The 275,529-nt window shown below is 42.0% G+C and overlaps 8 protein-coding genes, 3 long non-coding RNA genes and 4 pseudogenes across 17 annotated transcripts in view; 7 read left to right on the top strand and 8 right to left on the bottom strand.

The window, feature by feature from the left end:
• Positions 1-22,437, top strand: part of WTIP (WT1 interacting protein) — a 22,949-nt gene extending 512 nt beyond the window's left edge. Inside the window, exons 1-8 of the mRNA XM_072967244.1 lie at positions 1-431; positions 6,186-6,287; positions 16,240-16,307; positions 16,469-16,531; positions 16,698-16,828; positions 17,583-17,634; positions 18,311-18,379; positions 21,304-22,437. The exon at positions 1-431 is cut by the window's left edge and continues 512 nt beyond it. Coding sequence (XP_072823345.1) covers positions 1-431; positions 6,186-6,287; positions 16,240-16,307; positions 16,469-16,531; positions 16,698-16,828; positions 17,583-17,634; positions 18,311-18,379; positions 21,304-21,444 — 1,057 coding nt within the window. The 3' untranslated portion in view covers positions 21,445-22,437. The remainder of the gene's footprint in view (positions 432-6,185; positions 6,288-16,239; positions 16,308-16,468; positions 16,532-16,697; positions 16,829-17,582; positions 17,635-18,310; positions 18,380-21,303) is intronic.
• Positions 22,438-27,356: 4,919 nt separating this feature from the next.
• LOC116277576 (beclin-1 pseudogene) lies at positions 27,357-29,094 on the top strand (annotated as a pseudogene).
• A 9,047-nt stretch (positions 29,095-38,141) lies between these two features.
• LOC140698102 (glutathione peroxidase 1 pseudogene) lies at positions 38,142-63,981 on the bottom strand (annotated as a pseudogene).
• Positions 63,982-64,175: 194 nt separating this feature from the next.
• Positions 64,176-65,678, bottom strand: LOC116277574 (major allergen I polypeptide chain 1-like). Its single transcript, XM_031672054.2, has 3 exons — positions 65,603-65,678; positions 65,284-65,471; positions 64,176-64,339 (listed from the first exon to the last, which is right to left on the bottom strand). The coding sequence occupies exons 1-3, from the start codon at positions 65,661-65,663 to the stop codon at positions 64,310-64,312; spliced, it is 279 nt and encodes a 92-aa protein (XP_031527914.2). The 5' UTR covers positions 65,664-65,678; the 3' UTR covers positions 64,176-64,309.
• On the top strand, positions 65,468-71,641 carry LOC107034820 (major allergen I polypeptide chain 2-like). 3 transcript variants are annotated; one of them, XM_072967242.1, is made up of 4 exons: positions 65,468-65,670; positions 65,793-65,934; positions 70,022-70,203; positions 71,398-71,641. In XM_072967242.1, exons 1-4 carry the CDS (start codon positions 65,662-65,664, stop codon positions 71,497-71,499), a joined length of 435 nt encoding a protein of 144 aa, XP_072823343.1. In that variant the 5' UTR covers positions 65,468-65,661; the 3' UTR covers positions 71,500-71,641. The 3 variants fall into 3 exon arrangements, with proteins under 3 accessions (XP_072823343.1, XP_072823344.1, XP_015105668.1); XM_072967243.1 differs by having other exon boundaries at positions 65,783-65,934; XM_015250182.3 differs by lacking the exons at positions 65,468-65,670; positions 65,793-65,934 and adding an exon at positions 69,467-69,561.
• Positions 71,642-74,800: 3,159 nt separating this feature from the next.
• LOC140698103 (uncharacterized) lies at positions 74,801-102,125 on the top strand. The gene is made up of 2 exons (XR_012075554.1): positions 74,801-74,898; positions 95,916-102,125. It is a non-coding gene; the product is annotated as an uncharacterized lncRNA (long non-coding RNA).
• Positions 102,126-106,104: 3,979 nt separating this feature from the next.
• On the bottom strand, positions 106,105-127,412 carry LOC140685436 (uncharacterized). Its single transcript, XM_072967241.1, has 3 exons — positions 127,397-127,412; positions 124,886-125,104; positions 106,105-107,859 (listed from the first exon to the last, which is right to left on the bottom strand). The coding sequence occupies exons 1-3, from the start codon at positions 127,397-127,399 to the stop codon at positions 106,948-106,950; spliced, it is 1,134 nt and encodes a 377-aa protein (XP_072823342.1). The 5' UTR covers positions 127,400-127,412; the 3' UTR covers positions 106,105-106,947.
• Positions 117,973-121,195, bottom strand: LOC140698101 (tetratricopeptide repeat protein 1 pseudogene; annotated as a pseudogene).
• A 17,235-nt stretch (positions 127,413-144,647) lies between the features above and the next one.
• Positions 144,648-155,888, top strand: ZNF181 (zinc finger protein 181). Of its 5 annotated transcripts, none has more exons than XM_072967240.1 (5): positions 144,648-145,075; positions 145,793-145,845; positions 149,863-149,983; positions 150,246-150,344; positions 151,337-155,888. In XM_072967240.1, the coding sequence occupies exons 1-5, from the start codon at positions 144,754-144,756 to the stop codon at positions 152,821-152,823; spliced, it is 2,082 nt and encodes a 693-aa protein (XP_072823341.1). In that variant the 5' UTR covers positions 144,648-144,753; the 3' UTR covers positions 152,824-155,888. The 5 variants fall into 5 exon arrangements, with proteins under 5 accessions (XP_072823341.1, XP_031527908.1, XP_031527907.1 ...); XM_031672048.2 differs by lacking the exon at positions 144,648-145,075 and having other exon boundaries at positions 145,710-145,845; positions 151,337-151,410; positions 151,630-155,888; XM_031672047.2 differs by lacking the exon at positions 144,648-145,075 and having other exon boundaries at positions 145,710-145,845; positions 150,249-150,332.
• A 6,884-nt stretch (positions 155,889-162,772) lies between these two features.
• On the bottom strand, positions 162,773-175,015 carry ZNF599 (zinc finger protein 599). Its single transcript, XM_006217101.4, has 4 exons — positions 174,599-175,015; positions 172,260-172,386; positions 170,832-170,927; positions 162,773-164,692 (listed from the first exon to the last, which is right to left on the bottom strand). The coding sequence occupies exons 1-4, from the start codon at positions 174,614-174,616 to the stop codon at positions 163,167-163,169; spliced, it is 1,767 nt and encodes a 588-aa protein (XP_006217163.1). The 5' UTR covers positions 174,617-175,015; the 3' UTR covers positions 162,773-163,166.
• Positions 175,016-184,954: 9,939 nt separating this feature from the next.
• On the bottom strand, positions 184,955-206,796 carry LOC116277575 (zinc finger protein 549-like). Its single transcript, XM_031672055.2, has 6 exons — positions 206,684-206,796; positions 205,868-205,905; positions 203,106-203,232; positions 201,556-201,626; positions 188,732-188,858; positions 184,955-185,105 (listed from the first exon to the last, which is right to left on the bottom strand). Exons 1-6 carry the CDS (start codon positions 206,703-206,705, stop codon positions 185,029-185,031), a joined length of 462 nt encoding a protein of 153 aa, XP_031527915.1. The 5' UTR covers positions 206,706-206,796; the 3' UTR covers positions 184,955-185,028.
• Positions 206,797-228,420: 21,624 nt separating this feature from the next.
• On the bottom strand, positions 228,421-229,386 carry LOC102535623 (mitochondrial import receptor subunit TOM22 homolog). The gene has a single exon (XM_015250258.2). The coding sequence runs from the start codon at positions 229,351-229,353 to the stop codon at positions 228,925-228,927; it is 429 nt and encodes a 142-aa protein (XP_015105744.1). The 5' UTR covers positions 229,354-229,386; the 3' UTR covers positions 228,421-228,924.
• Positions 229,387-238,259: 8,873 nt separating this feature from the next.
• LOC140698435 (uncharacterized) lies at positions 238,260-240,839 on the top strand. The gene is made up of 3 exons (XR_012076222.1): positions 238,260-238,395; positions 239,408-239,570; positions 240,614-240,839. It is a non-coding gene; the product is annotated as an uncharacterized lncRNA (long non-coding RNA).
• A 566-nt stretch (positions 240,840-241,405) lies between these two features.
• On the top strand, positions 241,406-248,893 carry LOC102543534 (uncharacterized). The gene is made up of 3 exons (XR_012075553.1): positions 241,406-241,565; positions 244,387-244,425; positions 248,477-248,893. It is a non-coding gene; the product is annotated as an uncharacterized lncRNA (long non-coding RNA).
• An 11,869-nt stretch (positions 248,894-260,762) lies between these two features.
• On the bottom strand, positions 260,763-262,259 carry LOC102543281 (histo-blood group ABO system transferase pseudogene; annotated as a pseudogene).
• Positions 262,260-275,529: the final 13,270 nt, after the last annotated feature.

Here is a 275,529-nt window from a genome sequence, read left to right as displayed (position 1 = left end):
CAGCGCGCAGCCCGCGGGCAGCCCGCGGGCCAGCCTGGCGGGCTCCGACGGCGGCGGCGGCGGCGGCAGCGGCAGCGCCCGCTCCAGCGGCATCAGCCTGGGCTACGACCAGCGCCACGGCAGCCCGCGCTCCGGCCGCTCGGATCCGCGCCCTGGCCCCGGGCCGCCGTCGGTGGGCAGCGCCCGCTCCAGCGTGTCCAGCCTGGGTTCCCGCGGCTCGGCCGGCGCCTATCCCGACCTGCTTCTGCCCGGCGCCTGCTCCGCGCCGGCCCGCTCCCCGGAGCCTGCCGGGCCGGCCCCCTTCGCTCTGCCTTCATTCCAGCTTCCTTCGGGCCGGGAGGGCGGCCCGAGCCCGGCGGAGCGGCGGCTGGAGGCGCTGACCCGGGAGCTGGAGCGGGCGCTGGAGGCGCGCACGGCGCGGGACTACTTCGGTGAGCGAGCTCGGCCGCGCCGCCTGCGCACCGGGGTCCCGGGCCTCTGCCGTCCTCGTCGGGGGTCGGGGACATCCTCCGGATAGGCGGCCGGTTCAGCCCAGGAGAGCGCGAGGTGGGCCAGAGGCTGGGCATTGGACGAAGGGCCAGGACAGAAAAAAACTTGTCTGCCTCCCGTGGGGCTGGAGAGCCGGCGACGTTTGTTCCGCAGACGGTGTGTGACTGTGCACCACCGGGTCTGGGGTCTGTTTGGGACAGCAGCTTCGCCTGGGCTCCAGGCCGGGAGTTCTGGCTAAGTCAGTGGATGCACGGCTCCTAACTGAGAGAAGTCACGGTAGTAGGCAGAATAAGTTTTTTTCCAATAATTTCTTCTTAATCCTTGGCACTTGCCTCAGCTCACTGTACTCCATGCTGTGTGGTCCACCGAAGTGGTGTAGGCCCCCGCCTTCCCGGTGTTTCCCTTTCCCCAGCAGTACAGGGTATGGACAGGGGCAGGGAGGTGGTGTGGCCCAGATGCCACCCGACCCCTGTGACTTGAGGCTTTGATAGTGGTAGTGGCTGGAGGCAGAGTGCGCCACGGAGGGGGAGCCCACCCTGAGGGGGAGGGAACTGATCTGGTCACACTGGGCTGTCCTCGGTCTGGGTTATGATGTGTATATGGGATGTTTCCAAAGGGAATCCTGCTTCACATCATTTGCAAAGACCTTTTGTCTCCGACAGCCTCCCTTTCCTATTCTGACCGTGGCCCTTTGATCCCTAGTCCTTTGGACATCTCAGGATTCTTAGGCTTGAGGTTCTGAGAGGAGGCCTGGGAGGGGCTTCCCTACCTCCCTTGATGATAAGCAGGCACCTGGCTTTGGAGGAGGTGGTGGTTATCATGTCCTGGACAGATGCCGTCCTGGGGTTTGTGCCTTTCATGCATTCATTCCAGCTAACAGCTCAGGACTGCCCCGAACTGGATCTTGAGCGAGAAGGAGGCGGTATGAGAGACCAGTGGGGGCATTCCAGGCAGAGGAAAGAATGTGGACAAAAGGAGGCGAGTAAGGATGTGGACTGTTCCACTCTGATCCTAGGGGCTGCAGACCAGGAGGGGTCAGGTGGTCGAGGGAGCATGTAGACCAAAGGGTCAGCCTGCCTTTGGGAGGGGAGCTGCTGAAGGGTTTCTGGTAGGTCCTGTGGCTGCTCTTAGATGTCCTGGGGCAGGAAGATGAGTTAGGAAGTTGTTGCCCCTCATGCCAGATGGGTGCGAGGAGCAGAAGCTGGGGCTACCTTCTGAAGAGAATAACTTCCCAGCACGCTCTCCCAGGGAGACTCCCCATTTTCCTGTCCCAGCTTATTGTAGCGCCCGGGCTGGGGTGTGTTCTCTGGGCCTCTGTAGCTCCTTGTGAATCTTTGTGTGAAGCTGAGGTGGCCAGACGCAGGCACAGTGGGAGAAGTGAAGGGGCTGATGGTATAAGACTGTACAGGCTGGTGGGTCATCCTTTCTAAGAGGAGCTGCTGCCCCCATTGAAGCCACGTGGGAGTGGGAGGTGAGTAATGATAGATCTTTGGTTTTTATAAAGAGGAGCCGGATCAAGGTAGCATTTTCCTGTTTTTTAAAGGAAGGCTGCAGGTAGCATGAACTTAGGTGATCCATGATAAATCTCATCCTGAGTGTGTTTCTTCTTCTCTGTGCCATCCCTGCTCCTTGGCCGTGGCACCAGCTCACCTCCTTGTCCCTCTCGGTCTTTCACTGATGTCTGTGGAACTCACGCGTCCCTCCTCACCAAGTTCCACTGCTGTTAGCCAGCCGGCAGCCTCAGGCCTCTGGAACCTCATGAACTTTGGTGACCTGTCTGCTGTCCAAGGCCACACCCTGGATTTGCCTAACTTGGGCAGTCTTCTGTTCTGCAGCCTGTGTCTCACCAGGGCCTCTGATTCCTCTCATCACCATCTGCCCTGCAGAGCCCCGCCGACTTCCCTTTTCTACTGCTATACTAGGCGGCAGACTGATGGTCTCCTGGGCACCACCTGTCACCCTAAGCCCTGATCAGTTCCGTCTTTTATTCCCTCAGCAGCCTGCCTCTCTCCTCAGCCCCTGCCCTTGCATTCTACTTTGCAGAGAGCATTGGGGTCAGCCATTGCAGTCTGTCACCTTGGCTTCACGTCCCTTCCTCACAGGCTCTCAAGCCCACGTCCAGATCTGAGGATGAGAGTCCTCCCATCTCCAGCTTTTATCTCCTCCATCCTCAGCTTTCCTCTTTCCACTGGCCTTTTCTTTTGGTTATTAATATGTACAAAGGTCTTTCATTAAACAGCAACAAGGAAAACAGGAAAAAACAGCAAACCCAAACCTACATTTCTGTCAGCCCATCTTCCCATTCCCGTGTCTGGTTGGCATTGTCTTGGCTTATCCGCCTCCCAGCTCCCTAAGCCGTTTGCTGTCTCCTCCCACCGGACTGGCCCAGCTCTTGCTCAGGACCCTGGTGACTCCCCAGCTCCAGCCCCAGCCCCAGAGGGTGTTTGCTGGGCCTTGTTGGTCTGGATCTCACTGCTACAATCTACAGGTGGAGTCAACTCTCCTCCGAAACATTCCACTCCCTGAATTTTGGAGGTACCTCATGCTCCTTGTTGTCCATCTTCAATGTATTTTTGTGATGCAAGCACATATTTAGAAAAAAAATCAAATAGAACCAAAAAATGAATAATAAAAGGTTGTAACTTCCTCTCTTGTCTATCCTTCTGTCCTGCTTCCCATAGGCAGCTGACTTCTGTTCTTTTCACCGTGTTTTCTGGTAACTTAGGGAAGTGACAAAGTCAGGTTTCAGAATTGATGGACAAGAATGAAATTGTGAGGGTGGGTCATTTTCACTTTAGAAAGATAAGTCTGGAGGGGAGGGTATAGCTCAGTGGTAGAGTGCATGCTTAGCATGCACGAGGTCCTGGGTTCAATCCCAGTACCTCCTCTAAAAATAAAATAAATACAACAATAAATTAAAAAAAAAAAGTCTGGCTGCAATTTTGTGGATGGATCATTGGGGTTGGCAATGGATGCCGTGAGGAGGCCGTTGAAACAGCCTTTGGGATGAGAATTGATGACACTGAATCAGGCCAGTGGAAGTGAGGGGAGAGATTAGGGAACATAGTAACTGGGATTCCGAGTTGGAGGTGAGAGAGACAGGATAGACCTGGATGCTTCCTGAAACTGGCTACACAAAAATGCCGTTTCCTGAGCAGGAACCCAGAGCTCTGTTCTGGACCTGTGGTGGTCTGGGGCCACCCGGGAAGGGGATCAGTGGCTCAGGAGAGGAGTCCGGAGTGGGCAGAGTTCTGGGAGCCCTCGGCAGGGATGAGCAGCTGGGAGTAGGTGGAACTGCCTGGGGAGACGGGGTAAAGCCACATGTGGAGGCCTACAGACACAGTGTGTTTGGCTTCTGAAAGACATTTGAGTTAGTGGTTAATTTCAGTACGGGAAGATTTCTAGCTTTTCTTGAAAAATCGGAGTCTTTAGCAGTGTTGGCCCTGCATTCCCACTGGGTAGCTGTCAGCAGAGTTGAGGGGTGGCTGCGACCTCCAGCAGGCATGGCTCTCTTCTTTGTTCACCTGGGTCCCCACCTGCCTGACTTGAGGGCATCTGCTCTGGCTCTCCCTGCCCTGGGGAGACTGAGGCCCAGGACAGAGGAGGGAAGTATGCAGTAGAGCTGGAAAGAAAGAAAAACCAGAAAGCCAAGTGCGGGTCATATACTGGAAGCCCAAGAGGAGGCAAGGTCTCTCTCCAGCAAGATCAGAACGGAAAGTCCGTAGATCTGCACAGTTAGGAGATGACTGGCTGTGGACTAAGCTTGCTTTCTTGACTGAGGGGAAGGGGAAATAGGGTGGCTGGTGGGGGAGGGAGGTTTTTTTTTTTTTTAAGATGAGAGAGGTTCAACCTTGGTAAATGTTAAGGAGAGAGATCTGGTGGAATGCAGGAGGGAGAGGGTGAGGGCATCATGTCCTGGAGCAGCCAGAAGACAGGGTCCGGGGGGCAGGTGGGGCCCTTTGTGGTGTGGGAGACCTTGGGTGAATCTGTGAAAGGACTTCTGACATCTGGGCTGGCGGCCTGCAGTCTGGGTCTCTAGAAGTTCTGGCCAGAGTCCCCTATGGCTAGTGCTGGCCTTCACCCTGGCATTGCTGGTCACCCGGCTCCCCTCCCTGCTGAGCAGCCCACCCTGTGCTGCCGGGGGTGGTCCCCATGTCCATCCAGTTATTCCTGCAGAGCGTCTTCCCTCCCTTATTTCCCTAGACCTTTGCTCAGATATCACCTTGTCACCAGGGCCTTCTCTGACCCCACTCTATTTAAAATTACACACCTAGATGTATTCTTTTTTCTTTTTTTTTATTACAGTATAGTTGATTTACAAAGTTTCAGGTGTATAGCAAAGTGATTCAGCTTTAAATATGTGTGTGTGTGTGTGTGTGTGTGTGTGTGTGTGTATGTATGTGTATTCTTTTTCAGATTCTTTTCCATTATAGGTAATTACAAGATACTGAATGTAGTTCCCTGTGCTGTATAGTAGTAGGTCCTTGTTGTTTATCTATTTTATACATTGTGGTGTGTATCTGTTAATCCCAAGCTCCTTATTTATCCCTCCCACCCCCTTTCCACTTTGGTAACCGTAAGTTTGTTTTCTATGTCAGTGAGTCTATTTCTGGCTTGTAATAAGTTCATTTGTATCATTTTTTTAGATTCCACATATAAGTGATATCATATAATATTTATCTTTCTCTGACTTATTTCACTTAGTATGATTATCTCTAAGTCCAGCCATGTTGCTGGAAATGGAATTAGTTCATTCCTTTTTTATGGCTGAGTAATAATCCATTGTATACATATACACTACATCTTTATCCAGTCATCTGTTGTTGGACACTTGGGTTGCTTTTAAGTCTTGGCTATTGTAAATAGTGCTGCTATGAATGTTGGGGTGCATTTGTCTTTTCAAATTAGAGTTTTCTCCAGATATGTGCCCAGGAGTGGGACTGTTGGATCATATGGTAACTCTATTTTTAGTTTCTTAAAGAATCTCCAGTGTTTTCCATGGTGTCTGTACCTATTTACATTCCTACCAACAGTGTAGGAGGGTTCCCTCTTCTCCACACTCAGACGTATTCTTAATCAGCCTTCTTGTTTCACCTGAGATGTGGTTTACCTCTTGTTGTCCATTTCCCTACACTGGAATACAGGCTTTTTGAGGCGGGGGATTTGTACGGTGTGTTACAGCATCTCTGGTACATGAACTGTGCAAAGGCATCAGTGTCATTGTGCTGACCGAACAAGAGAATAAATTGACCTATGGTACAGATGAGGGAAGTGTGGCTGGAGGGTCAGTGGCTCTGCCCTGGATGTACCTGTGTGGTCTTCATTCCTTTTGATTCACAGACAGCAGAAAGGACTTTACCTCAGTCAGAGCAGGTTACAGGTGAAGGGGCTTAGAACAACTTTCTAGGTATAAGTGTGTCATCATAATTTTGATGGTGAGGACGGTGTCAGTTAGCTCTGTCTTTGCCAGGTGCTCTGCTAAACTGTCTGAATCCTCAAACAACAGCAGCAAACCCTAAGTAGTGGTACCCGTATTACCCCTGTGTTAGCCATTAGTAACAGAGCAGTGGAGGCTTCTGCAAGTTCCCTTGCCCAAGGGTGGGTGCGCAGCACTAGGATGGGGAGTCAGATGCATGTCCTTTTAACTGCACAGTCCTGGTGCTAACCGCTGCTCTCTCCTGCCTCTCCTTCTGTAGGCATTTGCATCAAGTGTGGCCTTGGCATCTACGGAGCAAGGCAGGCGTGCCAGGCAATGGGGAGCCTGTATCACACCGATTGCTTCACCTGCGACTCCTGTGGTAGGTACCCTCTCCCCCATCCCTCTTGCACCTAAGTCCCAGGCAGTTGGACCACCTGGCTCCGGCCCCAGCTGGAGTGTAGAGGAGGCTGAGCTGTGGCCCCTTTCCTTCTGGCCTGGACAGTTTGAGAGGCCCAGGCCCCTGGGCAGATCTGTGGGGCCCTGGGAGGAGGTGTGGGGCCAAGGAGGAGCCTTTTGCTGCTCCTCTAGCCCTTGACTTTGGACCCACTGTCCTGGGCAGTGTACCGATGTCTTCTGGCTGCCCGGGTGGGGCTTGTGGAGCCAAGTGATGTGCCTTCTGCCTGCCTAGATATGGGGCTGATATTTTTTTCTCTGCAATTTATTTTTTGTCCTGATTTTCCACACAGTATACACTGTAAATGTTATGATTTAACCTAGACAAAGTTGTAAAAAGAAAAAGTAACTGTAATCCAACCAACCTAGTAAGTCTGCACTCTTGATTTTCCTGCTGTTCTTTCAGGCTTTGCCCCTGAGCTGACATCTTTTATTTATTCACACTAAACATTTTAATGTTTTATTTTATAAAAATTTAATATGTAAACAGTGTTAAGTCAAATAGTCCTGAGATGCCACTTTTGCAATAGCCAAAAACCACTTCTCTGTCCACCCCTGGTCCCGTTCCCCGGAGGCAGCCTCTGAGTATTTTTTAGCAACTTCTTCTAGTAGACACCTGCATATTCTAACAGCATACACTGCTGTTTCCTGATGTATCAGTTTTAGAAGTGATTTACTTACCTTTGCTGTGGTAGATGAGGAATAGGCCCTTGTACTGGTCCTCCTCCCTCTCCTCCTTCCATCTTCTCACTGTGGTCACATCCTAAGCTGTGGTGAAGTCAGTAACCCAGGTCTGTATTACTATATAAATGTCATTCACTGCAGGGCCAGGAATTATACTGGGATTATGTCCCTTTTTTTCTGTAGTCTTTACTTTTCCTGGTGTTTTTTCTTTTTTAACCTTTCTTCCCCTTGTGTTGTCTTGACTTATCATATCTTCAGTGTTTTTCCCCTAGATGCTCCATTATAGCAAGCATTCTCTTGAGTTCCCCCGGGAGCTCCTGGCCTCTTGTCAGTCTGAGCCAGTTGCCCTCTGGACCCCTGTGGAGTACTCATTCTGTGCACTCATTCCTGGATTGAGTCTACTGTATCCTGGAATCTTGCAGCTGTAGATAACAGAAAAGCTGCTGAGGAGGTGCAAACTCTTAGTGAACTGGGATCTCAGAGATGGGGCTGGCTTCAGGCTGGGATTGATCTAGTGGCTCAGGCTCTATGAGTATCTTGGCTGGGTTTCCCTTGGGTTTGGCTTTATTCTTACAGTGGTGAAATGTGTGAGGCAGCTTCCATTAGCATACCACTGGTCTGGAGGAAGAGGGGGCATCTCTTCTGGTCGTGCGTTTGGGGCAGGAAACTTCTTTTCCACCTAGCAAAGATATCCTTGTATGTCATTGGCCAGGTCATCTCACACATCCATTCCTGAACCCATCCCCATGTCGAGGGGTGGGGTGGGGTGCTGTGATTTGATTGACTAAATTGCCTGAGTCTCTGAGCCAGTATTGTAGTAAGGGAAGAAGAATTATCTTTATACTAATCAAGCCCACCTGAATAGATTCAGATTTCCTTGAAAATGCACCAGGCTGTCTGTTAAAAGGTTGGATACTGGACACAACTTGGAAAGTAGAGAGGAATCAAAGCTGTGAGGCAGCCAGAAGTGTCTCCGGCGTTTTGCTGTAGCTATCATAGAAAGGACACATGGGAGGCAAATTTTCTGAATTCCAGGATGACTAAAATGCCTTTATTCAACTCTCACAATTTATAATTTGACTGGGAAGAGATTTCCAAATTGGAGGTAATTTTCAGTAAGCATTTTGAAGTCATAGTTTTATCTTCCAGAAGCCATTGCTGCTGCTAAATTCTGATGCCATTCTGATTCTCATTTTTCCTTTTGGAAGCTCTCAAGAAGAGGGCTGTTATATTGCACAAATCCTGGCTATAAATGGCCTCTGGAAGTGGCTGTGAGCTGCCCAGTTCCAGGGGGTGCCATTTACGTAGATGCAGCAGGAATGGTGCTCCTGAAGTTGTGCAATGCAGCAGCCTGGCTTAGGATGCTTTATTTATCTTTGGTGTAGGTTTTGTGACATTGGTTGTGCTGGCACACACAGAGCTCTGTGAGACTGGAGACTTGCCCTTCAGTTCTGGGAATTTTTCTTCTACTATTTATTTATTCCCTTCTTTTTTCCACTGGAACTGAATTCAGCACTGTATAATCAAGATCATATTTTATGATCAAGCTTATGATTGAGCTTATCTGAAGAATACTAGTGGATTTACAGTATTAATGTTATCATTAATGTAATTCACCTCATTAACAGATTAAAGAAGAAAACTGTACAGTCATCTCAATACGGGTAGAAAAAGCAGTCAGTAAAATCTGACATTCATTCATGATGAACATGTTTAGCAAACTAGAAATAAAAGGGAACTTTCTCAACCTGATAGGAGTTGGTTACTAAAAATCTATGCAAACATCATAATACTCAATGGTGAAATATGAGAAAAATGTACCTTTAAAAGAGGAAAGAAGAATGATGCCTGCAGTCTTCTATTCAATACTGTACAGAGGCCCTAGTCACTGCAGTAAGAGAAGAAAAATAAATATGCCATATTCATGGATATATTCATGAGTATATCTGTATTCATATATTATTGCTTATGGGTATATTCAGTAGTGTAGAGATGTCAGTTTTTTTCCAAATTGATCTATAATGCCTTGTAATTCCAATTAAGCAAGTTTTCATGAATTTGACAAGCTCATTCTAAAATTTCAATGGAAGAGCAAAAGGCTAAGAATAATTGAGATGATCTTGAAGAAGAGTAAGTTGGGGAAACTTCTACTACTGGGTGTCTATATAATGTATTATATAGTTACATTAATAAATTTCATGTGGTGTGAAGATAGACAGATAGACAGATGGAACAGAATGGAGAGTCCAGAAACAGACCCACTCTATGCAAAACTTAATAAAAGATAGAGCAGGCATCACAGATGGTTCTGAGAAAAAGTGGTTATCCATATTTAAAAACTGAAGTCAAATCCAGATGGATCAAAGACCTAAATGTGTAAAGAAAAACTTGACAGTTTTAGAAAAACCAATCTTCTGGTTAAGAAAGTTTTTTTTCCACATAAAAAGTACCAAATTTAAAAGAAGGGGTTGATAAATTTGGCTGGATTGGAATTAAAAAAAAAAACTATTTACTAGAAGACACCATGAGACACGTGGGAAAACAAACAGTATTCTGCCACAAATATAACTTCCAAGGAGTATTTTCTAGAATATTTAAAATGCTTTCACATACTAATTAGAAAAAAGTAGAGATAATTTAAAGTGTTCTTTTATAGTGTGATATGTAGGTGTGGGTTTCCTCTTATTTGTCTTGCTTGGGATTCATTGTTGACTCCTGAATCTGAAAATTCAGGTTTTTTATTAATGTGGGAAAAATCTTAGCTATTATTTTTCAAAAATTTGCTTCTCTTTCATTCTTTCTATTATTTACTTCTAAAATTCAGGTTAGAAATATTAGGCTTTTTCATTCTATTCTATTTGTCTCTCAGCCTCTTCTCCATATTACCCATTTCTCTTGTCTCGCTTTGCTGCATTTTGTTTAACAGATCTGTCTTCAGATCTATCTTCCAGAAGCTGGAATCCAGTCACTGAATTTTCTCATCAGCTGTGTTTAATTGAACGCTTTCATTAAGTTTTTCATTTCAGTAACCAGATTAAAAAAAATTTTTTTTACAAGTTCTCTTTTTGTTTTCCAAATCTGCCTCAATATTTTTGGTAGTCCTTTGCTTTTTATCAAGATTTCATATATATAAAGGGTGCAAACCCCACTAATTTTATGTGTATTACAGCTTGATCCATTTTTACGTATCCACTGCCCATGTAATCACCATCTGGATCAAGATGTAGAACATTTCCATCACCCCAGGGGATTCCCTTGTGCCCCTTCCCAGTCATCTCTACATGGATTTTTGAGCTGTTTCCATAAGTTGGTGATTATAAATAAAACTTGTTAGGAGCATTCTGGTACATCTGTTGATGGACACTTACACTTATTTCTCTAGCACTGGAGTTGCTGGTCATGGAATAGTATTTGTGTAGCTTTTGTGTATTTAGTATATAGCTAAACAGGTTACCAGAGTAGACAAACTGATTTGTAATCCCATTGGCGATGTATGAGAATTCCAGTTTTCCCTGGAAAGTGCCGCCACCACTTAGCCTTGTCAGTCTTTTAGCCGTTTTGATAGAGGTGGAGTGGTATCTTAATGTGATTGTAATTTCCCTGATACGTATTCATGACTTGTACACACGTTCACTGGCCATTTGAATGCCTTCGTAAAGTGCTTGTTGACATCTTTTGCCCATTTTTAAATTGGGTTGTTTGACTTTTTCTTATTGATTTCTTGGATTTCTTGATGCATCTTGGGTAAAAGGGTGTTTATTTTGTTGGATATGTGTGTTATAAATTCTTTCCCTAACCTATTCTTGCTTCATTACTTTCTTAATGATGTCTTCTGCTGAAAAGAAATTCTTAATGAAGTCCAATTTATCTTTTTTTGTTTGTTTACAGTCATCGCTTTTAGTGTCTTGCCCAAGAAATCTTTGTAGTTTCATGTTTTGGACATTTGTTTTTATTTTTAAAGCATATTAAACATACCTATTTTGTATTCTGTATCTAATAATCCCAGTATCTGATGACTTTTGAAGTCCTACTTCTGTTTATTATTTCTCCTCACTCTTGGTGATGAATACATTGTTTCCTCATGTATTTTGTAATTTTTGATTGTGGAAGTCAAATTCCAGAATCAAAAATTGTGAATTCATTGAGGTGTACATTGAAGGTGCATTTCTCTAGGGAATGTTTGAAAGCTTTTTATTAAGGAAAGTTTTATACTTAAATGGAGGCAAATATATTTTTTATTTTTTGTGTATTCTTATTACTCATGGACTTGTATTCATGTAATAATATATTGCAACACCATCATTATTCTTTTTAATGCACGAATTGTCTCAAATTTGACCAGAGGAAGTCCCTCCCTGTTGGTTCTTGTGCCCTCTTGATTTGTCTCCATCATTCTCTGAGCACTTCTTTACTGTGGCACGATATGTACTCGGTGTATCTTTTTTTTTGTTTTTAATTGAGTACAATTTACATTCAGTACAGCAAACAGATCTTAAGTACATAGTTAGAAGATTTTGGATAAATTTATATAACTCACATCCCTAACAAGGATGTAGACAATTTTGAACACCTGAGAAACTTCTGCCTTCCCTTTTTTTCAGTTGATACCCATGTGTTCCCCCATCACATCCACCCAGCCAGTGTTCTGATTTCTACCACCATAGATTAGTTTTGTCTGTCTAGAATTTCATATAAATGCAGTCATTTTGTACGTACTATTATGTGGCTTTCTTTCTTTCTTTCTTTTGCTAAGCATGTCTTTTTTTTTAATCCATGTTGTTGCTTGTATCAGTGGCTCACTCCTTTTTATTGCTGAGTGGATTCTATTGTATGAATATACCACAATTTGTCCATTTAACTGTTGATAGATACTAGGTTGTGTTATGAACATTCTTGTACAGGTCATTTGTGGACCAATGTTTTCATTTCTCTTGGTTAAATTCTAAGGAATGGAATTTCTGGGTCATAGGCTAAGTGTATGTTTAACTTCTTAAGAGACTGCCAAATTGTTTTCCAAAGGGCATGTATCGTTTTATACTCCCACCAGAAATATAAAAAAGTTGGGTTATTCTACATATTTGCCAACAATTGATATTTTAGTCTTTTTAATTTTTAGCCATCCTATTGGGTGTGAAGTGGTATCTCACTGTGGTTTTAATTTGCATTTCCCTGGTGACCAGTGAGGTGGAGCTTCTTTTTTTCTGTTTCTTGGCCATTTATATCTTCTTTTGTGAAGTCTGTTCAAGTCAGTTTTTAAATTGGGAGTTTTTTTTTTATTATTTAGTTGAATATATATATATATATATATGTATAATGCAAGTTCTCAGATGTTTTGTGAATATTTTCTTCAGTTTTTTTAATGGCTATTTTTGTGATTTAAAATTTTTTTGTACCCCTTTAAGTCATGAAGCTAGTCTCTTTTGTTTTTTCTTAGAAGTTTTAGGTTTCTCATTTTGATGTTTCAGTTGATAACCCATTTCACATTAATTTTTGTGCACAGTGCTAGGTAAGGAATTGAGCCTTATTTTCTTTTCCATATAAATATCCAGCTGTTCCGGCACCATGTGCTTTCTCACTTGTATGTTTGTTGACATATTTATGGATCTATTTTTGGACTCTATTCTGTTTCACTGATGTTTTTGTCTCTCCTTACCGCAATACTACACTGTCTTGATTACTGTAAGTCTTAAAATAGGTAGTGTACGTCTTCTAGTTTTGCTGTTTTTTTTTCAAGATTATTTTGGCTATTCTAGGTTCTTTGTATAGCCAGTGTTTCATGCATGCTGACTGAAGACGTGACCCTCCTGGGGCAGATCCTCGCAGCCCCGCAAGCGGCGTGAGCGTCACGTTCATGTCTGTTCTCTGTGACCTCCCCGTTCCCAAAGGAGTGATGTGGAGGGCACAGGTGCATGCTGCACACGCAGTGGGTCTGTATGTCAGGGCTGAGGAACACTGAGCTTAGGGAATCCCAGGCTTTTATAATGGGCTGCCAGCAAGGCTGTCTGACCCTTGTCCCAGAGAAGCACTTTATCTTTATTATACTGGACACCAAACAAACCTGCCCTTTGCTTCAGAAGGAGATGCAATCTCTGTCTTCTAAGCAGTTTGCTCCACAAAACGTCCTTGGCAAGAAAATCCAGAATGGAAGCTGCTGGCCCTCTGTTTGAAAGATGTGCAGAAATGGAAGAGATCCAATGGAGAACTGTCTTCCAGCAATGGTGTATCTTTCTATTTATGCAGCTCTTTTAAACTTGCTCTCAGCAAAGTTTGGTTTTGCAGAGTAAGGTCAAACACATCATCTTCATAAAATGTATCCCTTAGTATTTTATGGGGTGTGGGGGATGCTACTATAAGTTCATTTTCCAGTCATTTGTTGCTAGAATATAAAAATATTTTTGATTTTCATATGCTGACCATCTATACTTTGCTAAGCTCACTAGTTCCAGTAGTTTCTTGGTAGACTCCTTATGATTTTCTGTACAACACAACCATGTCGTCTGTGTTTAAAGACAGTTTTACTTCTTCCTTTCCGATTTTTAAATTTTTTTCACTTGTCTTATTGCACTGCCCAGCACTTCTAGTACAATGTTGAATCCTGAGGGGAAAAGCATTTACTATTTCACTATCATGTCTGATGTTAGCTGTGGGTTTTTATAGATGCCCTTCATTAGGTGGAAGAGTTTCCTTCTATTTTTTCTTTTGTTTTATGAGGGGGAGGTAATTGGGTTTATTTACTTATTTATATTTGGAGGAGGTACCGGGGATTGAACCCAGGACCTTGCACATGCTAAGCATGTGCTTTACCACCTGAGCTGTACCCTCTCCCTGAGTTTCCTTCTTGTTCCTAGTTAAGCGTTGTCATCTTTCTCTTGACTCAACGGGAATGCCTCACATAGCTCCTGGCAGGTCTCCTGGGGCTATGGTTTTGACAAGGATGCCTTTTTCTTTGTAAGTTTTTATTCAATTTATTTAAACTGAAAAAAACCCCACATCACCCATTTTTCCCACCCCCCACCCCCTGTGTCTTGCAACCACAAAACTGTTCCCTGTACCTATGAGCTTGTTTGTTTGTTTTTCTAAAGATTCCACATATAAGAGAGATCATATGGTATTTGTGTTTCTTTGTGTGGCTTATTTCACTTAGCGTAATGCCTTCGAGGTCCATCCATGTTGTCGCAAATGGCAAGATTGAATTTTCATTCTTTTTTAGGGGGGAGGAGATAATCAGGTTTATTTATTTATTTGTTAATGGAGGTACTGGGGATTGAACTCAGAACCTCATGCATACTAAGCACGTGCTGCACCACTGAGCTGTAGCCTCCCCCCTCATTTTCATTCTTGTTTTGTGGCTGAATAATATTCTGTTGCATCTGTATAGAATATATATATATACACACATGCATATATATATATTCTACAATTTCTTTATCCATCCTTCAGTGGACACTTAGGTTGTTTTCATATCTTGGTTATTACAAATAATACTGCAGTAAACAAAGAGGTGCAGATATCTTTTTGAATTAATTAGAATGTTTTTGTTTTCTTTAGATAAATGGCCAGAAGTGGAATTGCTGGATCATGTACTAGTTCTATTTTTGATTTTTTGAGGACTCTCCATACTGTTTTCCACAGTGGTTGTACCAGTTTCATTCTCACCAGCACTGCACAAGGGTTCCCTTTTCTCCACACCTCATCAATAGTTGCTACTTCTTGTCTCATTGACAGTAGCTATTCTAACAGGTGTGAGGTCCTTTGTGGTAATTAATTAACCATTTATGTGTGGGTTTATTTCTGGGCTTGCTGTTCTGATCCATTGATCAGTGTGTCTATTTTTATGCTGACAGCATACGTTTTAATTACTGTAGCTTTGTAATACAGTTTGAAATCAGGGAGCATGTTGCTCCCAACTCTGTTCTTCTTTCTGAAGATTGCTTTGGCTATTTGGGGTCTTTTGTGGTTCCATACACATTTTAGGATTGTTTATTCTATTTCTGAGAAAAATACCATTGGAATTTTGATAGGGATTGCATTCATTGAATGTATAGATTGCTGTGGGTAGTATGGACATTTTAACAATACTGATTCTTCCAGTCCATGAGCATGGAATATCTTTCCATTTATTTGTATCTTCTTCAGTTTCTTTCATTAATGTATTGTAGTGTTCAATATATAGGTCTTTCCCCACCTTGGTTAAATGTTTTCCTAGATACTTATTCCTTTTGATGCAATTGTAAATGGACTGTTTTCTTAATTTCTTTCTAATAGTTCATTATTAGTTAAAGAAGCACAACAGATTTTTTTGTACTGATTTTGTGTTCTGAAAATTTACTGAATTCAGTTATTAGTTCTAACAGTTTTTAATGGCATCTTTTGGGTTTTCTATATACAGTATCATGTCACCTGCAGACAGGGACAGTTTTACCTCTCCCTTTCCAATTTGGATGCCTTTTATTTCTTTTTCTTGTCTAATGGCTCTGGCTAGGACTTCCAATACTATGTTGCATGAAAGTGATGAGATTTTGGCCATCCTTGTCTTGTCCATGATCCGAGAGGAAAAGCTTTCAGCTTTTCACGGTTGTGTATGGTACTGGCTGTTAGCTTCTTTTTATTACGCTGAGCTTTGTTCCCTCTGTACCCACTTCATGAGAAGATGCTGAATTTCATCAAATGACTTTTCTGTATCTATTGAGATGATCATAGGATTTTTATCCTTCATTCTGTTGATGTGATGTATCACGTTGACTGATTTGCGGATGTTGAACTTTACCTGCATATTTGGAATAGAGGAGACCTCTTTTATATTGGGTTCCTTCACCTAGTGAGAATTATACTTCTGATGTTTCTGGATTAAGAAATTCATTCTGAAAAGCCTGCTCCGAGCTCAACTGAACTTAGAGCAAATACATATATTTGTAAATTATCACAACTTCAATTTACATTTGAGAAACAAATCTTTATATATTTGCTCTGACAACCTGGTACAACAGTTTTGTCAACAACACATTATGTTTCATTTTTTAAAAATAACTGATTAGCATAATGATAATAACATTAGAGGGAAATTAAAAAAATTCATCTGTAATCCATTTCTCGTTTGTTGGAGGAGGGAGAGAAGTGCTGAGAAATGGCAGCAGGGGCATCACCCCTGGTTTCCAGCGACCCAGGGACCCCCTTCTTGACCCTCATCCTTGCAGGGAGACGACTTCGCGGGAAGGCATTCTACAATGTGGGTGAGAAAGTGTACTGCCAGGAGGACTTCCTGGTGAGTCAAAGCTGTGCCCTGGCTGGTGCCATGGATGGGAGCAGGGGCGGGGACCTCTCCTTCTGATTCACGTGGAGACCTAAGGCCAAGGAGGCAGGTGCTGGCTGGGCAGTGACTGCCCCTTTGTCACGTAACAACCTGGATCTTGTGTCTCCTCCCAGTACTCCGGGTTCCAGCAAACGGCTGACAAGTGTAGCGTGTGTGGACACCTCATCATGGAGATGGTGAGAACCTCCCCTAGGCTCCTGGAGCCCTCTGACATGGGTGGAGTCTGAGGACCCCACCCTTTCACCTGTCGTAGACCTGCCAGGGGCTCAGAGCCAGAGTGACTTCCGGGGGCTGTGCTGAGCCTTCCACCTGCACTGACCCTTCAGTGCCTCCCACCCCCAGATCCTGCAGGCCCTTGGCAAGTCCTACCACCCGGGCTGTTTCCGGTGCTCCGTGTGCAATGAGTGCCTGGATGGGGTGCCCTTCACTGTGGACGTGGAGAACAACATCTACTGTGTCAGAGATTATCACACGTGAGTAGCTGTCGTGGTGGAGCAATGTGACTCCCACGGTTCCTCGCCTCCCCTAGGAGCATTTTTCTTGCTTGCTTGTCTGTGTTTTCCATCCTTGGCCTGTTCACTTCCGGCCTCTGTGTGTGCTCAGTGGTTGGGGCGAGGCACAGATCTCTGCCTGGAGTCCTCTGTCTCCGTCCCCCCACCCCCAGTGCTGCCACACCCAGCATCTGTCCCCCTGCTCTAATGGCCAGGTCAGGACTCTTCTGCCTAGTATGGGAGCATGGGGTCTTTGCAGAGTCTTTTGCTGCCTGTTTGATATCCATGTGGCCAGGCAGTCCGCTCTCCCTTGCTGTGGCTCCAGGCTCAGCCCTCGGAGCTCTGGTCTCGTGCTGCTGCCTTGCATGGGGTTGGTGCCGGGCATAGGCTCCTGGTACTCAGTGTAGAGCCTGAGGCTTTGCAGGGGTCTCTGCTGGGGGAGGCCCAAGCCTATATATCTGGGGGCAAGGACTCACAGGAAGCATGAGAGAGAGGCCTGGGCAGAACCTGAAGCCATTCTGGAGGAGGTGATGGGGTACAGGTGAGTTGGGGAGACACACAAAAGGCCAGTGCCAAGAAGGTGTGGCAGAGGCCACTCCTACCCCATCGTGTTCACAAAAGGAAAGGGGCCCTGATGCTCGGACCATGTTATGGGGCTACTGTGGGTGGACCTGTCTGCATGCTCTTGGCCTCTGGTCACTCAGTTGGTCACTTCTGGTTTCCTTTATTCTTCCAGGGTTTTTGCACCAAAATGTGCCTCCTGTGCCCGTCCTATCCTCCCTGCACAGGTAGGAACCACTCACCCGGAGATGATCAGGTGCCTGGTCCTGTCCAGCCCTGCCAGTCCTGCTCAGGTTGGCGAGGGTCTCGGGCCCCAGTGAGAGAGATGAGCAGGTGCCCCTGCCCCATGTCCCTTGGGCTGCGGGATGTGTGTGGTGCCCAGTGCACACAGGGTGTAGCCGTCCCTGCATGAGCTAGCAGGAAATGGTGGCCCTCGCTCCTTAGCTGCCCCACTGCCACTCTCAGCACCATTGCCCATCGACGTGAGGACTGTCCCCTGGATCTGTAAGCTCTGCAGGCTGAAGTGGTGCGGGGAGCAGATGAGGGGGGGATGCGGTCTCCGCAGGAGGCATCCGTAGGTAGGGCAGCTCTCTCAGGTGCTGGGCCTTCCACACATGCTGTGTCTGGGGAAGCAGGGCTGGCAGTGGTCTTTCCTGACCCCAAAGAACTGAAAAGAACGTGAACACACACACCGACACCCTCACGATGGCCCTCATCATGGGAGGATGCTTACGGCACATGCACATCCACTCACGTGCACCTACCAATGCCTGTTCCGGCCCCGCAGAGGCACCCGTCTCAGTGCTCACTCTGGTGTGAGTGCACCTCCCCCACTACAGGAGCACGCTGGGCAGGTGTGTGCTGCCATACACGGTTCGCCTCACACCCTGTCTCTTCCTCCAGGGCTGCGAGACAACCATCCGTGTGGTGTCCATGGACAGAGACTACCACGTGGAATGCTATCACTGTGAGGTGAGCCTGGGCCCTCCGGGAAGGCTGGTGGCCATGGCGGTCCCCCTCCCACACCGGTCTCCTTCTCCCCTAGTGTCCTGTGGGCCCACCTCCTCTCTCATGGTTCTGCCCCATTCTGCCTGTCCTTCTCCACTGAGCTCTCTCCCTTCCCCACAAGATATATTCTCTCTCAGCCTCTGTTTCTCATTCAATCAAATATTTACTGAGGATTTACAGGGTTGGGGGTGCTGTGGTGTACAGAGAATAAAGACAGTCCCTACTCTCGTAAGAGACGAGTACTCAGGCAGTATTTATACAGGGTCATCATTGCTATCAACGGGAGTTTTCAGAGCACATAGGAAGCCTAGGAAAATCAGGGAGGACTTTCTAGAGGAGGTGACACCATAACTAAGACTTGAAAGATGAGTAAGAGTTAGCCAAGGAGGCAGTGAAAAGGGCATTTCCAGGCAATGGAAACAGAAGGTGCTAAAGTTTGAAGGTGAGTGTATTTGTCTTGTGTCACTGGAAAAGTTGGCAGGAGCTGGGAATGAAAGGCCACAGGAGCTGAGGAGTGTGGACTTACCCTGAGGGCAATGGAGAAGGACTGCAAAGGGATGACACGGTGGCATAGGGATTTTAGGAAGGGCACTCACTGCCATGCAGAGAATGGATAGGGGAAGAGGGAGTGGGGGTGGGGGTTCCCTGAGGAGGCTGGGGAGTCAGGGTTGTGGTCCAGGGTTCCGAAACGTAGATGGAGTTGAGTGTTGGTTAGACAGTACAAGGGACTTGATTTGGTCAGTGACTGGACATGGAGTTTGGGGGTTTGGAGGTGTCCATTAGGATCGCAGGAGAGAGTGAGGGCGAGAGGAGGAAGGCATAAGATGTTCTCACTTTTGGTAGCTGGAGACACCCGAGCGGAGATGTCCAGGCAGCAGCTAGATGTGCTGGTATAAAGGTTCTGGCTTCGGGAGTCACTGGCATGTTAGCTCTTTCCTCTCTGATACTCTGCCCCTGTGGTTTCTAGTTGCCTTTGCCTCCCCAAATTCTCAATTCAAGGAGACCAATGGGCTCTCTTTGGGCCACCTGTAAAATCTCTCCAGGTAGTAACTTGGGGCTCACCTCACTAATTTCCCTTCTCTTGGAGATCACTGGCCTGTCTTGCCTGTTGCTCAGAGTCTGAGAATCATTGTTTCATATATTTTGCAGTTTTTCATCGTTAAAGGTAAGACGGGACATTCCAGTTAGTGTCATGGCTGTAAGCAAGAGTTCCTTCATGGGCATGTAGATGGCCACTGAAGCCAGGCGAGTAAGTGAGGTCTTCCAGGGAGAGCTGCAGAGTAAGGGGCAGGGGCTCTGGATAGCCCAAGGAACACCAGCATGCAGGGGCTGCCCGGAGGGAGAGCTGCCTAAATGAGTGACTGGAGAGGTAGGAGGAAAACCAAGAAAAATGTGTTGGGTTCCAGAGCCCCAGTGAAGAGCCGGTGTGTCAGCGAGAAATCTCAAATAGGAATCAAGGGTCAGTTTGGAACCAGGTTGCTTTGGTGATGGCAAGTGGCCCTATGGGAACGGGAATCCTGCTGGAGGACCAGGGAGGGAGGATGGAGAGCCGACGTGGCCTACAGAGGGGCCACAGTTCCTCCAGCAACAGCAGTAGGGCATCCTGCTCTGCTGTCCTGGGACCGCTGTGTCCCTTTGGGATCGCTAAGCACAGTCCTTAGGGAAAGGCTGATCCTGAGAATGAAGGAGCAAGTCAAGCTGTGGGCAGAGCACACCCAGCACCTCAGAGCTGTAAGGCATGTTGCTTTCCCAGGGGAGACCCTTGGATGTTTGAAACTGGGGTCTCCAGGCCCCCCTCTCCTCCCTTCTCTGGTGTCTGGTGGTTACTAGGAGGCCCAGTCAGGGGGCTGTGGCCAGACAGGACATGGAGGACACCTGGGACCTGAGTTGCGTGGGACACGAGACTCCATGGCAGCAGCCCATCTTCATCACCTGTGTGGGGCAGGGCAGGTGTTGGTCTCAGGGCCTTTGGGTAACAAGTGTCAAAGCTTCGAGGCCAGCGGAGTTCGGCCCTGGATGTAGTAAAAGTGTCACCAAAGGGGCCTCCTTGGGGTGGGGGGCAAAATGAAGGAAAAGTTGTCCAGTGGGCTCACCTGGTGCCCCACTGTCTCTGCCAGCACACCCTCTGTGGCTTCACACTTCCTGCCCATCATTTACAGAGGTCAAATATGAATCACATAACTTGTTAAAGAGAGAAAATTAGCCTATCAAATATCACACAGTGATAAAATGGTAAGATAGGGGACATAAAGCCAAATTCCTTGTTTACTTGATGTCTCCAGTTCTTCTGTTCCATTACCTCTTAAGGCCACTGGGGTCAGGCATTTGACCCTCCCCCCTTCCTGAGGTCACCAGTGACCCCCAGGTGGCGGATCTGGGAGATGTTTCTCAGGTGTCACTGACTTAACCTCCCAGCAACTTCTGGCATGCTGACCACTCCCTCCTAGAGTCTCTGCTCTTAAGGCCAGCTGTTTTTGATTTTCCTCACTTTTATTTTCCCCAGAAGTCTTGGCTCAGATCCTCTTCTTGTTAAAGTTGGAGCTTCCACAGCTCAGCTGATTTTGCTCTCCTGTCTTCTAGTTATCTGCAATCCCGGAGAGATGTAATCTGTTGTTTTGTTAAAAACCATCACATTTTTATGCTGATGCCCCATTTACTGCCCAGTCGTCTCTCTCAGACCCCAGGCGCTTGTCCAACGACGTCCCCCCTCGCTGTCTCCTTTGGATGTGTAAGACGCATCTCCAGTTCAGGGGGTCCAACACTGTCCTGCTGATTCCTCCTCCCCCAAAGAGTACAGGCCAAAGTCCTGCGGAAGGTGTGCAGAGCCCTTCAGGTCTCTGACGTGCCCCCCTTGCTTACTCCGGCGCCGGGGCTGTGTTCTCCCCTAGGACTGCGGGCTGCAGCTGAGCGGGGAGGACGGACGCCGCTGCTACCCCCTGGAGGGCCACCTGCTGTGCCGCCGCTGCCACCTGCGGCGCCTCCGGCCCGGCCCGCTTCCCTCACCTGCTGTGCACGTCACAGAGCTCTGAGCGGGGCTGGGAGCCCGCCCTGGCGCTGTGTGTGTGCGCATGTGTGTCCGTGTGCGTGTGTGTGCGCACGCGCGCGTGTCTCTCGACGCGCGCGCGGGCGACGGGTGACCCAGGTCAGTGCCCGAGTTTTGTGTCAGGGGGCGCGGCCGCCGACTCCCACCCCCACCCCTACCCCCACTTGCCACCGAGCTGCTGTCCGAGGGGCCGGCCCCGCGGCGAAGCTACTTATATTTATTCACCGTCTGTGCCTCCTCAAGCCGCTTCCTTCCGGGTTCCGCCTGCCTCCCGCCCCCGGCCCGTCCCCGGCCTTCTGTTTCGGGACCCCCTGCGCCCCGGGGCCTCGGGGGCGGGCTCCCAGACCGGCTGTGGGTCACGGGGCTGCAGATGGCCATCACCACGTGCAGGGGCGGGGTGCACCGCCCCCTTCCTCGACTGGCCTCGTGGCGGGAGCCCTGTATGGAAAGGGCCTGGGACCCCCACTTCAAGAGAGCTCCCAGGGCGGGGTGTGGTCTGGCAGGCGGGGGGTGGCCGAGGGCACGCGTGTTTGTCTCATAAGCGCCTTGCCCGTTGGTGGGTGGGAAGGATGCCTTGTTTGGGTGGGGACACTGGAGGGGGTGAGGAATGACACCCTCGGGAAGTCGGGCCTGCAAAGGAGTCCTGCTTTTGGCCATTGTGGTCACTGCTTATGTCGGCCACCGGCATTCTGATGGGTGTTTTCAGCCATAATCCCGCCCTGTCTCCCCATCCTTGGCCCCTGGCTTGGAGACTGTCCCTCTCAAACCCTCCCCATTCTCAGAAGGAAAAAGAACACCTTCCCATGCAGAATTCCAGCCACAGGTGTCACCGCGAGGGGGCACACTGCCCACCTGTTGCAGGAAAGCAGTGTGTATCAGGCTCCACGACAAAAGCAAATGATTTGACTTAAATTAAGTTTTTTCTTTGAGAATATTTTCATTTTCTTTAAAAAGAATATAGTTTTCTTCTAAAAACTTGGCCCACGGTTGTTATTTCTTAGGAAAATTACAAGAAACTCACAAATGTCCAATTTGTATATCATATAGCCAGTGTTCAAGCGGTAAAACATTGTCGTTTTAACTATTTTTGTATAAATTCCTCTAAAATCTCAAAATAATGTGTTTGCTTTTCAGACTTTAGAATAGTGTGGGGTTTTCTTTGTGTCTGTGTCTTAAACCTAATGAAACGTGGTTTGTGGAAATAGATTTTTTTTCCCCCTGAAAGACACAAGAGCGTTGGGAAGCTTAGATTCTCATGGATGCCTTATGTTCGATGTGCACTTGTGGGTGGTCTCCCCATCCACGATAAACCATCACAGGGGTTTTCATGGAATATTTTAAGTCTGCTTGTTCCTGTGAAAACCTGAACCATCTCTTCTTGGCCACTGCCTCTGCCCTCCGTTCCCCCCACTGTTAGATGTAAGGGTCTCTTTGCTTGTAGGATCGTTCCTACCCGGGAACCAGAATGTTGCTGGGAATGCTCATTGGGGTGCATAGGAGGGGAATTGGAAGCCATTGGGGTCCAACTGGCTGAGGCCTGGAGCAACTGCATAGTGAGTTTGGGGATTATTAACCAAATATTTTAAGGAAGAGGTCCTGAGACAGGAGGCGTGTGTCCCCAGAGAAAGGGACTTCAACAGGATCAAGGTGGGTTCTTGGAGGAGGTGATCCCAGTGGGGCAGGAGAGTAAATTCCAGGAAGAAGAGGCTCTTGCTGGCTTTCTCTTCTTGAGCTGGGCTGCTTTGCTTTCTAGCCAGTTATTGCAAAGCTTTCTTCTGATTGCCCTCTTTTTTGCTTCCAGTGTCAAAGCCGCTTTGCCCTTGATTTCCCCTCGTTGCAGATTCAGCTCTTCTCTTTTCTCTTCCTTTGTGTCTGCTGTGGAGGTGGCCCCTGGTCTTCTGGCCGTGGGGGCCACCATCTTCTCCACATCTGCTCTGTCCTGGTTACCACGCTCCCCTACCCAGTTCGTCACCTGAGTTCATGTGCCAGACTTTACCAAAAGTCCCAGCCAAGGGAATGCATGACCCTGGGGGCAGTGGCCTCGTCTCTGGCCACACTTTGCCCTTTCTCTTTGGGCTCCATGGCCCTGTAGTGCCCTCTCCCAGGGCTGGTGACCCTCACTGTCCCTCTTACCACAGAGCCTTTTCACATGCAGTGCCCTCTGCCTGGATCCACCCCTGCCCCATGCTTTAATTCCTGATCAGATCCTTCTGATCTCAGCGTCATGAATAAGCTAGGCTCCCAACACCCAGAATTTGGGGTCCCTGCTCTCTAAGCTCTTTCCCAAAAGGAGCATCTTCCAGTTCATTGTCAGGAGTCATGCTGACCTGATGCTGAGGAAGCAGTGTAAGAGCCAGACTCCAAGCTGGATAAATTACCCATGACCCACCTGCCCCTAGGATGTCTCCTCTGCTGTCGACACCTGGTGACTCCTCTAACTGTGCCTTTGTTCACTGCTCTGCTCTCACGTGTGAAGAGAATAGGTGCTTATTCTTTTGATGCCCATCTCTCCTCCAGAGGGTGAGCTCTCCAGGCCAGGGTCTGTCTACGTTGTCCGCTCGTCTCCACAGTGCCTGGTGTGTGGTTGGTACTATAGCCTGAGCCAGGCCCTGCGCTGGCCTTGAGAATCTCGGTTTAGGACCCTCCCTTCCCCATTGGTTTGCAAGTCCAAGTACAGCCTGAGTTGTTCAGTGAAGGAGCACAGGTGGGATAAAGGCCCAAGAACAGAGTTACACAAATGCTATACACATTGCACGTCATGTGTGTGCCCCAGGCAGTATGCACACAGGTGTGCCTTTGTGGAAACCCTTGAGTGTTGGGTCCGTTACCGTGTGTGTGCACGCGCGCGCGCATGTGCATGTGTGAGAGAAAGGGAGGGAGGGAGGAATAGAGGGTGAGAGGGAGGGATAGAGAGGAAGAGATGGGGATTAGGAGGGAGATGAGGGGCATGAGACAGGACATTGAGAGAGCGAGATAGGGTGAGAGAGACAGACTTGAGAAAGGTGTGTGAGAGAATGAACGTTGGACAGAAAGAGATGGTGAGGAATTGCCCAGGAGAGACAGGAAGAGGGAGAGATTACATAGAGATTGAGAGGGAGACTGAGTGAGAGAATGGTGGGGAGAAAGACAGAAAGATACTGAGACCCGGAAAGAGCAGGAGGAAGAGAGGGAAAGGTGGAATTAACAAATAACTGAGCATGGCCAACAGAACCTAGGCTCCTTTTCGCACAAGGCAGGGGCCCCCAGGGGTAATTTGGAAATACTTGGACGGCCTGGCCCACTAACAGAAGAGGTTTGCCTCCTGTAAGTGACAAAGGCTGTGATGTGTGCGCTTATGTGTGATGTTCGGCTGGGGAGGCGGGCTCTTGGAGGTGGGTCTTGGACAGCGGGTGCCTGCATGGCTCTAGGATTGGAGGGGTTGGTGCTGACCCTTGTTGGCCAGGAGACACAGATGACAGCTTGCTGAACTGCAGATGAACTTGAGAGCCTTGCTCGGTAGGGGAGCTGGAAGGGGAGGGGCAGTTGGGGCAATGATTTATGGGACCTGGGAGGGGCTGGGCATAGGAATCCACAGCAGCAGGGGTCTGGAGAGCAAGGAGGGCCAAGGAATGACTTGGGGTCAGTGGGCCAACCCCGGGGGCAGTCAGGGTTGAGTGCGGTGATGGGTGGGTCTGGGCTGACCACCATCTCCCACCTCAACTCCCATCCCTGAGGCTAATCTTCTAGGTAGCGGATGCTGCTGGGAGGGAGACGACGAGGTAGGAGTAGGCGCCGCCTGTGGGGGCCCCAGGAGGGCCTCGGGTTGGGATCTGAGGACAGGTCCGGGAGTAGGGGAAGTGCCCAGGTTGCTGGTGACCTTCCATGTGGGCATGTGGGCATCTGATCTGCATGAGCCCTGAGTGGGTGTGGTGGGTACCTGGCCGGGAGAGGGGTGTGTGTGTGTGTGCACATGCTCTGGGGACTTGGTGACTGCTGGGAGCAGGCCTGGGTTGGGGAGGTCTGAGCTGGGAGGGGCCATATGCCCTGGAGTGGAGGTGGGGAGGCTCTTCCTCAGCCACCCTGGGAGGAATTCTGTGTGGCACTGTCTCCCGGGGGAGCAGAGCAGTCTGAGGCTACAAGTACTCATCAGGTCCCTGGTTACTGGAGACAGCGCAGGAAGCGTCCGGGAACCCGGAGGGCCCTAGGGGAACACAGCTGGGGTTAGAGGTATCTCCCCATCCCCCTTTCCTTCCTTGGCCCCGAGGATGCTGCTGGGTTGCCCTCCCTAAGCCCAGGGGTGTGTGTCATAGGTGGACCCTTTCTTGTCCTGCGAGGAGGGCAGAGGGCCTGGGGAGCCTCCCCATCAGGCTCCTTGGGGCTTCCCTGGGCTGGGGGTACTGTGGCCCTGAAACATCTGGCATTTTGGGTGAGAAGTGCTCAGCAGTGGTGTTGGTGTGACTGTCACCTGCTCACCTGTCTGTCCCCAGCTGCTCACCTGTCACTCCCATCATCCCACACCAGTGCAGACTCTCCTCCACCTGTGCCGTGCAGGGGTACCTGCCTGAGTCACACACACCTGCACTGCTCCCTGGTTACTGGACTGTCTCAAACTCTACCTTACCTGCCTGAAGTTACCTGCCACACACCTGTCACGGGCACCTGTGCGACGCAGCTGGCTTCTCACTTCTGTGCGACAGCATCTGGGCTGTCAGTGCTCGGTCCACCGTCAGCCTTGCAGACGCCGAGAGTGGGGCTCGAGCCCAGGGAGAGGCGTTTCTCCAGCCAGACGTTTACTCACCCTCCGTCAATCCCAAATTGCTTTGGAAACTCCCTCTTCCACCTGAGCCAGCAGTGCTAGTGAGGATTCCCAGGCCTCTGCATCTGGGCCCGCTGCCTGGCCCACGGCTGGTGCGGCCACATTCCTGAGCTGTGTGGATCTCAGCCAGGATCTGCTGTCTCTGCAGCCAGATGGGGACTCTGAGTCTCAGCCTGTCCCCAGACCAGCTCTTCCATTGTCCTGCCCAGCCTGGCTCAGGTCTCTCCTTTCACTGCCACCGCCTTGGGTTCCCCGCAACACCTGGGGCAACTCTGACCCTAGAGACAAGGGAATCAAGACCCTGGGGAGAGGGACCCCCTCCAGTGGGGGAAACAGCTCTTCTGGGGGTGGAGAGAGTCCCACTGGTGGAGAGGTGCTTCTTTAGAGAGGCAGAGGGCTGTGTCCGCAATGGAGATTGAACTGACCAAGCCTGTACCACGCAGACTGGGAGGCAGAGAGAGGCTGCTGGCCCTGGGTTGTGTCGGGCCAGGAGCCGCTCAAGAGGGTGAAGGGCCACAGGGTCCTAAGGGAAGGTCCCAGGAGCCCTGGGAGGAGGAGGGGTCTCATGGCAAGGGGTCAGTGGGGAAGGATGGCGTTTAGCTTTGATGTGGACCAGCCTCCCTTCCTTCCTTTCCCCCTTCCTTCTTTTGTTCTTTAAAAGAAAATGTATTTAAAGACTTTATTATATGTGGTCTGATTGGAAAGAAAGAATACCTCACTGGCTTTTGGACTGAGCATCTGGATAGATGTTTTGCTATTTCCTTGGAGGAGAAAGACGTAGTAGATTGGGTTCATGTGGAAGCATCAATAGAAAACTGTTTTGCCCTATGGAGATGTCTGCTGTGCGGAGCAGGCATTGGACATACGAGTTTGGAGCTCAGGGAAAAAGTCAGGGCTGGAGATACACACCCCGAAGCCTTGCATTTATAGACATATTTGAAGTCATGGATGAGATCACGTGGAAGGAGGGTGAGACAGGAAAGGGAAGACGCCCAGGCCTGAACCCTGAGGCGTTCCCACATTTATGCCCCACAGAGGATGGAGCAGGGGCACCAGTGAGGTGGGCGGGCAGGGGAGGGAGTGGGTTAAGGTGGCATCAGAGAAGCTGTGATGAAAAACGGCCGAGAGAGGAGGACGGGGTGCACCAGGGGTTTCAGACTTGGACTAGAGCTGTTTCAGAGCAGCAGTGGGGGAAAACGGATCCACACTCACTGAGAATAGGGAAGGGAAGGGAGAGGAGGCATTTCGGGCAGGCGTGCTGAAGGTGCTTGGGTCAGGGCGAGGTCATTTTGCACACGGAGGCCTGTCTCAGGCTCCCCGCCCATGTCTCTGTAAGAGCAGGCACACCCCACACGGGCATTCCCGGGGTTGTCTTCCCCGCAGGACTCCAGCCTGTGTGGGGTCGGGGTCTGTGACTGCACTGGTCCTGGCTGTGTCCAGCCTCTTGCCCAGCACCCGGCTCCTAAGTGCTGGTGAACGTGGGTTAAGTGGTTACGTGAAGGGTGTCAGTACATGCAAAGCACTTAGAACACAGACAGGTGCACAGACAATGCTCAGTGAATGTGAGTTACTGTTGGCTGCAGACCAGGAAGGAACTAAAGACCTGGTGAGAGCAGTTTGAGAAGCCTTGCTCAGGGCTGACCCAAGGCCACAGTGCCCCTGCAGGAGACTAGACCAGGAAGGCGACTCCAGGTCCCGAGGGATGGAGGTGGGGTCGAAGGTGCCCGGCAGCACCGCATAGGCCAGCTTCGTGTGCCAGCGCTGCAGCCAGCCCCCGAAAGTAGACTGTGTCACCACCCAGGAGCCCACAGCTCCATTACTTGCCCCAGCCCAGGTGAAACCAGGAGAGACCCAGAGGGAGGAGGCTAGCTCAGGAAAGGACCCATTTGTTGAATCCCGCCAGGACAATGTCTCTCAGGGATTCATCCCCCTGGCCAGGGGGGATGCCCCACCATGGAGAACGATAGCTGAAGACAGAAGGTCACCAGACTTCTTGACATCCTGTGGGGCCAGAAGGATGTGGATCGCCGCTCTGTGCAGAAGGCACAGATTCTCTTTCAGGCCAGCTGATACTCCGCCTAGCATCACTGAAAACGAGTGTCGGAGCTGCAGATGCTTCTTGGAGATCTTAGAGCAAATGAATGAGGATGACAGTGACCAGCTCCAGATGGAGCTACAGGAGCCGGCCTGGGAGGAGGAGAGGCTGATTCAGGAGCTGGAAGAAAAGAACCTCGAGGCAGTGGCAGAAAGTCGTGAGGATGTCGAGGCCAAGGCTGAGAGACTGGATGCAGAGGAAACTTGGTGTTGGGGAATACAGTGAACGGACGATGAGCTGGAGTGTAGAAAACCAGGTGCGTTAAGTTCCTGGAGAAATGGAACGAGATGAGTGCTCCTCGGGGCCGGTGGGCATTGCTGCTCCGTGCCCTGGTGGGTAAGGTGGTCTGAAGTTTCAGAGGTTTCTGCTTGTTCCCAGTAGAAACCATTTGCGTCTGGCATCTCTGACAGACAGATCTGAGGACCTGCGTTTGTACTGGTCTGGGGGCTGCAATTTTTCTGGGACAGCAAGTTTGACTACACAGTGGTCCTTTCCTGGGCTGTGAGCAACAATTCAAAGAAGAGGCTGAGAAAGGCGAGGCATCCATTTATGTCTTCCTTGCAGGGTAGATGTGGAGAAAGGGAAGGTGGGAGACACGAGGCAGCGGCAGCTCCTAAACACCTAGCTTGGCTCCGAGGAACAGTGGATAAAAGCTCTCAAGTTCAGGCTGGTGAATCTTCAGTGGGGTCTTGCTCGGGTGTCCTCATAGTTTTCTAATAAATGAACTCCTGTTTTCCTTAGTGAGATACTTGCCTTAAAGACTTACAATTTTGGTTTGTTTGCAAAAAAAAAAAGTTTTAAATTAAATTCCGGTGATAGCAAACAGCACATGTTTACAATACCAAAAAAGAAAAAATACACAGAGGCCACTTTATTATCTCCTGTGATAGTTTCCTGAGCTACCACGGGCCTTGTATAGGGACCAGTATTTGTCATAGTTTTGACTGTTAACCCCATGTCTGCCTTGCCCTCTTTCCCTTCAGAAAAAAGAATTTAAGTTTGCTTTAAAAAAAAATTCAGTTGAATTGAGATCAGTGTTTTCACTGGATTTCCTCTCTCTCAACTTCCTGCACTCAAAATACGAAATAGAAATTTTTGTCTTCACTGAGATGGTGAGATGTGTGAGCCACACGATTGGAAAACATGAGAAAATGGCATATAAGTTTTGCCTAGGCACCATAGGATGTGGTCGGAAGCTTAAAATTCAACACATCTCACTGGGTTCCAATACTGAATGCCCACTCTGCTGTGTGTTAGAGATATGGAATGGTGTTGTTATGGAGATAGTTAATTATGTGTAATAAAAGGCTTGCTGCAGTCTGACAGACAAAAGTGTCACTGTTGTCACTTAGGTGAATGCAGAGTAAGACTTTCCTACAGTTTGACTGTACATGGGTCCCCATGTGGGACAGTGCTGGTGTCACTTCAGCGGTGGCGTGTGTGACTCTGCATGCACACCCTGTGTCTGAGAAACCTGCCACTGGGGGGGACACATGACTCAGAGATGGGCATGGTGTGTGAGGACCACCAGGCTCCTCTCATGGTCCCAAACAGACATTAGTCTGGCTTTGAGGTTATAGTAATGTCCTTGACTCAGGTCACCCCCTGCCCCTGCCCCAAGAAGGGGCCACTGAACTGAATGCAGACCCTCTGCACCTTGACCCCAGGGCCATGTCTACATTGGAGGTGGACAATCAGGGTCAGAGCCCTCTGCCCAGCCCTCTCTGCAAGTCCCACCTGGGTCACATGGCCGTTCTGCACCTCTTCCCCCACTCTGTCTGCTGCAGGGGCCTCATCTCGCCCCTTGTGCTGCTCTGAACCTCCTTTGCCTGGTCCTGGTGGTCTCCCACTCTGCTCAGGGCTGGGGCATGTCCCTTCCTCCCCCACCTTCATCAAAAGGAAGTGTGAGCTGTGCTCCCTTTTCTCCTGCCTCAACATAAACTTGTTGGCCTGCAGCAGCCCTGGCCTCCTCCTTGCCACGGTCCCAGGGAGAGGGGCTCGTAAGCATGTCCAAGCTGTCCCCACCCTAAAGATGCTCCCTAGACCCAGAGCCCTTTCCTCTTCCTCTCTTGTCCTCAGGGTTCAACTTGGAGTCACGGTTTTCCTTTTTTAAACTTTACGTTGAGAAATACATGACATATGCTGAGGCTAGAAAACGTATCTGTTTGATTTGAAGAAAAGAAGAAATGTCTAATGGATCTACTTCCTGGCTGGAGAAATAGAACATAACCAGTTCCCCACATGTGCCCTGCTCCGAACACACCCCCCAAGTTACCCTCCCAGTGGGGCTTTCATGTTGAATCCTGTGTTGATCACTCCTTCACTTCTCTATATAGTTTTACTACCTGTATATGTATCCTTAAACAATTCATTGTTTGGTATTGAATATTTTGGTATTTTACATTAGTTGAATCATCCTGAATGTTTTATTCTGTGTTTACTTCCTCTGCCCAGGCTTACACTTTAGAGAGCCACCCATGTTGATGTGTCGGTGTAGGCATTCATTTTGATTGATGATGACAGCGCAGGTGGTTAGACCATCATACTGTTTGTTGATGGTTTTTTTGGTTGTTTCTATTTTATAGCTTTTATAGAGAGCATATCTATGCATGTTCTTATACATTCTTATCTTGGTTCATATACCCAAGAGTTTCTCTAGGATGTATACCAGTGAGTCATAGGGTATGTGTAATATTTCACTTTTCTAGATATTGTGAAATTGTTTTTCAGAGTGATTGTTGTAATAATTTACATCCAATTCAAACTGAAGATTGCAGCATTTTTACTTAACTTCTTGTATTTTACCTCTAGTATATCTAATCTATATTATATATGTATTCACATATATTACATATTTTTAAGTATAAATACAGCATGAATTTATACTGATACCTCCAATTCCAGTTCAGAACTGTAGCGTTTTTACTTAACCTCTTTCTCTCTTCTGTGTTACCCATCAAGTATTCTGTAATATCTATGTTTTCTTCTAGTAGTTTTACAGTTTCAGGTCTTACATTTAAGTCTTTAAGCGATTTAGAGTTAATTTTTGTGAGTGGTGTCCAATTTTATTCTTTTGCATGTGAAAATCCAGTTTTCCCAAGACCATCTAGAGAAGTAACTATCCTTCCCCAATTGAGTTTTCTTGGCTTCTTTGCCAAACATTAGTTGACCTTATAGGCATTAATTTATTTCTGGGCTTTTAATTCTGTTCCATTGGTCTGTGTGTCTGTTTCTATGCCAGTGCCATACTGTTTTAATGGCTATCACTTTGTAGTATCGTTTGAAATCAGGAAATGTGATGTCTCCAACTTTGTTCTTTCTCAAGATTGCTTTGGCTCTTCAGGGTCTTTTGTGCTCCATAAAACTTTTAGGATTGCCTTTTCTATTTCTGTGAAAAATGCCATTGGAATTTTGATAGAAATTGGGTTTGAATTTATAGATAGCTTTGGTTATTATGGACGTTTTAATAATATTAATCCTTTGATCCATGAACATAGACTATCTTTCCATCTATTTGTGTCTTCTTCAATTTATTTCATCAGTGTCTTATACTTTTCAGTGTATAGGTATTTCATCCCTTGGTTAGATTTTATTCCTGTTTATTTTGGTTTTTATGCTATTGTAAATGAGATTGTATGCTTTCCTTTTCAGGTAGCTCATTGTCAGAATATAGAAATACAACTGAGTTTTGCATGTTGATTTTGCATCCTACAACTTTACTGAACTGATTAATCCTAACAGTTTTTTGGTGGAATCTTTAGGACTTTCTATATATAAGATCATATCTGCACCGAGAACAACAACAACAACAAAAGATCATATCTGCAAACAGAGACAATTTTACTTCTTTACTAATTCGAATGTCTTCTATTTCTTTTTCTGGCCCCACTGCTCTGGCTAGGACTTCCAATACTATGTTGAATAGGAGTGACAAGAGTGAGCACTTTATCTTGTTCTTGATCTGAGTGGAAATGCTTTGACTTTTTTACCGTTGAATTGATGTTAGCTGTGGGCTTGTCTCACGTGATCTTTATTATGGTGAGGTACTTTTTCCGTATACTTAATTTGTTGAGAGTTTTTATCATGAAAGGATGTTGAATTTCATCAGATGCTTTTTCTGCATCTATTAAGATGATTTTTACCTTCCATTTTATTAATATGGGGAATCACATTTATTTATTTGCATATATTAAACCATCTTTGCATCCCAGGGATCAATCCCACTAGATCATGGTGTGTGATTCACTTAATGTACTGTTGAACTTGGTTTGTTAATATTTTATTGAGAATTTTACATCTATACAGGGATATTGGCCTGTGGTTTTCTTCTGTTGTAGTGTCCTTATCTGGCTTAGATATCAGAGTAATGCTGGCCTTGTGAAATGATTTTGGAAGAGTTCCCTCCTCTTCAATTTTTGGAAAGGATTTGAGAAAGATTAATGTTAATTCTTTAAATGTTTGGTAGAATTCACCAGTGAAGCCATCTGGTCCTTGGCTTTTCTGTGTGGAAAGTTTTTGATTATTTATTCAATCTCCTTAGTGGTTATTAGTCTGTTCATAGTTTCTCTTTCTTCATGATTCAGTCTTGGTAGGTTGTATGTTACTAGGAATTTGTCCATTTCTTCTAGGTTATCCAATTTGTTGGCAATTTTTTCTTCCACCAGTTTAAATGCATTATTCCACTCTCTCCTGACCTGTGATGTGTCTGCTGATTAATCTGCGGATAGCCTTATGGGAGTTCCCTTGAATGTGAGGATTCTAAATTCTCATCATATGCTTAATGGACTCTTCCTAGTTGCCACCTTAACAAAGTCCGCCTTTGGAGGTTAAGTCAAGCCGCCCCACTCACCTTTAACATCTCCACAACCCAGGTGATAGCTTTTGTTCATACAGTTAGTATGGTTAATGCTGAGGCAAAGCAGGGTTTATTGTGTTACAACATTTGAAGACTATATTTTCCTGATGCCTCAACATCCTGACCAACAGGCTACAGCGTAACAAGGCTGGTCCCTTCCACAAGTGCCCCTTCTTGCCCTTCCATGACTGTAACCTATAGTGACATTCAAACGCACCAGTGAAATCTGCTCAGGCCTTCTGCTTGTGCATTCTGCTCTAACCCCCAGTAAAGGCACTTGCCCAGGGTCCTCAGGCCTGCCCGGTGGAGCCTGTTCCCTTGGTGACCCTCTTACATGGCCCCCTGTGAGGTGTGCCGTGCCTCTCTAAGACCTATGAGTATAATAAACCCTTCAATTTCACACGGCTCTTTGAGTATAATTTTCACAGACATGTTGAAGGGATTCTTAAGGACCCCACAAGGGGGACTTTCTCCCCCACTTACAACACACCAAGCCCCTGTGGTGGTCCTTACCCCTCCTTGGAACACTTTATCTTTGAGTCCTGCTAAGGTCCCCCTTCAATCTCCTCCTCCCACTATTCTCCTTCACCATTTTGTTGAAATCTCAAATTCTGTAATGAATGCCTTCTTGTTGCCTTCAGTACTGTGAGGTGATCTTTTTTTTTAATACCTTTTTTTTTTAATGTGGTACAGTCAGTTTACAATATTGTGTCAATTTCTGCTGTACAGCACAATTCTTCGGTCATACATGAATATGCATATATTCATTTTCTTATTCTTTTTAACCATGAGCTACCACAAGGTATTGAATACATTTCCCTGTGCTATACAGTCTAAACTTGTTTATTTATTTTACACATACCAGTCAGTATGTGCAAATCTCAAACTCCCAGTTTATCCCTTCCCACCCCCCTCCCCCCGGCAACCACAAGTCTGTATTCTGTGTCTGTGAGTCATTTTCTATTTTGTATATAAGTTCATTTGTCTTTTTTTTTTTTTTAGATTCCACATATGAGTGATGTCATATGGCATTTTTCTTTCTCTTTCTGGCATACTTCACTTAGAATGACATTCTCCAGGGCCATCTATGTTGCTGCAAATGGCATTATTTTATCTTTTTTGTGGCTGAGTAGTATTCCATTGTATAAATATACCACAACTTCTTTATCCAGTCATCTGTCAATGGACATTTAGGTTGTTTCCATGTCTTGGCTATTGTAAATAATGCTGCTATGAACATTGGGGTGCGGGTGTCTTTTTGAATTAGGGTTGAAGTGATCAGCTTTAATGTTTCTTTTTTGTTGTTGTTTTTTTGTGGGGGTAGGTAATTAGGTTTATTTATTTACTTATTTTTAGAGGAGGTCCTGGGGAATTGAACCTAGGACTTTGTGCATACTAAGCATGCATTCTACTGCTTGAGCTATACCCTCCCCCCAATTTAAATGTTTCTTTATTCTCCAGTTTCATCCCTAGTGGGAGAAACATGAGTGAAGGTGTTCAGCTCACCATCTGTAACTGGAAGTCTGTATGGTTTTACTTTTAGCAAAGTATTGACATGCTGCCATGTATTCCCTTGCATGGACATGGTTTCATTTGGGGCTGCTTTCCTGTTGGCTTGGTGTGGCCAGGACCCTGGAGATGAATCCGGGATGGCTGATTCTAAGGAGTTGTTGCCTGGCATGGAGACAAGACGCTCAACCTGGGAAGCAGTAAGTGATACCTGCCTCCCCTGCCCACCCGGCCCGCCTTCCACCACGCCTTCCAGGACTTGCAGTTCCCGGGGGTCCTGAAGGTCTGAACTAGATAGGGGGTATTTACTGCCCCAGGACATACCCCAGCACCCCCAGTCTGTAGTGGGGTATCACCTAGAGAGATGCGTCTACAAAATCAACACTCTGGCAGTGGTTCCCAGATGTTTTCCATGTAAGAACATTGGCATTCTTTTTTAAAACAATTAAATAGGATTCTTACTTTAAAATTGTCTTTCTGCAAAGCAACAGATATTTATGTAGCTCATTAGGAAACTTTAAATAATTTACTTCTTGTAAAACACTGTCTGCTTTCCTACTGGACATTTAAGACATTGTTTTGTTAATCAGTAGTGATAGATAATATGGTAGCTAAGTTTTGTGTCTGTTCTTAATTATTTACCCAGGATAAAATCCTAACAGTGGAAATGGTAGTCTGAAGAGTTTTCAGATTTATGATGTGCCTTACCCAGCAGATCATTTGTGTTTACTATCATTTTTGTCAACAATATGAAAATACCTTTTTTCTGACACCTTCACTATCCCTGAGTATTGCTAGTCAAAAAAAAAAGTCTGCTCTATTTTGGTGAAAATGTTTTATTGTGCAGTTTTTTGATTATTTGTGACAGTGAACATCTTTTCTATGTGATGGTCTTATGCCTTTTCGTGTGTGTGATTTTCCTATTGGTGCCCCTTTTTCTAGTTCTCTAGTTTGGGGTTTGAGTGTTCTTAAACATTTATTCTTGAAGAACTTTCAGAATCAGTTCATCACATTACAAGAGAGGACACATGTATGGTAGAATTTTGATTTGAATTGCTTGCCGGTTTTAGATTACTTTGGGTATAATTGATACCCTTTTAATACTGAGTAATACTTTCTAGAATGTGATATATGTTTTCCACTTATGAATGCTATTTTATATCAGTAAGGCTTGTATAGATTAGGATCTCACTGTGCCTCACGTCTTTTTCTGGGCCTGTTCCATGGGTCAGAACTCCCGGACGATGGTATACAGCAGTGGCGGTGGGGCGGCATGTTTGCTTTAACGGGAAGGCCAGGGAGGCAGGTCAAGTCCAGTCTTCACTATCAGTCTGGTTTTGGCTGTGGATTTCATGACGAAACTAGGAGTTGCATTTTGATAAAGTAAATAAGATAAGGAGAGATCTCCTCCAAATTCAAGAATGTTTTATGCATTGAGGTCAGCATCTACCTATGTTTGAAAACAACTTCATAAATAAATGTGTGAGAGGTAGAGTCTTGGTATGCATATGATTTCAGGACAATTTATAAAAACTATGAGAAAATATTGCATTTGATTTAAATATGTTTTTTTCTGAAATGTTAGTTATTACAAAAATAGTGTAGCAACTTTAAAGATGGGCAGGGGCATCCTTGGTCTTGGGTGACCCAGGGGCCTGGGTCACGACCTTTGCTCTTAGGGACAGGACTCAGGGGATAGTGCCTCGCTGGTTCTCTCGGACTTCCTGTAGTCACACCACTGTGACCTTCTATCCGTTCCAGTTGTCAGGGGCAATGCTGACGTTGGGGAGCGAAGGTCGAGGTGGGGAAGGGGGGCAGCCGGTCTTCCTGACATGACACGATCTGGGTGACTCTCCAGGGGGGAAATGACCGCAAACAGACTGCTGGGCTAACAGACCAGGGTGCAAGGGCAGAGCACTCACTTAGAGGGTTTCATCCTACAGACAGAGACACAGGGATAATGGCCGCTGACAGATGTGGGACCAGGGAGCACTGATGGGGGCACCAGCCAGTGAGCACTGGTCCAGGGAGCTGTGCTTCCCCTCTGTCTTCCTTCCTTGTCTGCCCTGAGAGCCCTGCTGGGCTGCCCTCCCTAAGCTGACGGCTGGAGGGTCCTCTAGAGGTAGGAGGGTCACACCAGGCAGGGCAGAGGGGCCCAGGCGGCTCCCTGAGGACATGAGGCCCCTTGTGGCCTCCCAGGGCTGGGGGACTGTGGCTCTGACATAGTTTGGCACCTCGGAGGGAAGAGCTCAGTTACCTGTCACACACTCACCTGTCTGTCCAGCCCCTCACCTGCCACTCCATCAGCCCACGCCCAAGACACGTGCTTGTCCACAGCTGCCATGCAGGTGCTGTACCCCCCGGGTCACACACATCTGTCATACACCTGCCACATGACTGGCTACGTGACTCCCTCCCGAACCCCGCCATACTCACCTGAAGTTAGCTGCCACACAGGTAACCTCGCTTGTGTGATGCGGCCAGATGAAGCACTTTTCTGACAGTGCCTGGGACAGAGGAAGGCTTGTACCTTCAGCCCCGAGGACACGGTAGGGGTGGTGGTGGCTGGAGGCCAGGGAAGTTCTCCTGCTTGAGACATTTCCTGTACCCGACATTTTTTCCATGGAATTTGGGGTCCTCTGAGTGGAGCCAAGAGAGTGGATAAGGCTTTCCACACTCTCAGCCAGGCTTCCCACCTCACTTGACCTGGTCCCAGTCTCAGTCTGAGCCTGGATGTGGGGCCTGAGTGTTGGCCTTATTCCTGAGCTCTGTGGGCCTCAGCCGGGCACCATTATCCCTGAGGCCAGACCAGGGTGTGAAAATTGCCAGCTGAGAAACAGGACCCTCAACCCTCTGCTCACGGCTTCCTTTCTGTGCCCCTGCTCTGTTCAGCTTCCCCCTCACACTATCCACTTCTTTGCCTGGTGGAGCAAGGGTGGAGGAGTCATACTGACCCTGGGGAGAAGGGCTGCCTCAACTGCGGGGATGGGATGATTGAGGGTGCTGGGGCCTTTTACTTGGGGACCATGAGGCCAAGGGCTAACTCCAGCTGGGAACAATCTCAGTGACCCCGGGAGCAGAGGGCGACCCTGATTCCCCACCGCACCCCATGGGATGGGAGTTACATGGCTGTGGTGCCCTTCACAGCAAAACTCCCTGTGACACTTGGCTATTCTCACTGTCTCCACTTCTACATCTCCCACTCGGTCCTCAGGCTTCACCATGTGGCTTTCATTCCCACGTGTGGCCTGGAGTGGTTCTTGGGGAGTGGTTCTGGTTACCAGATGGGCACTGCCTTGTCATCCTCCGGGGACATCCTTGGGGAATTTTCCACCAAGGTCATGGTGCAGTACGCTGAGAGAAGACAATAGAGACAAAATACATTTTAGAAATAGATTTTACAGGGAATCTGGTGGATTGGACATGAGTGCTGAGGGAAAGGGGAAATCTAGGTTCTGGGGTACCACTTATTGAGATGGAGAAGGCTTCCTCATGGTTAGGAGGATACAGGTTATTTTGCGGGAAATTGGGAATTACATTTTGGACTTTGGACAAACTAGATCAGAAATACCGAGAGCGTCCAGTAGGAGAGATCAAGTAGGCGATTAGCTATGAGTCTGGAACTCAGAGATATGGACTGAAGTTACAAACTTGAGAGTTCATACCATAAAGATGGTGTTTCAATCTAAGAACATCCATGAGATGATGTGGGGAGAGAGTAAGAGGAAAGAGGAAAGGGTGGGTACCAAACATCTGTGCACTACTTCGAATCATGTCAGCCTCACCTCTTACTCTGGCCACTACTGAGACCATCAGTTCCCATGAATGTCTAGACCATCTCTAGACTTAGGAGATGCTTTGGAATTCCAGCCAGGGGCTGGAGTCCAGACTGAGGCCTGGCACTGACTTCCCTGTCTCTAAGCCCAAGTCATTTTGGGAACTTGATGGTCTTCCAGCTGAGCTAACAGTGCTGATGGGTATTTCTGGGCACCCGCAGCCAGCCTTCTTGCCTGCCTGGCCAGACTGGCTCCCTCGTGAATCTGGTTGTGGAAACTGAGTGCCCTCCATTTACGGAGCTGTGTGGTTTTCAGCCAGGGGCTGTTGGCCCGATGGCCAGACTGGGGTTTGGAAAATAGCCCTGTCCCCAAACAACACAGTCTTCATACAGCTCACTTCCTTTGCCTTTCTGTGACCTGGCGGGGTGTGGAGTCCCATGGACTTTGAGGGGCTGACCTAAGGATTCTGGGGCAGGAGTCGGAAAGGGACCATGGAAGAGGAGAGTACCCCCAGAAGGGCCCATGAGGCAGAGACCTCAATCTGAGACTGGAGCGAGAGAGTCTGCTGACCAGGAAGTTTCACAGTAGCACAGGGACCCCCCTGAAGGGGGACAGCTGGGAGGAGACCCTGGTGAAACCCAGAGGAGGCTGCCACTGTGAAGCAGGTCGTTTTGAAGTCTGGGCCTCGGCAGACTTGCATGTCTTTGCAACTGCAGCAGTTGCTAGAGGAAGCAGAACAGGCACTTCCTGCTCCAGCTTCTTGGCTCAAGCTCCCAAAGGGAGCCGAGAGCGTCATCACAAATGTGTACAACAGACACAAAGCCCGCCCCAGCTTTCTGTGAGAGACGTGGTGTCCAGAGCTCTCACACGCCCCGCTCAAACTCTGAAGGCTTTGGGATCGCCCCGCGCTGCCTGGATGAGGGCACCAGGTCACGTGTGGTCACTGAGACGTTCAATGGCAGTGATTGAGAACAGGCCATGAAGGAGCACAAGACCGCCAGGTCTGAAGAGGGAGCTTCTGCTTCTCCCCTCCTGAAAAGGAGCAATGACTGGGGCCAGCACCATGTGGTCCCTGCTGCACCTGGCTGGTGCTCATAAAGGTGGCTGGCCCGGGCTGCTGGCCCGTGGGCCCAGTGCGTTTTGATTTCTGCAGTTTGCTCCAGCTACTCATTTCTTTAAGTAGCTCTTTGTCTTTCCTCAGCCCAGGTTTTTGTTTGTTTGCTTTTTGTTTTTTTCCTGCTGACAACCAGCACTTTATTAGTGAGATGCTGTGGTCTGGGAAAACAAAAGCCGAGATGGACAGGGCAGCGCCCATCTCAGGATTTTTCTGGACAACAGGCGTTCCCTCCATGTAGGTTTGTAAACACGTTCACGGGTAAAATCCCCAGAGGGCAGCGCCGTGACTGCCAAGCAGCAGGGATGGGAGGGGAACCTTAGGCACAGCTGGGCCCCTGGGACAGCAGGGCTTCGATGTCAGGCTCGACGTCAATGGTCAGAAAGCGGCGGCTGTGCCTGCGCACAGGCACACCATCCGGGCCCACCAGGAACGTCACGTCGTTGTGGCACACTGGAGACCAGGTGATGAACTTGGGGTCGGTCATGAAGGCAATGGCGTCGTCACTGGGCATGAAGAGCCTCGCGAAGAAAGGCGAAGAGCAGGTGCGCCTCGTGCTGTTCACATCGTATGTCTCAAAGAGCATGAAACTGGGCTCGAACCCGTTGCCTGGTCGGATGAACTTGAGGCAGTTTAGGACCTCCTCGTTCTTGGCGTTCTCCCGCTGCCCAAACTGGCTGCACCGGAAGCCGAGTCAGCCAGGCACCAGGCCGGAGGCGCTGCTGCAGCTCATTCATCTGCGTGCAGCCCCGGACCGCTGTGCCCCAGAGCGACGCCACATTCTCAGTGAGCAGCACCTGCCCCGCAGGGAGCCCAGGCTCACGGCTCCCCGCCGGCCAGCGGGCGCGCCGAGAAAGCGGACACCCAGCGCGGGGCCGCCTTCGCCAGGGCGGCCGCCGGGCGCCGAGCTGCGCACATGGCGTGGGCGCTGCGGAAGCTCAGATTATGATGTAGGCTCCTGGACACCCTTCCTTCCCTTCCCAACTTTTGTGTGGTAGGAAGGAAGGAAGGAAGGAAGGAAGGAAGGAAGGAAGAGAAAGAAAGAGAGAAAAGGAAGGAAGGGAGAGGGAAAGAAAGAAAGAAAGAGAAAGAAAGAAAGAGGAAGGGAGGGAGGGAGGGAGAAAGGAATAAAGAAGGAAGGAAGAAAGAAAGAAAAGGAAAGAAAGGAAGAAAGGAAAGGAAGAAAGGAAGGAAGAAGGGAAGGAAGGAAGGAAGAGAAAGAAAGAGAGAAAAGGAAGGAAGGGAGAGGGAAAGAAAGAAAGAAAGAGAAAGAAAGGGAAGGAAAGAAAGAAAGAAAGAAGGAAAGAAAAAGAGAAAGAAAGAGAAAGAAAGGAAGGAAGGAAGGAAGGAAGAAAGAGAGAGAAAGGGAGGGAGGGAGGAAGGAAGGAAGGAAGAAGGAAGAAAGAAAGAAAGAAAGAAAGAAAGAAAGAAAGAAAGAAAAAGAAAAGGAAAGAAAGAAAGAAAAAGAAAGGAAGAAAGGAAAGGAAAAAAGGAAGGAAGGAAGGATGGAAGGAAGGAAGGAAGGAAGGAAGGAAGGAAGAAGGGAAGGAAGGAAGGAAGAGAAAGAAAGAGAGAAAGAGAGAAAGGAAGGAAGGAAGGAAGAGAGAGGGAAAGAAAGAAGGAAAGAGAAAGAAAGAAAAGGAAGGAAGGAAGGAAGGAAAGAAAGAAAGAAAGAAAGAAGGAAGGAAAGAAAGAAAGAGAAAGAAAGGAAGGAAGGAAGAAAGAAAAAAATTAACATTAAAACAGAAAAGTGGTTGCATTGATGTGCGTTCCCAGCCCCAGCAGCGGTGTATGAATTCCTGCTGCTCTACAGCAACAGTAGCTGGTATTAGAGGACATTCTAACATTAACCACCGGTAGGTAGGTGTGCAGTGCTACCTCATCGTGGTTTCAGTTTGCTTTTACTGGTATGATGAGGTTGAGCACTTCCTCGTACACTTATTGATAATTTTGTGAGATGCCAACGGAAGTATTTTTCCCATTTATGTTTTGCATTTTCTTTTCTTAGTTTGCCCCCTCTAATTGATTTGTAGTTCTTTCTATATTCTGGATAAGAGGCCTTGGTTGCTTATTTGTTGAAAATATCTTCCCAACACAGTGGATTACCTTTTCACTCTCTTAATGGTATTTTAGTAAATAGAAGTTTAGAATTTAATATAATTGAATTTATGATTGCTACCCTTTAAAGTCAAGGGTGTGTGTGTGTGTGTGTGTCTATGTGTATGTCTCCTTTCTTTAAAGGATCTTGCTATTCCCAAGGTTGTAAAGATACTCTCTTATATCCTTTCTAAAGGCTTTAATTGTTTTGCCTTTCCCAATGAAGTCTGTAATCCATATAGTATTAAATTTTGTGTGTGACTGTGAGGTAGGAGTCTAATGGCTTTTCCATATAGAAGACCCTTTATTGTCCTGGTACCAATAGGAAAAGTTCATCCTTTCCCCACTGCTTTTCAGTGCCACCTTTGTCAAACAGTCAAGTGTTTCATGTAGGAATATTGGTTTACTTCTGTGATTTTTGTTTTCTTCCACTGGTCTGTCGGTCTCAATGCCAATACCAATGTGTTAAGTACTAAAGCTTTAGTTCTTGACTCTGGTAAAGAAAGTCCTTCCACTTTGGCCTTGTTTGAGAATGTCTTTGCTGTCTTGGTCCCTTTGCATTTTCGTGTCAATTGAGAGCCAGCTTGTTGAGTTAGACCTAACCACACATTAAATCTGCTGATCAATTTGGAGATAATTAAAAATTTTAAGATATTTAGTATTTCTCTCCATGAAGATGGTACATGTCTCCATTTATTTGTCTTCCTTATTTTATTTCCTCTCAATAGTTTTATATCTCTCTATCTATCCTTCTATCTTATTTATTAATTCATTTGTTGTAGGCATGTTATTTTTAATGCTGTTGTGAATGTTATCTCCTGTTACAATGTAATTTTCTAAATGTTTGTGCTGCTGTATAGAACTTTTAATTATTCTATGTTGACTTGCATGCAGCATTTAAAAAACTAATATTTTATCTGTAGATTTCTTTTAGACTTAGATAAATATATCAGATACTTGTTTGTTTCTTTCTTTCCAATCTACATATATTGCTTCTTCTCTTCCTCTATGGCATTTGTAGGATCTCTACTACAATGTTGAATAGCAATCCTCTTCTGAAAGTAGGCATCCTTGTCTTCTATCTAAACCCAAGGGGAAGAATGCTGTGTTGAATAAAAGTGTCAAGAATGGCAATTGTCTTGTTTCTAGTCTTAAAGAAAAAACTTTCAATTTTTTACCATTAAGTATGATAAAGTACAAAAGTACCATTTGTCATATATGGCTTTTATTATGTTGAGTTACATTCCTATATCTGCTTTGTTGAGAGCTTTTGTCATAAATGGATGTTGAATTCTGTCAAATGCCTTTTTGCATGTGTTGAGATATTCATATGATTTTTATCCTTTGTTTTGTTAATGTGGTGTACCACTTTGATTGATTTGCAGATATAGAACCATTCTTGTATCCCTGGAATAAATCCCATTTGATCATGGGGAAAAAAAAAGGAAACATAAGAATAAACTACTTTATAAGTCACACACACACACACACAAACCCAAAGGAAAGGCTTTTTGTTTTGTTTTGCTTTTGACAACTTTTTATCTTATATTATTATTGTTTGATATGGCATAATTTCAGGCTTACAAGAAAGTTGCAAAAATATAAAGTATTTCTGGCTACCCTTTACCCAGATTCAAAATGATAGCTTTTGATATTTCACCATTAAATAGGAAATTTACTGTGGGAATTTTTTTGGTAGACATATTATTAGATTAAAGATATATTCTTTTATTTTTACTTTCTAAGAGTTTTCTTAATTGAAGTATAGTCAGCTTACAACGTTGTGTCAATTTCTGGTGTAGACCATAATATTTCAGTCACTCATATATGTACGTATATTCCTTTCATATTCTTTTTCATTATAGGTTACTATAAGACATTGAATATAGTTCCCTATGCTATACAATGGAATCTTGCTGTTTATCTATTTTGTATGTAGTAGTTAGTATCTGCAAATCCCAAACTCTCAATTTGTCCCTTCCTACCCTCTTCCCCTCCAGTAACCCTAATTTTGTTTTCTATGTCTGTGTCTGTTTCTGTTTTATAAATAAGTTCATTTGTGTGTTTTTTTTTTTCAGATTCCAGGTGTAAGTGATATCATGTGGTATTTTTCTTTCTCTTTCTGGTTTACTTAACTTAGAATGACCATCTCTAATTCCATCCATGTTGCGGCAAATTGCATCATTTTATTATTTTTTATGACTGAGTAGTAATCCATTGCATATATATACCATATCTTTTTATCCAATCAAATATCATTGGACATTTAGGACATATCCTGGGGTCTCCTCCTCCTCCCAATGCTGGAATCCCGGGCTGGGGAGCCTGACATGGGTCCTAGAACTCTCACCTCTGTGGGCGGGCCTCTGCGACTCAACCATTCCTCAGCTTGTGGGTTGCCCACCCGGGGGGTATGGGGCTCAGTTACATTGTGAGCCCACTCCTCCTACCGTCCTGCTGTGGTTTCCTCTTTATGTTTCTAGTTGAAGATCTTTTTTGCTAGGTTCCAGTCTTTTTTTTTGATGGTTGTTGTTTAGCAGTCAGTTGTAGTTTCATTGTAGTCACAAGGAGAGGTGAGCTCATGGTCCTACCACTCCACCATCTATTTGTGCCTTTTTAATGTCCCTATCCCCAAACTTTTGTTAGTTTGTGGTAGATTAAATTATTGCTCAAAAACATTTACTTTGTCTCTGTAGCTACATTGCAGGAGTACACTTCCTCACTCCACTGATACTAAGCTTAGCTGCATTATGTGATTTGTGGGATGTGAGCAGACAATAGGCAATCAGTTGCTTCAGTTTGTATAGTTGGTCTTTCCTTCTCACATCTCTGTCATTACTACAAGACTATTTTCCCCTGGTATGTGCTGGTTCTTTAGCTTGAGCCCTGGAATGGAACAGATAAGGATCAGACTTGAGCCCAACCTGTGGGAGGAGCCAAGTCCTAGCAGACCCATACCTTGGATGGGCACCATCTAGCCAAGTCTAGCTTAGATCAGCTGGAATTCCAGCCAAATTGCAGCCCAGGAGCGACTATAAGTGATTCTCATTTTAATCCATTGAACTTTGGGGTTATTTGTTACACAGTAAGAGCAATCCACCCTAAACATTAATTTCCATAGATATGAGGATTTCCTTATCATTTTTTGGGCTATTGATTTCTATCATAATCACATTGAGGTCAAATTATATGCTCTGGATGATATAAAAATCCTTTGAAATTAGAGTCTTACTTTATATCCTTAATACGTGCTCAGTTTTTATAATATTCTACATATGATTGAAAACAATGCATATTTCTTAACTTTTAAATGCCACATTCTATGTGTCTACTAAGTTGTTTCTAATTGTATTTTTAAATCTTGTTATATTAAAACTTTGTTTTTTGCTTAAATAGCTTTACTGAAGTATAATTGACATACAATAAGTTTATATATTTAAAGAGTACAATTTGTAAATTTTGACAGTTGTGGAAACTGGAAAAACCACTATAATCAAGATCTATTACTTCTAAAAGTTTCCTTGTGCCTCTTTGAAATACCTCTTTCCTGCTTCTTCTTGTCCACTTTCTCATCTCAAGGCAACCACTGATCTGCTTTCCATTGGTGTAGATGTTTGCATTATCTGAAACTTTATTGACATAGAAGCATGCAGCCTGCAGAGTTTTTGGTCTGATTTCCTTCACTCAGCAGAGTTTCTCTTATTCAACTGAGTTATGTATATTAAATGTTTTATGCCTTGTTTGGGCTTTAATTATTAAAAAAAATTACATAAAGGAAAAACCACTCTTTTTTGATATACCTTTCTATGATTTTCCCCTAGCTTTACTGAGATATGATTGACATATAACAATGTGTAAATCTGAAGTGTAAAATGTGTTCCCCTTTAAAATAGCACCCAAAATAATAAAATACCTAGGAGTGAATCTAACCAAGGAGGTGAAAGACTTATACATGGAAAACTATAAAATACTGATTAAGGAAATTAAAGAAGGCTTAAAAAAAAATGGAAAGATATCCCATGCTCCTGGATTGGAAGAATCAATGTTGTTAAAATGGTCATACTGCCCAAGGCAATCTACAGATTTAATTCAATCCCTATCAAATTACCCAGGACATATTTCACAGAACTAGAACAAATCATAATAAAATTTATATGGAACCACAAAAGACCTAGAATTGCTAAACCATTACTGAAGAAAAAGTAAGAGGCTGGAGGAATAACTCTCCCAGACTTCAGACAATACTATAGAGCTACAGTCATCAAGACAGCATGGTATTGGCACAGAAACAGACATACGGACCAATGGAACAGAATAGAGGGCCCAGAAATGAACCCACAAACTTTTGGTCAACTAATCTTTGACAAAGGAGGCAAGAATATACAATGGAATAAAGACAGTCTCTTCAGCAAATGGTGTTGGGAAAACTGGACAGCAGCATGTAAAGCAATGAAGCTAGAACACTCCCTTACACCATGCACAAACATGAACTCAAAATGGATCAAAGACTTAAACATAAGACAAGATACAATAAACCTCCTAGAAGAAAACATAGGCAAAACATTATCTGACATATATCTCAAAAATGTTCTCCTAGGGCAGTCTACCCAAGCAATAGAAATAAAAGCAAGAATAAACAAACGGGACCTAATTAAACTTACAAGCTTCTGCACAGCAAAGGAAACCGTAAGTAAAACAAAACGACAACCTATATGGAATGGGAGAAAATTTTTGCAAATGAAACCAACAAAGGCTTGATCTCCAGAATATATAAGCACCTCATACGACTTAATAAGAAAAAAACAAACAACCCAATCCAAAAATGGGCAGAAGACCTAAACAAGCAAGTCCCCAAGGAAGAAATACAAATGATCAATAGGCACATGAAAAAAATGCTCAATATCACTAATTATCAGAGAAATGCTAATCAAACCTACAATGAAGTATCACCTCACACCAGCCAGAATGGCCATCATTCAAAAGTCCACAAATGACAAATGCTGGAGAGGCTGTGGAGAAAAGGGCCCCTCCTACACTGCTGGTGGGAATGCAGTTTGGTGCAGCCATTGTGGGAAATAGCATGGAGATTCCTCAAAAGACTAGGAATAGACTTACCGTATGACCCAGGAATCCTGCTCCTGGGCATATATCTAGAAGGAACTCTACTTCAAAAAGACACCTGCACCCCAATGTTCATAGCAGCATTATTTACAATAACAAGACATGGAAACAGCCTAAATGTCCATCAACAGATGACTGGATAAAGAAGATGTGATATATTTATACAATGGAATACTATTCAGCTATAAAAAGTGACAACATAACGCCATTTGCAGCAACATGGATGTCCCTGGAGAATGTCATTCTAAGTGAAGTAAGCCAGACAGAGAAAGAAAAATACCATATGAGATCGCTCATATGCGGAATCTAAAAAAACCCCACATAAATACAAAACAGAAACAGACTCATAGACATAGAATACAAACTTGTGGTTGCCAAGGGGGCAGGGGGTGGGAAGGGACAGACTGGGATTTCAAAATGTAGAATAGGTAAACAAGATTATACTGTATAGCACAGGGAAATATATATAAGATCTTATGGTAGCTCACAGTGAAAAAAAATGTGGCAATGAATATATGTATGTTCATATATAACTGAAAAATTGTGCTCTACACTGGAATTTCACACAACATTGTAAGATGACTATAACTCCATAAAAAATGTTAAAAAAACAAACAAACAAAAAAATAAAGTGAAAAATGTGTTGATCTATCTGATGCATTTATGTATTACAAAATGATTACCATCATGGCATTAGCTAACACCTTCATCACATCACATTATCACTGCTTAGTTTTTGTGGTGAGAACATTTAAGATTTACTCTCTTAACACCTATTAAGTACATAATACAGTATTTTTAACTATAATCACATTGCCATGCATGAGATCCCCAGAACTTACCCATCTTGTAACTGGAAGTTTGTACCCTTTGACCAACATTTCCCCATTTCACTCCCCCCCATCCCTGGTAACCACCATTCTACTCTCTGTTTCTGTAAGTTCAGCTTTTTCAGATTCCACATATAAGTGAGATTATACTGTATTTATCTTTTTCTGTCTGACTTATTTCAAGCAGTATAATGACCTCAAGGTCCATCCATGTTGTTGCAAATGGTAGGACTTCCTTCTTTCTCATGGCTGAATAATATCCCATTTATATCTATATACATATACACACACACACATTCCCCCCACAGCTTCTTTATCCACCTTCTATTCATGGACATCTAAGTTGTTTCCATGTCTTAGCTATTGTGAGTAATGCTGCAGTGAACTTAAGGATGCAGAGTCTCTTTGAGATGGTGATTTCATTTCCTCTAGATACTTACCCAGAAGTGGAATTGCTGGATCATATGGTAGTTCTACTTTTAATTTTTTGAGGAACTTTCACACTATTTTCCATAGTAGCTGTACCAATTTCCCACCGACAGTGCACAGGTGCACCTTTTCTCCACACCTTTGCCAACACTTGTTATCTCTTGTCTTTTACAAAATTGAGATATAAATGGAATATAAAAGTATAATGGTTTCAGATATACAGCATAACAATTTGACATTTGTTCATATGGCAAAATGATCAGCACAATAATTCTAGTTAACTTGCATCACCATACATAGTTACACATTTTTTTCTTGTGATGAGAATTTTAAGATCACTCCTTTAGCAACATTCAAATATGCAACACAGTATTATTAAAAATAGTCACCATATTGTACATTACATCCCCATAACATATTTATCTTATAACCAGAATTTTGTACTTTTTGATGTCTCTTCACCCATTTTGCCCACCCCCGGCTCCCTGCCTAGGGCCACCACCAATTCAATTCTATTCTCTGCTTCTGTGAGTTTGACTATTTTAGACTCCACATATGAGTGAGATCATGCAGTATTGTCTTTTTGTGTCTGTCTTATTTCACTTAGCATAATGAGCTCTAGGTTCATCTGTGTTTTCACAAATGGCAGGATTTACTTCTTTTCTAAGGCTGAGTGATATTCCATTATCTCTATCCATCTCTCTCTTTATTTATCCATCTGAGAGATATATAAATATAGGTATAGTCTTTTCTCTATATACAATTCCATTATGTATTTATTATATATAATGTGTATATAATATATGTTAATATAGCTATATAATTTAATATAGTTTATAAAATTCTATTGTGAATAATGCTGCAATGAGTATGGGAGTGCAGACATCTTTTAAAGATACTGATTTCCTCTCCTTTGGATACATACCTAAAAGTGGAATTGCTAGATCATGTGGGAGTTCTATTTTAAAAAATTTAAGGAAACTGCGTACTGTTTTCCTTAATGGCTGTGCAAATTTACATTCCACCAAGAGTGCACAAGGGTTCCCTTTATTCCACGTCCTCAACAACACGTATTATCTTTTGTCTTTTTGATAACAGCCATTCTAACAAGTGTGGAGTGGTATCTCATTGTGGTTTTGATTTGCATTTCCCTGATTATTAGTGATTTTTACCAACTTTTCATGTACCTATTGGCCATTTGTATGTGTTCTTTGAAAAAACTGGCGTGTCTGTTGCCAGTTTAAATTGGGCTGTTTTTTGTTTTCTCTCTTTTTTTGCTGTTAAGTTTTTTAAATTCCTCATATATTTTGGATATTAACCCCTTATCAGATATATGGGTTGCAAACATTTTCTCTCATTTCATAGATTATCTTCTCACTCTTGACTGTTTCTTTTGCTCCCCAGTAGCTTTTGAGTTTGATGTGGTTCCACTTTTCAATTTTTGCTTTTGTTGTATATGCTTTTGGTGTCATGACCAAAAAATTGTTTCCAAGACAGTGTCAAGAAGCATTTTTTTCTATGTTTTCTTTTAGGGATTTTTACAGTTTTAGGTCTTACATTTAAGCCTTTATTCTGAGCTGATGCTTGTATATGGTGTGAGATAAGAATACAACTTCCTTCTTCTGTATGTGGATATCCAGTTTCCCAGCACCATTTTGAAGGGAACATCCTTTCAACTATTGTGTATCCTGACACCCTTGTTGAAGTTCAGCTGACTGTGTATGCAAGGAGTATATTCTGTGCTCTCTACTCTGTTCCCCTGGCGTATGTGTCAATTTTTATGCCAGTATCATTATTTTGAATACTACAACTTTATAATATATTTTGAAATCAGAGTGTGATACTTCCAGCTTTGTTCCTTTTACTCAAGATTGTTTTGGCTATCTGGGTTTTTTTTGGTGGATTTGGGGCTTTTTTAGGATTATGTTTTCCGTTTCTGTAAACAATGCCATTGGTATATTGATAGGGATTGCATTGAATATGTAGATCACTTTGTGGAGTATGAATGTTTTAACATTCATTCTTCCAATCCATGAACACAGAATGTCTTTCCATTTGTATGTGTCTTCTTAATTTCCTTCACCAATTTTTTTAACATTTTTTATTGATTTATAATCATTTTACAATGTTGTGTCAAATTCCAGTGTTTAGCACAATTTTTCAGTCATTCATGGACATATACACACTCATTGTCACATTTTTTTCTCTGTGAGTTATCATAACATTTTGTGTATATTTCCGTGTGCTATACAGTGTAATCTTGTTTATCTATTCTACAATTTTAAAATCCCAGTCTATCCCTTCCCACCCTCCACCCCCCTGGTAACAACAAGTCTGTATTCTCTGTCTGTGAGTCTATTTCTGTCCTGTATTTATGCTTTGTTTTTGTTTGCTTGTTTGTTTTTGTTTTTGTTTTTTAGATTCCGCATATGAGCGATCTCATATGGTATATTTCTTTCTCTTTCTGGCTTACTTCACTTAGAATGACATTCTCCAGGAGCATCCATGTTGCTGCAAATGGCATTATGTTGTCGGTTTTTATGGCTGAGTAGTATTCCATCGTATAAATATACCACATCTTCTTTATCCAGTCACCTGTTGATGGGCATTTAGGCTGTTTCCATGTTTTGGCTATTGTAAATAGTGCTGCTATGAACATTGGGGTGCAGGTGTCATCCTGAAGTAGATTTCCTTCTGGATACAATCCCAGGAGCGGCATTCCTGGGTCATACGGTAAGTCTATTCCTAGTCTTTTGAGGAATCTCCACACTGTTTTCCATAGTGGCTGCACCAAACTGCATTCCCACCAGCAGTGTAGGAGGGTTCCCCTTTCTCCACAGCCTCTCCAGCATTTGTCATTTGTGGATTTTTGAATGACGGCCATTCTGACTGGTGTGAGGTGATACCTCATTGTAGTTTTGATTTGCATTTCTCTGATAATTAGTGATATTGAACATTTTTTCATGTGCTTTTTGATCATTTGTATGTCTTCCTTGGAGACTTGCTTGTTTAGGTCTTCTGCCCATTTTTGGATTGGGTTGTTTATTTTATTCTTATTGAGTTGTATGAGCTGCTTATATGTTCTGGAGATCAAGCCTTTGTCGGTTTCACTTGCAAAAATTTTCTCCCATTCCGTAGGTTTTCTTCTTGCTTTACTTCTGGTTTCCTTTGCTGTGCAGAAGCTTGTAAGTTTAATTAGGTCCCATTTGTTTATTCTTGCTTTTATTTCTTCTAGGAGAAAATTTTTGAAATGTATGTCAGATAATGTTTTGCCTATGTTTTCTTCTAGGAGGTTTATTGTATCTTGTCTTATGTTTAAGTCTTTAATCCATTTTGAGTTGATTTTTGTATATGGTGTAAGGGAGTGTTCTAGCTTCATTGTTTTACATGCTGCTGTCCAGTTTTCCCAACACCATTTGCTGAAGAGACTGTCTTTATTCCATTGTATACTCTTGCCTCCTTTGTCGAAGATTAGTTGACCAAAAGTTTGTGGGTTCATTTCTGGGCCCTCTATTCTGTTCCATTGGTCTATATGTCTGTTTTGGTACCAATACCATGCTGTCTTGATGACTGTAGCTCTATAGTATTGTCTGAAGTCTGGGAGAGTTATTCCTCCAGCCTCTTTCTTTCTCTTCAGTAATGCTTTGGCAATTCTAGGTCTTTGATGGTTCCATATAAATTTTATTATGATTTGTTCTAGTTCTGTGAAATATGTCCTGGGTAATTGGATAGGGATTGCATTAAATCTGTAGGTTGCCTTGGGCAGTGTGACCATTTTAACAATATTGATTCTTCCAATCCAAGAGCATGGAATATCTTTCCATTTTTTAAAGTCTTCTTTAATTTCCTTCATCAATAGTTTATAGTTTTCTGTGTAAAATTCTTTCACCTCCTTGGTTAGATTTATTCCCAGATATTTTATTACTTTGGGTGCTATTTTAAAGGGGATTGCTTCTTTCCTTTCTTTTTCTGTTGATTTATCGTTAGTGTAAAGAAGTGCAACTGATTTTTGAACGTTGATTTTGTAACCTGCTACCTTGCTGAATTCTTCAATCAGCTCCAGTAGCTTTTGTGTGGGTTTTAGGGTTTTCTAAATATAGTAACATGTCGTCAGCATGTAATGACACTTTTACCTCTTCTTTTCCAATTTGGATCCCTTTTATTTCTTTCTCTTGCCTGACTGCTGTGGCTAGGACTTCCAGGACTATATTGAATAGGAGTGGTGATAGTGGGCATCCTTGTCCCAGATTTTAGTGGGAAGCTTTTGAGTTTTTCACTGTTGAGTACTATGCTGGCTGTAGGTTTGTCATATATAGCTTTTATTATGTTGAGATATGTTCCCTCTATACCCACTTTGGCAAGAGTTTTTATCATAAATGGATGTTGAATTTTATCAAATGCTTTTTCTGCATCGATTGAGATGATCATGTGGTTTTAGTCCTTTCTCTCGTTGATGTGATGTATTACATTGATTGATTTGTGTATGTTGAACCAGCCTTGTGTCCCTGGGATGAACCCCACTTGGTCATGATGTATAATCTTTTTTATGTGTTGTTGGATTCTATTTGCTAAAATTTTGGTGAGGATTTTGGCGTCTATGTTCATCAGTGATATTGGCCTATAATTCTCTGTTTTTCTGGTGTCTTTGCCTGGTTTTGGTATCAGGGTGATGGTGGCTTCATAGAATGAGTTTGGGAGTATTCCCTCCTTTTCAATCATCTGGAAGAGTTTGAGAAGGACTGGTATGAGTTCTTTTTTGTATGTTTGGTAGAATTCCCCAGTGAAGCCATCCGGTCCTGGACTTTTATTTGTAGGGAGGTTTTTAATTGCTATTTCTATTTCCTTTCTAGTGATCGGATTGTTCAAGTGTTCAGTTTCTTCTTGATTCAGTTTTGGTGGACAGTATGTTTCCAGAAACTTGTCCATCTCCTCTAGGTTATGCAGTTTGGTTCCATATAGTTTTTCATAATATTCTCGTATGATATTCTGTATTTCTATTTTGTTTGTTGTAATTTCTCCATTTTCCTTTCTTATTTTGCTAATTTGTGCTCTCTCTTTTTTCTTCTTTGTGAGTTTGGCCAGAGGTTTGTCGATTTTATTTACTTTTTCAAAAAACCAGCTTTTGGTTTGGTTGATTTTTTCTATGGTCTTTTTAATCTCTATTGTATTTAATTCCTCTCTGATCTTTATTATTTCTTTCCTTCTGCTGCTTTTTGGGGCTTTTTGTTCTTCTTTTTCTAATTGATTCAGGTGGTGGGTTAACTTGTTTATTTGAGATTGTTCTTCTTTTTTGAGGAAGGCCTGTATCGCTATAAACTTCCCTCTTAGCACTGCCTTTGCTGTGTCCCATAGGTTTTGAGTGGTTGTGCTTTCATTATCATTTGTCTCAAGGTATTTTTTAATTTCAGCTTTGATTTCCTCATTAATCCATTGTTTTTTCAATAACATATTGTTTAATCTCCATGCTTTCCTTTTTTTCTCCTTTGTTTCACTGTTGTTGATTTCCAGTTTCATGGCATTGTGGTCAGTAAAGATGCTTGAGATAATTTCTATCTTCTTAAAATTGTTGAGGTTTCTTTTGTGCCCAAATACATGATCGATCCTGGAAAATGTTCCATGTGCACTTGAAAAGAATGTATATCCTATTTTTGGGGGGTGTAATGCTCTGAAAATATCCACCAAATCTAGTTTTTCTATTGTAGTATTTAATTTCTCTGTTGCCTTGTTTATTTTCTGTCTGGAAGATCTGTCTAGTGATGTTAATGCAGTGTTAAAATCTCCCACTATGATTGTATTCCCATCAATATCCCCCTTTATCTCTGTTAGTAATTCTTGTATGTACTTAGGTGCGCCTATATTGGGTGCATATATATTAACGAATAGATTTACAAAAAAGGGTAACCGCAAGTCAAAAATTTACAAGGGAGTCACAAAAATTAAATAAAATCCATGATAATACAAAGGAAAATTACCAAACCACAAAAGGAAGAAGAAAGGAACAAAGAGGATATACCAATTCAACTGCAAAGATATGTTCAAAATGGCAATAAACACACATCTATCATTAATTACTGTAAATGTTAATGGACTAAATGCTCCAGTCAAAAGACATAGAGTGGCAGACTGGATAATAAAACAAGAACCTTCAATATGCTGCCTACAAGAGACCCACTTTAGGGAGAAGGACACATATAGATTGAGAGTGAAAGGATGGAAAAGGATATTCCATGCAAATGGAAAAGCCAAAAAAGCAGGTGTTGCAGTACTGATTTCAGACAAAATAGACTTTAAAACAAAGGCCATAAAGAAAGATAAAGAAGGACATTTTATAATGATTAAAGGAGTGATACAAGATGAAGATATTACACTTCACCAATTTTTTTTCCATTTTGACCCAACGTTTATTGTTGTTTGACAACGTACTTCGTCAATGTTTTATGATTTTCAGTGTACAAGTCTTTCAACCCTTTGCTGTTGTTGTTGTTAATGGAGGTACTGGGGACTGAACCTAGGACCTCATGCTTGCTAAGCACGCGCTCTGTCACTGAGCTATACACCCCCCAACCCCCTCAACTTTTTAAACCTTATTCTTTTTTTAAACCTTTTTTATTGAGGCATAGTTGATGTACAATATTATATAAATTTCATGTGAACAACACAGTGATTCACAATTTTTAAAAGTTATACTCTATTTATAGTTATTATTCCCTGTGTTGTACAATATATTCTTGTAGCTTATTTATTTTATACATAGTAGTTTTTACCTCTGAATCCCCTAGCCCTATCTTGCCCCTGCCCTTTCCCTCTCCTTGCCAGTAACCACTAGTTTGTTCTCTATATCTGTGAGTCTGTTTCTGTTTTTGTTATATTCATTCATTTTATTTTTTTGATTCCACATAAAAGTGATATCATACAGTATTTGTCTTTCTCTGTCTGACTTATTTCACTTAGCATAATACCCTCCAAGTCCATCCCTGTTGTTGCAAGTGGCAAAACTTCATTCTTTTTTATGGTTGAATAGTATTCCACACCTTTTTATCCATTCATCTGTTGGACACTTGGTTTGCTTCCATTATTTGGCAATTGTAAATAATGCTGTTATGAACATTGGGGTGCATGTGTCTTTTTTGAATTAGTGTTTGGTTTTTTTGGATATATACCCAGGAGTGGAATTTCTGGGTTATATGGTAGTTCTATTTTTAATTTTATGGGAAACTCCTCCACACTGTTTCCCACAGTGTCTGCACCAATGTACATTTTCACATCCTTGCCAACATTTGTTATTTGTGTTCTTATTGATGATAGCCATTCTAATAGGTGAGAGGTAATACCTTATTGTGATTTTAATTTGCATTTCTCTAATAATTAGCGATGTTAAGTATCTTTTCATGTGCCTGTTGGCCATCTGCATTTCCTCTTTGGAAAAATGTCTATTCAGTTCTCCGGCTTATTTTTAAATTGAGGTTTGTTTTTTTTTTTTTGATGTTGAGTTGTATGAGCTATTTATATATTTTGGATATTGACCTTTTCTTGGCCATGTAATTTGCAAATATTTTCTCCCATTCAGTAGGTTGTCGTTTCCTTTTGTTGATGGTTTTCTTTGCTGTGCAAAAGCTTTTAAGTTTAATTAGGTCCCTTTCCTTTGCTTTAGGAGAGCAGATCCAAAAAAATGTTGCTATGATTTGTGTCAAAGAGTATTCTGCCTATGATTTCTTCCAGGAGTTTTATGGTTTCCAGTCTTACATTTAGGTCTTTACTCCATTTTGAATTTGCTTTTCTGTATGGTGTTAGAGAGTGTTCTAACATTATTCTTTTACACGTAGCTGTCCAGTTTTTCCACCACTTACTGAAGAGACTGTCTCTTCTCCATTGTATATTTTTGCCTCCTTTGTCATAGACCAATTGACCATAAGTGTATGGGATTTATTTCTGAGCTCTCTATGCTGATCCATTAATCTGTGTGTCTATTTTTGTTTTACTGTAGCTTTGTAGTATAGTCTGAAGTCAGGGAGCACAATACTTCTAGCTTTGTTCTTCTATCTCAAGATTGTTTTGGCTATTTGTGGTCTTTTGTGTTTCCATCCAAATTTTAAAATAATTTGTTCTATGAAAAGAAATATATGAAAAATGCCACTGGTTCTGTGAAAAAAACACCACTGGTATTTTGATAGGAATTGCATTGATTCTGTAAATTGCCTTGGGTAGTATGCTCATTTTAACAATATCAATTTTTCCAACCCATGAACATGGTATATCTTTCAATCTGTGTCCTCTTCAGTGTCTTTCATCATTGTCTTAGTTTTCTGGGTACAGTTCTTTTACCTCCTTAGATAGATTTATTCCTAGATATTTTATTCTTTTTGATGCAACTAGCTTTTGTCAGGATATCTTTCCATTTCTTTGAATCATCTTTAATTTCCTTTATCAGTGTTTTAGTTTTCATAGTACAGGTCTTTCACGTCCTTGGTGAAGTTTATTTCTAGGTCACAATTTTAAAGAAGATTATTTTTATACTTTCTCTTTCTGATATTTCATTATTAGTGTAAAGAAATGGAACAGGTTTATGTATATTGATCTTCTATCCTGCTACCTTGCTGAATTCATTTATTGGTTCTAATGGTTTTTGTGTGAAGACTTTAGAGTTCTCCATGTAGAGTATCATGTCATCTGCAAATAGTGACAGTTTTGCCTCTTCCCTTCTAATTTGGATCCCTTTTATTTCTTGTTTTTGTCTGATTGCTATGGCTAAGACTTCCAATACAAAATCTATGGGATACAGCAAAAGCCATTCTGAGAGGGAAGTTCATAGCAATACGAGCCTTCCTCAAGAAGTAAGAAAAATCTCAAGTAAACCACCTAGCCAACCACCTAAAAGAATTAGAAAAAGAACAAACAAAACCCAAAGTCAACAGAAGAAAGGAAATAATAAAGACAAGAGAGGAAATAAATAAACTAGAGATCATAAAAACAATAGAAAAGATCAATGAAACCAAGAACTGTTTTTTTGAAAAGATGAGCAAAATCAACAAACCTCTAGCCAGGCTCACCAAGAAAAAAGACAGAGAGGACCCAAATAAACAAAACAAACAAAATTAAAAAATGAAAGAAGAATACACCTGATACCACAAAAATAACCAATCTGCCACCCAGTGTCTTTTGATTGGAGCATTTAATCCACTGCCATTTACAGTAATTATTGATAGGTATATACTGATTATCATTTTAATGATTGTTTTTCAGTTTTTTAAAAGTAGTTCTTCTTTGTCTCTTTCTTCTTTTTGTTTTTCCATTTGTGATTTGATGATTTTTTTCTAGTAAGCCTGAGTTCCTTCCTTTTCGATTTTTATGACTCTGTGGGATGTTTTTAATTTTTAGTTACCATGAAGTTCAAGTATATTGACCCATATTGTACCTACTTGCTTTAAACTGATAGTAATAGAAGTTCAAATACACTTTAAAAGATTTACATTTTTATACTCCCATCTTCCACATTTTTATTTTGGTGTTCTAAATTTCATCTTCATGCTTAACCTTTTACTGTAAATTGTAGTTATAATTGCTTTTACAAAATATTTTTGATTGCTTTTCATCTATATACTGGCTTATTTAAATGATATTCAGCCCTTTTATGTATTTGCCTTTCCAATTGGAATTTTCCCTTTCCCATATATTTTAGCTTCTTTTCTATTTAGAGATGACCCTTAGTTATTTCTTCTAGCATAAGTTAAGTATTGCTGAGTTCTCTAGTTTTTGCTTCTCTGAGAAATTCTTTCTCCTTTTATTCTAAATGATAATCTGCTGGATAGAGTAGCCTAGGTTGCATGTTTTTCCCTTTCAGGGCTTTGAATATATCATGCCACTCCCTTCTGGCCTGCAGTGTTTTGCAGAGAAATCAGCTGATAGCCTTACGGAGGTTCCTTTGTAACTGACTCTTTGTTTTTCTCTTGCTGCCTTTAGGATCTTCTCTTTATCTTTCACTTTCACCATTTTGATTATTATATATCTTGGTGTGGGTCTGTCTGGGTTCATCTTGTTTGAAACCCTCTGTGCTTCCTATGACTGCATATCTATTTCCTTCTTTAGGTTTTGGGAAGTTTTCAGCCATAATTTCTTCAAATACATTTCAATCCCCTTTTTTCTTTCTTCTGCTTCTGGAACCCTTATTATTAAAAATTTTTTTTTCTTTCTTTCTTTTTGGGTTGGGGGAGGTAATTAGGTTTATTTATTTGTTTTTTTAGTGGAGGTACTGGGGATTGAACCTAGGACCTCATGGATGCCAAGCATGAACTCTACCCCTGAGCTATCCTTTCCCCCCTGGAACCCCTCTTATGCATAAGTTAACACACTTCCTATTATGCCATAGATCCTGTATTTTACTTTCATTTTTTAAATCTTCTGGCTGCTGTTTTGATTGGGTGATTTCCATTATTTTATCTTCCAGATCACTTACTTGTTCTTCTGTGTCATTTACTCTGCTAGTCATTGCTTCTTGATTATCTCAGCAGGTAAGTTGTTTATTTTTGATGGATTCATCTTTATAGTTTCAATTTCTTGTTACAGTCATCTGCATTTCTATCTATAATCTTTCTTAATTCAGTTAGCATTTTTATTACCTCATTTTTGAACTTGGGGTGTAGTAGATTGGAGAGATCTATTTCATTCATTATTCTCTCAGGGGCTTTCTCTTGTTCTTTTAATTGGGAATATTTCCTCTGCCTTTTCATTTTGCTTACCTTTCTCTGTCTCTCTGAATTTAGGAGAAACATTTATCTACTGTGGTCTTGAAGGGATGTTTTTATGCGGGAGCATCCCCGTGTAGACTCTGTAAGTCCAATGTGTTTGGTGCGAGGGCTGGTTTTGGTATGGATGCCGGTCATGTCAGTCGTTGCGTTCTCTACCACTAGGCTGTGGAGTGGAGTAGCCTGGGGCTGGGGGCTGGGGCGATGTAATTGCAGGAATTGAGGTGGCTGTGCTGCCTCCTGGGACCTGGGCTGCCTCTGTGGCAGACCTGTCCAGGGACCTATTTGCCCCAATCCAGCTCCAAGCTCAGTATGGAGTGGGTGGAGCCAGAGTGCTCCCACTGGGAAATGAAATGCTGAGTAGTATTGCCCAGAGCCTGTCCATCTGAGACTCAGCACCCAGCCAATGTGTGTTTCTGTGTCCTCCTTCCCACCCTCCCCCCCGTCCCCTGCCATAAAGTGTGCTGATAAAGTCTGCCATAGCTGGCTGGCCCCGCCATGAGGGTGCTGATAATGGTCTCTGTTGTTCTCTGGGATCACACCTCTGGGCTGATAGTCTTAATTGTTTATCCCTTTTCTACTTCCTTGATGTCATACTTTCTTTTACTCAATTGGTTCGTAGTATACTATTAAGTAGAAGCAATGATATAAGCATCATTACCTTGTTTCTTATTTTAAATAGACTGCTTGTAATCTTTTACTATCAAATATGATGTTCATTGTGGTTTTTTATAAATGCACTTTGTCATACTTATGAAGATCTCTTTTATTCCCATTTTGTTAAGTTTTTTTAAAAATCATAAATAACTAGTTAGTATTATGAAATCTGTTTTTCTGCATCAATTGAGATGATCACATGATTTTTCTCCTTTAGTCTGTTTATGCAGTAAATTATACATTTTTGTAATGCTAAACTATGTTTGCACTCTTAGAATAAAATAAACTTTTAAAAACAAAATATATATTTTTATACATTGTTAGATTAGACTTGCTCATACTTTGTTATTATCTGCATTTTACTAAATTATCTCCAGACCCTTTCAGGGGAAATCAAAACTCTTCTTCATATGATTGAATGTAAAACATAAAGCAATCTATTGATCTACCTTTTCTCTTCCTAGAGAGTTATCTCCTGGAGTCTCCCATCCTGCTGGACTCCAATCCGAACTGATGGCTTTCCATTCCTGATGCAGTGTTTGTTCTTGGATTTCCCTTCAGCAGAATCTTGGCAATTCTGAAGTCTTCTCATTTCTTGGTCTCTTCTATTATTTTGGTGAAGTACATCCTCTTGTAGATTCCTGAGAAATGATGCAAGGAAAGTGAATTTTATGGATTTGAATGGATAGTTTGTTAGAGATGGAATTCTAAGTTGGAAATAATTTTCCTTAACAATTTGAAGACACTCCTTTGTTACTTTATAACTTACAGTGCTACCATTCAAATGACTGGTTTTGAGTGCAAACAATTTTGGACCCATAAAGTATGACTCCAGGGTCCCTGATCTTGGGAGATTAAAGATTTCAGTGGTTCCACACGGAAATTTCACATCACTTGCCTCTTTTCAGTTCTGCAGCTTTATTATTCTTACCCACTGCATTGCCTAGTGCCTATGAAATCCAAATCTCTCTGGAATAATATAGGAAAAATTGGCTCTGTCTTATTTATTAGATGTGGCTTTCGCTGCCTACAGTCACCACATCTTTTTCTGCTTTCGGTCTTCTAAAGTGTTACATTCAGTCATCTGGTGATAACCCCCTGTATGGTTCTCTTTGTCCTTGTGGACTTGTATTTTTAAATTCCTTTACTCTAATTTTCATGGCATTTGAGAAGGGAAGGAGAACCAGAAATTTATTTTTCACTATTTTCCCCCCTACTTTAAAGTATTTACTCAGTTTGAGGTAGGACGTTTTGTAAGCCTGTGCTTATGCAGTGAGGACACTGTGCACCACACGGCGGTGCGCCACACTGCGCCACTGTGCAGAGTTGCCATGGACTTTCATGATCAGCCTGGAGCCTGCCGTGCCTGATTCCTCCTGGCCTCTTCGTAAGGTCACTCTTAGATTGAGGCTTCCCCAGTCATCTTGGGCCTTGCTCTAATTTTTTTCACTCAGACAGCTAGACCTAAATGATTTCGATATCTCTCTGATTTATTATCATTCCTTCTGTGTTTCTCCTGAAAGCATGTAGGATGGGCCTACCCCTCATGGACTGAGCGTGTAAGGTTCTCCTGAGTCGGTGCCCATCCTGTGTGTCTGGTCAAAGCTGGCTTTGTTATGGAAAGAGTGGTGATGTGAGTCTGCGTTTGCCCTGCTATGGTGAGCAGGGCTTCTTCATCTGACGATGCTGTGTTGGCCCAGGCCAGTGTCTGTGCCCCTGCTGCCCAGGCAGGGGGCTGTGTGCATCTCTGTAGGCTTCAAAAGTGGGGTCTGTTTGTCTAGCCAGGAGGTGAGTTTGCAATTACGTGAATAATCCAAGAACGGTGATGATGAATCTGCATGCATGTTTAATGCTGTCTCATCAGGGCATGTGTTTCTGTCTCATTCAACTATTTCCTCTGCTGAGCACCTCTCAGGATCTGCTAAATACTGTGTGTCCTGGGGAAGACCCTCTTGGAGCACATAAAAGAACACTGCCTCTTACAAGTGGACCCCTTCCGTTCTGGGTGTGAAGCCCTGGCTAGTTTTCCTGAGTCCTGAGCTCATCAGCACAGCTAGCCTAAGGATGAGTATAGATATGTCATAGTTGTGAAACAGTAGTCAATTCTATGTAATAATTATAAAAAAAGGAATTAAAGGGTAACTTGCAGCTAAGATTGAAGTGCAATGCATTTATCAATGCAGCTCTTCACTGCAGTCATGGGGGCTAGCCCTGTCCACTGCTGTGTGCTAAAATGTAGGGCTTTTCTCTGCTGGGGCTTGTCTTGGTCCTGCTGCCTCTGTCCTGGCACCAGAGTTTGCTCCCATCTCTCTTTCTCTTTCTGGCTCCCAGGTCTCGATCAGTGGAGCAATGTGTACTTCTGCCTGGAATCCCTCAGTGGATTCCCGTGGGCTGGAATTGAGGGTGCGCCCCAAAACATCCTTGTCAGGTCGGTGTGGGAATTGCACAGTGCGAAGTCCCTGGAGAAATACATGGCAAGAGGGCACCTTCCTTTCCTGCCAGGGTTCCTTGTTGTCTGCGTAGAGTGGGTGCTGCCTCTGAAGGATCAGCTGGGGTATCGCACTCCCTTCCTCCTGCTTCCTTCACTGGGCCTCCTCTGCATGAATCCCTGTCCTTCCTGATCAGGCAGATGGACATGGGTCGCTATGATAGTTTGTGTTCCCACCAAAGGAGACCCAGACACAGGGACTTGGGGGCAGGCAGTTTATTTGGGAGGTGATCTCAGGTGCTCAAGTAAGGAACTAAGGAAAGTGAAACAGGCAAGTGGGAAAAGCTGGGTAGGTGGGCAGCCGGGGCTCAAGGCCACTGGGCACGTTTCAGAGATTGGGTAGAACCTCACCTCAAAATAGACCGGCCAGGAGTCAAGGAGGCTGTAGTGTTTGAGGGTTTCCCCCACACTTCTGGAGTGAGCCTGACAACGGTTCAGCGGGCTCCCTGGTGCTGGAGAAAGCCACCACACAGGGAACAGATGCAAGTGTGTGAGGAGCGGAGACGTCTGCTGGTGGGGGATCATCCACACAGTTGTGGGTGAATTCAGGTCAAGGTAGGCGGAAACAAGGTGGGGCTTCTATGATCTCAGAGGCAAATGTGTGTAAGAGTCAGAGATCAAAAGCCACAGGTTTTTGACATTTAGCTTCTGAACTATTTGAGGTTTGAATGTTAGACGGAAAAAGATTTGGGAGAACACCTGATTCTGACTTTTCCCTGAACCCCAGATTAGATAACGATTCTGTAGGTTGGAGGAGGGCAGTGAGACGGGAGGGAGCATGGGGACAATATTGAGGGGTCTCCCCAGCAGCCCCTACAGAGTTCTGTGGGAGCTGAGCAACAGCCCAGATATAGATTGTGTCCCGGTGAGGACAGAGTGCCCTGCATTTGTCCCCACCTTATCTTTGGATGGATCACTGTCACACCTGTACACTCACTGCAGAGCAGGGTGAGTCTTTACCCAAGACAGGATAAGACCCACCCAACTCCTCTGGAGTGGCAACTCTGCTTTCAGGAGCCCTGGGGCGTTTACATTTGTAGGACGTGGGAGTGATGGAATACAAATCCCCTGCCCCACGCCCTGCTTGTACCCCCTAAACTCCACTTAGTGCCCTCAGAGGCAGCGCTCCATTTCAGAAGAGCCCTCAGCCAGACCCTGAGGAAGGCGGAGTTGGGGGGCATAGACCTAGAGCCAGGTCTCACTCTGGGCAAGGTGGCCATCCCCTGCCACCCCCAGAGAGAAACAGCGGCCCTGGCTCACCTCTGGGGACCTTTCCTAACCTCCTCACTGTGAAGATTGTAGAGATGGCCGCCCCCCTCCGCCGTGCAGAGCCCTGTGGTGTGCGCCAGCAGACTTCTCGGGGGGAGCTCCAGTTGTGATGAAGCTATGAGAGAGGTGGTGGGGGTCAGGCCAAGAGGAATCAGACAGGGCGACAGAGGGGCCTGAGAAGGTCCAGAATCACGGTCATGGAGCAGAGCTGCAGGTGGCCTTGGAAGCTCTCAGCCCTTGGACGTCCCCTCTGAGCATTAGACCCAACTTACAGTGTATTTACATGGATGCAGCTGAATCCACAACTGGGTGGTTGGCGTTAGGATAAAGTGAGGCACCAGAAGTGACCAGATTCAGCATTGGTACCTTGACCCTTTGTTCCTTCTCTCCTGTCAGGCCCTTAGGACAGGGGCCCCTTCTCACCCATGATTTCACTTTGGCCTCACCACAGCCTTGGAGATTGGAAGTATTTCCATTTTGTAAGTGGGAAGCAGAGGCCCAAAGAAGGCCTCTGAGATGTGTGGGGTCCTCCGGTGTGTTGGCCGAACTTGTCTCCCCAGCTGTGGACGGGGCGGGGCTGGGGGGGCAGAGATTCTGATACCCGGGAGCTGTGTCATCTTTGCTAGAACTTAACCTCTCTGAGCCTTAGTTTCTTCATTTGTAAGACTGGAATGGTTACCTTTGGCTCTCAAGGTTGCCGGGAGGCTAAAATTTAGTCGCTCATGCACATGGCCTGTGGGTCCTGGTCACAGAAGTGACCAAGCACTCTGATTGTTCTCATTGTCCCCACCCACCCCCACCTGTGGAATCTGTGGGGTCATAACAGCTGACAGCATTCAAATCCAGCTGCAGTTGGAAGGCACACTGCTGGTCTCCAGTGTAGGCATATCCCTCCTCCCCTGCCACCCCGAAGCCCAGTGGCCAGTGAGTAAGCACTCTCCTGTGAGCTGCAAGGCTTTTATTGCTGGAATCCTATAATCAGACACCTGGACATGGACACCTGGACGTGGCAGGTTGTGAGACTACTTAGTGATCAGGCCAGTGGCTTCCTTGGGGTCCCTGGCAAGGCTGGCTCCATTAACACAAAGGATCTGTGTATATTTTATCCTGTAAACAGAAGGTCAGGAAACATGGTGAGGCCTCAGGGGTACAAGAGACATCGAGCTGCTCTGAATGCTCACCAGGCACTCCCTGCAGAGGGGCCCGCAGGCTTATTTGGAGGGTGGCCTCTGGATCTGAGCAAGTCAAGGTGGATTCCTCCCAGTGAAGCTTCCACCCATGGAACAGAGAGAAGAGGGGTATCCCTGGTGGGGTTTGGGCAGCCTAGGACAGAACAGGGAGAGGCTGCTGAAGTTGACCTGGCAGGGCTCCGGAGTGGGCACCTGGGAGCTGACCCTAGTCTGTCTCCTCCATCTGCCCCTTGGACACTTGGCCCTGAAAGAGCAGCTAGTTCCCACCACCTGCTGGGGCAGCAGAGAGCGGATTCACTCTGATCCTCCACTCTGGGCATCCCAGGCCTGGGGAGAGCAGGAGAGCACTTGTGGAAGACACAGAATGGCCCTTTGAGGTCCAGGGAATAAGGACAAATGTGGTTTTTAGATGGAATGGAGTAAGGGACATGTGGCTTTAAGGTAAAGGAACTGATGTTTGAAGAAGGAAAGTACCCAGTACCAGAGGTTTACAGAAGATCCAGGTTCATGTGCTGGAGAGGCTGGAGTCAGGGAGGCCAGAACTATGGGCCTAACACCGAGGCCAGGTGGTGCCACAGAGACAGGAGGGCCTGGAGTGTCCCAGGCCTGTGGCCCAGCAGAGCTGAGCAGTCAGGGCCAGCTCAGGAGCTCACGGACTAGACTGAATTATCCCGATTTTTTCCTGCATTGTGGGTGTCTGCCCCACCCTCTCTACCCCCTCATTCATGAGGTTCTTTCTCCTTCCAGATGCCCAGGGAAGGGCCACGGTGGAGAGGGAAATGAGTTCCCGCACCTCCCACTGCCCTGAGCAGACCCGCCCAGACAGGCGCCAGAGGCACAGACACACACAGCCGGACCCACCAGAGCGTTGAGAGCATTCTGCTTATCCTCCTCTGTCAGCTTCCCGTCAACGCAGCTCTTCAGCTTCCTAGCATTGGCCTCTATCAAGCTGTCTGAGTTGTACTGTCTCACTGTTGCAATATATTCTTCAGGGGTTCCAACCAGGAACCTGTTGACATCGTCCTTCACGGCTGGGCATATGTCACAATCTGAAACACAAAGATAAGGTGACACTTCATTGAAAGAAACAACGCATTCTTCCCTTTTGCTCTCCCAACATGCTCGTGCTGCCCTGGGAAGGCGCCAGAACCCTTGGGGAACCCATGTCCCCGCCGCCCACTTCCGCCTAAGATCAGGAGCAAGGCAGCCCCGAGCAGCAGGAGAGCTCCAGCCGGCTTCATGGTGCAGGTACCAGGTGTTCCCTCCCCACCTGGGGCCCTTTTATAACTGCCTTTGGTTCCACAGTGGGGGCCGGGGGGGCGGGGTGGGGGGCTGTGTCTGATGCTTCCTTTTCCTGGAGGTACTGCCAGGCATCGCCCAGGCCAGAGCTTGCAGTTGCCTGGGGCCGTGCAGGGAGGAGCTGTCTGTGTTGGCGAGATGCTAAGTCCTTGAGCCAACAAGGGCACCGGCTCAGCCTCCCTTCCCATCCTGAGGGCTCCATGCGAGGGTCAGGTGAGGCTCAGCAACGGAAATTTCCCAGGTTGACTGAAACAAGGGACAAAAGACTCCCAAAAGAGGCCTCCTGAGTGATGGCCGGTGCCAGCCTGTCACAATTGGCTGCGACCTTGAAAACAATCTGGTCTTGACTTCATGGAGTTTTCAGGAAAGTCAGTGCTTAGCCAATGGTCTCACAGCTAGTAAGTGCCGAGGGAAAGGCAGCGCTCAAGCCCTGAAACCCTGGTCAGACTCTCCTGTGGCTCCCGCCCTGCCCCGCTTTCATCACTTTGTCCTTGATCTGCTCAGCGGCCTCCCTTGAGCCACCCCCTAAATCTGTTTCTGGAGCCCTGAATCCCCCTACCTGCTGGCCCAGAAGTTCTAGTTGTCTGTTGTCCAAGTCCTGACACCTGGTTACTTTGACAGCACACACAATATTTTCCCCAGCCTGCTTCTTCTTTTGAGTGTCTCTGGCCTGTTCGCACCATCCCCCGTGCAGAGCTCCAGCCTAAGGAAAAGCCAAGCCCCTTCTAATCCCAGAACTTCTGGTAGATTTGCACAACCAGCCCCCCACCCCTGCTGCTTCTCTGAATTTATCCCTGCGTTCTCTCCTCCCTCACTGGCCTCCTTTCTGCCTCTTGACCAGGCCAAGTATGCGCCTGCAGCAGGGCCTTTGCATGTGCCGCCCTCCCTGCCTGCAGTGCGCTTCCTCCAAGTGGCTGCGTGATTCCTCGCCTAATTCCTCAAGTCTCTTCACATATCACCTGTCAGAGAGATCTCCCCCTACTCTTGACCCCTTATGTCAAAGAGCGCTGCCTCCCTCCTTCCCCCCACGGCCCTCTCTTCTCCAGCTTCACCTTCCTCCACAGCACTTCTTGTTGTGGGCGGATTGCCTTTCACTCCCTCTTAGACGTGTAATGAGCTCCACATGAGCAAGAACGTTGCTGTGTGTGCTGCCGCCTCCTCAGGGCTAGGGACAGGGGCCAACACACAGTAGGCGCTCCACCAGCGTTTGTTAGATGAATGGAAGGAATATCCCATTTTTCTGAAGTTGATCAACAAGACCATCTGTACTTCTGCTTGCTATACATATGCTTATGAATATTGCCTGGGATTAAACAAACAAGGTAAAGTTTAAAAATATTTAGATAAGTCAGAATGAAGTAGCTTTTGCTGGAGACACCTGACTGACCTTTTCTCTGAGCCATCTGTGGGAGAAGGTTGGCTGCAGCCCCGAGCTGAAGTTGGGACACAGGTTTGTGATGACAATCAGAAGCGTATGCCAAATAGGATTCACATCCGGTAACTGCTATTGGCAAAGTGGCCCCAGGTACTGAGCTCCAGCTGTCAGCTGGCCTCTGCGGAGCCTCTCCTTGCCATGGCTACTGATGCCTGCGGGCTGTACCTCTGAAGGTCACCGCATGAGGGGTCCAGGTGACTGCAGGTGTGCCTCAGAGGTTCCTGGGCAGGAAAGTGAACGCCATATGCCCCAGGAGGGACATGCTTGCTCTTTGTCTACCTGGGACAGAATTTCAATGTGGTGGGTCCCCTGGGCATAGGTCACATGCCTGCTGTTCTTCACAAGACACCCCCCACCCCCCCCAAGTTCTGTGAGATGACAAAGCCAGGGCTTGGAGCGCTGAGATAACACAGGTCGCTGATATCCAGCCCAGTGCCCTGCCGAGGGTGCCACAAGACCATCTGAGACATCCCCATGGGGTGGGCACACGTGGTTAGGTTGGGGGGAGGTGCTGGATGAGGTCACTCAGCAGCTGCAGTGGAATCAGTCCTTTCCTAAGGGAAGTTCTTTTCTTTAAATCAAATTTTATTTGGGGAGAATTTTAGATTTACAGAAACGTTGCAAAGATTTGCCAAAACCAAGAAACTGGCATTAGTACCTTCCTATTAACCGTATGCCAGACTTGGTTTGGATTTCACCAGTTTGTCGATTGACGTTCCCTTTGTGTTCCGGGATCCAGCCCGCAGCCTAGACACACTGCAGTCATTGCCATGTCTCCCCGGTCTCCTTCGGTCTGTGACAGTGGTTCATGTTTTCTTTGTCTTGAGGACTGGCCAGGTGTTACAGAAAGTCCCCAAGCTGAGTTTGCTGTTGTTCTCATCAATTAGACCAGGACTCAGACTGTGGGTTGAGGGGGACACGCCAGAGGTGGAGAGTCACCTCCCAGGAGGGTATACATGACAACGGTATGTCTTACCACTGATTCTGTTAACCTCGATTAATTGATTCGTGTGTCTACCAAGTTTCTGCACTGTTTTCCCCTCTCCCTACTCTCTTCTTTGGACATGAGTAACTTAGCCTAGCCCATTCTCAAGGAGGGCAGGGCAGTAAGGTCCGCCTCCTGGAGGTGGTGTATCTACATATATTATTTGGGGTGTTTCTGTGAGGAATATTTGTCTTTCTCCCCCATTAGTTAATTCATCTATTAAATCATTTATTTATGTCAGTATGGACTCACGCATATTATTTTATACCTTGTGTTATCACCTCATAGTATGTCATTCATTTTGTTGATCAAACTGTTTCTGATTTTGCCATTGGGAGCTTTCCTGGGCTTCCTTCTGCTCAAGTTTCATGGACTATCTCATCTTCTTTGTGCCAACAGGCTGCTTTGCTGGAGGAAACGTTGAGCTTGACTCTTGAGAGAGTCTTAAGCAGGTGGGGTGCCACCTCTGGCTGACCCAGCCCTCTGGTCTGTAGAACCCCAGTCCACAGTAGCCTGCAGGGCTGTGGACCTCAGTGTCCCTGACTCAGGAGACAGACCACACAAGCTACAACTGCTCACTGATGTTTTTGATGCAGTCCAAGCATCTCTTGGGGCCAGGTTCACTGAAGCAGGAGGGTGAGACATCCAGGAGAAGGGCCAAGGTGGGGCCGCTGCGAGTCAAGAAGGTGGCCAGGAATTGGCTCCCTTAGAGTGAGAGGGAAGCTGGTGCTAAGATCCCAAATTGCAGAATCACTAGCCCCTGAGAAAAGCCCATGGATACAAGCCCTGCGACTTCCCTGGCAGGGAATCATTCAGAGCCCAAGGCGGGCGTCCACGTGTCCTGGGGGCCCAGTCCAGACACTGCAGCAGTTGAGATGTTCAGGGACTTCCGCCAGGCCCTGCTCCCCATTCTTATCTCCAGGACCTAAACTTGGGCAGAAGTAAGGTTTCTGGATGATCTTCTGTCTACCTGTAGTAGTGACGCCCTGTCCTTGACCCGTCCTGTGATTTCATCTCCATATTTGGGAAAGTATTGCCCTTGGAGCCAGGATGAGTTGGGGGAAGGAAGACAAGGAAATACAGGTGATGGCTGAGGCTGGGACAACAGAGCATTTGGCTCAGAAAGGAGTCACTGAGAAATGTCAGCTCCAGTTGGCAAGGATGCTACCACATCTCCAGGAGCTCTGCTGGGCTTCTTACACTGCACACCTCAAGTGCTGGGGGGGGGCCACTCGTGCCAGGTCCCTCCCCACAGGCCTTTAGAGCTCCCGGGAGGGGTGAGGGCTGGGCTCAGGGAGCTAGTAGTTTATAAAGCAGCAGAAACCCTTCCCTGAGGAGAGCATTCCAGCAGCTGCCATGATGAAGGGACCACTGTTTGTGCTGGCCTTGCTGGTGACCAGAGAGCTGGCCTTCGAGATGGGTGAGAGTAGGAAGGAGGGAGCAGGTGGCCTTCCTGGTCTGTGCCCCCCATCTCACTCCATCCTTCTGTAGCCATCTCCAAGCAGCTTCGATGGACAGAAGTAGGGGGTGGCAGGCAGATTAGTGTCCAGGAGCCCTGCAGAAACTCCCCGAGCCCTCAGTCTTTGAGTGGAGGGAAAGGTTCGGAGCTGGAAGGGTCATTAGTTGTGCACACATTAGTTGAAAGGAAGAAGCAGGCGGGCTGGTACACCTGGGTCCTCACACTGCTCCCTCCTGCTGGGAGTGCCTCATAGAGAATGTTTTCTGTCTGGTTTGTAAGCAGTCCTGGGAGAGGGAGGGTCTCTGTGGAAGGTGAGTCTGGAGGCACTGGATATATGTAAGTTACTATCAAGTGATGGGTAAACAGGGACGTTCTACTCTGCTGATTCCTTTAATGAGATGTTCTTTGTCTTTTTCTTCAGTGGAAGCTTGCCCTATTTTTTATGAAATCTTTGGCACAGTGGCCCTTGGAAGAAGGACACTGTTGGACAAGTCCCTCGATCAGGTCAATGCTACTGAACCGGAAAAAGCAGCCTTTGGGAAAATCCAGGATTGCTACAATGAGGCGGGACTTACCTCCAAGTTCTTGGATCTGCTCCTCATGGTAATTTACTGTCCCCCAACCCCTACCCTAATGACATACATGCCGCATACTGCAATATGTCACACAGTAATTGACCACGGAGTCATGGGATTCATGACAGACAAGAGCTACAAAGGATGAAGCCCATAAACCTTTGCTCCATTACAGCACATATAATATTGCAACCACATTCCACCTGCACATCTAGCCTCTGCTGCTACAGAATATGTACCTGTCTTGCCAATGAGCTCACACACAATTGGAAAATAGGGGACTAATATCAATGCAACGTGGAAAGTGTGTTGAATAACTCATGTGATTTTTTCCCCTAGGTTAGAGGAGCTAGCGCTGCGGTAGAATTTTAATCTTTGGCAGGAAAGAAAGAATTCAGCTCCTGCATGTATAAGAATCCTGTCCATTCTGTTTTAGGAATATTGAAAATGAGCCCCTGCCTTTAGACTCTCTTCCCAGGAAGGGACACCCTGGCTTTGTAAGGTTCTGGCTCATGGCCAGCTTCAGTTCCTCCTGTGCCCACTTTGATGGCTGGTCCCCTGGCTCAGAGCCCCATTTCACCTACACTGTCTCAGTGCCTACAAGCCAGAACTTCCACTCTGTTGTTTTAGTGCCTGAGGACCCTGGGCAGTCTCTAGCTGCAAGCATCTGCTCACCAGGACTAGCCAATGTATCTCCTGATGAACTATCTTTTTAAAAATTGTTCTTGTCACACAGTATTTTATATTTTGCATAGTCTGTTTCTTACCTTATTTTCCCCAAAGTGCTGATTCTGCAAAATGAGAGGTTTTCCAAGAAGCAGAATTTCTTGCAGTAATATGAGCACACAGGGCACACAAGACTGTTTATAACAATGCATGTGCATTCCGTACACCCAATACACCTGTCAGAAGGGGCTCAGGGACAGGAGAAACCCAGACTCTGCCCTTCACCATGCCCTCCAGAACCTTCCATCTCCTCCCCTCCCTGGCACGGCTGGTTATTTAGCTCTCTCCTGACAACTGAGCACAGACGATTAGGGAGCCGTGCTCCTTCCAGCCGGCCTGATGGCAGCCCCCTGTCCAGGGGTGGGCCTGTGGGCCGGAGGGTCTTGCTGGGGATGGAGCTGAATCACTGAGGATGAGCAGTGAGGTGATCCTGGGGAGACAGGAGAGCCGTGCTGTGGGCTCAGGTCCTGTCCCTCCTCATCCTGCTCCCTCCCAGGGTTCCATCACCTTCAGCAGTGACTGCACCACCTATGCAGGGGAAGACTTGAAGGAGGTTTTTCAAGGAAACATTTCCCAAGTGATCCCTTTCGGGAGATAATCTTTGCCAGTGAGGCCTGGTCTGCACTCAATTTTCCCGTCCTTTTCTCCTTCTCAACTGAAGCTGGAATCCAGACACCTGTCCACACCTGATGTGGTCTCTATCAGGCTGACTCTAATAAAATACCTGCAGCTTTGCCCAATGTGCCTCGTGTCTGTGTGCTGTGCGGGGAGCATGTGAGGCTGCAGGAGGCCTTGGGAGATGGTGAGGAGATGTGACACGTATGGTCATTGAGAGCATGTGGACCGGAGTCAACGGAACAAAGGTAAATCTAGGCCCTGTCCCTGACAAGTTGCAAGACCACTGGCAAGTCTTTTATCGTTCTCAGCCTGTTCTCTCATCAGTAAAACCGGGACTGTGTGTGAGGATTAAGTTAAGTAACAAAAATTTAACCCCTGACTTCACCAGCCTGGAAGGCTCGAAGTGTTGTCCCAGCCACAGTAGCATATGTCTGACTCTGGCTTTAACCAGAGCCTCTGGTCCTTTACATGTCACTCTCGTAATTGAAAGGTGACTCAGGAGATGACAAGTGGGCTTATCACACGTCCTTTCTTTTTCCCAGTGGCATTCGCCATGTTCTTCTTCTTAGACGGATGCCTTCTGAGGAGGCCGACCTTTCTTCAGGGACACTGAGTACCTCTGCTGTCTTTAGGTTCTACCACTGGAACCAGGACCCCCACACCATGTTGGCCCAGGAGGAAAGGAGAAAGGGAGCGGATGGAAGAAGCTAACCCAGAGGGAATGTATTGCCATGGAAAGAGCTCAGGCTCTAAAGTCTTACTTGCAGGATGTACCACACAGGATAAGTGTCGCAAACACTCTGAGCCCTCTTCCAAAAGCGTCACACGGGTAATTGCATTGCTAGTAGGAGTCTTGTGAAGCTACCGGGTGGGGGACTAGGTTTTACATCTGTTTTCTAGAGAGTAGAGCAGTGTCAGGTTACTGTGAGTATGACCCACAGAAATTGTGGCATAACTGGTATAACCTCTTTACCTTTTGGGCCAGGCAGGCATAATAAGGTCACATACAGGGAGGTGAACTTGGGACTTGGGGCTAAGTGGCCGGCCCTGAGTCCCTGCTCTTCTTTGACCTGCCAGCTGAACTTAAGCTCTTTAATTCACCTGTTTGCTCATTCTACGCTTGATTTTACATCTACCAAGTGCTGGACACTCTGCTAGACTTAGTATTAAGTGTTCAGGTCATACTAAAAAGTTCTGAAATTTTATTGAAAGGTACAAAATAAAATTTGAACTGATAAAGAGCTAAATCATTTCTTGTATGAACTGACCTTGTAGAAACATCAGCTATTCCCAAATCCATTGAAATTAACCTTTGTCCTAATGAAGACTGACTCAAAGTCTTTCCGCCCCAAATAAATGCCTGAAATCAACCAAGAAAGTTTAGAAACACAGGAACTATGAGGCGGCTCTTTCTCACCAGGTATTGCAACAAAGGTGTAGGTCTACAGCTAATAAACAGTATCGTTTTAGTGGAAGAACAGAGAGACCGTCATTGTCACAGAAAAGAAAACACATAGGTTTTGGAAGATATTTAAGATATAATAATCACAGCTCACTGAATCATGAGGAAAGAATGGATTATCTTTTGAAATGGCACTGAGAAAAACAGCCAAAAGTTAAAAAAAAAATCAGGATGGACCTGCCAAGCCTTTTCCAATGGAATAGTGTAGATTAATGAGTTAATTGCCATAGTTTCAATGAATTTAAATAAATGAAAAGACCATGAAAGGGAATTTTCACCAGAACAAAAATGTCATTTCCCCCTAAAAATAGAAGTCAGTTTAATGTAATCTTAATTTAAATAACAGGAGTTTTTTGAAGAAAAAATGTACTTTATTCTTATAAAACTGATCTTTTCTTATCATATGACCAGAAGTCCTTCTCCTAGGTTTACACTCAAAAGAAACGACAATTTATCCTCACATAAAAACCTGCCTGCCAGTGTTTATAGCAGCTTTATTCAGATTTGTTTATTAAAACTGGTAAAAACCTAAGAGTCCTTCAACTAGTGAATAGATCAACCAGACATGTCACATTCCTACAACTGAAAGCTACTCAGCAATAAAAAGGAACAAACTATTGGCACATGCAACAACATGAAAGAATCTGAAAAATATTATGAGTAAAGAAGCTGGACTCAAAAGATTACAGTTATATGGTTTATTTGTATGCCATTTGTGTTGTATTTGGAAAATAAGCAAGAATAGCTGTGAAAGAAATTTATACCCTAAACCAGCTACATAGCATAGTCACTGAACTCCCAGTTCTCTGATAGATACTGATGAAGGTCTGACACACATTCCTAAGTTGTTTTTATAGAAGGCAAATCCCCACCAGATGAAAACTGCTGACTATAAGCAGGCAGACCCCCAGACCAGTTGAAACCAGAAGATGGGTGATGCTCAAAACTTCACCTTGATGCTAACCATTCTGAGAATTGTGCAGGTGCTGTTCACCACCCTGCAGTCCCCTCCCTCACACTGCCTTTAAAAATTTTGTCCCCTAACTGCACCTTGGGGATGGTCGTAGGACATTAGTCCATCATTTTCCCAGGTTGCTGGCCTCCTGGATAAAGCTGCTTTTCCCTTTTCACCAACACTCGTTTCTCAGGTATTGGACTTTTCAGCAGCAAGTAGCCGAACTTGGGTTCATTACCGGCTTCCTCTGGTTACACTCATGGGGTGAGCACAATCACTGACTACAAAGACAGGCGTGCTTGCTGTGGGAATTGCAGGAGGGCTCCATACTCAGCTCACCCGACATCCCTCTCTCATCTTCCCCATTATGACCCCGTTTGGAGTTTTTTCTCTCTTGTCATTGCGTGAACATACTGTAGTCTACAAAATTGACTTCAGCCCACATGCATTTGAAGGGAATAAGATAATACTTACTAGCTTCCAGGTAACAGGTGGATACAGTGCGTATCGAACTAAAAATGTTTCACGTGTTTATAAATTTTGTAGCTGTGGGAAGCATCTGAATAAAATGTCTCTAAATATTTCTGTAATCCGTTGCAGGCTACACGCCACGGAAATCTTCGTGGGCCCCTTTAAAAGGAGCGAGACCCCATCTCTTCATGGGAACTTCTAGGCACTACTTCTGAGCCCCTCTCCTGGGGAACCTTGGCCCGTGCCCGGATTTCTCGAGAGGGCGCCCGTTGTCAAGGTACGTGGCCCGGCGGGAACTACATTACCCATGTGCCTCTGCGCTGCGCGTCTGCGGCGCTGGGCCAATAAAGGCCGAGGAGAAAGACGCCCTCGTACTTTGCGGAACCTGTCAAGGCGGGACTTCCGGCGTCCTCCTATCGGCGGTCATTTTGGTGATGGTTGAATCGGTTTGTTTGATCCTGTTCTGAACTGTTGGTCTGGCCCGAGGAAAGGTAGGCGGGAAGGGGCGCGAGGAGACGTTGTCCACAGCGCATAAAGGCGGGTCGGTGGCTCGGAGAGGGCGCTGCCCCGGGTGACTGCGCGAGGCGGGTAGGCCGAGGTAGGGGGTTTGTCTGAGCCCACGGCACCCGGCTTGGTCGCCAGCGTTTCTGGGCCTCGCTCCGCCACAGGTTCTCGGGCGGTCCTGCTGTGGGACCCAGAGCAGGTTGATGCTATATGTCTTAGCCCCTCACTTACCCAGACCCCCACCTCCGAATCCTGAAGCCTGTGTGTAGACTGGGAGGAGCTGTGAGTCACATTTAGGAGGGGGAGCCTTCAGGTCATGGTGACAGTGTTGTAAGGGGGCAAGGAAGGGGAGGGCCAGGTCGGAGGATTAGGCCTCTCTCTCCCTGTCTCTTTTTTTTCTTGGGAGCAAAGAAAAGAGCAGCTTTGCTTTGCCCGGCAAAGGGAGTCACAGCAGGCTAATGCCTTAAGGACTGTGAGCCCATCTTCGGGTTGGGGTCTTAAGGTTTTTTAGAAAAAGTGGATGCTGGACCTCTCTCTTGAGCACCTGACTGGGGTTAGTGAGCATCACACAGGCAGATGAGGGAAGGTAGTTGCTGGGGGGGGTGGGGTGGGTCTGGTAGGAGACTAAGTCTTCCAAGGGAGGGGTGCACATAAGATGGATGTGGAAGCAGAGCAGTAATGGAGGTGAGAGGCCAATGTTTAGGTTGGCAGAGAAGCTCAGAGCAAATGGGTCAGCTGGGAGAGTAGCTGGGCCCAGTGCTAGGTGTTGAATGAGTCCTGGGTGGAAAGAGGAAGGCCAAGACTGGTGATGGGACAGCATGGGCGTAACACAGCAGTAAAGTGGGCTTTAATATATGACACCTGCACATGATTCTGGTGGCTGAGGCTGAAGCAAGGAAGGAGCATGATGGAGAGGCCTTTGAAGCAAGAGTAGGGGCTTTCCCTGTCAGTGTGGGCCATCAGAGGTCCGGGCCAGGATGGAATCCTGACTGCATTTGCCAAGCACTCTCTGGGAAACATGTGCAGAGTGGCATGTGGAGGCCAGGGAGATGCCTTTGGTGTGGGCTGAGGTGGAGGAGGTAGCAGTGGCTGGGGTGGGAGCGTTCGGAGTCGTGGAGGAGGTGTGGCTATGGAGTGATGTGTGAACTGAAGGTCCCAGGGACCTGCTCCCAGCAGGAGAAAACTGAGCCCATGTTTGTGTCTGAGAGGCATGATCTGGGAACCCCTGGGGAACTCGCTGCAAGAGGAGGTGGAGCCTTTCATGCCACGCCCAGTGCGTGGATGGCATTTATTTGCCCAAATGCCTGTAGTTGATGTGGGGTGGCCCAGTGATCAATAGGAAAGAGGAGAGTGCTGGCACCAGTGGCTTCTGGGCCTCGTATATCCTATTCTGGAGCTGGAGAGGTGAGTGGGCAGGGAGTGGATGTTTGGGGGATGAACCTGAGGGTCCTGGTGAGAGAGGCTGCTGAGGGACACTGCCCTCCCCATCATGGTAGGGCGGTGTAACCTTTGAGCATGTGTCTGTGAACATGTCTCGGGAGGAGTGGGAAGTTCTTGATGGGTCTCAGAGACTCTTGTACTGTGATGTTGGAGAATTTTGCACTTGTGGCCTCACTGGGTATGTTCTCACACTCAGCTCAGCATCTTTTCTTCCCTAGGCTCTTTTCTTCCCTGTTTCTCTACGGGCTGCTCTTTCCTCCTCGCAGCCAGACTATAGACATTTGCTTACTTCCTAGGCTTTCTTGGCATAAGTGTCGTGGGTGCCAGGTTTGGTTGAGTGTACTTCCTTATCCTCTCCCAGGCAGCCCTTCGGCATCCCTTAAGTCTTATAGGGAAGGATATGGGGGTAAGAAGTCTTATGGTGAAACCAGTGGATCCCAAAGAAAGTCGCTTGGCAGGGCGACTCTCCAGATTCATTGCACCTTTCAGCCCCAGATTCTTGGCAGGGCGACTCTCCAGATTCATTGCACCTTTCAGCCCCAGATTCTGCCCTCTTTCCTCCAGCTGACATCTTCTCATGCCTGACTGCCAGGAATTGCAGACACCAGCATGGTCACCACTTGTGGGGCCACTGGGCTATTCCTATAAGACAGTCATCCAAGGCTCTTTTTTGTAATATTAGGTTTTTTTCCTATGGTCTGTCCTGGGGTGGGCTGCTTTGCACCAGTGCTGTCTCCTCATCTGCCTTGTCTTTCACTTAGGACTTGCACCTTCCAGGTTCCGTGTAGTTGCCCAGCTGGATTTGCGGGGAGAGATGTGGGTGCCTGACAGGGCAAGCGTCACTCCAGCCACAGCAAGAAGGCCCTGGAGGGGGATTAACCCTGGGACGTGGGATGTGGGGGATGACTCCATGTTAGGGCTGGGTTCAGATCATACCAGGAACCTCTCCAGTGCGCATCATTGTTTTCATACCAATGATGGGCCATATGACAAGGGCTGTAATGTCTATCTTTTAATCCCCATTCTTGTCATTTTGCCCCTTTATTGTTTCTACTCTGACTTCTGGTCAGGGCTAATCCACATCTGTCTGGCTTGCAGGTCTCCCTGTTCGTCTCTACTGCTCCCTTCGAAGTGCTTTCTGACACTGAGCTACGTATAATGTGTTGAGATGTAGACATACTCTGTGTAGTCCACGAACACCAGCTGCTTGGTTGCAGCTGATTTTCTCTTTTGTTTAGTGTTCATGTCACCAGCAGACAAGACCCTGCAGAAAGCCTTTTGCGGAGAAGTGAGTTGGAGACTTCCTGTGCTGTTTCCCATCACTGTGTCCTCGACCATAGTAGACCTCTCCATTGTGTGATCTTGCCAGGCTCAGCAGACCCTTTCTCACCCCCACTTCAGTCCCCTTGTCCTCCCAGTAGTCCTAAGTACTCATTCCTGGGTTTGTAAGAAACACATTTGTGATAGGGCTTCCCCCTACCATCAGGGTCTACATGTGCTTCCCCAGCATTTCTCTGCTTTTGGGTTGTTGGTTTCCAGTGGAGGATGAGCCACCTTCTCAAGGCATGTCCCAACTCACGACTCCCAGGGCAGGTCCAGCCACCCAGAATGCCTGTCCGTGGGGGATGTGTGGTCCAGTCTTGAAAGACATTCTGTATTTTGCTGAGCACCAAGGAATACACCCCAGGCAGAAACTGTGCATGCATGCAGCATGTGGGAGACAAGTCTGATTCAGTGTAAGCATTCACCAGCAACACAAGCAGCACAGAGAAGAGAAACACCTCAGAAGGGGTGAGGACTGGGGTTTGTTAAGAATTGCGGAGTCCACATGTCAGAGAATTCCTTTATGTGTGGGGACAGTGGGAAGGACCTCCTGCCTGGCCTGGGCCTTCTCTAACACCAGACCACTCACAGCAAGGAGACCTCACCTAGAAATACTGAGGGCAGGGAGGCTTTTCACATTGGAGAAGGGCATTATAGGTGTGGTGAACGTGGGAAAGCCTTTACCTGCAAAAATAGGCTTGTTGAGCACCAGAGAGTTCACACTGGAGAAAGACCTTGTCAGTGCATTGAATGTGGAAAATTCTCTAGTTATAACTGTAGTCTTACTGTACACCAGAGAGTTCACTTGGGCATAAGGCATTATGGGTGCAGTGAAGGTGGGAAAGCCTACAGCAAAAGCTCCCTCCTTGTTCAGCACAAGAAAGTTAACACTGGAGAAAGGCCTTGTAAGTGCAGGGAATGTGGGAAAACCGACAGCTAGAAACACAGACTTGTTCAACACCAGAGAATTCACACTGGAGAAAGACCTCATAAGTGTAGTGAACGTGGTGAAACCTTCAGCTAGAAAGAAAGACTTGTTCAGGACTGCCACAACAGTTAGCATCAAAATGGTGAAAGATTCAACCCCCAGTAGGCCTTGAGGCTCAGGATGATGAAAGATTTAACTTCTAGTAGATCTTGAGCTTCATTATATACCCATTGTAATATATTAACATGGTGACTAACACGCCCACAGGCACCATGGCAGTCCCAAGGCTAGCCACAAAAGGTCAAAGAGTGGGAAATGGCCAACTTCCTGGGAATCCCAGCCCCATCCCCTTAGACTGCTCCTTCCACTTATTAGCATATGAAGCCACCAAGCCCATAAAACCCAGCAACACGGGCCTCACGGCTGCCTCTCTCTCCCTCTTTGGAGATGGCCTGCATTCTGTCTATAGAATGTGTACCTACTTTTAATCTGAGCACCCAACCCCCACACCTTGTGGCCTTTCTCTTGCCTTTCAATGTATCTCTCTCAATAAATCTACCTTCACTCAAAAAAAAAAAAAAAAAAGACTTGTTCAGCACCAGGAAATCCACACTAGAGAAAGAACTTATGAATGCAGTGAATGTGGAAGATTCTTTAGCCACAAAAATCACACCTTTTGACACCAGAGAATTCATACCAGAGAAAGGCCTTGTAAGTGCACTGAATGTGGGAAATTCTTTAGCCAAAGCTCTGGCTGTATTGCACATCAGAGAGTTCACACTGGTGAAAAGCCTTATGAGTGTAGTGAATGTGGGAAAGCCTTCAGCCTTAAATCCACATTTTTTTTTTCGATGCCAGAGAGTACACATTAGAGAATGGCTTTATTAATGCTTTGAATGTGGGAAATTCTTTAGCCATAATTCTACCCTCATTAAACATCAGAGAACTCACATTGTAGAAAAGCCTTAGGCTAATGGCCTTTCCTTATATGTTACCAGAAAGTTCAAACTGAAGAATGGCCTTTACGGCGTAGGATGTGTGCTTTCTGCTTGGTCAACAAGAATGACACCAGGGGGAAGTTCTGAGAGTAGCCTTTATGAAGTAGCCATCAACCAAAAGTTGTATCTCCTACACCTGAATACCCATGAATGCTGGTTATGCGGGAAGCTTTCAGGACCTGAGCTGCAGTTTGGCCTGCCCAAGGCCCTTGCCTGAGTTAGATCACTGCCAGTGCCTGTGGCGGCAGCCATCTCACCTGTACTGGCTGGCCAGTGTGCATCAGGTTACCTGGTGTGCCCAGGGAAGGCAGCCCTCTGTGCCTCCCCCTTCCCTGGAGGAAATCATGAGTGGTCTAAGGTCATTGAGGAGTCACCATAGTTACATTCACACACTGGATGTGATTCATAAGAGTTGGGGGAAGCAAGCTGAAGAGGCTGTACACCATCTAAAGATGCTTCCAGAAATATTCTGGTCACTAAAGCTGTGAGGGATGAGCATGTGTGAATATTTGCAGGACTTCCAGATTTACATTTCCCCTATGGACAAGGTCACTGGCAGAGCACATCATCTTCAAGGTTTCTGGATTCTTGAGGCTCCTTGGGCTGTTTACCGCAAAGCCACCATTACACAGGCAAGTAAATGGAGACCAAGAGAAGAGAGAGAGTGTAGTCCAAGCGTGTGACTTCTGTGACTCACAATCTTTATTGCTTGCTGGTCTTCCCTTCCATTTAAGTAGGGGTGCCCCACCAGAGGGATGAGAATAGTTACGGTCAATATGTTTGTCAAATCTTCCAGTTTTTCAAGAGAAGCAGGAGATCCAGATCTTTATGTGAAGCCATTGTTTGGAAAGCTCTTTTGAGATGTAATTGGTGGGCAGTAAACTGTACATTTAAAGTGTAAAATGATGTTCTGTCATATGTATAGGCCCATGAAACCATCACCGTGATATTTAACATATTCATCACTCTCCATATTACTTCATCCTCCTTTATAATCCCTCCTTCCCCCCAGCCTGGCTCCCCATTCCCATGACCTTTGACTTACTGTCTTTCACTACAAACTTCCAATTCTGGATATGTAAATGGAATAACAAAAATAACAAAATGTTGATTCTTTTGTGCCCTTTTTTCCTCCACACATCATAAGTATTTTCAGATTCCTCCATGCTGCATGTATGGGTACGTCATTCTCTTTATTAGAGAGTAGCATTTACTTGTATGGGTATACCAGAGTTTGTTTTTCTTTTCATCTTGTAATGGATTTGGATTGATACTAGTTTGGAGCTCCTGCAAATAAAGCTGCTGTGGATGTTCATGTACTAGGCTTTCTCTTGGGTTTATGTACTAGGCTGTCTCTCTGCTTAAAGAAAAACACAACACAGGAGTCGTGAGTTGAAGTTTTATTGAGTCTTACTGAGAACTGTAGCTCAGGAGACAGCTCTGAGGAACTGCTCCAAAAATACAGGGGAGGAGCCAGTATATATATGATTTTTTTTTTTTTTGGCTAGGAAATACACGGAGTCAAGCATACATCTTGGTAAAAGATTACTGCTAATCACAAACAGATTTTTCAAGTCAGTGATTTTAGTGCTTATCTATGTATGGGAAGAAGCAGGAATCTGGGGTTACTGAAGTTCTTCCTGAGATATGCATCTAAGTATCTTGGGGTCTATCCAAAGCATAGAGTGCCTCATCCTGTTTTTTTTTCATCCTGCATTCTCAAGGTACACTGTTGGTGAGTGACTGAAGTGGATTGTGACTTAACCTTTGTGTAACTGGATGATAAATGGTACTCTTTGTTCTTTTTGTTGTTGTTCATGGTCCAATACTTAGGAGTAAAAGGCTTGACTGTCTCATTTGTCCCCAGAGCATTTTAATTTATGCAGTGACTGAGTGCCAACACAGAGGTTAATACCGTTGAAAGGCGATTTTATTACATTTCCCAGGGAAAAGGGCACATAGGGCCATGTGGAGAGCACCTGTGTTGGTCAGGAGGCAGAAGAGAGTGAGGGAAAGGCAGAGGCCACAGCCTTTATTGAGATTTCTTTTTTTTTTTTTAAATTGAAGTACCATCAGTTACAATGTGTCAATATCTGGTGTACAGCACAATGTCCCAGTCATGCATATACATACACATATTTGTTTTCATATTTTTTTCATTAGAAGTTACTACAAGATATTGAACATAGTTCCCTGTGCTATATAGCAGAAACCTAAAGAAAATCTATTTATATATATAGAGGCTAACATTTGTAAATCTTAAACTCCCAAATTTATCCCTTCCCACCCCCTTTCCCTGGTAACCATAAGATTGTTTACTATGTCTGTGAGTCTGTTTCCGTATTGTATGTAGATGAGTTCATAGTGTCCTTTTTTCTTCTAGATTCCACATATGAGTGATAGCATATGGTATTTTTCTTTCTCTTTCTGGCTTACTTCACTTAGAATGATGATCTCTAGGTCCATCCATGTTGCTGCAAATGGCATTATTTTATTCTTTTTATGGCTGAGTAGTATTCCATTGTATAAATATATCACAACTTCTTTGTCCAGTCACCTGTCAGTGAACATTTAGGTTGCTTCTACATCTTGGCTATTGTATATAGTGCTGCTATGAACATTGGGGTGCATGTATCTTTTTGAGTTAGAATTCCCTCTGGATATATACCCAGATGTGGGATTGCTGGATCATATGGTAAGCCTACTTTAGTTTTTTGAGGAATCTCCATACTGTATTCTATAATGGCTGCACAAAACTACATTCCCACCAGTAGTGTAGGAGGGGTCCCTTTTCTCCACATCCTCTCCAGCATCTACTGTTCATGGACTTTTGAATGATGGCCATTCTGACTGGTGTGAAGTGATACCTCATTATAGTTTTGATTTGCATTTCTCTGATAATTAGTGATACTGTACATTTTTTTCATGTGCCTATTGGCCATTTGTATATCTTCATTGGAGAACTGCTTGTTTAGATCTTCTGCCCATTTTTGGATGGGTTTTTTTTTTGTTATTAAGTTGTATGAGCTGTTTATATATTCTAGAAATTAAGCCTTTGTCAGTTGCATCATTTGTAAATATTTTCTCCCATTCCGTAGGTTGTCTTTTTGTTTTGCTTGTGGTTTCCTATTCTGTGCAAAAGCTTGTAAGTTTAGTTAGGTCCCATTTGTTTATTTTTGCTCTTGTTTCTATTCCCTGGGTAGACTGCCATAGGAGAACACTGCTAAGATTTATGTCAGAAAATGTTCTGCCTATGTTTTCTTCTAGGAGAGCTATCACATCTTGTCTTATATTTAAGTCTTTAAGCCATTCTGAGTTTGTTTTTGTGTATGTGAGGGAGTGTTCTAACTTCATTGATTTACATGCTGCTATCCAGTTTTAGTGGGGTTTCTATGGGAGAGGCAAGGCAGGGCTGAGTAAGCTGTTTAGGATTGGCTAGTCTGAATAATTACAGGAGGTTTTGGACTACAGAAGTAGTTTCAGACTGGTACCTGGCCTTGTGGTGAGTTAGGGCAGGGGAAGTACTGACTTGGTGTGTGAGTTAGTTAGTGGTTGGGGCTATAGATTTGGATTGGTTAGTTTGTATATTAAAGATAATTGTAGTGGATTTTAATATCCAACTTTTATAAATGGATAGAGTGTTAAAACAAAATCAAAAAGGAAACACGGGCCTTGAATGACAGTTTAGGCCAAATGGATTTTACAGACAAATACAGTACAAAAACAACAGAATACACATTCTTCTCAAGCACATGCGGAACATTCTCCAGGATATATCTCTGTGTTGCTGGCTTTATGTTTCCCAACATCCAGTATCTTTATGCTCATCAGTAGTGACATCTATGTTTTTCAGTTCTTCTTTGCCTTCTGGATCAGAAATAAAACAAAAAACAGAACAAAACAAAACCACTTTCCTAATCTAGTTTAAAGGCTGAAAGTCTGATTTCTGGGGCACCACCAATGACTAAATTATATATGTGTAACTTAAACTGACCAGCAGGTGCCAGGCTTTCAGGTGGGAATCTGTGATACGGTGGAGAACAAGAGCAAGTGTATCTCTGCCTTTGTAAACCTTACAGGTAACCAGACCTAATCTAATTATTCTGTGTTATTCAGTGGAAAAGCTTAGAAAAGTTTTGAAAAAGTGCAATGAAAAGAAACACCAAAACTGGGGATAGAGAGGTAGTGTTACTTTGTACTTGTTTTCTATTTGCATACTTAATCATTTTACGATTAAAAAATGTACTTTTTCCAGCAGTTTCAAGAAAAGTTAAAGTCACTTGGAAAGATTTGACAGAAAGTCATACACAGTCTTCAGTGATTTGAGAAACATCTACTGTGTTTGCGATGTAGAGAGTTAGGGAACATGTGGTGGGAAGTGAAGCAGTAACTGTGTGATGACGATCTGAGAAATAATGTAAGAACAGTCAATATTAACCTTAGTCCTAAGAACAGTAACAAGCTAATCAGAGCTCTAATCAGAAGTATGACATTAGTATCTCTGCTTATTATAATTTACTAAGTATTCCATTAAAATACCTTACGTATTTGGTAAAAGCTTATATTTTTACAGCTGTCAACGCTGAAGCCAAAACCATCTGGAACATACTTGTAGTTGAAAATGTGGATTTATGAAAACACACACTATGTAGGACCATGGGGCATGTGACTAAAGGGCATTGAAAGACCCTTAGTTTTGGGAAAGGTATAAAGAAGCAGGGGTATTTTATTTTTTTTTCCTGCTTTGTTGAGATACAATTGACATACAGCACTTTGTAAGTTTAATGTGTACAATGTGTTGATTTGATATACTTATATATTACAAAATGGTTGCTACCAGTGTTGGCTAAAACCTCCATCATGTCATATTTACCATTACTTTTTTGTGCTGAGAACATTTAAATCTATTCTCCTAACAACTTTTAAGTGTATGATACGTTATTGTTAACTATAACTACAGTGCTGTGCATTAGATCCATAACTTATTCATCTTCTAACTGGAAATTTGTACCCTTTGACCAACACTTTTCCCACCCCTAGCCTCAGATAGCCACCATTCTACTTTGTTTTTATGAGTTTGACCTTTTTAGATTCCACATATAAGTGATGGCATGTAGTATTTGTCTTTCTTTGTCTTATTTCACTTAGCATATTCATCTATATGGTCACAAATGGCAGGATTTTCTATTTTCTCATGGCTGAATAATAACTCATTGTATATATATATATACCACATCTTCTTTATATATTTATTCATTTACATTGTTTTCATCTTAGCTAGTGAATAATCCTGCAAAATGAAGGTATCTCTTCAAGACCCTGTTTTCATTTCCTTTGGATATATACTCAGAAGTGGGATTGATGGATCATATGCTAATTCTATTTTTAATTTTTTGAGAACCTCCCATACTGTTTCCCATAATGGTTGCACTGATGTACATTCATACCAGCAGTGTACATTGGTTCCCTTTTTTCCACATCCTCACCAGCACTTGTTATCTCTTGTCTTTTGATGATAGTCATTCTAACAGGTGTGAGGTAATATCTCATTGTGGATTTGATTTGCACTTATCTTATGTTTAGTGATGCTGAGCACATTTTCTTGTACCTGTTAGCCATTTGTGTATCTTCTCTTTTGTTTTTATTTTTGTTTTCTTTCTTTTTCCCAACCACTTATATATCTTCTTCCAAAAAAAATTATTTAGTTCCTCAGGTTGTTTTTTTTTCTATTGAGTTGTATGAGTTTTTTATATATTTTGGATATTAATCCCTTATCAGATACAGACATATGGTTTGCAAATATTTTCTTCCATTCTGTAGGTTGCCTTTTCATTTTGTTGATTTTTTTTCTGTGCAGATTTGTAATTTTTTAAAATTGAAGTATATAGTAAGTTTATAGTGTTGCATCAATTTCTGGTATACAGCATAATGTTTCATATATATACATAACATATTCCTTTTCATATTCTTTTTCATTAAAAGTTAGTACAAGATATTGAATATAGTTCCCTGTGCTACACAGTAGAAACTTGTTTATTTTATATATAGTAGTTAGTATCTGCAAATATCAAACTTCCAATTTATCCCTTCCCACCCCCTTTACCCCCTGGTAAGCATAAGTCTGTTTTCTATGTCTGAAAGTTTTGTTCCTGCTTTGTAAAATTAAGTTCATTTGTTGTCGTCGTCGTCTTCCTCCCCCTCCCCCTCCTTCTTCTTCTGATTCCACGTATGAGTGATATCATATGGTATTTTTCTTTCTCTTTCTGGCTTACTTCACTTAGAATGACAATCTCCAAGTCCATCTATGTTGCTGCAGTTGGCGTTTTATTCTTTTTTATGGCTGAGTAGTATTCCATTGCATAAATATACCACAGCTTCTTTATCCAGTCATCTATTGAAGGAAATGTAGGTTGTTTCCATGTCTTGGCTATTGTATATAGTGCTGCCACGAACACTGGATATATGTCCAGGAGTGGGATTGCTAGATCATATGGTAAGTCTGTTTTTGTTTTTTTAAAGTAATCTCCATACTGTTTTCCATAATGGCTGCACCAAACTACATTCTCACATCTTCACTGTAGTGAATACAACAGTGTAGGAGGGGTCCCTGTTCTCCACACCCTCTCTAGCATTTATCATTTGAGAACTTTTTAATGATGGCCATTCTGATTGGTGTGAGGTGATACTTCATTGTAGTTTTGATTTGCATTTCTCTGGTGAATATAAATGCAAAAATTCTCAACAAAATACTAGCCTCTGAGTTCAGCAGCACAGTAAAAAGATCATACACCATGATGAAGTGGGATTTATCCCTGGGATAAAAGGATGGTTTGACATATACAAATCAATAAATGTAATACACCACATTTGTCACATTCCTGTCTTTTAAAGTATTAACTTGGCATTTTTTAAATATAGCATTTTATCAGCTTTAAAAAATTTTAAGATACACTGCTTTTTAAAAATGAAGTGGTTCTCACAGGTGACTATGTTGCCCCGAGGGCACATTATCAATGTCTATTGAAATATTTATTATTTAAAATGTTAAACTGTATTGTGGTAAGATCATTTAACATGAGATATATCCTCTTAAATTTTTAAGTGTACAATACAGTATTGTTGGCATTACATACAATGATTACGATGATGTGTACAGTAGATCAAGAATTAATTCATCTTGATGAACTGAAACTTTATGCTCATTGATTAGTACCTCTTCATTTTCCCCTCCCTCCAGCCTCTGACAACTACCAGTACACTCTTTGATTGTATGAATTTGACTATTTTACTTTTAGATAGCTCATACATGCAATTATATAGTTTGTTTTTCTGTGATTGGTTTATTTCATTTAGCACAATGTCCTCAAGATTCAATCATTTTGTTGCGTATTGCAGAATTTCCTTATCGTCTGAGGCTGAATAATATTCTGTAATATACATATAATGTAATTTTATCCAGCTTAAAATATAGTATATTTAATAAATATTATATATTTAATGTTATTAAATTATATTACATATATGTCCATTTTCTTTATCCTTTCATCTGTCAATAGGCATTTAGGTTGTTTTCACATTTTGAAATACTGTGAATAGTGCTATAATGAACACAGAAGTGAAGATAACAATATCCTGATTTCAGTTCTTTGGGATAAATACCCAGAAGTGGGACTGCTGGATGATATAGTTGTTCCAATCATTTTTTGAGAAATCTCCACACTGTTTTCCATAGGTGTTCCACCATTTTGCATTCCCATCAACAGTGTACAAGGGTTCCAGTTTCTCCAATACTTGTGTTGTTTATTGGTTTTTTGATAATATTCATCCTGATATTTGTGAGATGATATTGTGGGTTTTATTTGCACTTTCCTGATGGTTAGTGATGTTGAATATCTCTTCATATACCTGTTGGCCATTTATTTGTCTTTGGAGAAATGTCTATTCAAGTCTTTAGTTCATTTTAAAAGCAAGTTACTCAATTTTTAAAACTGTTGAGTTGTAGGAGTTCCTTATATATTTTGGATATTAACCTCTTACCAAATACATGATTTGCAAATATTTTTTCCTGTTCTGCAGGTTGCCTCTTTTGATTGTTGCACTCTGCTGCCTGTTGCCTGTGCTTTTGGTGTCATATCCATGAAATCATTGTTGAGACTAGTTTAATGAATCTATTCCCTTTTTTCTTTAGGAGTTCTACAGTTTCAGGTCTTATGTTTAGGAATTTGTGTGTGTTTATTTTTGCAGTAGACCCCCAAAACTTTTTTATCTTGTATATCCGAACTTTGTACTGTTTGACTAACACTTCCCCATTTCCAAGCCTCTGGAAACCACCATTCTGTTCTCTGCAGTGGACTATTTCTTTTTTCCCAGGCCTATTGAGGTATAATTGATAAATATTTTATATGTTTGTATACAATGTGACATTTTGATATACGTGTACATGTGAAATATTTACAAAAATAAAGCTAATTAACATAGTCCTTACATCACAGTTATTTTTATTTATTTTTTACATAGTTATCATTTTTATGTGTATGGTGAGAACACTTAAGATTTACCCTTGTTGTTAGCAGCTTTCACATGTACAGTACAGTGTTATTAACTATAGTCACCATGTGTACCTTAGGTCTCCAGCGCTTACTCATACTGTACAACTGAATCTTTACCTTTGACCAATATCTACTCATTCCCCCCAAACTCTAGCAGCTGGCAACTACAGTTCTACTTTCTGCTTTTATGAATTTGACTTTTTTAGATGCAACATATAAGTAGTATCATACTACAGTATTTATCTTTCTCATTCTGGCTTATTTCACTTAGCAAAATGTCCTCCAGTTTCATCCGTGTTGTAGCAAATGGAAGGATTTCTTTATATATATATATATATATATATAAATGAAATATTAAGCCTTGAAATAAATTTTTTTTCCTGTATATTGTGTGAAAGGGTTCAGGTTCCTTGTTATGCATGTGGATACTCAGTTTTTCCAGCATCATTTATTGAAGAGGCTATCCTTTTGCCACTTTGTGTTCTTGGCACCGTGGTCAAAGATCAGTTCCCTGTAAATGCATAGATTTATTTCTAGGCTCTTTATTCTGTTCCAGTAAACTATATATCTATTTTAATCCCAGTGGTATACTGTTTTTATTACAGTAGCTTTGTAGTATACTTTGAAATCAAGAAGTATGATGCCAGGCAGCTTTGTTCTTGTACAAGATTGCTTTGGCTATTTGGGGTCTTTGTGGTTCCATATTAATTTTAAAATGATTTCTTTGAATAAATGTTACTGAAATTGATAGGGATTGCATTAAATCTGGACATTTTAATATTAATTCTTCCAATCCATGAGCATGGGATAACTTTCCATTTGTTTGTGTCTTCAGTTTTTCATTTAGCTTTTTCTTTCACTTTATGTAGTGCACAAATCTTTTACCTCCTTGGTTAAATTTATTCTTAATTATTTTATTGTTTTTGATACAGTTGTGAATGGGGTGGTTTTCTTTTTTAGAATGTCTGTTGATGTATAGAAATGGAACTAGTTTTGTATGTTAATTTTGTATCCTGAAACTACTGAATTTTTAGTTTTAACAATTTTTTTGGAGAGTCTTTAGGATTTCTATGTATCATATTATGTCATCTGCAGAGACCATTTAAGTTCTTTCTTTCCAATTTGAATACCTTTTATTTCTTTTTCTTCCCTGATTGTTAAGGACTGGCAAGGACTTCTACTACTATATTGACTAAGAGTGATAGTGGGCACCCTTGTCTTGTTCCTGACCTTAGAGGAAAAACTTTCAGCTTTTTACTGTTGAGTATGTTGTTAGCTGTGGACTTGTCATTTTAAGGGCCTTTACTATGTTGAAGTAAGTTCCTCCTATACCTAATTTGTTTGGAGTCTTTATCATGAAAAAATGTTCAATTTTGTCAACTGCTCTTTCTGCATCTATTCAGATGATCATACGGTTTTTCTCTTTCATTTTAATGTGGTATATCACACTTACTGATTTGCATATGAACATCAATGCATCCTAGGGATAAGTACCACTTGATCATGGTATAAAATCCTTTTAATGTGCTTTAAATACTACTTGTTAGTATTTTGTTGAAGATTTTTACATCTGTGTTCATCAGGGATTTTGGCCTGTAGTTTTCTTTTCTTGTCGTATACTTATCTGGCTTTGGTATCAGGTTAACACTGGCCTCACAAAATGCCTTTGAAAGTGTTTCTCCTCAATTTTTTGGAAGAGGTTGAGAAGGATTGGTACTAATTCTTCTTTAAATGTTAGGCAGAATTTATTAGCAAAGCCTTCTGGTCCTGGGGTTTTCTTTGCTGGGAAGATGATTACTGATTCAATCTCCTTTTTCATTATTGGTCTGTTCACATTTGTCTCCATGATATAGGCATCGTATGTTTCACAAAATTCATTTCACCCAGGTTATCCACATTGTAGTTGGCATACAGTTGTCCACAGCAGTCTCTTTTGAAACTCTGCATTTAGTTGTTAACTCTACCAGTTGTAATGTTTCCTCTTTCACTTATAATTTTCTTTAGTCTTCTCTCCTAAGTTAGTGGTTACTCTAGCTTAAGATTTGTCAATTTTGTCCTTTCAAAAAGCCAACTCTTTTTGCATGTATCTTTTCCCAGCCATTCGTTTTCAGCCTATGTCTGCTCTTCAAGCAAAAATGTATCTTTACAGACAGCATATAGTTAGATCCTTTATTCTTATTCATTTAGCTACTGTATTTTGATAGAGAAATATAATCCATTTACATTTAGAGTAATTACTGATAGGTAAGGAGTTACTATTGTGATTCTGATGTTTTCTGCCCGTTTTAAAAAGTCCTTTGCTACTTTCTTTCTCTCCCTGTGTTCCTTTGTGATTTTTTTTTTTCTGGTAGTGGTATGCTGTGATTCCTTTCTCTTTATATTCTGAATCTACTAGAGGTTTTTGTCTTTTTGGTTACCATGAGGCTTACATAAAACATAGATATAACATCTGTTTTTAGCTGATGATGATAACTTCAATTGCATAGAAGAAGTTCTAACCTTTTACTTCTCCTTCAGCCCATATTATGTTATTGATATCACAGTTTACATTTTAAATATTGTTTATGCATTGTGAAATTATAGTAATCATTTTAATAGTTTTGTCTTCTAACTTTTATATTAGATTTAAAAGTAATTTATGCATATCATTACTGTATTAGCACATTCTTTTTTTCTGGTTTTATTGATATAATTGACATACAGCACTGTATAAATCTAAGCATAAATACAGCATAATGACATGGCTGTCATATATTGTGACATGATTACCATGTACGTTTAGTTAATACACATCATATAATTATCTAGATACCCCCCCCAAATTTTTTTTCCCTTGTGATGAGGACTCTTAGGATTTACACTAACAGGTTTCAAATATACCATACATTAGCAGTAACTATAGTCATCATGTTGTACATTATATTCCCAGTACTTACTTGTCACTGGAAGTTTGTATTTTTTTGTATTAAAGTATTCTGAATTTGACTTCATCTTTGCCTTTACCAGTACGATTTATATTGTCACATGTTTTTAGGTTATGAAAGTCCTTTAATTTCAAATTGAAGAACTCCACTAGCACTTCCTGTAAAGTATTTCTAGAGGTGATGAACTACTCAGGCTTTTTTTTCCCCTAAAAGAATCTGATCTTTCTTCCTTCATTAAAAAGTTATTTTTGATGTATAATTGACAAACATAATATATTTAAAGTATACAAAGTGATTATTTGATATAAATACACACTGTGAAAAGATTATAAGTTAAAACATCTATCACTTTTTTCCCCTAAGAATGCTTAAAACATCCTCCCAGCAAATTTCACATATATCATACAATATTAACTGTAGTCACCATGTTGTACATTAGGTCCTTAGAACTTACTCATCTTATAATGGAAAGTCTGTACCCTTGACCAACATTTCTCCATTTCTCCCACCTTAGCACTTGCTAACCACTGTTCTACTGTCTTTCTACCAGATTGACCTTTTTTTAGATCCCACGTGTAAGTGATACCACACTGTATCTGTCTTTATCTGTCTGGCTTACTTTACTTAGCATAATGACCTCTAGATTTCCCTTCATTCTTTTTCTTTTTAATGGAAGTCCTGGGGATTAAACCTGGGACCTCGTGCATGCTAAGCATGCACTCTAACACTGAGCTATACCCAACCCCCTTCCTCACTTAAAAAAAAAAAGATTTAAAAATGGGCAAAGGACCTGAATAGATTTTTTTCCCCAGAGAAGACATACAAATGACCAACAGATATATGAAAAGACACTCAGTGTCACTAATGATCAGGGAAATGCAAATCAAAACCATAGTGAGATATCACCATACAACAGAATGAATATTATTAAAAAGTAAAAATATAACAAGTGTAGGCAAGTATGTAGAGAAAAGGGTATGCTTGTACACTGTTGGTATGAATGAAAAGTGGTGCAGCAGCTGTGGACAGCAATGTAGAGGTTCCTCAGAAAATTAAAAGTATAACATGATCCACCAATCCTACTTTTGTATATCCAAATGAATTAAAATCAGGATCTCAAGTAGTTATCTGTGAATTGTAGCATTATTAACACTAGTCATACAGATACAACCCATATCCAATGACAGAGGAGTGGATTAAAAAAGTGGTATATATGTACAATAGATTATTTAACCTCAAAAAAGAAGGAAATCATTCCATTTGCAACAACATAGATGGACCTGGAAGACATTATGCTAAATGAAATAAGCTAGTCACAGAAGGACAAGTACTGCATGATTCCACTAATACACTGTATCTTAAATAATGAAACTCATAGATGTAGAAAATACAGTAGTGGTTGCTAGGGTCTGGGTGTGAGGAAAACGGAGTCGTTCAATGGGTATAAAGTTTTGGTTATACTAGATGAATAATTTCTAGAGATCTGCTCTATGTCATAAAGTCTATAGTTTAAAAGACCCAGGGAAAGTCTGGGAGTTGTTGGATATAACTGTTACCTTGATTGTGGTGATGGTTTCATGGGTGTTTGTGTATTTCCAACTCATCACGTGGTACACGTTAAATATGTGCAGTTCTTTTAATATCAATTTTACCTCAATAATGCTGTTTTTAAAATTGTGTACTCTTCCAGACCTTGAAAAATAAATAGACCTTGATTCTACAGATCCAACAATCTTAATCTAGTTCAGTGGACTCATGTTACAGGTTAGAAAATGACAGCTTAGAGAAAGGAAGTGATTTACCTAAATCAATCACTCACTCAGTCTACTTAGTAGCAGAGCTAAAGCTGTAACTGTGATATTCAGCCTCTTACGCCTGTTCTTAGACTTGACGTTTTTTGCTCCATCGCAGATTAGGATGATTGTAACAGAGAGGGATCATGGAATTGCTTATGCATTTGTTCACTAGAACTATAAACTTGAATGTGTATTTCCTGCAATATTTAGTTATGTAATAGAAGGACATAATTATTTCCTGTCCTGTAAATCAGGAAAAAACACCTTCCATATCTTCCTTTATTAATGTTTTGGTATACTGTTACTTTTGGAGTACAAGAACATTTGATAGTATAATTGGACCTAAATTCTGCCTGTGTGTTTTTCCTTGTTAGTAGATGCTGACACAGGGCAATAATTGGTTACATTGCATTAGGAAAATAATTCATAAGAGTATCACTTGCCAATAAATTAATGCTGATGTTTTGTTTTGTTCTTGTCTATAGTGGAAAATTTTTTGGCTTTTGTGTCTATGCTGGTATCTTTTCTTGTTTTTGTTTTGTAGCTGGGTTTATTTTCATCAAGCCAATCAGGTGGTATGAGATTATTTAAGAATTACAGGAAACCAACATCTAGCAAATAAATTTGAAGACATGTTCACCCTGAAAAAAACCAAAAAGATTCAACACCCTTTCATAATAAAACACTCAACAAACTAGGAATACAGAAAACTACTTCAACATAATAAAGCCTATAAATGAAAAGAACACAGCTAATGTCATATTCAGTGGAGAAAGACTGAAAAATTAGGCCAACAATACAAGGATGGTTACTCTTGGCATTCATAATTAACATAGCATTGGAAGTCCTAGCCAGGGCAATTAGGCAAAAAAAGAAAAGATATCCAAGACTTTTTATGTATTAAACTCTATAACTGTTACACACACACAATAATTGTGAGAAGTAATGAATTCCACAAAATTGCAGAATACAAAATCAACACTCAAAGAATGAATTATCCAGAAAGGAACTTAAGAACAGAACTAGGACAAATAATCCTAAAACTTATATGGAATCACAAAAGACCCAGAATTGCCAAAGCAATACTGAGGAAAAAGAATGAAGCAGGAGGAATAACCCTCCCAGACTTCAGATAATACTACAGTAATAAAAACAGCATGGTATTGGTACAAAAACAGAATATGGACCAATGGAACAGAATAGAGAGCCCAGATATAAACCCACAAACTTTTGGTCAGTTAATCTTTGACAAAGGAGCCAAGAATGGAGTAAAGACAGTCTCTTCACCAAATGGTGTTGGGAAAGCTGGACAGCTGCATGTAAATCAATGAAGTTAGAATACTCCCTCACACCATACACAAAAATAAATTAAACTAGCTTGAAGACTTAAACGTAAGACAAGACACTGTAGGGAGGAGTATATAGCTCAGTGGTAGAATGTGTGCCTAGCATGCATGAGGTCCTGGGTTCGATCCCCAGTATGTCCATGAAAATATATACCATAAATAAACCTAATCACTTCCCCACTGAAAAAATAAAATACAAGACAAGACACTGTAAACCTCTTAGAAGAAAACAAAGGCAAAACATTCTCTGACGTAAATCTTAGAAATGTTCTCCTAGGGCAGTCTATCCAGGCAATAGAAATAAAAGCAAAAATAAGCAAATAGGGCCTAATTAAACTTAAAAGCTTTTGCACAGCAAAGGAAACCATAAGCAAAACAAAACAACAATCTACAGAATAGGAGAAAATATTTGCCAAAGATGAGATTGACAAGGGCTTAATTTCCAGAATATAAAAACAGCTCATACAACTTAATAATAAAAAAACAAACAACCCAATCCAAAGATGGGCAGAAGACCTAAACAAGCAATTCTCCAATGAAGACATACAAATGGCCAATAGGCACAAGAAAAAAATGCTCAGTATAGCTAATTATCAGAGAAATGCAAGTCAAAACTACAGTGAGGTATCACTTCACACCAGTCAGAATGGTCATCATTAAAAAGTCCTCAAACAATAAATGCTAAACAGGGTGTGGAGAACAGGGAACCCTCCTACACTGTTGGTAGGAATGTAGCTTGGTGCAGCTATTATGGGAAACAGTATGGAGAGTCCTCAAAAAGACTAAAAATAGACTTACCATATGATCCAGCAATCCCACTCCTGGGCATATATCCAGAGGGAACCTTAACTCAAAAAAGATACATGCACCCCATTGATCATAGCAGCACTATTTACAATAGTTAAGACATGGAAACAACCTAGATTTCCATCAACAAATGACTGAATAAAGATGGGATACTAATCAGCCATAAAACATAATAAAATGTCGTTTGCAACAACATGGATGGACCTGGAGATTGTCATTCTCAGTGAAGTAAGCCAGAAAGACAAAAATACCATATTATATCATATATATGTGGAATCTAAAAAAAAATACAAACTTATTTACAATAACGGAAACAGACTCACAGACATAGAAAACAAACATGGTTACTGGGGGTGGGTGGGAAGGGATAAATTGGGAGTTTCAGATTTACAGATAGTACTATATATAAAACAGATAAACAACAAGTTCATACTGTATAGCACAGGGAACAATATTCAATATCTTGTAGTAACCTATGGTGAAAAAGAATATGAAAGCAAATGTATGTATGTTCATGTATGACTGAAGCATTATGCTGTACACCAGAAATTGACACAACATTCTAAAGTGACTATACTTCAATAGAAATATATTGTATACAATAAAACCAAAAAGGAACTTAAGAAAATAATTCCATTTTCAGTAGCCTTGAACAGATTAAATACTTGGGAATCAATCTAACCAAGTAGGTGCAAGACTTGTATAATGAAAACTGCAAAACATTGTTGAAAGAAATTAATGAAGAAACTGATTTAATGAAGTGACAACCACTGTAATGGATCAGAGAACTTATTTTGTTACATGCCAATATTACCCAGAAAAGATTTGCAGATTGTGATTGCTATAAAATTCCCAATGATGTTTTCCTTTTCTCTTTTTTCCTCTCCTTTCAGAAACAGAATTACAGAATACCAAATGACCTCGAATAGGCAAAACAATCTTAGAGAAGAATAAAGTTGGAGGTGTCATACCTCCCATCTTCAAAACTTACTGCAAAGCTACAGTAATCAGTACAGTTTGGTACTGAAATAAAGAGAGACATATAGACCAATGGAACAGAATATAAAGAAAAGAAATAAACCTTCATATATATGGTCAAGTGACCTTCTATGAGAATGCCAGAACAGCTCAATGAGAAGAGTCTATTCAAAAAATGTTGCTGGGAAAATCAGATATCCACAAAGGAATGAAGGTTATCTTATACCATATATAAAAACCAACTCAAAAATGGCCTAAAGACCTAAATGTACAACCGTAAAATAGAAGAAAACATAGAAGAATATCTTTATGACAGTGGATTTTGTAATGATTTCTTGGATATTACCAAAACCTCAGGCAATTAAAGGAAAAACAGACAAGTGGTTGGCCTCAAGCTTAAAAATATTTGAGCATCAAAGGACAGTCAACACAGTGTAAAGGCAATCTACAGAATGGGAGAAAATATTTAAAAATCACATATCTGTTAATATCCCAAATGTATAAGTAACTTTTATAGCTCATTAAGAAAGTTCAAATAACCAAAGTTAAAAACGAACTAAGTACTTATTAGATCGATATTTCTCCATAAAAGACACAGAAGTGGCCAATAATCACATGAAAAGATGCTCAACATCAATGACCGTTAGAGAAATGCAAATCAAAACCAGAATTTAAAATTGGCTCACACCATAACTATTGTCAAAAATGTTTTTTTCCCCTCAGAAGTTTGGTAAAGATGTGGAGAAACTGAAACCCTTCTGCAGTGTTGGTATTGTAAAATGTTTCAACTGCTATGGAAAACAGCATGGAAGGGCTTCAAAAAAATAAAGATGCAACTACCAGAGGAGGTCAAAATGGCACAGAAGGACATAGAAATCATGTCCATGGAACTCCCACAAATACATGAAAAATACATCTGCATCTGGAACAGTTCTTACAGAATACCAACTGAAAGCTGGCAGAGGATCTCTTATTCTCTTATACAACCAAAGCTGCAAGAAAGATCCCCATATAACCAGGTAGGACAAAAGGTGGGCTGTGGGGGAGAAAGACTGGGATGGGACCTGTGCCCCTGGGAGGGAGCTGTGGAAGAAGAAATGTTCTCTCATCCTGGGAACCTCCTTTACCACCTGGGAGTTCTGCTGGCAAAGACAGGGAGTTGCAGTGGCCTGGACTTTGCCTCAGAGAAGTGTGCTAGGCAGGATAGAGGGGGACTGACACTGATGGTAGTCATATCCCAGCCTGACACACATGCCTGCTGGTGTGCACAGTGGCTGGGTATTTAAACTTGAGCTTCAGCAGACAGATACAGGGACAGGACTTGGTTTGGCTGGGGAGAGGGGCTGGAGTGTATTCTGGGCTTCAAATGGGAGAATGGAGCATGGGTCCACCATAAAAACCCCATTATCAGTGTGCGAAGTGTGGGGCATGGATCTGCCATAGCAGCCTCATTGTCAGCGTGCTCATGGCTAGGTGTGGCTCCAGCTGTGGCGGGTGTTAGGAGGCTGCATGCAATGGGCTGAGGTTCAGCCAATTATCTGGGTTTCTGCAGAGAAAGTTCAGGGTAAGGTGCCAGCAGCAGTGGAATTCATGGGGTACACACACGGAGGAGGGCTCACGCTTGAGCCGATTTTTGATGTTCCCACAGTGGGCATGGTTTGGTGGGCTTTGAGAGCTTGTGCTTTGGAAGCACGCTTGCACTAAACTGATGTCCATGCTGATTGCTGGCACTCCCACAGTGGAGATAGGTCCAGGGGTGGAGCCAGCAGCAGCAGTTTAAAAGCACATACACCTGGTGGTGGGTAGTGTTACAGAGTCACATATCCTGTGAACAGTTCCTGGGGAGGAAAACCCAGGTGCTTTTTTCCCCAGAGGGAGTGTTCCAGTCCTGCCTACCTCACAACACAGCTTGGAACTAGATCTGGGGGCCTTTACTCCAACAACTGGGAGTAGACCCTGCTCCCAACAGGACTATGACCATCACAGAGCAGAGAGGAAGCCCCAGCCAACAGTGCAGGCTCTGGTCACAACACCAAGCCTTCCTCCCTACCCCCAAGCAGTGGGACAACGGCCAGCACACTTTGAAGACAAATGTGACAGGTATCCATACCATTAACAGCCTTTGCACCAAAAATACTGGACTCATACAGGCTACACAAGGATGTTACCATATAAGAACAGCCTTTCAAGACCGCAGTAGATAATAGTTTCTCCTATAAAGTCAGAGAAATTAAGTAAAATGAAAACAGAGGAACTACTCTCAATTAAAAAAAGAAATCCCCTGAAAGAATAAACAATGAGACAGACCTCTTCATTCTACCAGACTCCAAGTTCAACAAGGAGGTAGTAAAATGCTAAAAAAAATTAAAGATTATTGATAGAAATGCAGATCACTGTAACAAGGAAGTAGAAACTATAAAGAGGAGTCAGTCAAAATTAGACAACTCAATTGCAAAGATACAAACTGAGCTAAAGGCAATGAATAGATTAAATAATACAGAAGAATGAATAAGTGATCTAGAAGATAGGATAATGCAAGCACAGCAGCAGCCAGGGTCACAAAGATTGTACAACACACAAAACAATCAGTGTATTCCACCGTATCAGCAAAAGGAAAGACAAAACCACATGATCATCTCAGATGCAGAAAAAGCATTTGATTAAAATGTAGCACCCATTTATGATAAAAACTTTCACCAAAGTGGGTATAGAGGGAACATATCTCAACATAATAAAAGCCATTTATGATACACCCACGGCCAGTATAATACCAACCAGTGAAAAGCTGAAAGCCTTTCCGCTGAATTCTGGAATAAGACAAAGATGCCAACTTTCACCACTTCCATTCAACGTAGTATTGGAAGTCCTAGCCACAGCAGTCAGACAAGAAAAGGGAATAAAAGGTATCCAAATTGGAGGGGAAGAGGTAAAACTGTCATCATATGTGTATTACATGATACTCTATAGAAAATCTCAAATACTCCATACAAAAACTATTAAAACTAATAAATGAATTCAGCAAGGTAGCAGGATACAAGATTACTATACAGATTTCTGTTGCGTTTATTTACATTTACAATGAAATATCAGAAAGAGAAGGTAAAAACACAATCTAGTTTAAAATTGTGTCAAAAAATACTTAGGAGTAAACCTAACCAAGAAGGTGAGAACCATAAAACACTGATAAAGGAGATCAAAAATGATCCAAAGGAAAAAAAAATGATCCAAAGAAATGGAAAGAATGCTCTTGGATTGGCAGAATTAACACAGTTAAAATAGCCATACTACCCAAAGCAATCTGATTTATTGCAACCCCTATCAAATTAACCACAATATTTTTCAGAGATCTAGAACAAATAATCCTAAAATTTATATTCCACAAAAGACCCCAAATTGCCATTGCAATCCTGAGGTAAAAGAACAAAGCTGGAAGTCTAACATTCCCAGACTTCAGACAATACTACAAAGCTACAGAAATCAAAACAGCATGGTAATGGCAAAAAGCAGACATATAGATTAATGAAACATAATAGCTCAGAAATAAACCCACACCCCTACAGTCAATCTTTGACAAAGGTGGCACAAATATACAATGGAAAAAAGACAGTCTCCTCAGCAAGTGTTGCTGGGAAAGCCGGACAGCCTCATGTAAATCAGTGTTAGAACACTCACTCATGCCATACATAAAAATAAACACAAAATTGCTTAAAGACTTAAGTATAAGACAGGACACGATAAAACTCCTGTAGGAGAACATAGGCAAAACATTCTCGGACATAAATCAAAGCAGTATTTTATTAGATCAGTCTCCCAAGGCAAAGGAAAAGCAAAAATAAACATGGGACCTGATCAATCTTACAAGCTTTTGCAACAAAGCAAACTATCAACAAAACAAAAAGATAACCTATAAACTGGGAGAAAACATTTGCAAATGATACGACTGACGAGGACTTAATTTCCAAAATATACAAACAGCTCATACAACTCAGTATCAAAAAACCCCAGCCCAATCAAAAAATGGATAGAAGACCTAAACAGACATCTCTCCAAAGAAAAGATGGCCAATGGGCATGAAAAGATGCTCAACATCGCTAGTATTAGAAAACTGCAAATCAAAACCACAATGAAGTATCACCTCACACTGGTCAGAATGGCCATTATCAAAAAATGTACACATAATAAGGCTGGAGAGAATGTAGAGAAAAGGGAACCCTTCTGCATTGTCAGTGGGAATGTAATTTGGTGAAGGCACTATGGAAAACAGTATATAAGTCTCTTAAAACATGAAAAATAGAGTTACCATATGATCCAGCAATCCCACTCCTGGGCATATATCCAGAAAAAGCAAAAACTAATTTGGAAAGATATATGCACCCCAGTGTTCACAGTAGCACCATTTACAGTAACAGACATAGAAACAACCCATCAACAGACAGCTGGCTTAACACACACACACACAATGGAATATTACTGAGCTATAAAAATGAAACATTGGCATTAGCAGCTACATGGATGGATGTAGAGATCATATTAAGTAAGTCAGACATAAAGACAAATACCATATGATATCACTTAAATGTGGAATTAAAAAATACAACAAACAAGTGAATTTAACAAAAAAGACTCACAGATATAGAGAACAAACTAGTGGTTATCAGTGGGGAGAGGAAGTGGGGGAGGGGCAAGATGAAGTAGGTGGTTACAAGGTACAAACTACCAGGTATAAAATAAGCTACAAGGATGTATTGTACAATTTAGGGAATATAGCCAAAATTTTACAATAAGTATAAATGGAGTATAGCCTTTAAAAATTGTGAATCACTATATGCTACACTTTCAATTTATATGATACAGCAACTATACTCCAATTAAAAAAAAAGACATGGGAACAACTCGTGCCTATCAACAGACAACTGGCTTAAGACGTGGTATATACACATACATATGTACATATATATATACATATATATATACATACATACAGTGGAATACTTCTTACTCATAAAAAGAATGAAATATTGTGGTACACACACACACACACACACACACACACACACACACAATGGAACACTACTCAGCCATAAAGAATGAAATACTGCCATTTGCAGCAACATGAATGGACCTCAAGGATATCATACTAAGTCAGACAAAGACAACTACTAATATGGTATCATTAATATGTGGAACAAAAAAATCATAAGTGAACTTATTTACAAAACACAGACTCACACGGTTCTCAAAGGGGAAAGGAGGGGATAAATTAGGAGTATGGGATTAACAGATAAACACAAATATATATATGAAATAGATAAATAAGGATTTACTATATAGCATAGGGAATTATAGTCAGTATCCTGTAATAACCTACAATGGAAAAGAATATATATATATACACACACACGCACGCATACTGAATCACTTTGCTGTATACCTGAGACTAAGAGAACATTGTAAATCAACTATACTTACTAAAAAAAAAAACTACCATATGATGAAATTCCATTTTAGAGTATAATCCAGAAGAACTGAAAGCAGTCTTGAACAGATACTTGTACACCCATGTGCATAGTAGCTTTATTCAAAATATCCAGTGAGAATCTTTTATTGACTAGTGTAGTATAGTCAGATTTTTAAGATAAAATTATAAAAAGAGATGAATGTCCCTAAAAGTGGATAAATACTTTGCAATTATTGATATAATGAAATATTTTGAGAAGAAAAAAATAAACAGGAACACTCACCAGAAGGTGACCTCACCAGAGGAGGATTTTAATAAACAAGTGGATATAGGTTGGCTCATTTTGTCGAATGGTTCATTTTGTGGATACCAGTCCAGTTTTCCATCATGCTTCCCTGAAGATTTCAGATTTACTAACCTCCAGAACCATGAGGCAATTCCTCAAAGTAAGTCTCCCTTTAATGTATTTACTTAGACACATTCTACTGGTTCTGTTTTCCTGGAGAACCCTGACAAAATTACTTCTTAAAAATGTAGGTAAATGAATTTGACATACTTAACATATTGCATGTCCTCATTTAAGAATTTGATGAATCTTTTTTTGTTTTTTATAAAACATTTTTATTTCCCTATCATGAAAATAAATGAAGGTATTTTTGGAACACAATTCCACTGTTTTTTATTCTCCTATTTCATCTTTGCTTTTGATCTTGCTTTCAGAAAATCAGGGTAGGTATGTATCTCTCGAAATGTTCTGTTGAAGGTTTGCCAAGTCTGAAGTGAGGAACAGAGAATCATTCTCCCTTTAAAGAGAACTGTGATCTCACCATGCTGCTTTCTCCAAATGAAATCACTTTACAAGACTCTCATATCTCCAGCTCTTAACTCTTTTTAGTTCCACATATAGGTTGAGAGGCTGAACAATTATGAAACTCATTATTGGGCATTTCCAATAAACATCTTCATTCTGTGTCTTACAACTCACTTTGGTATCTAGTGCCTATCACATCTTGGTGTTTCAGCTGATACTTCCACTGTCATATCCTGAGACATGCTACTACCTCCTCCTGTGATCAGGACAAGGTATAACTGTATGTATGGATAACTGTTATTTATGAAGACTCAAATAAAGCAACTGCTTCTCTGGGAAGTATTTTATATCCTCTGCCATCAAACTGAGCTAGTCATTTCCGTTTAGGATATACACTGCATTCCATATGAACTATTACATTTTTTTGCCACACTGAATTGCTCTGGTATCAGACCAAGGTTCAAACTTTTCCTTTCACTAACTATATGATCTTATAATGTTCTTCACCTTTTTTTTTCACAGCCACTAAAATGGCTTTATTAAAAAACACTTTTTTACATACAGAAAGTATATTCATGTATACAGCTTGATGAAATCAAAACCATGCAATCATTATAACATCGCTACAATCCATGGCACAAACTTACCAATCACCTTCAAAACATTCCCCCTACTCTTACTTTGGTAACATTCAACATAAAGATACACTGCTTAGCATACTTCCAAGTATAAAATAGTACTGTTAACCAAGCACTATGTTGTAGAGAGCTCTATAAATTATCTTGTGTAATAAAACCTTTGTACCCTTTGACTAATACCTGCATGTTTCCCCCTCTGCTCAGGCCTTGGGAACCTCCAATCCACTGTCTGTTTCTATGACTATTTTGACTCATATAAGTGCTATCACTAAATATGTGTTCTTTTGTATTTGGCTTATTGCACTAACCATAAGGTCCTCAGATTCATCCATGTTATTGCCAATGGCAGGATTTCCTTTAAAAGCTGCATAACATTCCATTGTACTTATGCCAAATTTTCTTTACCTTTATTGAGATGACCATGTCATTTTTAGCCTTCATTCTGTTAATATAGTGTATCACATTATTTTGCTGTGTTTGAACTATCCTTGCATCCCAGGGATACATCCTACTTGGTCACAGTGTATGGTCCTTTTCATGTACTGTTGAATTCAGTTTGCAAATATTTTATAGAATATTTTTCATCCATGCTCATCAAGGATTTTGGTCTGTAGTTTTCTTTTCTTTCAGTGTCTTTATCTGGCTTTGGTATCAGGGTGATGCTGGCCTCATAAAAATAGTTTCGAAGTGTTCCCTCTTCTTTTTGTTTTTGGAAGACCTTATGAAGGACTGGTAGTAATTTTTTTTCCATTAAAAAATACAAGGTATAACTGTATGTATAGGTGACTTAAGTAATTCTTTAAATGTTGAGTAGAATTCACCTGTGAAACCATCTGGTCCTAGGTATCTCTTTCTTGAAAGGTTTTTAAAATTTCTCTTTCAGCCTCATTATTTGTTATCTGTTTGTCTAGGCTTTGTTTATCTTGAGTCAGTCTTGGTAGACTGATGTTTCTAGGAATTTACCCAACTGTCCTAGCTTGTCCAGTTTGTTGGCATGTAATTGCTCGTAATAATCCTTTATAATTAAAAAAATTCTGTGGCATTACTTGTAATATTTCCTTTTCCTTTCTGATTTCGAGTCTTCCCTCCTTTGTTCTTAGTCAGCCTAGCTAAAGGTTTATTGATTTTGTTTCTCTTTTGAAAGAACCAGCTTTTTTCCCCCTATAGTTATTTCATTTATTTCTACTCTAATCTTTATTTCTATCTTCTGCTAACTTTGGGCTTAATTTGTTCCTTTTCTTATTCTTTGAGGTATATTACTAGGCTGTTTGAGATTGTTTAATGCAGGAAGTTATCACTATAAACCTCCCTCTTAGTACAGCCTTTACTACGTATCCCATTAGTTTTGGTGTGTTTTCCTTTTCAATTATCTGCAGATAGTTTTTATTTTCCCTTTTGCTTTCTTCTTGGAGACAATGGTTTTTCAAGAGCATGTTGTTCAATTTACATTTATTTGCAAATTTTTCCATTTTTCTTTTGTTACTGAATTTTGGTTCCACTCCATTCTGGCTGGAAAAGATACCTGGAATAATTTCACTCTTCTTAGATTTGTTAAGACTTGTTTTGTGATCCAGTAGACTTTCTTCACTCCTTTGTTTTCTCTGTATTTTCAAAAGAACTGATTTTGAACTCACTGATTATTCCTTCTGTCTGGTAAAGTTTGCTGTTAAAGCTCTATATTGAATTTTTTAGGTCACTGAGTTCTTTAGCACCAAAATTTGTTTGGTTCTTTTTAAAGATTTGTCACATTGTGAACATCTCATTTTGTTCATGTTTGTTATCCTGAATTTACTTGGTTAGATATCTGTGCTCGCTGATAGCTCACCCAGCTTCATTATGATGAGTATTTTGAATTCTTTTTCAGTCTATTTGTAGATCTCCACACCTTTAGGGTCAGTTACAGGTGCTTTATTTTACCCCTTTGGTGGCATTGTTTTCCTGATTATTTGTTATCTCTACAGTCTTCCACTGATGTCTGCACATTTAAGGAAGATATCTTTTTTGGTCATTATGAATAAGCTTCTACATGGAAAGCCCTTCACCAATCAGCCTGGGCACACGTTCTGGGAAAGGCAGCTGGCAAGTTCCTCAGGACGGCCTGATACCAGGGTCCATGGGTGGACAGACCTGTTGTCAGGGCCTACAGGAGCCAGCCTGACATCAGCCATGTAGCCCATCTACTGGGACAGGCCTGGAGCTTGGATTTATCGGGGCGATCCTGGGTTGCTGGGATAAGCCTGGAACCTGGCTGTACAGTGTCCAGCCTGTCACCAGGGACCAATGCAGACTTGGAGCCTGGCTCCACCGTGGAGGGCCTAGGACCTGAGTCATATGGCCCAGGCCTGGAGCATGGGCCCACAGAGGTGGGCCTGGAACCTGGAATTGACGGGGTGAACTGGCACTAGGGACTCCTGAGGTAGGCCTGAAGCTTGGGTCTGCAGGGGCTGGTCTGGAACCCACATCTGCAGTGATGGGCCTGGAGGCTGGGTCTACAGGGTCCAGCCTAGAACCCAGACAGGCCTAGAACCTGAATCTGAGGGGGGTGCCTTGGCTCCAGGGTCCACTAGAGAAGGTCAAAGCCTGTGTCTTTGGGTGATGGCTACCAGGATAGTGGGTCAGGACCCTGGACCTGTGACAAAGTAAAAAACTTACATCACTCTTCCCCACAAGAGAGCTCCTGAGTGGAGGGAACTTCTCTCAGCACTTATCTACATGGGTTTGAGGAAGAGGTGATGCATGTAACTGAAACTGTTAATCCTACATCCTTCAATGCACCTTTTCTCATTTATATGCTTCATCTGACTACTGTAATCTCTCACCTGGATACTAGAGCTTTCAAGAAGGTTATTTTTGTGCACAGATCACTGTCAAACTGGAGTATCTGTGAGAGCATCTCCTATTCCACTGTCTTGCTGGTGTCACTGTGTGTAAGTCTTAAACTGAGCAAAGTCTACATTTGAAGTAAAATAACATGAAATGATTCATGCAGTTCCTTGAAAGGCACCATTTTAAAGTGAAGATAAAGAATGTCAAGGAAACAGTCTGATTTGCTGAAATGGAAGGAAATGGTAAGGAGCTGATCCAAGTTGGGAATCTGTGTCTGGCCATCTCTGGTATCTATGCTGTTTAACCACAAAGCATCACAGAATTGCTCCAAAGTCTTAAATCCAGGCAGTGACATAGGTGATGGTGATAATAATGGTGGTAAATCAATTTCAAGTAGCAACAGCAGCAGGGATCTTAACTGCCAACCCACACACGCTTGGAGCAACGGATTCTGTTCTCAGTTTTGTCATACATTAAACCATTTACTCTCACAACAGCCCTGTGAAGTAAATACTTTATTTTTAAAGTACCTATTTTACCAATGAGGAAACTGAGGCAGAGAAAGATTTAGTAACTTGCACAGGTCAGTACAGCTTCTAGCCAGCAGAGTTGGGATCTGACACCAGGTGTTATGGCTCCAGAGACAGGGCTCAGAGCACTACACTGAGCAGGAAACACTCTGTCAGGAGCCAGCAGCTGTGGCAAGAGTAGGCCATGGAGGTGGGGGAGAGAGGTGAATGAGAAAATTTACCCATGGGGAACAGGAGAGCAAGGGAGGGCCATTTTGGTATTTCATGAAGTCGTATAAATAATAGTTTCCTACAGTAAGGATCCTATAGTGATGAATGAAAGATGAGTGTTAGGTAAAGGCCATTCCACATTTACTGGCTTATCTCATGGGAATCTGCTGGTGTTTTATGAGGTGTATGAAAGCTTTCTCACACTTGATGCACTCATAGAGCTTCTCTCCAGTGTGAATATTCATTTGTTAATTTAGATTAGAGTTGTAGCAAAAGGCTTTCCCACAGACTTTGCATTCAAGTGTTTTCTCTCTACTTTGGGTCATATTGATGAATATAAGGTGAGTGTTGGTCGAAGGCCTTTCCATATTTATTGCATTCACAGGGCTTGCCTCGAATGTGAATCCTCATGTGTTGACTCAAATTAAACTTGGAGCAAAAAGTTTTCCCACATTCTTTGCACTTAAAGAGTTTCTAGCCAGTGTGGATCCAACTATGTTGGACAAAACCTGGGTGGTAGGAGAAAGACCATCCACATTTACTGCATTCATAGGGCTTCCCTCCAGTGTGAATCCGCCGGTGCTCCGTGAGGTGTGACTTGCGAGAAAAAGCTTTCCCACATTCACTGCACTCATAGGGCTTCCCTCCAGTGTGAATCTTCACGTGTTGACTCAAATTAAACCTGTAGCAAAAGGCTTCCCCACAGTCTTTGCATACAAAGGGTTTTACTCCAGTGTGGGTCATACGATGCTTAATAAAAGTAGACTGTGGGATGAAGGCCTTTCCACATTTACTGCACTTATAGGGCCTCTCTGCAGTGTGAACCCACTGGTGCTTTGTATGTTTGAAGGCTTTTCCACATTCTTTGCACTCAAAAGGTTTTCCTCCAGTGTGAATCTGCTGGTGCTGCATGAGGTCTGAGGTACAGCCGAAGGCCTTCCTACACTGTATGCACTCGTAAGGCTTCACTTCAGCATGAACACAGTCATGCTGTGCAAGATCCTGACTCCTGGTATTCCTGCATTCACTATACCCATGATGGTTCTTCTGTGCATGATTCCTGGGGGCTTTAACTAGTCTGTGTGGGTCACTTTCATGGAGGACAGCTACAGGAGGGATTTGCTCCTGTAAGACTCCAGAGTGCAGACTGTCATCTGTTCCCAACTCATCACAATTAGGGCTCATCTTCCCAGGGCTAGTCTTGTGGGGATCTATCCCAGGCCTTAAGATTCCTTCCTGCATTTCTGATGGCCCTTGTTGAGTTTTGGTTTCTCCAATCCTGGAGTCCCTTGAAGCTCCCTGTCTCGGCCATACCTGAAGTGAGGGTCCCTCAGACAAGAGCAGGTGACAAGTGGCTGACTCTCTAGACTCATTTTTCTCTCGCTCCTGGAAAAGAATTCAATATATACCAATAACCTATTAATGATGCCAACAGAGAAGAAACAAAATCACCACTTTAGAAGGAAAATGAAGATGAAAATAATGCCTCTGAGCCTGTTATGTTTTGACAATCTGAAATCCAGGTTCTACAATTTCATTCTTTTCTGCTCCTTGGACTCTTGACATTTAAAAAGGGAAACTCAGGAGGGCTTGGTGAGGAAGAGTGAGGGTCCGGTGAAAGGGTCCTCCTTATAGTTGAGGAGGGTGGACAGAATAATGATGGCATTACCTGTAGCATGTTGGCCCCAAGAGAACATCTCATCACAATGCTAAGAGAGCACAGGTAAGGTGCACCAGTTCTGTCCAGATGAGAGAATGAAAGAGATCACAAGAGGTCTCCCAGGAGGTGTGCCACGAGTTGTTTCCTAACAGAGTTAGAAACTGCCTGACAGAGAAGTCAGAGGGATGCTGCAGGCAAAGGAGACAGAATGTACAAAATAAATTCTGAGTGAAACCTGGATGCCTAGAGAACTTCAGGGCATGAGAAGATGTTGGAGATATGGAGGCAGAGGGCAAGCAGATTCCCAGGGGTCTGAGTCAGATGTCAGTGAGAACAGTCACTGCCACCCACCAGACAAGGTTTACAAGGCAGAAGTGAGCACAGTCTGAGTGGATGTAGTGAGTCTGCTGTGCCAGGGAACAGCCAGGTAAAAAGACACAAAACAGGTACATGCAATCTGGATAATGAAAATTGTAAATATTTATAATAAATTATAAAGTTATGTATAAAATAAATACACACAGCATATGTATGTAAATGGAAAGATTAACAATATAAAGGAGTACATCCTTTGTCAATGGATCTATAAATTCAATAAGCTCTAAGATAAATTCACAACAGGGTTTTTCAGAGAATATAAATATGGGGCTAGACAATTAACCACTAAATCCTATGATACACCTAAGGATGAAATAATACCAAATACCAAATATCAATTTTGTACAGTTTCCTCTAGAAAACAGAAAAAGATGGAACACTGTCCATCTCATTTTATGAGGTCATCATTACCTTAATACTAACGACAAAAACATATTACAAAAACTACAGACTAGTATCTCTTAAGATTATAGACACAAATATACTGAACAATATATTTCTAACTGAATCCAACATAAGAAAGATAACATATCATAAAGAAGAGAGAGTCAATGCAGGAATGAAAGGCTGGTTCAACATTTAAAAATAAGTCAATGTAACTGACCCTATAAAATTCAGCCTCCATTCATGATTAAAAAAAAAAACAAAACTCAAAAATCTACAAAATTTGTTGGCAAGGATGTGGAGAAAAGGGAACCTTTGTACATCGTTGGTGGGAATGTAAACTGGTGCAGCCACGGTGGAAAATAGTGTGAAGGTTCCTCAAAAACTAAAAATAGAACCATATGGTCCAGCAATTCCACTCTTGGGTATATAGCCAAAGAAAATAAAAACACTAATCTGAAAAGATACATGCACCCAATGTTCACAGCAGCATTATTTATAATAGCCAAGAGTTGAATGGATAAAGGTGTGGAAAATATATATACAATGGAATACTACTCAACCATTTAAAAGAATGAAATTTTGCCACTTAAAACAACATAGATTGATTTGGAGGGTATTATGTTAAGTGAAATAAGTAAAAGAAAGACAATTACTGTATGATATCACTTACATGTGGAATCTTAAAAATAAAACAAACTATTGAATGTAACAAAAAAGAAAAGAGACTCACAGATATAGAGAACAAACTAGTGGCTACCAGTGGGGAGAGAGAAGTAGGGAAAGGCAAGGAGGGGATAAGGGGGTTAATAGGTACAAGTTATTATGTATAAAATACAAAGCTATAAAAATATATTGTACAGCACAGGAAATATGGTCAATATTTTATAAGAACTATAAGTGAAGTATAATCTTTAAAAATGGTGAATCACTATACTGTACACCTGAAACATATATAATATTGTACATCAACTATATAGCAACAAAAAAGGTAGAGTGGGAAAAAAACCCCCTACAGAATAGAATGAATATCCAATAATATGTGCAGAATCTGTATGCTGAGAATTATAAAACATTGATTAAAAAAATCAGAGCAGATTTAAATAAATGGAAAGGTATTTCATGATCATGGTTTGGAAGACTCAATACTGTTAAACTGTCAACTCTCTCTAATCTTTTGATTCTATACAATCTAATCAAAATTTCATCAAGTTTTTAAATCAAGTTCTTTTTAAATATATTCAAAAGGCAGTTACAAAATTTATATGAAAAGGCAAAAGGGAGTAGAATTGACAAAATAATTCAGAAAAAGAACAAAGAGAAAATACCTTACCCAATTTAAAACCTAATTATGCTAAGTGAAAGTCTAAGTTAGACAAGGACAAATACTGCACGTGATCACTTACGTGGAATCTAAAAAATAAAACAAACAAATATATATATAAAACAAAACAGAAACAGACTCATAGAGAACAAAACTAGTGGTTACCAGTGGAGAGGTGGAAAGGAGGAGGGGCAAGAGACCTAAACTGCTATGTATAAAACAGATCAGCAACAAGGATGGGACGTACAGCACAAGAGAACAGAGCCATTTTTTGGAATACAGTCTATAAAATACTGAATCACTATGTTGTACACATAAAACTAATATTGTAAATCAACTATGCTTTAATTAAAAAAGATAATAAAACATACTATGAAGTTAAAGTAGTCAAAACTGTGCTGATAAAAGTATAGAGACTCACAGAACAGTGGAGTAGAATAGAGAGCCCAGAAAGAGTTACAAATGCAGTAAACTCCTTTTTGAAAGATGCACAGTCAATCCAACAAATAGCTCTGGGTGGTCATAAGGGATCAAAAAAAGGCACACCTGGACACATACCTCACACTTCATAGGAAAAATAACTAAAACAAGTCATAGACCTAAATATAAAACATAAAAACGTAAAACTTCTAGAAAAACACATGAGAGAAAATCTGTGAGACCCAGTGTTCAGCAGTGAATATTTAGATAACAAAAGCACAACTGTTAAAAGACAAAAAATAACAAGAAATTGAACTTAATAAAAATTAAAAATATTTGCTCTATGAAAGACACTGTTAAGAGATGAAGAGACAAGCTACAGATGGAGGTAAAATATTCACAAATCACACGTAATAAAGGATTCTTATCTAGAATAAAGTACCCTTAAATACAAGAAAATAGTAACAAAATGAGCAAAAGATCTGAAAACATTCCACAAAAGAAGACATACAGATGGAAAATGAACATATGAAAAGATGCTCAACATCTCTTGTCACTGGAGGCACAAAAGTCAGAACTACAGTGAATTACTTCTACACATATTAGAAAAGACGAAAATTCAAAAGAAAAAAACCGACAGTACCAAAGCTGGTGAAGAACCAGAACCATGAGGAACTCTCACTCACTGCTCGTAGGAATGCAAAATGGTCCAGCCACCCTAGCATGCATTTGACAGCTCTCTAAAAAGTTAAAGAAATGTCATGTAGCTCATCAATCTCATTCCTAACTGTCTTCCCAAATGAACTGAAATCTCACGTTCACACAAAAACCTGTATGCGAACTGCTATGGCAGGTTTGTTCTTAATAGCCAAGCACCAGAAGCAGCCAAGACTGAATGGCTACACAACCTGGTGGATCCGTCCACTGTGGTAATACTCAGTAATGAAAAAGAATGAGCTGTAGATTCACCCAGTGACATGGATAAACATTAAATGCATTTTGCGAGTGAAAAAAGCCAGACTCAAAAGGTTATAGATTCCATTCATGCGACATCCTGGAAAGAGCAAAGCTATGGAGACAGAAGCAGATCAGGGGTTGTCAGTGAATGGGGAAGAGGAGAGTGGCTGACTATGAAGGGGACACAAAGGAGAACTGGTAATGGAACCGTTATACTGGGGTGGTGAGAACATGCCTCTATGCGTTTGTCAAAACTCATAGAACTGTACAAACAGTATGTGAGCATTTAAGTGTGCACATTAAAAATAAAAAAAACAAAACACCAAAACAGGATGTCAGGGGATCGATCTCAGGATGTAATGCAGACTGTGTCTAATGAACCTAAGTGAATTAAAAACACACAGCATAACCTAACTGAGTGGGGAGGGAACGCAAGCTGACCTCAGGAGTGCTGCAAATGGTGCTCTACCTGCACAATGCCAGGATAATGACAAAAAGTAACTATACATAAAATAAACGTACTCTACTTGGTAAATTTGTTTTCCTGGGAAACTACTTGTATAATTGAGTTGAAAAATAAGTCAATAAATGGTAGATAATGGAACCAGTTTTGTCATGGTCAGAGAAAGAACTTACAAATAAGCAAGGAGGGAAGGCTAGAGGGAACCATGCTGTACCAGCTTAAAGTTGAGAAGTAAGTTATACATACCTATATTTCTTAGCTCTGTTCTGAGAGGTTCTAGAAACAATGATGCAGCAACAAAACCACCCAGTGCCTAGACCTTGGTTTCCAAACACAGTCATCCTTCAGTATGTGCAGGGGGTTGGTTCCAGACCAAAATCTGCAGATGCTCTACCCTCTTATATAAACTGGCACAGTACCTGCATATAACCCATGCACATCCTTCTGTGTACTTTCAATCATCTCTAGATTACCTGTAATACCTAATACAATGTAAGTGCTGTGTAAACAGGTGCTGGCATGTTGCAAATCCAAGTTTTGCTTTTTGGAACTTTCTGGAATGTTTTTTCCTGAATATTTTCAATCCCTGGTTGGTTGAAATCCATGGATGGAGAACCCGTGGATACAATGGACTAACTGTACTATTATTTGATACTTATCAAGGGGAGCAGAGATCCTTGGAGAGAGAGCTCATTCTGTGGCAGGGACAGGGAAAAAGAGAAACCAGAAGCCTCTCACACTTCCAGAAAGTAAGAAAATCCTCAAAAACTAAAGAACAGGAATATGTCAAAGGGATACAGGAGCCAACCTGAAAGAACTCCCGATGTCCAAGCCTGAAGTAATTTACACAGCAAAAGACATAAGCATAACAGTGAATTATAACCCAAGTATAAAACAAATATACATGGGCCCACACTGATACATAATCAACTGGATAAATAAATGTGGGAGAAAGGACAATTCTTAATAGAGGATCCCAAATAATATAACACAGTTGCAGCTATACAGTAGATACAGTGTACATACTGCATGTAGTGGGCAGTACCTCCCCCCGCCGCCCATAGTATGGGCTGGACTTAGGCATTCACTTTCAAGAAAGAGTACAGAAAAGGAAAAATAATAACTTTACAGTGAAGAAACCTGGCAGGCACTACCTAAATCAAGTGATTAAGGTCACCACTGCCAGTGATGTCATGTGGATATTATGTATCCCTCACACGAGGTGATGAGGAGGCCACTTCACCTCTGTGGTAGTCTTCTCAAAACTCAGAACCCCAGTCTAAACACGCGTAAAGCCTCAGAGAAACTCATTGAATATAGCCTTCTACAAGATGCCTGACTAACAGTCTTCAGAATTGCCAATGTCATGAAAAATAAGGCGAGACTGAGAAACAGTCACAGGCCAAAAGAGACTAAGGGGACATAACAACCAAACACAATAAATCATCCCGGACTGGAGACAGATGGTGGAAGACTGGTGACATCCAAATAAAGTGTGTAATAAATGAAACTTGACATACGTAACATGACTATGTAAGATATTAACACAAGGAGCAACAGGTGAAGGGAGAGTATATGGAAACTGTAGCATTTATAGAGCTTTTCTGTAACCCTTGAATGATTCTAAAATAAAAAGTTCACTTAAAAATGAACTTTTGAAGGTTCGTTTGTAAGCTATACAGTAAGTTGTTACGTAGGGTATCACAATTACACATAAAAATATTCTAATAAAGAAAACAATTCTCTTACTGCCATTATAAAGGGAACTTGTGATTAGGGTAAAACTCTCTTTTATCAATCATGATTCCTCTCAAGCAATATAAACAGGAGGAAATATGATGCAAGCACTGTATTAGATGATGATAACACCAAATCTGAACAGCTGAATGAAATTACTGTGTAAATTGTCAAAAAGTATTCATGAGAAGTTCAATGAAAGACAGGTAAACAAAAGACAAAAGACACAGTAAAAACTAGAATACACTCGCAACATATATAGTTAACAGAACATTAACATAAGGAATGTAGAAAAAAATTCTTAAAAATCTAAAACACTTCCAGTGCAAAACCTTAATTGAAAAACAGGCAAAAGATCATAAGCTTTCACAGAAGATAACACACTGGCCAAAAAACATTTAATGAGGATTTCAACCTTGGTAGTAATGAGGTAAATGCAAACAAAGACCAGTTTGTACCCATTCAGCTGGCAAAAACAGAGCCCAACAGCGTCAGCTGTGGGACAGGATGTGGTCTGTGCAATCTTCCATTCATTGCTGGTGAACTTAACAAACTGATAAAGCCATGTTAGAAAACACTAGGCAACAAAGTTGTTTCCAATCATCCAGTCATTCCACTCATAAAAAGAATTACAACTAGTGGGGTAGGGAGTGTAGCTCAGTGGAAGAGCACATGCTTGGTGAACACAAGGTCCTGGGTTCAATCCCCAGTACCTCTGTTAAGGGAAGGGGAAGAAATTACAACTAAAACTCCTGCACGTGTGCACGATGACACATACATCAGAATCTTCACAGCACCATGGGGGGGACCACATAAAAAAAAAAAAGGGAAACAAAATGGATAAGTAGATTGTGATATACTGATGTAATGAATATTTTGAGAAGGAGAAAAACTACAGCTCACACATGGTAATTCTTAGTAATTTAACGCTGAATTTTTAAAAAGCACGTATCCAAAGACTACATTAACGTCTTGGTCCATCTGGGCTGCGGTAACAACATACCACAGCCTGGGGAGCTTACTAACAAAAGAAATTTGTTTCTCACAGTTCTGGGGGCTGGAATCAAGGTGCCAGCAGGGTCACACTCCATTGATGGCCTTCTTTTTGGCTCACAGCCAGTGCCTTCTTTGTGTCCGCACATGGTGGAAGGCATGAGGGAGCTCCCTGGACCCTATTTGATAAGATACTGATCCCATTCATGAGGGCTCCACCCTCATACTTTTGCACCGAGTAAAGGCCCCACCTTCTAATGCTACCATCTCTGGAGGTAAGGATTTCAACATACGACTTTTGAGGAACATGTTCAAACCATAGCAATCAACTGTGATACCGTCTATGGTAAGTTAGAAAACTGATGATAGTTAAAAACAGCAAACTACGCAATATACTGTTTAAGTATGCTTACAAACAGGTAATCATTAAACCAAGCCATGAATTGACAACTAGGTGAAAGACAACTAGGTGAAAGAATGCTTGAAAGACATTAAAAAAAATCCAACACAAGAAACAGAAAATCTGAAATGCACGACATCTACTAGAGAAATTCAATTTATAACACGAAACACTCCCACATATAAAGTAATGGAATTATGAAAGCAAGTTCAATAAGGTGACTATCTCTGTGGGGAAGGGAGAAGATGGGAAAAGGAAGAAATTTATGGACTGAGGTAGCATATTAGTTGGTAATTCTGTTCTTGCATTGGCTGATGGTGTTCACTATAGCACTTTTAAGAGGAAATAAATGACTGGAAAGAGTTCAAAAACAAATTAAACATGACAGTACATTGACAAATGATGAGAGTATGTCATAAACCAAGGTTTATGATTAGTATAAACCTACACACCTGCAGTCAATTATAAATGTTAGGAGCCAACAGAGTATAGTGTTTGATATCATGGTACCAGGGGAGAATCAGCCCAGGCTCAAATCCCAGCCACAGCACTTGCTAGTTTTATGCTCTTCAACAAGCCATTCAGTTTCCACAAGCTTCTGCTCCCTCACCTAAAAATCAGAGCACAAATAGATTCTCTCAAAGATCACTGTGAGGATGGCCTGAAGCAGTGCACACACAGTGCTTAATGTGGTGCTTGCAATGCAAAAACAACGAATACTTGTTAACAATCCTGTCTCCATTGTGGCTTGGATATGGGACACAACATGCAGGAGTTGCAGCTGCAGAACTAAGCAGAGGTGGATCATTCTGGGAGACTAACTACCCTAAAAACAAGAGAGGGCCGCGACATGCGGGAAAGCCAATAATGAGGGGGCGATCAGAGTAAGAGGCAGAGAACAATCCAGTCAGAAGTGGAAAAGGGGCCAATGGGACTAAATACCAAAGCTCAAGTGCAATAAAGTAGAACAGATTTTTGGTGCATCAGAAACCAGTATAGTGTGGGGGTGAAGACTGTCACTTTGGTTCAAATCCTGCCTCTACCAAGCAGTCATCTCGACAGTTATTCACTGCCTAAATCTCAATTTCCTGATCTGACACACTGGGAGACTCCCAGTTTCTAATTCACTGGCTGCCACGAGGGTTAACAAGACAATACCTGTAAAGTACTCAGCACAGTGCCTGGCACAGTGTGAATGGTCAGTAAATCCTGGGCCATCATCCATCATCGTTATTACTGTTGTCACATTCGGCAGTTAGGATAAGACCCGCAACCTCGTCAAGAAGGGTTTCAGTGCTGTGGTCCTGAGCCATCTCACTACTGGGCCTCAAAAAGGAAACAGGGAGACGCCAAGTGCTGATGAGAATGTGCAGCAACGGGCACCCTCACACATGGCTGGTGGGAGCGTGAATGGGTGCAGCCCTGCAATACCGTCTGGCAGTTTCTGTTCAAGCTAAACTATACCTACCCTAAGACCCAGTCATTCCACTCTAGTGCATATTCCCAACAGAAGTGAGTACTTACGTGCATATCCACAAGTAAGATGAACAAGAACATTCATGATATCAGATATAGGAAAAAAACTAAAAATGGCAGTCACGGGAGAATGAACATACTTAGAATGAGATACTGCCGAGTACTGACAAAGAACGGAGTTGAATTACATGCAACCACCAGGAGGACACTCTCGGGATAAAGATCAAAAGAAGACAGACAGGTACGCAAGAAACTGACACAACATTGTAAACTGACTATAACGCAATTAAAAAAAAAAGACACACATGACAATAAACTGTGGGGTTCCATTTATGTCAATTCAAGAACAGTCAAAGCTAATCTAAATACCCATTTCCTTTCTAGGAGGAAGCATGAGAAGCCTCTGAGATTGCAGGGGAAGGTGTGATTTAGTCTCTGGTGCAGGTAGTGGCCATGGCAGGGGGCAAGACCTCTTCATAAAGTTGGGAAGGGAAGCTACAGGTATGAGACAGGTAGAGATGGTCCGTAAGGTAGAGGAGCAAGAAAGGACAAGAGATAGGTTGTATGCTGAGATATCAGTGCCTCAGGGAGTGGTGAGTGTTTGGATCAATGGTTGTGTGGATCGGGGAGCTGGTACAGGAGACAGATCTCACCAGGAACACAGAGCAGATGTACACTGACCAGTTAGCAGTGTCCGGGCATCACACTGGCAAATGATGATGAGAGTTTAGACCAGGATGTTCATGGTGGAGCTCACGGAGGTGGTGGTGGTCATGGATTCACCAGATGTGAAAAACATAAAATAAGCCAGATGACGATGGGTGGATATTGGGTTAGATGGAGGCCAAGCACAATTTCCCACTTTCTCGAGTGTCTTGAGTAACAGGGCTATCCACTGAAACTGTGGATGGAGGAGTGGGCAAGATCATAATTTCCCCCTTAGGCATGAAGAACCTGACGGAACATGTGGAATGTCATGGAAAGGTAAATATTTGGAAGAGACTCCATTGGGCTGAGGAAGGGGCTAGAGATCCTTATTGGCTGACTGAGCAGCGCAGGAAAGCAGGAGAGGGGCAAGACTGTGATGCTGCAGTGGCACCAACAGCACACCTGGTGACTCCAACAGTTCTCAGTGGCCCAGACGTGGGCCAGACAGAGCCAAATGACGCCTTTGAGGTTTTACAGTAAAGGAGGGCCAGGAAAACTATGCAAGTAGGGACTGCTTTTGTCTGAGAAATGGGAGGATGGATGAAGGGATGGAAAAGGGTGAGATGCAAAGTATATACAGGCAAATGTAGTATCAGGAGTTCTTTTTTTCTTGAGTCCAGGAGGATGTGTGAGACTATGCATTGTGACTGACATTAGAAAGATCCTAATAGCTGACTTTATTTTTGAGCTCCTAACTATAACTCAGATGTGGTGCTAAGTACTTTCATGCATTTAATGATCACATCTTCAAACAGTTTAATGAGTTATAATTTATTATTACTTCCATTTTCAAGAGCAGGCTGAGTGGAGCAGACTGGGTTGATGTGGACGAAACCCATCTGCTCTTCTCCTTGGACATACAGCTAAACCTCAGTTCCCAGCTGGGTCAAAGAGGGACAGCCAACTGCTGAGTCCTTGTCAAAAGAATGTGAGGGGAAGTCTGTGTGCGCAATTGGGTGTGATTTCTCTCCTTCCTCTCCTGTTTCCCCTCTGCCAGTGGAATGATGCCAAGGTAACCAGAAAGCCAGACAGAAGACACCTGGGTCTCTGAAAACCTGTGTGATACGAACTCCCATGTGACCCACGTAGACTATGCCATGAGTGAGAAAAATACTTTCCATGTGCGATTTTGGAGATTATCTGTTAACGGCAGTGAATGTTAACAGCCTAACTTAGCTAAATGGGGCCCCCAAAAATGATGCACTTCCCTATTGTCACTGGGCAAAGTGAGGTTTTAATACCAAGCAGTTGGGTCCCAGAGCCTCACTCTTACATAATAAAACAGGTCCTTCCCCCAGTTGACAGTCAAGGAGGTACTGAGGTGGGAGGACGGAGGGACTTCAAGACAAAGAACTTTACACTGACCTAAGCACCCAACGAGGTGACAACAAGCAGCTTCCCATGGAATTCCAGGAGCCGTGGTCCTCTCACAGCTCAGGCGGCCATGAACCCCACTGCCTAGCACTTGGCCACCCACCTGGACAGACACTTTGGGAGAGGCTTCTCTTCACCACCCATAGCTCCTGCCTGTGCTTCAGTGGGTGGATCAGATCTGGTTTGTGGAGAAAGAAATAAGATGTGTGTGTTTTAGCAAAGACAAAAAGAAATGTCTCAATCCTAGATGAAGAGGAGACCTCAGGATGAGGCTGCTCTTGTCCAAACTGGTCTGTGACCTGGTAACCAAAGCCAGGAACGTCATCATTGGGCCCTAATGGCTGGCTGTCTAGGCTGATCCATCTCCCTTGACCTCAGTCCTAGAGGACCCCCAAACCTGTTCAGATGCAGTCACGGGACCCAGATGCACCAGGGCTCATGGAACATTAATTACAACCATCGGTAATAACTGCTTTTCTTTACACTGACCCACTTTTCATTTAACTTTAATATATGTCTTCAAAAAGGGAATCTTCTGTCAATTTGAGAAACTGAAAGGCCAGTTTCTCATTTGCCACAGATGCCAAGTTACAAGAAAACCAAAATAGTACTGTTAAGTCTCAGTGAATTCACGCTGCCTGCTCAGGGCTGTGAGTCTAAGGCTGTCCCCTCTGTTGAAGAGGGAACTTACCAATAATCAAAGGGGCATTAAAGACTCAGCACAAAACAGAGAATCTCTCCCGAAGCAAGCAGCAAGCAGGAAAGCAAAGACAAAAAGGAATGGCCTTCCCTGACTGTCCATCAGTGCCTCTTGTCAAGCTTGTGCACCCTCTAAAATCATCTCCTGTACCGAGAATCAGGGCCCACCTAAGAACACATGGGATGAGCATGTACGCATACGGGGCCAAAGAAGCCTTTTACATTTTCTTTTTTTGTTCCTGACCATCACAGAAAGTGTTTATTACCACAGAGGAAATCACGAGATGCTGGAGCCCACACCTGGGGGCCTGGGCGGCATGTGTGATCAGGGAGAGGTGGGAACCCCACCAGTTGTGGCTGGGCAGCCTCTGGCCAGCAGGTTTGCTTGGCTCGGGAGACTATGGCTGGGTTTGTTTTTGAGGAGCTTGGGGAGGTGAGCCTCAACAAGCAGGCTTTCTCCCGGACGAAATAAAGGACAGCCAGAACCAGGGCAACAGCTGCACAGACACTACCTTAAAATGGAGATCAAATTAGACTCATCACAACATGAAGTGCATTTAGCCCTGATCATAAAACAAGAGGCAGAAAGGAGCACAAAGACAGGATAGCCTGTCTTTGAGATGATGCTTTTAAAAGGTAAACATTGGCAGGGCCATTCCCCTCACTAACAGCAAGCAGCACACAATTTCCAAGCCAGCTTTAAAAGCTATTATCTTTTTTATCTGTTATTTGGATTTTGAACAAAATTGATGGAGTAGGAGCCAGTAGAGGAATCCTGTCTGATCTGGAAATTTTCTGTGGAGAGTCTGAAAGGCCAGAGAAGCAAGTTCCCAAGGTCTTTTGGTTTACCCAACATCTCTTCCTTTAGTCTTTCATTATGTTCTTCAGTTTGCTTAGGTAATCTCATGCAAGCTTCCCTTGCTTGATGTACTGATGGACCTTTTTTCTAATATGGATTTACAGTCTTCCAGGGCTTCATACAGCTTGTCGGTTTTCTCATACAACTCCGCTCTCCGCAGTACTGTCCTGATATAGCTGGGGCTTAAATGAATTGCTCTGCTGCAGTCACTGATGGCCATCTCTTTCTTGTCCCGTTTCATCCTTGAAGCAGCTCTGTTTGAAAACAAAATAGACCCGTCTTTCTGGAAGCAGGACAGACACATCTGAAGGGTTCGCCTGTAAGAACTTTCAGCTTCCACATAACCTCCTTTCTTAAACTGCTCATTTCCCTCCTCCTTTAGTCTAGTGCTCTCTTCTCTCCTTTTCTTTTTCTCTTCATCGGGCATGTTTCTTTCCAGTTCTATTGGATATTCTTCATCTAGTTCAAAGGAATTCCCATCATTTTCAGGTTTGTTTTCAACCTCATCCACTCTTGGTTTCTCCTTCTCAAATGAGGCACTGGGGTCATAAAAGCTCTCCTCTTTTACCTGGTCCTCCTGGGGATGGGTCTCAACAACCTGGAGCAGTTTGCTCTGGGAATGGTGATCTTTGGCATTAGAAACTGGCGGACTAGCACCCTCCGCTTCCTGGGGATCTGTAATTTTCAAACCATTAAACAGATCCTCTGGAACCCTACAGTTTTCTGACTTCTCCTCCATGCTCAATCAGTGACGGAGGCGAAGCTGAAAAGCTCCACAGCTCCTCTCATGGAGCTTCGTAACGGCTGAGACCCAAGGAAGCCTTTTAAATGAGATTCTGTTTTTCGATAGCCAGTAGGCCTCACAGAGATGTGAACTAGTGTCCTGTATGGTTCACTCACTTTCTGAACATCCCATTACCCACAGGTTTTGCTAACTAGGCTGCGAACCAAACAAACTTGGCCACTCAGCTTCAGTCATGTGGGAATCTGGAGAAGGGACAAACTAGGGCCAGCCTGTGCTGAGCACTGGGGTTAGAGGTAAAAAGAAGAGTGGGCTCCAGTGGCTGTTTCCTGCCACTAGGACACCCATGTGGAGACAGCCAGGTGAAGAGAAAGAGAGAGATATGAAAAAAAGTACAGAGATAAATAGAAAAAAGGAACTGAGGGGCTTCTAAAATCAAGGATGGTGTGGCCACTTCTGGCCATGAACTCCCTGTGGCAGAAAAAGCCGAGAATGGCACAGAGAGACCCAAGAAGAGACAGAAAGAACAGAAGACACCAAGGCCAGTATCTAATCAGGATTTCTTCCATTTCCTGACTTTAGTCTCTCATGGTGCCTGCCTGCACATCCTGCCCTCAAATATTAAAAGACACCTATATTTCCTCCAACAAATCTTAGTCCTTTGGCATCTGAGCTGTTTTGAGGGGCAATTGGTTTCCTGCCACAAATTCCTTGTGGCAGACACAGAAGACTAGGCAGCAGGAAGTGAAATGAACACTCATCAGGACTGCAAGGAAGAGGGAGAGTGTCCTTGGAAGCCTTTTGAACAAAGGCAAGGATGAAGGAGGCTGGAGGTCCCCACAGAAGGAGCAGTGAGGCCTTACCCAGAGAAGCCAGGAGCCCACAGGTCTCCAGCAACACCTCCCAGTACAGGGTCCTCTGGGCAGTGTCCAGCTGCCCCCACTCATCTTGGTTAAAGGTCACTGCCACATCCTTGAAGGTCATCGATGCCTGGAAAGTCAAATAGAGGTAGCTTTGTTGGCCCTGGGCCAGTGAGATGTGATTAGATACTGATGTTCAGTTGTTGGTAAAGGACCATGAAGCCCCAAGGCCAGTATCACTTCCTAGGAGCTTAGGCGCCAAGAGGAGACAGTGACTTTGGGCAAGAATATGACTGTATCAGAGCAGAAGGCCCTCTATGCTGAAATCATTCCGGAAAGACATAAGACAATTCCAAGGCCATGAGGCCTGAGAGGCAGGGACAGCAAGCACTCTGGGGTGAAGAGGAATAGGGAACAGATGACAGTGACCATAATACTACTCAGCAGCTGAGCCTTGCTGGTCCTCACCGACTGCCTGCACCATGCTAAGGGGTCACATGCGTATCCCAGCAACTACAATCCAGCCCCAGCTCTGGAGCTAGAATCTGACTTTGAATAAAGCCTACTGAAAACGACAGCTGCCTGCCTTACAACCTGGGGGAAGGCAGCTTACTTCTCCAACTTCTGATTTCCTCATCAATACAGTAACAGTTCCCATTGCACTAGGAGGTTGTGTGAACTAAAGAGAAAATGTTCATGAAGCAAACACTGGAATGCTTGGCGCATGTAAGCGCTTGGCCTGTTTCCCCTACTTTTATTAATTCTCCCTCAGCTATGATGTAAAGACCGTCATCATCTCTAGGGTGCAGTCAGTGACCTGAGGCTCAGGCAGTTCTGGCAAGTCACTTAGAGTCACGTGTCCCAGGAAGAGAGGCAGAACATGATCATCTGTACAAGACCACACCATCTTACCCTCTGGAGACTCATCTTGGAGGTTCTCCCGCCTGTGTACATACTCCAGGACATCTGCTATCGCCCCCTCGTTCCCAAGTCCATGTGCCAAAGGGACACTTGCCTGTCTTGCAATGTTCATATTACATGTCACCTCTAGGCCTCCTCAGTCCACTGTGGGTGGAAGGATGGCCGAGAATGCAGGCTCTGGTTGTCCGTGTACAGGGTGTTGACTTTTGGCTACTTAGGAGCTGTGTGACCTTCGGCAGGCCTCAAGTTCTTCTTCCTTAAGCCAGGGATAATAATAGAACCTAACTCTGAGGAGGTGGGGAAACACCTCGACACAGATCAAGTGCTACGTGAAGGCCAGCTGTCATAGTGGTTATTTTTCCTCTTTGCTCCCAGAAAACCCTGGGTGGGTGGGAATGAATCCCTCATCTCTGCCTCTGTAACTACTAGATTTTGTGCACAAAGATGTCAAAAGACAGGCAGGTGTGGATACTTTATCTAGCTACTAACAAGGGCAAGGAAAGACCCTTCTGCGAGGTGACACTGGTGCAGAGCCGGGAAGTGAAAAGGCAGCCCTGCAGAGATGTGGGGACAGTTTCCCAGGCTGAGGAAACTGCAAGGGCAAAGGCTGGGAAGTGGGAAAAAGCTTGGAATGTTCAAGACAGCTAAACTGGAGAGCAGTGAGCAAGGAGGAGCAAGAGAGAACAGAAAGGGAGGGACAGAGGTGGATCTAGCAGGGCCCTGCAGGCCTTGGTGGAAGGTATGGTTGTATTTAAGAGTGATGGGAATCCCTGGTGGGCAGAGTCATTCACTCATTAATGACTTAGGGAGCACCAGTTACAGGCCCTGTACTGTTCTAGGTCTGAGGATAAAGTGGAGAACAGGAGCCATGCTCTAAGGGGTTGGGGAAAGGTCCCCAAGAAGGAATGCAGAATTACTATCTTGAATGGCCGCTGAGGATTCTAGAGACAAGAAAACAGAGTGAGGGTGTCAGAGATGAGGATAACTTTACTTGGAGTGAGTGGGGAAGGCCTCTCCAAGGAGGGGACACAGGAGGAAGCCTGAAATGAAGTGAGAAAGGTAACCACGTGGAGGACAAATGAACAAATACAAGTCCGGACAATGATGAGGGCTATGACAAAAGTAAACACAGTGCCATGCTAGAGGCCTGTTGTGTGTTTATGTCAAAAGACAACACTCTTGCACACCAGCATTACTGAATATGTAACGGATTTGCTTTTCAGATATAAGTGTCTTAAGCAGAAAGACTGATTCACTACTGTCAGTGGTAAGTCAACTCCGCTTGCAAGCATCAGATGACAAGCGCGAAAGAGGAATTCAGAGGCCTCCTTGGCTTTTGGCCTGACGTGATCTTCTGTGCCCTAGCGGAGGAGCAGCAATTCCAAACACGCTATTCCCACCCACCTCTTCCCGCAGGTTTATCCCACTTCCCACTCTACGCATCAGCTGTGTAGAGGTTAGAGCTCAGAAAGGCCCAAGTGTCAGATTCTTCTTGGGGGTGAGCCCCTAAGATCACGGCCTAGAAACGCACCTCCCTAGCAACAAAACACAAAAATGCTGCTGCCTGGGCAGTGCTGGGGGACAGAAGCACATCACGCAAGTACCCTTCCCATTTACCTACACCAAGAGGGAACAATTGTAAACATTTCTATTTTACACCCAAGGAAATGGAGGCCAAGCTTAGCGATGGTACTCAGGCAAGGTCACAGCCCTGGGATGGGTGAAAGCTAGAATCCACACAGTTTCCACACTCGGCAGCCCACGTTCCGCTCAGCCGACTGCGGGAAGGTCCACGGATGGACCGTACTGGAGATTCTGAGAAGTTACATTTCCCCCTTTCATGCCGCAAACCGGTTACTGCCAGAAATGAGGCTCTCTCCATGTAAACCCCATCTTAGACTTCATGGGCCGTGAATGACCCCATGCCAAAGTCCCCAGACCCAACGGCAGCGAGGGCAAAATGAAGACTCCCCGGATACCACCGTCTCCTACATCGGGGACCCAGACAATGAAGGTAGTGGTCCGAGCGGGTAGGATCTGGGGCACCCTCCACTTACCAGCGTCGGTTCCATAAGGGCCAGGGCCGTGTTCTCGAATTCCCTGTGCGGAGCCGGGCCAAGAGAGGCGGCGACAGAGACGGTCCCGTGCGCTCCCGTGAACCTTCCCCGCCTCCCCAAGGTCCTGCAGGGCGCAGAGGTGGCTTCTGTCTCCTTACAGTGTTTCCCTGAAAAGTTTTGAAAGGTAGCTTGCTGGAAAGCTCCTGTGCACCAAACCACCTGTTTGAAAAGAACGAACCAGTTCGGGGCGCCCGAAGACCCAGCCAACCACGTAGGAAACGGCCCTTTATGGTCGCATTGGGCCAATTCTCACCGCTTCTCTCTCGGCACAGAATTCTGGGTAATGTAGTTTTTCTCCTGCAAGCGGCCAAGCCGGGCCAATCTCCTGAAAGAGGGACCCCCCCCCCGACCCCACGTGGGGCGCTGGGAAAAGGTGACCGGAAGTTCTTAGGAAGGGGGTGGGGACCCCTCATCTTAAAGGGGAAGCAGCTAGGTTTATCTGCCACCCATCCCGGATAACTTTAAAGAGGCAGGATTTCAGATGCGCCCAAAGGTTACAAACCTAATGCACACACCATACTGTACTATGTTTTAGACACAAAGGATGTCTTTGTACCTGAGAGGAAATATATGATATCTAGCTACTCCTCAAATACACAGAGATTGAAGCTTTGGAGTTCGTTTTGTCCACTGGGGCGGTGGGGGTGGGGGTGGTGCTGGCAGGGAAGCAAAACGTGAGAGTTGTGAGTTAAGTTTTACTTGGGACAACATGAGGGCTATGACATAGCCCAGAAGGCAGAGTCTCAGATAGCTCAGAGGAACTGGTCCAAAGAGGTGAGGTCGGGGCAGTGAGGTCAGGTCAGTATGTATGCGCTTGTGGTGAAGAGGAATACATACACTGAAGCACATTTTTGCAGAAGCTTGCTGCTCGTCACCTGGAGGTTGCTGCTAGTCATGAGGAACAGGTGTCTCTGTAAGTGATTATAGTGCTTTTCTAGATATGAGAAGATGCAAGAATGTGGGCTCATAAAGTCTTCTCCTAAATCTATCTATCTGAAGGCCTGTTCTGCCAGTTTTCCCCAGAGCACAGAGTGCCCCATTCCTGATCTCTCCCCTGAACTCCTTTCAGTGTGTGTTGAATGAATGCAGTGGCTGCAGCATGGCTGCAGTGGCTAGTGACTAATCGTTGCAGAGGCAGATGGCAAGTGACAATTTTTATTTGGCAGTTTTGTAAATTTCAGTATGTTTTATTAGAGATAAGAGAGAAAAGACTCCAGCAGGGATAGAAAGATGAAGGGGAGGGGAGTTTTTCAGTGGCCCTGAAGCCAGTGAACATGGATAGTGCTCTGCCTCTGGTTGCCTCAGAAAACGTCTGTCCTGTTGGTGTTACCAGTGATGTGTCCAACCTTGCCAGCAACATTATTTTACCCAGGTCCTCTTTCTTAATCCATATCCTAAAACGTATTCAATTTCTTTTAGGAATCTGGAAAATATCTTGAAAGGAAAGCTACTTACAAAATATCATTTCCTTCCAGGAAAGAAGCTGTCACAACCCTTGCAAGTGTACCAAAGGGGCCTCTGAAACCTGAAACAAGTATTTGTGACTTTAGGGTCTCAACGCCTTATTAGGAAGTGATTATCACTTCACCTGTATTTGCATAAACAGTAGTATGTGCATGGAGAGTGAGAATATTGCTGAAATACACTTGTAAATTAATTTCTGAAATTCATTAATAGTGACTAAGTATTTATTCAAAGATATTACTGAGCCAAACTTGGGTCTACTGGCCCTCGTGCAGTAAAGTCAATCTGCTAACACTGGGTTGTGGTGAAGAACAGTATAGCATTTATTGCAGGGTGTCAAGCAAGGAGAATGGGCAGCTCATGCTCAAAGACCTGCACTCCCCAGTGGCTTTCAGAGAGGGGTTTTTAAAGGCAGTGTGAGGGAGGTGGCTGCAGGGCACATGATCAGCTCTTGCACAATTCTTGGATTGCTTGGCATCAAGGTAGTTTCAAACATCACCGATTTTCTGGTTTCAACCAGTCTGGGATCTGCATGCTTGCAGTCAGTAGTTTTCATCTAGTGGGGTCTACTATCCTGTAAAAACAGCTTAGGAATATGTGTCAAATCTTTGTCTATATCTTTCAAGGAACTGGGTGTTTGGTGACTATGCTTTGTGGCTAGTTTATAGTCTAAATTGTTACCAGCTTCCCAGCCCTACAAGTATTCTTTGTTTCTACATCTTCACATTTCCAAATCATTAACTCTCGAGCCAGCCTTTTGAGACTCAGGGGAGGCCTGAGAGACTAAAGCAAAAGCCCTTTCCTTCAAAGGACAGAGACACAGGGGCTTGTATACAGTTTCAAAGATAGTGGTAGAAATACCCTTGGGAAAGCATACTGTGACAAGTGAAAAAAATTAACATTTTAAGGAACTTTGAGCAGAAGAAACTGAAGTCTAAGAAGTAAGAGTATGAGAAGTAATAGCATGCGCTCTGCTGGAAATTTTACCATATCTGAGGATTTCTCTTCAAAATGTATTTCTTATTTTAATTCTTGAAACATTGAGGCAAGATCCACTAGAAGAAAGTGGTAGAGAGGATATTTAGAAAGATTTCCCAGAATGGTGAAAATGAACAGGAAAGAGGGGTGGGTTGTCATGTTTATTCACTGCTCTGACAAATAATCAGTGAGCAAACAATGGATTTTGGGGGGGCACTTTCATCAGTGTATGGGAGACAAAAAAAGAGACACAAAGACACCTGCCTTCGTAGTACTTACATTCTATTTCAGAAAGATAGGCAAGAAAAATGAAAAAAAATTACTACATTAAGTAGTTTATAAAATATGGTAGACAAAATGGATATATAGTAGACATAAAGGAGAGAAGGTGAGGGTGCCAAGAAGGTAGTGGAACAAACATTGAGTGAAGGAGTAAAGGGGAATAATTTTTCAAATAGAAACTACGAATTAATGATGCTGCTATTAAGAATCGCCTATGTATAGGTACACAGAGTAGGAAGCACCAGGATTCTCTCTCACCACCTAAACAATAATTTCAGCAGACTCATGCTGATGTAACTATTTTGGAACTCTGTAGTCCACTGAAGGCTTGCAAATTCCATAGGAAGGCTTGGACAGTCAATTGTGATTAGTGTTAGTCAATCTCAGCCCTTTGCACAGTAGCAGGTACCAATCCTCCACCCTGTGACCGACAAGTGTACATGTGTTCTTGGAGCAGGCTATGCATAGCTTGTGGGAGCTAGGGCACAAACAACTCTGTCCTCAAACATCAGGGATCTGTTCTTTGATTTCTGTTCCTGATTAGAGACATGCGGTCATCTGAGGAGCATGGCTATTGTTGTTAAACCTCCCCTCCTTGTTGTGAGCCCCTCCCACTCTGATTTCCAGAATTACCAGATTATTAGATTTAAATGCCCACTGTTCAACAATAAAACAACAAAAAGTCAGCCAGAGGGAACTGTCAGATACCGTGAAGAAGACAGACTGTGGGAATCACAGAGGAGGAGAGAGAGAAAAGGTAGAGGGAATATTTGAAGAAAGAGTAAAATCTTCACAAATTTGATGAAAGACATGACTATCCCAGAAGCTCAATGAACTCCAAGTAAGATGACCTCAAAGAGACCCACTACACTACACATTATAATAAAAATTTTGAAAGACAAAGACAAAAGAGAGAATTTTGAAAGCAGCAAGAGAGTAGCAACTTATACAAGGGACCAACAGTAATATCATAAGCCTGTTTCTTACTAGAAACTTTGGAGGCCAGAAGGCAGTGAGCTGATACATTAAAGTGCTCAAAGGAAAACATCATTGACCAAGAATCTGCTAATGGCAAAACTTTCCTTCAAAAGTGAGGAAGAAATGAGAACATTTCTACACAAACAAAAACTATGGGAGTTTGTTACCACTAGACCTGCCCTGTGAGAAATGTCCAAAGGAGTCTTGCAGGGTGAAATGAAAGGACACTAGGCAGTAACCTGAAGCCATGTGAAGAAAAAGATCTCAATAAAGGTAAATACATGGGCAATTATAAAATCTAGTATTATTGTAACAACAGTTTGTAACTCTATTTTTTTGTTTCTACATTATTTTTTAAAATTATTAGTCTAAAACTAGTACTATTGTAACTTTGGTTTGTAACTGCATTTTGTATTCTACATATTTTAAGATACTAATGCATTTAACATAATTGTTAGCATGTATTTTTAGTCACATGGTATGTAAAGATGTAACAACCAAAAGGGGTGGGGATAGAGTTGTGTATAGGAGCAGAGTTTTTGTATGTTATTGGTTAAGCTGGAAAATTCAAATTAGAATGTAATAATTTTAGTATGTTAAGTGTAATCCCATGGGAATCACAAAGAAACAGCTATAAGATATATACAACAGAAAATGATAAAATAATTTAATGTTTTAATACAAAAAATCAACCAAACACAAAAGAATACAGAAATGCAGGAAATTAGGGATAAAATAGCTACATCTTTGTTTTAAGTTATATAGAAAACAAGCTGCAAAATGATAGAAGTAAGTCCCTTCATATCAGTAATTACTTTAAGTGCAAATGGATTAAACTCTCCAATCAAAAGACAGATTGGCAGAATAAATAAAAACACATGATCCAGAGGGCCTAGGACCTGGCCCCAACACCAGTGCACTGACACTAGTCCCAGAAACCCCAGGGCCTGGCAGCCAGTGACACTGAGACTCAGCTCAGCCCACCAGTGGACCAGCTTCACCCACCAGTGTTCGGGCACGAGCCCCAGGACCCCCTGGGCCCTGACCCCACCTACCCACAGGCCAAAACACCAACTAAAGACCCCAGGGCCCTGCAGCAAGAGCTCCCCCTCAGGACCTGGCTCTGCCCACCAGTGGGCTGGCATTAGCTCCAGGACCTAGCCTCACACACCACTGGGTAGGCACAAGCCTCAGGATCCCCTGGACCAATGCCCTGCCCAGCAATGGGCAGACACCAGCCCCAGGACCACTGAAGCCCCATAGCCTGACATGTCAGAATCCAACCCACCCATGAACAGGCTGGCATCAGCCCCATGACCCCCTGGACCCTGGCCCTGCCCACCAGAAGGCCAGTACTCACTCTGGGACACCTTGGTCCCCTCAGCCAACCACCCTTGGATCAAGCCCACCCAGCAGGGGGCAAATCCAGTTCCAGGCTCCCCCAGGGCCCTGTAACCAGAGGCCCAGGAATGTAGCTCTGCCCACAAGTGAGCTGACCCTAGCCCTGGGACCCTCTAGGCCCCAGCCCCACACACTACTAGGAGCTAATACCAGCTTCAAGACACCCTGGGCCCCTCAGGAAGCTGCCCTGAGGTCCAGCCCCATTCACCTGGGCCAAAACTAGCTTTGGGACACTTCAGACCCTAAAGCCAGCCATACAAGGAACTGCCCTGCCCACTATCAAGCAAACACTAGATCTGGGACCTCAAGCCCCACAACCACACACTACAGAACCTAGCTTTGCCAACCAGTGGGCCAACACTAGCCCCAGGACCCCCCAACCCAGGGCTGAGTGGCCAAAAGCCTCATGACCAGGCCCCTGGTATCAGTGGCTAGAAACCTACAAACAAGTTTCTAACCAGACCAGAAGCCATCCGTGCCCACCAGACTGCCCACAGTAGTCAGTGCAACAAAATAGAAGGACCCATGCAGCCCACATAAGGAGTTCCCATAGAGCATATAGCTTTGGTGATCAGAGGAGATTGCACTGCTGGGAAGCACAGGGCACCTCCTACAAAATGCTACTTATCCAAGGTTGGGAAATGTAACCAATCTACCACATAAATAGAAATAAAAATAGCAAATTAGGCAAAAATGAGGTGACAGAATATGTTCAAAACAAAGGAACAAAGTAAAACCCCAGAAGACTAAGTGAAATGAAGAACTAAGTGAAAGTGAACTGAACAGAGAGTTCAAGGTAATGATCATAAACATGTTTAAAGAACTTGGAGAAGATTGGATAAAGAGTGAGAAGTTTGGTTTTAAGAAAGAGTTAAAAAATATAAAGAAGAATCAAACAGAGATGAGGAATACAATAACTGTAACAAAAATACACTAGAAGGAATTAACAGTAGATTAAATAATACAGAGGAACAGATCAGTGAGATGGAAGACAGAGTAGTGGAAATCACTGAAGCTGAACAGAAAAAGAAAAGAATAAAAAGAAATGAGGATAGTTTAAAAGATCTCTGGAACAACATCAAGTGTACTAACATTTGCATTATAGAAGTTTCAGAGGAAAAGAGAAAGAAAAAGGGGCAGAGAATATATTTGAAGACATAATAGCTAAAAACTTCCCTAACCTAGGAAAGGAAACAGACATCCAGGCTTAGGAAACACAGAAAGTTCCAAATGGGATCAACCCAAAGAGGACCACACCAAGACACACTGTAATTAAATGGCAAAAATTAAAGATAAAGAGAAAATGTTAAAAGCGCCAAGGGAAAAGCAACAAATTACATACAAATAAACTCCCATAATGCTATCAACTGATTTTTCAGCAGAAATTCTGCAGGTCAGAAGGGAGTGGCACAATATGTTAAAGTGACAAAAGGGGAAACCTATTAACAAGAATACTGTACCCGGCAAGGCTTTCATTCAGATTTGATGGAGAGATAAACAGTTTTACAGAGAAGCAAAAGCTGAAAGAGTTCAGCACCACTAAACCAGCTTTACAAGAAAGATTAAAGGGACTTCTTTAAGTGATAAAGAAATGGTCACAACTAGAAACATGAAAATTACAAAAAGGAAAAATCTCATTGTAAAGGCAAATATATGGTAAAGATAATAAATCCACTATATATAAACCTAGTAGGAAGGTAAAAGACACAAATAGTAAAATAATCTATGTCCACAATAAGTAGTCAAGGGATATAAAACCCCAAAAGATGTAAAATATAATGTAAAAACATTAAAAGTTGGGGGGGCAGCAAAAATGCAGGGTTGTTAAAAATGCATTTGAATTTAAGAGAACAGCAACTTAAAATAATCATGGATCTAGCTCCAGATCTAGATCACTATATATAAACTTCACAGTAACCACAAACCAAAAATCTGTTAATAGACACACAGAAAAAAGAAAGTAATACAAACATAACACTAAAGGTAGTCATCAAAGCACAAGGGTATAGGACAAAAGAAGAAAGAAACAAAAAAGAACTACAAAAACAACCCCAAAACAACAAAATGGTAAAGAGTACATACCTATCAATAATTATTTTAAATGTAAATGGACTAAATTCTCCAATCAAAAGACACAACGTGGCTGCATGGATACAAAACCAATATCTATATATAAGCTGTCTACAAGAGCCTTGCTTTCAGATCTAAGGCACACACACATACTGAAAGTGAGGGGATAGAAAAAGGTATTCTATGCAAATGGAAATTAAAAGAAAGCCAAGGTAGCAATACTTATATCAGACAAAAAAGATTTTAAAATAAAGACTGTACAAAGACAAAAAGGACATTACATAGTGATCAAGGGAGCAATCCAGGAAGAAGATGTAACACTTGTAAATACATATGCACTGGACTTTGGAGAATCTAAGTACATAAAGAAAACATTAAGAGACATAAAGGGAGAAATCAACAGTAACATAATAAAAATAGGGGACTTTAACACTCCACTTGTGTCAATGGACAGGTCATCCAGACAGAAAAGTCAATAAAGAAACACTGGCCTTAAATGACATCTTAGATAAGATGAACTTAATAATGTATAGAGAACATTCTAAAAGCAGAAGAATACACATTTCTTTCAAATGCTCATGGAACCTTCTCCAGGGTAGATCACATGCTATGGCACAAAACAAGCCTCGATAAGTTTAAGAAACTTGAAATGATATCAAGTATCTTTTCCAACCATGATAGTATGGTACTAGAAATCAACTACAAGAAAAGAAAAGAAAACAAAACAAAACAAAAGCAAAAACATGTGGAGGTTTAAAAATATGCTAATAAGCACCCAATGGGTTACTGAAAAAATCAGAGGAAATTTAAAAATACCTGGAGACAAGAAAAATGAAGACATAAAATTCTAAAATCTATGGGACACAACAAAAGGAATTCTAAGAGGGAAATTCACTGTGATACAAACTTAGCTCAGGAAAGAAGAAAAATCTCAAATAGACAACCTAACCTTACCCTTAATGGAATTAGAAAAATAAGAACAGAGAAAACACAGTCAGTAGAAGGAAAGAAATCATAATGCTCAGAACAGAAATAAATAAAATAGATGGTCAAAAAATCCTCGATAGATTCAATAAACAAACAAATAAATAAATAAATAGAAACCTTGATAGAACAGATCATTGAAACTAACAGCTTATTCTTTGAAAAGATAACAAAATTGATAAACCTTTAGCCAGCCTCATCAAGAAAAAATGAAAGAGGGAACAAATAAACAAAATCAGAAGTGAAAAAGGAGAAGTTACAAATGACACCAAAGTAATCCAAGGGCTCACAAGAGATTACTACATTTTTACATTTAGATACTACAGTGATACGCCAATAAAATGTACAACCTAAAAGAAATGGACAAATTCCTAGAAATCTACAATCTCTGAAGACTGAATCAGGAAGAAATAGAAAATAAGAAAGAACCAACTACCAGTAATGAGATTGAATCAGTACTAAAACAAATCCCAAGAGACAAGTCCAGTTCCACATGGCTTCACAGGTGAATTCTACTAAACATTTAGAGAGCAGTTAACACCTATAATTCTCAAAATATTCCAAAGCATTGCAGAGAGAAGAACATTTCTGAACTCATTCTACAAGGCCAGGATCACTCTGATACCAAAACCAGACAAAAATATGACAAAAAAAGAGAAAATTACAGGCCAATATCACTGATGAACAGAGATATAAAAACCCTTAACAAAATATTAGCAAATCGAATCCAACAGTACATTAAAGGATCATTCACCATGATTAACTCAGATTTATCCCAGGGATGCAAGGATGGTTCAAAATCTACAAATCAATCAATATGGTACACCACATTAATAAATTGAATAAAACCATATGACAATTCCATTAGATGTAGGAAAAGCTATTATGATAAAACATCAATTTACGATAAAAAAAAAAGCTCCCAAAACTGGTATATAGGAAACATACCTTAAAATAATAAGGCCCATATATGACAAGCCCACAGTTAACACCATACTCAGTGGTGAAAAGCTGAAAACATTTCCTGTAAGAGCAGGACAAGACAAGAATGCCCACTCTGGTCACTTTTATTCATCATACAATGGGAAGTTCTAGCCATGGTAATCAGACAAGAAAAAGAAATAAAAGAAATTCAGACTGGAAAGGAAGAATAAAACAGTCACTGCTTGCAGATGACACAATCCTATACATAAAAAATCCTAAAGATGCCACCAAAAAACTACTAGAACTCCTCAATGAATTCAGTGAAGTTTCAGTATGCAAACTTAATATACAGAAAACAATTGCATTTCTATACACTAACAATGAACTATCAAAAGGAGAAATGAAGAAAACAATACCATTCACAATCGCATCAAAAAGAATAAAATAACTCATAATAAATCTAAGGAGGAAAAAGACCAGTACTCAGAAAACAATGAGACACTGACAAAAGAAATTTAAATTGCCAATGCATATATAAAGATATACCATGCTTATGGATTAGAAGAATTAATATTGCTTAAATGACCATACTATCAACATAATATACAGACAGAATGCAATCCCTTTCAAAATACCAATGGTATTTTCACAGAACTAGAACAAAATATTCTAAAATTGTATGGAAACACAAAAGACTTCAAATAGCCAAAACAATCTTAAGAAACAAGGACAAAGCTGGAGGTGTCAAGCTTCCTGATTTCAAACTACACTACGAAGCTACAGTAGTCTAAACAGTATGATACTGGCACAAAAACAGACACAGAGGGCAATGAAACAGAAAAGAGATCCCAGAAATAAACTTACACTTATATGGACAATTAATGAATGACAAAGGAGGCAAGAGTATACAATGGGAAAGAGACAGCCTCTTCAATAAGTGGTGTTAGGAAAACTAGACATATACATGCAAAAGAATCAAACTGGACTAATTTATTACACTATTTAAAAATAAATTTAAAATTGATTAAAGACTCGAATGTAAGATCTGAAACCATAAACTTTCACAAGAAAACACACGCAGTATGCTTTTTGATTTTAGTCTTAGTAAAAAAAATTTTTTGGATATGTTTCCTCAGGCAAGGGAAACAAAAGCAAAAATAAACAAATTGGACTATATAAAATTCAAAAGCTTTTGCACAGCAAAGGCAACCAGCAGTAAAACTAAAAGGCGATCTAGTGAATGGGAGAGGACATTTGCAAGTGATATTTCTGAAGAGAGGTTAATACCTAAAACATATAGGAATTCATATAACTCAAAAACAAACAAACAAACAAAACTCAGAAAACAGGCAGAGGAGCTAATCAGGCATTTTTCCAAAGAAGACATACAGATGGACAACAGGCACATTATGAAATGCTCAACATCACCAATCATCAGGGAAATGTAAATTAAAAGCACAATGAGATATCACCTCATACCTGTCAGAATGGCTATTATCAAAAAGACAAGAAATAACAAGTGTTGGCAAGGATGTGGAGAAAAGGGAATCTTCATGCACTGTTGCTAGGAATGTAAATTGGTGCAGTCAATATAGAAAACAGTATGGAGATTCACAAGAAATTAAAAGTAAAACTACCAAATGATCCAGGAATTCCACTTCTGGATATTTATCTGAAAAATGAAAACACAAATTGGAAAAGATATATGAATCCCTATATTCATTGCAGCCTTATTTACAAGAGCCAAGATACAGAAGCATCCCAAGTGCCCATCAATAGATAAATGGATGAAGGAGATGTAGTATATGCATATATACATATGTATATATACAATGGAATATTACTCATCCATAAAAATGAATTAAATCTTCTCACTTGTGACAACATGGATGGACCTAGAGTGTATTATGCTAAGTGACATAAGTCAAATAGAGAAAGACAGATAGTACATGATTTCAGCTATATGTAGAATCTTAAAAAACAAAACAAATGAACAAACATAATGAAATAGAGTCAGAGATACAGAAAAGAAACAGGTGGTTGCCAGTGTGGAGAAAGCTGGGGGGAACAGAGAAATAGATGAGTGAGATTAAAAGGAACTAATGTTCAGTTACAAAATTAGTGAGTCACAGGTATGAAATGTACAGTGTGGGGAATATAGTCAATAATTATGTAGTATCTTTGTATGGTGACAGATTACAACTAGCGTTATCATGGTGATAATTTTGAAATATATAGAAATATCAAATCACTATGCTGAATACCAGGAACTAACATAGTTTTACAGGTCAATTAAACTTCAAAAACAAACGCATAGAAAAAGAGATCATATTTGTGCCTACCAGAGGCTGGTGGAGGGGGCATTAGATGAAGATAGTAAAAAAGTACAAACTTCCAGTTATAAGATTAACAATTACTAAGGATGTAATATACAACATGATAAAGATAATTAACACTGCTGTACATTGTACCTGAAAGTTTAAGAGAATAAATCCTAAGAGTGCTCATCAAAGGAAAAAATATTTTATTTTCTATTTCTTTAATGAGATGATGCATGTTCACTAAACCTGTTAGGGTAATCATTTCATTATGTTTATAAGTCAAATCATTATGTTGTACACCTTAAACTTATAGAGTGTGGTATGTCAACTATATCTCGATAAAACTGGAAAAAATAAAATCTTCAAACCCTTTTGCCACTTAAAAAAACCCTTTTGCCACTTAAAAATAGACAGAACAGTGATAAATATATATACACCTAACACAGCAGCACAAAAATATATAAAACAATTATTAACAGAGCTAAAGAAACTGACAGCAACACAATAATAGTAGGGGACTTTAACTACCCCCTCAACATACATCAGTGGATACATCATCAGACAGAAAGTCAAGAGATCAGTAGTCTTAAATGTAACATTAGACCAGATGGATCTGATAGATTTTTACAGAACATTCCATCCAAATGCAGCAGAATACACATTCTTCTCAAGTGCAGATGAAACGTTCTCAAGAATAGACCAGTGTTGGGACACAAAAGCTGTCTCAATAAATTGAAGATTGAAATCATATCAAGTATCCTTTCCAATCACAATGTAAGGAAACTAGAAATCAATTACAGGAATAAAATTGAAAAAAAAATCAGAAGTCTGTGTAGAAGGCACAAGTAAATGGAAAGATAGTCTATGCTCATGGATTGGAAGAATTAACATTGTCAGAATGTCCTTATTACCTGAAGCAATCTACAGACTCAATGCAATTTCCATCAAAACCCCAAGGACTTTTTTACAGAAATATAACAAAAAAATTCTAAAATTTTTATGGACCCACAAACGGCCCCCAATAACCAAAGCAATACTGAGAAAAGAACAAAGCTCAAGGTATTACACACCTTGATTTCAAACTATATTACAAACCAATAGTAAAACAGCATGGTAGTGGCAGAAGAACAGAAACATAACATAGATCAATGGGACAGAACTGAGAGCCCAGAAATAAACCCACACATATATGGACAATTAATTTAAGACAAAGAGCAAAGAACACACAATGGAGAAAGGAAAAGTCTCTTTAGTAAGTGATATTGGGAAAAATGGACAGCCATATGCAAAAAAAATGGAACTAGACTACTGTCTCGCACCATACACAAAAGTTAACTCAAAATAGATTAAAGACTTGAATGTAAGACCTGAAACTATAAAACTCCTAGAAGAAAACACAGGCAGTACACTCTTTGACACTGATCTTAGCAATACTTTTCTAGATATGTCTCCTCAGGCAAGGGAAACAAAAGCAAAAATAAACAAGTGGGACTACATCAAACTAAAAAGCTTCTTCACAGCAAAAGAAACTACCAATAAAACTAAAAGACAACATACCAAATGGGAGAAGATATTTATGAATGATATATCAGTAAGAAGTTAATATAAAATATATAAGTAAATCATACAACTCAACAACAAAATAAACAACTCAATTAAAAAATGGGCAGAGAAGCTGATTAAACATTTTTCCAAACAAGATGTTCAGTTGACCAACAGGCACGTGAAAAGATGCTCAACACTGCTAATCACCAGGGAAATGCAAATCAAAATGACAATGAGATATCACCTTACACTTGTCCAAATGACTATTATCAAATAGGCAAGAAATATCACGTGTTGGTGAGGATAATGCAGAAAGGGGAGACGTCATGAACTGTTAGTGGGAATGTAAATTGGTGCAGACACTATAGAAGATAGTATGGAAATTCCTCAAAATATCGAGAAAAGAACTACCATATGATCCATTTATTTCACTAATGCAAAAAGACATTTGCATTCCTATGTTCATTGCAGCATTATTTACAATAGCCAAGACGTGGAAACAGTGTAAGTGCCCATCAAAGATGAATGGATAAAGAGGGTGTGACACACACATACACACACACACACACACACACACACACACACACACACAATGGAATACTACTCAGCCACAAAAAGATGGAATCTTGCCATTTGCAATATCATGGATGGACCTTACAGGTATTATGTTAAGTAAACAGAGATGGAGAAAGACAAATATGACTTCACTCTTGTGTCTCCAGAAGACCTTAAAAGATGTAGCAAAATGGAATTCTATTTATGCAGGTTAAAAACTATCTAATTTCTGTATAGAGAGTGGACTGGATGGATGCAAGTATGAAAGCATAGAAATGGGTTAAGCAGCCCCTGCAGATCTTCCGGTGAGAACTGGATGTGAATAAATGAAGGCTGATGACCCATCCTGTTGAGGTGGCATTGAAAACAACACTGTCTGCTGGAATGAATGCGTGGGGAGGGTAAGTGAGGACAAAAGAGGAATACGGGAAAATGTCTGGACGTTCAGCTTTATCTGATACGTAGATGGTGATTCCATTTCCTAATATGGGGCTTGAAAGAGGAGGAGATAAGGAGACAGTCAAGACTTGCCTATGTGGGCCCCATGAAGCATGTGGAGTGTGAATTGCCAATGAACAACCAAAATGACCTGGGAGCTAAAGGGCTGGACATAGGGACAGAGGGTTCCAGGGAGAGGCAAGGCTGGGCTATGGATAAAGACTTGGGAGTCTTTTTTAAAAGATGATTTATAAACACGTGGAAATTCAAAAGGGAAAACATGAAGGAGATGTGGAAAACTGAGGCCAACTGTGGTCGTGGGTCCCTTTAACATTTAGAGATCAAAGAAGAGATGGAGAACTAGCAAAGGAAACTGAGAAGCAGCAGCCATTGAAATAAACATTAAGAAAAATGTGACGTCATAGAACCAAGAGAAGAGACTGTCTGAATATGGAGGAGGTTGTCAATTGTGCCAAATGCTAAGAGGTCAAGAAACGCAGTAACCAAAGAGTGACTCTCAGATTTAGCAACATGCAGATCACTCTGACCTAGAGAAAAGCAGACCCCGGAAAACAACAGGAATGTTCTCTGATATGACATAGTTATGGAGAGACAGTGAAGTGAAAATTAAAGAAACATAATAGCGAAAACATTTCCAAGAAGCTATTCTACTGAGAATGGAACTAGAACATTTTCTGGAGGGAGTTTTGGGAAAAGAGAGGGTTTTTAAAAGGTGAACTATTCCAAATACTGAAGCATGTCTGAAGGATGATGGGAAAGATCTAGTAAAGACAGAAAAAAATGTTGACTCAAGAGAGAGGAGGGCTAACTGCAGGAAGTACATGTATTCCTAGGGATATTATTGTCTAGGGGTCAGTATAAAGCATTACTGTTAAGAAAGAATTTTATAATAGCGATGACTCAGAGCAGTAAAGCTCGAATTACCTGTAGAGCATGGTGCCAGTCCATAGGATAAGCTCAGTGAGATGGCAGGTGTATTTGTCAGGATTCTTCAGAGAAAACAGAACCAACGAGGGATGTGCCTGTTTGTGTATGTATGTGTGTACAGATTAGATAGATACATAGATAGATGTGTAGATAGTTAGAGATACTAATTTTAAAGGGTAGCCCCACACAGTTAGGGGCTGGCAAGTGTGAGTCTGAGTTCTTGCCAGCAGGCTGGAGACCCAGGGGAGAGCTGATGTTGCAGTCGGAAGGCAGAATTCCTTCTTCCTCGGAAGATTTCAGTCTTTTTCTCTTTAGATATTTGACTGGCTGGATGAGGCCCACTCACATTATGGAGGGTAATCTGCTTTACACAAAGCCTACTGATTTAATGTTAAATATTAAACTCATCTGAAAAATACCTTCCCTGCAACCATCTAGACTGATGTTTGAGCAAACATCTGGGCACTGTAGCCTAACCAACCTGACACATACCAACAGAGCAGGATACATAAAACATTTGTGGAGTACCAACTTTATGTCTGTCACAGAGGATGTAAGGCAGACAAAAGAAAGTTCCTGGGATTCCTCCTTCACACTCATGAAGGTGCTGTGACAGAGAGGGCTCTGGAAATTGGATTGAGTTTAAGCTGGCAGGAGAGTGGAACCAAACTGGGGTGCTCTAAATCCTGGACCAGGGCAGCTTCACAGGGGCACAGATTGGGAACATTATACTCAACTCTTCCTGACAATTTCTGGCTGTCCTTTTCCCTGCTTAGGGAATGTGTCGAACCAAAAGACACCTCGGTCTCCCCTAGCTGGCACAGACCACGACAGCCTCAAATGATGTACAGGGGAACCCTTCATGCATTTAGTTTTGCCTTCAGGAACATTTCTTCAATGGCAGGGACCCACTGGCAGCTCACAGCAAAGAGCCTTATTTGTCGTTGTGGCCCTCAGCCCCCACTCGGTACAGGTAGCCCAAGGCCCCACATGCTGTTTCCCTCCTACAGTTTGGGTGGAAGAGAATATACCGAAAAGGGGTCCCAGAAACAGGTAGACCCTTTCACCAGTTACCTGAATTCTTGGAACTAGATTCTAAAATACTCCAGACTTCCCCCTTAGGATGAAACATGGAAGAGAATAGCCTTTTTTGGGGCCCTCTGTTGGTGTGTATCAAAGAAGCCTAGAGATGGGCAAATTCTTCTTAATATAATTAATGTAATATAGAATCTAGGCATTTACCACTTAAAAAAACCAAATATGTATGCAACAATGTACGTACAAGGATATTCTTCACAAATTTAAGTAAAAATTTGAGCACAAAGCAAATGTTCATCAAGGGGAGGGTGCTTAAATCTGTTACTGTTACAATTCCTAATATGGAACATTGTGGACATTCTAATGATAATGTAGGCTGTATGTTGCTAATATTGCAAGACATTCACGATTGACTGAAAATGAATGAGAGTACACATAAATCTATATTTTTCAATAAATGATATATTTCTTTCAATAGATTAGCGTAAGCCACTTTCTATAGGTAAATGGAATGAGTTAATATTACTTTCTTTTTCTAAATTTTGCAATAGTGTTTACTGATGTTTTGTAAAAACACAGTGACACTTTCCCTCCATCCATTTATTTTCCCAGACTAACATATGTATTGGAGTTCACCTCCCCTAAGCCATTTTTAAGAGAAATCATGCAAAATCAACAAGTGGGAAAAACTTGATTTACTTAGTAAGCCCCCAAGGGTATTCTCAGGCTTAAAGTCTAAAAGAAGTCCCTTTTTATGGAGCTAAAGCAAGACTTATTCCAATTCCTCCATGATGCAAGAGGGAGGAAAAGAAGTGAGATGGGCACCCCCCTCCCCATCATGGCCACAGATGGGCTCCTTGACACCAGCCCTTAGCTCTCCTCAGGGAACCAAGCCAACCTATCAAGCAAAGGCTGTCCACTATTATTATTGAAACATATGCACACCTGACACTTCCTACTGAGTTCACCCTTCAGTCTGGTGTTACCTGATACTAGTCACGTAAGTAATCAGAGATGCGGGATGTCAGAGGTCCTCCAGGACGGAAGGAGAGAACATGATAAGGCCTTGTTGGAGGCTCTCCACAGGTTCTACACTGGGCATTCTGGGGTCAGGCTGGGGCCAGGTTGGGAATGGACAGGTCTTCAAATCAGTCACAGGAGAACTGAGGCTAGGCTCTTGCATTTAAAACGTTGATCTACAGTGGAATATGTAGGCTTATTACAAAGTGATAGATGGAGAATGAGCCAGGAACAAGGATAAAGACTTCTACAAGAGGTCTCTGTAGAAGTTTTTCACTATGGCAAATACATAGGCTGTTTTGATGTCTCCCAAAGCTTAGAGTCTCGAACTTCCTTATCACCCCGAGTCTTAGAGCAGTCTCAGCATTAACATGAACTGGCTTTTCCTCTCCCAAGTTCATATTCTAAAATGTGCCCTTGAACAGATTAAATTCCAATAGCAAAACCATTTATTGTAGATACTGCCTAATAGAAAAAGGAAAGAAGGTAGCTCAGGGCTAGTGGAAGGGAGTGGGTTCAGCAAGGCATGTAAAGTGTTTTCCTGTCTCCTTATTGATCTCTTTTGGACCTATATTCTTTCTCAAATGACTGGCGTATTTGTTTAAAACTGGCTTAATTATGCCTGTGCCTCTACCTTTTCTATTAAAAATGCAAATCATCGAGCACTCAGGTGTTAGGGCTTCAGCTTTGAAGTAATGTTCTTTAAGCGCTGGCCAGAAATAGCTATTGAGACAGAAGGACTGGCCCTCCATTTAAAGTTCTTCTCACCTCTGCCCCCGGTCACATCTAGTCGTTTAACGTTAATCCTCCTTCTCTACGAACTTAATTTATGTCCCAAACATCTGAGGACTCATAATGGGAAGGCTTCATCATTCTTCCAAGAAGCTCAGGAATAAAAGCAGCAACAATAAAGAATCCGTATGTAAGATTTTCTGGAAGGACTGAGCTGGGACTTTATGTCTCAAATTTAGTTTAAAGTGGTTCCAGAGTGGTAGTAATCCCAAATCTCGTCTGAAAATAAAATTATATAATCTCTGGAAAAGAATGGTACTTTCATTCAAGGATATTGGGAAGCCCTGTAAAACCCTTTTCAAGGACAGAGTAACACACAAAGCTAATCACCAAAAAAGGAAGCAAAGCAAATTGAGTATAAAGAATTTTAAAAATGTTTACAAAGATTCATAAAATCTTCAGTTATTGGTATTATCAGATGCATTTTAGGAATCAACTGTGCCTACCATATTACAAAAATCTTTGAAAAACTGAAAAAAAAAACCCACCTCTGTAAGGGAATCATGAATGCTAGATAAATCAGAATAAATTATCCAGAGTGCAATATAGAGACTGAAAGATGGAAATTACAGAGGAGGATAGAGTGGCAAGACCTACCTAACAACTAATTGGAGTTCACAAGAAGGAGAAAGAAATAATGGAGAAGACACAATATGTGGAGAAGACAAATTTGCTGAGCACAGGAAGATGCCACTTCACAGATTCAAATTGCTCAACAAATCCCAACCAGGAGAAAAAAAATTAAAGAATTTCACAACTAGAAACAGTATGCAAAAACTATAGAAAACATATTTGGTTTCTGAATTCAATTCAAAGCCCAGGATTCTGAGGGGGAAAATTCTAATATTCTAGTCTCTTTAATATCTTGCATTTGTCTATGTAACTTGTACTTCAATGTTCTAAAAGAACATTGCCCAAAAGATATGCAATATCAGAAAAGTAAATACTAAAGCCAAGAGACACATGAAAAGATTCCCAATCTTATTAACAACAAAAGAAATGCAAATTTAAGCCACAAGAAGTTATAATTTAGCACCTAGCACAGTTACAAAGTTTGAAAGTTTCACAAAAATCAAGTGCTGGCACTAACAGTTGCCAACCAAAGTAACTGCAAGCTATGGTAGGAGTGCAAATTGGTACAACTTTGAAAAAAAATTGCCATTGCTTAATAAAGATGTAAACGGGAAGATACTTTGCACTAGCAAATCCTTCCTTGTTACATATTCTAAGCCTTGAGAGGAATCCAGTTGATGCCACAATATTAAAAAAAAAAAACCCACTGCTGCTCTAGGGACGAAATACAGTCATGAGATATACCAAGGTGCAAGCATTATCTAATGATCTTATGCGTGTAAGTACTCGACATCTACACGAAAAGTCAGTCATACTACTTGTAATTTTTAAAAAATAAGTAAATTTTAGTTAAAAGAAAGTAAAGGAAACAACCCAAATTTACAATAGTAGAATGTTCTGACCTAGGCACGTCTTTGTCCAGTGACTGTTCAGGCGGGCTGGGCAAAGTCAGAGACTGAAGCGCTTCTGGGGGCCGAGGAGGGTCAGAGGAGTGATTCTTCCCAGGACTGAGGGTCTTTGTCCTCAAAGCCCTCACGGGAGTCCTATATTCCCGAGCCCCTCGAGGGTGTGCAATGCACATCGGAGCTGCAGCCAGTGCGCTAGCGATGACGTGACCGCACCAACTTCCGGGAAGTGCCGTGGGTCCGCGGACAGCTGCTGTTGTAACAGCCCGGACACAGGGCATTCTGGAAAATACAGTCCTAGGCAGGTCGGTGCCAATGCTCAAGGCCCATACGAGCTGGACAGCGTGGCAGCCGGGCTTTGGATGAGAGGAGACGTTCCGCTGGTAGAGGCCAGTTCTCACCCCGCACCCGCAAAGGCTGCCCTTGTCCCGGCAGGAGACCGTCTGCGCAAGCAGACGACGTTGCGCCGGCGCATGATTTTATGGAGAGTGTAGTTCTGGGCGCCACTGTCCTCCCAGTGCAAGCAGACGGTTGCCGTTAGCTCCGGAAGGCAGAGTCGTCAGAGACAACTACCGACCTCTCGGGACTTTGCATGTGTTGCTCTGCGCGCAGCTCCGAGCGAAGTAGTTTTTCACAAAGCCCAGGCCGAGTTCTCGCGGTGCGCCGCGCGGCCGCGGAGCCTTCTGGGAAGTGTGGTTTTCCCGGAGGCAACCGTGCGACGCACTGGCAACTTTTGTCCCTGACGCGGAGGCGGCTGAGAAGTGTAGCCCCGGTGTGGCTCATCCTTGGTCCGCCGCGCGGTCGTCTCCGGCCAGGCTCGGAGTTCTCGGTTCTGGAATCGGGGAGGACTGTGGACGGCGCGGTTCCCTCGAGCGGGGCGGCCATTGTCCGCTCGCCGCGACCGGGCGCGTCAGGTACGCGTAGGTGCAGGCTCTGGACGGCCCCGCCCGGCTCGGTGGCAGCGGGGTCGGCTGAGGAGTCAGGCGGGTGTGGGTCCTGGAGGGAGGGCGGCCGGCAGGCCTCGGGCTAACAAAACAGCCAGGCGCTGGGCACGGCTGCCGCAGCCTCCCTGGCCCGAGGGTCTGCCCCGTGGTGTGAGCCAGCCAGGCCTTTCGCTTCTCTGGGCCTCTAAGTGCTGCTTGGTGAAAAGGGGTAAAGATGCCGCTTACCTTATAGAGCTGTTAGGAAAAGGAAATGGGAGAGCGAGTGTGTGTAGTATGCACTGAAAGAAAATGCCATCTGCAGGTTTTTTTTTTCCTTAAAGTCCAGTGTGTAAACCTTGAACAGATTGCTTCAATATCGCCGAGTTTCAGTTTTCTCATTGTTTAAAAAAGAAATCTGTAATGTGAATGCCCACCATGCATAGTGGTGAAGATCGAACGAGCTCTTCTTTAATATTATTAGTATTGTTTTAAGAGTTTATCTCTTATGTATATAATAGTTGATTTACACGCAGATAGCACGTGGTTACTTCTTGCCAAGAAACACTGTTAATTCGAGGAATGATTGGAGCCCCCAAAAGTGATTCCCTATGTGATTTTCTATGCAGGTGTGTCCAGAGCTGCACGATAAGCCTGATTTTTCATGACTGCGTTTTCCAGTTCTTGATCTGCCTTCTCCTTTTATAAGAGAGCCTGGGAGAAGGACAGTGTTCACTTTTGGAAACTGCGAGGACATGTTTCAGGTAAGTTAGGAAGTCCCCAAATCTTCTCAAAACACCTGCTCATCAGGACTCGGGGGTTTTTGCTCTAACTCTCCTACCAGTTACTACCGCATAAAGTCCATTTAGGAGCTGGATCTATAATTCCTTTCATTATAGCAAAACGTGGAGCCCGCAGAACTACAAGGTACTGTCTTCTCTCAGTGCTCCTCTTTTCTACCAGTTTTCTGCTAGAAGCCTCCGTGGAGTCTTGAACAAACCTTTTTTAAAATTACAAGTCAAAATTCAGGTTTGGAATTTTAGGTTATTTGCTTTGTGGTTGTCAAAGCTGTATCATGTGGTCTCAATTAATGGTATATATCAGTTCTTTTCAGTTGTTCAAGTCAAGAGATGTTTGGAGTCATCCTTGATACCTCCCTTTCTCTTATAACTCAGATTCAGACACTCTAGTTGGATCTGAAATATACAGAGGATATCTACACGATTGGTTGCCCTAAGGCTACGACCACTGCCACCCTGGTCCAAGCCACCTAGATTATTGCAGTAGTTGCCTTACTATATTCCCTGCTTCTGCCCTTGACCCTCTTCGGTCTCTTCTCAATACAGCTGTCATAGTGAATTTCTTGTTATATAAAATCCTCAGTGTAAAACTCTTCAGTGGCCCTAATTCAGAATAGAAGTCAGATTTGTGTAATGACTAAAAAGCTTTGTACAATTAGTCTGTCTTATTACCTCTCTGATCTCATCTTCCTTCTCTGTCTCCAGCCACACTGGCCACTGCCTCCAGGACTTGGAAGTTGCTATACCATCTGCTTGGAATATTCTTTCCCTAGATATACACACTCTTGCATTCTTACCTCCTTTGTATCTTTGCTCAGTGGTTACTTTCTTGGTAAAGCTTCCCTGAACACCTTTAAAATTTAAAATTGCAGTCACCTCGTGACTATCGCTTTAACTCCTCCATCACTGTGTTGTTATTTTTCAAAGCACTTATCACTCACTAACTGATACACTATATGTGTAGTATATGCATATGCTCATTGTTTGTCTCCTCTTGCTGGAAGAGGTGTATTTTCTTTTTTGTTGACTGTTTTATCTTCATTATCTGGAGTGGTATCTGTCATAAAACAGATGCTTAGTAAATAATTGTTGAGTGAATGAGTGATGAAAAAATGGCAGGGCAGAATCATGGGGTAGGAGTGAAGCCTGCACAGGAGAATGTATGAGTGGCGATGTGCATGTTGGGCAGAGTCTGTTTCTTAGGAATATTAGATAATAGAATTGGACAAACTTCACTTCTCTAAAAAAAGCTAAAGTGTGAACTGCCAAAATGGTTCATTGATTCATTTTCTAAACACTTAATGAAGAACCTGTTAGGAAGACTCTTACATAGGTTTGGGTATACACTGACATACAGGATTTTGTTACCTAGTGCAATACTGAGAGACCTTTCTACAGTGGTGGAAGTGTTCTCTTTGTGTGCTGTCCAGTATGGTAGCCCCCAGCCCCATATGACTGTTGAGTACTTGAACTATAACTAGAGTGACTGAGGAACTGAATTTTTAATTTTACTTAACTTTTAAGTTTAGTTAATTTCAATTTCTGTAGCCAAATACAGTGGCTACTGTATTGAGCAGTACAGGACTTGTACAGGACTGGTAGAAAAGCAAGAAACTGTAAGAAATTAAGATATTTATGTAATATCCTAAGTTCTGGGGACAATGATGAATGAACACCCTAGGCTGCCCAGGCAGCTGAAGGGGAAGAAAGAGTTGAAGCATCCCTGGGGAAGCAAGGCTGGAGTTGTTTGGGTGGCACACAGTACCAGGGAGGCAGAGGCGGAAGTGAAGTTTTACTAAACTGAGAGAACACCTTGAGTGTGGGTAGGTAGAGAGGCCTACGAGAGTCGTTTAAGGAAGTACAAAACTTTTGTACAGCAGTGGTTCTCAAACAGGGGTGATTTTGTCTCCCTTAGTCCCACCCAGGGGGGACATTTGACAATGTCTGGAGACATTTTTGGTGGTTGTAATCCGGGGGGGGAAGGGGAGTTGCTCCTAACATCTAAAGGGTAGAGGCTAAGGATGCTGCTAAACATCCTAAAATACAAAGGACAGGTCCTTGCAGTAAAGAATTATTCAGCCTAAAATGTCAATAATGCTAAAGTTGAGAAACCCTGATTTAAATAAAGAGCAAAGAGTATCTATTAGTGAGATTATGTGGTGTTCTTCTTTAGACTGTTAATACAGTGATACTCATTAGTATCAAACATACAATGCAAAATATTTTTGCATGAGTGGAATAAAACAGTGCTTTATGCATTTAATATAGTGTTGATTTTTAAATTTGGTTTATCAGGTGGGATTTGTAAAAGCTAATCATTTACAGACTACTGTGGAAAATAGGAAAAGATGGAATTTTTTTCAGTGCGTAGGATAAGGCTAGCATAATCCTAATACCTGGGTAAGAGTAAACACAAATGGAAAAAAAAATTTCCCTGGTGCCAAAAGGGAGATCTCCCTCTCTTAGAATGTTTCCTTGAGAAAAACCTGTAATTGTATGTCCTCTCCCTGTCCCTTTGAGATGCTTGTAAATCTTTTTCAAAGCTAAATAAGCCTCTGCCAATTTCACAAAGTAGTAAGTCTTTCTTATGGGCCTCAGACCCATCTCTTTGAATTGAAAACATGAAGGAAGATGCGCCTCTTATCTCCCTACCTGTGTGGGAGTTTAGCGTAGGCTTCTGGCTCCAAGTTCTAACTACCTGCTTATCATAAAGATACGAGTTTTATTTTTCTTTGGGATAAAGGCAGTTAATATAGATGGCTACTCCAATTACCAGGTGAATTTAGGATGAACTCTGTGTAGCAAATAATGCTGTCAAGTCCTCTTACTTAAGGACAAGTTATTAATTTTGAAAACATGTATAATGGATTGTATCTGCCTGACTTTATAAAAGGGTGAAAATTCTTTCTGTCCTTGCAGTCTTATTAGTGATTGCCTGTGAAGTGCATTACTGTCTGGTTTCATGCTTATTCAGTAATTAAACTTTTCTCTTTTTAGACCGTGGAGAGGATTTTGTGCTTGGTAGATTTGATTTTTAATTATTTCCCCAATACCTGACAAAGGTAAATTCCCTCTTTAAACCAAAGACCAGTGTCACTGGTGAACACACATGTAAAATATCCAAATGAAGTAATAGAATATTGAATTTACACTTGGAGTGAAAACTTTACAATAGCCAAACAATGTTTATTTCACTAATGAAAGGCAGTAATAGTGCCATTTTAAATACATACTTTCTTTGCGCGTATTTTAATTTGACTAACCAGTAAATTATTATTGAACATTTAAGCTTTTTTCTAAAATTTTGCTATTTTAAATAATACCATGAATGAGTACTGTTGGGAAGAAATCTATTTCCTTAGAATATTTTCCTTGCAATGTGTCTTTTTTTTTCTTTGCCCTTACTTTAAGGTTGTATTCAAGGACTACCTGTGTCATAAAACCATCCTTCAGTCTTCTTGCCCAGGGGTCTCAAATTATTTTAATTATAGATTATGAACATGAGGTTTAATTATGTGCATAAATGTTTTTGCTTTTTGTTTATAAATTGGTTATGTATGTGTCTATCTTTAATATAAAGATGTCTTTTTTCTGAACCTATTGTATTCTTTTTTTTTTTTGAACTTTAGTGGGTTATCATGTTTTATTACCTGGCATGTAAGTTATAAAAAACACAATAAGCACTTGACTATATGCTGTCAAGTATTGAATGTTGATTTTTAAAAATTTTATAATTCTATTCCCTTTTACAAAATTAACTCTCCTGAAGGAGAGCTTTTATATTTGTCTCTTATCTGTATTGGACACCACCACCAAGAACATAATTATCCAGTTATTACTTAACTTAGATCAGATTCCTGATCATTGTCACAACTATTGAATCTTGTTCCCTTTCTTCCACACTAGCATAGTTTTACCCCTTGACCAGTGACAGAAGCGGCCTAGGCTATTGGTTGAGCCTAAATATGTGTGCTATTTCAGGTGACATTTAGTGATGTGGCTATAGACTTCTCTCATGAAGAGTGGGGATGGCTGGATTCTGCTCAGAGGGATTTATACAAGGATGTGATGGTCCAGAATTATGAGAACCTGGTATCTCTAGGTAAGCATATCTCCCCCTCGACTGCAATGAGGGAGATCTTTCTTCTGCCACTCTGAATTGCTAGAGATCTTCCTTAGTAAATAGCTGAATTTTTGTTTCACGTTCCCAAGGAAATACATAGCTCTGTTTTGTCCTGCCTGAAGCTTATCTTCCCATTTTAGTGAACATCCTTCAGACTTACTTTGGTCTCTATTTTGATGTTGATCTCTCCTCCATGAAGACCACAGCTTGAACAATTTTTGTTCTGTATTTTTCCTGTAAGCAGGTCTTTCCATACCTAAGCCAAATGTGATTGCTTTATTGGAGGAAGGCAAAGATCCTTGGATGGTGGAGAGAAAACTGTCAACAGGTATGTTTCCAGGTAAGTCATGGTGAATCAGGCAAAAGAGGTCTTTGTTAAGATGCTTGTAGAAAGTGTGGAGGCATTTTAGGATATTTAAGACATAATGTCTTCAGAGATCCAAAATGTAACAAAACTGAGGGATCCTTAGCTTAGATTTCAGAATGACCAGTCCTCTATCCCAAATCATTACCTTTCTGTATTATGTCATCTAGTTAACAGTGGAGGTTTTTTGCGTTCATAATAATTCAAATTGTTGTTTATTTGAAATGAAATAAGGCAAATTATTCTTTGTAAGTCCATGTAAGTCTAAAAATGCTGTCAATTAGATGGAAAATCAGTTTCCCCTAAGGCAGAACTTCAAAGATCAAATATGAACATAAGTGCTAGAGGAAGTAAGGGATGTATAGGAAGGTTTCTAAGAATGATATTTTCTAATGTCAGTAAATACTATGATTTCACACAGATCCTACGTAAACTCACTAAGCCTAAATCTTTCTGAACCACAGAGTATTTAGATTATTTTGTCATTGTAGCTGTTTAATGCAGTGCTATAAATTCTGCATTTTAAGCATATTAATCTGACTGCAAATTGAGATTAATCAATTTAATTAAATTTAATTGAGAAGTTGCAGAACCAAAGCTGTGTGAGATAAGATGTGGTCTTTCACATAAGTTTAAAAGGCACAAAGTATTGGCTTGGGATCCAGAAAGAAATGCCTTCTGCATTTTCTTTCTGATAGATTCAGTTTTTTCCCACATACTGATTGCCTATATTTAACCATTTCCCGTAATACACTCTGCCCCTGAGCTGTCTGTATTCTCTGTGCTCCATTTGAACTTTGTTCAGAAATCATTGAATATATGAGTTTTATTAGAGCATGTGTTTTCTTGTGAGGGTACAGGGGGATGACTTAATTTTTATCCAGTTCTCTTATTTCTACCATAGAAGTTTCTTTTCAAGAAGTTAAAAAAAAAAAAAAGCAGTGTTTTGCTGTCTTGATATATTACAGATTGGGACTCAAGATGGGAAAACAAAGAATTATCAATGAAGGAGGATATTTGTGATGAAGATTCACCCCAAACGGTAATAACGGAAAAAATTATAAAACAAAGTCATGAATTTTCAAATTTTAACAAGGACTTGGATTATATAGAGAAGTTGGAGGGGAAGTGTGAAAACCAGATAGAACATTTCAGACCAGTGACCCTCACCTTTAGAGAAAGTCCCACTGGGGAAAATGTTTACAAATGCAATACACTTAGAAGCATCTTCCATTTAAAGTCTGTTCTTTCTGAACCACAGAGAATTTCTGCTGAAGGAAAGTCACATAAACATGATGTATTTCAGAAGAACATACCAACAAATTCAGTTATAAACAACGAGAATGTCAATGGTGGAAAGAAACTTTTGAATTCTAATGAAAGTATGGCAGCCTTCAGCCAAAGCAAATCTCTTGCCCTTCACCAGACTTATAACAGAGAGAAAATCTATACATGCAGTGAATGTGGGAAATCCTTTGGTAAACAATCAATCCTTAATCGCCACTGGAGAATTCATACAGGAGAAAAACCGTACGAATGTCATGAATGTGGGAAGACTTTTAGCCATGGCTCATCCCTTACTCGACATCAAATAAGCCACAGTGGAGAGAAACCTTACAAGTGTATTGAATGTGGGAAGGCCTTTAGTCATGTTTCATCACTTACTAATCATCAAAGCACTCACACTGGAGAGAAACCATATGAATGTATGAACTGTGGAAAGGCTTTTAGTCGTGTTTCACATCTTATTGAACATCTGAGAATTCATACTCAAGAAAAACTCTATGAATGTCGAATATGTGGGAAGGCCTTCATTCACAGGTCATCTCTCATTCACCATCAGAAAATTCATACTGGAGAGAAACCTTATGAATGTAGTGAATGTGGAAAAGCCTTTTGCTGTAGCTCACACCTTACTCGACATCAAAGAATTCATGCTATAGAGAAACAATTTGAATGCAACAAATGTCTGAAAGTCTTTAGCAGCCTCTCATTTCTTATTCAGCATCAGAGTATTCATTCTGAAGAAAAACCCTTTGAATGTCAAAAATGCAGGAAATCCTTCAACCAGCCTGAATCACTGAATATGCATCTAAGAAATCACACTAGATTGAAACCTTATGAATGCAGTATATGTGGGAAAGCCTTCAGTCATAGGTCATCCCTGCTTCAACATCACAGAATTCATACTGGAGAGAAACCTTACGAATGTATTAAATGTGGGAAGACATTCAGCTGTAGTTCAAACCTTACTGTGCATCAGAGAATTCATACTGGAGAAAAGCCATATAAATGTAATGAATGTGGGAAAGCTTTTAGCAAAGGCTCAAATCTTACTGCCCATCAGAGAGTACATAACGGAGAGAAACCCAGTAGTACAGTAAGTGTGGAAAACCCTTTAAGCCACATGAATCACTATTCATGTGAAAGATCGTATAAGAGAGAAACTGTATAAGTAAGGTATTCGTCATAATATGCTACTCATAGATCCTCCCTGATTCAACATCAGAAAATTTTTACTGGAGAAAGTTCTTATGAATGTACTGAATATGGGGAAATCTTTAGCAGTGATACAAGCCTTATTGTCTGTTACATTTCACACTATAGCGAGACTATAATATGAAGGCAATATATGTGGGGAAGCCTTAGCCAGCATTAATCTCTTGATTGACATAAGTAAATCCACACTGGAGAAAAACCCTTTACATGTAATAAGTATGGGAAAGACATTAAGCAATATGATTCTCTTAAAAAGCATTAAATACATACAGGATAGATGCAACATGAATATAAAAATTGTGGGAAATCCCTCAGTTAAAACGCATCTCTCATTCTACATCAGAGAACTCACACTGGAGAGAAAAATGTAAGAAATGTAGCCAAGTGTTCACTAAGTGTTCTTAGCTTGCTAGACATCAGAAGATTAATGCTAGAATCACCTGAAAGATGTAGGAATTACATGTAAGTGTTCCTTTGCAATGATGCGAATTTGTAAACAATTCTACAGGAAAACCAATAAGCATATTATAAGTGAATATGCATACCTTATAGTAGCAGCATGCATTTTACTCGAGTCCTACATAGAAATTATCTTTAGCTAATGGGCATGTGAAGATACTTGTCACCCAGTGAATCCAGCAAATGTTATAATGTTGAAAATTAAAGTTGCAATAGAAGTTAAAAGTGGCGTGCATAAAATTTTTGGTCTTTAATAAAATCATTCTGTATATATTGAACGCTTTGACTGACACACTGATATTTCTTACAAAATTTTCCACTACTTTCCTCTTGAGGAATTATGATCAGCATTACTGTATAATCTTTGTGGGAGACTAGCATACCTAGGAAAAACGTCCTGATCTCTGTGCTAAGAATGTCGCCATTTTGGTGAGGATGATCCACAGTCCATTTCCAGTTGGCTTAATTCACACATTTTAATTTTTACAAGTACCATGAGAACATAACCCAAGAAACTACGTACTATGAGAGGTCAGAGCAGAGTGGACGTGTTTTTTAATCTGAATCCTAAGGGATGAGTGCTAATTACAGTAACCCTCCATAACTGCAGATTCTACATATGCAGATTCAACCGCTCGCAACTGGAAAAAAAAAGTTTTTATCAAGAGAGTTCTGAAAAGGCAAAACTTGAATTTGCTGGCAGCAATTATTTACACAGCATTTACATTGTTTTTTACAGCTATTTACATGATATTTACATTGTATTAGGTATTATAAGTAATCTAGGGATGATTTATAGTATGAAGGAGGCTGTGCATAGGTTATAACGAATACTGTGCCATTTCATGTAAGGGACTTGGAGCACCTGCAGATTTTGGTATCCATGGAGGGTAAGGGAGTATGTTGGTCTGGAACGAGTTCCCTGCGAATACTGAGGACAACTGTAGGCAACTGTGCAAGAACATGCGCTCTTGGGGATCATTTTAGGCAAAGCAGACAAGCAAGTTGTATCAGGTTTGCTGCATCTGGAATCCGTTATCAGCGTTAAGTTTCAAGTTTTGTGGCTTTGAGGTGTTTCTGCTGGCAGCATCACTAGTAACAGCAGTAATTTCCTCATCCCTTGATCAGTTATGGGGGGTTGGAATTTAATAGTCCAGAGCTGTGCCCATTACTCCAGCCTGCTCACCAATTTTGACAACATTAATTTCCTATATGTCTTCTTGAAATATTTAAGACAGTTTTTGCTTTCTACACTGAACCTTGACAGATAGTTATGATCTGTAAGGGGGTTGGCTTCAGATATTCTAAGCTTCAGATAAGAAATGAATAGCCTTTATTGCCCCTATGGTTTCCCATTTCTTGCTACTGGAAAGGTGATACAGGTCAATGATTAGGATTGTATGGATGCAGTTGCAAGTAAAGCGCAGTTATATAGTTTATATTTCAGATTATGTTCTCTATGGCATTTGATAGTTGTAAGGAAAATTATTTTAAGAAGGAATATCATTGATACAATTCTGGTGTGGAATGAGTGATAGGGTTTCCAACTTTAGACAAAATACTCTACTTTGGTACATGTGCTACCTTAACTGAAAGCCAAGAGGTGAAGGCACATTCCCTAGCAATTCACACTAGAGACAGTGGGTTTGGAATTGGAGGGTAAGTTTTTAATATTAAGAGATTTCTCTTTCCTTTTAATAGTCATGAGGTTTACTTTGATACTCTATGGAATGTTGAAGGATCTTTCAGAGACTTATAATTAAGGGAGCATGGCATGGTATCAAACAAGGATTAAAGATAGTTGTAATTATGGATAGACTGGCCCCTATGTGTACATTTAGTTGTGGAGTAATGGCAGTAGCTTTAGGTTTCTCCCATTGTGTCCTTCTCTGCTCTCCCAAGCACTGGTACTACAAAGATGAAGTAGTCCTTTAGTCCCCCAGGCTTTATTTGCTTTCACTACACAGTTTTATGCCATTGTGTTATGAGAGGATTCATCCAAATGCCCATACTTTGTCATTTAAAAAGCATGAGCATACACATGATAATGGTTTATAATTCTTGATTTAAAGTAACTTCACAATGATACTGAACTAGGAAAAGAAAGCCAGAGATTTAAATAAAGGTAGAGGTTTTTAAAGAAAGCAGTAAGAGGATATGGCCGTACCTTGTCATCGTAAAAGACTGAGCTGAGATCATAATGCTGTTATAATGTCACTGATGGAGAATCATGCTCGGTTATGACTTAACCATTTCTTGAGCATTTACTGTGGGCCCCATAAATAAGACACACTCCATATCCTCCAAGAGCTTAAAGGTGTGTGTATGTGAAGAGCACGGGCTCTGGGCCACGCTGTCTGGGTATGATCTAAGTTGCACATGTCCTGGCTCTGTATGACCTTGGACAACTTAACACGCTGTGCCGTGCCTCAGTTTCTCCATCTATAAAATGATCATAGCATCTAAGGATTACTTTGAAGACTAAATGTGTTAATTGGTGTAAAATGCTTACAATGCCTGGTGCCTCAAAAGCATTCAAATAAACATTAGCTATTAATTTCATTGTCATTGTCTTCACGTGGCTGCTTCATCATTCTGGTCTCCAGTGTCACATCTAGTGGGTCTTCCTAATCACCTATCACTCACCTACTTACTGTTCACCTTTTGGGGGTTTCTTACAAGACATTTCCATTTCCTTCCAACAAATCCCCCTTTGGCATTTGAGCCATCTTTGCGAGGAATATATTTATTATTCAAAATACTCTGAGGAGACACAAAGGACACCAGATAGGAGAAAATGAGACAAGAACACAGCAGGACCGCAGGAAGTCAGGAGGGGTCCCTAACATGTGTTTTGGAGAAAGAGCATAATGAATAAGGCTTCAGGTCCCTGTATGGAGGAGAGGTGAGGCTTTACCCAGTGAGACCAGAAGCCTCAAGTACTTCAGCATCACCTCTTGTTACAGGGTTCTCTGGGCTTAGTGCAGCTGCCCTTAGTGTTCCTGAATAGAGGTTACAGGCATTTTACTGAAGGTCACCGATGACTAGAAATTCAGAGTAGTTTCAATAGCCTTGGGCTAGTCAGTTGTTACTATAGGCAGTTGTGCAGTTATTGGTAAAGATCCTGAAAGAACCAAGGCACATATCACTGAGAATTTCTTGGGAGACTAGCTCTGTACAGGGCATCAAAGGGGAATCAGACACTGCATTTTAAACAGGATGCAATTGTGTTACAGAAAAAAAAAATGCCTATGATTTTGTTCACAAAAGACGATGACAGGCTGTGTGGCTTGAGAGGCACAGAAAGTAAGCTCTGGCATTAAAGATGAATAGGGAAAAAATTATAGTGGTAACAGTATTGCTAGCAGCTGAGCCTCATGGCTGTGTACAGTGTACTGCATACCTGCACTGTATGCTGAGGGCTGAGGTTGCAGCATTTAAGAATTAAATGTTCCCAGCTCTGGACCCAAATTCCTGGGTTTGAATCAGCCTATTGATACTGACACTTGTCTTCCATTAACCTTAAGAAAATTACTTCATTTCTCAAGCTTTGATTTCTGCATCAAAAACAATTCCCACTTTACTAGGTGGTTGTGAGAATTGAAGAGAAAATACTCATAAAGCAAACAATGGAGTGCCTGGCACATGAAAGTTGCTCAGTGTGGTTTTTCTTAGTTTTCTTAATTCCCCCACAGAATATTAAGTAAATGCCATTTTCATCTCTAAGGCACAGTCAGTGACTTGAGCCTCAGGCAGCACCAGCAAATCTCCCAGTCACGCATCTCAGGAACACAGGCTGAATCTGAACATCCAGTAGGAGATATAAACTACAGTTGCCCACCTGGCAATACTGTATCTCAGAAGATCAAGGTTTCTCTTAGCAGTCACACTGGTCCTCCCATGCCTCCTTGAGTAAGAAATACTCCCTTTAGCCGTGCCATTCTTTCAGTCTAAAATGTCCCCAATAACCCCCAAGTTCACCTGCCAGAAGGACTACTGCCTACCCTACAAAGTTCACTTTAGGTATCATCCCAGGCTTCCTCAGGCATTAATGGGGGAAATGAGGGATGAAGAGCCCCTAATAATGAATAGATCAACCACACAGAAGATAACTAAAAAAATAGAGGACCTGTTAGTCAATAAACCAACTACACCTCATGAACTGGATTAGTGCTCTTATAAATGAGACCCCACAGAACTCTAGCCCCTTCTACCATGTTTGGACTCACTGAGAAGTCTGCAGCCAGAAAGAGTGACAATTCTGGCACCTTGATCTCAGACTTTGAGCCTTCAAGAACCGTGAAAAATAAATTTCTGTTGCTTATAAGCTACCCAATCTCTTGTATTTTGTATAGTAGCCTGTATGGACTAAGACAACAACCCATGGGCCAAAGAAGAATCCACAAATTAAATCAGAAAATACTTAAAAGACTTATGAAAATGATAATGAAAACACAACATACCAACATTTGTGGTATACACCAAAAACAGTGTTAGGAGAGACATTTACAGCAGTAATTGTCTACATTAGAAAAAAGGTTTAATAGAAGAAATTAAAAAAAATTTTTTAAAGAAACATGCTATGAGTGAAGTTATGGCTGAATCTTACTGACTATTGAAGACTGAAGAAAATATTTCTCCAAAATGTCTCCTTAGATCTACATTGTGCGATTATACTGAGAAGTGGTTACTGCCCCCAGACTTGAGTGATAGCATAAACAACCTGCATTTATGGCAGGCAGTGAGGGAGGTTCTCTCTCCATCTAGCCCTCACAAAGCCAGATGGAGAGAAAACAGTGTGGTAGAGAAGGAAGCAACAGCCTAGGAGGTGGGTCTGGGTTCCTGTCCTGGCTTAGCCACATACTAGCTCTGAGGCCTTGGCCAAATCACACCATCTCTGAATCTCAAAGCTCAGAAACTTCTAGCAAACATAATAATATCTATCCCACAGAGCTCCATGAGATCAAATACATAAAAATATGTAACACACCTAGCAGAGTGCTCAGCACACAGTAGCTTCTCCAACTAGGTTAGATCCCTTCCCTATGAGACACCTGGAACCAACAACTTTTCGTCTGAAGATATCACAGCCTGGTGTCCAACCTGAGAAGATCCTATGACTTCCAGAACTTCTATTCTGTTTCTTATATTCTATACTGAAAAAAAGAGAAGTGGGCCAAAATTGAGTTTTGTTAATAAATGTTACTGTCACTTGCAAAAAAAAATCTGAAATCAATAACCTAACTTCATACCTTCTGTAACTACAAAAAGACAAACTAAACCAAAATCTACTGAATGAAGGAAATAATTTTTAAAAACAGGATGGAGATAAGCCAAATAGAAAATAGAGAAATAACAGAGAAAATCAATAAAACCAAAAGTTGGCTCTTTGAAAAGATCTTCAAGTTTGATAAACTTTTATCTAGACTGACAAAGAGAAGACATAAATTACTAAAATCAGAAATGAAAACAGAGATATTACCACCAACCTTACAGAGGTAAAAAGGATTATAGGACAATATAGAGAACAACTGTACACCAAAGAGACAACCAAACAAAAATGGAAAAATTCCTTGAAACAGAAATTATCTAAACTGTCTCAAAAAGAAACAGAATATTTCAACAGATCTATAAGAAGTAAAGAGATTGAATCAGTAATCAAAATCCTCCAAACAAAGAAAAGTTCTGGACAGACTGCTGCACCAGTGATTTCTACCAAACATTCAATGAAGAATTAACACCAGTCCTTCTCAAATTTCCAAAAAATTAAAGAGGAGGAACCACTCCCTAGTTTATTATATGAGGCCAGCATTGTTCTGATACCAAAGCTAGATAAAAATTATCATAAGGAAAGAAAATTACAGATGAATATCCTTATGAATATAGATGCAAAAATCCTTAACAAAATATTAGCAAATTGAATCCAACAGCATATAAAAAGATTTATTCACCATGACCAAGTGGAATTTACCCCAGCAAAGTAAGGGTGGTTCAACATAAGAAAATCAATCAGTGTAATCCATCCCCATTAATAAAATGAATTAAAAAAAACCCTATATGATCATCTCAATTTATGCAGAAAAGGTATCTGACAAAATTCAATAAATTTTCATGATAAAAATCCTCAGAAAACTAGGAATAGAGGGAAAATTCCTCAACATGACAAAGTTATTTGTGAAAAACCCACAGCTAACATCATATTCAGTGGTGAAAGACTGCTTTCCCCCTGAGATCAGAAAAAGACAAGATTTCTATTAAGCACTGTACTTGAAGTTCTACCAGAGCTATAAGAAAAAAAAAAGGTAATCAAAATGGAAAGGAAGTTGTAAAATGATCTTTTTTGCAGATGTCATGATCCTTTATATAAAAAAATCCCAAAGAATAAAAAAAAAAATAATAAAGCTAATAAATGAATTCAGCAAAGTTGCAGGTAAAATCAGTACCTCAAAATCATTTGTGTATCTATACAGCAATGAACAACCCAAAAAGGAAATTAGGAAACTCTTTCCATTTACAACAGTACCTACAATAATAAAATATTTAGCAATAAATCTAACCAAGGAGGTGAAAGATTTGTATGCTGAAAACTCAAAAAACACTGCTGAATGAAATTAAAGACCTAAATAAATGGAAAGATGTCTCATGTTCAAATCAGGAAGACCTAACATTGTTAAGATATCAATATTACCCAAAAAGGTAAGAGTCAATGCAATTCTTATCAAAATTCCTAATCCAACTAAAAGGGATTAAAAACTATAAATTATGATATGAAATACACTGGATGGGACTATGGGAAGAGTGAGCATAGCAGAAGAAAAGATGAGGAAACTGGAAGATGTAGCAATAGAAACTATTCAAAATGAAACTGAGAGAAAAACACAAAAGTAACAAAACATCAGTGATCTTTAATAAGCAATCCTCATTATTTGCAAATTCACCTATTCACCAAACTTTATTTGTAACCCCCAAATCAATACTCGTAGTATTTTTGCGATTACTTGCAGACATGTGCAGAGTGGTTAAAAAAAAAAAATTGAGTCACCCAACATGCATGTTGCCAGCTGAGGTCAAACAAGCTGTCACTCTTTCTTCTGGTTTCAACTCTCATACTATAGTGTCCTATTTAGTACCACATTTTTGTATTTTTGTGCTTTTTGTTGGTTATTTTGCTGTTGAAAATGGCCCCCCAAGCACAATGCTGAAGTGTTGTCTAGTGTTCGTAAGTCCAAGATGGCTGTGATGTGCCTGAGAGAAAGAAGCTTCAACCAGTCATGAGTTATACTGCTGCTGGCTGTGAGTTCAATGTTAGTCAATCAACAATATGGCACCTCCAAAACTAGGAAGAGGAAATTCATCAGTCTGTACATGCAGCTATTCCAGAAAAGTATTAAAAGTAACATCTATACTGTGTGACGAAGCTATGAAAAAGATGGGAAAATGGCAAAATTTGTAGATTCATGAGATGAAGACCAATTAAAAAGAAAAAAAGCATAGGAGACAACTTTGTTGCAAGGCTGAAAGCCAAAATTTACAGTCATGTTACCCAGGTCAAGAAAATGTTAAACCCTGATCAGCTGGGTGCTAGCTGGCCTGCACATTTCAAAAGGCAATACAGCATGAAAAATGTTGAGGCGGATTCTGCAGATCAGGAGGCTTTGGAATAATTTTTAAGAATACCTAAGTGTTTTTACCTAAGGAAAAGTGTTACATGGAAGAGCAAGTTTCAAAGCTGATGAGACAGGCTTGTTTACAAGGCTGTTGCAAATGAACCTATATAATGCCTCCAAAGTCCAACTTTGAATTATTCAAATACCATGCAACCTTGCTATCGTGTTGCCAAGGGCAACTTTAAGTGTAAATCCCCAACGGTGTACAGAGCCCCAAATCCACAGAAACCGAAAAAGAAAAACCTGAACCATATGACAGTCCACTATAGGTGAAATAAAAACATTTGAATGATGTCAGAAATATACTGGGAATTTTTCCACAACTGCTCATTCAAGAAGTTGAACGCTATCTCCAGGCAAAAAAAAAAAAAAAAACTTGCCTCCAAGGGTTTATTAATTTTGGACAGTGCCCCAGTCCTTTGCCGTGAAGAACTTGAAAATGCCCACTCCAACTGAGATGTTCTAAATGCTACATCTGTTAATTCAACCTCTCAATCAGAGCCTAATAAAAGCACAACATGAGGGAGCTTTTTAGCAAAGCTCTCAAAACCAACAAGGAAACCGCCATGAAGGAGTACTGGATGTCGTCACTATATGCACTGTTGTGTTGGCACAGCCTGGGATAGTATCAAGGAGACTACTATCATTAACTGCGGGAAAAAAATGCTTGTCTGGACTGCCCCCCAAAATTTCAAAGGCTTTGAAGGTGTTACAGAAAATATAAAGGACAAAGTCAAACACAATGCCTTTCACATGACATATAAGTAAAATAGGCTTCAATGACGTGACAGAAGATGTGGAAGAAATTCTGGCAGAGAAGGCAGTAGAGCTCACCAACAAAGACCTGGAAGAGATGGCAAGACCAGGCAGCGACCTCTCCTATGGTTTTCCTGGGGCAAGCCGAGGCCAAGAACCTTATCCACACAGTGCACTGCCCCATCACACATCCTGCAGCTCTATCAAAATTAGAGTTTTAGCTAATGTTAATCTTTAATTAATTTTAAATTAAAATTTAATTGATCTTTAATTAAATTTAATTAATTTTAGCTAATTTTTAATTTTTCTAGGACCCTCTTTGCATGACTATACTGTACACCATAGTGTATGTGTTCTTTGCGTGACTGTACTGCACAGCACTGTGTGCTTATAGTGTTTATAAGTTTACTGTGTATGAGTACTGCATATGCATATTGTTTGTGTGACTGAATGATTTAAAGCAGTACAATAACAGTGGAATACTTTACACAAAATATGATTGAAGTACCTAATGAAATATTGCAAGTAACTTATAAGAAACATTTATTACATAAGGTGTCTTTAAATGGGGAAAAATTCCATAAAAGGTTATGTAATGATTGGCTGATGAAAGTGTTGTGAAGAGAGGCTCACAGGAACCTAAACCTGTACTGCTGTTAGGAGCAATGTTCCAGTGTTCACTAATTCAGTGTTTGTGATGAACTTACAGAACACAACTACCATGAGTAGCAAGAATTGACTGCAAGTGTGTGTATACATATGTCATGATTCAAGCCTTCATATTTCTCACAAAGACTTATGCTCAAAGGTAGACATGACAATGTTTTGTAATAGAGAACTTTTAATAAATGTTAGAGCTGCATCAATGGTCACACTCTCCCGACTATGGATATATATTTTAAAAAAAAGGGATGAGACCTTTTTCTCTCTCATTCCCTCTTCATCCCCCTGTCTACACACACACACACACACACACACGACAAATTGTCAGACGCTTGGTAGGGAACTCAGAAAGCCACACATGTATTTCTTTTTCCTTTACTACATCTCTTCATTCTTTTAAAATACTCTTGAGATGGCTTTGTAGTGTAAACATAGGCAGACCTGTTGCTGGCATTTCCCCCCAAATGCATGATAAACACGGAATCTCTCTTGTGGATGACTCTCAGGCGCAGTGCAGAACTGTAGGCTGGGTCAGTTCCTAGTATGACCCGTTAGATGACCTGCTACAAAAGGCTTTAACAGAGATGACAATTACGATGCTCCTCTTCCGTATGGGTTATCAGGTACTGAGTAAGATATTCCTCTGGCCAAAAGACTTCCCTGAATAGTTATATCCAAAAGGAAAGGTATTCACCAGCAGGAGTTCACAAACATTGATTGAAGTGAACACTTACAAAAGGCCTTCCTACATCATTTAAACTCTGGTGTGAATCTTTCGATGGTGAGTGAAGGATGAACTATGGCTGAAGGCCTTTCCGCATTCACTGCATTCAAAGGGTTTCTCTCCAGTGTGAGTTCTCATGTGTTGAGTTAAGGCAAAGTTGTCACAAAAGGCCTTCTCACATTCTTTGCACTCATAGGGTTTTTCTCCAGTGTGGATCCTATTATGCCGAACAAAATTTGCCGGCTGGGTAAAGGCCTTTCCACATTCTCGGCACACATAAGGCTTTTCTCCAGTGTGGATCCTCATGTGTCGAGTAAAGGAAGAGCTGTAGTAAAAGGCTTTTGCACATTCTTTACACTCCAAGGGTTTTTCTCCACTGTGGGTCCTATTATGTCGGATAAAAACAGAATGGTGTGTAAACGCCTTTCCACATTCACTGCACTCATAGGGCCTCTCACCAGTGTGGATCCTCATGTGTTGAATTAAGGAAGAACTGTCACAAAAGGCTTTCCCACATTCTTTGCACTCAAAGGGCTTCTCTCCAGTATGGGTCCTCTTATGCCGAACATAGGTGGAGCGGTGAGTAAAGGCCTTTCCACATTCACCGCACTCGTAGGGTTTCTCTCCAGTGTGAATCCTCATGTGTTGAGTGAAGGATGAGTTGAGGCAAAAAGCTTTTCCACATTCTTTGCACAAAAAGGGTTTTTCTCCCGTGTGGGTCATATTATGCTGGATAAAAGTGGAGCGGTGAGTAAAAGCCTTTCCACATTCACTGCACTCGTAGAGTTTCTTTCCAGTGTGAATCCTCATGTGTTGAGCGAAGGAAGAACTGTAGTAAAAAGTTTTCCCACATTCTTTGCACAAAAAGGGCTTTTCTCTAGTGTGAGTCATATTATGCTGGATAAAAGAGGAGCGGTGGGTGAAAGCTTTACCACATTCTTTGCACTCATAGGGCTTGTCTCCAGTGTGAATACGCTGGTGCTCTGTGAGGTGAGACCTGCGTTTGAAGGCCTTACCACACTCAGTGCACTTGTATGGTTTTTCCCCAGTATGAAGCCTCGTATGTCGAATGAAATCTGCCATGTAACGACAAGCTTTCCCACATTCACTGCATTCATAAGGCTTCACTCCGGCGTGAATCTGTTGATGCCTAACAAGGGCCCAATTCTTGCTAAAACCTTTTCCACATTCCTTGCATTTGTAGATGTTATTCCTTGCATCCATCACAGGGTCTTTTCCTGGTTCTTGGGAATCACGTTCATGTAGAGCATCTTGTGTAGTGACTTGCTCCTGTAAAACCCTTAAACACAGACTATCATCTGTCTCCAAATCACCATGTTTATGGCTCAGTTTCCTAGGGCATGTCTCCTTGTTGGGGTCTGCTCCTGGCCTCAAGTTCCCTTCCTGCATTTCCAACAGTCCTTCCTGATCCCTCACTTGCCCCAACCTGGAATGCCTTGAGGTGCCATGTGTCACTTGTTCCTCAAAAGGGGCTTCCTCAGTGAGGGCCAGCTGAGGAGCAGTAAGCTCTGTGGTCTTGGGTTTTGCTTTCTCACCTAAAGGAAATCCAATGTAAGAAAGATGTCTTTTAGTGATGTCAACACAGAACAAAATAAATTACCACTTTAGTGGAAGAATGAAGATGAAAATAAAGCCTTTCCTGCCTATGGCATTTTAAAACCCAGGTTTACAATTTTTTTCTTTACTAATCCTTAGATTCTTGACATCTTTAAAAGGTAACCCAGGAGGAAAAGCTGGGGCAGGGGACAGAGAATCTGGAGTGGAGACTCCTCCTCACCCCCCAGAACGGGCGAGGGGGGCAGGGTAATGATCACCCCGTGTGTAGTGACTGTGCTCCAACATCTCATGGTGCCATGACAGCACACGGAAAGTGCACCCAACCTGTCAAGATGGGAGACAGAAAGAGGTCAGTGGAGGCTACCTGGTGAAGGTGCTTGCTTCTAAAGGTGAGTAGGAATTCCCTGACAGAGGAATGAAGAGAGAGAGATTATAGCAGGTGACCAGAAGTACATAGGTTCAGGGCCTTGAAAGAATGCTGAATGCCAGGCATAGAGAAGAGGATGTCAGGATGGTGAAGAGGTAGGCAGAGACAGAGAAGAAACAAAATCTCAGAATTCTTGACTGTGCAAAAGTGGGGGAGGGTTAGAAGCAACTGGGTGGACATCCTGAGTCTACTATACCTGAGTAAAGACTAGGTGAATAGACCTAAATAGACAACATCTAGATCAAGTAAACTAAAAACGTACTGCATGAATGGAGATTTACATGAAAAAAGGGATTAATAATATAAAGTTGTCAATTCTTCTCAAATTCATCTATAAAATTTAATACAACTTCAGATAAATCTCAATAGGGTTTTTCATGGATATTGACAAGCTGATTGTGGAATTTATACAAAAGAACAGAGAGACCAGGATATCTCTGAAGAAGAATAAAGCAAGGAGACTCGCCTTTTGAGGAATAGGATTATGATGAAATTTTACGTATCAAGGCACTGTGATGTAGCACAGATGTAAGGTAAGCTGTGAAACTCTCAAAAGGGAAAAACAGAATTGGGAGCTTAAGTGTACACAGGGAACTTTGATATATGACAGAAGTAGCAGAGAGGCCAGTGGGAAAAGGAAGGACTACTCAATAAATGGATAAAGAAAAATCATTTGCCACACAAAAGAAAATGGAATTGTATTTTTACCTCACACAACACAAAAAAAATCAATTCTAGACTGATTAAGACTTAACTGCCAGTAGCTAAAGATTAGAAACTTAATAAATAGTGAAAATGACTATCTTTTAGAACTTGGGAAAAAGGAAGATTTCATAAACAGGATACAGAAAATTCACTAGAAAAGAAAAGACTAGTCAATCTGACTAAACTAAATACATTTTTTTAAAAGGCAAACAAACAAAGGTGGCTATATTAATATCAGATAACAGACTACAGAGCAAAGAAAATGAGACAAAGAGGGACATATAATGATAAAAAGATCAATCTACCAGGAAGACATAACAATCCTAATCTGTATGTACCAAATATCAGAGCCAGAAAACACACAAACCAAAAACTGAGTTGAAAGGAGAAATAGACAAAAAACCACAATTACAGCTGGGAACTTCAACATTCCACACCCAAAATGAAAACTGAGCATATTATGCACTAACATTTCCCAGAAGATATATATTGGCTAATCAACACACAAAGAGGTGCTCACACTTCTTAGATATGGGGGAAGGGCAAGACCATTTTATACTCACTTGATTGAAAAAATTTAAGAACCTGACAATAGCAGGTGTTGGAGAGGGGGTGAATCCATGGAATTGTTCATACAAGGCAGGTGAAGTATAAAAAGGTGTAAGTAACCACTTTAGAAAACAAGAGGGCATCATCCAGCGAAGTTCTCCTTTTGCTTACCTTATAATACAAAAATTCTAGTTCTAGGAATATTACTAAGAGAAATCCCTACATATGTGTGTGAGAACACATGTATGTGAATTTTCATGGCAGTACTGTCTGTGGGTACAAACAACTGGAAACAAGAAAATTCCCATGAAAATGGACGAATACATTGTGTTATACACATACAAATGACTACAGAAGGACAAAATGAGTGAACTATAGCTACATGCACCATGAACTGTCAAGTAAAAAGTGCAAATCCTGTAAGACAGCATAAACAGATACTTTTTATAATGTTCAAATAAAAAAGCAAAATACACACACATAAGTACAATGAAACAATTTTATTTTGGGGGGAATGTCTGTTTTTAATGACATAAAAATGGTATGTACAAATCTTAAATTTATTTTTTAGCATTTTTTCACTGTTGTAAAATATATGTAACATAAAATTTACCATTTTGAAATGAAACAATCTTAAAAAGCAATGAATAGACTTAAAAGACTCAAATTACCAAAACTGATACAAGAAAAAACAGGATATCTGAATAGCCTGGTATTTATTAAAAAAATTAATGTTTTGAACTGAATGTTTGTGTTCCCCACAAATTCATTATTGAAGCCCTAACATCCAACGAATATTTGGAGATAAGGCTTTATAGAAATAATTAAGGTTAAATGAGGTCATAAGGGTGGGGACTTGATCTGGGGGAATTAGTGTCCTTATAAGAAGAGACACCAGACGGCTCTCCCTCTCTCTCCCACCACCCCAGCACCACGTACTGCACTTAGAAAAGGCCATGGTCTCTCTGTCTACTTACAAGAACACTAATCCAATCATGGGGGCTCCACCCGCATGACCTCATCTAAACCCAATCACCTCCTAAAAGCCCCATATCCTAATATCATCACATTGGGGGTTAGGGAGCCAACATAGGAATTTTGGGAGGACACCAGACATTCAGTTTATAACAATGTTGTATGAGAAAAAGCATGTAAGTCAATCAGCACAGAGCATGGCAAATGTTTGGTAAATTGTAGACCATTATCTCTTCATTATTATAGTTGTTGCATTTGTCAATCAGAATGTCAACAGTGACCTGGGTGAGAACATTTTTAGTACTGCGGTTCTGAGAAGAACCATTACTGTGCCTCAAAGAGTAAAGGGGAAGATACAACCTGCTCACCAGTATGTGAAGCAATGAGGACTCCTACACATGGGAGTGGGAATGTGAAGTGGTACGAGTCACTTTGAAACTGATCAGTCATTTCTACTAAAGCCAGTCATATAACTACACCATTATCCAGCCAGCCTACTCACATGCATACTCCCAACAGAAGTCTGTGCTTACATTCAACAAAAAATATGATCAAGAATATTCATAGCAGCATTCTTCATAATATTCTGAAAATGGAGACCAAGCCAAATGTCCAACTTCAGGAAGACAGGTCTATGTAATCTATTAATTCATTGAGATACGTACAGTAAGAAGCCAACTCCAAATATATAGAACCACGTGAATGAATTCCAGGGTCGTAATGATTATCAAAAGAAGACAGACATGACAGTATGTGCTGTGGGGTTTCACTTATAAGCCTTCAAAACTAATCTATGGCGACAGAGTCTGAACACTGGTTACTTTGGTAGAAGAGGGTACTAACAAGGAAGGCGCACAAGAAGCCTGTGCGGGGCTGGAAATATACTTCTTGACCTGTGTGGTGGATATTCTGGTTTATATTTATGTAAAAATTTCATAATGATGAATCTTTAAAATTTGTACATTCATTATGTGTAAATTATACAAAACCTCAGTACAAAAATTAAAAAATAGGAAAGGGGAAGTCTAGGAGTCAGGTGTAGATATCTCTTCTGAGAAGGAGAAAACTCCCCCAAGAAGCGTGGTTGTTCAGGTGAAATAGAGTCAACAACGTTTAGATGTTGCTGGAGAGCAGAGTATTTTTTAATGTTTCCCCCAAGTGTCAGAAACTTACACTGTGATTTTTACGTTGAATAAAGAGAAGATGGAGACATAGAAGAGATAGGAAATAAATGAAGAACCATGTTCCCAGATATAGTGGAGAGACTCATGTATGCCTTCCCATAATCCCTGCCTCATCATGTTCAGTTTTATAATCACCTCTGCCTGAATCCTAGCAGGACCTTGATTTGCTTCTAAAGAATAGAACGTGGCGAAGGTGACAGAATAATGTAAGATGTAAGAGATAAAGTCCATGTGTAGCATCCCTCTTGTTGGAGTCTCTCCCACCATCACTTGATTTGAAGAAGTAAGCCGACATGCTGTAAGCACCAATGACTGCAGCTTTGCAGAGGACCCAGCTAACTTGTGTCTGGATTTCTGATCCACAGATGAGAGAGAATAAATGAGTGATATTTTAATATTGAATAATGAATGACTTTTAATGTTGCTATACAGCAATAGATAACTAATACAGCTGAGAAGGTAGGTGAAAGTGTGATCTAGGCTCTGCTGGGAATTAGCCATAGCTGGGGATGAGAACTCTTCCACAGAAGTGAGCATGAAGCTGCAGGGATAAGGCAGCTAAGGGTTAAAGAGCAAGAAATCAAGTGAATAGCCTTTATTTTCAAAATGAACTAGGTCATATGCTGAGATGTCAGTGGCTAGGGAAGTGGTGATATCTGGAACAAGATGTGAGTGGACAGGGAAGCAGATGTAAGACACAAATCTGGTCAGAGGCACAGAGCAGATACGGGGGGACCAGTTAGGAATTTGTTAGCATCATGCAGGCGAAAGATGAAGGGTGATAATGCCAAAACTGATGGAACTGGGAGAGGTGATGGATTCAGGAGATCTGTATGATGAAAAATGGTCAAGATTCAGCGATGGCTGGATATTGGGTGTGATGAAGATGAAGGCATTGAGGGGCCGTCCAAGTTTGTTTTTGGCTTTTTCAACTTATTGAATGGCATGGCTATTAACTAAAATGGGGAGATGAGAAGAGTGGGCAAGATCACAAGGTCCTTTTCAGGCACGATGGCTGTGAGGTGTCTTTGAAACATTCAAGTGAAGATGGAGAACTGTAGAAAGAGGTGAAGGTTTGAGACACACTCTGTGGGGCTGAGGAGGGGATGGCCAGAGATACTCCCTGGCTGGCTGAGCAGCCTGAAGGAACCCTAGAGGGGAGAGATCTTGAATTGCATTGGCGCTGTCCACAAACTGGATGAGGGGCTGACATGGGCAAATGTCCCCTTGAGGTTTTACACGACAGGAAGGCAAGAAGATGTTAAAGCTAGGGACTGCTTCTGAATATCTGATTTACACGTGGAAGGATGGATGCATGCAGGGATGTATAGTAAATAAATGACTGGATGGAGGTGGAAAAGGGTGAGATGCGAAGTATAGCTGGAGGTAATCTGCAGAAGAAGAAAGGACTGTCTTTCTTGAATCTGGGGGGATTCTGGAGATATCACTACTCACTATGCATTATGACTAATAACACTTGAATATTACCAGTAGGTAGCTTTTGTTAAGCCACTTACTTTGAGTCAGGTAGTGTGCTTATAAGCAGTTTCATGCTATCCAATTCATTCCCAAACAATCCAATGATGCAGGAACTATTATTATTATCTTTTTCTAATGTAGGCTAAGTTTAGCAGACTGAATATATGTTCATCATATCCCTGCCCTTTTCTCCTTGGACATAAAGCTAAACCACATTTCCCAATTTGATACAAAGTACAGCCTAATGCCCAGTTCTTGTCAATGGAACGTGAACGGAAGTGATTATGTGTGCAAGTGGACGTGACTACTCCCCTTCTCTCCTATTCCTCTTGGCCAGTTGGATGATGCCAGGGCAACCTTACAGCCACATACTGACAACAGAATGCACCTGGGTCCCTGAATGGATACGTGGTACAGAGCTCCTCTGCTGACCCACATTAAACCATGGCACAAATGAGGAGTAAACTCTAAATCTGTTGACGCACCAAGATTTTGGAGATTATCTCTTATAGCAGGAAGCATTAATTCAGCCTAACTTGTACGTCAAAGGTGCAGTGAGATCATGCAGCTTCTCCAGAGTTATGAGGCTGGTGAGAGGCCACACGTTTAGAGACTGTCTCTTACCCACATTTTAACCCCAGTAAAGGTAAAGAGTGTGATGGGAGTGGGAAGATAGGGAAACACAGTTCAAAGTGCTCCAGTGACCACTCAAGACCCCAGGAAGGCCACAAAAAGAAACTGCCCATGGAATGTCAGACACTGATTCCTTGGTAGTCTGCCAGCTACCATGCGACCCACCTGAATAGGTGCTTCTGGAGAGGCCTCTCTTCACTGTCCACAGTTCTTGCCCGTGCTCTGGCAGGTGAATCAGCTCTAGTTTGGGAACAGGATGGCCTGTGCATGGAGAAATAAATGAGGCAGGGGTATATAAAGAAAGAAGAATGGAACAGTGTCAAGTGTACAGCCGTGTACACCTCTAACACAATGCCATGAAACCCCAGAAAGGGGACCCCTCCTTCCAGAGGGTTTTCCCTGATTAAATCAGCAGGATTCAACCTTCCTCATGTTTCAGAACTACCAAGACATGTCTGGTTCGGACCACAACAAATTAAACCAAATCTCTGGGCATAAAGACTGAGCACTGGTTGTTTTGAAAGCTTCCCAGGTGATTCTGGTGCCCAAGGATGGCGAAACACACTGGACTAAATCAACTGATAGTCAGTGGCCTGAGGTAGGCCATGACCTAACACTGCTACACATTCTGAAGAAAAAGCCTTCAATCCAGACTGGGAAGACAGGGCTGATGTGGGGACCTGCTGCCCTAGTTGCTGCTGCATCATCCTGTGGCCATGTCAAGGACGCTGGCCTGATGACCTGGACCAAGGAGAGAAACAGCCACTTCAGGGCTTCTCATTAGGTGAAGTAATCAACTTTTCCCAGAGTGAAACCAGTATGAGGTGGTTTTTGCAACATGTAACCAAACACATCTTGCCAAATGTGAAGACTTACAGACAGGAGAACTCTGGAGACAAGTCAATAGTTTTGGCACCAGGACCCACAGAAATTTTGCCTAGAAAATCCTGTACTTCAAGCCAGATGCACCCAGTTGTCACTTAGCAAATGTTCACAGCGGTCTGCTACATGCCTGGCACCGAGCTCAGGGATGGGGTGGTGGAAAAGGTAAACCAGATCTTTCTTTGTCTCCATTAAGGACTTGAGCTCCTTGCCCCCTCAGGGACTTGGCTGGTGTTGGTGTCTCCACCTGGAATACCTGCTGTGCAGGTACCAGGGGTCAAAGAAATCTAGACTGTGTTGGTCAGAAAGATACCAGTAGCACTGATGACAAATAGCTTCCTGTCTGTCTAATTCAACCACTTCTTGGAGAACCTCCCATTAACACCAGGTCCTGTTAACTGGGCTGTGAGGACAGTGGACCCAACCAAGCTGAATTCCAGATTATGAGAATCTGGAATAAGGAAGGATGTCAGACTGAGGTCAGCTTGGGTTGGACACTTGGGTAAAAGTGTTGAGGAGAACTGTTTGTTATACAACAATCCGCGATGCAGACACAAGGAAACCAAGCAAGAGAAGGTTAGACTAGAACATGCTGGGGCTGTGGGGAGAAAGGAAGGCAGGTTCCTGGGGTCTTCTCAACCAGCCATGCTGAGAGAGAGGGAGGAATGAAAGAGGCTGAGGGTACTACTTGGAACAGAGATGAGGCCTTACCCAGTGAGACCAGGAGGCCACAAGTCTCCAGCATCACTTCCTGGTATAAGGTCCTCTGGGCTAGGTCCAGATGTCTCCATTCCTCCCCAGTGAATGTTATGGCCACATCTTCAAAAGATACCAGTGCCTGGAAAATCAAACAGAGGTAGTGGGGTAGCTGTATGACTATTAGATGAGATTAGAGCCTACTGCTTGGTTAATGGTAAAAATCCAGAGAGATCCAAGGTCTGAATCACTGGGTATCTCCTGAGGACCTAGCTCTGTGCTGGGCTCAGGAGGGAGGGAGATGGTGCCTCTGACAGAATACAAAGGTGTGTGAGAGAAAAGCTGCCTATATGGGAATCTGCTGGAGAGTGACACAAAACTATGATAATCCCATGTAGACTGTGAAGAATAGGGAAAAAAATAATTCAGGTAATGGTAACAGTAGCAGAAGCCGAGCCTCACTGGTTTGCACTGCTTGCCTGCACCTAAGGGCTTCAGACACTGTGTTAAAGCAACTAAAATTCTCTAGGTCTGGAGCCAGACTTTCCAGGGTTTAAATCCAGCCTTTTGAACCAACACATACTAATTTCTTTGAGCCTCAATTTCTACATGAATACAATAATAGTTCCAACTTCACCAAGTTGTTGTGGGAATTAAAGCAAAAATGTTCATTACTTATTATTTATGTCTTAGATGATTGATTTATTGAGTATGTGTTATTACATTTGACTGTCTTTTATGATTGGATTATGGCATTCTGTTGATTCTTATTTTGTGGTTGGCTTTATTCCTTTGATAACTATGTAATTTAAAAAAGCTAAAGCTCTAAACTGTTTTAGAAACAAAGAACAGTACATATATGTGAATTAAATACTGTATATAGAAATAAAATATTATGTTTACAAGAGAAAATAAAGCAAAAATGTTCATAAAGTAAATACCACAGTGCCCAGCAATGTCAGTGTTCAGTTGTGTTTGTGAATTTCATTAATTCTCCCACAACCAAGGAGGTAAACAACATCACCATCTTTATTTCACATCAGCAAACAGGGGCTCAAAGCCAAGCCGCACAGAGTCACATGTCTGATGAGAAGGGGCAAGATTTGAACATAGGTCCCTCTGGTCCAGCCATGGTGGGGGAGGACAGTTAGATTTAATCTAAGTATGGTGGGAGCCCCAGAGGGAGAATCTTTCATTCATTAACCACTTATTGAACACCTGGTACAGGCCCAGCAGCTTTAAGCCTGGGGAGAGAGCAGGAGCTCACACTCTGGGCTTAGGGAAAGATTCTCAACAAGAAACTAAGTAAACGAGCAAGATAAAGTCATATGACCCTAAGGCCTCTGAAAACAAACAAACAAAAGAGAGTAAGATGACTACAAAGATTAGGGGAGACTTTAGATGGGGCAACTGGGGAAGATCTCTTGAAGGGGACACTGGAACCAGGATGGAATGAAGTTAAGGAGAAAGCCAGCTGAGGAAAAATGGATAAATAAGAGAAGTCCTGAAGGTGATTAGAGCTATGATGAAAGGAAACAGGTTGGCATGCTGAAGAGTAATTTAGGGCCTGTTCTTTGGTTTACATCCCACAGACGTAACATTGCTATGCACTGTCATTAATGAATATTGCAATGGATTCACTTTTCAAATATATGTAAATGTATTAGGAAAACTGATTCACTGCGTAAGTGGCAAGCCAACTTCACTTGTAGTACTCAGATGGCATCTGCAGAGAGAAATCCAGTGACTATCCTATCTTCCGGCTTATCCAGGGAACTTTCACTTCTATTAGAAGAGCAGCAGTTCCAAAAACGCTGCTCCCACAAACTTCTGCTCTCAAGGCTCTCTCATCCCTTCTCCCCGCTTTCAGCTGGGTTGAGGCCTGAGGCAGGGAGGCATGAGGGTCACACTATGCCTGGGGTGAGTCTAAGATAATATAGTAGGACCAGGAGAGTCTCTCTGCGAAAACCACATCCAGAGTGATGCTTTCTGGGTCGTGCTAAGCACTGAAGGATACACGTCACACGCTTACCCTCTCCAGTTCCCTCAACTAAGAGAGAAAAATTGTTAATATTCCGATTTTAGACCCGAGGGAATGGAGGCCAAGAGCAGAGAATCGACAAGCTCAAGGAAAGAACCAGAAATGGGCGCCTCTCTTTATAATCCCTGGCCTGGAATGAGAACTCTGGGTTGGATGTGATTAGAACTGTTGCTCCCAAACCCCATTCTCACAGATCCTCCAGACTCAATAGTATTAAGAGGAGAAGAATCCTGAGATTCCCAGTAACACAGCGAATGGAACTGTGCGGACGGCGACCCCAGCGCATGTGAAGTTGCAGAAACCCTCCACTCACCAGCGCCCGCCCCGCCATGGGGCCCAGTGGGCAGTGCTAGACCGCGAGAGGTGGCGACAGAGGCCGGTCCAACGGGCTCAGCCGACCCCTCAGACCAGCCGTGGGCGGGGGCACCTGGGACCTGTCTCCTCGGTGTAGGAGGCGCACAAGGCCCAGGGCGCCGCCTCCGGGAGCTGCGGGGACAGAGGACTGGGGCCGAGGCTCGGAGAGCGAACCGCGGCAAACCCCGCAGCAGGCGGGGTCACGGCTCACACAAAAGCGTGGAAGTGGGCCCTATTCTCCTCACTGTCCTTTGCTCGGTCTCGAAGACCTTTTTCTGAGAAGCAGCCACCGCCCGGTGCCCCAGCCAGGAAGGCCGGTAATGACAGACCGGCCACTTCCAAACGACGCCCGATGACCGGACGCCACTAGTCTCGCCCAAGCTGCCGAAGGCAGCACACCCTCGCTGTCCGTCATTGGCTCAGCACCGCCGCCAACGTTCGAAGCACTGCCTTCTGGGTAGTGTAGTTTCTGGCTGCATCCTGGTGAACCGGCCGCACACTTCCAAAGACAGGGCAGGGCTTCGCTTCTTCTTAAAGGCACACGTACAAATTTCCGTGGCCCTTCAGGCAACACCCCGCCCTTATAGGTCTCTAACACTTGCCTCCGCCTTCTGCACTATATATTCCTGTCCCAGCATTTCACCAGTCTGAGTCAGGATTTACAATGAAAAATGAAGATTATTCTTTAGTAGTGCAGTTATTTGAAAAATTTCCCCCTAATCGATGGTTTCCAACCCACAAATCAGATCAGCATTACCTGGGAATTTGTTACAAGTCCTCAGGTCCCCCTAAAGAACTACTGAATCACATACTCTGGCGTGGGACCCAGTCTGCGCTTAAACAAGCCCTACAAGGAATTTTAATGCTCCAACACAGCTGAGAACCAGATTCTTTAAGTTCCGGAGAATAATTCAGACAAAACTACCTACTTCATAGGAGACAACTAAAAAGTGCACTAAGCCTGGAACATAATGATAAGTACTTAAGAGCTATTGCTGTCAATATTATTACTTTATATTAATATTATTGGCAGTGTCTTCACAAGGATCTGGCATACACTGCTGTGAGAGTAAATCCGATATACTTCTTTGCAGAGTCATTGGTGATATTTGTCAAAATATGAAATATATTGACTCTGACTCAACAAGAAGCCTCTTAAGTAGTGTTTAAGATTTTCACTTAATATAGCGTTGTATCATTAGGCTCATTTTTTTTTTTAACGGCACATGCTGTAGGGTTTCATAATCTATAGGTAGACCTATTGTGCCAAAGGGATACTTCCTTACAGGCTCCATGATTTGAAATTTGGCATCATTAGGACTGCCTACAGGCCTAAGTAGAGAGTAAACCTGACATGGTTTCTAGTTTGTTACTTAAGGTGATATGTTATTTTTCATCTTTAGTTCATAGGAACCAGTACTTTTCACCCCTCCAGTCCTCAGGGCAGCCAGGTACAAATGAATGATCATGAGACAGTTAAGTCTAACGTCCAGTGACTCAGAGTCACCTGGTTTTGTCCTCATCATGGCTGTCAACCCATCACCCAAACTTGCAGTCCACAAAAAGACAATAAATCCTGGGGGTTGTGAGAAATGAAAACTCTAGTTAAATCCAAAGAGGAATCTTCAGGATGGAGAAGAAATGAGAAAACATAATCACTTCTGCCCACAACTCATTCAAGTGATCCCCAAATAGACTGATGAAAACCCAGTCAGTTTCTAGCACAATCCTTTAATTCGGTCATCAGGTATCCTTTTCATTATTTATCGGTGTTACAGCTCAGTTGCGACAGGGACCTGAATTCTGGGGAGAGACCAAGCATCACTGGCAAAGTTGGAGAACTCAGGTTTATTACACAAGCAGGCCCACAGGAGTTAACACTTCAAGCTCTGGATCCCGTCTGTAGGTTTACACAGGCCTTTTATAGGCTGCCAGTTTTACACTTTGCAACATCATATGCAAATAAAGTACAACAGAAGTTGACCAACCAGGAACAAGCTTTGTAGAACTAGACCAATCAGGAGTGTGCTCCATGCAAATGAAGTACTGCAAATGGACCAATCAGAAGTGAGAGTAATAACCAATCAGGAGTGAGAGTAATAACCAATCAGAAGTGAGAGTAGTAACCAATAAGGAGTGAGAGAAATAACCAATCAGAAGTGAGCTCAGGGAACCAATAGAATTCTAGGTGTAAGTTAGCCGCTTTAGAGGCAAAAAGTGAGATAGAGCCTCTGGGCCAGGGAACCAGACGGTGCTTAAGAGGAGGCAGCGGCCGTGCCTAGGGGTCCTACCGTCTTTTTATGGGGCTTCCTGCCTCACTCTAAGATCAGGAAGATCAAGACAAAGCTAAAAATGGTCTCCACCCAGACCTGATGTATAATTCTAAGTCAGGGACATGATGGAAGGGCATAAACTGCTGGGGAAAAAACCCTGCTGAGATTTCTATGCACAGCAAAGTACCTTCCAAGAACAGTGTGCAATAAGACTATTTAAGGACAAAAATGTGAAAGTAATGGAAAAATAACCCACATAAAACGACAACCTAAAGATTGTGTTTAAAGTCAAAGTAAGGTAATTCCAGTTGAAAAGTCTGCAATGATAAAAGCAATAAGGATCCAAGAAAGGTGTGTTTGTGGACTTATACAAACACTTATTAGTCATATGAAATAATTGTATTTCCTTTTAGAGGTAGAAGGATGAAATTATCACACATATCCTCAATAACACATAAATTAATATAGGGAAATTGTTCTAAATCTACTCTATCATCCAAGTAAAGGTGAAGGAATTTATAAATCTATACTTTAATATGTTAAAGATCTAAATAGATGGAAAGATATTTTGTGTTAATGAATTGGAAGACTGACATAATAAAGATATCAAATCTCCCCAAACTGATATATAGTTTTAATACAATTCCTATCAAACTAACAGCAACATTTAAAAAGTAAATATAGACAAGATTATTTTATGAATTATATGTAAAGACAAAGGAACTAGAATAGCTAAAGCAGTTCTGAAAAATAAGAAGGAAGTGGGGGGAATCACTCTACCTGAAACTATAGTAATCAAACTTGTGAGGTACTAGTGAGGGATTGATACAATGATCAGTGGAACAGAATTTGGAACCCAGAAATACCCTCAAACAAGTACAGCCAACAATATACGGTGAAGGTGCTCAAAAACAATTCAGTGGAGAAATGACAGTCCCTTAAATAAATGATACTGGAGCAAATGAAATTCATAGCCTAAAAATATGCACTTCACATGCTATACAAAGTTTAACACAAAATAGATCACACTGAAATGCAACGTGAAAAACTATAGAATTTTAGGATGTAGGAAAAAAAAATCTTTGGGATCTAGGTTTGCTGAAGAGTTCATAGAGATGACACCAAATGCACACTATGTACAAGGAAAAAAATCAATAAATAGGACTTCATCAAAATTGTAAAATTTTGCTTTGAGAAAGACCCTTTTAAGATTTTTTAAAAAGCTAAGGCCGGGAGAAAATATTTTCAAACTACCCATCTGACAAAGACCTCATACTAAAATATATAAATATTGCGGAAAAGAATATAAAAATGAATATATGTGTCAACTGAAATAAATGCACAGCCTAAAAGTTGAGAGTTATGTTTTATTTGGCGGGAGGACTCGAGCCAGGATGACAGCCTCTCAGATGCTCTGGGGAACTGCTCCGAAGAGGTAGGGGAGGAGCTAGGATATATAGGAGCTTTACAACAAAGACCAGGTAGTTGGAACAATAAAAGACTAGTTGTCATCTAAGGAAAACCAGGCATCTCAAGTTAAAGAATTTAGTGCTTTTCTAGGTATGGGGGGAAGCAAACATTTGGGCTCATTGAATTCATTCCTTTGACAAGCATCTAGCTATCTAGGGCCGGTATCCTGTCCTTTCTTATTCTGAGTCCCCTCAGGGGGAACCATCGTGAGAGGCTGCAGAGGCTGGGCTGCAGGCCTGTCCTCACTGGGGGGTGGTGGCAGCTGCTGATGACTTGGTTTCAGCATTCTTTGTTTACTGATATGGTTGCAGTATTTTCGTTCACATATGTATGTTCATGTATGACTGAAGCATTATGCTGTACATCAGAAATTGACACAACATTGTAAACTGACTAGATTTCAATAAATATGTATATAAAATCTATAAATACCACATTAAAAAAGCACAATTAGAAAATAGCAAAAGGCAACAAGAGACACTTCATCAAAGATGATAGACAGACGGCAAGTAAGCACATGAAAAGTTCAACATCACTAGCCACTACCATTAGGTAAATGCAAATTAAGACCACAATGAAATATCCCTATGTATCTGTTAGAACAGCTTAAAAAAAGGAACCATACCAAATGCTGGTGAGATTGCAGAGAAACTGGTTTCTCATCCATTGTTGGTAGGAATATAAAAATTGTACAGCCACTCCTGAAATTAGTTAAGCAGTTTCTAACAAAAGAATAAAAAATGCACTTCCATGTAATGATTCAGGAATTGCAAGCCTGGGCATTTATCCCAGAAAAAAAAAAAACTTATGTTTGCATAGAAATTTGTACACAAATGTTCATAGCAGCTTTATTCATAACAGTCTTCGACAGGATGGAAGGGGGCAGGGCACAGCCATTCAAGGAATGCTACAACCATTAACATCAAAATGGTGAAAGATTCAACCCCTAGTAAGCCTTGAGGCTCAAGATGATGGGAGATTTAACTTCTAGTAGATCTTGAGCTTCATTATACACTCATTGTAATATATTAACATGGTGAATAACACGCCCACAGGCACCATGGCAGTCCCAAGGCTAGCCACAAAAGGTCAAAGAGTGGGAAATGGCCAACTTCCTGGGAATCCCAGCCCCTTCCCCTTAGACTGGTCCTTCCACTTATTAGCATATGAAGCCACCAAGCCCATAAAAACTGGCAACATGGTGCCTCGGCTGCCCTCTCTCTCCCTCTTCGGAGATGGCCCACATTCTGCCTACGGAATGTGTACCTACTTTTAATCTGAGCACCCAACCCCCACACCTCGTGGCCTTTCTCTTGCCTTTCAATGTATCTTTCTGAATAAATCTACCTTTACACAACTGTGGCTCGCTCTTGAATTCTTTCCTGCGTGAAGCCATGGACCCAACTTGGCAGGGCATGTCCCGGGGGCTCAACCGAAGCCTAGAACACAGCCCTTCTCACGCCCCACATCCGTTTTTCCTGCATCAGTCTCAAATTGGAAATGACCAAAATGTCTCTCACTAAGTGAACGGTTAAATAAACTGTGGTACATACACATCATTGAATCATCTCAACAAGAAAAAAGAAAAAATGATTAATACACATTACTTGGATGGATTTCAAAGGCATTATGGTGAGTGAAAAAAGCCAATCCCAAAAGGTTACATGTGTATGATTCCATTTACATATCATTCTCAAAATGACAAACTATAGAAATGAAGGAAATAGAATGGTTGCCAGGGGTGAGGGATGTTGGGTATGGGTGTGCATGTGTATGAATCATATTTTAATTTTCTGTATTATAATTTTTTGAAATCTTAAAAAAGTCTTTCTGGCTGAGGAGAAACCACCCCTCCCAGGGTTGGCTAATTCTTACGGATAGCAAAGCACTTGGCTCAGAACATGCAAACTACCCAATCCAGAGCCACACCTCCTCTATCTGCCTGTGTGCCCAGGAAGCAATATTCTTTTGCTTTAATTATTCCAGGACCAGGTGCCAGGCAACCAGGTCCCACCTCTATACCTTAGGGTCTGCTGAAATTATTCAAACTTAGCTGAATATAAATTGTTTACTCTGTCCTGTCTTGCCTTTCTCACAGAAACCCCAATAAAATCTGTGGCCTAAACCTATCTCTTGATTTTGCTTCTGTTTCCTGACCCAAATGGGGTGTTCCTCCTGTGGCCCTGCATGGCATGCCATTCGTCTCGTTTCCAGGCGAACTATGAGTAACACTGTACTTTTCTTTCAGTGGCATTGACCTTACTGTGTTGTCACTCAGCCACCTTTAAAAATTAAGACCTAGGCACAAAACAGTGTGTGCACAAGTAGGTGGAGGGGAGAGAGAGAGAGGCTACAAAGGGACAGCACACAAGGCCGACTTTTGTGATGACAGAACAGCTCTCCATCTCGATTGCAGTGGTGGTTACACAATTCTATGCACGTGATGCAGTGATGTACTATTACACACACACATAATGTATGAGGGTTAAATTCCTGGTTTTGATATTTTATAATTACCTCTACTCATATTTCAACTTTTCAGTATCAACTCTATGATGAGTAATGAGAGTGGAGAACTGTCTAAAGAATCCCCCACATTACCCCACTCATAATGCCTTTTTCCAGTATGATTCTTTGGTGCTGACCCAATGTGAAACTGTAGCAGGCTTTTCCAGATTCACTTCACTTGCATTGCCTTTGCACACTGGGAAAAGCCACTGCGCACTTGGTGCTCCTATGAGGCTCCTCCTCTGCCATCCCACAGGGCACTCCCCTGTGAGTGACCTGATGCTGGAGAAAGCCTGATGTGGCTGAGCAGCCCTTCCCAATCTCCCTGCATTTGGAAGTCTTCTCTGATGTGTTGTCTCTGCACCTCTTCACAAAGGAGGCCCTGCCCTCTTCCCTTCTGATGGACTCCTCAACATTCTGCTGCATCTGTTGCTGGCGAACGTTTACACTAAATCAGAACCGTCTCCACATACCACATAAGGGTGTGGTCTCTGCCCTGGGTGTGTGGCTTGGTATCCAGCCAGGTGCTAAATGTCTTTCAAGAGTAGACCATGTATGTCACAGGGGTAGGTCTTCTGAGTGGACAGACCTGCCTTGGGATTCCTAACATGCGACACTCCTACTAAACTCGGAAGGGGACCCTCCTCACCCTCCACTCCATGCCAAAACACTGAAAGCAAAGACATGCTGGAGGAATTCTTGTTAACTTTGGTGAGTGGAAACAGCCCTTCACAAATGTATGCTTGACCCAGGCATACAAATGTATGATGCATGGGAACTGTTGGGAAGATGAGGCTGCTGAGGTCAGGGTAAGGAAGGGATGCTGTGCACTAGTAAGCCTCTAAATGTCACAGAATCTAGGAGAGGCGTTAATAGTGCCATGTCCTTGCTAAAGCCAAGGATGCAAGGATGGAGCACAGAACTGGATGGAGAGGCAGGGTCTCCAACTTACTTCTCTGTAAACGCTTTTCAGCAGGGCCTTGGCTGCTGGTAACACACGAACCCTGTGTGGAACTATGTGTCCAGACCCAGGAAAATCTGATTACATTTTTAATCACAGTAACTGCAGGCCAACGTTGGAGAGCACTGCAGAGTGAGTAGTGGTGAGGGTGAGGCATGGAGACCACAGGGAGTGGGGCCCAACGTCAGAGTAGAAATAACAAGTGGTAAAGTTTTAAGAACGGGGAAGGAATGATATGGAGGAGGTATGGCCATTAGCTTTGGAACACAAACAATGGTGAACGGGGGACAGGTTGCTGGTGTGATCTGCACCGAGTCCTGACGTTACGCTGTCCCCCAGCTCCTCCTTAGCAAGGCCAGACCCCCTCTAACACCTCTTGCCACAGCTGCAGTAATGTCTGCTCTGCTCAGGCACACAGGACTCTCCTCTCATCTTCCGTTGGAGTTACCCAGGGGAACTACTCTACCACAGACGATAGGAAAGAAAACTTAAATGAAACAAAATAAAGCAAACAAACCCCTATGAGGAATGTCTTGCAGGAACAATCCAGTGGTCCCAGCCAAGTAGTGACCATGTCAGTGCCTGTAATTCCTGGCATAGCTAGAACCCAGGAAACGTCAGCTAAAAAGGGGAGCAGAACCCAAACCATCAAACTGTCCCAGGACAAGACTACCATCTGAGGAGGGAGTGGCCAAGCCAGATGGGAGCCACTGGGCTGATCTCAAGACTAATGACCCTCGGCCCCTTATCTGCAAGCTTCAGGGTGGCAGTGGTTGGGGCAGGCAGAGAAATGCTCTGCTTGGAGTCATGCAAAGAGCTGGGCCCTGGAACCCATGGCATATATGCCAGGAGAGTGGGGAAGGAAGAAGAGCCAGCTGTGGGAATGAGAACTACCCCTGGGGAGAAAGGGACAGGCAGAACAGCCCAGGCCTTACCCAGTGAAGCTAAAGGCGCATAGTTGTCCAGCACCACTCACAGTACAGGATCCTCTGAGCCTCATCAAGCGGTCATCCTTGCCTCCAGGGGAAATCAAACAGTGAAATCCTCAAAGGTCACACAGCCCTTTTTGTGGGGGCAGTTGACTCCATGATCAGCAGGGCCCCAGTCCATCCTCCCATACATCCATCCCATGCTCAACCTCTTCCCCAACTTCCCAATTCAGAGGAGATACCAGACACTGGTGCCACTGGTGCCCACTTTCAACTCATACCCCAATGATCACTGTGTTAACCCACAAAGACAACAGACAGGTAGGCAGATAGACACTAACTAAACTCTGGGCCTGGTATGCAGGGTATTTTAAGATGTACCTGGGATTTGTTTTATTCAGGTACGGTAAGATGACTGGCATGGAGAAAACTGTCTTCCAAAGAAGAGTTTATTACTTACAATTCCCAAGGGGAAGGAGCGTGGTAGGCCATGCAGGGTCACATGGAGAGGCACCAGGGCTGGTCAGGAGGCAGAAGGAATGAGGAGAAAGCCAGAGCCAGAGGCTACTGTGGTTTTTGCAGGGAGGAATGGGCAAAGCAGGGTAGGTAAGCTGAACAGGTTTTAGATTAAAGTTTGAATAATTTTGGTAGGTTCTGGGCTATGGCATGGTATCCAGTTGTCCTGGCTCTGGCTCTGGGATGATTTAGGGCAGAGGGACAGTGTCCCAGACTGCAGCAGCCTGTTAAAGGAGGTAGGTGGGAGTACGGACCTAGATTGTTAGTTTGCATATCAAAGACTTGCTCATAGGTAACTTGTTTAGCTTCTGGCGTTTGAGGCAATCCCTGGTGTTCCGTGGTTTATGGACACATCACTCCAGTCATGGATCCTTTTCTCATCTGTGCTGCACATTCTGTCCATTCATCACCAATGATCACCGGGACAAAAGCCTGGTATGTCCACAGAGTGGTGAATAAGCCCCAGCCCAGGCCTTATTGTAATTTTACTTCCATTCCTGCTAAACCTCAGAGTCCATCTCAGATCCATTCCTCCTTGGAATATCTGGCCACCTGCCAGACCCTGATCTCCCCCACATGCACCCCTTCTGGCCACTGTTTTCCCTCTCCTGTCCTTGTGATGACCACTCTCACCCATTTGCCCAAGCAAGATAATCAATCAGTCCTCGGGCCCCACTTTCTCCTTTCTTTCCCTGCTTTCATCGCCACCATGACCAGAAGATTCCTCCTCCTAAATCTAACCCACATTCGACACTCATCCACACACCAGATGCCCCATTTTGGATGCTTGTAACCTGAAAGCCTCCCCAGCCCAGCATAATTGTGTGTCTAGTCCTGCCTATTCTTAACCTCCACTCAGGGGTCTCTGGAACATCAGACTCAACATGGCCAAAACCTAATTTGTACCATTTGGCTCCTTTGAACATTTTTATTCTTAAAAATAGATCATGAAGAAGGGTTTCATAACTACCGGCAGGCCTATTGTCTAGGAGATGAATTCTTATAGACCATGTGATTCAACACTTGAGAACATCATGTCTCACTGCCCTCAGGCCAAAGTGGAAGTGGAATTGACATGATTTCAAGAATGTGACAGCAGTTGACAAGTCATTGTTCATCTCTAATTCTTAGGATCATTGCCTCCCTCCTCCCTCCCCTCTGGCCCTCAGGGCAGCCACACTGGGTGTAAATATCTGACTAGTGATAGCACAGTCTGATGAGCAGCGACTCAGGGTCACCAGGTATTGCCCTCATCAGGACTTATCAGCCCATCACCTGAACCTGCAATGGCAAGTGTCAATTAAGTATAAGGGCAGCTGGGTGTCCAGGAAGAGGAAAAGGGGTTGCCTAGCACCTAGCCAGTTTCCAGCACAACCTATCAATTTGGCCACCAGATGCCTGTTGTATTATTTCTCCTACATACGTAATATTCTTATCCTTTTTATGTGACAATCCCAAAGCTCATTCAATCACTGCCTCCATTTCAATGTTAGAATTTCTGTTCCTAACCTAACATCAGATGTGGAGGCTATGAACATGTAGCTGTGGTTCAGGGACACAGTGGAGGGACCTATTCACATTGCTGAAGCAATAACTGCTAACCCAACTTTCTAAACACGGCAACAGGGTTTCTGAAACAAGAGTATGAAACGAACTACTTCATGTCATAAATGAGAAATTTAATGTAAAATTAACTTGCATAAAATGAACTTCTTATTTGAGGATTTTCTGTTTAATTATGATGAAAGGTCATCCCAGGTGAAAGATCTGCGATGATAGAAGAAATGAGGATCCAAGAGAGAGGTGCATCTGTGGATTTAAAAAATGCTCATTATCAGCATAAAGCATGAATAATATTCCATTACGATGATAGAATCATCATGTACAGCTTCAATAACATATACGTATTGAGATGGGACAGCTTGATTAATGTTGTAAGTCTCCTAACATTGTGCAGGAAGAAGGTAAAGTATTTGAAACTCTTTGTTCCATTATGTTAAGTAAGTGTTTCTGACTTTCAGCTTAAGCAATACTACGAATTAGAGTATACACTGCCAAACTAGAAGAAAGAAAATTTGGACTGTTAATAAGCAATCAAAAGGAATTAAAAAGTTATCACCTAAAGAACAGTGAGGCAAAGGAACCTACAAAATAAAAGGATATACTTAAAGCCAAATACATCAACTATTACACATTAGATGAATATGAGAGAAATGTTCCAGTTAGCATGATCTTTATTGGCTCCAAATACCCTTCATGAGGGATATAATTTTCATAGTGAATTTGAAATTTCATTCAAAGCACAACTAATTCCATGGACAGACAAATGGATAAAGAAGATGGGACACAGAGTATAAAATGGAGATATTGATGGAGGCTCTTTCCACCTGAGCCCTGAAGAAAATGTATATTACTCTTACTCATTATGACGAATATTATTGCACACATAATTCCAATACAAATAGCTAAATTTTTTGAACCACTGACTATGTGTGAGGCACTATGCTATGCTGTTTACATATTTTCTAGTTACATCCTCAAACAAGCCAATGAAGTAAAATGAGCCAGTGTCATTTCTATCATTTCCTAAATGTAGGCTGAGTATAGCAGACCAAGTAGATGTTTACCAAACCCACCTGGTCTTCTCCTTGGGCACACAGCTTAACTATTTCCTGCCTCTGAGAATTCAGGTGTGGCCAAAGCCCTGGTTTTTGTCAGTGGAATGTCAATGTGGTGGAAATGGCAATGTTATGTGTACAAATAAGTATGACTTCTTTCATTCCTCTCTCATCTGTCCCCTCTGCTAGGCAGATAATGCCAGGAAAGCCTAAATTAAGCCACATATTGACAATAAAAGGTACCTGGTTCCTTGAATAATTGTGTGGTACAGAGCTTCTCACTGACCTACAGATCTTGGCATAAATGAGGGAAAGAAAAAAATAAAAACAAAACTCCCTGTGCTGAGTAGCTGAGATTAGGGTTTCTCTGTTACAGTAGTTAGCATTCTGAGCACTGAAGAGATCATTCAACAGCCCTGTGATCACAAAGCTAAAGAGGGACAAAGCTAGGTGTTACTCCCAAAGATATGGAGCCTGCACCCTGACATTTAGAAAATACAACCTACTTCTCCCCAAGTAATGGGGGAGAGTGTAACTAGGTGGGAGGGCAGGTCAGAGAGCTCCATGGCCACGCAGGCCCCTGGGAAGGTTACAACAAGAGGCTTCCCAGTGGTCCCACTGGTCCGCAGGATGCAGTGACCCTCCACCCCAACCTGCTGGCTATTGGTCACCCACTTGTACAGGAACTTTAGGAGAGGCCTCTCTTCCCCATGCATAGATCTTGCTTATTCTCCAGCAGGTGGATCAGTTCTGGTTTGGGAACAGGATACCCTGACCATAGAAACAAAGGACAGCAGTGTTTGGGAAAGACACCAATGAACCTCTCTATTCAGTGTGATATTCAAGGATGAGATCTTGGAACGAGGCTGCTCCCATGCCTGCAAAGAAAATGCTGACCTGTCACCTAGAAACCAAGAACACAAACACCATCCTGGGACCAAAGGTCTGTAGAGGGTAGTGATGGCTGTCTACCTAACACCCATTACCCTTGATTTCCACCCCACAGGATCCAATTCAGGGCCACTCTTCCCTTAACACACAACCCGGGGACTCCAGGAAGGTGACACCCTCACCCCAGAAGCTATTTTCTCATTAACCTAAGTCAGTGTCTCAACCTCCCTGGGCATCAGAACCACCTGGGGTTGCCTGGTTTTCACCATGAGCCAAATGGAACCAAATCTCTGCAGAAGAAGCCTGGACACAAATGCTTTAAAAGCTCTCCAAGTGATTCAGGTGCCCAGGGAAGACTGAAAAGCACTGGTCTAAATCAACTGATACTTGACTGACCTCTTTCTGTTTTATTTGGGAAATGCTGGGTGTTCTGCTATTCTGGAGCTATGATCTGTGATGGTGCAAAGTGAGGCAAAGGGAATCTGTATAAACCAGGGGCCATCTGCATCAACAGTCTCAGGACAGAAATTAATCCTTGTGCTATGAATCTCACAAACAGGATGTTGAGTGAAAGATCCTGGACACAAAGCAGTGCACACTGTGTGATTCCATTCATATAATGTTCAAGAACGAGCCAATCCAATATTTGGGGTTGGAGACCAGCAGTGGTGTCTTTAGGAGAAAACTGACTGGGAGACAGTGGGGAACACCTGCTCTGAAGGAGAGAATGCTCCAAAGCTTGATCCAGGTGGAAGTCACATGAGCGGGTACACCGTAAAATGCACACATTGAGCTGGACACTGAAGACTGTACATTTTACTGAATGTAAGTTATACCTCAAATAAACAAGCATATTCAAATAATAACTCATCCTAAAAATGATCATAGTTGTCTTTGGACAGAAGCTTCCTAGACGGGAGAGAGCTTGGTTCAGAGTGAGCAAAAGACATTGTGGGAATTAAATTACTGGAGCAGCAAGAGTCATTCTAGGATGAGGGCCTGACATGGGGAGTGAGTGCTCAGGGGACATTAGCTGTAAGCTGCTTTTTAAAAAAGTTGACCCACATTTTGTTTACTTAAATTGATTTCTTCAGAAAGGGAATCTTGTATCACTTATAAATGGTATAACTAGTTTCAGGTTTCACAAATAGGCTACCATCAAAATACAACAATGAAAACAAAACAGAATAATGCTCTAAGTCCCTGCAAGCTTATGTGTCCTGACCTGCACTGTGAGTCAGGGGCTGCTCCTTCTGTTGAAAAGGAAAATTAGCCAAAGTTAGAAGAGGCATCAAAGATTTCCCATTAAACTAAGACTCTCCTGACAACAATCAGAAGGCAGGAAAGAGAAGGGGAAAAGGAATGGCTTTCTCAGATATCCATCAATGCCGGCTGGTAAGTCTGCATACCCTCTAACATCATCTCCTGTATCAGCAGAAGATTCTGGCCCAGGCTTTCAGAAGCAAGGAATGACATGTAAGAATCAAGGGAAAAAGAAGCCTTTAAGCTGAGGCTGTGTAGTTTCAATGTTGCTGGGTGGCCTGCTTGACTTTTAGAGAATGGCCACTCATCTCCAGCCCCTGCTCCCTGGGTAATGGAGACACCTAACCTAACAAACCTTGACCATTTAGCTTTGCTCTGGTGAGACTCTGGAATCAGGGCCTCAGACCGAGGCTAGCCTGTGCTGGGTATCAGAGTGCATGGGCTTGGTTTAGTTCTTGATTTCAGTTCCTGTTTTTTGGCTCCTCATGGTGCCTGGATGAACACAGGGAGACCAGGAAAGAAGTGAGGCAGGAACACAGCAGGAGTTATGAGTGAAAGGGAGGGTGACTCCAGAGGCCTTGTCTACCAGTCAGGCCTGAAGTGAGAGGGTAAAATGAAGAAAGAGGGTGCAGGTTCGCCACATAGGAGGGAGGTGAGCCTTACCTAGTGAGACCAGGAGCCCACAGGTCTCCAGCATTACTTCCCGATATAGGGTCTTCTGAGCCATATCCAACTGCCCCCACTCCTCCCAAGTGAAGGTCATGGCCAAATACTTGAAGGTCATCGATACCTGGAAAGTCAAACGGAGACAGCCACATTGACCTTGGCACTGTTGGATGAGACCAGAGCCTATTGCCTGGTTACTGCTAAAGATGCAAAGAGAACCAAGACCTTAATCACCAAGCACACCTAGTGAACAAAAAAAGCTCTGTGCTGTGCTCGATGTGGAGGAAGATGCTGCCTTTGGACATAAGGCAGTTGCATCAGAGAGAGAGAAGCAGTCAATGTGGGAAACCATTGGAGGACACAAAGTCAGGACCAGTCCACAGGACTGTAAGGTGCAGACAGTAAGTGCTCTGGAGTGTCAAAGAATGGGAAAATGTGACAAAAATTTCAACAAAAATGGCAGCAGCAGCTGAGCCTCACTAGTTCTTACTATGTCAGCACCATGCTGAGGGCTTCATGTGCTGTGTTGAAGTGTCTAAACTTCCAGGTCTTCACTGAAGACTCCCAGCCTTTAGTCCAGTCTCTAGAAACAAAACCTTGCCAGGTGCATGACCTTGGGGAAAACACTTCATTTCTTTGAGCCTCAACTTCCCTATAGATATAGTAATAGTTCCCACTTCACCAGGTTGTTGTGAGAATTATAGAGAAAATGTTGCAAAAGCAAACACTGGAGTGAATGGCTTATGTAAGGACTCAGTGTGTTTGTGTGTGTGCGTGCATGCATGTGTATGTGTGCGTGTATGTGTGTGTGTTTAGAGTTTGGAAGTCTCTTTCTTTCTTTCTTTTGGTAATTAGTAGACTGTATTTTTCAGAACAGTATCAGATTTACAAAAAATGTCAGCAGAATATAAAAAAAAAAACAATCAAAACATGGGCAGAAAACCTAAATAGACATTTCTCCAAAGAAGACCAACAAGCATATGAAAACATGCTCAACATCACTAATTGTTAGAGAAACGCAGATCAAAACTACAATGAGATAATCATCTCACACTAGTCAGAATGGCCATGATTAAAAAGTCCACAAACGATAAATGCTGGAGAGTGTGGAGAAAAAGGAACCCTCCTAAACTGTCAGTGGGAATGTAAATTGGTGCAGCCACAGTGGAAGACAGTATGGAGATTCCTCAAAAAACTAAGAACAGACTTACTATATGATCCAGCAATCCCACTCCTGGGCATATATCCAGAGGAAAATATAATTTGAAAAGACACATGTACCTCAAAGTTCACGGCAGCACTATTTACAATAGCCAAGACATGGAAACAACCCAAATGTTCAGCAACAGATGACTGGATAAAGATGACGTGGTATATATACACAGTAGAATACTACTCAGCCATAAAAAAGAATAAAATAGTGCTATTTGCAGCAACATGGATGGTTCTAGAGATTGTCATTCTATGTGAAGCAGGTCAGAAAGAGACAGAAAAATACCATATATCACTTTTATGTGGAATCTAAAAAAAAGGACACAAATGAACTTATCTACAAAACAGAAACAGACTCACAGACATACAGAACAAACTTATGGTTACCACGGGGTAAAGGGGGTGGGAAGGGATAAACTGAGAATTTGAAATTCACACCTCTTGGGGAGTAATGGAAACGTTAGCTATCTTGGTTGTGGTGGTGGTTTCATGGGTATATACGTCTATCAAAGTTCATCAAATTGTACATCTGAAATATGTGTAGTTTACTGTACAGGAATCATACCATAATAAAAGTGTTTTAAAAGTCAGCAGATAATAGAGAGTTCCCATATTTACCACCTCCTTGCCCAGCTTCCCCTATTATTAACATCTTACATTAGTAAGGTGCATTTGTAACAATTAATGAACCAATATTGATATATTATTATTAACTAAAGCCCATAGCTAATTCTGATTACCTTAATACTTAACTAATGACATTTTTCTGTTCTAGAACCCCATCCAGGATACCACACTGCATTATTTATGCCTCCTTAGACTCCTCTTGCCTGTGACGATTTCTCAGACTGCTTGTTTTTGGTGAGCTTGACAGTTTGTTTTGAGGAGTATTGGTCAGGTATATTGTAGGATGCTCCTCTACTGGAACTTAACTGTTATTCTCATGATTATGGGTTTTCTTCTCATGGGGTTGTGGGTTTAGGGGAGGAAGATCACAGAAGTAGAATGCCATTTTTATCACATCATAAGAAGGGGACATACTATCTACGTGATTTATGACTGCCTGTTGATTCTGACTTTGATTACTTGGTTGAAGTAGTTTTTGTCAGGGTTCTCCACTGTGGTTACTCTTTTCCCCACTGTCTGTATTCTACTCTTTGAAAGTCACTACGCACAGCCCACTCTTAAGGAGTGGGGGGTTATGCTCCCTCTCCTTTAGGGTTGAGTATCTACTAATTTATTTGGAATTCTTCATCTCAGGAGATTTGCCTTTTATTTCCCATTCACTGACTTATTCAATAATCTATTTATATCAGTGGGTATTCATATACTTTTGTACTTTGTTATAATCATATATATAGTTACATATATATATAGTTACATATATATAGTTACATATATATACATATAGTTACATCTATCTATCTATCTATCTATCTATCTATCTATCTATCTATCTATCTATCTATCTTTCAGTTAGTTCCTGTGTCTCTTTGACATGCTCCCATTATTGTGTGGGGTTTTTTTTGGAGTCTTTCCCCACTTTCTGGCATTAAAGATGCTCCATGCGTATTGCCCCAGTCCTAGACTCAGCCATTTCTCCAAGGAGCTTGATTCATTTTATTAGAGAATTATATTAGAGTTAAGATCTGAGCACTAGGTGTGCTCACTGCTACAGTGGTGTCACTGCTTTTAAGCCCTCCTTGGCTAACAAAACAAAGAAATATATGTATATATACTAATCCATGTATATACCATCCATATCTATATTCAACATGAGTTCTTACTGATGTCTCCACTCTAATCCAATACAACATGGATCATTCTAGTCTCCTTCCTTTGCTTATCTGTAAATTCCTGCTCCAACAGTAAGACACTGGGGTTCTACCATCCACCATCCATTTACTTAGTGGTTCAATTCCAGTATACATGTAAAGCAGTATTAGAATTGTTAACCTGTACTCCCGTAGGAACAACTTTATTAACTAAAGTGCATATTTGCAGTTCATTTTGCCTTCAGTCTTACAGATCCCATTCATTTTCAAGTTTACTTAGGTCAGCACCTTTTCCCCATTCCCTCTGTAATGTTGTTTCATACATTCATGATACAGTTAGATTCTCTGGCTGCAGTATGCATTATTTTCTGGGATCCCTCTGTTTCCTAAATTGTTATTTTAATTTGCACACATTAAGGTTCACTCTTTGTGTTACACAGTTCCATAAGTCTTGACAAATATATAGCAGTATCATAGAGAATAGTTTCACAGCCATAAAAATCCCCTGAGCTTTACATATCCATCCCTCCGAGCTTCCCCCTCTCCCCCTGACAACCAAAGATTTTACAGCATCTATAGTTTTGCCTTTTACCAAATGTCACATAATTAGAATCATGCAATTGCCTTTTCATATTGCTTCTTTCACTTAGCAATCTTCATATAAGAATATACATAAAGAGAAGAATTTAATGAGTCCCCAGGTACATGTCACTCAGTTTTAACATTTATTCTAATTTTTGTCACTCTTGTTTCATCTGTCCCCTCCTATTTTCCCCTGGTTTGAGTAGTTTAAAGAAAATCCTATAATTACTTCAGTATGCATCTCCCACAGATAAGAACATTTAAAAAATATAACCACAATGCCATTATCATACCCAATTTTTTTTAAAAAAAGATTCCTTAAAATACTCAGTCCATACTTAAAATTTCCTGATTATACCAAAGCTGGCTTTTTTTTATTGTTGGTTTGTTCAGTTCATCATCCAAACAAATCCAAACATCACATTTAACTGTTATGCCTCTTAAATCCACCCCTTCTCTTTTAGAGAAAGGAGACAAATCTGTTGTCATCACAAATGAAATGTTGGGCAATGGAATAAACTCTTGCATCAAGCTCATTTTGGTGTTGGCTACAAATACAAACAGCAAAAGATTTTTTCAGAGAGCCCAAGAGAGAATAGATGTTGATTAGAATGAAACTGTAGCAAAGCAAGCAGAATTTTGTTTTGTTTTGTCCTCATGTTGCATTCGTATTTCATCATATCCACTTAGCACTACAACCTGTGCAGAAAATAATCTATGCAAATAGCTTGGTCTACAGAAGTCATGCTTGAATTGTGGTTCTGGGCCAAAAGCATCAGCACAACATAGGAACTTTTTAGAAATGCAACTTCTTGGGCTCAATGAATCAAAGACTCTGACAATGGGGCCCAGCAACCTCTATGTTAACAAGCCCTCCAGGTGATTCTTTTTTAAAAAATAAGTTTCAGGTGTACAACATTATAATCCAACATCTGTATACACTGCAAAGTGATCGCAACCACAAGCCTAGTTACCATCCGTCTCCATAGAGCTGATCACTTTCACTCATTTCGCCTGCTCCCATCCCCCTTTCCTTCTAGTAACCACTAATCTGATCTCCGCATCTATGAGTTTGTTTTTATTTGTTTTTTAGAGTCCATATATGAGTGAAATCAAACAGTATATCTGATAAGGGGTTAATATCCAAAATATGTAAAGAACTCATACAATTCAACAACAAACCCCCCCCCCAAACAATCCAATTTTAAAAATGGGCAGAGGATCTGAATATTCTTCCAAAAAAGACATACAGATGGCCAACAGGTACATGAAAAGATGTTCAATATCATTAATAATTAGGAAAATGCAAATCAAAACCACACTGAGATATAACCTCACACCTGTTAGAATGGCTATTATTGAAAAGACAAAAAACAAAAAACACCCAAAAAAACAAATGTTAGAGAAAAGGGAACGCTTGTACACTGTTGGTGGGACTGTAAATTTGTGCAGCCACCATGAAAACTGTATGCAGATTGCTCTTAAAAACAGAGCTATATGACCCAGCTATTTCACTTCTGGGTATTTATCTGAAAAACACAAAACACCAATTCAAAAAGATACATGCACCCCTATGTTTAATGCAGCATTACGTACAATAGCCAAGATATGGAAACCTAAATGTCCATGAATAGATGAATGGATAAAGAAGAGGTATATATACACAATGGAATACTACTCAGACATAAAAAGGAATGAAATCTTGCTATTTGTAACAACATGAACGGTATTATTACGCTAAGTGAAAAAGCAGATGGAGAAAGACAGATACCTCCATGTCTTTTGTGCCTTGATAACTCATTTTTTAGAAAAATTATTGAATTCCATTATATGTATGTACCACAGTTTTGTTTTATTTTCTTTTGTGTGTGTGTTTTTGTTGTTCTTTTAGTCTATTCATATATAGAATGACATCTTATTTGCTTTTGGTTTTGGGCAATTATGAATAAAGCTGCAAGAAACATTACTGTGCAAGTTTCTGTGTGGACATAAGTTTTCAACTCAATTGAGAAAATATACAGCAGCATGACTGCTGGATCATATGGCAAAACTATGTTTAACTTTTTAGGAAATTGCCAAATTGCCTTGCAAAGTGGCTGCATTAGTCTGCTTGGGCTACCCTAACAAAATATCACAGACTGGGTGGCTAACTAAAAAACATTTATCTTTTCATACTAGAGGCTAGAAATTCAAGATCAAGATTTGAAAAATATTCGGTTTCTGTAAGAACTCTGCTCCTGGCTTGCAAATGGCAGCCTTCTTGCTCTGTGCTCACATCGCCTTCCTCTATGTGCGCACAGGGAGAGGGAGAGAGAGAGAGATCTGGTATCTCTTCCTCTTCTAACATGGATACCAGTTCTATCAGATTAGCGCCCTACCCCTCTGTCTTCATTTAACTTTAATTAGCCCCTTAAAGACCCTATCTCCAAATATAGTCACACTGGGGGGTAAGGGCTTCAATATATGATTTTGGGGGGACCCATAACAGTGGTCATACCATTTTGCATTCCCTGTAGCAAAGAATGAGAGTTCCTATTGCTCTATGTATTTGCCAGAATTTGGTATTAATCAGGTTTTTAAAAATTTACTCAGTCTCATAGATGTGTGTGGGTATCTCATTATAGTCTTAATTTGCATTTCCCTAGTGACATATGATTTGCATCTTTTTTTTCTTCCCACTGATGCCACCGGGTGGTGGTGGTGGGGATGGATCAATGTGACAGTGCTGGATGCACAGGTGTCAAGACCCCTTTGTCCAGAGAGTGGAGAACGGAAAAAGGGCAAACTGTCTCAGAAAAAACTGTGTTTGTATCTTCATCTCTTCCTGTGGTGACTGAGAACAAAGAAGTCTTTTTAGTCTCTAACGGCTGGTGCTTCCCACAAACACTAAAACGATGTTCATTTACAGGTTAAGGGTAGGAATAAAGTTCCGAACGGTGAATTCTGGAAGCTTTACGCCAACAGAAATTCTTGCTCCTGTGTCGAGGAAAAAGTTTCACTGTGGTGCATCTCCCTAGCGCTTTAGCTTGTAACAAACTGCTTCTAAATCACAGCTCAACTCCCAGCATAAAGAAAGTTCACTGGCCACACACTAAGCACTTTGTCTACTTTTTGTAACAGCTTTATTCCGCCAGAGGGGTTCACCATTCCTGGAAGCACCACAGTTACATCTTTTTATACGCATGTTTTCCCTATGTATATCTTCTTTGGTAAGGTATTTGTTGAGATCTTTTGCCCTTTTTTCAACTGTTTTTTTTTTTTTTAATTGAGGTGGTTTGTTTTCTTACTGTTGGGTTTAAGTATGCTTTACATCAAACATTTTGAAGCTCTGTGGTTAGGAACATCCACATTAAGGATCCACATTATCTTCTTAGAGAATTGACTCCTTTATTATTATGTAATTTCCCCCTTTAAACTCGGGAAATTCCCGCCTCTGAAGTGATGCTAATATAGCTACTTCTGCATTCTTTTGATTAGTGATAGCGTGGTATTTCTTTCTCTATCCCTTAACTGTTAACCTATCAGTGTCTTTATATTTAAAGTGGGTTTCTTGTAGATAATACATAGGGTCTTGTGTTTTTATCCACTCTGAAGTTTCTGTCCTTATAGTTGGTGTATTTAGGTCATTTACATTTAAAGTAATTATTGATATAGTTGGACTAATAACATGTTTATAACTGTTTTTACCTGTTATACTTGTTCTTTTTTAGTATTTCCCACTTTTTCCTGCCTTCTCTGATTTTTTTAAACACTTTTTTTATTGAGTTATAGTCATTTTACAATGTTGTGTCAAATTCCAGTGTACAGCACAATTTTTCAGTTATACATGAACATACATATATTCATTATCTTGTATATATTTCCCTGTGCTATACAGTATAATCTTGTTAATCTATTCTGCATTTTGAAATCCCAGTCTGTCCTTTCCCACCCCCCTGCCTTCTCTGATTTTAACTGAACATTTTATATCTCTTAACATGTTGATTATACTTTAAAATTTTTTTTTACTGGTTCCTTCAGAGTTTGCAATATATACTTCCTACTAATCTAAGCCCACTCTCAAATTATGCTGTACTGCTTCATAGGTAGTGCAGGTAGCTTATAACAGTATTCTCAAATCCTCTGTCCAGTCCCTTATAACACTGCTAACATTACTTCCACTTATCCATGTTATAAATACCCAATATATTTTATTATTACTTTGAACAAAGTTACTCATTAAATCGATTAAAAATAAGAAAAAATAAAATAATTATTTTACCTTCATTTATTCCTTCTGATACTTTTCTTTTCTTTTCTTTTTTAATGGAGATTTGAGTTTTTTTTACCTAAGATCATTTTCCTTTTCTCTGGAGGATGTCTTTTAACATTTCTTGAAAGGCATTTCCTCAGATTTTGTTTATCTGAGAAAGAGTTTATTTCTTCTTCACTTTGAAGGATAACTTTATTAGATACAAAACTCATTTTTTTCTTAAATATTTCACTCCACTCTCTTTCCATTTGAATGATTTCTAATATAATTCTTACCCTTGTTCCTCTATAGATAAATTGCTTTTCGTACCCCTCTTCTGCTTTCTTTCAAGATTTTCTCTTTTTTACTGGATTTTCTGAAGTTTGAATATGACATGACTCTGTGCAGATTTTTTTTTAGTATTTATCCTACTGGGGTTTTCTGAGCTTCCTAGATCTGTGGTTCAGTGTAGTCCTTAATTCTGGAAAATTCCCAGCTATTTTTACTTCAAATATTTCTCCTGCTCCTCCCTCTTACTCTCCTCCTGGTATTCCGATTTTGTGTCCTTTACACCTTTGGTGATTTTTCTGTAGTTCTTGGATATTCTATTCTGTATTTTCATTCTTTATTCTCTTTGCATTTCCGTTTGGGAAGTTTCCATAGACATATCTTCAAGCTCAGTGATTCTTCAGCCATGCCCAGTCTACACATGAAACCATCAAAGGCATTCTTCATTTGTGTTACAATATTTTTGATCTTTGGCATTTCCTTTTGATTCTTAGCATTTCTGTCTCTCTGCTTATATTATCATTTGTTTTTATATGTTGTCTACTTTTTCCAATAGAGCCCTTAATCAGTTATTTTGACTCAATATGTTTTGCTATTTTTATCAATCCTCCACAGGTATGAGGCAAACACCAGCATCTTCTCCATATCATGGTCAGTGACCTTAGCAAGTTGTCCACCGTGTCCTTAGTCTAATGAGCAGAGGCAATTCTTAAACCTAGTTCTCTCTGGTCCATGGTCTATATATATAAACCCTATGACTCCTCTATCAATTTGGTAATAAGGATGTGAAGCATTTCCATTATCTGTTACTCCTGTATTTATTTCAGCTACCCTTGAGCCCATTTCTGTAGGCATAAGCAAAGAAGCAGAGCTATCACCACATCCTTCACAGAAAAGGCATCTGAGGGGGGCTGACATATGCCCTGACACTGGGGGACACACACCACACTCATGATCTCTCTAGTCTCCTCAACCCAGGGAAGGAGTTGTAAATATTCCCATTTAGACCTGAGGAAATGGAGGCCAACTACAGAGAGGGAAACCTTTCAAGATCACAGCCCAAGAAAGGGGCACATCCAGAACCAACACTGAATTTTCTAGACTACAGCTTGTAGTCTTCTCTGCAGCTCACTCCCTGCATCCTGTGTGTGGTCAGAGGATTCTGAGAAGTTCTATTTTTCTCTCACTGGTACCCTGAGGATGAGGGGGTTCAGTGAAGTGGGGAGGCTGAGGTGGTGCAGAGGACAGGGGACTGGGGCAAAATATGGGGAACAGAGGAGGCAAGGGGCATGGAGGACAGAATATGTAATTGTAGCTATGGTGTAGAAACGGACCTAATTTCAGGGATTAGATGAGCCTGCCCCTTTCCTGGTGACACTCAGGTATCTGTTGTCCATGCAGCCAACTGCATGTCCACTGCCCACCAGGCTGGGGTCCAACCAGCGTTAGAACAGAGGGAAGAGCATGGTGGAGAGGGGGTAGGAAACCTGCAGCCCCAGGAGGGCCCCTGAGTGGTAAATACTTTTACCTATCTTTCTCAGGACTTGTCTGCTCCCTCATCTAGGCTAAAACTCCCAGATTCCTCTCCTGCCCAGATTATCTGCTGGGCCTCAGACCATTAACTAATCACATTGCAATATCTCTACTTGGGGCTCCATTCAATCATCAAATACGGGTTAGTTTCTAAGTTATGACAAGTTAGGCACCCTGGCTCTCTGTTCTGACCCCTATCAGTGCATCAGCAAATCTCCAGGGATGGAGTTTTGTTCTCTCCAAGCCAGGGGTTCCTGTCTCATCACACTCGACCCATGGGAACTGTGTGATTGTAGCCATGTGGCCTACACACCAGGCATTGGGGTACCCCATCACATGCCTGTTTCACAAGGCTCCACAGAGTATCTGTATCACCACACTTGCTGTGGTGCGTCAGTATCTCCTCCTGTCTCACAGATCACTGGTATGTTTTGCATATGTCAGCTGAATGTGTCTCATGTCTGTCACACATCTTTTCTCTATGGATATTGTGTGTGTATCTGGGTCCAGGCTGTGTTGAAGTGTTAACGTCCTAAAATCTGTCACACAGTGTCCCAAGGGTATATGTGGGAACCTTCCAAGGTTGTACTTAGGTATATCACAACCTGTCACACACAGTCCCCCAGATATATGTATATGACTCTAGGTTGTGCTGCGGTCTCACTCACTACACATCTGGCACATTTAGTACCTGAAACTTCTGTGTGTCTCTAGACTGTGCTTCAGTGTGCTAGCAAAACATACTGTCACACCATGTTTCCAAATGTGTCACCATCACACATCTGTCACATTTGTGTATCTCCCAGTGTTACCATTACACACCTGCCTGCCAGGAGCAGACCCCAATTATACATCTTGTCAATATTTCGTTTACAGAAAAGATGGGAGAAGGTTATGTTAAATCAGAAAGGTGTAAGAAACCAAATATAGAATGAGATCAATTCTAACAGACAAGTGACTCAGCAACTTCAACAAATATATAAGGATAAAAAGGAGGTAAATGGCAGCTATGGGTTAAGAGAGTTATGAAAATGCCTATTGAAAGTCATATGGATACATTTTGGATACTGATTACAATGAATCACCTTAAAAATAAACATATTTTGGAAACAACTGAGAAAACTGAGCACTGTAACATATTTGAAAGGATTTTAGAGGATTTTTATTTTGTGTGACAGAGCCCTTATATTTGGAAATGCATCGTGAAGCGTTTGTGAATTAAATGACATGATGTGTAGATTATAAGTAACTCAGTAATAAGCATGGGGACAGACGAACTAAGAATGGCCATGAAATGATGAATAATGGAAGACTGGGGAATAGTTCATGGAGCTTCAAAACGGTTCTCTCCAGTATATATGTGAAAATATATATTACAAAGGGAGATTATGTCCATGTAGTAATAGGTTTATGTTAGTAAGAATGGATTAAAAGAGCAGGAGGAAATGTTTTGGTTTCAGGAGTGTAAACATATATCAAAAACATCAACTGTACCCTCTATGTGCAGTTTAAGTCAATCATATCTCAGTAAAGCTGTTTGAAAACTAAAAGTACTAAATACTCATAGCTTGTCCTTCCTAGTCATTTTACTCTTATCTATGTTCTTGGGTTAATTTACGGCAACTCTATCAGCATGGTGGAAAAAGAATATAATGATGTGCTACTGAGCATCTCTTCTCATTCCATGTTCAGTGACATCACATTGGCATCTTGAAACTGACCGCTGTGAGACCCTACCAGGTATAAGGGTGAGATGGTTTCTACAACAGAAACTTGCAGTAGAATAAATCAATAAATCTGGTAAGGGCCCTGCACAGGCTAGAAAGCGCAAGACAGCTCCCGAAAGCTTCCCACAAACTTAGAACTTACAGAGAATCTCCTCACTGTGGATGTTCAGATTTAAAAGACCCAACATCAGGCAGATGTCTTCCTCACAAAGGCTCCCCTCCAGTGTTGTTATACTGAACAAGGAGGTTGCACATTCCCTGTATGTCTATGGTGATTCCTCTGTGTGAATTTCCTGGTGCCAATGAGATCAGACTATCAACTGAAGGCTTTCTGAAGCTGAAGGCTTTTTTTCTTTTTTTGACTACTCTCAAAAGGTCTTTCGGCAGTGTGGACTTTTCTGGCGCTGAATGAGGTTAGACCTTTGGATGGAAGACTTCCTTAGTTCATTGCACTCATAAAGCCTATCTGGTTGAATATTTGGTGCTGAATCGGAGAAAATCTTTGACTGAAGGCTTTCCCACATTCATGGTACTTCTCACACCTTTCTCCATTGTGGATTTTCTCATGCTGAACGAGGACAGACTTTTAGCCTAAAGTTTTTTCATATTAGCTTCAGATAAGCTTTCAGTGATAAATCAGAGGAGACCCTGAACTGAAAGCTTCACCACACTTGCTGTACTTCATGAGGCCTTTCTCTAGTGTGTAATCTTCAGTGCTGAATAAGGGAGGTGCTTTGGCCAAAGAATTCTCCACATTATTTACACTTGTAAGGCCTTCCTCTAATGTGAACTATCTAATATTTAATGAGGCTGAAGCTTTCCAGGAGCCTCTGCCACACTCACTGCATTCAGAAGGTCTTTCTCCAGTGTGAAATCTCTGGTTTTCAATAACGCTGGAGATTTGGCTAAAGAATTTCCCATATTTACTGCATTATTAAGGCCTTTCTCTGGTGTGAACTCATTGGTGAGAACAGCTGTGTATTTGCAGATGAAGACTTTCATGTTTGTGGAACTCAGAAGTCCTTTTTCCATTGGGGACTCTCTGGTGCTGAACAGCTGTGGGTTTATGGTTGAAGGCTTCCCTGCATTTGTTTCCCGCCGTGAACGGCCATCCTTCACTCAATGCTGCTGTGTGGCTTCTTCTGCTGTAAGTGGCCTGGTGCTAGAGGAGGCCCGAAGTGACCAGGAAGCACTTCCCAACTTCGTTACAGGTAAAGGCCTCGGCACATGGGATTTGTAGCTCTTCACAAACAATGCGCTGCCTCATCTCTTCTGAAAGTTTTTCTCTACTGTGCTGCTTCTGATGAAGGTTTATACTGAAAGAACTGTTTCCCACATACCCCATAAGTGTCTGGTTTCTGCCTGGGATGTGTGCCCCTTTCCTCAGCCAAGTGCAAAATGTCTTTCAAGACAGAGACACGTCTCCCAGGGGTGGGATATCTGGGGAAAGGGATCTGCTTTGGGAGTCCTGACCTGTGACACTCCTTCTACAGAAACACTCTGCTCAGAAGGTGCATCCTCATCTTCCACTCCATGCCAATAACCTGAAAGCAAAGAAATACAGGTGAAGTGCAGTTGATTTTGGTGGGAAGGGGCAACCCCATCACAAATGAGCATCTGATACGCTAATGAATGAGTGTACTTGAGTCCAGAGGATTATTGTCAGGAGGAGGGAGCTGGAATCAGGTTGAGGAAGCAGCTGCTGTGCAATAATGGTCCTCTGGTCCATTAAAGGTCACAGCATGGGGGAAATGACAGACACAGTGAAGACCAAGTGAAGGAGAATGGATGAGGTGCAGTGTAAAGAGGAGGTCTACAACTCACTCTGAAATGTTTTTTAGCACTTGTCTGCTGATGACACAGGACTGCTGTGCAGAAGGGTGTGTTTGGGTCCAAGAAAACTCAATTGCATCAGAGTAGCTCATGTTCAAAGACTACTTAAAGATACATGCACGTCTCACAACACAATATACATGGGGCAATGGTGGAGAACACTGAGGGGGAGCAGTGGAGAAGAATAGGTGAGATGTGGAATCCATTATGAGAGCTGAGAACTGAACTGGGCTGAGAGTGTAGAAATGACAAGTTGGCAAAGTATCAAGAATGGGTAAGGAGGCCTTTTCTCTTGCCTTTTGAGAAGGCCTGAATTCTATCTATGGAATGGGTATCTCCTAGGCCTCATGGCCTTTCTCTTGCCTTTTGAGATGGCTCACACTCTATGGAGTATGTATCTCTCTGAATAAATCTAATAAATCTACTTTTACTTAAAAAAAAGAGTGGGTAAGAAAAAAGAGAAATGAGGTATGGCCATTGGCAATGGCACCAAAACAGTAGTGGAAACAGAACAGACTCATAGTATGATGTGAACACAACCCTGATGTCACATCCTCTCATCTGCCACTCAATAGGACCAGGGACCCTTGGAGTCCATTCTGTGGAGCTGGAGTCATGTCCACCCTGAGAAGCACCCATAACTCTCTCCTCTACCCTCAGTTGAACACAGTACCTGGATAATGCAAGTTCTAAGGAAAAGACTGGACAGGTGAGTGGCCAGCACTGGCCCAGAGCAACTCAGAGTGACAGACCATAGGAAAGAAAACTAAATATTACAAAAAAACCCCCAAAAAAACAAAAATGCAGAGGAAGATCTTGCAAGAATAGCCCATGGGCCACCGAAGTAGTTACCATGTCAGTGTCTGGAATTCCTAGCGTGGCAGATACATCAGCTAGAGGAAGGAGTAGAACCTAGGGCAGGGAGGTCACCTGGCCAGAGGAAGGGAAAGCAAAGTGGGATCCAAAAGGCTAACTGCAAGACTCCTGACCCTTTCCCTTCTAGGCTTTGGGGCAGCAGGTATTGGGATGTGCCTGAAGAAGAAAGGACAGTGCAAACAGCTCAGCCCTACACAGAGCACCTCCCCAGGGACTTGGGGAAGGAAGCAGTGTACCCATGGTCCTGATGTGAGAAGGACTGATCTGTCCCTGGGGAAAAGGGAAAGGTATTGTGGCAGGTATGAGGTTCTTACCTAGAGAGGCCATAAGTGCAAAGTTCTCCAGCATCACATCGCAGTACAGGAGTTTCTGTGCCTCATCAAGGAGAGCCCATTCCTCCCAGGAGAAGTACACAGACACATCCTCAAAGGTTACACTGCCCTGCCATGATGAGGAGAGAGGAAACCATGAACAGCCTTGTGGGAGCCCATGATTGGGTTAACAAATTGTAACAGACCCCAGCCGCCTGTCACCTTTAAGTAAAACAAATGTGCTTAGTAACTGCTTTGTAAGCAGGTGCCTGTGCATCCGCACTCCTGTCTCCTTGCCATAAAAAGCAGAGAAAGTGCCTTGCTTGCATGGTTGAGGTTTTAGTTAGCACTTTGCTCATTGCAAAGCAACCGACCCAGGCCCTCAGCTATAAATGCTGGGCGTGCCTGCTGTTAGATAGTCTATTATCCCCCAAACAAGGATCTGGCTGGTCTGGTGATCTGGTTTGTAATTAACATATCTAAAGAATGTACCTTGTTCCCCTCTCCCAGTGACTTCCCTAAAGATAAACTAAGTCTTTATGTTCATTGTGGATTCTACAATCTCATCCTGTCTTTCCCTAAATACCCGCATACCATTACGCAACTGTTAATGACTTTTTCCTTTGATTATACACAATAAATGTGGGAGCATTTGAGAGGCTTGTGGAGTTGGCTCCCGACTTCCTCTCGCTCTCTTGACTTTTTCCACAGAGTCTCAAGTAATTCATTCTGTCTCGGTGGGACTTCTGCCGGCCAAAACCACACAGCCTCTCTCTTGAGGACCCCCCAAACATATCCCCACATATCCACCCTATGCTCATATTTCTCCCCAGTTCCACAACTCAGATGAGGTATCAGGTTCTGGTGTCACTTGCGCCTGCTCCCTCCTCACAGCTCCATTAATTACTATGTCTGGACTTCTGCAATGCTAGGCAGGTGGGCACACAGATGCCATGAAGATCTGGGCCTGCCCCGCAGGACTCCATCTATCCTGCCAGGCAATTCCCAGGAAGTCACACAGATGGTGCCTCCCAAACACAACCAAACTTGGGCCCTCCCTTCATCCTTCAGTCCCCAACACCAGGACCCTGGTGACATCAATTCATACTTTTCCACATGCACATTGTTCTATAGAATGTACTTCTTTTGTACCTCCAGACCCCACAGCCACCATCACCACCTCCCTGCCCCATGCCATAAATCTCTCCCTGGCCACCATGTGTCACTCACCATGTGGCATCAAGATTATGCTTGGTAAATGCAAACAGGATTCAGTACTACTCCAGACCTTCAATGGTTCCTCCCGCCCAGGGCAGCCTTGAATCCTGCTATGAAAGCCTCAATCCTGGCTCTGTTGCTTGTCACCCTCAGCCATTCAGAACTGTATGCAGACTCCAGGCCCCATGGTCCTCTTCCACTTCTGTGTTGCACTTGCTGTCCCCTCATTAGTCACAATTCTCCTCTTTCAACCTAACCCTCAATCAAACCCCAACCTCAGGGCTCCCCTTCCCCGGCTTAGTGACTCTATCAGAACCACATTTTCCCCTGAGCTAATCCACCAGCCTGCCTGAAACACTCCAAGTTCACAAAAAATCCTGGTAAGTCCATACAGATGTGAATAGAAACCAGCCTCACCGTCATGCTTCCTCAATTACTCCTATGTCTCTGCATCGATCTCAATGTCTACACTTCCCCTCTGCCCTTAGAAGCCTTGACCACTCACCAGACCATCCTCTTCCCAAATCCCCTCCCATGGCCAGTTCTCTCCCTCGGTTGTGCTTATGATGCACACCACCCCTAACCACGTGCTCAAACAAGAGACCCATTCCTAGGGCGCCACCCTCCCTGTCCTGGCCTGCTAATAGCATTACCACCATAACCTGAAGACTCCTCCTCCCAAATGTGACCCACAGCTCCATCTCCCTTTGGATATACATACTAGCCACCACCATTTGGCTGTCTCCACCCTGAACCATTTCCCAGAGTTTCAGACATTTGTGTCCAGCTGACAACTTGATGCCTTCAAGCAGTGGACTCTAAACCATCTCAGATTTTTAACATGGCTAAAACAAAACTCCTGCTATTTCCACCGAAAATTATTGCTGACTTTTCCTTTCTTCCTTCCAAAAGCTTGGGATAATCCTTGACTCATATGTTTTTCTTTGTCACCCTCAACATTAGGAAATCCAGTCAGTCATACTTAAAAAACAGACCCAGAATTCAACCACTTCTCCCACTTCCATGGTCACCATACTGGTTCAGTCACCACCAATACTCACCACCAGCACTAGTGCAGTAGCCTCATCCCTGGTCTTCCTGCCTCCTCCCTCACTCCCCAAAATCTGTTCTCCTCTCTGCAGCCAGAGAGAGCATTTTAAGACCTGAGTCACACAACCTCATTGTCACACATTCCATTGCTCCCATCACTTCCAGGAAAACATCCAATTTCTCAGGCTGTCATTCCAGGCCCAACTCTTACTCTCCTGATCGCCATAAAGGAAAGAGAAATGTGGTTCTCTGAACACTTCCAGCTCACTCATACCTTCAAACATCTGGACATGCCTGGGGTGATTTTCCACACCTCATTCCCTTGGTTGCCAGACATAAGAAGCATTCAATATAAACCCTGGCTGAGGGTCTGGGGTTTCTCAAAACAATCTCCAGGCCAAAAGGCTAGGAGAGTGGCAGTCTGCATCCTAGAGCATCACAATCCCAGAGAATATGTGTGTGTCGGGGGAGGTTGGGACTGGTGAGGGCCCACTCACCTGTGCAGGGTCCTTAAACACTTCTGCGGCCATGGAACCTGTGGGAAGAGAGAGACTGTGAGAAGCAAGCAACGTGGAGGGCTCCATGGGCTCAGGCCTCCCTTGCGCCCCTGCCTAGCCCTGGAACCAGGTGACCTTGGGCTTACTCTTAACTCTGTAGCCCGGTCTTCAGTAGTGCCTCTTACCAGCTGAGTGACTTTGGAGAAGGACTCAACCTCCCTGCGCCTCACTGTCCTCATCACCCCTTTTCCAGTTTCAGGGAAACTTAAAAAACCCTAACTCAGACCATGTCCTTCCTCTGTTCACAAGCCTCCATGGTTCCAAGCACGGTAAGCGCTTAGATACGCCTCCTCCACCTGCCATTCCGGGCTTGACTCCCCTTCACACTTTGTTCTGTACAGACACAGCACGGAGCCCAGGTTTCCCAAACACTCCTGGACCTGTAGCCCCTCTACGCCTATGGTGATCCCTCTGCTTGTAACACTCCCACATCTCATCACGTTCCTTTCAGAAACGGGGACACCCCCGACAAGCGCCCCTTCCCTCCCTCCTGAGGGTGCTGGACGCTCCGGCCCAGGCTGCAATGATCCCAACAGGCTCCTCATATTTGGACCTTTAGGAATCAAAAGTTGAGGACGGTTCAGGCGAGGGCCTGAAGGACTCACTACCAATTTGTGCCAGATCCATCTATGAGGCCTCGGAAATCTAGGCCTGTGGATGGGCGGGAGTGACGGGTGACGAGGGTGGGGACTCGGACACCACCCAGCCCTGGAACTTGGGATCACCCCTTCGGTCCCCTCCGAGCCTTAGATTCACCTTTGTGCAGGGAGGACGACATTTGTCTCGAATTTTCAGCCTCTGGATACCTCAGACCGGACCTAGCGATTGGGAGCTACTGATTAGGCGAACTAGTCCCGAACCAGCCAAAATGCCCGCCACAAAACAAGACTGGAAGTCCCGCCCCTATTTTTTCGCGCCAAACACGGATCAACTCCACTCCTGCACCTTCATTGGATCAGCGCTGCTGCCACTCGGCGCAGAGCACTCTGGGTAATATAGTCCCAGCTCGTCATGCGGCGAAGGGCGCACTTCTCGTCCCCTCCAGCTTGCCGAAAAGGCGTCTTTCAGGCTTTGATTGAGAAGGTGATTTGGCTCCTCTCAAAGAGAAGGCACCCGAGTTTCTGGGGGGCAGTGTTGGCAGCAATCGATCACTGAAGTGTTGATACATATTTTTTCACACTCCATCAAGCTCAGTACGCTCTCAGAGGCTAAGCATACTGCCAATGCTCCCAAAGGCTACAAATTCGAATGGAGTTATCATTCCGTGGAATCCCTGAGATCCAAATTGCCGCCACTCGTAGCTGGGAACTAATAAACGTACCTCATTGCTCTTCAAATGCACGTAGCTTGAAGTGTTAGTTGGTTTGGTGCATTTCAGTATGTTCTGTCAGGGACAAGGGAAAAAAAGCCATCAGTTGGGACCAGGACAAAGAAGACAGAAGACAGATGTTGGGGCCCCCTGAAGCAAATGGACTCACTGAGGATGTTATCTCCAAATGTGATTCTTTAACATTCTTGAAAATATCGAGCATTTCCTTTCCAGCTTAGAGGCAAAACTGAAGAGGTCATTTAGAGTTACCAGAATGGTGAAAATGAACAGCGATCTATGGTGTCATTTTCATTCTCTGCTCTAACAAAAGCTTAATGAGCATCTATCCTAGGTGCATGGGAGACATGAAACAATTGGGACAAAACCTCATGCCTTCATGGAGCTTATATTTAAGGAAGAGACAGGCAACACGAAAGAAGAAATACTAAATCACATAGTAAGTTAGAATGTAGTAGGCAAAATGGAAAGGAGAGTGATTGTGTGCCGAGGAGTAGGGAGATAGGCTGTAATACTACACAGTGCAGTGAAGGAGGTCTCATTAGTAAGAGGAGAATTGAGTAAACACTAGAAGGAGGTGAGGAATAAGCCATGTAAGTTTTCTGTTTTCTTTTTCAGTTCCAGGCAGAAGAATCAAGTGGCCTGGGGACTTCTGTGGGTGGAGCCTGGCCAGGGTTTGTGATCACCTGCGTCCTGGGGCTTCCTCACGAGGTCCCTTAGCAGTGGAGAGGCTAGGACCTCCAGATGGCCATATCTCTGCTTTACTCACTGCAGAGACCTTGAGGGATGTCAGTGAGAACTCTGGGATCTGCCGCCTGGAGTCTGTAAACCTCCAGCCCTGTGGACTGGGGCCTGGGACAGCATGCAGCATTGCCTTCCCTGGAGCACTGCTTCTCTGAGTTTGATCTGTGAACAAACAGCAAAAGCATCACATGGGAACTCTTTAGAAGGGCATATTCCAAGTTGTGAACCCAGACCTACTCAATCGGACACTCGGGGGTTAAGACCACAAAATCTGTTTTAAAAGGTGATTTTGGTGTAAGTTTAGGAAAATTTCATCCTTCTGCTGTGGTTCCTGTGGATAGGGCTCATGTGTTTTTTGTTTCCTTTCTAAAGGCACAGGAGTTTTGAACTAAGGTTGCAAAATGCATTTGTGCATGTTACTTTTCCTAATACTTAAACACAAAATGTCAACACTGTATACATTAATAAAATATAAAGTGAAAAGTCTCTGATGATTCTAGCTTCTGAAGCAAAATGTTTGCAACGTTTATCCTTTTAGAATTGTGAAGGGAGAAGTGAGGATTCACCTTCTGGAGGCTATGAAGGGTGAAGTGAGGATTCAACTTCTGGAGTGAAAGGTCAAGACTTAGTCCCCTGGGCGAAAAGCCAGGACACAACTCTTGAGTGAGTGAGCTCTGGGGACTCAGCTTCTGAGACCAGTGCTGGGCGACTTAGATGCCAAGAGGAGCCAGGGACTTAGGATGGCTTCTTCTGTCTCAATTCTTACCTCTTCTTGCATGTCTGTTCCCTTATTTGTTTCCTATTGTTGCTGTAAAAAAAAAAAATCACCAAAATTTTAGCAGCTTAAAACAACACAAACTTATTATCTCATGGTCTCTGTAGATCAGAAATTCAAGGGCTCAGCTAGGTCTTCTGCATAGGGTCTCACAAAGCCAAATTCAAAGTATTGGCTAGGGCTGCACTTTATATCTGGAGTCATGGGCCTTCTTCCAGGATCATTGTGGGTTTGTGCTTTTTTGTTTGTTTGTTTGTTTTCAGAATTAATTTCCTGCTCACAGTTTCCACGTGACTTCCTTGATCTTCAAACTATCAACAATGGGTTGAGTGCTTCTCTCACGCTTTGAGTCTCTTCCTTCTTCTTTTACCATCAGTCTTTTAAGGGTTCATGAGACTAGAACAGGCCCACCCACATAATTCAGGATAATCTCCTTATTTGAAGGTCAATTGATAGTAGCTTTACTTACATAGGCAAGGCTTCATTACCATGTAACATAATAAATTCATGGGAGAAACACCAGGGGGCAAAAGATAATAGGTTCCAAAATTCTGCCTCATATGGTTCCTGTCTCTCTCTCTGTCTCTCTAGATCTATAGCAGATTTTATATTTTCTTTTTACTAGGTCTGGAGTTATTTTACTTATATGAATTTGATAACAATTTGTCCACACAACTCAGGTAGCCTCATATTAATTTAGAACATGAGAAAACTTACTATTACAAGCTCTGGATGCCAGTCACCACGGCACAGCACAACTAGACTCCAATTATGGTTTGTTTGACTTTCAGACAATGCTCTTAATCAAATAGTTTGCTTCTGAGGAATGCTGATTATCCCTGGTTTTGAAACCAAATGAATCATTTTGGGGAAAGTTTTATTTCATTTCATTTTATGAATTTATCTTTCTCTCTAAGTCACCTACTATTCACCTATGGGCTCATATGCTGGTTCTGTGAGGAATTAATACTGACTTCTGTTTACATTTCACTCCTGTCCCTGATGACAAAGATCTCACTTGGAAGAGACCTGGGACTTCAACCTAATACCCAACCTTTTTTTTTTTTTTTCCAGTGTCCCATTTACACAGTTCGTTTTCTTACCTCCTGTTTTCATTGCAATAAGTCAGGTATTTTATTTTAGCTGCATTAAAATTCACACCTTTTGTTTGTTTCCATATGGTGGTTGCACTTAATGTAAAAAGCATACTTATATTTATCCCAGTTTTTCCCTTAAAGAAAACTTAGTATGTGCATTAGTTTAATAGAGCTGCCATAACAAAGTGCCACAGATTGGGTAGTTTAACCAACAGGAGTTAATTTTCTTACAGTTCTGAAGACTAGAAGTCCAATATTAAGGTATTGGCAGGTTTGGTTTCTTTCCCTCTCTCCTTGGCTCACTGTGTCCTCATGTGGTCGTCCCTGAGTTTGTATTGTCTGTGACCTAATCTCCTCTTCTTATAAGGACACCAGTCATATTGGATTAGGGCCCACCCACATGACCTCATTTTACCTTAATTATCTCTTTAAAAGCCTTATTTCCGAATACATATTCTGAGGTACCAGGGGTTAGGACTTCAACATATGAATTTTGGGGAAACAGTTTCACCCAAAACATTGTGAACTGTGGCATAGACATAGGAAATTTTTAAATATTTATGTAGCGTTTAATGAATCTTTCTAAAGTTAATCCATATATAACTAATCACCACTAAAGACAATACAAAAGAATATTAGCAGTGTCCACAGCTCTGAGTGGTCCATCCCAGTCATGATGGGATCCTCTCCCAACATCAAGAGGAATCCCATGTGCGGATTTAAAAAGTTAGTATTACCTGACTTTTGGATCATTTTTCCTATGGTTTATGAATCCCCAAAATAGAATTTGATTGTGGCTATTATTGATCTTTATATGAATGGAATCATATATTATGTGCTCTGTTTGGTCTTATATCTTCAAAATAAAAGCTTGTAAGATTCACCCGTATTTTTCCATGTATATGTGTATCATTGATTTTTCACTACTGTTGAGGAAGCAACTTATCTGTTCTAGTGCTGATGCACTTTTGCATTCCTTTCAGTTACCAGTAATCATAATGATGCCATGACAGTTTCTGTCCATATATTCTGATGAGCTTACAAATGTATTTTTTTTATAGCAGAAGTTTACAAACATTTCTTAAGGAATTTTCGTTGGGAAAATATAAATATCTTAAATATTTATGAATTTGATAGCAGAACTTTAAAATATATATGGCAAAAACTGACCATACTAAAGGATAATATGCAAATTACAGTTGTAATTGGAGATGATAACATTTCTTTCTCATGAATTGTTATAACAAGTAGACAAAAAAAAAGAGTTCAAAAAATTTATCTTGACTGAACGGTGTTTGTAAATAATATATCCAACATTATTTGAACACACGTTCTTTTACAAGTGAACACAGAATGTTCATAAAGACAGACATATACTGGGTGAAAAAATGTCTCTGCAAATTTCAAAACATTGAATACATACAATGGAATTAAAGTAGAAACCAAAAACTAACATATCTAGAAAGTCCTTAAATATTTATAAGTAAAGCAAAACATGCTTTTACATAACTAATGGATCAAAGAAATAACACGCAAAATTAAAAAACAATTTGAAATGAATGATAATTAAAAGCAGCATATTAAAATTTGTGGGGTGTGGTTAAAACAATGCTTAAGGGAATGCTGCAGCTTTACGTGTTTATATTAAAAAATAAGCATGATCTAAAAATGATTTATTTTTTCATTTTAAAAACAGAGAAATAGAAAGCAAGTTAAATCCAAAGTAGAAATAAAGAAATAACAAATATAAGTATAGAAATAGAAAATCTATGGTAGAGAAAATTAACAAAGCTAAAAGTGGATTTTTAAAAGGCCAATAAAATTGATAAATATCTACTAAGATTGATCAAGAAATAAAAAGAAAATTCAAGTTATCAATACCAAGGAAAAGGGGGACATTGCTACAGATCTGGAAGATATTGAAAGGATAACAAGTGATTATTCTTCCAGGAAGAAAACTGCAGGTCCAAATAATTTTTCTGGTGAATTTCATAAAATATATAAGGAAGATATTTTACCAGTGTTACATAAACTCTCAGAAAATAAGGGAAGAGGCAGCTTTTCATAATTCATTGTATGAGGCTAGCATTACTAATACTATAACAAAATAATAAACAAAATGTGGATTAATATACCTCATGAAATAGATATGAAAATCTTTAACATTTTAAGAAATCAAATCTAACTAAATATGAAAAGATCTATTGTGGCCAAATGAAATTTGTACCAGGAATGCAAGGTTGCTTTAATATTTAAATCAATATCTCTATATATGTATATACATACATACAAATATACATTTGTGTGTGTGTTTATCAACAGATCAAGGGTTCAAAGACAAAGAAAGCAAAGTAGTCCTTGCAAGGACTAGCATCCTGGTTCCTCGTCATTTGGACTTTAAATTATATGAGTGGCCCAAGCAATCACAACCATTAAATTTGGTTTAAGGGGGCAAAGACTGGTAGCAACATAATGTACCAAATATAACTTAATGAAATTACCATTGGAAGGAAGATATTACAAAAAAAAGCATTTATTTATCAAAAAATCAAATCAAATCAAATCAATATCTCAATCAATATTTAAAATGAATATCTCACTGTATAGCATAGGGAACTATGTTCAATATCTTGTAATAACCTTTAATGAGAAAGAATATGAAAACAAATATAAGTATGTATATGCATGACTGGGACATTGTGCTGTACACCAGACATTGACACATAGTAACTGACTGTACTTCAATTTAAAAAAACCAATAAAATGAATATCTCAAAGCTGTGGGTAAAATAATTGACAAAATTTAACATCCCTTGCAAAAAAAAATCTCTCAGTAAGGTAGGAATTGGAGAGATTTCCTTTGTCCCAAGGCAAGGTAGTGCTATGGAGCTGTCATGAGAGATTATGCCTTGGGACATAAGGCTTTTAAACCAAAGTGGATTCTGCACCCAGTTGCTGTGCATTTTGTCCTTGTACCTGGGAGAAGATCACTCACTGATAGCTGTGTGGTTTTGCTGAAAGGCTGTTAGAAGACAATGCCTGAGAGGGTTATGCTGACAGTTATTGATCTCTGTCCTATATCTTCTGAGGAGAGTAGAGCTCTGTGTGGTCTGTGGGTGCCTTATAAGTTGAACCAATTCAGACTTCCTACAATGCTTTGCATGTGCTCATCAGAGATGTGCCATGGTGCTAAGTACCTTAGGGACTATAAAAATGATCATCCATGATGCCTGCATAAGAGGAGGCACCACAGTCAGGCGATTAATACATGAACTCTAGAATCAAATAGACTGAGTTCAAAATCCTGGCTTCTCTGCTACCATGTGTGTGACCTGAATAAGGTTCTAAGGGTTAAATGATCTTTGTAATTTGTAAACCATGTAAAAAGAAGCGAAGAGAACTTGCCTGCCTGGAAAGGATGTTGTGGGGTTCAGCATCTGGGCAGGTCAGGGTGGTGCAGCCCCACCTGGGGATCCTGGGGACTTGCATCTTTCCAGCATGACTAAATAAATAGCATTCCTAGAGATGTCCCTAGAGGAGGTGGTATCTGGTAGCCCTGAACTACCAGTATGAGACAGGGAGGGTGTGTGGGTAAACTGGTGTGGTCTGTGGTGGCTGCCTGAAAGGAAGAGGCTGGGGTGAGTTGCACCCCATGTCATTTAGTCACCCCTTCCCCATCTTACCCTCTGCCCTGCTGCAGCCACCTTGGGCTGCCTGGGCATGCTAGTATCCACAGGAAACAGAGCCCAGCCCTGCCATCTCTGTCCCTGTCTCTCTTACACTGATCTCGAGTGAGCCAGACACCAACTTGGTCAAGATCTAGGTTGCCCTAGCACTTGGCGCTGAGCAGGCTTTGCCTTCCCGTGACTCTGGGAGGAAGGGCCAGCAGACCCAGAGGTACTGATTGCTGCAGCTACTACCCCAGGCCCAGTGCTGAGGCTGCAGACCCCATGGCCTGCTGGTCCCTGGTGCTAAATTCTACTGGCATCAAGCATCAGCCGTCCTGAGCAGTACCCACATCATGCAGGGGGACATCTGGTACCAAACATTTGCAACCAGGTATGGGAATCCCAAGGGGACTGGGGAAGGGCCGTTGGACCCTGCCCTTTTCCCTTTGGTACCTTTTTTCCCGCTCTTTGCTGGCATGCCCTCACTCTGCCACTGGTTCCAACTCTGTCACAGCATCAGGCTAAACAGTAAGTGGTTTGCCTTGGAAGGGTATGTATCTCAGAGGCATCTTCAAATTGGGTACTATACTTCCAAAAGCAGACAGAAAACACACTGCTTTTCATAGGTAACTTTTTAAGCCAGCTTTTCCCCCACCCCTAACCAGCTCCTGTTCCAGACCAGCCATCACCGATCCATTCATCCGGCTGACTGTGTTCCTCCCTCACTTCCACTAGAACCTCAGCTTTCACTGGCCAGCCCATCATTGCTCCCCCATCACTCCCACCATTGAAGTCGGCAAGTCTGCAGACTCGACTTTCCAGCCTGCTTTGGAATTGGGTGTAACCTGCATGGGTACCGCTCTCCTTTCCCAAGCTTTTATCTCCTGGTCTCCTCCAGGATCCAGTTTCAGCTCCCTCCCACTTGACCAGGCCCATTCCAGTGTGGAACAGGTTCCAGTCTCTACTCGTCCACCTGCATTTCCGTCAGGAGCCCTACCCCAACTCTGAACTTTTCCTTTAGCCCAGGAGCCACCACTCAGTCACATTTGGAATCCCTGATGGGCAACAGCAGGGAGTCCCTCTCCCCAGTACCCCTTCTTCACTAGCCTATCCATCACTGCTTTTGCAGTTGCCTGCTTTCCAGCAGCCAAGACCTCAGCCAACAGGGCATCCAAGCCTGCCTTTGACTCTGATGAAATCAGTATGGTTACAATGCCTTGGGCCCAGGTTCCTCCTGAGAGGCTCCCCCTGAGCAGCTTTAATATCATTTACCCTTTAGGAAACATGGCACTCCCAGTACAAGCTCCAGACTTAACCTCTGCTGCAGCCCAGGCACCCTATAGGGTCAGCTTTTACGTATGTGACATTTCCACATTCCACCTTTGGCCTCTCTGTCAGCACCCAGCCAGCCTTGGCCGGCACCTCAGGTGTTTTTCCTCATTTGCACAGCTACAACTTCTTGCCCTGGAGCTATCAGCAGGATGTCCAGCACCAGGCACAGCTCACCTTTTGTTAACACCACTCCGACCCAAATCTATTCATGGCACCTGCAACTCCTTTGGATAATTATAGTTCTGGGGTCAGCGTGTCTGCCCCAGGCCCCAGCTCCATGCCTGAAGCACTCAGCTTTAGGACAGAGCCAAGGGGGAGCCCCAGCACCATGACTCTTGTTGGGGGAAGCTTAGACCTGAACAGTAGGGTTCTGCCAGCCTATAACACCTTTGTTACAATTAGAGAGACCAGCGCTACTGAGAGAAAAACTTTCCTGGGAGACACTTTCCTTCTTGCCTAAAGTCAGGCCACCTGGGGCTCGCCCAGCCAAAGCACACCTGTTCCTATTAGAGGAGACCTCATCATTGAGAAGGAATATGTGTCAGATTCCTCCTTGTGTTCAGGTCACCTGGGAACCATCTGGTCAAAGCACATCAGTTTCAGTGGGTGGGGCCAGCACCATGTCTGTATTTGGAGGCCTTTATTTATCCACCTACAATCAGAGCACCTGGGCTCCACCTGTCCAGAGCACACGAGATGCAATGGGAGAGGCCAGGATGATAACTGTGTTGGAGAGTCAGTCTTCTCTTCCTGCATCTGCTCGGAGCACTTGGGACCCTTATGACCAGAGCAAACCTGTTTCTATTGGGGAAGCCTGCACCCCTGAGAAGAAACACATGTCTGGAGATACTTCTTTTCACGCCTTCTGTCAGACACCTCAGGGCCACGTGGCCACAGAATATCTGTTGCTGTCAGAGGGGTTGGCATCATATCTGTGGTTGGAGAAACTACTGTCTGCAAATACAGTCAGAGCATCTGGGGCCCATGAGTCCAGTGTACAAGTGGTATAATGGGAGGAGACAGTATCATACCTGTGTTTAGAGATGCATCTGTTTCATCATTCAGAGCTGCTGTGTGCTAATGGCCACAGCACATCTGCTGCTGTCAGATGGGACAACATCTTACACTTTTGGGAAGACACCTTTAGTCTGGCCTTCAGTGGGAACACCTGGGGCCCTTCCCAGCCAGGATATCCCCTCTGACTTTGTAGAAGCCAACACTACTGAGAAAACACCTGTGTTTCAGGCATTTTTTCACCTGGACAAGATCAAATGTGCCTCTCCAGTGGATCCTGCAAACAGCAGCCTTGCCTTTGTGGCATCCTTGTCACCTGCCTGGGGATTCTTTGGGGACAGAAGTGTAGGGGCACGAACCATTCATCTTCTTTTCGTGCAAGAACTAGGATCTCAGCAACTAGGAGGCAAAAGCTTCCTCTAGAATGGCGTGTGACCACTGTCCCATACGAATGAATCTTGCTTTGCTGGAAACAGTCTCAGTTCTTCCAGTTATGTCAAACAAGCTTAACCTGTTCTTTGTTCTAGAAGAAGCTGGAGGCCAAACACCTTAGGGTGTTTGTGTATTGTACTGAAGGCTGTGGGTCCAGATGAGGCTCGTCACAAGTTGACATCCTGGCTTGAGAAGTTCCACTCTGGAGAGAAGAGAGATTCTGTATGTATCAACCATGCCACACTCTGGTTTCACCTATTAGCATGGAAGACTCAAGCTCTAGGCCAGTTTTCCTCTAGTCTTGAAACTGGCAGGACATGCATTGCTCCCTTCAGCTGCCCCCTTTTCTCTTAACCATTGGCCTCAGTGGGTCCTTATCTTTCTTTCCCAGATGTAATATTATACACATATTGTTCTTGTTTGTTGGTTCTCAGCTCATGTGTTTTTGCTCTTTATCTCACTGATGGAGGAAGAATTGACATGTGTGAGTGGCAGTGTGATACACAAAGTTCCTATGGCTCAGGAAATAGGATGTGGAGGTAGCCTCACTTGGTGACAGCACGCGCTGACTTCTGATGTCTGTAATTCGAGTGAAAGGGACAGCAGCCCAGGGGGGAGCGAGCTGCAGAGGAGGGAGAGACAGACGGGGTGACTCATCCTTGCCTCTTCCTTCTGTGCTTCTCCCCCACCATCTAACCTCACTGTAGGTCAGATCGCCCCTGCAGTGTGTTAGCAAACCACATTCTACACTTTCAGTCTTTCAAAGATATTTAAATGTATTTTTTTGAGGGGAGGGGTTAATTTAGACTTATGTCAATAATCCACATACATTCACACTGCATGAACTGAGGACTGTCTTGGCATCTAGGCTTTTGGGCCTGGAGGGAAAAAGGAAGTAAGAATCATACCTGCCTTGCAATTTTTGAAAAATTCAAGTCTACAATACAATATATTATAAAGATATTGCTATCATGCTGCTTTGAAAAATCAGAAATGATTCTCTCTCAGGTAAACAATTGGACAGGTTTTATTTGGAAGAATGAGCCTGCCCTTAGTCTAAACCACTGAAATTCGAAATTACAAAATTTATAATTCTTACATAACTTGGCCCACCTGATAGTAGTGCTGTCTCCACTAAACTTTATTGCTGAAAACAGAATATTTTCTAAGATATTTTACAACCCATGGAAATCATCTTAAGATGGGGAAGGAAGGAAATGCAAGCATTTCCCCCAGCTTCTTACCTATTATTTTGTTAAACATTTATTGAATGATGACTCTACAGTAGACACTGTGGCAGGCCCTAGTGACACAGAGTTCAAAGATATCTCTTGCTGCAAAGGAATTTACAATATAGTAAGGAGAAAAAGATGATGAATAAACCAAATACTCCAAAAAGCGAGTAGCGATGGGGACATAGGAGCAGGTAAGAAGGACATAAAACTAAGTCTGAGAGAATAAAAAGACATTAATCTGGGGTAGATCCCACACCTACCTGATGTGTGTCTCCTGTTCTGGTACCTGGAAGACAACTGCTCACAGACAGCTGTGTGGTCGTCTGCGAGTCTTAATTAGAAAAGAAATGCCTGATGGTGCTGTGCTGACAATGGTTGGTTTCTGCAAATACAGAGGTAAGAAAGAGAAAAGGCATGCAGAAAAACAGGAGTGAAACTAGAGTCGTTCATAGAAAACATTGTTGTATATGTAGAAAATCCTAAGGAATTTATGAAGAAATGGCCAGAAGTGAGATGATTTTAGCAAGGTCCCAGTATACAAGACCATATATATATGTGTGTGTATACACACACACACACACACAATACACATAGTATTTGCATATATATACATATACATATATGCATATACATACATATGTATATAGTATTTGCTATATACCACCAATGAACTACTCAAAACTGAAATTCACAAACCACATAGAATACATGGAATAAGTTAGCAAAAACTATGGAAGATTGACAGACAGAAAACTACAAAATAGTGGTTACAAACTTTCTCTTATAAGGCCAGATAGTAAATATTAAAGGCTTTGTGTGTCACATATTCTTCTGTGTACGTGTGTGTGTTAAAACTCTTTAAAATTATTAACATGATTCTTAGCTCACCGGTCTTATAAAAATGGACTGTGAGTTGAGTTTGGCCCAAAGGTTTTGGTGTTGGACCGTCATACAAAATATTGCTGAGAGAAAAGAAAAAAGACCTAAATGTATGGAAATATATATACCATCCTTGTGGCCTGGAAAAGTTACTATTGGCAAGCTGTCGATTTTGACCAGGGCTCTGAAACCTGGTCTATGGAATCATTATAAGAAATATTGGCATCCTTGGGGCATAAGAGTTTTTAAGCAGGTGGATCCTGTACCCACCTAGTGTGCGTCTCCTATCTCTGTGCCTGGGAGAAGATACCTCACAGACATCTGTGTGGTTATGTGCAACACTCAGTTAGAAGAGAAATCCGCCATGGAGATGTGCCGACAGCTGGCAGTCCTGACTACATCATCTGAGGAGACTGAGGCCCAGTGTAGGCAATGGTCCTCTTATAGGCTGAACCAGATTAGACCTTAGTAGGCAGTGCATGTGCTCATTACAGGTGAGCCACAGTGCTAAGTATCCTAAGGACTATTTAGAAAGTCATACATGATGCAGACGAGATGAGGAGGCACCATAGTCTGATGCTTAACATCATGATCTGTAGAATCAGACAGCTTGGGTTAAGTCCCGGCAGGGCCACTACCACCTGTATCAGCTGAGGAAAGTTCTCGGATTTAAATACTGTTTCACTAAACTTGTAAAAATGAAGGAAGAGAAACTGTCCACCAGGAAGGAACGATGTGGGGTGCAACATCCAGGCAGGTCAGAGCACCTGGCTCCTGTCTCAGAAATCACCCCTGCCCAGCTGGTGATACTCTAGGTGATATACCCCTTTCCGGGGTGGCCTTGTAGGTGCTCGGCTACAGGATTTGGAGGGGCGCCGTTGAGGTTACTAGAGGTTGGTGTTCTGAGCCCTGAGCTACCTGCATGGAGGTGGAGGCGAGCCTGGGGGATGTGGTCTGGGGTGTCAGCTTAAACTGGTCTTCTCTGTGGCCGTTGAGTGCAATGAAGAGGCTGGGGGCTCTGGCGCCTGGTGCTGATCTAATCAGTGTCTCTTGATGCCTTAGCACTTGCCCTGCTGCAGCCTCCCTGGGCCCCTGTTTATATTACCCGGGAGACAGAGCAGCCCTCTTCCCCTCCCCACCCTGTCTCCCATACCTAGCCCTCCCAGTGAGTCGGCTCCCCATTCCAGGAGGGTCTGAGCGGCCCCTAGACTCTGGCTCTGAGCAGACTCTGCCCTCTGGCGACCCTGAGGGAAAGAGCTGAAGCACCCAGAGGCACTGATTGCTGAAGCTACGCGCAGACCAGATGCTCAGGAGGCTACAGACCGGGCTCCCCGTTGAGTGGTCCCACTTCTGCTGGCGCTGAGCATCCGCAGTCCTGGGCAGTCCCCGTATAGCATGGGGGGACATCTGGTGCCAAAGACCTGCGACCAGGAACGGCAAGTCCTGACGCGATGGAGCGTCTGGCTGGGGCCGTTGGGCCTTGCCCTTTGCCCTCTGTCGCATTTTCTGCAAGCCCATCGCTCCCGTGCTCTTTACTAGTGCGCCCTTTCTCGGTTACCTGTTCCAGTGGTGTCTCGTGTGCATTGGGCTGAACGGTGCGTGCCCTGCCACGGAGGAGTCTGAAGATAGGGAACCTCTCTTGAGTTTTCTATTTGACTCTGGGATCCACCAGCGTGTGCGCACGGCTCTTCACCTCGGCAGACTCTCCTAGGGCAATTTCGGGTCTTAACACCTTCGTGTTACATCACGCCTAAGGGGCGGTATCTGATCTCACAGCCTCAGTGCTCCTCTCTGGGGTCCTTCCCTCCATGTCCAGGGGAACTCTCAGAAGAAGCTGAACTCTCAGAAGAAGGTGCGCTGTCTGCTTGCACCACCAAAATGTTCGGCCACACAGGAAGGATAAAGATCTTTGCTGAAACGTGCAAATACTCTCTCCTCCTTTTGCCATCTGAGAAGGCAGGCACCTCCATGAGGTCTTTGCAATCCAGTCACCCTCCGAGACCTTGTCCAAAGGAGACTGACCTGAGAGCCCTAGGATAGGGGAGGAAAGGGATGGATTAGGAGGAGAATGAAAAATGACAGGGTAAAATGGTGAGAGAAGTGCCCCCCTCTCCAAGCAGGAGTACCATCAGCATCTAAGTCCTTGCAGACCACTTCTCTCCTGAGGAGTCCTGGGCCTCCAAAGGGAAACCCCATTCCCAGCATATAGAAGATGCTTTGAGTAAAAAAGTGAAAAGATCTTCTATGCATCCATCACCAAAGTCCATGCCATCCCTGCTCTCATAGCCCTGCTGGAGCCTTCTCTTTTTAAGTAGGACTGATCTGGATGCAGCAGGGCTGTGTGGTCCACTCTCATCCTGCCCCTGCTGCCAAAGAGATTTTTAAAAAAAGTTTTGGTGAAGGCTACCCAGCTCTTCAACCTCACCGACATCAGAGAAGACAAAGGGAGAAAAGCTTCCAGGTACTCTGGCCAAAATGAACTTTTCACTCACATCTGCCGGTTGTAGGCTCCGTAAACAAAAATTCCAATGCCCCTGCTGCTGCCCCTGCCACTGTTTCGGGGAGGAGAAGAGCTGCCTTCACCTCCTCCCTTCCTTGCATAGTCATTGCTGATGACTTAGGCTTAGAGAGGAAAGTACAGTCCCGACTGAACCGCAAGCATTGAGGGATAAAACTGAAGATGCTTCAGACAGCAGTGCCACTCAGCCTGCCCGTTCTTTTCTCCCTGCCTGGGGAGTACATGTCAGACAGCGTGATTGTGATCACTTTCATCATGCAGATCCTAGATACTGCCACATCAGCAGTCACTGACTGCTGACCTGTCTGCCAAGCCCCCTAATCCTGCCTTCCCCTATACCTAACCCATATGAGATAGTGATGAAATGAAATTTTTAACTTTCCTTTTGCTGTTCCTGCTGAATCTCTTTCTACCTATAGTTTAAGCCCATTGAGGATTCCACCAAGAAATGAGAATGGAGACCCTTTCCATTCCAGTCCCTCAGTCTTAGCTGTAGAGTCTTCTATTTCTGATCTCCTTGTACCTCCTAGAATCACAGTCATCTCCTTCAAGCCTACCTCCTACAAAATTGGGTCACCTACATATATGGTGTAGATTTTCCTCTCTTTTCCTTATAGATCACTTTCCTAGTCACTGCCACCAGTACCCCCATCTTCACCAGCCAACCCATCACTGCTTCCATAGTCACTTCCACCATTGCAGCCAGTACACCTGCATATCCAGTACGCAGCTGCTTTGGAGTTCGGTATAACTGACATGAGCACCACTGCCCTCTACAGGAGGCCCCTTCAGGTGTCCCTTAGGTTCTAGTGTTTGCTCCCTCCCATTTGACCAGGTCAATCCCAGTGTGAAGCAGATATCCCTGCAAGGGCTTCAGTCTCCACAAGGTCTCCTGCATTTAGGGTCACGGTACTCCACTCCAATGGCTCATCTTCTCTTTAGTCCACAAGCCTCCCTCAGCCACATCTGGGCCCCTGATGGCCAGCAACAGTGAACCACTTTTCCCTATGCCTCTGTGTTTACTGTCCTATCCACCACTGACCCTGCAGCCTCCTCCACTCCAGCAGCCAGCAGCTTTGCAGATGGGGCATCCAAGCCTACCTTTGACACTGATGAAATTTACATGGATATCACACCTACTTCCAGTCTGTCATCTTCCAGTCTCCCCTTATCTCCAATAAAAACATTTCCCCATTTTACAAGGTGCTTCCTCATTCTGAAAACACATTGCTCAGTGACAGCATAGCCTCAGCATCAGTCCTCACCTGCTTGCCTGTACAGTAGGTCAGCATCCCAACTCCAAATTTCAACCCTCCCTTTGACCTGGGAGCCCCTATCAATCTACATACGGGAAAAATTAACATCAACCCTTACCTGATGCCATACACTAAAGTTATCTTGAAATGGATCTAGATGTTAATGTGAAAACTACAATGATAAAACTTCAAAAGGAAAATGCAGCACAAAATTTTCATCACCCTGAAGAGGGAACACTTTCTTAGATAGAACATAGAAAGCATGACCAGGAAAATAAAAATGCACTAACAGGAAAAAAAAAATGATGAATTGGATTTCATACAAATTAAACACTTCAGATCTTCAGAAAAATCCGTTGGGAAAATGTATAGTTAAGTCACAGATGGAAGATATATGTGCATGTTATGAAAGTCTTGTAAGCAGAATATATGAATAAATGTTACAACACTTGAGGACTATTTTAGAAATCTGCCTACCAGAGTGAGTATATCTAAAATCTACTTGAGTGTTTTAGCCTTTAAAACACTTTCTCATATACTTGCATATTTTAACAAGTAAAAATACAACAACAATAGTTATAAGTGCCACTTGAAGAAGAAGAAAAAAATGCACAGACCCCGAAGTTCAAGGTAACACATTTCCTCCCTTTTTTCCATAAAGGTCAACTGGGTTAACTGCTCATTGACCAGAATGTTACCTAAGCTTTCCATTTACTACTCATTGGTATTGTTGAGTTGAACTGGTAACTTCACACCATGAAACAATATGCGAACTGTGGTAAGATTTTGAAAGATACAGGATTCAGAGGAAGCTGTAAGATTGAGAAGGAAAAAAAGAGAATTTTTTTTTTCTGAAACTGAAGCTATCTTAACAGCCTCCACTGCATTAAACACTGAAACAAAGAACAAAAACCAAAACTGATCTATTACAAAATATAGACTTTGCAATTTTTATTCCCTCATCACAATCTAGTAAATAGCAGTAGATAATGGAATGATTTTTCCAGAAAGCTTTACTCACTTGGAAATTTTTAAACACTCGTGAACAACGTCCAGATCAAAGCGGAAACTCCCAAATTGAGTTGGTGAACCAAACACAAAATAATGCAAAGGAAAACACCTCACAAAAAAGGGATTGTAGGAAACAGCTAAAGTTGTGTTGATTATTTAGCTATTATCATTGGCCTCCTAACTTTCCTTTTGTCATCTGCTTTGTAATGCCAGGGCTGGAACTCCTCACAGACTCCTACACCAGTCACCCCTCCTCCCAGGAAAATAGCTAAACAAAATCTGGTATATCCATACAATGATTTACTACTATGAAGTTAAATGGAATGAACTATGGATTCAGGCAACAACTTAGATTAATCCAAAAACTCGCCCAAAAGAGAGGCACACAAAAGTTTCCCTAACATATGTGTTCACTGGTATGAAATTCTAGAAATGGAAAAACGAATAATAATGTCAGAAGATACATCAGTCAATTTTGGGAGCTAGACAGGTGGAGGGACTGACAGAAAAGGGGCAAAGGGGGATTTTTAGGATGATAGAACATTATCAGACCTGTATCTTAATTACTTTTTAGAGACTCAAGTGAGTATGTGTGTCAAAACTTACCAAACTCCATGTTTAAAATAGCTGCATTTTACTTTACGTAAATTTTAACCTCAAAGACTTGTTTGAAAAAAGTTGAAGTAACAGTATAAAGAATATCATTCTAAAGTCGTTGTTTTATGAGTAGATGTTGCTACATAGATGAAATTGACCATTATCATGGCAGAGAAGGCTACATTTTCTTTGTAACTGTTACAAAAGTTTTTAAACATTAAAAAAAATTTTTTTTGAGAAAAGAATAATGTTAAGGTAGTGGTTGTGGCAGAGAATGGGAAGATAGATACTGGAGAGAAACGAGGCAAGAAAAATCGATCAGCAAGCAATCTTGGGTGAATAAAAGGCTTGGGGGAATATACAGGCAAAAGCCACAGGCCCTTTTAGGAGCAATTTCAACACCCTCTGAAGGGAATTTCATGGACCATGAGACCCCAGGTCCTGGGACACATTTGCCTGGACTATGGGAATCAGATCTGGGTCAGGTCAGTCAGATACCCCTTCCTACCGCTCCCCGGCAGGAGCAGGCAGGTCAGCATGGAGACAGAACAGTTCAGCCCTTGGAGAGAATCACACATGGGTGGGTTGCCCTGGCTTCCTGTAGCTGGCAAGTCCCTGATTTGCTCACTGCTCTGTCTCTGGGTTCAGTCAGTCTCTTCCTGCCCCACCCTCACCCACAACCCTTCAGGAATTGCTCCAGTATAGGTTTAGTTCTGACTGTTCTAGACTTCCACATAAATACAGACATGCAGTATGCATTCTTTTGTGTAAGTCTCCTTTCACTTAGTCAAATGATTTTTGCTTCATCCTTATTGTTTGTTGCCTGTTATTAGGGACTCTTTCCTTGATAGCTGGGTGGTCTGAATACTTCATGATTTGTTTTTCTATTCTCTTATGGATTGGCACCAGAGATATTTCTAGATTTTGTTTATTATGAATAAAGAACCTATGAACAGACTGTGCCAGCCTTTTTGTGTACCTATGTTTTCATTTCTTTTGGTTAAGTAATTAGGAGAGAAATTGCAGAGTCAGAATAGGTATATAATTAGTTTTATGAGAAACTACATGATTTTTTTTCAAAGTGTTTGCACTATTTTATATTCTCATTAGAAGTGAGAAGGCTTTCAGATGCTCTACACCCCTGAGCACATTTGGAGCTGTTAGACTCATAACCTTTATCCTTTCTGGTGGTTGTGTCATGGTATCTCTCACTGTGGTTTTATTTTAATTTCTCTGATGACTAATGGTGTTGAGTATTTTTTAAAATGGCTTATTGAACATTTGCAAATCACCTTTTGGAACGGGATTTTTCAAATGCTTCACCCATTTTTTATTGGATGGTTTATGTTATCATTATTATTATTTATCCTAAAGGGAAGAAGAGATTCAGCAGGAACAGCAAAACGACAGTTAGGATTTGGGCATCTCATTTCATGGTCAGTATTTCATGTGAGGATAGGTCTGGGGGCAGACAGGCTTGGGGACCAGGCAAGCAGGGCAGCTGGATCAATGTCTAACAATAAGGCAGTAGCTGGGACCTGCAAGGTGAAGGTGGCCAATGGCAGTGTCTGCAGTTGCTTCTGAAAGCAGGAAGAGAGAACAGGCATTGCAGTCTGAAGCGGCCTCAGTTTTATCCCTCAACATCTTGTGGTTCCATTGGAGCTCAGCTTTCTCCTCCAAGCCTAGGTCCTCACCAATGAGCCTAGGAGGGAGAGGCCTGTCCTCCTGCTCCCCAAAACAGTAGCAGTGGCAACAGCAGGGCAATGGGAATTTTTGCTTACAGAGCGTCCAACTGGCAGATGTGGGTGGAGAATTAACTTCTGGACAGAGCATCTGGAAGCTTTTCTCCCTGTATTTTCTCTGATATCAGTGAGGCTGGAGATCTGGGTGGGTGGCCTACATCAATCTCTTCTTCTGTCCACCTCTTTGACATGAGTGGGCCAAACAGCCCTGCTGCACTCAGATCAGTCCTCCAAAGAGATGGGAAGCCTCCAGCGGGACTATAAGAGGTGTGGATGGCATGGCCTTTGATGATGGGCTCATTGAAGATGTTTTCACTTTCTTACTCAAAGCGTCTTCTGGGGGCTGGGAATGGAGGTTTCCCTGAGGAGGCCCAGGACTTCACCAGAGGGAGGTGAGGACTCCACCACTGCTCTGGTGTCCAGGGTCCTACATGGTGATGGTACACTCTTGCTGCTACAGGCCAGGCTGGTAGCCACCATCCTTCCTTTGCTATTTTGTGTCCTCTTAGCTCTTCCTTTCCTAGGGCCTTCAGTTCAGCCTCCTTTAAGCAGAGATCTAGCCGTGACTGGATGACCCAGGCCTCATCTGCTTAAGTGCCAATCAGAGAAGAGTCATTTTGCACCCTGGAGGATGTATCGTCACCATTCCTGAGCAGAGGAACATCTTGGCAGTGCAAGCAGACAGCAGTGGCTTCTGTGATGGGAAAATCAGACACACACACACCACACCAAGGTAAGGACCGCCGCCTGAAGAGGAGTACAGAGCCTGTCAGATCAGATCTCAGCTTAGCTTCTTAGCTGCGATGTGAAACTGCGGTTGCAGCAAACAGCCTAGGGGGAGGAGGAGGGTTAATTCAGCTCAGACAGGGTAGCGTGGCCGGGCGAGGTGCGAACGTGCCGAGGAAGTTGTCCCTGAAGAGAAGTTTGAGCCCTGAAGAATCCTCAAAGTGGTCCGGCAGACTCTGGTAGGTCTCCTGGCTTCTGATCCCTCCGCGACGGGGCGCGCTCTGTCCAGCGGACGTTGTGCGACACCACTGGGACACGTGACAGTAGGGTGCACGAGCAAGGGCACGAAGAAGTTGCAACAACGGGCAAAGGGCGAGGTCCAACGGCCAAACCCTATCTGGCCTCTAACCCTCTGGGAGTTCGAGAAGGTGTGAAGGGCTGCGGGTGCTTAGACTCAGGTGTGCCCCGCACGCCGTAGGGACCGTTCGGGACAGTTCAGGACAGCGGTTGCTCGGCGCCAGCATGCATGTCTGCAGGCCGTTCAGCTCCTGGTCCAGCGACAGTGGCTTCTGCAGTCAGTACCGGAGCGTCCTGCAGCTCTTTCCCCGGGGTCACCAGAAAGCAGAACCAGCCCTGAGTCTGAGGAGCGGCCCAGATCCGGGTGGGGACCAGGCTCACCGAGAGGGCGAGGTACGAGAGGCCCGATGCCGGAGCGAAGAGGGCTGCGCTGTTTCCTGGGGTGACTCAGAGAATCACGGGGCACAGGAAGCTGGGCCCTTTTGCTTTTAGGCAGTTGCTACTGGTATCATTTTACACTCCCCATCCTGCACCACATTTGCTCCCCTCAGGATCCTCTCCAGGCAACTCTCCAAGTCCCTGAGTCAGGCACCTCCTCTGAAGCTGCCTTGGCGAGACTTGAGCCTAGTGCCTCACCAGCTGGGCTGTCAAGGCTTCTGAGGTGAGGGACCCCAGCCTTGAGCTGTCCTGGATGCTGCACCTCACATCACCCCTTCCGGGCAGGCAGGTTTTCTTCCTTTATTTTTACAAATTTGGTGAAATGGCCTTTTAGTTCTAGAACTTTCCTCAATTCTTACAGATGGAGTGGCCTTGCCAGGATTTGACCAGGCTATGGTGCCCTCTCATCATGTAGGCATCATAGGTAACCACTGTTTTTAATAGTCCTTAGGGTTTTTAGCACCATGGCACAATTATAAGGAGCACACACACTGTCTACTAGGAGGTTTTTCTCACTTGGTTCAATGCAGATGTCACCATTGGCCACAAGGGGGCCTCAAGTCTCCTCCGAAGGTGTAGAGGCGGGGGGGGGGGGGGGGGGGGGTTACTGTTGTCTCCTTAGGGCATTTCTCTTCTGACTGAGCTCTTCTGACTGTGAAGCTCTTTGTGACCTGTCTTCTCCCAGGGCCAAGGACAGGAGATGGCACATGAGCTGGGTCCAGAGTCCATCCTGACCTTATGGGCCTTATGGCCCAAGGGCACCAATATCTCTTGTAATAATTTGATCAGCTCTTAGCTGATCTGGCCAAAATTGACAATTTATCAATAGTGATTTTTCCAGTACAGTAGCATGAGCTATCTATCTATCTATCTATCTATTTATCTATCTATATATATCTCCATGAATTTAGGTCTTTTAAATTTCTCTCAGCAATGTTATGTATCACTGTCCACAAACTATGGCCTATAGGCTAAAGTTGGCCCCCATTTGTTTTTACAAGGCCAGTGACTATAATGTTAACATTTTAAAAGGGGTTTTTAAAATTAAAAACAAATAATATATGAAAGAGACCGTAAGTGACTTGCAAAGCCTGTAATATTTACTATCTGGCTCTCTAAGAGAAAGTTTGCAACCACTGTTTGTAGTTTTCTGTGTATTGATCTTGCACAGCTTTTAATTTATTCCTAAGTATTTCATGGGATTTGTAAATACTATATCTTTTCAATTTTAGTTTTTTTTTTTTGGTTGGAATCATTTTTAATATTTAAATACAAAAAATGAGCACTGAATTTTTTTTCTCTTTTACACCACACACACACACACACACAGGTCTAACAGCCAAAATATGCAGAGAAAATGAGCTCCTGCTCTGTCCTCCACAGTCCCCATCCTGTGGCTGAAGCTGCTACAGGCCCACCCTTCCTCCCCTTCCAACATACATGGAAATTCACAGTGGCTGCTTCACAGTGCAGCTATAATGCATTTTGTATTTTATAGTGTGCATGTCCCTCCCCAACATCTCTATTCTTAAAAGTAAAACCATTGTTAACAGTCAGGGGTACATCCTTCCCAATGGCATCAGTTTCTACCCCACAATGGGATAGTGAGGAGGTCTTCTAATCAGGAGTAATTTAGTGAAACAGGTGAGATGGCCAGAGCTGGAGCAACCATCTGCATTGCTGCCTCTAGTATCACACTAAGGACAGAAGAAATAAGTCCGGACAGCGTGGCAGGCACAGTTGCAAGTTGGGAGTCTCTCCATGAGAATGTGGGGAGAGTTCTCCCCACCAGGTTTAGATAGATTAGTGTGCCAAAGTTAAAAAAAAATCATCCAATAATCAGCAGTTCAAACACTATTGAATTTTCAAACTTCTTCCACCAAGACAGGTCAACTATAGCAGTAACAATCTAGATCTTTCCGGGAAGTGAAGGTGGAGCCCCTGGCATTCCTCCTGACAGCCCTGTGTTAGGCCCTAGAAGTATCTGCTGTTGCTGCAGTTGCTGCTGCTGCTCCATCTGCAACTTCTCAGTCTCAAAGACGACAGGAAGAACCAGGATCATGAAGGAAGTGGTTCCAATCCACAAGGCTGCCCTGGAAAACCCGTACATTTTTTGAGCCACGAAGAGGGAGAGATCAAAAGTAGCTGCAGCCGCGGACCAGACACTCTCCAGGAACATTTCTGTCAAACTCCAGAGTCTCTCCGACAGGGTGTCATCTAGCTCCTCGTCGTCTTTCTCTTCCAGCTCCTCTTCAGGCTTCTTAGCATTGCCTTTCGGAAGCAATTCCTTGGGGGACAGGGGCGCCCCTGGGCTGGCCGCAGGGGCGGCGGCAGCCATGGCTGTGGGGTTCAGTTTTAGCTTTCAATTGTTCATTGGTGGTATACAGAAAATACATTTTAAAAAATGCATATTGACTTATATACTGAGACTCTGGTAAATTCTCTTTTGACTTCTAACAGCTTCTTCACTGATTTCTTTAGGATTTTCTACACACACAGTAAGGTTTTCTATGAGTCACATTTAAATTAAAATGAAAGCCATTTGAATTTCTTCTGTTTTAATCTGCATGTCTTTGAATTTCTCTTTCTTACCTTTACATTTGCAGGGACCAAAAATTGTCAGCACAGCACTAGCATAGCCAACTACACAGCTGTCTGTGAGTAATTTTCTCCTAGGTGCAAGGACAGGAGATGCAAATCAGGTGGGTGCAAGATCCACCCCGGCTGAAAAGCCTTATGCCTCAAGGGCACCAATATCTCTTGGAATAATTTAATAGACCAGCTTTCAGAGTCCTGGGTGAAACTGACAGATTACTAATATAAAGTTTCAACCCCGATAGCTGACACATACTCACATACACACAGATACACAGGTACATATGTGTATTGGCATCTGGTAGTATACGTAAAAAAAATTTTTATATATATGTATATATAACATTTATTTCTTACATGCTGGATTTGCTACAATCTCCAGTAAAATGTTGAATGTAAGTAGAGACAATGGACATCATTTTTCAGTTCCTGTTCTCAGGGTAAAAGTGTATGTTGTTAACTGAGTATTTTTATTTTTATTTTTTTTGGGTTTTGGTGTTTTTTTTTATGTGCATATTACCATATAAAGGAAATTCACTCCAGTTCCTATTTTGTTACAAGATTTTTTTTGAAAGGAATATTAAATGCAGTCAATTAATTTGTCTTATGCCACTGTGAACATGGGTGTACAAATACCTGTTTGAGTCCCTGCTTTCAGTTGTTTTGGGTACATACTGGGAGTGGAACTGTTGAATCATAGGTAATTCTATGTTTAAATTTTTGAGGAACCGCCATGAGGTTTTCCACAGCAGCCGCTTTGTTTTAAACTCCCATGAGCAATGCACAGACATTCTAATTTCTCCACATTCTTGCCAACATTTGTTATTTTTTGTTTCATTGATAATAACCATTCTATTGAGTGTGAAGTGATATCTCATTGTGGTTTTGGTATGAATTCCCCTAATGATAATTGATATTGAGCATCTTTTCATATACTTATTTGTAATCTGTACCTTGTTTTGGAGAAGTCTATTCAAGTACTTTGCCGTTTTTTCAGCTCGGTTATTTGTTTTTTTGTGGTTGAGTTCTTTATACATTTTGGATATTAATCCATTATCAGATATATGTTCTGCAGGTATTTTCTCCCACACTAGAATTGTCTTTTCATTTTCTTGAAAGCATCTTAAGTTCAAAAGTTTTAAATGATATAAAGTCTGTTCCTTTGGTTGCTTGTGCATTTGGTGTTATAGCTGTTAAATTATTCCCAAATCCGATGTCAGGAAGCTCTTCCCACGTGTTCTTCTAAGCACTTTATTTGGAAGTCATTGATTTAGGGGCAAATTAGAAAGGAACACAAAACAGCAGTGCAGCTGGGATGCAAAAAAGGCTTCGTGGACAGACAGGCAGAAGTGACTTGCCCTTGTTGGAGCATACGTAAGTCTCAGTACACCCTGCTGAGACGGTTGTGGGCCATGAGACCCCAACTCCTGGGACATCTGTGCCTGGACTGTGGAACTTTGATCCACATGGCTCAGTTAGATCCCATATCCCTGGAGGTTAGTTGGCACAGGGAGAAAACAGCACAGCCCTCGGAGAGCATCACTAATAGGAGGGGCTGCCCCGGCTCCCCTCACCTGACAAGGCCCTAGTGCACTCCCTGCTGAGGCCCAGCTGCACCTCTGGGTTCAGTCCATCTCTCCCCTCCCCCAATGCTTCAAGAATTATTTCCACTACAGGTTAGTTTTGATTGTTCATGTAAATGAATTATATTCAGTTTTGTACTCTCTTTTAAAAGCTTCTTTCACTCAGCGTGTTGTTTTTGTAATGCAAAAACATTTGAAGTTGATAAATTCCTGTTATCACGAATGCATTCCTTCTGATACCTGAGCAGTATGAATATACCAGAGTTTGATTTTGCATTCTGTATGTATGGATATCTGAAATATTCCTAGCTTTACCTACTACAAATAAAGCTGCTATGAATTTTCTGGTACAAGTCATTTTGTGGACATGTACGTTTATTTCTCTTGGGTAAATACTTAGGAATGAAATTGCTGGGTCAGAATAAGTTTATGGGTAATTTTGTGAGAAACTGCATGACCTCTTTGCAAAGTGGTTTTAGCATTTTGTTTTCTCACCAGAAGTGAAGAAGTGTTCCACGTGCTGCATGTGCCTGCCAACATTTGGAGCTGGTAGACTTTAAAACTTTATCTACTCTTGTGGGGGAAGGTATAGCTCAAGCAGTATTTAAAAAAGAAATAAAAGGGAAAAAAACCCTTTATCTATTCTGGTGGGCACGTAGTAGCATCTCACTGTGGTTTGTGTCATTTCCCTGATGACTAATGATGTTGAGTACTTTTACACGTGCTTCTTGGACTTTTGTGATTCTTTTGTAAGAGAATTACTAAAATGTTTTGCCCAATTTCTTATTGTGTGACTAGGCATTTTATTACTGTAGTAGGTTTTTAAAAAAAATGTATCCTGTAAACCAGTCCTTTGTCAGATACATGTTTTGCAAATATTTTCCCCAGTCTATGGCTTGCCTATTCATTTTCTGAATTATGTATTTTTGAGGTGTCCTTTGTAAGTCTGAATTTTGTCTTTTAGTGGTCTTTAAATAAAAGGTTTTTATTTTAATAGACTCTCATTCCTTGGTATTTTGTTTTATGGTCTTTTTATTCCTAAGAACTTCTTCACATCCTAAAGCTATAATCAGAGTCTCTAAAACTGTATTCTAAAACTTTTATAATTTTGTTTTTAATATCTGGCCTCTTGAATTCTTCTGGAATGTGTTTTTGTGATGGTTTGAGGTTAGGATGTCAGAATCCCCCCCCATGCACAGAGCCAATATCTCAACCACATGTATTGAGGATTCCAACATCCCTCTACAGTCTCCATTTTTATTCTCTGCACCCATGAATTTCCCTCTCTGTAGTTTCTTTCCATAGTTCCAGTGACCAACAATCACTGATGAGTCATGGATTTCATCCTAGACATTTTCAGTAAGTACAGAGTGGCATGAATTCTTTTTTCCACTGTTACTCCAAAACCAAGAACCTGGATGCCAAGCCCACCCTCTCTGGGTGAAGCGTGAGTGTGGAAGAATGACTGGCCTAAATCCAATTTAAAGAAAAAGGTATGAAAGAGATACTTAAAACACTTTACAAACATTAAAATTATAAAGTATGCTTTGCCCACAGCAGGGATGATCTGGCCCTCAGTGAGGTCCGACGGTGGGAAGAAGCCAGGGTGAGCCCCCGTGTCTCCCCTCCCAGGCTGCCATCCCTTATCCTCCCAACACACAGGCTTCAGAAGTCAGTACACGAAGCCAGCAAGAGCAGCTACTTATGTATCCTATTCGTTGAGTCTCAGAAATTTTTGAAAAGTTAATCCTGGCACAACCTGATGCCACTCATACAAGTCAGTTCTTCCACACATAGTGAAAGAACAAAGGCATGTGAGGCAGGGGGCGAATTAACATGAAGGAGGCTTTATATATTTATTCGGGAGAGGAAAGTGAGAGAACCATTATGGAAAATGGGGAAGGGGGAAGGGGGCAGGTAGGCAGCAGGGGGAGGGGAGTACTCTCCCACTGCTACGGTGGTCCCTCCTCTGACAGTCCTGCCTTTGGATCCTACCAGTCTCAAGACTAGAGGAAAACTGGCCTAGAGTTTGGGTCTTCCAAACTAACAGTGGAGCGCAGCACGGTTGGTACTTAAAGATCTCTCTCTCCTCTCCGCAGTGACCTTCTCAAGCCAGTGTGTGGACCTCTGACCAGCCTCGTCTGAACCCATATCCTGTGGCATATACAGAAGCCCCTGGAGGCATTGGGCCTCCAGCTTGCTGTAGGAGGGAAAAGAGCAGGTTAAGTTTGTGTGGCGTCACTGGAATGGGCTGAGCCTCTCCCAGCATTCACGGTGCACAGCGGTCATCTGCTGTCATTTCTAGAGGAAGCTTTTGCCTCTGGGTTGCTGAGTTTCTGGTTCTTTCACCAGAAGGAAATGAATAGGTTGGTGATTCAACACTTTGCATCCCCAGTGAAGTCCTGGCCAGGGCAGGTGATGAGGGTGCCTCAAAGACAAGGCTGAGGTTTGCTGTGCCCACGCAGAGGCACGTTCACTCCGTAGGTAGGAATAAGTGTGTCTGAATCACAGGTATTTTCTCAGTGAAGTTGGCTCCTACAAAGCAAAAAATGGGTACCCTGGCTGGGTAGGCCCCAGATGTTCTGATTGAAGGTGAGGATAGACGTGCTTTCCTAAAAATGTATGGTGTGGTCCCCTCTGGCTGTGAGACATGTGCTCTGGCTGTGAGCCCCTTAGGTGCTCTGAATGATGGTGGAAACAGAAATGTCTCCAAACACAGGTACAGTGCTCTCCCCTCCAGCTGCATCACCTGCCCTCTGGCTTGGAAGGTCCCTCATACTCTGACTGGATTCATGAACAGCGGTATCTCCAGTCACAGGTTGGGTGTCAGCCCCTCTGACAGTTAGCAGCTGTGCTTCCCTAGGCATCTGACCGAAGGCTGGAACAGAAGTCTTTATTGGCTAGATGGGCCCCAAGTGCTCTGTCTACATGCAAGAAAAGAATGAGGTGCCCCAAAGATGGACCTGGGTTTGCATACAGGCACAATGACCTCATAGCTGCCGCTACCTCGAGGGGCCGAGTTGCTGATAGTACTCTCCCACTGCTACGGTGGTCCCTCCTCTGACAGTCCTGCCTTTGGATCACTATTTGATCAGCCTCCCTCAACAGTTATGGTGCTGCAACTTCCTGTTGCGACACGTGTGTTTGGAACAGGTGGAGCCCAGGTGCTCTGACTCTAGGTGGGAGCAAAAGGGCCTCCAACACAGGTGTGGTGTTGGACACATTGGTGCTGCAGATGTGCTCTGGTCAGGTGTGTCCCAGGTGGTCTGACTGTGGCCAGGGACAGAAGTATCTCCCGCCCAGTAATGGCGCTGGCCCCTCCTACTGCACTTGATGCCCAGCAGCTCAGCACCCATGTGATTAAACTCAAGCAGAAGCAGCTGTGTCTTGGGCATGTCTATATCCTCAGTGCCGCTGTCTCCTTCGGTAGGAACAGGCGCGCTTGGCTGGGTGGCCCTCAGGTGCTCTGACTGCAGGCAGGAAGGAAAGGTCTTCCAGGACAGATTTCCACTCCATACTACTGGTCTCCCTAACTGCAACGGGGGTGCTATAGGCCAACAGGACCCTGGTGCTCAGGTCTGAGCCTCCCCCAACATAAGCTGCGGTGCTGGATGTTCTCCTCAGCCTTTCTCCATAGCTGGGTTCCCCGGACATGGAACTGGGGTTCGGGACAGACACAATGATCTCAAAGCTGATCCCAAAGGGGCCTGGATGCTGATAGTACATTCCCACTGCTACGGTGGCTCCTCCACTGACATCCTGCCTTTTGATCACTATTTGATCATCTTCCTCCTATACTGTCCCTTTTCTGTGAGCTCTTAATGCCATCAACCCAACCTCCTTTAAGCAAGGATCTGGGGAGTGACTTGTCGGCCCAGGCCTCATACAGGCAGCTGCCTGCTCAGGGAGCAAAGCGGGGAGAGTCACTTTGGCCCTGGAGAAGGGATCTTTACTTTTCCTGAGTGGCTGCACATCTTAGAGTTGCAAGAACACAGCACCATCATTTGGAGAGTCTTACCAGGACACCTTGGCGAGGATCCCTGAGCCTGCCAGATTGGATAAGGCCTCTCGGGGGCAGTATAAAACTGAGGCGGTAAAGGCCCTGGGGCTGGGTAGAGCCTCCTGGGAACAGGGTGGAGGAAAGGCACACGCGCTGCAGAGAGATCCCTGCCAGAAGAGTGCACAGGGAGGGGGAGCTGGGCCTGGCACAGGGGCCGGGCAGGAGTGACACTCCCTGAGGAAGTTGCCCATGAAGGGCAATTGAACCTGGGAGTGGAGTGCTGAACTTGGAGAGCTCTGCTAGCTACCTGCTCCTCCAAGGTGAAGCCTGCCCTGTTCAGCCTGATGCTTGTGACACAGCATTGGAGTGTGTGACAGAGAAAAGGCCTGCCAGCAAAGGGGGGTGATCAAAAAGCAAGAGAGGGCAGAGGGCAAAGCCCAGCCACCCAGCAGAGTGTTCGAGCTCTGAGAGCCAGCCTTTTGCAAGTGTTTGGCACCATATGTGCCCCGTGGTCTGGGGGACTATTCAGGATTGTGGACTCTAGGGGCCTGTATGTCTGTCACCTCCAGGTCTGCAGGTTCCTCAGCACCTGGCCCAGCCAGTCCCTATGATCTCCCTCATCCTTTTCCCCAGGGTCATCAGGGGGCAGAGTCTGCTCAAAGCAGGGGACAGTACCAGAGCAACTTAAATCCTGCCACGGTGAGGCTAGCTTGCAGGAGTCAGGGTAAGAGAGACGGGAGCTGGGGTCACAGGGGTCAATTCTGTTCTGGTCATTGCTAGTGTGCCCAGGTGGCCTAGGACGGCTGCAGGAGGACATGTGCTAAGGCAAGGAGGAGAGACTGAGCAGCTTGGGTGCAACTTACCTCGGTCTCTCCTTTCAGGCGGCCACCACAGACCACGCCAGTGTACGCACACACCCTTCCCCTCTCATGCTAATAGCTCAGGACTACCAGACACTGCCTCCTCCGGGGACCTCTCTATTGCTGCTCCAAGTCCAGGAGCAGGCATGCCTTCTCCATGGCCACCTTGGAAAGGTGCAAGGCCCCAGCATCCCCAGCTGGGGAGTTATCTAAGGTGGGGCCACAGCACTCTGACCTGACCTGCCCAGATGCTGCACCCCACAACATCCTTTTCAGGCAGGCAGTTTCTCCTCACCTCTTTTTACAAAGTTTACGAATTACAAACAGCTTTTAACCTTTAGAACCTTCCTTGGGTTACCCACATGGTAGTAAAGAAGCCAAGATTTGAACACCCAGTCTGTCTGATTCCAGAGTTCTTGCATTATCCGCTTGACTGTGGTGCCTCCTCTTCATGTAGGCATCACAGGTGACCATTTTTATAGTCCTGAGGGTACTTAGCACCATGGCACATGCACTGCCTAGTAGGAGGTCTGAATTGGTTCAATTCATAAGGCACCCACTGGGCTCTGGTATCCTCAATCTTCTGGGAGCACCAGAAAGTAGGACAGAGAACAGAATTGTCAGCATCACCCCTTCAGGCATTTCTCTGCTAAGCGAGCCATGCAGCAAACTGCATAGCTGTCTGTGAGCTGTCTTCTCCCAGGTGCAGGACAGGAGATGACTTAACAAAGGATCCACCCTGGCTGAAAAGTCTTCGGACCCAAGGACACCAACATCCCTTGTCATAATTCCATAGATCCACTTTAAGGATCCTGATCAAAACTGACAACTTACCAGTATTAAATTTTCTACTCCACCAGAATGGCACATATTTCCTTATATTTAGGACTTTTAAATTTTCCCTCAGAATATTTTGTAGTAGGGGGGCTGATAAATTACAGCCCATGGGCCAAGTTCACTCCACAGCCTATTTTTGTAGTCCCGGTAAGCCAAGAATGGTATTAATAATTATTAAAGTTTCATTTAAAATAAAAGAAAGAGAAAAACAGAAAAATACGCAGCAAAATCATATATAACCTGCAAAGCCCATAATATTTACTCTCTGGCTCTTTACAGAAAACTTTGCCAACATCCCTTTTGTAGTTTTGGTGTATACATATTAACATTTGCTAATTTATTCCTAAGCTTTTTGTAAGTTTTTAATATGCTGTCATAAATGGTATCTTTTAAATTTTAGTTTTTAATCATTCATTGGTAGAAAACACAATTGATTTGTATATACTAACTTTGTATGCTGAAACCTTGCCAAATTTACTCTTTATTTCTGGCAGTTTCTTTGTAGATTCCTTAGAATTTTCTATTTACACAATCATGTGTTCAATGAATAAAGATAGTTTTACTTCCTCCTTCAAAGCTGGCCAAGATGGAATGGATTTATTTACAGGTTTTAAAAAGTGAGTTCAGTAATGTCCTGATCTAAAACCAGAGCTTGGTTTTCTGTCTGTTAAAACAAGTTTTCTTGGATTACTGGTCTGCTCTTAGTAAGTGATTTCAAAAGATTTTTCTTTATCTTTTAAATAATAGGAAATGGATTTTGTGTCTTATCAGAATAATATCCTGTACTGTATGTTAACGTTTATCATAACTATTTGAGAGAACCAAGTATTTTCACTTATTAAAAAGAGCCGAGGCTTTTTTACATTTTTTATACTTTTGCCTTCTGAAAATCAAATCCTAAAAGAAATCTCTGTTGAACTGACCTTGAGATTTTCCAGAGGGTTCCTGGAAAAATCTCAACATTTTTTCTTTCACCTTGTAAAAAAAGAGATGTTAAAAAATTAGATATATTCGATGTGCTAAATTGCATGGGAAGCGTTGTCAAATAAGGAATGATGCTCAACCTTCTTTAGATTATATTAGTATGGGTAAATGTAATTAATATAAATACTTCAGGAATTATATGAAGTTCATAGATTTGTCAATACTCTTGCTGCCATGATTTATCCTACTTATTAGTCATAAGCTATTATTTAAGAATATTGTATTCTAGAGAAATAACCAAATTTCCTTGTCAAGTGAACTCTCTTTCACCAAGGCCATTTCAAGTCTTTTGTCATTTATATAGTTTTTGTTTTATTATGAGTCTTCCCTGAAAGCATTTGAAGTCAGCTACCAGCCAAAATAATTTGTTTTTTTTCAGCGGAAAGATCTATCTCAGAAACCTATAGAAAGAACTTTGACATGTACTCTGGAGAACATGTTTCTAATGGCATTGCTTAAATGATGTTGAGTCCATTCAACTGGATTACATATGGCTTTCTAAAACACTAGTGGAGAAGCTGGTAGGTTCATGAAACTATTAATCCAAGATCAGGCAGAGCAAGAATTAATTGCATGGGATTGCATGAACTGATGAAAGATGATTACTATTTTTATTTGGAACATAGCTTGTTCTTTAATGTTCCATTCTGGATATAAAGATATATATCCTTTTCCTTTTTTCCTAAGCTATCTATAACTCACAGCAATTTAGTAGATTATGCTTTTGTAAGTAAAAATGAAATACTTTTCTTTTCTCCCTGCCTGATACCTCCAAAATTTAGAAACTCTTATTGATCTTATTTTTATGGCAATATAGTTATCTGCATAAGTTCAGAGAGAGTTGGTCTTCTTTGTTAACAGGACATAATTGGAAACATTGGTTATATTACCAAGGCTTCCACAGGAATCTCATATTTGAGAAAGATGCATAAAATAAGGAACTGAGGTATGACCTTCCATGATTATGAAGCTCTCTTGGAAAAACCTACCTGCCATCTGACTTACAGTGTCCCTAGCCTTACAGGAGAGAAAAGATGGTCACCAGGATATTTTGGGGTTCTCAAGAATGAAAAAAATTGTCCAAATTTATATGTACTGAAGGCAAAATCTGGTGGTGAATTCTTTGCCTGGCTTCCTAGCCTTGAGAGGCTTCTAGAAGTCTGATCTAAGATTCCTCAGTAAAAGTTATCCCAAAGCAAACTTAGAAAGACTTATGTGGTAAATTACCATTCTTGCTGCACCTACATAAGTAAGGCCAAATCTAACAAGATCAGACTTACTTTGTAAAGAAGAATCAAAAGGGGGTTGAATATAGAGATTTTATGTTTCAAGTGCAACCTTGTGAGTTAGTAGATTATGATCCCGTTCATGTCTTTGAGCTGTTTTTCACTGTATGTTCTTACTTTGACATTTACCTGTAAACTGAACTGGATCCTGCCTCTTGTATATTTTGTCAATAATTAACATTTCCAGTTTTTCTCCCATTTTCCTGACTTGGCATCACTAAGAACTAAAATTGCCCTTTTCCCAAAGTCCCGCAAGCTGGAGATGGATGACCTGATATAAACTTCAAGTAATCATCACAACAGGTCTTGTAAGGACAACCTTTGCACCTTCTGTCGTGTGAGCCACTCAGAGAAGTTCACCGGGATGTCCAACGCCCCCACCAAAGACAAACTGCAAAAGATACTTTGAGGTGAACATCTAGAAATCTCCTCGACTGGTTGCTCTCAGGACTCAGAAATTAGGTTAATAGTCGGCTCCAACCATTGATCCCTTCCCTCCCTTCCCCTCTTGTTTTCTTAGAAACTCCTTTCATTAGTTCTTGACTGCTAGCACCAGCCAGCAAATATCTTCTACTACCCAATCTCAACAAATGGCTCAGCTGGTCCTTAATGAAGAAAAAGCTACTAAACAAGATATGGGCTTAGATTGTACAGGGGAAAGAGGAATGCCTCTTTTTCCCTTGGACAAGAGGAGGTCATGACAAAGACTCTGCTGAATTAAACTTTAGCCAGGCTCCTGAAGCCTTCTAGGCCTTGACTTTGGCGTCTTTCTATGTCTGGCCTGCATTGCCTAGTTACAGCAACAATCTTGGTAAGTCAGTTTAGCCAGAGTCCCCTACACTTGATATCTAATTAAATTCTCATCGCCCACAATCCCCCAGGTGTTATCTGATCATGCTGGCCTGCCTTTGGCAAGAATTACATTAGGTCTGTTTAAACGGAATCTCCCTTACCCCTGATGCTTCCTCTCAATAATTTTCCATCCACTGACTGCCAATCTGTTCCTTGGCTATAAATCCCCACTTCACTTGTTGTACTCAGAATTGAGCCCAGTTTGATACTGAAGTCTAATTCTCGTATTGCAATAGTTCCTGAATAAAAGGTTTTTTTTTTAAATTTAACTATTGTTTAGGGTTTTTTTTTTAACATACGTAAGCATATCAATTAAGAAATACTGTCAGGATGCAACAGCATTGCTCCTGGATTGGAAACAATCATTGGCTACCCAAACTGGGAAGTCTTCTGTTTGAACCAGAGGCACAGCACCACCACTGTCCACTTAACACCCCTGCCCTATTATCCCCCTCATGGCATTGCCTGGAGCTTTTTCTCGCTTGTAACCGCACAGTATTTGTAACTGTATTATGGTAACCTAGAATAGCTTCCCTCATGCTAAAGCACACTGTAGCTTGATTTTAAACTGCACATGTTATTTCTTTTTTTCTCTCCTCAGAGCACTCCTCCTCCGCCTTGAGCACCTTTTGTTCCAGGCACCAAGATATCAGAGGGCCCAGCTCATTAACTCTAGGTGCAGAAGACTCCATCACCGGATTACAAGGACATCAGTCCAGTGATTTACAAGGCCATCTGCAGAAAAGGAACACAGCCTCCTGCATGTACCAGGACACTTATCAGAAGCCTTGGTCTCCAGATTTTCCCTATATAACTGCTTAACTACCCCTCCCTGGACAGGCTCACAGTCTCTAAGGCATTTAGCCTACTATGACTCCCTTTGCCTGGCAAAGCAATAAAACCATTTCTTTCTACCCTCCCAAAATGCTACCTGGGTTTCTATTTCGGCTATAGGCACACAGGCCATTTTTTCAGCAACACTGTCATTGACCAAACAAACTGCAGCTCTCAAAATTGAAGTCTAAAGTTTCAGTCTACGTATATTTAAAAAAGAAACATAATATTAGCTCCCAGATAACAGGGGACACATATTGTATCAGACTGACATTGCGTTATTATCTGTCCATTTGACTTTGCAGCTTTGGAGAACATCTGAAACAAGGGCTCTAAAAATTCCCGTCAGCAGTTGCATACTACGCTCCATGAAAATCTGAGTGCATACGTGTAAGATGAGTGAAATCCCCTCCGCTTCTCAGAGCTTCCAGGCACCACTTTCCAGCACCCCGCCCTTCCCTTGGCGCATGCCCTGTGGCTTGCAGTGGGTGGGCCTCGCCTGGGCCCGAGGCCCTCTGGGAACTACGTTACCCAGATGCCCCTGCGCGTGCGTCTCGGGCGCTGGACCAATGAAGTCTCTGGAGAGACGCCTTTCTGTGAGGGGGACGCGCCTGGGCTGGACCTACAGCGTTTTCCTAGCTGCCGTAGTTTTAGGGCGAGCTTCATTTTGTTCACCTGACCTAATTCTTCACTATATTTTTGACGGGGCCCAAGATAAAGTAAGCACGAAATGTGAAAGTAGATCTTGTTCCCTCTGACGGGGCGGTTCTGAGGCCTGGTGAGAGCGCCGCTTGGGGTGACCGCCGTGCCTGAGGCAGGCGGGGGTCGGGGGTCTGGCTGAGCCCGCAGCACCCGCGTCTGGTTGCCGGCCCTTCCTGGCTCCAGTCAGCCTACGGGCTTTCCCTTGGTGGACCCCACGCAGGTTGCATTTCCCCAACCCTCCCCCACGAGAACGCCCACTCGTGTATCCTAAAGACCCGAATGAGTGGTGCCTGCTCATTTCACTTTCAGTCAGGTCTTTTGTGCGGGACTTTGGTGCATTCCTGGGTGGGGTCGCCTTTTCACGCACTTGGTTTAGATAAAGTGGAATAGTGTTACACGCAGAGCGACCATCATGTGTAAAGGCTTGGAAGGGTAATTAAATGGGGTATTCGGAGAAACCTGCAGCCAGTCTCCCATCTACAGGAAACAGATTGGGAGTGCTATGGCGACCCGAGCAGTTAAGCTTTCATCTGAGGGTGCTGGTAGCCGTGGAGGGTTTTGAGCTGACAGAATTGACCTGAAACAGGGTTTTAAAAGGTCCCCAAAGGCAGCTCAAGGCAGAGTGGACATGAAAGTGAAGTGGTAGACCTTGAGAAAAAGCTACTGTCACAGAATTCCGGAGAGTTACCATGAAGGCTGGACCAGAGCAGTGTCAAAGTAAAAAGTGCACTGGACAGAGTAAAACAGGCAGAGAAGACTTTATTCAAGACTGTTGGAATAGGGGAGGGAGACTGGACTCCATTGAAACAAAAGGCAGGAGGAATTTTAAGTGGTGGAGGGAGCCAGTGGAAAAATACTTGGGGCCATTAGTGGGGAGGTTGATCACTGGGAACTGTGGAGCATATTGGGTTATTCCTGAGTTTGTAAATCTTTTCCTCTGTAATTAAGACATATATGTTTTCTAATTGGTACCTGTTAAAATTAGGCTTCTCCCACAGAGACATAGGGGTGCTGTATCCTTTAATGTTTATATTTCAAAGAGATGATTCTCAAATCTTTGAGAAAAATACGTCCCGGGTTGTGAAAGTGGCATGAAGCTGGGAGATTTACGTACATTATAAGGGGCAGATAAATAATTTACAATTGGCAAATTTCCTAAAGTAAATGTTCTAAGAAAAGGGAGATAGGGTCTTATAGTCACGAAAAAACCTATCAAAAGTTTAGTCAAGCTAAGGGATGTTAAGGCTGTTTTGGTCAGGGAGTAGAAGTGATGTAATACAAGGTACACTTTAAGGATGGAGAACTATTTTAAGTAAAGAGGACTAACATCTACCCATCAGGCAAGGCCTATTCTCTCCACCCTCTATTTTAATTTATGAACTATTTATTTCAAAAACTTTAAGAAATCACTGTTCCTCTAGATGTCTACATACAGGCAGTCAGTTAAAATTGAAAACATATGATTTTTTTTTACTTTTATTTTTTTGCCACATTTCCCAAATTTAATTTCTTTTTTTTAACATTTTTTATTGATTTATAATCATTTTACAATGTTGTGTCAAATTCCAGTGTTCTTCAACAATTTTGAAATCCCAGTCTATCCCTTCCCACCCCGAAAACATATGAATTTAACAAAAATTTATGAAAGCACTTAATATTTAGTTTACCTCTTAACATATAACTAATCAGTATACTAACATACTAAAGTCAAAGTTCTTAAATATCATAGTCTCTTAAATGCTTAAAGGTAGTTGAAACACACATCCAAAATTTCAAAATTCATCACTTTGCATAGAGAATACTGACAAAAGCCTTAATTCTGTGTATAGTGATAGCACATAATCAGCACTTAAAATATACTAAAACCAGCCCTCTGAGGTTGGTTCCCTTACTATCCGCACTTTATAAAAGAAGGCACAGAGGGAGAGTTGTCCAAGATCACACAGCTGGTAAGAGACAACACTAATGTGGAGAAAAGGGAACCCTCATATACTGTTATTAGGAATGTAAATTGTTAAAACCACTGTGGAAAACAGTATGGAGGTTTTTCAAAAAACTAAAAATAGGACTACCATATGACCTAGCAATTCCATTCCTGGACATGTATCCAAAAAAGAAGAAAACAAAACACTAAATTCTAAAATATACACACACCCCAGCGTTCATAGCAGCATTATGTACAGTTGCCAAGATACAGAAGCAACCTAAGTGTCTATCAATAGATGAATGGGTAAAGGAGATGTGGTGTGTATAAACACAATCGAATACTACTCAGCCATAAAAAAGAATGAAAATTTTGTCATTTGAAACAACATGGATGGACTTGGCGGGTGTTATGCCAAGTGAAATAAGTCAGAGAAAAACGAATATGATATCACTTGTATTTGGAATCCAAAATATACAGCAAGCTATTGAATATAACAAAAAAGAAGCAGTCTCACAGATACAGAGAACAAAGCAGTGGTTACCAGTGGGGAGAGGGAAGAGGGGAGAGGCAATATATGGTAGGGGATTAAGAGGTATACACTATTATGTATGAAATAAGCTATGAAGATACACTATACAACACAGGGAATATAGACAATATTTTATAAGTGAAGTATAATCTTTAAAAATTGTGAGTCACTATATTGTACACCTGTAACTTATATAATATTGTACATCACTATACTTCAACTTTTAAAAATGCACAGGAAAAAAGGCTACACCAATGACTGAGGCTCATAAGTTAGTCATTCAAATGGAGGTCACGTTGCTCCAGGGCAGGGATGAGGGGTGGAATGAACCTTAAGACCCCACGATGGATGCCCATTGCTCACAGTCTTGTTCTTTTCACAGGGACCCATGGTTGCAGAAGTGCTTATGGGCCATGCACAGGTGAGTAGAGGGTATTTCTGGCCCTTGTCCAACACATTTCCCACCTGTATAGTCTCTGGGATTGTGATGGCCTGGAACTCATCACTTGCCACCTTCCTGGCCACGGTGCCTAAGGTCCCTGGTTCTCTGAGGTTTAGGATCCTGACCCCACACCAGGGGTTATATGAGGGGGTTTCCATTTCTGAAAACCAGTGAATACTGTGTAGAAGGTTTTATAGGCACAGAGATCAGCATTTGCAGATACTTGTAGGTGAAACTGAGTTGGCAGAATTCAGGGAACTGCATGTCTCAGTCATGTCTGGTGGGACCAAAGAGTGAGGATGCAGGAGTCAGGCCTAGAATGGCAGCCTTTGGAACTGTGCCCCTATTCTGAGGTTGTTAGGAATCTTGGAATATTTGAAGTAGAGAGAGGTGATCTGAATCAGGATTTACCAGACTCTCTCTGGCTGCAGATTAGAGAACAAAAAGAAGAAGTGAGGGAAGAAGGTACTGAATGGTCTAGAGGAGTATTGGTAATGACTGGATCAAGGTGTTGGCTGCAGACATGGGAGGAACTTATGGCTCCTGGGATTGTTTTTAAAATAGGTCTGACTACGCTTTATGATACAGAGAGTAAGAAGGAAAAGAAAAGAGTCGGGGTAACTCCCAGGTTTTTGATGTCTGCAACTGGAAGGAAGAAGATGCCATCAGCTGAAATGGGGAAGTTGGTTGTAGGAGTAATTTTCAGAGGGTGTATCAGGAGTTAGGTTGAATATACTGAGTATGAGATGTTTCACAGACTTCTAGGTGGAGGTGTTGAGTGGACAGGAAGATGCACAGCTCTGGATTTAAGGATAAGGGTTCAGGTTCAAGACATCATAAGGTGATGGCATGTGTGTGGACCAGGGTAGAGTTGTGAGTCACTTTTTGGAGGGGAAATCTTCAGGTCATGGTGGCATTTGTAGTAGGAGCAAGGAAGGGGAGGGCATGGCTAGAGGACTGGGCTTTGAATGGGGTTGGTGAGCATCACAAAGACAAACGAGGGAGAGTAGTGCGTGTAGGGGATGAGGAGATTGTAGAGTAGAGAGAAACACCTCAGATGGGGTGACTGCAGGACTTTGTTAACAGCTGCAGGGTCCACATGTCAGTGAATCCCTTTACACGTGTGGATGGATGGTGGAAAGGACCTCCTGGCCAGCTCGAACCACATTATCAAAGATCTACATGTTTTACTCCTCCTCCCTCCAATTTTGTGTTTTTGATGTCATACTTTACATCTTATGTTTATCCCTTAACTTTTTATTGTAGTTGTAGTTGCCTTTTACATTTCTTAACTTCTAATCTTTTTACTGGCTTATTTAAGTGGTTGGTCCTCAGTCCTCGCTTTGCCTTTCCTACTGGGATTTTCCTTTCCTGTAGATTCTTACTTCTTTAACACCTAGAGATGCCCTTTACATTTCTTTCAGAATAAGATTAGTATTGATGAACTCTAATTTTTGCTTGTCTGAGGAATTCTTGATCTCTCCTTCAATTCTAAATGACAGCCTTGCCAGGTAGTATCCTAGGCTGCAGGTTTTTCCCTTTCAGCACTTTGAACATACCATGCTACTCCCTCTGGCAGAGTTTCTTCAGAGAAGTCAGCTAATAGCCTTATGGGGATTCCTTTGTATATGACTCGTTGCTTTTCTCTTGCTGCCTTTGGAATTCTCCTTTTATCTTTAACTTTTTCCATTTTAATTATGGTATGTCTTGGTGTGGTCTCTTTGGGTTCATCTTGTTTGGGATCCTCTGTGCTTCCTGTACCTGGGTGTCTTGTTTCCTTTAGGTTTGGGAAGTTTTCAGGCATAATTTTCTCAAATATATTTTTCAATCCCTTCCTCTCTCTCTTCTCATTCTGGGACACCTATAATGTGAATGTTCGTACATTTACTGTTATCCTAGAGATTTCTTAGACTGTTTTAATTTTTTGAAATTTGTTTTTCTTTTTGCTGTTGTGATTGGGTGAAACATCCTTCATTGCCTGCTAGTCTTTGCTTCTGTTGCAGCAGGGCCGCCCCTCCCAAGCAATGAGGAGGTTATGGTGGAGTTGTATACAAGTTTGCCAAATTGGGTTTTTTAAGAGGGGTAGGAGCTCCTAATCTTTACATAAAACCATTTTTAAAAATCACTGTTGAGATATAATTAATGTAAACTGTACATACTTAAATAAGTTGGTGTTTTCCCCCAACTTTATTGAGGTATAATTTGTTGAATTTGTTAAATGTTTTCCCTTAATCTGCTTTTATTATCATGTGATTTTTATCCTTCATTCTGTTAATGTGGTATATCTCATTTCTTGAGTTGTGTACGTTGAACAATTCTTGCATACCTGGAATAAATCCCACTTGATCATTGCTTATGATCCTTTTAATGTGCTGTTGGATTTGAGTTGCTAGTATTCTGTTCAAATTTTACATCTGTGTTCATTATGACTTATCATTTCTTTTCTTATTGTGTATTTGCCTGGCTTTGGTATCAAAGTATTGCTAGTCTTGTAAAATAAGTTTGAAACTATACTTTCTTCTTCAGTTTTTTGAAAGAGTTTGATAATGATTGGCGTTAAGTCTTATTTTAATGTTTAGTAGAATTCAGCAGTGAATTCATCTGTTCATGGGTTTTATTTGTTGGGAGAATTTTTATTACTGATCTAATCTCATTACTAGATATAGATATATTCAGGTTTTCCACTTCTTCATGATTCAGTCTTGGTTGGTTGTATGTTTCTAGGAATTTATCTATTTCTTCTAGGTTGTCCAATTTGTTGCTAATAGTTCATAGCATTCTCTTGTGACCCTTTGTATTTCTGCAATGTCAGTTGTAATGTCTCCTCTTTCTTTTTTTATGTTATTTATTTGAGTATTCTCTCTGTTATTAAGTCTAGCTAAAGACTTATCCATTTTATTTATTTATTTTTTGAAAAACTTAGTTTTGTTGGTCTTTTCTGTTGTCTTTTTAGTCTACATCTGATTTATTTCTGCTCTGATCTTTGTTCTGTTAAGACTAAGGTCAGTGGCAGTGAAGATTGCTGGGGTCCTCAACAGCCAGTGTTGCAGGTGAGGATCATTGGGGTCTTTGGTGGCAAAAGTCCTGAGAACCTCTTGATCTCTTTTTCTCCCATGGAGTATGTTGTGGCCAAGGGGATCCCTCTTAGTGCCAGATCTGGCTTGCAAGCACCCTCGCAGTGGTGGTAGCACTGGTGTCTGATGCGTGGAGTTGGAGTCTGGAGCATGGGTACTCACAGAGAAACAGTGGCCCTGGGGTCTGGTGCACTGGCTGGCCTGAAGGTGTGGTGACTCCAGTGTCAGAGGCATGGGTGTGCATGGAGCAGCAGCAGAGGGGATACTCGGGCCTGTGTGCTCACAGAGCAGCTGTGGCTCTGTGCCGTTAGCCAGCTTGCAGCAGCAGTGGCTTGTGCCTGAAGTGTGAACACCTATAGAGAAGCTGCTTATCAGGGTCAGAAGTACAGGCACGCACATAGCAGCCAGGGCTCTGGGGTCTAGGATGTGCAGGGGAATGGTGGGAGCTGGCAGTCCAGGTCCCACAGTGGCATAGCAGCAGCTTTTTCTAAGGTGGGACATGCAGCAGCATCTCCCTCCCTGAGGCTTCCAGGGTGGTGATGGCTGTGGTTACCCCAGTGGCAAAAGCTGCTGGTTTCCTCTGTGGAACAGCTGTTGGAGTCTGCACTGCTGAACAGTACAAGATTCTGTGCTGTAAAAGCTGTGGGGGAGTCTGTGGCTGTTGTGGGGATGTTTAGGTTCTCAATGGCAAAGACTGACAGGATCGTCCATGGAGCAAACCATGGGGGACCATGATGGCACCAGCCCTGTGGCTGATACTGATAGCCCCTGCCCTTCCTCTTTGTTCTTAGCCATCTCCATATGTTTGAGGTAAGCCAGTCTCCCCAGCAATCCATTCTGTGAGGTTATTCATTTTTTGCTCCATTATGTTTCTATAGGTTCTTAATTGGAATCTTGAGCCCTCTCAAAGCTATTTTCTCTTGTGACTAGCTGCCTGCTTGTTGTTTTTTTGTTAGAGGATGAAGGCCGGTGTCTCCTATCCTGCTGTCTTGCTGATGTCACTCCTCCCAAATTCTCAGAATGCAGCAGTATGTGGACCACCTGCTACTGGTGCCTATGTGAGCCTGGACCTAAAATGTGATGTTTTTGTATCATATGTTTTATATATGTATGTATGTATGTATATATGTATCTATCTATCTATCTATCTCCATGAAACCGTCATAATCATGATAATGAATATATAGAACACCCCCAAAGTTACCTCATGACCCTTTATAATTCCTGTATCCTTTCCTGGCTTCTTATCCCCATTATCGGAAATTTACTCTTTCATTCTAGGCTTGTTTGCTTTTTCTGAAGTTTTATATAGATGGAATCATAAAGTATTTTTGTCCTTTTTTATTTCGCACAATTATTTGGAGATTCATCTATGTTGTGTGTTTGAGTACTTCATTCTTTTTATTATTGAGTAGTGTTTTCTTGAGACAATACATTGCCAGAAAATCTAAGAAGTGTTAAAGATAATTTATAGACAGAGAATTATACTAGATGGAAATTTACATTACACAAAGGACTGATGTGGGGGAGGAAATAGAAAATATGTGAGTGAAATAAAAGACTTTTTCACTTTTAATCTCTTTACAATATAACTGATTATTTAAAGCAAAAATATTAGCAATGAATCTTGGGTTTGAAGAAGTGAATTGTAAGACAACAATAGCAAAAGAATAGGAGGTAGAAATGGAAGTATACTCTTTTTAGTTTCTTGTTATATATGTGAAGTTTTAATATTATTTCCTGGTAGACCAGGATAAGTTAAAGGAGTTTATTTTAAACCTTAGAGAGCATGATTTCTTGACCTTAGCACCATTGACATTTTGGACCAGATAATTACTTGTTGTGTATCACTGTCTGTACATCCTCAAATGCTTAGCAGCACCTCTGGCCTCTGTCCAGTAGATCCCATAGGGCCCATCCCCACTTCCTGACTTGTTTGGACAATAAAACTCTCTCTAGACATTGCCAAATATCACCCCTGATTGAGAACTACTTTACTAGAGTAATCACTTTTTTAGAAATTGTACATGTAAAAAGCCAATATATTTGATAAAACAGAACATTAAACCTCAGTTAATATAAAAAAATGCAGAAAAGAGAAAGAAGGAAGAACAGAGTGGAAAAATAAAAGCCAGGAATGTTGGTAGCTTTAAGCCCAGCCATAGTGATAATTGCTTTAGATATAAATGGTATAAATACTCTAAAAGGCAGCCATTTCCATATTGGATAGAAATACAAATCCAACTACATACTATCTACTAAAGTTTTTTAAATATAAAGAAATGGAGTTAAAAGTTAAAGGATAAAGAAAAAAATCCTTGTGCTTTGGTTAATTTACCCTTGCTGCCAGCCTCTTAGAAGTCTGCAGCAAGCACCAGGATCAAATCCTACCCTATGTCAGTGGCATGTAGAGCTTCAGAGGAAGGATGTAAAAGCAGGTTCCAGATGATACCCAACAACCACCTTCATCAGGACTGTGATGGTGTAGAATCCCAGGCCATGGAAAAAGCACCATTGCCCTTTCAGCTGCCTGGACTCATCCTGGTCCCCCTTAAACCACATTTCTTGGCCTGCCAAAGTTAGAGGACTGCCTAACTGGTGAAGGTATGGAGAAAATGAATCACTGATACATTGCTGGTCAGCATGTAAAATGATACACTAACTGAAAGAGAGTATGTGGCATCTTACAAAACTACACATGTACTTACCATATTATCTAGCAATTTCACTCTTAACTGTTCAGCTCAATTCAAGGGTACTTATGTTCATGCAAAGACTTGTACACAAATATTCATAGTAACTTTGTTTATAATATACCCAAACTGGAAACAACTCTAGTGTCCTTCAGTGGGTGAATGGTTAAACACACTGTATAAATGGACAACTGTGGTCCATCTATACTATTTGGCAATAAAAATTACCAAACTCTTGATACATCCTACAACTCAAATAATTCTCAAAGAAATTACAGTAAGTGGAAAGAGCCAAGCTCAATAGATCATAAAGTGTATGATACCATTTATATAACATTTCAAATCACAAAATTATAGAGATGAGCAAATTAGTGGTTGCCAGGGAAGGAGTAGGGAAATGAGGAGGTAGGAAGGTGCCTGTGGTCATAAAAGGGTTCCTTAAGATGGAACAGTTCTGTATCTTGACTGTAGTAGTGGTTACATTGATCTACATTTGACAAAATTGTATGGACATAAACATACACACACACACACACAAGTTAGTATATATAAAACTGTTGCAATATGAGTGATCTTGGTGAATTGTATCATGTCAGTTTCCTGGTTTTGGTGTTGTATTATAGTTATCTAAGATAGTACCAAGGGAGAAACTTTTGGGTTATCTCTGTTGTTTCTTACAATTGCATGTGAATCTACAGTTTTTTCATCTCAAAATCAAAAGTTATACAAGCACAACAAAACCACAACTGACTGCTAAACAACCATTGATTAAAAAAGACTGAAATCTAGCAAAAAAAGATCTTAAACTGGAGACATAAGGAGGGAACTACAGCCAGATGGTAGGAGGGGTGTGCTCGCAATATAATTGCGCTCATACCTCCTAGGTGGGCGATGCACGAGCTGGAGAAAGATTATATTGCAGAGGCCCTCCCAAAGGAGTGAGAGTTGTGAGCTCCACGTCAGGCTCCTCAGCCCAGGATTCCGGCATTGGGAGGAGAAGCCCCCAGAACATCTGGTTTGAAGGCCAGCGGGGCTTAATTATAGGAGCTCCATGGGTCTAGGGAAAACAGACTTCACTCTCTTGGGAAGCACACACAGAATCTCACATGTGCTGGGGCCAAGGGCAGAGGCAGCAATTTCGTAGAAACCTGGGCCAGGCCTGCCTACTGACTTTGGAGGGTCTCTCTGGGAGGTGGTGGGGTGGCTGTGGCTCACCCTGGGGACATGAAAGCTGGTGGCAGACATTCGGAAAGTGTTCATCTACATGAGCTTTCCTGGAAGCTGACATCTTTCTTGGGTCATTGGCACCAAGACCTGGCCCCACCCAACAGCCTGTAGGCTTAAAGCCTCAGGCCAAGCAACATACTGGTTAGGAATGCAGTCCTACCCATCAGCAGATTTCCTGAGCCCACAGCTGCCTCTAGACATGCCTCTAGACATGTCTACCCACCACAGGGCCAGGGACCAGCTCCACCCAGCAGTGGGCTAGACCTACCCCTCCTGCCAGGAAACCTGTTCAAACTTCTAGTCCAGCATCACTCACCAAGGGGCAGATACCAGAAGAAACAAAACAATCCCACAGCTTGTGGAAGTAGTCCACAAATGTAGGCTTGACTCTACTCTGGGATCAGCTGGACCGACCTTGAGTGACAAGAGGGGAGTGTATTGCTGGGATGCATGGGATGTTTCATACAGAATGCCTCTTCTCCAAGGTAGAGAAACATAACTAACCTACATAAAGATACAAATAGAAGTTTAGGAAAAATGAGACAGCAGAGGAATATGTTCCAGGCAAAGGCACAAGATAAAATCCTAGAAGAAGAAATAAGTGATAAGGAGATAGACAATCTACTCGAGAAAGAGTTTAGAGTAATGATTGTGAAGATGATCAGAGAACTCAGGAGGAGAATAGATGCACAGAGTGAAGTTTTTAGCAAAAAGAAAGTGTAAAGAACATCCAGAGTTGAAGAATACAATTACTGAGATTAGAAAGAACAAAGGATAGACTGTTAAGTAATTTAAAAACTCCAAGAAACAAAAGTCCAGGACCAGATGGCTTCACAGGCAAATTCTATGAAATATTTAGAGAAGAGTTAATACTCATTCTTCTGAAACTATTCCAAAAAATTGCAGAGAAAGGAACACTTCTGAACTCATTCTATGAGGCTACCATCATCCTGACACCCAAACCAGACAAAGATACCACAAAAAAAGAAAATTACAAGCCAATAGCACTTATGAATATGGATGCAAAAATCCTCAAAAAAAAACTAGCAAATCAACTCCAGCAGTGCATTAAAAGTATCATACAGCATGATCAAGTAGGATTTATCCCAGGGAAGAAAGGATTTTTCAATATCCACAAATCAGTGTGATACACCACATTAACAAATTGAAGACTAAAAACCATATGATCATCTCAGTACATATAGAAAAAGCTTTTAATAAAATTCAACATCCATTTATGATTTAAAAAACTCTTCAGAAAGTGGGATAGATGGAATATATTTCAACATAATAAAGGCCCTACATACAAACCCACAGCTAACATCATACTTAATGGTGAAAAGCTGAAAGCATTTCCTCTAAGATTAGGAAGAAGATGGGATGCCCATTCTTGTCACTTTTATTCAACATAGTTTTGGAAGTTTTAGCCACAGCAGTCAGAGAATAAAAAGAAATAAAAGAAATCCAAATTGGAAAAGAAGAAGTAAAACTATCAGTAAAAATGACATGATACTATACATAAAAAAGTCCTAAGGACACTAGCAGAAAACAATTAGAGCTCATCAATTAATTTGGTAAAGTTGCAGGATACAAAATTAATATACAGAAATAAGTTGCATTTCTATACACTAACAATGAAGTAGCAGAAAAAGAAATTAAGGAAACAATCCCAGTTACCATCACATCAAAAGGAATAAAATACCTAGGAATAAACCTACCTAAAGAAGCAAAGGACCCGTGCTCCAAAAACTATAAGACACTGATGAAAGAAACCGAAGATGACACAAACAGATGGAAAGATATAACGTGTTCTTGGATTGGAAGAATCAATATTGTTAAAATGGCCAAGGCAGTATACAAATTCAGTGCAATCCCTGTCAAGTTACCAATGGCATTTTTCACAGAATTGGTACAAAAAAAATGTTAAAATTTGTACAGAAACACAAAAGACCCTGAATAGCCAAAACAATCTTGAGAAAGAAGAATGGAGCTGGGGGAATCATGCTCCCTGACTGCAGACTCTAATACAAAGCTACAGTAATCAAAACAGTATGGTACTGGCACAAAACCAGACACAGATCAATGGAACAGGATAGAAAGTCCAGAAATAAACCCATGCACTTACAGTCAATTAGTCTATGACAAAGGAGGCAAGACTATACAATGGAAAAAAGATAGTCTCTTTAATAAGTGGTGCTGGGAAAACTGAACAGCTACCTGTAAAAGAATGAAATTAGAACATTCTCTCACATCATATTCAAAAATAAACTCAAAATAGATCAAAGACCTAAATGTAAGACCAGTTACTATAAAACTCCTATAGGAAAACATAGGCAGAACACTTTTTGACATAAATCACAGCAATATTTTTTGAACCAGCTCCTAGAGTAATGGGAATAAAAGCAAAAATAAACAAATGGGACCTAATTTAAAAGCTTCTGCACAGCTAAGGCTACCATTAATAAAATGAAAAGACAGCCTACAGAATGGGAGAAAATATTTGCAAATGATGTGACTGACAAGGGACTAATTTCCAAAATATACAAACAGCTCATACAGCTTAATAAGAAAAACAAAACAAACAAACAAAACAAAACAAAACAAGCAAACCAATCAAGAAATGGGCAGAAGACCTAAATAGACATATCTCTAAAGAAGACATCCAGATGGCCAACAGACATGTGAAAATATGCTCCACATCACTAATTATCAGAGAAATGCAAATCAAAACCATAATGAGGTATCACCTCACATCAGTTAGAATAGCTATTGTTAAAAATATACAAATAATAAATGCTGGAGAGAGTGTGGAGAAAAGAGAACCCTCCTACACTGTTAGTAGGAATGTAAATTGGTGCAGCCACTATGAAGAACAGTATGGACATACCTTAAAAAACTGAAAATAGACTTACCATATGATCCAGCAATCCCACTCCTGGGCATATAAAGAGAAAAATATAATTTGAAAAGGCACAATGTTCATAGCAGCACTATTTACAATAGCCAAGACACGGAAACAACCTAAATGTCCATTGACAGATGACTGAATAAAGAAGATGTGGTTTTTATATATATATACAATGGAATACTACTCAGCCATAAAAAGAATAAAATAACACCATTTGCAGCAACATGGATGGACCTGGAGATCGTCATTCTAAGTGAAATAAGCCAGAAAGAGAAAGAAAAATACCATATGATATTGCTTATATGTGGAATCTAAAAAAAAAAAGAAGACAAAATGAACTTATTTACAAAACAGAAACAGACTCACAGACATAGAGAACAAACTTATGGCTACCAGAGGGTAAAGGGGGTAGAAGGGATAAATTGAGAGTTTGAAATTTGCGGATACTACCTACCGTATATAAAATAGATGTCTAGGTATAAATGACAACTATAGAATACTATATTCAGAATCTTGCAGTAACCTATAATGAAAAAGAATATGAAAACAAATATATGCATGTATATGTATGACTGAAACATTATGCTGTACACCAGAAGTTGACACAGCATTGTAAACTGATTACAATAAAAAAGAATGCCAAAAAAAATAGATAAAGAACAAGGACCTACAGTATAGCATAGGAAACTATATTCAGTTTCTTCTAATGAGCTGTAATGGAAAAGAATCTGGAAAAAAAAGTATGTATATGTATAACTGAATTGCTTTGCTATACACCTGAAACTAACATTATAAACTGACTACATTTCAATAAAAAATAAGAATTAAAAAAATCAAAAGTTAAATGAAAGTAAGGTGTTGGAAAAAGATATGCTATGCTAGCACTAATTCAAACAAAGGTAGTATACCTATAGTAAACTCATACAAGGTAGGTTTATCAACAAAATATATTACAAAGGTAAGACAAGCATATATAAAAATGATAAAGAGGCCTTTTCTCAAGAGATTATGATGATCATAAATATGTATGCACCAATAACAAAAGTTAAATTATTTAAGTCAGTGAGTAAGAAGCTAAAGGAAAACATAGACTACTCCACAATTATAATTAAAGATTTCAACAGTCATCTCAATGATTGATAGAACAATCAAATGAAAAATTGGTATGGATATAGAACCCTTGAAGAAAATAGTCAATTAAGTTGAACTGATTTGCATTTATGGAATGCTCCATCAAAGTTACAGTACAATACACTTTTTTTTCAAGTACCCACATTCACCAAGATCACCATGTTCTAGGAAATAAAATCTCAACAAATTTAAAGCAATTAAAATTGTGAATATATTTCTCTTATTATAAGAGAATTGTACTCGAAATCATTAAAGTACCTGATCTAGAAAAGTCTCTAAATATTTGGAAATTGGATAACATATAAATGAAGATTCAAACATTAAATAATAAAAGAAATTAAGAACTATTTTTAACTGAATGAAAATGAAAACCCAGGACAAAGATGATACACCTGCTAGTAGAAATAGATGAATCCACTATTATAGTTGGAGATTTCAACATTCCTCTAAAAAATGGACAGATCTAGCAGGCATAAAATCTGTAAAGACATAGTTGAACTTAAGAGCACCATCAGTCAACTAGGTATAAATGACAACTATAGAATACTTCATCCAACAACAGTACAATACATAGTGTTCTTAAGTTCACATGGAATATTCACCAAATAAACCAATTCTGAGCCATAAAGCACACCTTAACAAAATTAAAAGAATAGAAATCACATAGCATAACATTCTCAGACTACCATGGAACTAAACTAGAAATCAAAAACAGACAGATAGCTGGAATATCTCAAAATATGTGGAAATTAAACACATACTTCTAAATAACACATGCATTAAAGAGAAAATCTCAGGAGGAATTTTAAAATATTTTGAAATAAGTGAAAATAAAAACAAGATCTATTAAAATTTGTGGGATGCAGTAAAGTTGTGCTAAGAGGGAAATTCATTATCATTATTAGAAAAGAAGAAAAATCTAAAAATCTAAAATCAGTAATCTAAGCATGAAACTTCAGTGAATGGAAAAAGCAAATTAAACCCAAATAAAGCAAAAAAAAGGATTCGAGCAGAAATTGATAATATTAAAAACAGGAAATCAGTGGCTAAAATCAACAAAACCAAAAGCTGGTTCTTTGAATGTTCATAAAAATCAAGAAACTTCTGGCCAGACTTAGTTAAATTACTTAATTTAGTAATTAGACACAAATTACTAATACCAGATATAAAAGAGGTGATACCACTACAGAGTCTGTGAGCATTAACAGGATAATAGGAGAATATTATGAAAAATTATATGCACACAAATTTAATAACCTAGATAAAATTGACCAATTCCTTAAAAGACACAGTCCGCCAAAACTCACAGAAGAAACACACTGAATAGGCCTTATCTATTAAAGAGATTGAATCAATAATTAATAACTTTCCAAAACAGAAAGTACTAGCCCCAAATGGATTCACTGGTGAATTCTACCACATATTTAAGGAAGAAATTATACCAACTCTGTACAGTCTCTTTCCGAGGATAACAGCAGAGGGGATACTTTCTAATTCTATGAGGTCAGCATTGCCCTAATACCAAAATTAGACTAAGACATTGCAAGAAAAGAAAACCATAGATCAATACCTCTCATTAACATATCTGGAAAAACCACCCACAAAATATTAGCAAACCTAATACAATGTATAAAAAGAATTATACACCACAGCCAAGTGGGATTTAGTTCTTTTAAGAGTCTGATTCAACACTGGAAAATCAATCCATCACATTAACAGGCTAAAGAAGAAAAATCACATGATCATATCAATAAATGCATAATGAGCATATGACAAAGTCTAGCACCCACTCATGGTTTTTAAAAAAATCTCAGCACAGCAGAAATAGAGGGGAACTTGCTCAACTTATAAAGTCTTCAGAAAACTACAAATAACATCATACTTAATGGTGGGAAGCGGGAAGCTTTCCTGCTAAGATCAAGAACAAGGTGAGAACATGTCCCCTTACCATTCCTTTTCACCATATTAATGGAAGTTCTAATTTAGGCAATAAGACAAAAAAAAAGAAGTAAAAGTATTCAGATTGGAAAGGAAAAAATAAATGTCTTTGTTTGCAGATATTGTCTATAGAAAATTCCAAAGAATCAAGGAAAAACTCCTGGAATTAATAAATAATTATAACAAAGTGGCAGGATAAGACTTAATATATAGAAGTAAACTACTGTTCTGTATACCAGCAATACACAATTTAAAATTAAAAACACTATGTCGTTTACATTCATTCCCCCCAAAATGAAATACTTGGGTATAAATCATATATATATATGTATGTATGTGTGAATGATATGTATATATGGTGTTTATGAGTAAAACTACAAAATTCTGATGAATGAAATCTAAGAAGAACTAAATAAAGGAAGAGATACCCCATGTTCATGGATAGGAAGACTCATTATTGTAAAGATGTCAGGTCTTCCCAACTTCATCTATAGGTTAAATGCAATCAGAGTCTATATCCCAGTAAGCTGTTTTGTAGATATTGACAAACTGATTCTTAAGTTCATATGAAAAAGCAGGAGTTCTGGAATAGCAAACATATAACTGAAGGAGAACAAAGGACTGACATTACCTTACTACTTCAAGATGTAGTATAAAGCTACAATAATAAAGACAGTGTGGTATTGGTGAAAGAACAGACTGACAGATCGATGGAACAGAATAGGGAGCCCAGAAATAAACCCATATATAGTCAACTGATCCTTGACCAAGGAGCAAAGGCAACTCAATGGGAAAAATGATAGCCTTTTCCATAATTGGTGCTGGACAAGTGAACATCCATATCTAAAAAATGAATCTAGACTCAGATCTTATACCTTTCACACAAATTAACTCAGAGTGGTTACAAACCTAAATGTGGAAAACAAACAAAACCCACAAAAATTCTTAGAAGATAACAGAGAATTGAGGTGACCTTAGGTTTGGTGATGCTTTTTAGATATAACACCAAATGTATAGTGCATGAAAGAAAAAATAATTTGAACTCCATTAAAATTAAAAACTTATGCTATGCAAAACAGTGTTAAAAGATTGAGAAGACAAGCCACAGACTGGGAGAAGATCTTTGCAAAACATATACGTGATAAAGGACTGGTATCTAAAATACAGAAAAATCTTAAAACTCAAGAATAAGAAAACAATTCATTTAAAAAGGGTGCAAAAAATCAGAACAGACATGTTACCAAAGAAGATATAAAGATGGCAAATAAACATATGAAAATATAATCAACTTCTTGTGTCATTAGGGAAGTACAAATTAAAAGAACAATGAAATATCACAATGCAACAACTAGAATGGCCAGTAGCCAAAACAGTAACAGCATGTGGAGCAACAGGAACTCTTACACATTGTTGGAGGGAATGCAAAATAGCACTTTTTGGAGTATATTTTGGCAGTTTCTTACAGAACATACCCTTGCCATATGATCCAGCAATCATGCTTCTTGATATTCACCCTGGTGAGCTGAAAATTTATACAAACCTGAACACAAATGTTTATAGCAACTTTATTCATAATTGCCAAAATCTGCAAGCAAAACAAAGATGCCCTTCAACAGGTGAATGGAAAAGCAAACTGGTACATCTATACCATGGATTATTACTCAGTGATAGAAAGAAATGAGCTACCAAGCCACTAAAACACATGGAGAAATCTTAAATGGATACTATTAAGTGAAAGAAGCCAATCCAAGAAAGCTACATACTGTATGATTCCAATTATATCACATTCTAGAAAGGCATAACCAAGGATACAATAAGAATTTCAGTTTTTGCCATTGGGTTAGGAAAAGGGAAGGAGAGATGAATTGGTGGAGCACAGAGGATTTTTAGGGCAGATAAAATTATTCTGTATGATACTGTAATGGTTAATACATGTCATTATGCATTTGTGACGCCTAATACAAACTGTGGGCTTTAGTTAATAATAGTGTCAGTGTTGGCTCTTTCTATATTGTAACAAATACACCACACTAATACAAGAGGTTAATTATGGGGGAAATGGTGTGTGGAGGAGGGGAAGATGAAGGAGAGGAGGTAGCTATGGATACTTTATATATTTTCTATTAACTTTTCTGTAAGCTAATAACTGCTCTAAAAAAGAAAGTTTAAAAAAATACAGGAAGCTAGAAATTAGACAGACTGCACTTATTCATTGTCAAGTGGATTGAAAGGCCAGGAAATGTCCATGAGGCCTCTGGCTGGACAGAGGGCTGAAAGGATTGAAAGGCCATCTCTGGGACACCCTTTAACCTTGGAGCCAAGGCTGCAGGGTAGACCGTGTACTGGGACCGGATGCCCTGGGCTGCAGGATCTGTTCTGCAGCCAACCACAGCTGGTGATCAGGCTTCTGTGACCCCAGAAAAATATTTCCATTTCCCAATGAGGAGAAAACATTTTTCCTGAGTTGCTCTTGTGTAAAAATAGTCGATCACCACTGATACAGAAAAACACATAAATTAGAATCAGAGCCTTTAACAGTTGGAGAAGGACCTGAAAGAGGAGAAATAAAGATTGCTATTGTGCAAATTCTCTTTTGCATATGAGGGAGAAGAAACAGGACCAAGAAGATGCCAGATATCAGGACATCTAAGGGCCTTGCCAAAGGGGACCAATACCATTTTAAAGTAAAAACAACAAGTTTCTATGACAATTATGAACTTTCTATTATCATCTACAAATAAGTTTTTTTTTTCCAGACAGTAGGAAACTGGCAAATCATTAACGAATTGAAACTGATGCAGAAGAAATCTACAGGGGATGGGGAGGGCCAAGAGACCTGATTTGCTTTCAGTGGATACCTGGCAATGTTTTGGGTATAGACAAGAGGTCAAGTGCGAGGAAAGAATGTCTTTTTCGGCACCATGTCCTGCCTGAATACTAAAGGGACCTTTTAACTTTAACAAGGAGACTGGAAAGAGGACTTATGTTCATCTGCTTAGCCAAGGGCCAAAGTAGGCCTGTGTGTGACTTTGTGCCACAACAGGCAAGAGACTGTGTCCAGGAACCTCTTTCCTTGTTTTGGAAAAGATCTCATCTCTGATCCCTTGTTTGTCAGGACAGGCTGAGGTCGCCTACCTTCTGCATCCTGAAGGGTATTAGGAGCACACAGTGAGAACCTAAAGGTAGTGGCAACTCAGAAGCTGTGCTTGAGTTCTCGTATCAGGCCATCCTAAATGTGTGTTTGGTGTATGGAGAATTGCCAGGAGAGGCCTGCCTAATTTGAGGGGATGGTAGGAGGAATCAGCAATTTTCCTCAAAAAAGGAAAAGGAAGTGGACTTAAACCCTTTCTTGTAAAACTGATTTTAATTTAATGCCAGGAGGAAGACTAGGGCTGCCTGGCCGTCACCTCTTTGAGTCCTTTCTGGAAGCTTTCTTTGGTAAGTCCTGATTTCATGGTGATTATTTGATAGTTATAAATCTAATCCGCGTTGTGTTGTAAGGCAAGCCTAACACTTGCTTATCCCAGATAGCCCTTGACGTCGTTCATCCCACATGTATTCAGAGGAGAACACCTTGGTGGGTTTGTGGTAAAGCTGGTATCTGTTCAGATGGCTCTCCTCATGCCGCGTGGCCTGGATGTCATTGGCCTGGTCAACCATGATTGCCTCATGGCAGGCCTTGGTGAGTCTGTAAACCTCCGGCACCGACTCCCCAAATAAGGCCCCTGAATAATAAAAGTCCCCCTCATCTTCAGGAATATAAGCCTGTGACTGAGGCCACCGTTCATAAGGGAAGTTTGTCCGATTTATCGCAAAGAAGTTAGGATGGAGGGTGCTGAACAAGGAGGAGAGGATCTCCACACCCACGTGATCCCTGAATACCATGTCCACATCTGCACACACGAGGTAATCCACCTCCTGCTGGAAGCGCTGCTCAATAAAGTTGCTGATCATCTCCATGCGGTGCATGATGACGTCCTGCCGGCTAACATAGCTCTGGACCTTGAGGATGACTATCTGCCGTCCTTTTTGGAGGTGAATGTGAGGAACGTAGTCTGGCTGGTCAGTGAAGATACAGTAGTTCACGCTGTGTCCCACCATGAAGTACATCTCTGTGGTCTCCAGGAACAGGTTCAGGTAGGTCGTGTATCTTTTTATGGCAAACAGTTAATCCAATGGTGGCGTTCTGGAGCCGGAACTGCTCATTCAGGATGTCAGTGTTGAAAGTCCTGTCCCAAATGATGGGAGCCAGCCAAGGGGTCACAAGAAGGACATCTTCCCTAGGGGTTTTAGCATATGTGGCTGGTCAAACACCATGCTTGACAATTTTACACCTTGCGTACCATGGGTTTTTCTAAGAACCTTGCTTACCCCAGCTAAGATGCTTTCCAGCTTCTGGCTTCTTTTATCCTGATGATAATAGCCAAAGAAAGCCAAGGCAAGAGCTAATGAAAGAAGAAAGGTCACTTGATGAAGCAAATAACATTTTGGGTTCCCTGACAATGTCTTGACCAGTTGGGCCATGCCTCCACTTCCAGCTGTTGCAGCCTGGATCACGTAGATGCTGCTAAGAACCTGCCCCTTCTCAATCTTCCCCTCACAACGGTCTCTCCTGGGCACAGCAAGGCAGAATGCATGGACCGCTAGGTGCTTACACTGCCTGATCCTCCTGAGACCTACTTGCAAGGGGCTGGGTGTTCAGGAGATGAGTAAGACTTCTAGACCAGCAGAACCTTGATAAATTAAGGTTTGATTTGAGATCATGTCAAAGTAACCAGGTGGCAGGATTTGGTCAACTGGCTACTAGAATTTCTAGGCTGGCATGTAGGAGAGACGTCAGGGCTCCTGAAACCAGCTCAGGAGACTAGCCAATGGGAGGCCACTGAGCAGGTCAAAGACAGAGATTGTGATGAAAGCGGGGCAGGGCAGCAGCCACCAAAGAGCCTGACCAGGGGCTCAGAGAGCTTGTGCTCTGGCCTCCCCCCAATACTTAAGGGCTATGAGAACTTTACATAAACATTAAATTTCCTAAAACATCAATAAAGTTGAGAACAGACTGTCTTTAAGGTCACATCCAGACAGGCTGATGTAGGCCATCATTCAGAAGGCCTGATTTGGTAATTGGGATGGAACAGATGGGAAGATCTACAGATTAAGAATTGTTTTCCTGTATTACTCTAATAGTCACTTAATATTACACTGAGCATTTACTCTGGAGATCCCAGGTCTTACACTGTGGTTAGGATTATGCTGGTAAACTTTATGTACATTATATTGCTGCCTCCTTACAGCAAGCCTGAGGGATGGATGCTACATTATTCTTGTGATTCAGACAGGGTAATAAGCTCAGAGATGTGGGCGACTGGCCCATGACCATGTGGCTAGCTGGTAAGGGCTGAAGCCAACTAAGCAGCCAGACTCCAGGATTGGGCTCTTGGCCACTTTTGTATTTTGTTCTTCTGCCTCACTTGTGTATTCTTTGCAGTGTCCTTTTTCTGGGCTCTTTTCCCAGTCAGGTTCCTTTTATTCTCTCCCGTATGCCTCCAATGTTAATTGAGGCAGAGCGCTCAGTTGGGGATGGGAACTTGGCCCCGTGCCATTTTTGACTCTGGGCTTATGTTGCCAATATGTATACTCCCCTCTGCAGTCCTACGGTGTTCCAAGCGTACATCTCCTCTACAACACACTCTCGCTGGCCCACTGTGGGACGGACAGTGGGTATAAGAATCCCATGGCAGGTAGGGAGCACCTGCCGTCTGCACCCTGATGCTGCCTGGCGCTCTTATGCTACTCTGTGACACCTTATTTCTGCCTTCCTACAGAAGTAGGTGGCTGGAGACGTGGTTTCTGCAACCTTGTCAGGGGAGTTCTGAGCTCGTTAGGAGGAAAGGATGAGTGAGTTTTAATGAGTGTCTTTTAAGGGACTGACGCCTTGTCTTGTGGTCCAGATTGTGACATTTGCCTGGCTGTGCATAAGAATGTTAGCATAATCTTCTGTGTCATTCCCAGTCATAATGCTAATATTGTGGCAAAATATCAAGACAACTCTGTGGTATTGGGAATGCCAGAAACTGAACAACTGCTTTGATGAGGAAATGACACTAGAGGATAAGGAGTATGGGCTTCATGTGCTTGTGTGTCTGTGGTTTTGGTGCCTGTCTGGGAAACCTGCTCATCCCAGGGCAGTGGAGGAGGGAACCCACTACTTTGCTCACCATGACACTTTCCTGGAAATCTTGGAGGTTAAAGAACCTTACAGAATGAAAAGGTAGAGAGGATGGGGCAGTCACCAATGGTAGGAAGAGAGACTCGGTGTGGTTTTTGACCATTTGGACAGGTTCTGACCGCTCAGATATGCCAGGCCACTGGCCTGAGAACCTCCAGGCTCTCCTGTCTCCATGGCACCACTGGCCCTGTGTGTTTCCCCGACCAGTAATCCATGACCCTTAATCAGATGTCTATAAAAGAAAAAAAATCCTTCTGTTGTTTGGCAACATGGAATTTTTATTTGAAAATTCTCAGCAGAATATGGCAGAAATAGTATACACACAAAGAGAAAAGCCAGCAATACATTATAATGGTTTTTGTTACCATTTCCATTCCCTTAACAGAGATAAGAGTAAAAGGTACTAGCACTGTGTAGAGAGAATCTGCATTGCCTGATGTACAACTAGTCAGCATTTGGATAACATTACAACCATTCAGTATGGGACAGGAAAACAGAAGCACACCATTGGTATTGAAGGGGAAGTAAGGAAAACTCTGGATAGGTTAAAACAACATGCAGAAGAAGAACCAAATGCAGCACCACTGCAGGTACTTCAGAGAACTCTCCATGATACTCATGATGAAGAGGTCCCCAGAAAAAGAAACCTCATTAAGGAAATAAACAGAATTCAAAACAGACAACAGCCTCCAAACCCAAATTCCAGAGGAGTAGAAAGTGACCAGATGCAGAGAACCATTTCTTACACACAATTCCAGTGCGCAAGATGATGAAAAGAACTCTTACTTACACAACTTGTGACAATATTTAATATTTAAGTGCCAGTGCTGTTACCGAACCAAAAGGAGTTTGCTTCTTGGTGAGTTTTAAATCAAAGACAGTATCAAGAGTAATTGTCACACAAAGTGAAGTTTTTATTTGTAGCAAATAAGGAGATCATGGGGAATCATTTTGCAAAGCTGTGGTTCACTGAGCAAGAAAAGGTTAGTTCTTTCATTGGAGCAGGGGATGAATATTCAAGCAGGACAGCTTTGTCATTACATGTAAATGCAGGCATAATCTCCCACAAACACAGTTTGGGAACATTGCTTCTTCATACATCACATGGTATGTTAATGAGGCTTAAGCTCCACCTGGGGAGGAGATTTTTAGCAGTAAAATGAGCAAAAGTAACTTTTGGACACCTTTTGAACTCATTCTCTTCCTGGAACTGTTCGTACCCTGAAAAGAAAAAACAACACTGGGTATTTTCTGTACTTGAGTTCTCTAGGAACACAATGACCTTTCTAGATCTCATTCTTTGTGTAAATTGCTCAAGGCTAGGGGCTGACCAGTGACAGCACCACATTATTCAGTGATGGCACCTTCAAGACAGCACCAACACAATTCACTCAATTACTTACCGTGCACACTGTACTATTGGGTTATATTATGCAATTAATTTATGCACTAACAATGAAAAAGTGAGAAGATATTTATAGATTTAATATAAGAAAGTCCTTGCATTTTCAGGGGAAAGAAATCTTATCTTGACATTAACCCTTCATTGTGCATGATGAATTTCAAGACTACAAATATGAATGTGATTTGACTACTCCTACCAAATGCACAAGTAAAGGGATGTTTGTTTCACATTTCACACTCATTGTAGGTTGAAAGTATCTTCTTTGGGCCACACATGAGTACATGATGAAAAATAATGCCTTTAAATGTGCATCCATGTTGTTTGGACATCCATTTGTACCTTTGGAAGATAAAAGTGAAACTTCTGAATACATTGTGGAGAATGCAGAAGAAAATTTAGATGACCTAGTGGATTATGTTGAGAGACTATATGTCTGTGGAAGGTGTGGCAGAGGAAGAAGACAAGAAGCTCCAAGATTTCCATCAGAAACTTGGGATGTTTATACGTCAGTACTGAACAGTGATCATAGGATGAACAATGCAGTGGAAGGCTGGCATAGCACAGTTAAAAAGCTAATGGTAGTGTATTATCCTTCAATTTGGAGATTTATTGAAGTGTTAAAAGACAAACGGCAAAGCAATGAACAATTTATCATCCAGGTTCTTGGTGATCACACTCAAATATAGCCACCAATTTCACAACAATACCAACAAAATCAAATTTGTGTAACCAAAATTGTTAACAGATATAGTGAATTTAAAATCAATAATCAGGTTGATATATATTTGAGAGCAATTGCTCTTGGCTTTAAGAATAATCCTGACGAAATGAACTTCATGACAAGGAAAAACAAGAATAAATGTGAAATCCAAAATTCATCATGAGTTACAATAAAAATAACATAAATAAAATTTAAAATTTAACCAAGTTAAATATTTATTTTATTTAACGAGTCCTGAACCAAATGTCTCACATATCTCAAATTTTGGACAGGACCAAATATCCTGCAAGGTTGTGTTATGTAGAAGTGATGAGAATGAGTTTGGAAATGTTCCCACTTCTATTTTTTGGAAGAGGTTGAGAGGATTGATAGTAGTTCTTTACTATCTGGTAGAATTATTCAGTGAATCTATCTGGTCCCAGAATTTTCTTTGTAGGAAGGTTTTTAAATAAGTGATTCAAAATTCTTATTAGTTATAATTTAATTTTAATTTTTTCATGATTCAGTTTTGTTAGCTTATATGTTTCTAGAAATTTATTAATTTCTTCTAGATTATCCATTTTTATGTATATAATTATTCATAGTATTCTCTTATAATCCTTTTTATTTCTGCATCATCAGTGTAATGTCCCCCTGTTAATGTCTGATTTCAGTTATTTGAGTCCACTTTCTTTTTTTCTTAGCTAATATAACTAAGAGTTTAATTTTTGTTCTTTTCCTAAAAGGAAATCTAGTTTAGTTGATTTTTCTTATTTTTCTATTCTCTGTTTTATTTATCTCTGCTCTAATCTTTTTTGTTTCCTTCCTTACTAATAAGTTTGGTTTCAGTTCTTGTTCTAGTTGCTTAAGCTGTAAAGTTAGGTAATTGATTTGAGATTCTTCTTTTTTTAATGTAATCATTTACTGCTGTACTTTCATTTCATCCCATAACTTTAAGTATGTTGTGTTTATGTTTTAAGTTGGCCTGAAGATATTTTCTAGTTTCTCTTGCAATTTCTTCTTGACCAATTGGATGTTTAAGAGTGTGTTGTGTAATATCTACATACTTGTGGATTTTCCAGTTTTCCCCCTGGTATTTATTTCTAAATTCATTCCATTGTGGCTGGGAAAAGACATTTTGTAGGATTTCAATCTTTTAAATATTGTTAGGACTTGTTTTGTGGCCTAGCATGTAGTCTGTCCTGAAGAATGTTCCATGTGCACTTCAGAAGAATGTGTATTTTGCTTTTGATGGGTAGAGTGTTCTCTATATATCTGTTAGGTCAAGTTGGTAATAGTGTTATTCAAGTCCTCTATTTCTTTATAGAACTGCTGTCTGGTTTTTATCTATTTTAAAAAATGGGGTATTGAAGTCTCCTCCTATTAACTGTGTTGCCGTCTATTTCTCCCTTCAATTCTGTCTGTGTTTGTTTCATGTTTGGGAACTCTGATGTTAGATACATATTTATAATTGCTATACCTTCCTAATAAATTGAACTTCTAATCATTATATTATTTTTTTTGTCCCTATGTTGTTTTTACTTAAAACCTAGTATGGTCACCCTACTCTCTTTTGGTTACAATTTGCATGAAATATATTATTCCATTATTTCACTTTCAGTTTACATATTTCTTTAGGTATAAAGTGAGTTTTGAAGGCAGCATATAGTTGGATCATTTGTTTTATTTTTTAATTCATTCAGCCAATCTGTGTCTTTTGATTAGGGAGTTAGATCCGTTAAACTTAATTACTCGTAGAGAAGGGCTTACTATCACCATTTTGTTAATTGTTTTCTGTATTTCTTGCAGCTATTTTATCCCTGTTTTCCTCTCTTACTGTCTTCCTTTGTGTTTCATTTCTTTCTTTCTTTTCTTTTCTTTTTTCTTTTTCTTTTTCTTTCTTCTTTTTCTTTTTCTTTCTTTCTTTCTTTTTTGTAATGTCACACTTTGAGTCCCTCCTTATTTCCTTTTGAGTTTCTTCTATCAATACTTTCTTTCTGGCTACCATGGGGATAAGCATTTTAAAGTTATAACAATCTATTTTAAACTGATAACAACTTCAATTGAATACAAAAACTCTAGTCCTTTGCATCATCATCCCCCCATTTTATGTTATTGATGTCACAATTATATCTTTTTATATTGTGTATATATTAACATAGTTAGAGTTTTTTAAAAATGCTTTTGTACTTTAAATTCTGTACCAGAATTAAAAGTGATTTACACACTATTACAATACTACTGGACTCTATATTTGCTGCTTTTTTGTCTTTACCAGAGGGAGTTATGTTTTCATATGGTTTTCTGTTGCTGTGTAGTGACCTTTATTTTCAACTTAAAGATCTCTCTCTCACTTTTCCTATAGTTCAGGTCTAGTGTGGTCAACTCTCTCAGCTTTTATTTATCAATAACATCTTAACTTCTTCCTCAATTTAGAAAGACAGTTTTTCTGGATATAATGTTTGTGATTGGCAATTTTTGTTCTCCTTTAGCACTTTGAGTATATCACCCCATTCCCTTCTATTCTGAAAGTTTTCTGCTGAGAATTCCATCGGCAATCTTATGGGAGCTTCCACGTACATAAGAAGTCACTTTTTTCTTGCTGCTTTCAAGATTCTCTATTTGTCCATGACTTTTGACAATTTTGTTATATGTGTTGGTACATGTATTTTGGGGTTAATTCTACTTAGAATTTGTTGAGCTTCTTGAATTTATATGTCTGTTTCCTTCCCCAGATTTGAAAACTTTTCAGCCAATTTCTTCAGATAGTCTCTCTGCCCCTTTCTTTCTCTCTTCTCCTTCTAGGACTCCCATAATGCATGTATTGTTCCACTTGATGGTATCTTTTAAGTCCCTTAAACAATTCTTACTTTTCTTCACTGTATTTTCTTTTTCTTTTTGCTCCCTTGACTGGACAATTTCAAATGACTTGTCACAAATTCTTACTTCTGCTTTATCAAGTTTGCAGTTGAGCTTCCTAGAGAATTTTTCATTTTAGTTATTATATTTTTCAGTTCCAAAATTTCTGATTGTTCTTTTTTATAATTTCTATCTCTTTGTTGATATTCTCATTTTTTCATGCATGATTTCTCTGATATCATTTAGTTTTCTGTATTCTCTTTTTGTCCATTGAGAAAATTTAAGATGCTTATTTTGAATTCTTTGTCTGGTTATCCAAGGATCTGTATTTCCGTTGTATACTTTGTGACCTTTTGTTGAAATTTAGGTATTGAAAAAGCATTCACCTCTCCTAGTCTTTATGGACCCAATAATCAAACTCGTAGAAATAGAATACAGAATGGTGATATTGGGCTGCAAGGAGGGAGGAATTGGGCATTGTTGTTCAATGTGTGGGAGTTTTGGTTTTGTAAGATGAAAAAGTGATAGAGACCCATTTCACAATAGTTTGAATATACTTAGCCCTACTGAACAGTACACTTACAAGTAGTTAATATGGCAAATTTTATAATAGTGTGTTTTACCACAATTAAAAATAAATAAATTAATTAAAAAGCTATATCAAACATCATACTTGATGGTAAAATGTTAGCAGTGCCTTTTTTTTTAATGGACTTTATTCTTTTAGAGCAGTTTCAGGTTCACAACAGAATTGAGCAGAAAATACAGAGTTCACACATATCCCTTCCCACCTACACATATATAGTCCCCTACCCTCAACATCCTCATCAGTGTGGCATATTTGGTACAATCGATGAACCAACATGGGCACATTATTATCAACCAAAGCCCACAGGTTTCATTAGGGTTCAGTCTTGATGTTGTACATTCTGTGGTTTTTGACAAATGCATAATGACATGTAGCCACCCCTATAGTATCATAAAGAATAATTTCATTGCCTTAAAAATCCCTTATGCTCCATCTATTCATTCCTCCCTCCCTTCCTCTCCCCAAATTCCTGGAAACCATGATTTTTTTTTTATTGTTTTTGTAGCTGTGCCTTTTCCAGAATGTCATTTGGTTGGAATTGTATAGTTTGTAACCTTTTTAGACTGGCTTCTTTCATTTGGTAATATGTCTTTAAGTTTCTTCCATGTCTTTCATGACTTGATAGATCTTTTTTTTTTTTTACTGCACATATGCTTTAAATTTACATATATGTACTGTTCATTGTTTCTAAGAATGTTTAGAGCTTTAGCTTTTTAAACTTACATAGTTATCAAAGGAATAAAGCCAAGCACAAAATAAGAATTAACTCAAAAATATACATACACCTTGCTATTAACAGCATCATTATTTATAATTGTCAAGATATGGAAGCATCCCAAGTGCACATCAACAGTTGAATAGATAATGGAGATGCAGTATATGTATGTAATGGAATAAATCTCACCCAAGAAAAAGAAGGCTATTTTGCCATTGGCAGCCCTGCATTCACTATTTTTTTTTTCACTTCAAAAGCCAGAATTTTATAACTGGCAGAGACATTTCCATTACATCAAAAACGACAAAATACCTAGAAATAAACCTAATGAAGGAGGTTACCTATACTCTGAAAACTGAAATGACACCAAGAAATGGAAAAATTTCTTGTGTTCTTGGATCGGAAGAATCAACACTATCAAAATGGCCACACTACCCAAAGCAATCCACAGATCCAATGCAACTCCCATCAAAATACTCACGACATTCCTCACAGAACTAGAACATACAATTCCAAAATTTATAAGGAACCACAAAAAGACCCCAAATAGCCAAAACGATCTTTTGTAGGTGTCTCTCTCTTTTTTTCCTTCTCTTTCTTCTTTTTATTCTCTTTTCTTATGGTTTGATGACTATAGAAGTTCCTTTAACATTAGTTGTAAAGCTGGTTTGGTGGTGCTGAAATCTTTTAGCTTTTGTTTATCTGTGAAGCTTTTGATTTCTCCATCAAGTCTGAAGGATAGCCTTGCTAGATAGAGTATTCTTGGTTGTAAGTTTCCCCCTTGTTCACTTTAAATCTATCATGCCACTGCACTCCCTTCTGGCCTGTAAAATTTCTGCTGAAAAATCTGCTGATAACCTTATGGGAGCTCCCTTGTATGTTATTTGTTGCTTTTCTCTTGCTAGTTTTAATATTTTCTCCTTATCCTTAATTGTTGTCAGTTTGATGTCTCTGTGCCTTGGTGTATTCCTCTTTGGGTTGATTCTGTGTGGTACTCTCTGCTCTTCCAGGACTTGGGTGACTGTTTCCCTTCCTAAGTTGGGAAAGTTTTCAGTAATTATCTCTCCAAAAATTTTCTCAGGTCCTTTCTCTCTCTCTTCTCTTTCTGGGACCCTTATAATGTGAATATTAGAATGCTTCATGTTGTCCCAGAGTTCTCTTAAACTATCCTCATTCCTTTTCATTCTTTTCTCTTTCTTCTGTTCTGAAGTAGTGATTTCCACTAATCTGTCTTCTAGCTCACTGATCTGTTCTGCTGCCTTGTTTAGTCTATTCTTGGTTCCTTCTGGTGTATTGTTCATTTCAGTGATTTTATTCTTCAACTCTTTTGGATATTCTTTATATTTTCCAACTCTTTGCTAAAAACTTCAGTCTGTTCATCTATACTACTTTTGAATTCTATGAACATCTTGGCCATCATTACTTTAAACTCTTTCTTAGATAAATTACCTGTCTCCTCATCACTTATTTCTTCTTCTGGGATTTTATCTTGTGCCTTGGCCTGGGAGATACTCCTTTGCCACCTCACATCGTCTATCTTTCTTTGTGTTTGTGGATTCCTTCCACAGGCTTTGGGATTATTGTTTCTTATTTCCAGAATCTGTCCCTGGTGGATGAGGCTGGACTAGAGGCTTATGCAGGTTTCCTGGCAGGAGGAGCCAGTGGCTGCCCACTGCTGGGTGAAGCTTGGTCCTAGACCTCTGGTGGGTAGGGCTGTGTCTAGAGGCCTTTGTGGCTTAGGAAGTCTGCTGATGGGTGTGGCTGTGTTCCCACCCTGTATGTTGTTTGGCCTGAGGCTTCCCTACAGGCTGTTGGGTGGGGATAGGTCCTAGTGCTAATGATCCAATCAAGATGTCAGCCTCCAGGAAAGCTCATGTAGATTAACGCTCCCGGAATGTCCGTCACCAGTTTTATGTCCCTTGAGTGAGCTGCAGCTGTCCCCCCTGTTCCCAGGAGACCCTCCAAATCCAGCAGGTAGTTCTGGCCCAGATTCCTATGAAATCATTGCCTCTGTCCTTGGACCTGGTGCATGTGAGTTTCCGTGTATGCTTCTCAAGCGAATAGAGTCTCCATTTCCCCCAGTCCTATGAGGCTCCCAGAGCCAAGCCCCCTTGGCCTTCAAAACCACATGTCCTGGGGTCTCCTTCTCTTCCCAATGCCAGGACCTGAGATGGGGAGCCTGACGTGGGGCTTAGAGCTCTCACTCCTATGGGGGGGCCTCTGTGACTTAACAAATCTTCAGCTTGTGGGTCGCCCACCCCAGGGGTATGGGGCCCAATTATATCACGAGCACACCCCTCCTACTATCCTGCTGTGGTTCCCTCTTTATGTTTCCAGTTGCAGAAGATCTTTTTTGCTAGGTTTCAGTCTTCTTTCTATGGTTGTTTAGCATTCAGTTGTGGTTTTGTTGTAGTCATGAGGAGAGGTAAGCTCCAGGTCCTACCACTCCACCATCTTGTTATTGAATCTCAGAATGTTAGCTGTCCTTTTGAAATTCGAAACAAGTAAGATGCTGTCATCACTGTTTCTAACCAGCTTTATAATAAATTACTAACAACTCAGTGAGATAAAAAAATAAAGGGAAGAAAATTATTATTAGTCACAAAGTTATGCTTATCTACAGTGAAAACATAAGAGTGTGAATACTGAATTTGGATTTCAGTGTTCTGAAGATCTGATTACCTTGAATATTGTTCCCATTGAAAATTATTAAAGTTGGTAATTGATGTTCTCCATATTTTGAGTACAAGTTAGGAAATATAGAAAGAGATCAAAATCTAAATGAAAGCAGGATCCCACATAGGTAAGATGACTTCTACCATGAAGGAATTTGTCAAGCTCCGGGGAAACTGACCTTTAGTTTGCATTAACTAATGGAGTATGGGTAGCACCAGACATCTCAGGGCCCCATCAAGGTAGAGAATCTAATAATGTAGCATCTAATGAAGTTCTATTCTCAACATGCAATACCTTTAATCTAAGAATAAACTGAAGAAAATAAGAGACAAAAAACCCCCAACCTTATCTGTTTCATAACTAGTGTTAAGTATAGTGGAGATCATTTACCCTGAAAATTCATAACTACCAGTAGGACTTCAACTGAATTTGGAATCTGAATATCGATTAAGCTAGGAGGAAAAAAAAAAACAAACCCTCAAGCTAAGAATTCAGCTTAAGATGATCCCGGTTTTGTAATCATCTGACAGAAGCATATGTATAAAATCTGGAAGAAATCTCTCTTAATCCAGCCTCAAGAGAAATCTCCAAGAATTACCAAAGAATTCTTCAATGACAAGAACTCAAAAAACTTTTAAAACACAAAACACACAGTGAAATAAGGTACTATGAACAAGAGTCAACAGAAGAAAAAGAAAAAAAGTCAGGTTCCTAAATACTTCAGATATTGGCATTATCATGTAAGATAATTATGTTTAATATGTAAGGGAGGTATTGTTCCCATTCCTTAGATGGGATTTAGAGGAAATGACTGTAATATGTACATATGTAATATGTATGTAATATGTACATAGACACACTCACCGTGTGAGCATTATCATGTAAGATAATTATGTTTAATATGTAAGGGAGGTGTTGTTCCCATTCCTTAGATGGGATTTAGAGGAAATGACTGTAATATGTACAAAGACACACTCACAGTGAGCAGTGGGAGCTGATTCTGCTGGCCAGCATCTTTGACTTTGGCATACACTTTACCACACTGAACCTCAGTTTCTTCATCTATAACACTAGGATGATTACTTCCATCTCTCAAGGTTGCTAGGAGACTGAAATGTAGTAGACATGTTAGGCGACTATAGCTTCTGGTCTGCAGAAATGCTCAGTCAATCAGGCTGCTGTGTTGTTGTCTTTCCCCCCAATGCTACCAAATGACCACTTAGTTCAGTGATGAAACAGCATCCTGAGGGCATTCAAACCCAATCCCAGTCAAAAGTCACAGGTGGAGACTGTGCCCCACTGTACTGCACCCCCCTCCAGAATGCCCAATCTCCAGTTCATGGGGTAAGCACTCTCTCAATGATTGCAGGACTTTCATTGCTGGAACCCTCCAGTCAGAGACACCTGGACATGGCAGCTTGCTGAGTCTACTTAGTATCAGTCAAGTGGCTTCCTTGGGACTCTTGCAGGATGGCTCCATTAACACAGAGTATTTGAGTACAATTTTATTCTTCAAACAGGAAGTTTGGAAACCTGGTGAAGCCTCAAAGGATAAAAGAAACATCAAGCCACACTGGAGCTTCCTAGGAAGGGGACTCCAGTCTTGCTTGGAGAGTGGCTCCTGGATCTGAGCTGCTAAACATAGATCCCTCGCAATCTCCTGAATCATAAGAGTATTTTAAGGTGTGTTGGAGAGGTTCTGGTAAAGCTCCCTCCAATAGAGCAAAAAAAGGAAGAAGGGTCACCCTTTTGGAATTGTGGGGTAGAGGGGAGACTGGGAAAGAACAGAATGAAGCTGCTGAGGAGGTCTTGCCAGTACTCAGGATTAATCTGTGGGAATCTGGGAATGAGTGTGGGATGCAATAGAACATGCCACAATTAGTTGTTCATCGGCTTTATACTTCTCTCCTCTCTGGCACTTTTAGATGAAACAGGGCTTTATTCCTACCATCTCTGGGGTCAATCAAGAGAGGATTCACTCTGATTCTCATCTTGGGTATCTCAGACCCTAGAGAGGACAGGGGGCCTTTGTGGAGGCTACCATCTCTCCTGACATGTGAGTCATAGAATGACCCCATGAGTTCCAGGGAAAGAGGCAAAATGAGGATTTTAGGGAGGCATGGGGTAAAAGTTTCAGGGTGCCAGAATAAAGGAACAGGTGTTTGGACAATGGATGTGGTCAGTGGTGATGGTTTGAAAAGGATCCAGGCACTTGTGTTGGAGATGCTGGAGTTAAGAAGGCCAAAGCCCAGGGACTGACACACAGGCCAGGTGGTACCATGGAGACAGGAGAGCCTAGAGGTTCTCAGGCTAGTGCCTGGCAGACCACAGGACCTGCCAAGTGGTCAAATGCTACACACTGTCCTCTAGTCCTTCTGTGGACTATTGGTGATTGTCCCATCCTCTATAACTCTTCATTCTGTAAGGTTCTTTAACCTCCAATATTCCCCAGGAAGTGCCACACTGAGCGGAGTGAGTGCATGCTCCTTATCCTCTGGTGTCATTTTTCTCATCAAGGCAGATCGGATTTCTGGCATTTGCAACCTCAGGGGTGGTCTTGTTATTTTGGCACTACATTAGCATCACTGATCAGGGGTACCCATCCGGAATATGCTACATCTTTATGCACAGCTAGGCAAAAGCCACAATCCAGACCACAAAGAGAAGATGACACCATTCAAAGACACTAATCAGAACATTCTTCTCTCTTCCTCCCAACATGCTCAGAACTACACTGAGAAGGCTGCATAACCTCTGGACAACTCATACCTCCAGCCACCCGCTTCCTAGTGAAGGTGGGAACAAGGCATCACAGAGCAACAGAAGAGCGCCAGCCCACTTCATGGTACAGGTGAAGGGTGCTCTGTATCTAAGGCTTTTAGTTTTTTTAACCTGTACTTAGTCCCACAGTGTGGCAAGAGGGGTCTGTGTCTGAGGCTTCA

Source organism: Vicugna pacos, chromosome 9, assembly GCF_048564905.1.
Source record: "Vicugna pacos chromosome 9, VicPac4, whole genome shotgun sequence".
NCBI lineage: Eukaryota > Metazoa > Chordata > Mammalia > Artiodactyla > Camelidae > Vicugna > Vicugna pacos.
The sequence above is the reverse complement of the archived record's forward strand: the minus strand, read 5'-3'. Positions and strand labels throughout refer to the sequence as shown.

Excerpts from the sequence above, each read along its gene's own strand:
- LOC107034820 (XM_072967242.1), top strand. Across the intron at positions 65,935-70,021 it reads GGGCTCCATGCGAGGGTCAG|TGGAAGCTTGCCCTATTTTT; the intron begins GTGAGGCTCAGC and ends CTTTTTCTTCAG. Across the intron at positions 70,204-71,397 it reads TCTTGGATCTGCTCCTCATG|GGTTCCATCACCTTCAGCAG; the intron begins GTAATTTACTGT and ends GCTCCCTCCCAG.
- LOC116277574 (XM_031672054.2), bottom strand. The coding sequence starts at position 65,663 with ATGAAGCCGGCTGGAGCTCTCCTGCTGCTCGGGGCTGCCTTGCTCCTG. Across the intron at positions 65,472-65,602 it reads GCTCCTGATCTTAGGCGGAA|ATTGTGACATATGCCCAGCC; the intron begins GTGGGCGGCGGG and ends TTTGTGTTTCAG. Across the intron at positions 64,340-65,283 it reads AGAATGCTCTCAACGCTCTG|GATAAAATATACACAGATCC; the intron begins GTGGGTCCGGCT and ends TTCTGTTTACAG.
- LOC140685436 (XM_072967241.1), bottom strand. Across the intron at positions 107,860-124,885 it reads CCCTTATGGAACCGACGCTG|GAGCGAGAGAAAAATGAGTC; the intron begins GTAAGTGGAGGG and ends ATTCTTTTCCAG.
- ZNF181 (XM_072967240.1), top strand. The coding sequence starts at position 144,754 with ATGTGTTGCTCTGCGCGCAGCTCCGAGCGAAGTAGTTTTTCACAAAGC. Across the intron at positions 145,846-149,862 it reads ACTGCGAGGACATGTTTCAG|GTGACATTTAGTGATGTGGC; the intron begins GTAAGTTAGGAA and ends GTGCTATTTCAG. Across the intron at positions 150,345-151,336 it reads GTCAACAGGTATGTTTCCAG|ATTGGGACTCAAGATGGGAA; the intron begins GTAAGTCATGGT and ends GATATATTACAG.
- ZNF599 (XM_006217101.4), bottom strand. Across the intron at positions 170,928-172,259 it reads TGGCCTCCTGGTCTCACTGG|GCCATCCTGTTCCCAAACTA; the intron begins GTAAGGCCTCAT and ends CTCCATGCACAG. Across the intron at positions 164,693-170,831 it reads CTCCAGAAGCACCTATTCAG|GTGAGAAAGCAAAACCCAAG; the intron begins GTGGGTCGCATG and ends GATTTCCTTTAG.
- LOC116277575 (XM_031672055.2), bottom strand. The coding sequence starts at position 206,705 with ATGTCGTCCTCCCTGCACAAAG. Across the intron at positions 205,906-206,683 it reads GTCGTCCTCCCTGCACAAAG|GTTCCATGGCCGCAGAAGTG; the intron begins GTGAATCTAAGG and ends CTCTTCCCACAG. Across the intron at positions 188,859-201,555 it reads CTGTAGAAGGAGTGTCACAG|GTATCGATGACCTTCAAGTA; the intron begins GTCAGGACTCCC and ends TTGACTTTCCAG.
- LOC102535623 (XM_015250258.2), bottom strand. The coding sequence starts at position 229,353 with ATGGCTGCCGCCGCCCCTGCGGCCAGCCCAGGGGCGCCCCTGTCCCCC.